The sequence below is a fragment of the Ornithorhynchus anatinus genome, chromosome 10 (assembly GCF_004115215.2).
Source record: "Ornithorhynchus anatinus isolate Pmale09 chromosome 10, mOrnAna1.pri.v4, whole genome shotgun sequence".
NCBI classification, from domain to species: domain Eukaryota; kingdom Metazoa; phylum Chordata; class Mammalia; order Monotremata; family Ornithorhynchidae; genus Ornithorhynchus; species Ornithorhynchus anatinus.
In genome coordinates, this window is record NC_041737.1 from 12,970,270 (window position 1) to 13,258,627 (window position 288,358).

Sequence of the window (288,358 nt, forward strand, 5' to 3'; positions counted from 1 at the left end):
ACTCCACTGACGCATCTCTCCCAGAATGTCCCACCTCCAACTGCAACTGCTCTGGTAGTGTGTCCGTTGAGTTTTCTTGGTAAAAATAAGGAAGTGGTTTACCATTGCCTCCTTCTGCGCAGTAACCCTCAACTCTCTCTGTTGCTGTTACTGCCCGGCATAGGTGAGTTTTGACTTGTAGCAGATTGCCTTCCACTCACTAGCCACTGCCCAAGCTAGGAAGGGAATGGGTAGGCCTCTGCTTGACTCTCCCTCCCGTAGCCGAGACTGGGTAGAGTACTGGAAACTGTCCAGGGAGGTCCTGAGAAGGGGGACCTGCTCTAGAGTTGGGTAGAACTTGGAAAAGCCCGAACCATGTTACCACAGTGATTTTTTTTTATTGCCAATAATTTCATAGTTAACTGGGAGATCCTTTAAAAGTCCCACCTGAACACAAATCATCATAAATACTGTCAAACTCTGTATACAGGGCAGAGAAATCAGCAATGGTATTTTTAATTCAGATGGGGGTACAGATGTTTAATTACAGCAGGTCAGTGATTCCAGTTAAATAAAATTAAAAACCTTTCATTTTCCCAAATATAAAATTACTAAATTAATGTTTTAAAGGAACAATAACATGGTAAAAGCTTTAAATTACACCACCATTTACCACAGGAATTAAGATCACCCATTCCATTCTCCATCACTTTGGCAAAAGGATGAAATTTTTTTAAACAGTGTATAAACCTAACATAGCAAAGACTGTATACATCTTCATATTGCACATATTTATGTACAAGAGTAAACAAGCTGTAAAGTCAAATATAGAGCATATACTGGGAATAGCACAAATTGGTCACAAACTTAAAATGGAAAGATTAAAGCTGGTATGAGAATTAAAAATGTATAGAAATGAAATACACATATGTACAGAATTTTGGGATGGACTGTATTAACAAACAATATGTACATATCAATTTGTTTTACTATTTAAATTTTAGCATAATTGTGTTTATTAATACAGACCTTTGGTTATTAACTGCTTGACTCACCGCTCACATACTTTTTTCTAAATGCCAGTAAATACGTATAAAACAGCACTAAACCTTCTCATTCACTGGTACAAAAACTACAAGTGTCAGTTCCCTTAGGTCATCAAAAACTAGTGAATATCTAGGCACAAAAATAGTTCTTGTACTTGTACTCAACCTGAATGTGCCACAGGAAAAAAAATAAAGAATACTTAATATATTCAAGATGTGCAAGTTTAGCCCCACAAGATAAGGCTAACTAAATTTTAACTTCAGTGTTACGTTCACTGCTACATACATTCCACAATACTTGCTTACATGTGCCATTCACTTGAATACTACTTCTAAGGAAGAGAAATTAACTCTGGCACCCATTTCTTAAGCTATGAGGAGAACTTTGAATATTGCCAGTGGAATTTAAAAAAATATGTGCACCTTCTTATTCTATAAAGTCTACTATGAAACAACTTTTTTGCTCCTTCCCTATCCTCACCCTCTCCCCATCCCCAGACCTAAGTGTGTCACCAGTCTTTACTATATCTTGCACATGTCCAAACCTAGTTTTGGAAATCAACCTGAGTTTGCAAATGACAAAGCAGAACCACATATGGCGATCTAAGAAAAGTTACTTTCTTTTACGAGAAACGATCATGCAATTGAAGAGGAACTGGGCATCCCGTGAACGGCTGTGCTTGTTGGCGTTCCACTTATGGCATTGAAGATGTGAAGCGAGTTAGGTATAACACTGGCCTTCTCTTCTATTGGACAGATCTTGAAACAGGAAAAAAAAATAGACATTTTTTTTTTATTAAAAAATGATTTATGCCTGCCCCAAACAAGTGCTCAGAATATTCCAACCCACATAAACTTTTCACCATTGGCTTGGCACTGTGGGCAAGTCACTTAACTTCTCTGTGCCTCAGTTACCTCATCTGTAAAATGGGGATTAACTGTGAGCCTCACGTGGGACAACCTGATCACCCTGTATCTACCCCAGTGCTTAGAACAGTGCTCTGCACATAGTAAGCACTTAAGTACAAATACCAACATTATTATTATTTTGGAAATGTTGGTTCCAAGCTTTTAGCTCCAAATTAAATGACCACTCGTCAACCCCATTTTTTTAAATCTGGCAAAGGTAAGTCCCTTCCACTCTCCCTGCACTGGGAAATGAATGTTGTTTTCATCATGTGTTGACGGAAGCAGGATGGCCATCTCATATTTGGGGGAATTGCTGTATGGGCACCTGGTCACCCCTGCTCAAAATCGCATTTCTCCAGGTCTGAACTCAAGGTACTCCCATGCTGGCCGAAGGAGAAGCTTGATACGGAACCTGTGCTGGACCAAGGTGTTTCTGGGTGATGGCAGAATTCCTCTCTCCAGATATAAACTTTTTCAATCTCCTCCTTCCCGTCCTCTTTAGAGCACAAAGCAACTTTAATGCTTTCCCTGCTCCTTTCCATCCCACTCCCCCATACGTACACCTCCACTCCTAGAGACAAGCCGAACTTCAGGTTGGGAGTGGACTACCTAACTACAGCAGAAAGATTAAGAAAAACACAAGGAAGGCCAAAAGGCTTAATTAAAAGTAATGAAATTCCAATGCCAGCTATGAAGCTGGAGTTGGGAAAACCTCGGCCTGTTGACCACATCCAGCTGCTCAGAGCCCTGAGATCCCTTATAGGAGTGGAAGGCAGTGTGGGAACCTGTTCATTTCCTGAGCATTGCTGGCTAGAAAGACACACACACACACACACACACACACACACACACACACACACACACACACACACACACACACACAGTGTGCCTCGTTCCCCTTCTGTTCGGAACAAGGCCAGTGCCATCGGGTGGAGCAGGGAAGTAGTGTGGCTTAGTGGAAAGAGCATGGGCTTGGGAGTCAGAGGTCAGGAGTTCTAATCCCATCTCCGCCACTTGTCAGCTGTGTGCTTTGGGCAAGTCACAACTTCTCTGTGCCTCAATTACCTCATCTGTAAAATGGGGATTAAGACCATGAGGCCCCATGTGGGACAAACTGATAACCTTGTATCTATCCCAGTGCTCTTTTGTTTTGCTGTCTGTCTCCCCCTTTTAGACTGTGAGCCCGTTGTTGGGCAGGAATTGTCTCTGTTGCCAAATTGTACATTCCAAGCACTTACTACAGTGCTCTGCACACAGTAAGCGCTTAACAAATATTATCATCATTATTAAGAGAAGCAGCGTGGCTTAGTGGCAAGAGCCCGAACTTGGGAGTCAGGGGAGGTACTTTCTAATCCCTCCCTGTCACTTGTCTGCTGTGTGACCTTGGGCAAGCCATTTAATTTCTCTGTGTCTCAGTTACCTCATCTGTAAAATGGGGATTAAGTCTGTGAGCCCCATGTGGGACAACCTGATTACCTTATATCTACCCCAGCGCCTTAGCACATAGTAAGCGCTTAATAAATATCATTATTATTATTATTGGGAGGGAGTTAAGGCTGCAGTTAGAAAACCCTGTGCTTACTATGTACATTCTCCCCAAACCGCCAGCCCCCAGCCAGGCCCTGTGTAGGGAGAATTTCCCTTGAAATATTTTTCCTCTTTTTGAAATCCTTCTACTCTCTGCTCAAATTTTCCAGTATTGCACTGATCCATTGATCCAAGGTCCCTCTCTGGGGGACACTGACCCCTTCATCCTCTCCAAGAGCTAACTGTGCCCCTAGAAATCCCACCCTCTTTCTCTCCATTTCCTGGGCAGTATTTTGGTAGTCCTCTTTTTTTTTTTTCAAAAGAGCCCAACGCCAAAATTTCAGCAGAAGCCAGATGTCTACTACTTCAATACTGGTGAATACAACTTTAAAGTTTAGAAAACAAAGAGCAAAAACAAACAACGTTACCATCCCATCTGGCCATGGTTGCATAGGAGAAGAGAGACAAAAAGTTAAGACATTCTCTTAAAGTTGCAACACTTTAGCAAAAATAAGCCCCAGAGTTGAAATCTGTGTTATAAAGCCTGTGTTCATTAAATAACTATTTATCTCAATCACTCTGTACTAAATGCTAGTGAATATACAACAGAATTAATAGACATGATCCCAGCCTTCAGGAAACTGGCAGTGTATTAAGGGAGACAGGCACGAAAATAAATTACAGACCATTCTCTTTTCAGTTCCTACTGCCTCACCTCTGAGACACCTAAATGCCTTTCCTTCTCAAATCTGCCAGACTGATTCTCCCTTTCTTCAAAGCCTTACTGAAGGCACATCTCCAAGAGGCTTTCCTAGGCTAAGCCCCACTTTTCCTCATCTCCTACTCCCTTCTTTGTCACCCTGACTTGCTCCCTTTGCTCTCTTCCCCCACTGCCCACACAGCACTTATGTATACATCTGTAATTTTATTTATATTGATGTTTGTTTCTTCCCCCCATCCCTTAGAAAATGTGAACTCATTGTGGACAGGGATTGTCTCTTTATTGCTCCATTGTACTTTCCCAAGAGCTTAGTAAAGTGCTCTGCATGCAGTAAGCACTTAATACGAACGAATGACTGAATGAAATGAATGACCCACACAGAACATAAGTACATAGCTTTAAACTACCTGTCACTTATTTTTATGTCTACCCAGTTAGAATGTAAATTCCTTGAGGGAAGAAATGTGCCTACTTTATTGAACTCTTTTAAGTGCTTAGTCCAGTGTTCTGCACACAACAATCAATCAATGGTATATGAGTGTTCAAATACCATTGATTGATTGACAAGCTATATATATATACTTTTATATATATATATCAGCATGCTAGAGGAATGGCTAGATCCCTTTAAAATCCAGATTGATGAGTTGCTCTAGGTTTTGTTTTAAAGTTGCAAAGAAACACTCAGGCATAGGAAATGATCTGCTGGTTCAGCTACATGATCCATCCAGCCCTGAACTTTGTCTCATCGTGGTACCAAAGGTCATCTGAAGGAAGTGTGCTCGTCGCCCTTCTGAATACCCAACCCCCTTGGTAACAACTGTAACTTTTCCTTCTGATAATTACCACAAACTTACCATGACAATGTATTTAAACCCTTCTAACTGGTCCCCTCAGCATCCTTACTTTCTTCTTCAAGTAACCCATTACTGCCCTATCCTCTATCGTCCTATCGCCCTCTGAGGTGCCAGCAGGGAGTAAGCAAGACTTTGGACAGAATCTGGCTCAACCAGAGTACTAAAAGGATTCACCTATGAGCATTTCCAGGAAAATAAAACCAAAGAGGAAAGGCACACAATGAGTTAAACAGGTCACTCTGATGCACAAAAATGTATAGAGAACTAAAGAATTTGATTTCACTCAGGGAATGAAGTTGGAGTGGGGCTAATGTTGTGAGGGAGCAGAGCACAAAATCAGAATCTGAGGTAAAGAGGGAGGCATCGCCTCTGAGGGATAAGTGGCTGGCATTTGACAAAAATAAGTAGGTTTTCAGGTAAATACTTCAGAACTGTAAAAGGCATGAATTAGGCATGTGACTGTAGGTTTTTATTCATGCCTACTGGCAGCGTACCATTTTCTTCATGAATTAGTAAAGTGATCACTCTGAAACAAAGGCCTGGAGAGTTTATATCCACACAGGCTGAAATACCAAGCTTGGCTATGCCGTTAGAGTAATTAATAGATTTATGCAATCCTGAAGCAATGGGCTGAGTAGGGGTAGGCCTGCTGACGCCATGCCTGGAACCTAAACTCCTTCTAAAATGGCAGTTTATGGGGAGGTTTTAGGAAAATTTCCCAAGTGAGTATGGAGTTCAATTCGAACCATCGACTAACTATTAGAACTCTAAATGCTAGTTTTTTCCTGCTGTCTTGGCGTTGGGATTTTAGGCTTACTTGTTCATGCATAATTTCAGAAAGCTCTTTTGCCATTTCCCGGTAGTTAGCCTTCATTTCTTCCTGATATTCCAACTGATCCTCCTTTATGAGCCGTTCATTTACTGCCAAAGCCTGGCCACAAGCTTCAACAAACTGTCTGAAATGCAAAAGGAAAGGGAGGTAAAGACAGGATATGAGGCGCAACCCACAGTGATTTCAAGTACCGGGCAGGTGATGGTCTGATAATTTATTCTTCATTAAAAAGAAAAATGAATTCCCCAGTTTCCAATGTCTAACGTGTGCACAAAGAAGATCCCACTACTGTACCTGAAAACTTCTTTCAACAGCTTCACCTTGTTGTCAGGGTATCTTTTTGTGTTTGCATCATCTAAAAAGGCCCGGGCATAGGCCAGAGGGCCAGCATTAACCTAAAGAAGGGAAGAGAATTGTGAAATTCAATAATGGGATAAACCCACAATGTTCTTCAGAACCAACAGTTTTATTGTCTTAATAAAGAGAGTTAAACTGACTGGATTTGATGCCAGGAGATGCTTAGAATGGCCTGGCAATCCCCTCATAACCTGGCTGTTGAGTAGACTTTTAATATAAACCAAGCTTTTAGGTTTGAGATTTAAACCCCTTGATGGAAAAGCTTCTCCTTTACTGATCAGGACAAACTACAGGATATTTAGCATTTAAGAGACCTTTTAAAATTAGGTATCTTAGGGTTATGTTGACTTTTTTTTAAATCTTTTGCCTTTTAAACATCTCCTGGGGATATTCTTAGCATGTCCAGTCCCCTGACACTCTGCCACCCCCCCCCGACTCCTCTGGCCTTCCTGACTCACCACTTACACTTCAACCCTGTAATTTCTTTAGTTCTTGTTAACTATGGCTTTGCTTTTCACTGGAGTGAAGTTGACCTGATGTGGGAGGGCAAGTAGGTGAGAGTGAGAAAGAGATGAATGGGAAGGGTTGTGCGAAAAGTAGGTTGGGAATTACTGATTTGCTTGCCAATTTCTTGGTAAAGAACAGGTCCCCTTGGGTCAAAAGAGGTCTGTAAACTCTTATGACTGCCTCATATATATTTCAAGGGTTAACAAGCAGCTTCCTTGATCCTTTTTAGAGCAAAATTCATTGTTCAATATGTAAAATTAATTGTTTCATTCAAGGCAAAAGTTTGGAAAACTCTCCTTTGTCAGCAACCAGTGATTTACTTCATGGCTTCAAAAACAGGGAAGATTAAGAGATGAAAGAGGGAAATGGGCTAGGGGCAGAAATGTATGAATGGAAACCTCTTTGTAATAATCACAGGTATGAGGCTATTAGGGATATGGTACGGTTCATGTTCGTTCCATTTTGGGGAAAATGCTACTTGGGAACTTTCAGCAAGAGACATGCATGGCTTTCTTAATTGTCAGAAGAGATCTCCTCAAACCAGAGGTAGCGCTCTGCATGAGGCTGGTTACTTTGTTCAATGACATAAGGCTTAGAGTTAATGTACCTCCCCAAAGGGACCTGTTTCTTCTTCTGATCACTGTCCTGCTCTCCGCTGACATTGGTAATTTAGAAGAGGGCACAATCAAAGTAAGTCATTGGAACTGCAATGGCTAGACTCTTACAGCAGCAGAGGGATTAACGTGAAAAATAACTTTTCCGGTTCTGGGTTTGAACTCTCCCAACGGTTTAGTTCATGGCTCTGCTCATAGTAAGTGCTCAATATATTCCACTGATCGATTTTGTTTGGTGGAAGGAAGCTGGGATCTCACCTGCACGCTGACACTGCCCTGTAGTTTGAGCTGCAGCTTGATCATGTCCACTTCAGCTGTGGAACACAGCTGCCTCAGCTCGGCCACTTTCTTACTCATCTCATCAATGGCCACTTCTATTGGGTTCAGATCTGTGTGGTGCTGGTACATCACAGGAATGCGTTTTTTTACGTACGGGAAGCAGTGGATTGCTGTGTGAAAAGGAGATAGGTTCACATATGGAGTTATCAAAAAAAAAAAGATTTGGTAAAATCATGAATGCTTACAAATATGGATTTGTCCTCCCATTAGTCTCCCTCCCACCTCACCATGTGCCATGTTACTCATCCTGCATGGGATGCTCTCCCTCATCCCTTTTGTCAACCTCTCTCTCCCTATAGAATGTATATGGACCCGCACCCACCGTCATAGCACAAAGAAGAGTAGAGATGGCACCCCTCCCCATGGACAAAGCAGAATCTAAAGGAGATGGCAAAAGCACTTTGACCTCCCCACTATTCCTTCCGCTGTCTAGGAGGGTGCTCTATGTAACCTGCCAACCCTTGAAGACAAGGCTCTCCACTCTGCCAGATCCAAGGAAAATGGCAGAGCTCTAGAATCTGATTTTTTGGGGGTGATATTTGTTAAGCACTATGTATTGAAAGCTGTTCTAAGCCCTGGCGTAGGTACAAATTAATTAGGCCAGACACAGTCTCTGTCCCACATGAGCTCCCAGCCTAGGCAGGACAGGGAACAGTTACTCCTATTTTACAGTTGAGGTAACTGAGGCCCAGAGAAGTTAAAGTGACCTGCCCAAGGTCCCACAGTCAGAGATTAGCAGAACCAGGATTAGAACCCAGGTGCTTCTGACTCCCAGGCCCATGTTCTTTCCAGCAGCAGGCCTTGCTGCTTCTCTGCTGGTGGCCACCTGAACTCTGTGGAGCAAGGAAAAAGACTTGCTGCCCAGTCTTCCTCTACACAGGATCTTCCTTAACATATGGAGCCCTGGGGGAAATGCCACTATTATCACCATCTTTAAGAGCTGAGTGCTGAAACTGGCATGGGATCTACCCAATTCCCACTGCAGGTAGGATTCCAGCCTCCACTCTCTGGGATAGGCTACTAAAGATCATTGTCAGTAATGTCCTCCCAGAATTGCAATGTGGCTTCTGACCACGGCAGGGTATGGCAAGTGACACAGGAGGAAGGCAGGGAACAAGAGTGAGACCCCTATATGGTGTTAGCAGACCTCACAAAAGCATTTGCAAAATAGCAACCTCATGAAGCAGAAGACCTGAGTCCTAACCTTTCCACCATCACCTGCCTGCTCTGTGCCCTTGAAAGAGTCCCTTCTCTGGGTCCGTTTTCTCATCTGATAAATGGGGATAACAAAACCTGTTCTCCCACCCTGTGGACTCGGAGCCCCAGGGGGGAGCTAGACTTTATCTGATCTACTTACATTTTATCTACTCCAGTGCTCAATACTCTGCTTGGCCCAGAGTGAACGCTCAGCAAATATCACTATTAGTATTACTTGGTCCCACTGACAACAATAATGATAATGGTATTTGTTAAGCGCTTGCTCTGTGCCAAGTACTGTTTTAAGTGCTGGGGTAGATACAGGGTGATCAGGTTATCCCACGTGGGGCACCCAGTCTTAATCCCCATTTCACAGATAACTGAGGCCCAGTGAAGTAACTTGCCCAAGGTCACAGAGTGGACAAGTGGCGGAGCCAGGATTAGAGCCCATGACCTTCTGATTCCCAGGCCCATGCTCTATCCACTATGCCATGGCTAATGTGGACAGCAAATCAATCAACTGTATTTATTGAGTATTTATGGTGCATAGAGCTCTATACTAAGTACTTGGGAGAGTACAAAACCACAGAGTTGGCAGCCATGGCAGCATGGCTCAGTAGAAAGAGCACGGGCTTGGGAGGCAGAGGTCATGCGTTCAAATCCCCGCTCTGCCACTAGTCAGCTGTGTGACTGTGGGCAAGTCACTTAACTTCTCTGTGCCTCAGTTACCTCATCTGTAAAACGGGGATTAAGACTGTGAGCCTCACGTGGGACAACCTGATTACCGTGTATCTGCTCCAGTGCTTAGAACAGTGCTCTGCACATAGTAAGCACTTAACAAATACCAACATTATTTATTATTATTTTTCCCTGCCCACAGTCTAGTGAAGTTTGCAGCAGTTCCAGAAGCAGCTCTGCTGCACACACCACCTGGGTTACGGTGCCTTATGGTACAGAATTGGTGTCATGCTGAAGTCACATTGGCATAAAATCCCAGTAGGCCCTTCAAAGTGTGCTGTATCTCTGCTCCCTTTTTTGCGCCCCCCTGCCCCGGAGGGATGTAAGTAGCGCTGAGCAAACCACTAGCACTCCAATCAATTTCTTTGTGCAGGTTCCCTGTCCCGAACTCTCAGTGCAGTGCGGCCTAGTATATAGAGCATGGGCCAAGGAGTCCGAAGGACCTGCGTTCTAATCCACTTGTCTGCTGTGTGACCCTGGGCAAGTCACTTCATTTCTCTGGGCTTCCATTACCTCATCTGTATAACGGAGATAAGACTTGTGAGCCCCGTGTGGGACATGGAATGTATCCAACCTGATTAGCCTGTATCTACCCCGGTACTTAGTACGGCGCCTGACATATAGTAACTGCTTAACAAATGTCATTAAAAAAAACCCCAAAACCCATGGGAGACTCCATCCATCCGCCTGAGCTGAAAATCATCCAAAATGAGGGGAAACAGCCCTTTTTACAGAAACTCAAAAAATACGCTTGGGTCCAAGAGATGGATTTGTTGGGATAAGTAGTCAAAACGGAACTGGACCTTTCTGGAAAAAATCCCCAATATAAAACGATGGACTTCTTCGGGAATCCTCTTCCCAAGCAGCATATAGTTGCTACAAAATTTTAAATGAAAGCACAACACAACCTTCATTCCACTTCCTTTCCAAATTCATTCATTCATTCAATCTTTGCCAGACCCACCCCAAAAACCCAGAAGAAACAAAGGAAGGGTTATCCCCACCATCACAAAGAGAATAAGCATAGGGCAAAGCAGCACCTGTGAGAATTGTGCGCCGTTTACACTGCTCTTCCACTCCACCTTGTCTTTTGCCAGCTTGAGTGAAAGGCATTTCAAACATGAAGCGACGAATGTTGTGTGTCCTTTCAAACTCTGTTTTTCTCTCTTGCGATTCCTTTTCATCAAAGAATGGGATTACGTGCGTAACCTGGATGTAGGCATATTTGGAGTCCAAATCCTTAGGGTTTACCTACAGATGGGGGCCGGGGGGGAGAGAAAGAGGCTGACTTTTAAAGGGAAATTTTATCCTGTTCCCCAAACTGATCTTGTTAGATTTGCAAAGTAAATGCTTGGCTCTGAAAACACTGTAGGTATGTAGAGTAGACAGGTCTGGAAATTGAAGCCCCCAGTTTATCAAAATAGTATCATCTTAGCTGTAACAAACAATTCATTGCGATTGATGAAATAACATCTCAACTCTCTCCTATTGATGATAGAAAAGAAAGTAAAACCCACTGAAACGGGGGGCTTTGGGAGTGGAGGGTGCCGTGGTAGGTCTGAATGCTTTGCAGGGGAAATGCAGCTTTACAGCTAATTAGACTGAGGTTAAATTCCTCCATGACAGATTTGAAGCAAAACTACATTTATTATGTTAATGTTCACAGTCAGGGAATTTATCTAAGGGAGGCAGGATAGTCTAGGGGAAAGAACAGGGACTGACTGAGAGTCAGGAAATTTGGGTTCTGGTCCCTGGCTCGGCCACTTGCCTTTTGGATGACCTTGGGCAAGTCACTTACCTTTTGTGTGCCTCAGTTTCCTATAAAATGAGAATAATTTTTAAAAAAGACCTGTTCTCTCTCCTTTTTGGTGTAGGACATGGACTAATTAATTTTACAATAATTGCAATATTTGTTAAGTACTTACTCTATATCAAACACTGTTCTAAGCACTGGAGAAGATACAAGATAATCAGTTCAGGCACAGTCCCTGTCCCACAAAGGGCTCACAATCCAAATAAGAAGGGAGAACAGCTACTGAATCCCCATTTTACAGATGAGGCACAGAAGTTAAGTGACTTACCCAAGATTACAGAGCAGGCTTGCGGTGGAGTCAGGATTAGAACCCAGGTCCTCTGACTCCCAGGACCGTGCTCTCTCCACAAGGCCATGCTGCTCCTTAATTATCTTAATCATCTTGTATATTCTCCAGCACTTAGCACAGTGTTTGGCACACAGACTACACTTAATAGTAATAATGACATTTACTATTATTAGCCCAAATCAGCCCTACCTTGCCAGAATCCTGTATCATCTTGACGTTTTCAGAACCAAATTTGTCTGAGTAAAGCTTAAGTAGTCTCTGGGATATTTCAGACAGAGGGGTGAGTTTAGGTTCCTTGTAAATATATTCCTTCCCATCTTCATCTTCAAAGAATCCCTGCCAAGCAAACCTGAGTTAGAGCTGTTTCATGACCCTGAACAATGGTTTACACTTCAGGAGTGTGCTTTTACACTTTACCAACACAACTGCAGTGACCATGTACTGGTTGATTACTGGGGCTCAAACGAAAGAGAAAAGTCTCAAAATAAAACGCCATTCAAACAGGCTCCGAGAGGGGAAGAAAAATAAGAAGAATGTGAAGGTCAGCTACAGCATGGGTGCAGAGATAAAGAAAGCACACACCATGACAGATTTATTCAAGGGGTGCCGAAATCACACACACAGTCTGAACAATTAAGGGTCCTGGATTAAAACTGCACTTTCACATTCAGCTATAGTGCTTGGCTTCATTCCTGTTTCACATTCCAAATTCTTCACCCAAGGTGGCTTAGTAGTCTCTTAATGGGATGGGCAGAATCTTTCTGCCAGTCTGTCCTTTGAAGACAGATTTCACAATTTCAGTGAAACAAATCCATGTCCAGGGAACAGTCATGATGCCCCTATTTTGGCATATTGTTTTCAAATGCAGTTTATTCCGGTATAAAACACCTGGAAATCTTGGGGAATTGTCACTGTTTCTCATCTGTTTTTGCAATCCGTCTCGGCGGACTGACAAATGCTAAAATATTCCTCAATCCATGGAGGGTGAAACAGGTTATTCCTTGAAAACCAAAAGCCAAATCTGGGTTAAGATTTGAAATGATATATTCAAAAATAAATATCCCAGTCCTAGAATGAAACAGACAAAACAAGGGCAAAGAACATAATGCATGTAAAAAAAAAAAAAAGAAAAAAAAATGCAGGCTGGGCTAACAAAAATGCCCACACCAAAATAGGAGTTTAATGCAGTACTTCTTACTGCATTATTGCTTTGTAGGCATTGACTGTAATTACCTCCACGTCTGTTTCACTGTCTGTAAACTGGTATTGCTATAAAAGTTATAAGAGACAACAGAATAAATTGAAGGTTACACACTGCTCATAGTAATGCACACCCCTTTTCACAATTGGTTACCAACTGTTCAATTTAATAACGTTAGAGAAGTGTAGGTTAAAGCTAGAATTAAGGAAGAAAAATCTCTCCCCTTGGGTTCTGGGAAATATTACGTTGGTCAATATACAATGAAGATATGGTATTACAGAAGATGAAGATGTCATAGACACAAAGCCACAAATTCTGAATTTTGGTTGAGGACATGCAGTACAGATGTATAGAGAAAGCAGGTGATTTATTTCTGTAAATTGGAATCAAATGTTATTTTAAAAATTATAATAAGGTCTAGGGACACAAAGGTTTTGAAAAGCCAACTCACACACCACAAAAAATGGCTCTCAAACACGGCTAGAGATGTTTGACAGAAAGAGAACTTACCGCTGCCTTAAGAAAGTAATAAAAGAAAAGACAGAAAGAAAGGAAAAAAAAGTAGAAAGTTTACTGAGGAAGATAGGAATCACAGACACAATAAATTCATCACATCAGATGATTATGTGTCCAAACAGCATTTAGAAGAAAAAGGTGCTTAGCATAATTTAAAAACAGTTTTCGAATGCCCGCCAGCTTGTGGAAAGGTTCGGGGTTTTCTCACCTGTCCAAAAAATGCCACTCGGAAATACGTGCCCAGCAATCTCTTGCCGGTATGCATGACCTCCGTTACTTTGCTGTATGCCCTGTGTAGGGTGTCATAAAGATGGGCCAGCCTCTGGAAACAAGAAAGAGAACATTTTATCTCTCTGTTCTTTGTAAAGACTAGATTGTTTTAAAAATTCTCGCTAACCTTATATATGACAAAAAGCAATGACTTAGAGACCGGCTCTCCCTGGAGCCTATCTGTGAAGATACTGAAACAGTTAGTTGTTGACGTGTTCAGAATGACGTTTTCTATCCAAAAAGTAGTGAAAATTTGCAAAAAGCTGTTGTTAGGATGGATGACAATATATAAAGTGAATAACTTTAAAAATGGCTTTAATCAATCGATGGTATTTATTGAGCACTTACGGTGTGCAGATCACTGTACTTAGCACTTGGGAGAGTATAATCTAATAGATAGGCAGTATCCCTGCCCCTTTAAAGTTTTCTCATTTTTTTTAGAAAACTAAATCACAATGAGTGATTCTTTTTTAGCTTTCATTTAAATCATGAAGGAGTTATTCTCAGATGAATTCACAGGGATTTTGCAGACTTGAAGCTCTTTCAAAGATAAAATCCCTCAGGCAAAAGAAACAAGCTAAATCTAAAATGAGATACTGGGCGCTTTCCAAAGGGAAAACTGATATCCCATAATGAAGAGGTTCATTTCAGTTTTCTGAAACCCATTAGTATTAAAACTTTTCTAAAACATTCACAAAATGAATTCCCATTTTAGAAGCATAAAGTAACTTGGAAAGTAATGTCAATAATAATGGCCATGGTTTGCATAAATGAATAACTCCTCTATGAAAACTGAATATAACAAACAAATCTTAAGCAATCCATTTCGCCTGTTGTCATGTTCCTCAAAGTTAAAGACAGTCAAAAATGAAAAATTTGTAATTCATTTTTGAATTGAATTAACTTTTCACTTGTAAGAATGCAGATTATTATTGGGTTTAAATGTATTTAGAACATTCAAACGACAAGCTGGTAGATTTGAAAGGGAGTTTCCTGGTTTAGTGCTCACAAAAACAGAAAATCCAAAATCATATACCTCAAAATCTCTGCGTTTTTCATAAATGGGAATGATAAGTTTATAGATGTCGGCAATCAGTTCATAGCGCTCAGCTTTCCAGAGCCCATCTGCACACTGCTCTAGCAATTCCATCAACACATCCTGTTTGGAGGAGACACAAGAAAATGCACTTTTTAAAAAGTTTTACTTATTTCTCTACAGCTGGAAAATAACTTCAACAGAATAAGTTAAGGCTAAAACTACCCAGGATAAGCCTGTATTGTTGGTCAATACAGGGTCTAAAGACAAACCAGAATTGAGCATTTAAAAAAATAATCTAAAATCATAATTGAATCAATTTGGCTGTCTACAGAGTTCAAATTTAGTGGCTGACTGGACACAAGGAGACTTGGGCCTGATCAACCCAAACCAGAGGCAAGTCAAAACATTAACTAAAAGCAAGCCTGCCATTTTCTTTCAGTGTCTACTAGGTGTGACCAAATTCTACAGCTCCCAGTAAACGGGACTCAGTTTTAGATAAGGACCATTCTTTTCAGGCCATTACATCACTCCCTTCCCTCTCTACAGGACTTGGGTGAAGCAGGATGGTCTAGTGGAAAGAGCACAGGCCTGGGAGTCAAGAGGACCTAAATTCTACTCCCGGCTCTGCCACTTACCTCCTGTGTGACCTTGGGCAAGTCACTTCACTTCTTTGTGCCTCAGTTCCCTCATCTGCAAAATGGGGATTCAATACCTTCTACTGCAACACGGGAGACCTGATTTTCCCTTGGCACATATGAAGCGTTAAATATCACAGTTATTATTATTAATTATTAAGAATGTTCACTTCCTGTCTGTAGGGATTGACAAGTCTGTGAGGCAGAGAGACACAATCTTTTCCCTGTTTAACCAACTCTGATCAAGAGGGCCAATGGGCAGGAGGGATGTGATTTCAGTGAAAGGAAGAAGCTGTTCAGAGTGACCCAATCTGGATGGACAGGCAGCAGTCAGTATAGTTCTCTTCAAATGTTCAGAGAATATGGAAGATATGTGCTATGTTCTGGGCTAAGAGGAAAGAATCTGGCTCGTGCGCTGTAATACAAGTTCTGAAAATTCACACGCATTTCTGATTCTAGTCCTCACTGTAAATGCAACTGCCAAATTAGTCTTAGCATTATGAATGCCAAACAACAAAAGATGGAAAAAGATAAATAAATGGTCAAATCTTAGCAACTAAATGGTCCAGTCTCTCTCCTCTGCAGTCTTATATTTCCTCCTGCCTTCAAGACAGCTCTACACGGATGGTCTGCTGACACCTTAAATTTAACACATCTAAAACAGAACTCATCTTCCCCAAGTCCTCTCCTCCTTCCAACTTTACTATCACCGCAGCCACCAACACCATCATTCCTGTTTCAAAAGTCTGCAATCTTGCCATTACCCTCTACTTTTCTCTCTGTCTTTGAACTCACACATTCAGTCTCTCACCAAATCCTGACAGTTCTATCCCCAAAACACTTAGAATTTACCTTTTCCATTCCACCTGGACTGCTATCTCTTTGGTCCAAGCACTTGTCATATCCCATCTGAACTACTGCAACAACCTCCCTGCCACCCTCTCCAGTCCATATTTCACTGTCCTGCCTGGATCGTTTTCTGAAAAAACCGTTTAGCCCATATCTCCCCACTCCTCGAAAACCTCCAATGGCTGCCCAACCATCAAACAGAAACTCCTTTTCATCGGCTTTAAGGCACTCAGCCGATTCCTCGCCCATGTCCTCATTTGGGCCTGGAACTCCCTCCCACTTTATATCTGACAGTTCACCACTCTTCCCACCTTCAAAACCCTCCTAAAGTCGACAACTCCTCCAAGAGTCCTTCCTTGACTAGGCCCTTATTTCCTCTACTCTCTCTCTTACTCACTTGGCTTTATACTCCTTATGAACTCTGAATTCTTACTCTAGCCCTAAGCACTCTAGTTTGCCTATCTGTAATTTCTTTTAATGTCTTTCTCCCCCGGGGACCTTGTAAGCACCTTGTGGGCAGCATTCATGTATATCAACTCTATTGTACTGTACTTTCCAAAGCACATAGTAAAATACTCTGTTCCCAGTAAGCGCTCAGCAAATACCATTGATTAACTGAATTAAAATATTGTGGGTATAAGTCCTGGGAAGAAAAATGAAGAATGGAAACTTGAGACAAAGACACTCTGCAGTAAGACCATTTGTGGCCCAGGTTTTTCTGAGATCATTTTCTTCCCAAACAGGAAACAATCCTGGCAACGCAGTGGAACTTGTGCTTTCAGTGATCAAACAGAGATGGGTTTAAATGCTTTCAAGCATAAAGTCTGATGGCTTTATCACCTTGTTTAATATTTAAATTAGTATTCTTTTTTACTGCTTAATTGCAGGCAAGTGCAGGGAACTGTAAGGAACAACATTTTAATAGCTTTATGCAAAACCATAAAATCCATTTCGTGCAGTTGGAAAGTACCCTTGTCGTGTAATTAGTACAACCTAGGAAATATCTACTTGTTCAGATGCACTGGACTCTTAAATCAGCCTTACATCATTAGCATCTTCACCACAATTTATTACCTGAAGCACATTCACTCAACCCACCTCTACCCGTAAAGATGTTTCACCTATTGCAGTGGCCTCAAAGACAGGATGAATGCTTGCCTTGACTCTCATATCTTTTATGCCTTGACTGATCAGTCCTAGGACACCAGTAAATCGATGGCAATTATGGAGCACTTACTGAATGCACAGCATTGTCCTAAGCACTTGGGAAAGTACGATACAATAGAGTTGGTAGCTGTGATTCCTGCCCACAAGGAGCTCACAACCTACAGGACCTTGGTAAGTCCATTCAATTGGTCTAAAGGGCTGTCTCTTTCTAATCGCAATTGACACCTGCTCCCCGGAAGTACACAATCACTCCTGTGGCTTCGATTACCATCTCTAGGGGGATTATTCCTCAGGCTACTCTCCAGCCCCAACCCCTCACCTTCTCTGTTGTCTTGCAATTCCTCCCACCTTCGAACTTACTCCCTCAGTGCCCCCTGCCCACTTCAAATGCGACATCCTAAACGTTCTTCTATGACTTGCTCTACACCGATGCCAACAATACCATATTCCCTGACTCACCAGCCTTTAACCATGTCATTACGTCCTTGACTTATCTCTTCTTCAACTTGCATATTCAGTCACCGAATCTTGTGGGTTCTAACTTCACAACATCCCTCCTCCAATCTGCTCTGCCACAGTAATGCTCAGTGCCACTGATGGATTGATTCTATTTTATCCATCCCATGAACTCTGCCTCTGGGACTGTAAAATCCCTCAAGGGAAGGTATCTGGGCCTTCTACTTTCTTTATATGCTCCAAAGTGCCTATTGGTGCTCTAGATTCACCAAAGTGCTCTGCACACAATGAATACTCATGTGGATGAAATTAGTACTATGTTCTCCTACCTCACAGGTTTTAGATAGAGACCACTCTTCCCTATCAGCTTAGTCAGTGAGAAACCGGAAAGAGGGAATGAGTCCTTTCCTCTCCTTTAATGCATTTCTTCACTAAGCAAAGTGGATAGAGCATGGGCCTGGGAGTCAGAAAGTCATGGGTTCTAATTCCCCCCCTGCCACTTGTCTGCTGCGTGGCCTTGGGCAAGTCCCTTCACTTTTCTATGCCTCTTTACATCATCTGTATAATGAGGATTGAGGCTATGTGCCCCTTGTCGGACCAGGACTGTGTCCAACCCAACTTGTTTGTATCCACCCCAGCCTGGAACATAGTAATATAATGCCTGGCACATAAAGTGCTTAACAAATACCACAGTTATTATTAGGCAACAATTTCTGAGACCATTCCAGTGTGAGAAGCACCACCATAAGGCCAATTACAATTGTTAGGTAACATGAGGTAACTTGGCATAAGCAACCCTTGGCTCTTGACCACCACTCAGTCACTACTGGCCATCTCACAATGCTCCAGGACCCTATTACTCTAACAGATTCTGCCACCTTGGTCTGTCCATCCCTTTTTCCTCTATATTGACACTTCCACAGGGAGGTTGGGCACACAGGGGGTGTTTTATAGGGAGAATCACTGCATTTTGCTCAAAAAGGCATCCCTTTGCCCCAAGCACCAATCTTGCTGGCCTCTCACTGAAGCTGTAAAATGTGCCTGATGAAAGCAGTCCTTCAGTTTTTTTCCATTGTTCTTCTATCCTTTTTTATACCTGTCCTCATTATCACCATCACTGCAAGTGACTATTGAGTTCTTTCTCCAGGTCAAACTCAGCATTAAGAACCTGGGAGGTTACAAAACACAATCCCTGGTTCTCAAAGAGCTCGTTTTCTAAGGTAGGGTAGAAAAAGAGATAGGAAAATTCACTGCATATAAAAATCCAACAGCCCTCAATCACAAACTCAGAGAAAATGACTACTAAACAATGAAATGACTGAACACCTGCAGAAAGAAACATGTGGCCTAGTGGAAAGAATACGAGACAGGGAGTCAGCGGGCCTGAGTTCTAATCCCAGCTCCACCGTTTGTCTGTTGTGGGACCTCAGGCAAGTCACATAACTTTTCTGTGCCTTAGTTTCCTCAACTCTAAACTGGGGATTCAATACTTATTTTCCCTCCTACTTAGACTGTGAGCCCCAGATGGGACAGAGACTGCTTCCGACCTGATTAATCATAACCCCAGTGCTTAGATGAATGCTTGACACATAGTAAGCACTTAATAAATACCATAAAAAGAGTCCCAACTCTCTGCTTCCCTTGGGGCCTGGATAGTTGGAAACAATTTCCCAATAGTCTAAATTTTACCTTCCCGTGAGATAAGGGCTTCTCTCCACATCCCATTTCAATGGGTCTTAGGTAGCGGTGGACTGTGGGGAGAGAGGGGGAGGGTTCCTGGTGCCTAAGAACTCTGGCTGTGGAGGTCCAATCAATCAGTCCATCAATCATATTTATTAACCACTTACTTTGTACAGAGCACTATACTAAGCACCAAGGGGAGGACACTACAACAGAGTTGGTAGACACATTCCCTGCCCAGAAGGAGACCCAGATTGCTATCTTTCTCCTGGAGATAATTTGTAAGCCCGTCAAACGGCAGGGACTGTCTCTATCTGTTGCCGACTTGTTCATTCCAAGCGCTTAGTACAGTGCTCTGCACATAGTAAGCGCTCAATAAATACTATTGAATGAATCTCATTCCAGGTATAAGCTCTGAGAGAATAGAGACTGCATGTGATTAGCATCACACATATCGTCATGATGGAATGACAATGAAGAATTGTGACTTGCAGGCAGAAATTATTTAATGAAAGGAGGCTGTGACACAGACATGGGGTAACTGTGTCCCCCCATAAGAGAGCATGCTTAGCGTGGTGAAACGTGCTTTAAAAAGGGGCTGAAACCCATCCTAAGAAAGCCTACTGTCCTACCACTAGCTCAGAGTGTTTACTGAGCACTTACTATGTGCAGAGCACTATGCTAAGTGCTTGGGAGAGCACAATAAAACAGAGTTGTGCTTGGAAGATACAGGAGAAGCAGCGTGGCTCAGTGGAAAGAGCATGGGCTTAGGAATCAGAGGTCACAGGTTCTAATCCCGGCTCTGCCGCCTGTCAGCTGTGTGACTCTGGGCAAGTCACCTCACTTCTCAGTGCCTCAGTTACTTCATCTGTAAAATGGGGATGAAGACTGTGAGCCTCACGTGGGACAACCTGATTACCCTGTATCTACCCCAGCGCTTAGAACAGTGCTCTGCACGTAGTTAGCGCTTAACAAATACCAACATTATTAGACACGATCTGAGAAGGACTGGTATAGTGGATACAGCACAGGCCTGGGAGTCAGAAGGTCATGGGTTCTAATCCCAGCTCTGCCACTTGTCTGCTGTGTGACCTTGGGCAAATCGCTTCACTGCTCTATGCCTCAGTTACCGCATCTTTAAAATGAGGTTTGAGACTGTGAGCCCCATATGGGACAGGGACTGTGTCCAGCCTGATTTGCTTGTATCCACCCCAGTAATTAGTAGAGTGCCTGGTACATAGTAAGTGCTTAACAAATACCATTATTACTATGATGATCCCTACCCTCAAGGAGCTTTGAGTCTACTCTGGGCACAGGACTGGACTAAGAGCTTGGAAAAGTGCAATAGATATGATCCCTGCCCTCATGAAGCTTGCAGACTGGTCAGAAATACATTCTATTATTTCCATGCAGTGTTAGGGATAAATCTTTTCCTTTAAAGAAGACTTTCCCTTAACCTGGAGCCACAGAATTTAGTATCTCTGGAAATTCAGTTGCACTCCCTATTGTGTGCCATGTTTAATCTCCTTGCCTTACTTCGAAGAGCCCTATGTGAGGACTTACAAATGAATGACAATGAACACATTAGCAGTCATGGGAACTCTGCATCATTTGGTTAATTACCAATTATCAATCAATCAGTGGTATTTATTGAGCATTTCTGTATAAAAGCATTGTATTGCATGCCTGGGAGAGTACAATAACAACAAAGTTGGTAGACATATTCCCTGCCCACAGGGAGTTTACAGACTAGAGGATTATCCTTCACATAATCTTTTCCCCAAAGACACTGTTTCCCACCCAGGATTTTTCAGGAAAAGGCAATTTTCCTAAGAGACGTTACACCACCATGATCGCTTGGGCTATTTGGCTCTGTTTGTACACCAACTTAGTTTCCATCCTCTTGCCTGCTCAAGACATGAACAACTCATTTACAATCCCACTTCCAGTCAGATTCTAATCACTCCAGAATTTCATGCCCTCTGGACTTGGTTAAAGATTTACTAATTTTATGCTTTAAGGGTGAAAAGGATAAAGACAGTCTGAAAAATAACTGATAAAAATATCCTGAGGTTGCAGTTCGATTATCTCTCAGAGTGGGCTCTATTAACAATTTTCCACCTTTAGTTCTGTTTCCTGTTCTGTTTTCAAAGTTCCATACTAAGCTCTGTTGCAGAGTTAGTTGGGGGATTCCTACCCAACTAGATCACTATTTTCAAGCTTTACTTTGGACCCCAAGTTGCTGAGGGTATTTCGTTGTTTTCGATCCTGCCATTTTCCAGCTTCAATAGGTCCGGCATGGTGAGCTATGGTGAACCACTTCATGTTTGCCAGCACTTCATACGGTACCCAGAGCTTAGTATAGGGTTTGGCACATAGTATCCGCTGAACAAATACCACATTTTAAAAATGATTATTATTATATTTCCCTATTTACAGCCTACATGATAACAGATTCAAATCCCCTCTGCCTCTATCCTTTTAGATTTTATCATCCCAAACCTTTTCATTTGTCCTCATAGAAAGGCTTCTCCACCCCCTGATGACCTTCACTTCCATCCTCTGAATCTCCCTGAGGCCAAGTGAATCCTTCAAAAGACAGGGTGACCAGAACTGCATGTGGTACTTTAAGTGTAGGTGAATCATGGTTTGATACAGTAGCAAAATTTGCCCTTTTGGTTTGTTTTATCTTTCTGACAGTGTCCGGCAATTGGCTGGCTTGCTGGGCTTCTATCAGACCAATGATACAAAGGAACAGTCGACAGTGATTCTGAGGCTGTAATCCTGAGTCAGAACTGACAGCTCAAAGCTCACTATTAATTAGCTGGACCTTGGATTATTTTTCCCTAAGTGCACTGGCTTGCCCTAGGTGATGCTGAAAGTCAGCTTTCTGTGGCCTTCCTGCAATGTCCACCTGCATGGCCTTTCATCGCCCTGAGGAGCTTAGCATTACTTGCCCGCTTGGAGATTTCATTGCACCCTTTTTCTTTTATATCGTTTATGAAGTTGCAAAGCAAAACTGTTCCTAGCACTGATCTCTGGGAGCCCACACTATTTCCCCATCCTGAAAAGTAACCATTTAGGTTTCTCTTTGTTTCCTGCCTTTTAGCCACTCTTCTGTCCATGTCTATCCCTTCCAATACTGGGATTTCTCAATTTTGTGTTTTTCTAAACCTTTGGTATAGAACTAGTTTAAAGGCCCTTTTAATCAATCAATAAATCAATGTTATTTATTATGAGTGCTGACTGTGTGCAGAGCACTGAACTAAGTGCTTGGGAGAGTACAGTACAGTTGGAAGACATGATTTCTGCACACAAGGAGCTTACAGTCTTATATGTTACCTTCATTTGTTCTTCAAATTGTTCTTTAATTTCACAACTGTATTTTAACCAATCACTGGTGCTTATTAGCATTTGGGAGAATAAAAGCAATCAATCAATCAATTGTATTAATTGAGCGCTTACTGGTGCAGAGCATTGTACTGAGCACTTGGGAGAAAAGGCATAAACAGAGCTGGTAGCCACGTTCCCTGTCCACAGTGAGCTGAAAGTCTAGATCGGGGGGGACAGATATTACTAAGTACATTACAGGCATGTACATAAATGCTGTGGGGCTGAGGGAGGGATGAATAAGGGGTCCAAGTCCAAGTGCAAGAGCAACGGAGAACAGAGTGGGAGAAGAGGAAATGAGGACGTAGTTGGGGAAGGCCTCTTGGAGGAGATGTGCTTTTAATAAGGCTTTGATAGTGGGGAGAGAGAGAGCCTGTCAGATATGGAGAGAGAGGACATACCAAGCCAGAGGCAGAATGCGAATGAGAGGTTGGTGGCGAGATAGATAAGATCAAAGTGCAGTCAGTAGGATGGCATTAGAGGAGCAAAGTGTGCAGGGTTATAGTAGGAGAGGAGCGAGATGAGGTAGGAGGGGCCAAGGTGACTGACGGCTTTAAAGCCGACAGTAAGGAGTTTCTGTTTGATGTGGAGGTGGATGGGCAACTCCTTGAGGAGTAAGGAAACACGGACTGGATGTTTTTGTAGAAAAAGAATCCCGGCAGCAGCATGAAGTATGGACTGGAGTCGGGAGAGGCAGGAGGGAGGGAGGTCAGCGGTATTCAAGGTGGGATCAGATAAATGCTTGGATTAACATGGTATCAGTTTGGGTGGAGAAGAAAAGATGTGAAGGCAGAACCAACAGGATTTGGTGACAGATTGAATATGTGGGTTGAATGAGAGCGATGAGTCGAAGATAACGTCAAGGTTATGGGCTTCTGAGACAGGGAGGATGGTGGTCCCTGCCCTCAAGGAATTTACAGTCTAATCAAGCATGATGGCCTGAAACTTTAGAATACTAGGGCTCTCCTGATTTAATGGTTTAAATTGGCTTTCCATTTTTTAAAGGTGGACTTTATCTCTCTGATGACTTCTTTTACTCCCAGGGAAGACAGGACTTAGTAGGCTGGACAACCACAGATAGCGAAAGGGAGAATATAAATATAAAATGGGCAGAACACCAAGAAACACTAGCGAGAGACATTTCCACTCACTTCGTTAAAATGGACATCCTGCATCCCGACGTCTTCCATCATCGAGGCCTCTTCATCTATATTTGGGGTGATGACCCTGAAGGCTGAACACCCCTGCCTGAACATGCCTGGGAAATGCAAGAGAGAACATTTTAGGGATTTAGCTTCAACATCAGCTGGCTGAAGGAGGGTGGAGGGATGGACCAAGGGGCCTCCCCGGGTCCCTTCCAGCTTTGTGGCTCCGGGGGCAAACCCGGGGTCTCGGTGCTTGTTTCCATTCCCAGATTTGTTGCAGTGGCCGGGCTGAGTCAACTCTGAATAATGCCCCAGGAATCTCCCAGCAGCACTGGGATGACCACCTTGTGAAGCTGGAGTACGGCTGCCGGTTGGCGGCTCCTCATGGGAGATGGAGCAGATGCCGCTGTTCCCATAATTTACCTCCGTAGCCATACGGGCCGCCGGAATGGGCTCCGCTGAAGGTCCCGGCCCCCTGGCATTTCCCTGGAATCCTGGGGGTGAAAATCAATGTGGCCTGCCCACAGCACTGCCTTTCATGTGTCTCGGGCACGTATTTAAGAGAGGAAGCCAGTGTCAATTCTTACTTCCCTCCCTGCTCCTTTAACTCATTGAGACTAAGAGGACCTGGGTTCTAATCCCAGCTCAGACAGATAATTGCTCTCCCCCACTTCAAAGCCTTATTGAAGGCACATCTCAACGAAGCCTTCTCAAGCCCTTCTCTCCTCTTCTCCCACTCCCTTCTGTGTTGCCCTGACTTGCTCCCTTCATTCATCCTCCCTCCCATCCCCACAGCACATATATATCACCTGTAATTTCTTTCTTCATTCATTCAGTCATACGTACAGAGCACTGTACTAAGCGCTTGGAAAGTACAATGCAGCATAAATAAATATTTATGTGTGCACGTATATTAATGTCTGTCTCTCCCTCTAAACTTTGAGCTTCTTGTGGGCAGGGATTGTGTTTGTTCTTCAAATGTAGACCCCCAAGCATAGTACAGTGCTTTGCACATTGTAAGTGCTCAATAAATATGACAATGAAGGAATGCCATTCCACCACTTGTCTGCTTTGTAACCTTGGGCATGTCACTTAAGTTCTCTGGGCCTCATTTCCCACATCTGCAAAATGAGGATTCAATACGTGTTCTGCCTCCTACGTATACTGTACGCTCCATGTGGGACCTGATGATCTTGTATCTACTCCAGCACTTAGAACAGTGCTTGACACCTAGTAAGCGCTTAACAATACCGCAATTATTATTACCAGTTACTTTCCACCCCCAATTTCTGACTTTTCACCTTATTCACCTTTCTTCACAGTTGTTGTTTTAATGATTCTAAACTGTTTTAAAATCCGTTTAGTTAAAAGTTCTTTGCCTAATACACAGAAAGGAGAAAGGATTGGAGGGAGAGCCAACTTCTCCCATGCAAAGCTTGAAGAGAAGAACTCCATGCTACGATGACATTCCAGCTATTGGGACTCGAGAAGGTAGAAAATATTCACGGTCAGGCTAGAGCTATAAGACATTGAGAACTGTTTCTTCTCTTCAAATAATTGAGCCTCCAAATCTCCTCTTGTAAAGTGCAGGCCGCTGGCCCCCTCGAGTGACATCTTCAACAGTAGCGGATGGTCAGCTCTTGAAAACCGCTGGACTTAATCAATTCTGGCCTTATAGCAAGGTCCAGGATCAATCAAGGGGCAACAAAGAGGCAAACTGGCTAGCCAGGATGAACCATATCAGGATGGGGCAGAGCGGGAGCTTGGTGGGCAAAGCACATCAACTAGCTCTATCACAGCCAGGCATGGATTTGGCCTTGTGCTTTCCCCTAGACAGTGAATGTCACTGCCTCCAGGAGAAGCAGTGTGGTCTAATGGATAGAGCATGAGCCTAGGAGTCAGAAGTTCAAGGGTTCTAATCCCAGTTCTGCCACTGGTCTGCTGTGTGACTTGGGGCAAGTCACTTCACTGGGCCGCAGTTCCCTCATCTGTAAAATAGGGATTAAGACTGTGAGCCCATGCGAGCAGGGACTGTGTCCAACCTGATTACCTTGTATTCACCCCAGTGCTTACAACAGGGCTAGGCACATATTAAGAGCTTAACAAATACAATTATTATTTTTATTATTATCTCCCATTGCCCTAAGTTAGGAGACGGTGCTCTCTCTGGGAATGCTCACTTCTGGGACCACTAAGTCGCACAAAGCATCCCACCACATTGAGCCCTCTGGGATACTCGTGCGGTTTGTAGGGGACAGACTCAAATTGAAAAAAAAAATGTGCACAGGAATGTGCATAGTCATAGAAAAGTTTTAATTTTTTTTTCCCTCAAAAACTGCCATCCTCCTAGAAATGTGGCATTCTAAATTAGGGCCAAAAGGCCTACTGGAAGTCAGTGAACATCACAAAAGGGCCAGAGGGGAACTATAGGAAGGCGAGAATGTGAATGTTCTTGCCCCTTGAAAAACTGGAGTCACCCATCAGCCTCTCCGAAGACTGAGAATCACTTCTTACCTTTTCTGGTGAGATATTCAGCCACCAGAGCTGTTACATGTACATAGCACATTGCTGCCTGTAAAACAGAACACATTAGAAATGTCATTTATATAGCATGTGGTTGCAAGGAATAATACAGATGAATATGAAACACTGAAGTGTACAGGACTTGAAAATGCCAGTCCTTGCTTTCAAACCCTGAAGGCCATTTCATCTTTGACTCGAAGAGGAACATGCATGGCGGCAAGGTAACAAAGATGCTAACTAGAACTTTAGAATGGAAATGGAGTCAAAAGGACAGACCCATCTATTCTGAAACCACAGCCTGCTAAACGTGTCCAAAGTCATAGGCTTCAAAATCTCTGCTAAATTCCTAGTGCAGCCTATACTGGCATAAATGAATCAATCCATCAGTGGTATTTATTTTTATTGAGCGTTTAGTGTGGGCAGAGCACTGTAGTATGCACTTGGGAGAGTACACTACAAATGATTATTACCTGTAAAGCTTGGCAGTATCAATATTACCTGACTGCTTCCATCAGATCCTTGCTTTTCCGATGCCTCATCTAGATAGCTCTGAACCGTTGGAGAGTACATTTCTAAAACTGGTTATCCCTGGATTAAAGCATGGGATAATAATGATGGGCTTTGTTAAGCTCTAACTAGGTACCCAACTCTGTAGATCAGACAAAGTCCTTGTCCAACAGGGGGCTCAAAATCCGAGGGGGAAGGGAGAATAGGTGAAATAAAATCCATTCTGCCACTAAAACCCAGAGTCTCTGGCATGAGGTTACCTCAGAAAGATCCCCATTTTTGACATGAATTCTTGCCATGCTGTCCAGCCACGTCTTCCTGAGCTCTGGAGTGCTGGCATAGGACTTAGCCAGGCTGTACTGGAGATCCACTAGCATTTCGGGGTCATTCTCGTGCTCCTTCATTTGTGCCGTGGCCATTAAGACGGTGCGGATCCGCTTCGTCAAATCCTTCACTTCAGAGGAGAAGCTGCTGTGCTGAAACGACAGTGAGAGGACATGTGAATTACTTTTTTTTTAATTCATAAATGACATTTGTGTGCCAGGCACTGTACTGAGATCTGGGGTGGATACAAGCAAATTGGGTTGGACTCAGTCCCTGTCCCACATGGGGCTCGCAGTCTCAATCTCCACTTTACAGACGAGGTAACTGAGGCACAGAGAAGTAAGGTGACTCACCCAAAGTCACACAGCAGATAAGTGGCAGAGCCGGGATTGGAACCCTTCTGACTCCCAGGCCCGTGCTCTATCCATTATGTCACACTGCTTCTTTCTCTGCTAGCATGCCTATGTGCCAGAGCACTGACTAGAGGCTAAGGGTTCCTCCACTCCCTAGTGTCGACCATCCCCTTCTCCTCCACACCTTATCTCACCTTGGCTTCACGGACTCCGTCCTCTCCTGGTTCTCCTCTTATCTCTCTGGCCGGTCATTCTCGGGCTCCTTCGCAGGCTCCTCCTCCCCCTCTCATTCTCTAACTGTTGGAGTTCCCAAAGGGTCAATTCTTGGCCCTCTTCTGTTCTCTATCTACACTCACTCCCTCAATGCACTCATTCGCTCTCACGGCTTCAACTATCATCTCTATGCTGATGACACACAGATCTACATCTCTGCCCCGTCCTCTCCCCCTCCCTTCAGGCTCGCATCTCCTCCTGCCTCCAAGACGTCTCTACCTGGATGTCTGCCCGCCACCTAAAACTCATGACCAAAACTGAGCTCCTCATCTTCCCTCCCAAGCCCTGTCCTCTCCCAGACTTCCTTATCACCGTGAATGGTACGACCATCCTTCCCGTCTCTCGGGCCCGCAACCTTGGTGTCGTCTTTGAGTCATCTCTCTCGTTCACCCCACACATCCGATCCATCACCAAAACCTGCCAGTCTCACCTTTATAATATAGCCAAGATCCGCCCTTTCCTCTCCACCCAAACGGCTATCTTCCTGTTACGGGCTCTCATAATATCCCGGCTAGATTACTGTGTCAGCCTGCTCTCTGATCTCCCTTCCTCCTCTCTCTCCCCGCTCCAGTCTATTCTTCACTCCACTGCCTGGCTCATCTTCCTGCAGAAACACTCTGGGCATGTCACTCCCCTTCTTAAAAACCTCCATTGGTTGCCTAACAACCTCCGCTCAAAACAAAAACTTCTCACTCTAGGCTTCAAGGCTCTCCATCACCTTGCCCCCTCCTACCTCTCCTCCCTTATCTCTTTCCACTGCCCACCCCACACGCTCCGCTCCTCTACCGTCCACCTCCTCACCAACCCCCGTTCTCACCTATCCTGCCATCGACCCCTGGGCCACGTCCTCCCGCGGTCCTGGAATGCCCTCCCTCCTCACCTCCGCCAAACTAATTCTCTTCCCCTCTTCAAAACCCTACTTACAGCTCACCTCCTCCAAGAGGCCTTCCCAGACTGAGTTCCCCTTCTCCCTCTACTCCCTTTACCGCCCCCCTTCACCTCTCCACAGCTAAACCCTCTTTTCCCCCCATTTCCCTCTGTTCCTCCCCCTCTCCCTTCCCATGCTCTCAGCACTATACTCGTCCGCTCAACTGTATATATTTTCATTACCCTATTTATTTTGTTAATGAAATGTACATAGCCTTGATTCTATTTATTTGCTATTGTTTTAATGAGATGTTCATCCCCTTGATTTTATTTATTGCTATTGTTCTCGTCTGTCCGTCTCCCCCGATTAGACCATAAGCCCGTCAAAGGGCAGGGACTGTCTCTATCTGTTACCGATTTGTACATTCCAAGCGCTTAGTCCAGTGCTCTGCATATAGTAAGAGCTCAATAAATACTATTGAATGAATGAATAGACTTCTGCTGGGGAATGAAAACACATATTACTCACCTTAATAATCCTATCACTGTTGGCACAATTATTAATGATGGAAAGAGACTGTTGAAACCTTGTTCCTCCAATTCCTACAACATCTGCTATCAGCTGGCTTACGGATATAATAACCTGAAAGAGACACAGACATGATCTTGACAACGCACATTCTAACATCCATTTTAAAAAATATACTATATGTTCAGTTACTAGGCTGCAGGAGAACAGAGCAATAGGAATATTGTTGGACTATTTTAAGGGAAGGATATTATTTTAAGGAAGCAAAATTGTCTGAAATATGCTTTCTTTCCTTTAGAATCATTCTATAAGGCAAAAAAATTCCCCCAAATGGTACACTTGTCAAGGAAATAGTCATCAGAACATGCAAGAATGGAAATTAGAAAAATCACTTTTACCAGAATGATTAGTGCCACTTGTACTTTTTTCTACCTCACTATAAATTTCTAATCCTTGATATTTGGCATGGATGAAATTTGGCCACCTTGGTCAGTGAGGTTTGTTAATAAGAAAAATTCTTCTAATGATAATATGAAAATTACAATAGTAAGGATGATAATGATAGTGAATTTGTTTTCCATATTTTTCCAAAGTGCATTTTCAGCCCTTATTTCATTCTGTCTCCAAAGTATCCCAGGGAGGCAGAGAGAAGCAGGCACTATCATCCACAATTCTCGAGATGGGCAAAAAGGCGCAGACAGGCAGAGTGATTTGCCTGAAGTCACACAGAAGGCCAGTAGTAGAGCTGGGACTAGACTCAAGTCCCTTGATGCTCAGATGTGTGAGAACACAGACGCCACCTCTATCAGCCTTCTTTTACCCATGCCTGGAACAGGCCCTACACACAGCAGACTTAAGTTATGACCAACAGGAGGGTCAGCAGTTCTTTCAAAATTTAGAAGTCAAACATAGCATGGCATGTTTCACCTCTTTTCTTTGAAGTAGCATGCTTGAGATATTAACATTCTAAAATTCCCCTCACTGTAGTCACTAGTAGACAGCACCACCACCTCCCATCTCACAAGTCCAGGATCTGGGCATTGTCCTAGATTCATTTCTCTCATTCAACCCAAATACTGAATCTGTCAGCAAATCCTGTACTCTATACTATTACTAAAATCCACCTTTTCCACTCTATCCAAACTGCTACCATCTTAATCCAAACACTTTACTAACGTCAGCCTTCTTGCTGACCTTCTCGCCTCCTGTCTTGTCCCACTTCAGTCCATACTTCATTTGCTGCTTTGATCATTTTTCTAAAAAATACATCAGTCCACATCCCCCTTCCTTCTAGAACCTCTAGCGGTTACCCACCCACCTCCACATCAGTCAGAAACTCTTCACTATTGGCACAAAAGCACTTGACAGACCGATCACTCTTCCCACCTTCAAAGCCTTAAAAACACATCTCCTCCAAGAGGTCTTCCCTGACTAAGCCCATATTTCCCCTTCTGCCTCTTCCTTTTGTGTCACCTTTGCACTTGGATTTGTCCCTTTTATGCAGCCCACACTCAGCTTCACAGCACTTTTCTACATACTTGTAATTTATTTTAAGTCCTGTCTCCCGCTCTCTAGACTGTAAGCCTCTTGTGGGTGAGGAACAGATTGACCAAATCTGTTATATTGTACTCTCCCAAGCACTAGTATAATGCTCTGCACACAGTTAAGTGCTCAATATATATGACTGATTGATTAATTTAGAAAGTAATTTTCAATCAGTTCAGCTTCCATTATCTAATAGTTAAATTCCCACATCTTTTCAGTTTTACCTTAGACAAGTTTGAATTTGGACTGGTGACTTGTTAATTTACTGTTTGTAACTTATTCTTACTGTAACAGGTGTCTGTCTTCCCCCACTAGGGCTTCTTTTAGGGTTAATTTCATTTCATATTCATCCCAGTTCTTAATGAAGTGCCTAGCCCACAGTAAGCACTTAATGAATACTGCAAGTACTGAAAATAACATTTGGTATCAGCTGAGATGATATTTTGCTAGAACAATACATTGTCAAACAAATCTGTACATATAAAAGGAGTTACAGATTACTGAATATGGAAGTCCAAATCTCCAGCTACAAGCTGCTTGAATTTGTACCGAAAAGATAAATCACACCCACCTGTAAATGAGTCCTTACAAAGGACTTCTTGCCTGTGTAGTCAAAGTTATTCCTCATTAAGAAATACAACAGCTGTGAGGCATCAGTCCGAATAGAACTTAATTTGGAATTACAACATTTCAGAATTTCATAGCACAATGCAGCACACATGTCAGCTCTCCCTTCATAAAATGTAGATGGAAACTGTGGGAAAGAAAACAGACCCGTTCAAAATTTACCCTTAGGAAGACTCCCTTCAATTTCACATAGGAGATGAAACTTTCTACAGGGCAAACATTTCCTTTTTTGCTTCTATACAACTACTTACTTTAAAAATTAATGATCTTAAGGCTGAGAAGACATTTTTCAGAGCAGTTTCAGATTGATGCTTTTGAAGAAAACACAGGTAGACGTCAAAAACCTTTTTCATCAGTGGATTGTGTCCATGATCAGCCAGCAGCTGGTTCTTGAAACAGACATTCACAATTTAGTTAGTAGGACTCCTCAGCCATTTCATGGAACTTTGATCATTCGCAAGTTTGTTGTCCAAAATGAAAATGTAATGAGTAAATTTACTACCTCATTCAACGTAATCTTCTAATCCTTTATATTTTCACTTGAAAGGGGGCAGTGTTTCCAAACTACTTTTAGAAGGGGTTTATCTTCAGTACTGCTTAGAGCACTTCTAATGTTTGCAAAAACAGATTGAGTGACTTGAAGGCAACCAATAGGTTGACAAACAATAAGGTCAGTCCATGTGTTATATTCTTACAAGGGAATTCTCATTATTGGCACTCATCTGAGTTATAGCAAATTTTCAAATACAATGTAGAAAGCAGTTAACAAACGTTGATCATTGACCCAATGATATGTCAACTGAATAAATCCATTCAAGCACGGCAGCTGCCTACAGTTATGCAAATATAGAAATCCCACTCTTAGCCTACCTGCCAGCCTTACTAAGCTGTTGAGGAAATCTGCCAGCGATCAAGAATTAATGGTTAGGTAGTCACTGGCAACAAAAGTCTGTCACCCATCTCAGCTACAGGTCGATCATTATACTTGCTGCTGCTGTCGCCATCTTATAGCTGGTTTTATCAGCACCCTTATGAGACAACATTAACTGAAATGCCATAATACGGAAAAGATAGGCCACTCATTCAAGTGTCCCAACCTTGATTCATTCTCATGAGTCGGGTGGAAATTCAGTTGCCACAACCTGAACTTCAGATAGGTTGGGCTCAGAAGGCCTAATGAAAACTGCGAGACTAATCTGAGATGACTCAAAAATGAATGATAATTATAGTACTAATATCATGAAGATTTGTTATATATAAGTGCTATGAGCCAAACACTGTACCAAGTGCTGGGGTAGATACATGATGACCAGCTTGAACACAGTCCCTATCCCAGATGGGGCTCACAGTCTGCAGGGGAGTTTAATCCCCATTTTACAGATGAAGACACTAAGGCACGAAGAAGTCAAGTGACGTGCCCCACATGGCCGGCATGTGGCGGATGTTCTTTTGTTTCTTTATCTGCAAATCATTTGGGGTCTGTTTCCCCTTCAATCAATCGCTAGCATTAATCGAGCACTTACTCTGTACAGAGCATTGTACTGAGCATTTGGGAGAGCTCAAGAGAGTCAGTAGACCTGAATCCTGCCCTCGAGGATCTTACAGCAAGGGAGACAGATACTAAAATATATTACCTGTTGGGGGAAGCCACCAAGTGCCATGACCCCGGGAGGCAGTAGGGAAAGTACTTACGTGCTTAGAGGGGTGAGGGCTCAACTGTAAAGGTGACATAGTAGAGGGGGAAATAAGAGTGTGGATATAATAATAATAATGTTGGTATTTGTTAAGCGCTTACTATGTGCCGAGCACTGTTCTAAGCTCTGGGGTAGATACAAGGGAATCAGGTTGTCCCTCGTGAGGCTCACAGTTTTAATGCCCATTTTACAGATGAGGTAACTGAGGCACCGAGAAGTTAAGTGACATGCCCAAAGTCACACAGCTGACAGGGATGAGAGATGAGATAAGAGATCAGGCCCTCTCTTCCCCAAGACTTTAGACCTTTGAGGGCAGGGATTATGTATGCTAATTGTCTCCCATGTGCTTAGTACAGTGCCCTACACATAGTAGGGGCTCAGTAAGTACTGCATGTTATTGGAAACTATGACAATGATATGGATGGATATATTTTTCTCTAGTGTTTTGCTACTTTTGTTTCAGCCAATCTTTTAATCTCAAAGCCAAAGTCTAGTTATAATAATAATAATGATAATGGCATTTGTTAAGCACTTACTATGGGCAAAGCACTGTTCTAAGCACTGGGGGGGGGATACAGGGTGATCAGTTGTCCCACTTGGGGCTTACAGTCTTAATCTCCAATTTACAGATGAAGTAACTGAGGCACAGAGAAGTTAAGTGACTTATCCAAAGTCACACAGTTGACAAGCGGCGGAGCCGGGATTCAAACCCATGACCTCTGACTCCCAAGCCCATGTTCTTTCCACTGAGCCACGTATGAACCCAGCTAGAAATATTTTACAAACAGTTACCTATTTATAATGTGATTTTAAAACTAAAACAGCATAGCAAGCCCAGTTTTATTCCCTGCCCTTTAGACTGTAAGGTCTGAAACAAAACACCTGGCCTTTGTGACTTCACATTCTCTTCCACAGGTTTGGGTTCAAGGATGATTTACTATTGAATGAATGAAACATATACTGAAAGGTTTAAAGAGTTTGCAAATTTACAGTCTACCAATGCAAACTTTTCCCACACAACCAAAAGGGAAATTTTGGTTTCCTATAATTTAAATTGTTAAATCTAATTTAAACTTCCCTCCTCCTCTAGATTGTGAATCTCTTGTGGGTCAGGGACTAAGTCTGATCTGCTTATCTTGCAACTACCCCAGAGCTTAATGCTTGTCACACAGTAAATGATTAGCAAATGTCAATTATTGTTGTTATTATTACTACTACTACTAATATTAAATTTGAACAGCAAGGTACAGTCCATCTAACTCACTGCCGGAGAGACTGAAGAACTAGAATTGGTAATTACTTTAAGAGTGCTGCCTGTTCAAAAGTAGAACTAAGACAATCTATGAATCAGGATTCACTGAGTTGCGTAACCCCAATATCAATATCAATCCCCAAACTTTCCATTGCAAAATAGTCGCATTCTTCTATTCCAAATATTGCTAAATTCATCTATTTGGGAGGCAAAAATAGACATATCAAGAGGCAAAATCATTAGCACTGTTTAGAAAATCACTTGGAGCCACTTAAAGTGAAATCCACATTGTTTGTTCCTAGATACATTAAGATGAGTTCAAAGAAACAAAGAAGTTAAAAGGCTGGAAATGTCTGAGGAGGTCATCTAGTTTATCATCCTAGTGGTGACAGTGGAAAAACCTGTCATCCTGTCCACTTCCTAATGCTTTGTCTAGACTTGCTTTAATTGTCTCCAGGGACTACTTTTCCTTTGATTCAGTGCATCTCACACTAACAAGGTAAGCTTAAGTATTTTGGAGAATATGGGTTAATATCTGCGGAATGGTCTCCTTAAGAGAATTTATGAGTTATTGATTTCCCTGTAGGACATACAGACTCAAATACAAAAGCAGTGGCTGGAGCCGTTCAACTTGAAACAAATCTCTTTTATCCAGGTGCTATCGAATGAATGAATTTAAAAGGATGAAATTGGATCATTAAAGTGCCTGGAGCAAAACAAACCTTAAATGCCATGGTGAACAGAGATAAAGTGTCCAGAGCTGTAAGGCAAACTTCAGTAGCAATGTTTGCTTCAAGTAAAGACTGGTGAAGAACATCTGCATCCGAGTGGCCGTAGCCTGGAGAAATTACAACACAGTTGTTAAAACAACAACAAAAATGCCTTTTTAACATTAAGACTCACACTACACCTAAGTACAGAGAAAGAACAGTCAACTCTCGATTATTTGGGGGCTGATTGTCCCAGGCAATCATTTTCCTTCCTCTCCTTTGGTCTATTTCATCATTCACTAATGTCCTAATGCTCACCTGAGTATTCTTTCCCAGTGCTCAGTACAGTGCTTCATACACCGTAAATGCTTAATAAATATTATTACTACTCATTACACCTCCATCAGAGGTACAGAAAGGAGGAGAAGTTTGAGTTAATGAATTTGGCAACTTGCTAAAAGGGCCGATAAAATGTTTGGTGGTGGAACATGGTAAAAGTATGGGTTAAGTGGGGTTTATGGATTATGCTTAAAAATGTTTTTTTATGACAAACAATTTAGTGTTGACTACACTGCTCTCTAGTGCTCCAAACTAGTCTTAAAAAAAAGCAGAAAGGTAAGTTCTAGTAAAAGGCATACTGAGGAAAAAAAGGATACTTGTGAGTTTAAGTTTATGATTTAAATACAATCTAACCAAGTGCACGTGATTCCCATCCATTACAATTGTGAATAAAAACAGCATTAAGGCGAATGTATAAGTTGATTGGAAATTTGAGAAATGAAACCATGAAATGGCATACATTAGCAGAAACACACTTAGTGATGCAAAGAAAATTTTGGTGCTCTAGACTGCAAAGAAATAATTACATTATTACCACTATGATATATTATCTTCTCATTGTTTAATATTACTATATCTACTTGACTCACAGTTTCCAAGTGAGGTGAGTAGGCAAGATGTAATATGTAAAATGAAACATTAAATGGAATATGAGGAACCATGGGACAGAGAGTTTAAAGGACTTTCCCACGGTCGTCTACAGGGTCGCCAATGAGCTGGGCACAGAATCCAGAACTCCAGGTTCCAGCGGTCACGAGGGCTTTGCTGCCTCTCTGACATGTATTCACGATGAAATCACACGATACATTTAACACGAAGAGAATGCCATTAGGAAACAAATCTGAAATTTGAATAAATGCTCACATTCACCTGAACAGCTCAAATTAAACTCATTTTAATATAAAGTGCAATTTTTAACAGGTGACCAAAATCCCAAATATTCTTTCTTCCAATGTTCATCTGCTCCATAAAGCACTGTTTCAAATTAGAAATTTTGTGTTTCTGTAATGCAATATAATCACTATAGATCTGTTTTCAGAGATGACAGATCTCACTCTAGCTTCTCCTATGTTGTTCTAACTTCCTCTTTGCTGACTACTGTAAGGGATTTTCCACAGAAAATATAATCCAAACTTCTTTTTTTCTGACTAATATCATTGCAGTTGGCTGCAGAAGCCACAGAGTCATTTTGTACTGTAAAAATGGTTCGGAAAGCATAGAGGAGAGAAATGAAAGAGGAAAAAAGAAAATTAAGGGTTAATGTCATAGGGATGACCCATTTGACCAAAACACCCCATTTAGATAATGAAACACAGTGCCTGCAATCAGACCAACCAAACCTAACTTGTTGACACTGGGCTAAAGATCTCTTTTGGACTAGTTGTCAGTTATCAGAGGGCAGTTTCACCTGGAATAAGTGGTAAGCAGCCATACCATCTTGTGCTGGTACTGCTTGTTTCCTTTATTATGGAGGTTTGGAGGTGAAAATTTAAAAATGGGATCCTCAAGAAACTCTAACTAGGGAATATGCAGCAGTAGTGCCTGCTCTCTGATGGGCTGTTTGACCTCCTTGGTCCTACATGGGTGTCAGTTTATTGTTACATTCTACTCTCCCAAGTGCTTAATACAGTGTTCTGCAAGGAATAAGTGTTCAATAAGTACAATTGAATAAATGAATGACTGACTTTCAGTGGATCCTTCTTCATATCTGTCTACCATGACCATTCTATGTCCACTAAGCATCTAGGGCTTTAACAATCTTATTTTTGTCACTCTCCACCAAAATCACTACCTGATCTCACCCCTAAGATGATTTGGGGTGAAAAACGATATTCAAAAAGTACCCACTGCAAAATTACCAATTTTGCTCTACATTTCTATCCAGTATGCCCACTAGCAATTACCTACTACATACTACTCAGAGGCACGTACTTGGGGCTTGCAAACCCTGCAGTGCATAAACACCTGGACACCTACAACTGTGGGAATAACACCATCCAAAAAAAAGTCTATCCACTTCAATATTTGGGCTGAGGCAAATCAAGCTTTGTCAGCTTAGAGGCCATTTTGATGTTTCCAACATTATCCTTACTTTCTTGTGTGATGTCAAGACCTTAAACTTAGACCTAGAGCTCAAGTCCTGTTGTGTTGAACCAGGTTAGTGTTTATGCGGAGGTGGTGTAAAGAGCTGGGCACACGGGGCAGGGGCTGGAGTTGATGTTTTTTGGTTCAAGGTGAGCCTGGCCTACTATCACACTCTTATGATTGCTGTGGAGTTACAGATTTTTTTCGAGGTATTAGTTAAGCACTTACCATGTGCCAGGCACTGAACGAAGGGCTGGAGTAGATACAAGCTAATCAGGCTGTCCCAGATGGGGCTCACAGTCTTAATCCCCATTTTACAGATGAGGTAACTAAGGCACAGAGAAGTTAAACAACTTGCCCAAGATTATAAAGCAGACATAACTGGTAGAGCCAGTATAAGAAACCAGGTCCTTCTGACTCCTGGGCCTGTACTCTATCCACTAGGCCACCCTGCTTTAAAGATTGATTGATTGGTGGGAATGGGGAGGCAACAGGGAATACTACTCCTCTCCCACCTACTACCTGTTCTCCCCTCCTGTATGTGGGATGTGGGTCAGGAACCGATTCTCTTATATCCACCCCAGCGCTTAGTACATAGTAAGTGCATAAAAAATACCTTTAAAAAAGAACTGCAATAACTCCAGCAGCAACAGCCCTCATTTCTAGAGTTACATAAAAAATGTCAGCTGCTGCCTAATTTTTATTTCCTGTCAATGGATGGTAAGGGGAACGTCTTCGGTAACATGAGGTTACCTGACAATATGATACTGGTCAATGACCTCAACGTCTACTCCACGTCCTTCATATAATGACAGCTCTACATTTATCTGGCATATATGGCCGATATTTACTTGCCATTTGATTTGGTGGGGGAGAGAGTGTGAGGAAAGGTAATGAAAGTGAATCCACATGAAGCGATCCAATTTCACAATGTCAAAAGGGACCTAAATTCACCACACAAATGCAAATCAGTCTTAAAGACCAGTGTATACTATCATACATCTAAATGTTATCAATTTAATATTGTACATAGAAATATGGGATATCACAAGGAAATACATATCCTTTTAAGCATCGTGAGTGGCCCAGTTGTCCTTTGCCTGACTTGGGTGGACCTGGGTTGAGACTAGTGTCCTGTGACTCATTCAGATCTTTACTGTATAGGCCACCAATTTCTGATTCAGCTCAGCATAGCCTGACTCGTAAACAGACTCTTGGAATGGGGGAGAGGACCAGCCTGGGCCCGATCATGAATAAATGGGGGTCCAGGACTTACTTCTTCCTAAGGGGCAATACTTGGTGTGCCCAGGGTTCCAATGAATGTGTGGCAATCCCATGGGCTGCAGACGCTTAGAGTGCCTAGTGAATTAGTCACTATGTTGTAGTCCATCTATCCTAATGGTGGATGGGGGATGTAGAAGCATCAAAGGGTAAGAGTACGGATGTCCAAGCTCAATCTGAATCTGGTTTGGGCCCAATTACGTTCAGAAAAAATCTCCCAGCATACACTAGTAACTCCAGAAAGGTTGGGCCAATAGAAGGAACTGTCCTACATTATCAAGGCTGTAGTTTTTCCTCAAGAAGCAACATGGCTACAAACATTCCCAAGGCATGCTGGTACAAGATTTTTTTTCCTAATGCCCGCACTTACGTAAGTACATATGTACTCTGTATACAGAATATATTCGTAGACATTGGGCTTATTACTTTTTATTGGATGAACAGATGATTTTATGTTTAAAATGAAAACGGGGAAAAACTTCAGCCACCCAAATACACAGAATTAGAAAGTGGATAGCAGAGTGATGAACCTAGAAAGCAAGAGGGATCATTGATAAGAAGTCATTGAATGAATGAATGAATGAATGATACTGACAAAGGTCCACAGGCTAAGCTTTTGATGCTTTCTCACTTGCTGAAATGTCTATGTGGAGGGGTTGTGCTCGTTATAAAAAAACTCTTGTGTAAAAAACTGAACTTAAAGAGTAGTAACTCCATATAAACAAACTGTAAATCACTGTAAGGATTTTAGATTAACTTGCATGAGACATAACAAGCTAGAAAATCACTCATCTATAGAAGATTAGATCCTGAAAATATTTTTAGTTGCTAACTTTCCTGGAGAGATGTTATGTTGAAACTTTGAAATAGATTTCCCAAGCTCTTCGGAATCTGATCTGATTTCAGGTTGGGCAGGGATGAAAAAAGAGTGACAAACTGTATGAGGTGTGGAAACACAGGAATAGCCTGCCACAAAAGCCGTTCTGCAATGTTCAAACCGTACACCCACCTCCATTATCTACAGACAGGCAGACTGGTTTCACTGGGGAAGACCCAATCTATTTATCGGAAGGGCTCAGGCAGAAAAACAGGTTAGACACTACCTGTTCACAAAAAGGGTGCTGGAATTCTTTTGGGAAGCCTTAGGTGACAATTTGAGAAATCCTGCCACCACTTATCATTGTCCCTAGATGGAGTACTGAAAATGCATGCAGTCTCTTGTGGAAACAGATCAGAGTAAAAAAATTTAGGTGTTGGGCAGGAGGGATGAAGGCTACGGAGAATTTTTTGAAGAGAGAGGGAAAGTCCTTGGAAACCAATCTCTTAGAGCTACTGCTCCAAGTATGAGACTTAAAAATAAGAGAGTGTAAGCACTCATCCAGAAATTCCCTCACACACTATGAGTTCCATGAGGAACAGGACCGTGTTTACTTCCCACTTGTGCATTTTCTCCCAGAGCTTAACGCAGTGCTCTGCACACAATAAGTGCTGAATAGATCTTATTACTACTACAGCTCCACATCAGGGTTCACCCAGCAGTCTTTCCCTTCCAAAACAAATAGGAATGCCAGGAACACACTGGCACTGGAAGAGCAACCTTCTGTTTGAATGGAGGGGGGTTTTTGTTTATGCACAAATCCATCAGGCTTCTTGCTTTCATGTTGGGCTTTAGGCCTTTGTAGCAGAGGACTATCTCTGTTTCATCAATTGCTGAACAAACTCAGGAGTTTCAGCAAAAGACTGTATTCTAGCTGGATTATAGGTTTCTCAAGTAAACCAACATATTACTGATACACTTAATGTTTGCTCTCCATATCAAGGGGAATTTTTAATTTCTGTTTCTTAAATTAAAGAAAGCACCAGATAAGGGAGGGTCTTGTGTTTTTCAAAAGTTAAAAATCATACTCCATAAAGATACGGCATAAAGTCCTATTGAAGGTAAAATGGAAATGGCACAAAACATGCATTTTAAAATTTCCAAATTCACTCTGGATCAGACTGAAGTGATAGTAGGAGAATGTAGACTGACACCTAACCTTAATTCTCCTGTGGTCCAGGTATACTATATTCTCCCAAGTGAGAACACACAGTAAATACTCAATAAATAAATACAATTGATTGGGAGTGGAAAAGTGGGGTTTGGCTTCTTTGCCTCTCTCAGCCTGTGGAGAATTGAATTTCCGAAGATAGTTTTTTTTAATAGTATCTGTTAAGCGCTTACTATGTGCCAGGCACTTTACTAAGCACTGGGGTAGATATAAGCTAATCAGTTTGGACACAGTTCACGACCCACGTGGGGCTCACAGTCTTAATCCCCATTTTACAGATGAGGTAACTGAGGCCCAGAGAAGTGAAGTGACTTGCCCAAGGTCACACAACAGATAAATGGCAGAGCCAGGATTAGAACCAGGTTCTTTAGACTGTCAGGCCCACGGTCTTATCTATTAGGCCTTACTATTTCCAACTACTTCTCAATTTAACTTTGTGGACACTGGAATATAAAAATGGGAATTGCTCATCTTTACTCTTAGCCTGTGTTCAGAAAGAAGCAGGAATGTCCATGCAAATGAAATTCCTGTCATTTGGAGCAGTGGGAAAACACTGACATTTGAAGCACCGATCTCTAAACCAAGAAGCATAGCAAGCAATTTCTAGAGATCACATCTACCGGAACTAAACGCAACACACCAAGGCGCTGTAGAGCCATGCTCTGAAAAATAGATGGCAGCAAACGGGCAGACAAACCAGTAACTTGAAAGGCAACAATTAAAGATGATAAATTAGTCCTCATCATGCTGCAGGAATAAATCAGATATTTTATGACTTTCTAATTGGTGAAAACATGAGGAGCTGGAATATGTAATTTGTAGGGGAAAACACAAAACAGTGGCTAGTACAGCATCCTGCAACCAACCCTTTGGGGCTTAATAACCACAAACGGATAAATGCACCCCCACCCGCGGTTGGCAGAATTTCTTTTGAAAGTTAGAAAGCCCCGTAGTTAGGAAGGCAAGAGGAACAAAAAGATTTCCGTTGACAGATGAAGCAGTCTTACAAGCTGACTTCAACCTGATTAAGTCTTACCATTGTCTACAGAAATTCCAAGCACACTTGATATCTTTCTCACACTGAAAACACAGAAAAAGTCACTTTGTTATTGGGCACTTCCCACATCCACACAAATCGATTCACGGGCTTGGCTTTCACAGAGGTTTGAAGGATTAAAACATCTTTCCAGTAGACAAGGCAGAATATGGAGACACGATCAATTACAGGCCCCGGCAGGAAGACCCCAAGAGGGGGTTACATTATAGGACCTAAGTCTGCAGTGCGAATCAATGTGCGATACCCTCCCATCTGTACTGCAAACTCTATTTCTCCTTTGGGGAATGAAGAACACACTGAATCAAGTTGCTTTAGGCATTAGGAATACTCATTTACAACTCTAGAAAAGAACTACTGGCTGTTGAAGTAGCTTATTTTTTGAAAACCTGCCCAGCCAACGACGGACAGTGGAAACCTATTCTGTTTAGGGCCGTAGTTGATCGTGCTCCACATCGTGTAACTGCTAGGTTTGTACGGCTGTACTGCAGTGCAAGAAACTGAGGCGATGAGCTCTCTCCGGCCTAGTGGCTCCGACCTGGAAAAACAAGGGAGTTTGTGATGTGCTCTGGTGTGGCCTAGGCCTGGCCTGTGTTATGGTCCTGGGTGAGATGGAGGGCTGTTACGATGGTGGATCATGGAACTTACTGTGGTTAAAAGTGAGAGAGTTATCCAGGCTGCTCAGCTGCTGCAATCTGGCATGCATCATCCCTGTTCTGTTACGGGAAACAGGCAATGTCTGAGATTTTCGATCATGAACTATGGGTCCCAACCCCTCTTGGTTCCTGCAAGATGGGTGAAATGGGATAGAAGCAAAAGTTAGACAGGTTATACGGCGCCAAGACGGGGAGCGTTAGTGAAGCAGTTATAGCATGGATGGGACCGGCCACACACTTAGTAATGTAGCCGATTTATGGCTTAATGGGGCCGTAAACAAGACTAGGCATCAGCTTTCCAAAGCACCACAGCAAAACATCTGACAAAAAATTAAAATTAAAAAAACACACACAAATAAAAAACACGGAGAAAGCCAAAGCAAGTATTCTGTGTATATCTCTGTACACGTATGCAAATTAGCAGTTGCTCTTTAAATATGACATTTCAGCAAGAATTTTTAGAGAGGACCCTCTCAGTGCACAATTACAGGATTAAGCCTGACAACTGATGAATCATCCCATTGGAGGACTGCTCAACGTCTTTTAGTTACATGGTATTCTAATGACTAAAAAACAAATGAGGAAACTGAGGCATGAAAAATCCAGGAAGCAAACATGCAGTAGAGCAGGGGATGGCAGGGGAGGCAGACAGAGTGCACCTGTGGCTTACCCAGGCAGGAAGGAAGAGGAGCCATACATTTTGTTAAACTTGCCAGCAATCAAATGAAGAAAACAGAAAAGTGATCTGGGTTAGCAATCAGAACAGGCTATTTTCCTACTGTGTACCATCACCAGAGCTGATGAGAAATGAAAACCAGGGCTGGAATTACAAATCTCCCTGTTCCCTCAGCCAACCACCTCTCCTCAGGGTTATTCTGTATAGTACAACAGAACATGCATTTACTCTCAGAGAACATGCAGTTGGGTGACTTCGGCAGAGCCAATTGAATAAGTGGACAAGTGGATACAAAACTTGTGTAACTGGGCTACCGAGGATGAAAAGGGCTTGCCCACTTTCAGTTACACAGGTCAGTATTTTGAACATGCAATACAGATCAAATGACCATTAGATAGCACCTTCCCATTCCACAGAATCCCCCACCCACTTCTATACTCCCATTTTCATTACTGGCAAAACCAAGGACATTTGTATGCAACTGCAGAGCTACCCAGTGTTTATAAAGTCCTCAAAAAGTTTGTGTGATTTTAAATTTTCGAGTGACAGAATGAAAGAGTTAACTCCTTTATAAATTCTGAAAAATTCTGATTCCCTAGCCTTCTCTCTGATTTTGCAGCAATAAATACTAGATTGGAGGATCACGAACATATTATGAAGAGGTTGCTGCCTGATGTAGATGACAACTTTTACTTGAGATTGGACTATGACCAAATTACATACACTGTTCTCTTTGTTATAGCTTCAAGAGAAAATTGCAAGGGGCATGAAACTAAGTGAGTAAGGTGTCAAGGACTTTATAAACACTCTTCATGCATACCTAAATTCTGTTCTTCAGAAATATCAATTAAAGAACCCTACTGTGTTTTAAATAAAATAGTTCAGGTTAGAGGGGCTTCAATTTTCCAGATAAAACCAACACACTATTTGGAAATAAATGGTTATTATCAGAGAAAGGGGTAACAAGTACATATCACCATGCAATTTGTTTCCTTCTTCTCAACATATACACCTTTGCTAACACAGAACAGGACCCTAGCTGCTTCCTAAATCACCTCGAGAGAGAGGCACGGAAGCACAAACAAATGAAATTCACCCTGAAATAGGAAATTCAATTAAAAAACTTTTCCCACTCTTTTAAACTATAATGCATATATTCACACTTCGAAGAACACAGGAGAAAAAAATCTTTCTTGGTGAAAATACAATTTAAAGTCTTTTCTTACAGCCTAGATTCATATTCGTTGACTCATGAACACAAGAAAGTGACTCAGCAGAGAGGAGAAATGCCATGGTGACACAATAATTGCCCATAACTAAAGACAGCCTCAAAACACGCAAGTGAATTCTGAACCCCACAACAGCACACGGAACCTTAAGGGGCAACGGAAGAGTCTCTGAAGTAGGAGTGCCTGGAGATGGTTTCTCAAGGCCGAGCTTTGCCTCAGAATATGTAAATGTGAACCAAGTAGGCCAGTAAGTCTGATTCAGGGGCAGAGAGGAAGAACAGGTAGCTCTGAGAGGAGAAATAGGCAAGAGATTTAGAAGAGTCAGCAGGAAGTTGTCTGGGGCAGGGAAAGTACTTGAGTGGATTGTTTCAGTCTTACAAAAAAATCAGCCTAAATTTTCCTTTAAAGGAAGCCACAATGCGGTCAAAATAGTTGGCGAGGATAGGTGAAACATGATTTTATCATGGGGCTTGGCTAGAGAGGGAAAGCAGACTGAGAACGAGTGGAAGGAGGGTAGAGGGAGTAAAGGGAGGAGAGAAATGGTGGGTGGGAAGGGGATGAAACAGCAGTGGAACGAGTGAGGGGTGTGGACAGCATAGAAAAGAGGGCAAGAGAAAGGGAGCCAAAAAAAGGCGGAGAAAACACATGGAAAAAGCTAGGGATGAAGCTCAGCACAATCTTAATCATGTGGCATTTAGCCATCAAGAAGCAACTTGCCAAGAGAGAGGCTCAGAGTCAGAAGGCAAAGGGCTGGAGCTGGCTGATGCTGAAGAGCATCTCATTTTAGTGGCTGATTTTCTTTTCTTTTGGTCTTTCCATTAGGAGTTAGTGCTGTTTGAAAATATCCCAGGACCCAGGCTCCCTTAACGAATCCAAAAGTGGGGAGAATGTCCAGAATGAGATTCAATACTGACATCAACAAATAAAAAGATATAAACATTACACAGTACCTGGCTATATATCTCTTCCCCATGTACTGGAACTGATGCAAGCACACTCTGCAGATAATACATGGAGAAGTTATTAGGGAAGGTTTGGGAGATCATTATTTCCTAGCTTCTCTCCTCTAGGCAGGTGAAACTTCAATTTAGAAATTTCCTCTCTGAAGAAAACCTACCAACCTCTTCCCCATCTGAAACATTCTAAAGGATACTTCCAAATCCAGACCTTCTCAGTTTCTTTTACCAACAATGAATCTCAGCAACATCTCATTGCACTTTGATATAAAGCAATTTACAAATTTTACTATTGAGCACTTCGTCCTTTTATTTGTAAATTAATTTTTGTCAGTCCTCCCTGTTAGATTATAAACCCCCTGTGTGCATGAATTGTATCTTCTGCCTCTTTTGGACTCTCCCACGTACTGTGTTGTTCTGTAAATACTACGCACTCAATAAATATTATGGATTGATTGCTGTTATACATAATTACAATAGTGAATAATGAACCACCTGTGCTTTTCTAGGGTCATTTACAGTAATTTTGATACCTCTGAATTTGTCGCTCCTTTATTCTATGAATCTTTTTTTCCCAATGTATCACCTTTTTTCTTCTTCTTCTTCCTACCTGCCCCTCTGCCCTAAGCCCCTCTTCTCAACTTCTCTCTCTCTCTTTTTCCTCTTCACTCCCCAGGGCCTGGTCTTGCTAAATACCACGTTCCTCTCCTTTTGAGAGCCCTGCAAGATACGTGAAAGCTTTTTCTCTGGCTAGAATGAAAGCACCTAGGTGCAGTCAGTTTCCCCTCGTATTATTTTGAGAATTTGACTGCTTCCCCCGTCCCCATGCTGGTATGATGAATGTAAGTTTCAGTATTTGACAAACAAGAAACAACTCACTCTGATATCGTGAAAAAATCCATAAGTTCAGATGTTGATGATTTGTGCCAGTAGGTAAACAAAGCATCTAGAAAATAAAACATTTTTTGGTCAATTCAGGGATACTGACATATTATCAATAAGGTACTCAAGGAAACAATTAACAGTCCTTATTAAGAAACATGCTTCAACCAACACATTTAATAATGTTGGTATTTGTTAAGCGCTTACTATGTGCAGAGCACTGTTCTAAGCGCTGGGGTAGATACAGGGGAATGAGGTTGTCCCATGTGAGGCTCACAGTCTTCATCCCCATTTTACAGATGAGGGAACTGAGGCACAGAGAAGTGAAGTGACCAGCACTTTTAAACAAAAATGTTTATTTTACGGTATTTAAACGGTAGCCTCAACTAAAATCAAAAGTCTACATAACTCCTTCATGAACTATTTAGTTACAAGATAGATTACCATGCTACAAAAATAGCATTTGCCCTATTTAAAAAGAACAGGTCCCTGATGAAAAATTTATTTGTTCCCCAAGTAATGGTGGGGGAGGGAGGGAGAGGAGTGATCATTCATATTTTTGGTATCTTTTGCGAGATCTACTTTTCACGGTAGATACGTAGAATAAAAATGTTAGCTTTTCTTTTGTTTCCCTCTGCACAACCCCTTCCTGGTTCGCCTTCTTACCCCATCCCTCCTCCCTCCAATACCCATGGTCATAAACCAATCCTACGGATTCTTAGATTGTATAGGTGAATGAAGGATCTCACTGCGCTGTGTGGGAGGAGACCCACATTCCTGATTTCACTTAATCACGCACAAGTACTATCCCCTCCTTCAAAGCCTTATTGAAGGCTCATCTCCTCCAAGATGCCTTCTCTAAGCCCCTCATCTCCTCTTTGAAGACTCCCTGCACTTGGATTAGCTCCTATTGTACTTAGAGAAGCAGCGTGGCTTAGTGGAAAGAGCATGGGCTTGGGAGTCAGAGGTCATGGATTCTAATCCCGATTCCACAACTTGTCAGCCGTGTGACTTTGGGCAAGTCACTTAACTTCTCTGTGCCTCAGTTACCTCATCTGTAGAATGGGGATCAAGACTGTGAGCCCCACGTGGGACAACTGATCACCTTGTATCTACCCTTGTGCTTAGAACGGTGCTTGGCACGTAATATGCGCTTAACAAATACAAATACCATCATCATCAACTCCCTTTTTTCACCCTTCCCTCAGCCCCATACATTTATGTACATATCTGTAATTTATTTATTTGTATTACTCTCTACATCTCTAGACTGTAAGCTTGTTCTGGGCAGGAAACATTTCTACCAACTTTGTTATATTGTTATATTGTACTCTCCCAAGCACTTAGTACAGTGCTCTGCACACAGTAAGCATTCAAAAATGCATTTGATTGAATGATTGATTATTTGTTCCCTTTCTGGCTTAGTTGAAAGTAAGTTCCCTGTACTTCTTTATATGTCTGAATTAATATGGCAGAGAACTATTCATTGCCACAAGGCAGGACCCACATTTTCTTCCACAATAGTAAAGTTACATTGATTTCAACCAGGAATTTAGGTTTGTATTTTGGCATTAATCTTTTTCAAAATCTATCAAGTAAATCACAGATCAGCATCAGACAAGTTTTGCTTACCATCAGACATGCTTTTTAAAATGTAAAGGAAGCACATCAGTAGGCTTTTAATCTCTGACTGGTCAAGTTTGTCACATCGTACTACAGCACTCCCCAATGGCCCACTTTGTTGATGCTGAAGAGAAAATAGGCAAGTTATATCGTGGCTTTGGAAATCCTGTCACAATTCTACTTGCTCACACTCTTAGGAAGTAACGGCTGTCATTCAAAATGGAAGATTCTAGAAATGATTTTTCCGAAGCTGTGTTTTCCCAGGCGTACCCCCACCCCCAAATGCTACTCCACATCAGCCTCAGTTTCTCTTTATACATGTCCCTTAAAGGTAACTTGGAAACAGGCACCCGCACTCAAGGTCTCTGAGTATCTAGTTTTAGTAATAGAAACCTAGAACATGGCAAATCTCATGCAGAGAAATAGATACTGTAATTTATGAGTGATAAGCTGAAAGGAAGTCTAAGAAGGCAACACAGAACAAACAACTATTCTGAGAGAAATACTGATGCAGACACGGCAAATAAGAGCTTTGATGTTGCCACTGTACCGGGAGCAAGCATGGTCTACAAGCAAGTGACCAAGTCAGTTGATTTGGTCTGCGGACCCTGAGAAGATTCAGAGATGATTCTTAGCAGAACATCACTGCATCAAGTCTAAACTGATGAAATCAATTTATCATCCATCAGTTTAGCCGAACACTGCAAATATTAAAACTGCAACAATGAGAAAGTTTAGCAATTTTGCCACTGAGCAGCTAAAGGCAGAGCAAACATACTGATAATTTTTAAAAAGACAAATCTCCCCCCCATGCCCTAAGGGGCCCCGATCATATCTTTGTTCATATCATGAATGCTTTCCCAAGTCTGAAATCATTACAAAAGGGAAGTTTTAAAAATATTATTGTTGGAAAGACGAATGGACATCTTTTGCTTGGATGGGTAATTTCCTTCCACATTTATTATGCACACAGAGGACAAGGTGGGGCAAACTGGTGGCAAAACTGTCCAGACAAAAGCATCATTAAACTCATCGTTGTTATTATTAGAGAAACTACAAGAGCCAAATACTTCTTGCAACTGAAGTGAAAGTGCAGTATGCCACATTTTCTCTGGCATAGTCGGAGCGGTCAGAATTGAAAAATCCACGGTGACACGTTTTTTCTTTGCTGATTGGCAGCTTTCTTCCCCCTTTCCATTACAAGGCATAAAATAAGCAGAATGCCTTCGGAGTTCTTCCCTCTGCCACCGGAAGGCGTGTCAGGGTCAAGAGGAAAAGTTAAACACCAAGTCATGACACTCACCTGCCCAAAAGCTTGTACTTCTAAGAAGTTACCCTTCTACAACCCAGTCCTGAATTACATTTGCCGATTGCTAGAGGAGTGAAAAGGTTTGTCAAGTGTCTGAACACTAAGTTCAAAAGCCAGTTGTCTGCCACTAACGGCCCAACTGAGAATTCCACCTTCTCGGCATAGGTGCTCACAGACCTCTTCTGAAGAAAAAAGTGGGAAAGTCTGTTTCCAGGTTCAGGTCAGAATTTTCATCCCTACTTATAAAATGCCTAGTAATTTGGCCTGAGATGTTTCCTTAGACTGAGAATAGTAGGGGACCAAACGTGCCTGCTAATTCTGTTGTATTGTACTCTCCTGAGCTCCTAGTACAGTGCTCTACACTCAGTGAGGACTCAGTAAATACAATTAAGAGTGCTGAAATGGAGGGAAAGCTAGGTTCTTGACCTGGCTCTCAGCCGCCCCTGGTCTAGCTGGTCAAGGATAAACTCCCCTCACTCCTTTGGAGCCTGTGGTAGAAGATGATACCTACCTGCTTGGAATGAGAAAAATAAAAACTGGTTATCTGCTCTTCAGCAGAAGCAGCTGAAAGCATCTATAAGCCATAGAAATTCATTTGGCAATAGTTAGGATGAAGGATTTCCCTCTATCATTAGGTATTTTCCAGGAGAAACAATCTGAGAAGCCACCTCAAATGGTTCCCAGCGCTGTAAAGTCAACAGATCAAAGCACAGTGATTTTCAGGGAAGGGACTTTGCTTTCAGGGAGGACAGCCCCATCCACGTTCAGCCAAGTAGGTTAATAGTCATATTTAATTGGTTCTTTATGGTAATTACATGGGACCTCGAGTTAAGCCTGTCAGATTTGAAGAACCATTTCAAAGTCATCAAAAAAGAAATTACCTTGTCAAGAGAATTGCTTTTCTCATTGTTTCTCTCTGGCAGGCTGGTCCCTGAATCTGTGCTTATAAGCGACCCCCGGGAATCAGCATTTCTCACACAGTTAATATTTGGAGTTGACGTTGTGTACGGGGCTGCTGAGGAAGTATAAAATGAAGAAGACGTCAGAGTAAGAAATCCTTGAGAGTATGCAGCACTGCACCGATCAGGCCAACTTCTAAAGCGTTTCTTGGTATCATTATTTCAACCCGTAAATCGGCTTTACCATTCAATGGTCCTCCTGGCCCAGAATTCTGTCTCTGACAGAGGCAACCAAACATTCTGAGGCCACTGTGAGAGACAAAGTCCGAGCTGGATGGACCACAGATCTGACCCAGAAAGTACGTAAGCAGTTAAATGCCACAGTGATTATTTTTTTCTATGGTATTTAAGCCCTCACTATGTGCCAGGCACTGTCTCAATCTCCACTTTACAGATGAGGGCTTCTCTTCTTCCAAATAATTCAAAAGAAAAAAATCCATTTATGCAGACAAAAAAAGCAATGTACAAACAAACTTCTTCCTGGCACAGAAAACATACAAAACTAGGCTCGACTGGGAATAAAATGTTTGCATTATACGAAACCACAAAAACGAGAGCTAAGATGAAAATGCATCACCGATGCCAGAGATGGCACCGAAGAGATCTTTGTGCAGACTGTTGTCCAAGGTGTTTCCTGATTTCTGCGGCGTTACCAACGGATTTGCAATCGGCAGAGTGAGCGGCTCCTCCTTTGCACTCTGCCAGACAAGAAGAGACAAAGCCGGAACCATGACTGAACGGGGACGATTTCCAGGCTGGACTTCAGGGAGGGTGAAGACAAACACTTTACTAAGCAGGGGATGATTTCTCTTTCTCACAACACGGACCACCGCGTGGCAGGAATGATGTCTGGAGAGGGAAAGCAGACTAGCTACTCTATTAGGGCCTTACTGTACATTCCCAGGGACAGGCTGATCAAACACTTTCTCTCCCAGGATTATTTGGGTTTCCTCCCACCATTCCCTCCATACTCCTCCTCTCCTCATCCAACCATCCCCAGCATTCTTCCATGTTCTCCTCGGAATCTAGAACCATCTGCCATCCGACAGTTTTAGAGGAGACACGGTTTGTTTCCATTTTGAATGCTTCCTTTTTTTTTTTTTTTTAACATTTCTTAACAATCCTGGGAAACAGAGGCACGAATCATAACATTAACACGTAGCATAACATTATTGAAGTACCCAAAGCATGAAAATTCTCACGCACACTGCTGGCATTAACTGGGAAAGGTGAGACGTCCTTCACATTGATTCGCTGAACGTTTTCAATTAGCAGGCCGAACAGAGGTAGATATAAAGTAGCTATCCTGGCTTGGTGGCTCTGAAACAAAGATGCAGAACTTGGGGTTCACAGATCCATGTGATCATTTTCAGGTTAGTAAACAATGCTCACTCTTTTCATATACATATTATGTACCTACAAATAAGAAACCCTACAACAAGCAAAAAGAAAGCAAAGACAATACATAATCTGGAGGAGAGAGAGGGAAATGGAGAGTCCAGAATCCACCAGTGCTCAGGACAGTGACTGGCATACAGTAAGCACTTAACAAATACCATAAAAACTACTTTCTCTTTACCAACCTCCCCACACCCCAAAATGAAGCAAAGCCATTCCACAAATAAAATCTTGATCATCACACTGGCAAAAGTCAGTGGGAGGCAATGTTTCTTGGCAATTCAAGTCCTGGTCACTGTTCGCATTAAGAAGGGCCTTGTCTTCGCATTGGCTAGTCTCTCATTCGCTTTTTCTTTTGCTTAACTGGTATCCCACTGTTCTGTGTCTGACCCACCCTTCTCCTCCCCTCATCATTAGGCCTTGATGAGTGCATGCTCTTTCAACTACATCACCTGGTATTTCACCCAATAAAACAATAATAATAATAATAATGATGGCATTTGTTAATCGCTTACTATCAAAGTACTGTTCTAAGCACTGGAAAGGATACAAGGTGATGAGGCCCAGAGAAATTAAGTGACTTGCCCAAAGTCACACAGCTGACAAGCGGCTGAGCCAGAATTTGAACCCATGACCTCTGACTCCCAAGACTGTGCTCTTTCCCCTGAGCCATGTTGCTTCCTCCCTGCCCCTAATTCCTTGAGACTGGACCCAGGAAACAAGAGACAGGGAGGATGACAGGTGGCCTAATGGAGAGAATGGGAAGCCTAGAGCCTGACAGAAGTGGATGTAATGGCCCATGCAAATGTGGAAGGCGGAGATGCTGGCTGACGTATGGCCATATGGAGTTCAATTTATTCCGCCGGTATGGTTATAAATATCACCGCCTTCAAGACAACGAAAAAAATATGACTATCTGTAAATTTCCCATTTTTCTTGTTTCCACTAAAAACTCACCCTCGAAGAGTATCTGTCATCAAAAGAGTGCTTTATCATCAGATTCTTCAGCACACTGATTGCAATCTGCCGGACCTCTCGAAACTCTTGCAAAGCATTGCCCACCTCCCTCAGGAGCAGCCCCACCAAGAAATGGTTCTTGCAGAAATCATCTGTTAGTGAATAGTCAAGCTGCAGATCTAAAAGAAGAATGCGTTCAAAATAAATATCGTTTTTTAATCAACAAGATCAAACCTATTCCCACCGTGCCTGTCCAAACCTCATTCATGCTCAGATGGCCAAGACAAATGAATAGGCCTGGCTAACCAAGTTTAGCTTCAAACGTGGGAGGTCTGAATAGGCCAAACACTGCTCTAGTAATACATTAATTTTGCTGAATGTTGACTTTTCTTTTAGAAATAAAAATCTTACTGACAATCAGAGCGTGACTGACTTTCTTTTGGATGATGTATTTGGAGCAAAATGCTTTTAGCCTACCATAGCTCTTTAATGAAACCTTTCTGTGCTGAATTAGATTCAACTTTCAAAAAGTGGAATTTGATAATGAAGTGCAGTAGATAATAGAACTGCAGTTTTTTTTTTAAATGAAACTTTTGGCAGCTGTGTGCCGCAAATGTAAAGAAGACAGTATTTGGACATTACAGTCACACAATTCAGACTCGATTCCTAAAATGTACTTCTTTGTAAAGTTCATCTCTAAAACACACAATTCCTGTTTTCAATTGGGTACTGGGATCTTGCCCTTAAACCTTAACTTTTTTATTGCTACCTAGTGCTTTATTGAATTAAAAATCCTCAAAAGGAATCAATTGTAACCTCCCCTAAACTCCTTGAGGGCAGAGATCATGCCTACCAACTCTATCGTAATATACTCACTCATGCACTTAATTCAGTGCTCTATACACCGTAAACACTCAATAAACACCAACCATTATTTGACTGAATACATCCAAAGCGGACGTAAGCACTCCCTTTACTGTTTTTATGCAATCTAAAAACAGGTCAAAAACAAACAGAGGAAGTCGAAGCAAAAACATGCAAAACACACCAAAAATGGAACAAAAACTCAGCAATGTAATAACAGATATTAATCAAAAGTTCATCTTCCAAGAAGGATGAAAGCAATCCTGCTACCTAGGTAACGGCAACTATTCACATCTTTTCTCTAAGATTGAGCCAAGCCCTCGAGGAACAAAGCAGGCAATCACCAACAGCATGAACGTGCACCTGACGTGAGGAAAGTATAACTGCTCACACATTCAAGCTCTCTAGCTGCTCAATCCTAGTCCCATTCAAAGGGGTGGATTTAAGGTGTGAGAAATGTGTTGATCAAGGAAGGAGGAACAGGAAATTCTACTACTTGTCAGAATAGCTTTCTTCCTTCTCTTGTGAAAAATGATAAGAAGATCGGTGGGATTCTCAATCACGCCACTGGGAGAATCGTTCCTTTGAATTAAATTATGTCTGAAGTATATGTGAGAATCAGTACATGTGAGACCCGATTTAGTAGTTTTGTGGCAACTAAGCACCAGAGATGTTCAGTACATCTTCCAGAAAATAAAAAATTGGGACCCTATCTGTGACATTATAAGGAAAGGGTGGAGAGAGAAATGCTAACATGCGGTTGTGTCTAGCTAAGTGATCTAGCAATCTACATATCATTCTGGGGGGTCTGAATTCTAATTCTGGCTTGTCGGGTTTTCCTTTCTGTAACACGAGATACTGATCTTTGTTTCAGTAACAATTAGAAATCTATTTTTTATGGTATTTGATGTGCACTTACTATGTGCCAGGCACTGAACTGAGCACTGGGGTAGATGGAAACTAATCAGTTTGGACACAGTCCTCGTCCCACGTGGGGCTCATGGTCTTTACTCCCATTTTACAGATGAGGTAACTGAGGCCCAGAGAAGTGAAGTGACTTGGCCAAGGTCACAGAGCAGACACGTGCCAGAGGTAGATTAGAACCCAGTCCTTCCGACTCCCAGGCCCGGGCTCTATCCACTAGGTCACGCTGCTTCTCATCTGAATTCCATGTTGATCCTCTTGGAGGCCTAAGGGACAGATACCTTTCTTAGATGTCCGGTGAGTCTGGGGAAGGACCCAGGCTGCTCCTTGCTAGGCTGCAGCCTTGCGGGCTGGGCCAGAAGAATGTTAGGCAGAGTTCCCTCCCACCCAGAGAGGCAGGGAGGAGAGAGGAGGCTGGGTTCTCTTTCATACACTACTCAGAGCTTGAGGGACAAAGACCTTTAGTGTATGATTAGTCAATATTTAATCGAAAGTTGAACTAATAAGGCCCCACCATCCAAGGCAAAAGACGCACCTATCAACCTTGATCCTTTCAAACCTAAGGAAAGCGCTTGCTATTATCTCAGCAAAAACCTTTAAACGATACATCTACAGAAGCCAAATGACAGTGACTCTCGTGCTGCAGGGCATGGCACATGCACTAACTGGATGCACGGGGTGACAGAAAACCTGAGATTTTCTTTTGTCTTTAGTAGGATGCTTTTGAGGCCCTTTCGCCAGACAGAGAGGGCTTCAGAAAGGCTCTTTGGTACAAAACACTAGCCTGCCTCAAATTAAAAAACGGATAAGGGGCGGGGAGAAGGGCAGCAAATGTTTAAATAATTTGGAAATGGAGCTAGTAGATACCAGTATCTTGCATTCTTTTCAAAGAAGGAAAATGGAAGAAAAAAGAAGCATTACATTCCGCAACTACAAGAGGGTCAAAGAGCTGGCTATTATCTCAGCAAAAATCCTTAAACTTCATCTATAAAAGCCATATGACAGTTACTCTCGTGCTGCAGGGTATGGCACATGCACAAACTGGATGCACGAGGAGACAGAGAAAACTTGAGATTTTCTTTTGTCTTTAATAGGATGCTTTTGAGGCCCTATCGCCATAGGGAGAGGGCTTCAGAAAGGCAATTAGGTACATACACTAGCCTGCCTCAAATTAAAAACTGAATAAGAAGGTCCAGGGAATGTCTTAATGACTTGGAAATGGAGCCAGTAGATACCAGTATCTTGCATTCTATTTAGAGGAAGAAAATGGAAGAAGGAGGAAGCATTACATCCCACACCTACCTACAGGAGTGTCAAACGACTCCACAGTTGATGCAAGTAAAGCTAATTCACAAAAAAGAAACAAAGTGGAACAAACAAAAAAGCTACTGTAAGTACACAGATTTCTTAATGTTTATGTAGGAAAGAAAAGTTACAACGTAAATTAGTTACACTGTCAGAAGTTTATCCATGGGCTAAATTCTGTAATTGAGAGCTAGCTATAACATTTCGGGACTTTTTGAAATAAGCGAACTCTTGGAAGTTTAATAGGAAAAGGAGAAACTGCTTTCCTCACACACCCATCTGGAAATTTTCATGTTCAACATAGCCTGACAGTGATGTTTGGACAAATTATTGTTCTTGGCAAAGATAAATGGACATTTCTTTAAAAAGGATAAAAATAAAATACAGTTAAAAGTAGTTTTACCTTGATACCGCTGAATCCTGCCTTTTCCAAATGGCATCGGTAAATTCAAAGGGATGTAGTGTTCGTGATTGCATACGACATGAAGAAATTCAAACTTGAATTCAAAGAGAGTCTGCAGAAACAATGATTTGTCATGAATAACACCACCCAGCAATTCGCTGCCCTTCCCACACAGGCCTAAATATGGGATACTTACTAGAAACAGTGCCTTTGTGTCTGGTTCATTTGCTGAGCTACCTAGACCCGAGAATTGTGGGACACGAAAACATTCATTCATTCATTCAATAGTATTTATTGAGCGCTTACTATGTGCAGAGCACTGTACTAAGCGCTTGGGATGAACAAGTCGGCAACAGATAGAGACAGTCCCTGCCGTTTGACGGGCTTACAGTCTAATCGGGGGAGACGGACAGACAAGAACAATGGCAATAAATAGAGTCAAGGGGAAGAACATCTTGTAAAAACAATGGCAACTAAATAGAAACCATCCGAAACCACCCCCAAGAGCTGCCTTGCAACGCAGTTCGGATCAAGGTTTTTGAGGCTGTGAATATGGATAGCATGGGCAGCCCTGAGGGCTGAGGTCTCCACCCGCCTCCAAGTTCAGCAGCAGTTCATCTGTAGCAGGAGAGGTGCCACAGCAACAAAGCTGGAAACCCTGGACTTTCCCGAACATGCCTCCTTTCTTGAGAGTTGAGAGGGAGGTGCGGAGGAGCTAGAGAACTGAGCTGCCATGGCTCAGATTAGACTATAAACTCTTATAGAGCAGGGGCCTCTGGGACTTGAAAACCCACTAGGACCATCTGATCCCAGGCCAAGCCCAGTATGTCCCAACACAAGTTAAGCATTAAAGTTGGACAGCTTTCCAGACAGCGTGATGAGTTTCGTAGGGTGTCACAAGTGTCCCAAGAGGACACGCACATAGTCTATTTCTTTCTGGGCTGGTACTCTTTGGACTCAAACACTCAGAGAGTCTTGATGCTCTCACAATCACAAAACTGAACATTAACAGAGGAGCCATGTGTGGTACAAAATTTTGCTGTGAATTATGAAAGAACTGTGGGAATTTGGGTATGGGGGATGTTGAGTAAAAGCTGGGCGTACATGATTCAGACCACCCCCATACTTCTGGGCTCTAGGATCCACGGCAAGCCTACATGATGACCAGTCCAAGCTCTCGCCACCTACCCAAAACTGGAAGTCAATCAAATCATCCCCCCAGAAGCACAGTAGCCCCTGTTCAACATGCAGAACTTTGGGGACCTCATGGCAGTATTTTAGGACCGTTTGACCTGCAGCCATGAAAGACCCCAAGATTCTTACCGCCAAGTAGCACTTTTTTGGTCCTTGTATTTTAACTTGTTTTGAATTGCAGTTTGTAATATACCCTTATTGTTCTAGTGCTTGTCCGTCTCACTTCAATTAAGAGCCTTTGTGAACCGGGACCCAGGTCTAAATTGATTTTCTTGAGTATCTCAGCAGTTTAGTGCCACGTTTGCACATTATAAGCACTTAATAAATGTTAGTGAGAGTAGGATTGATAAAACTAATTGAAGGAAGTCAAGAAATGCACACTACCTTTGGATCTCCAGGGGCAAAGCAGCTAATGTAGTTGTTGATCTGCTTGAAAACAAAGCCCCTGTCCATGAAGGTGAAACATCTCTGTGGTGAGAAAGAAAAATAATCCAAAAACAATTCTATGAGGGGCAAGTAACTGGGAAAAACAGTTAAGCAATTCTTTTTCAATCAGTAATTGGTAACACACATTTGCTACAAATAAAATTAGGGAAGGTTAAAACAGTGACAATTTATAGAACAGTGATGTACCATAAAAATAATTTAACACCGTGATGCATGCATTCTAATATATTATTTCTTATTTTGCACTGTGGAAGAGGGGAAACAGATGCTGCTTCATTACTGATTGGAAGGGAATTGTGAGAATATATAAATCTTCAAGGTTCTCCCTTAAAGTACAACCTAGTAAGCAGTAGAGGCCTTCTTTGTGCATATAGCTGAGAATAAAAAACCCATACCTGGGTGATTTAGAAATCATCTAGTTTGCACCAAAGCTCACTCATAATAAGACTTATATTTTCAGTCAGAGTGAAAACCAGAAAAGAAACTTGTGACAATTGCAACTGAGCCCAATGAATAGCAAGAATCCATTCAAGCTGACTGTCATTATTCAGTAGCTGACTGCACCTTAATAAAGACGGCAAGACTGTGATTTGCATTTTTTGAAGCTTCTGGGTTTTCTCTATATTTCTGCGTGATGTGTGGCATCAGCATGTTCACAACAGTTTCAACTGCATGATGATAGGAAGCTGGAAATCTCTGGTTTCTCAATAACTAGAAGAGACATTCAAAACAAAATTCATCACTTTAAAGTTGAATCAGAAAAATAATCAGTGTGTACTCAAGAAATGCTTTTAAAAGCATAACTATTCTAATAACATTCTTAGATGACACTGAAGTACTGAGATAAAAATCACATTTCTATAAGAAGTTCATTTTCTCTCAAATAGTAGAGGAAAAAAATTGCTGCATTTACATCCATGAGAGACTCCAGTAAAGGGCCTCATTCCATTTTCAAGCAATGAAAAAATGTCAACCACGGCCAATGGGGTATGTGATAGCTTTCATTGCTTTGAAACTTTACATCAAAGATAGAAAATTGGTTCAACAAATTTAAGAGACTATACTGCCATTTCATTTTAATGTGATGAAATATCACCAGAAATGTATTCACAACATTATTTTCATGAAATTTACTATACAAATCCACTGCCCAAGTACTAGAACTACGAATTATCTAAGCTGTTATAGCCTAAACTAAACTCTCAAGTTTCTAACTTTTGCTCCTTTTAAATATTGAGCAGGAGTTTAAGATATATACTAGATTCATGAACATACATCTATTTAATTGTTTTACCGCAGATGTTAGTAAGCCTACACTAAAGGTATTATATATAGCACACATTAACCGTTGTTTGCAGACACAAAAGGCTATTTAGGAGTAACATGAAAAAGCCTCTAAATTCTTATTTTCACTTTTGACTTTGCACCAGGTGAGAAGGATAATAATGTCCCCACACATAAATTCATTAAAAAAGTATTTTCCTTTGTTGTCACTGAAGTATGCACAAGCACACCCTTCCTTCCTCCCCTGCAACTGAGACAAATATTGAAGCTCTTTCCTGATTTCCAGATAAATAAAAATGTCCATCCCAACTGGCCAGATGCCTTCTTTCCATTAGGGCAAAGACTGTGAGCTCATCCTCTAGCCTGTAAGCTCATTATGGACTGGGAACATGTCTGTTAATTCTGTTGCACGGTACTCTCCCAAGCGATTAGTACAGTGCTCTGCACATAGTAAGCACTCAATAAATACCTTTGATGGATTGATTGTTCAGGCCAGCCAAACCTCAGTCAGGGCTGAACCTGTCAATCAGCAGGCAGGAGGACACGTGATGCCAATTAGGACACAGACGCACAAACCTTCAAGCAGGAATTTATTGTATGGGAGACAATTTTTGGACAAAAATAATCTTCAATTTAACGAAGGAATTCAATTATTTTTTGAATAACACTGAAAGACAAGAATTAGTCTACACTACATTGTGTTCAATGCCTTTCCTGACTAAGCCCCACTTTTCCTCAGCTCCCTCTCCCTTCCTCGTCACCCTGACTCACTCCCTTTGCTCTTCCCCTCTCCCTGCCCCACAGCACTTATATCTATAATTCTATTAACTTATATTGATGCCTATTTACTTATATTGATGTCTGTCTCCCTCCCTAGACTGTCAGCCTGTTGTGGGCAGGGATTGTCTCTCTTTATTGCTGCACTGTACTTTCCAAGGGCATTATACAGTGCTCTGCACACAGTAAGCGCTCAATAAATATGAATTAATGAATGAATGAATAAATAACATGGACTGTGACCAGACTAATTAGCTTGTATCCTCCCCAAAGCTTAGCACAGTGCCTGTCACACAGTAAGTGCTTAAGAAATACCAGTAAAAAATTGCATTTAGATAATTTGGCTATACAACTCATATTTTAAAGTGTTTTTAAGATGGACACATGACTACCTCTTCTGCTATTCCACCAAATTTAAAGATATTATGACGAGTTGAGGAAAAGATATTTTCTTTGCTCATGATACACAGAGTGAGACACACCTCCCAACTTCAGATAGGAATTTGGCACGAGGGCTACGTACCTTTACTTTGGAATTTTCTATCATGTGCTGAGCCATGGATTTTATCAAAACTTCAAAGAAAAACCATGAATACTGAAAAGAAAAAAGTACAGTGCTTTGTAAATCTGCCAAGAATACTTGCTATCATCTCTAAATCTCCTTATTCTGAATACAACTGTGCAGTCACCCTCAGCAAGAATTTTTTCTCAGCATGCTGACATATAAGTTGTCTGAAGTAAGGCTGTTAGCTGAAGATAAAGTTCTGGAAGAAACATCTTTTTTAGATATAAGTCTGCATGAGGCGCCTCTCTGTTTAGTGCCAAGCTACTGTAGGTGGGGATTTTGCTACAGAGATAAAAGCTTGTTTTTGGAACTAAAATCCCTAGGTTCTGCCTCTAAGTTGAGCCATGGCATCAACACATCTGGGGTTGGGAGTGAGGAATTTCTCCCTCAACCCCCTCACTCCCTCAGACCACCTCAGGGTAGAATGTGGAGCTTCACAGGCTAGTGGTGGTGGGACAGAGAAGAAGCAGAGCATGGGCAGATCCCCGAATGTGGCGGCCAGTTGGGCAGGCCTTAAGGTCAATTAAGTGGCATGTCCAAGGGCACAGCCCCATGGCACATGATAGGCTTCATACCTTAAGTAGTTTGTTGCTTGTAAGAAAATCAGCAGAAGGTTTCAGAATCGTCGTCATGGATTTGGTCAGTTCTTCGTGCACTGTCTTATACTCGGAGGCAACATATGGTTCAGCTTTATAAGCATACTAGGGGAAGATGGGAAAGAGGGAGAAAAAAGGATGTTTTAATATTCCAAATACACATGCTTGAGGTTCAGTATATAATCACATTGTTTTCTCAAATAGGACTTGACACGGCTTGTATAGGGATCAATGGAATTGCCTGTGGGGGGGGAGGGGTGCGCATGTGTGTGTGTGTTTTTAGGTGTGAGAGAGCGAAAGAGAGAACTAGAAAGAGATGGAGCATGAGAGAAAAAGAAGCCGTGGTACATGTTGAGTACAATGTATTGTAAGGTAAGAAGCATCATGACCTTCAGAATAAAGCATGGGCCTGGGAGTCAGAAGGACCTGGATTCTAATCCTGGCTCTGCCACATGTCTGCTGGGTGACCTTGGGCAAGTCACCTAACTTCTCTGTGCCTCAGTTACCTCATCTGTAAAATGGGGATTAAGAATGTGAGTCCTGTGTGGGACAGGGACTGTGTCCAACCTGATTACCTTGTATCTACTCCACAGCTTAGAACAGTGCCTGGCACATAGCAAGCACTTAACAAATACCATAAAAGAAGAAAGAAAAAGGAAATTATGGTGGTGTCTCAGACTGAAGCACAGCAAAGAGATAATGGTTTTTACCGTAGGGGAGATGGCTGGGAGGTGGTGGTGAGGAAAATGTGAATATTGTTAGGAAAAACCTCTCCATAGCTGTAGGGAATTAAGGGAGGGAAAGTTTAGATTTAACAGACGGGAAGAACATCAAAAACATTTTGTTAAATGTCAGAAGGATTCTTAGCTAAAGGGAAAAAAATGGGAACACCAATTTTGAATGGATCAGTGAAACCAAGAGAAGCAGAAACATCTAGAAAAACAACGATACTTTAATTATGTACCTTTACATATGACCTCAAGTGGCTATCCAATCCTTCTTCATGGCACTGGGCCACGACATGGATAATAACCCTAGTAATACAAACATGTCATTGGTATTTTGTAATAGCTCTTAAAGGGGCAAAAGTGTCATAGGCACTCTACAAAACACAGAGTTTTAGCAAATTAAAAAATGACCACTAAAACCTCCCAGAAAAGCAGAGTACATTCCCAAACCTGCCCCTTTACGAGCAGTCTCTATTTCCTACCTTGTCACATTGACTGCCACTTCTTCCTGGGTAGTCCTGGTGAGAACTCGAAACAACTGATTCAGTATAGTAGGCAAGAAAGCTATCATCACATGGCCCTCCATTGCATGAAGACTCTATAGACAGGGAGAAGTTTAAGATCTCTTATTTTTTGATTAAACACTTAATCCAACGCAACTTTTTTCCTGTTAGCAATGACAAATAATTCTGGGAGAGTTGTTTTCTTCCCGGGCACCTGAAAGACTACACTTGAAATGGATTCAGGTGGAATAACAGATGGGAAACTGAATGTGCTGGATGAATTTGAGTCTATCCAAAAGATATCCAATGAAAAGAGACTGGAGAAGACGACAATTTATTCTAATGTTTGTCTTCCCCTGAAGACTATAAGCTCCTTGGGGACAGGGATTACATCTACCAATTCTACACCACTGTACTTTCTCCAAGCATATAGTAGGGCACTCTGCACACAGTAAGTGCTCAATAAATGCCAATGATTGACTGCCAAACAAGCACTAAAATTACAACAGGTCATAAAACATTGAGAAAGTTCAGCAGAGGAAATTCAGAAATTTCCAGAGGACTGATTAAATGAGCTCTGTTCCTCCCATACAATATTCTAGGTCTTGAAAATTCTATGTAAAGACCTAAGCAGTGAAGTAATTATTTACTGGGGCCAAGGTAGTCTCAGTATGGTATCTACAACCTGGGTGGATGCTTTATCAAATGTTCCATTGACAAATATGGAAGTGATACTACGTAATAGGGCAGATGACATTTGTTCTTCCTTCCCAAATCAAGGAGCTTTAGAGAGTACAATACAAAAGAGTGGGTACACCTGCTCTCTGCCCATGAGGAGCTTACAGCTTAATTAATTTATTTATATTAATGCCTATCTCCCTCTCTAGACTGTAAGCTCATTATGGGCAGGGAATGTGTCTGTTTACTGTTATATTGTACTCTCCCAAGTGCTTAGTACAGTGGTCTGCACACAGTAAGCTCCATAAATATGACTGACTGACTTACAGATTAGAGAAAATTTTACAGATTCTCTTTGACTTTTGTCCATGTACATATATCATGTTCAGGTGAGTGTACCCCTAATTTCCATCTGGGTCGAAGTCTAGGGTAGAGAAAGGGAAATAGATCCTTTTCTGCCTCTGGTCTCACTGCCCCCTAAGGCTACTGAGGAGCAAGGAGTTCCCGACCACCAAAATCCCCAAATATTTTGAGGTGACCCTATCCTAAGGTCTGTCTGGTTAAATGGGGTATGCCTTCCAGAGCAGCACCAGGCCCTACCAGCTGCAAAGGGAAGAGCAGCAACTGTCAGGAGAAAGTAAGTGCCAATTCATATTTTCTTCTTGTTTCAGTCAGAGTGGGTACTGAGGGAGGAAGAAGCAAAACAAAGAGGAACACTTAACCTAAATGTCACCATCTGCCCTGCTACTGGCAGCAGTGGGCTTGAAAGTAGTAGGAGGAAAGGCCAGGCCAACTGATGCCTGCTTTAACCCTCGGGGTTTAGGCTAGTGCCAGCCCGACTTGGCCACAAAATCATGGGGTCTGTGCAACCGTAGGCCAGGCGCTTTTGCCATAGTAGTTGGGGGACTGGAAACAGGGAAGAGTCAATCACTCGATAAATCAATGGTATTTACTGAGTGCCTACTACATGCAGAACACTGTACTAAGTGCTTGGGAGAGTACACTATAACAAGAGTTAGCACACACTTTCCCTGTCCACAAGGAGCTTTCAGTCCGTATCCAGACAGACCTGCACAAGTGGCCTGAAGAACATTCCTTAATTGTGCCATCATATTCTAGCCTAAACTTGTTTTGAAAACACATTCTGGCAGAACTAACTGTATATGGACCATGGGGAAACCCCAAAAGATGCACACACACCAGTCCCCCTGGACAGAGGATGAGAAATGTGAATAATAAGGGTTGAATGGAGGCAGAATTTTAGATTCTTTCAAATTCACCACAAACGTCTGTTTACCCTCCCTTCCTCTGACCAATATCTGTAGCACACACGCATTTACAAGCACATAAACACACACACACACACACAGTCACAACTATGTATTCCTCACCCTACTCATTTCTAGCTTCTCACAGTATTTCCTGTCCCCAACCAAAGAAGGAACCCATCAAATCCCAATAATTATTCATTTTTCCAAGAAGCACAGTAGTAAGTACCTTAAGATACTTCACGAGATCATTTCCTAAGGCCTGAGCACCAGATGCTGTTTTCTGACAGTACTGGAAAAAATTATGCAAATGCTGATCCTTTAAAAAAAAAAAGAAACACATACAATGGAAACCTAAAGATTAATGCCAGTGAGCACAACAAAATCTGCTACCCTGAGGAAAGGAAAGTTAGTGAACCAAAGGGTCTTTAATTAGGGCACTCTATAGCCTATCACTTTTTGATTTCAATTACCAACAATGCATGCAATGAAGCAGTTCTCCCTCATCTAAGAAATCTGAATGTTTTTCCATATGAGATCCGCATGTTTCAGCTATACCATGAAACTAACGCTGCAGTATTTTAATACCCAAGACACATTTAGCAACTATAAAAGCTCTTAAAATAATTAAAACCCTTCTGACAACTACTGAACTTGTTCCATTTGTAAGTCTTTGCCTTGTTTATTATCACAAGATGGATAATAACGCATACACTTTCTGTTTACTTCTTCCAAAACAAGTTCCCAATGCAGAGTGCCCAGTAGCCACAAGGTTTGCATAAGTAATGATGAGGGAATCGTCCACAAATACTTAGCCTCACCAGTTCCAGTTCAGTTCCCACTCTGTCACCTACCTGGGTATACACAGTAGAAACTAGATGAGTTGAGATTTTTAACAGCGGCTTGCCGCCATCCACCCATTTAAACTCTGGACCAGAATGCTGAAAAAATATGGATGACATTGAAGCATCAACATGCAGTAGCATCTTAACCTAAGCAAATGAATGTTTTTCTCAGACCAAATTTAAGTACATTTTTTTCTTAAAACAATACTGCTCCATCATTTCCTAGCAGTGTTCATTAGGCATTGCAACCCATATGTTCTCATTTATATGCAAAGGAAATAACACTTGTCTTTCTTCCCACAGAAAAGGTGGCATGACCATAAAATATAAGGCAATTGCACATGAATTCTCTGTAAGAATTGACTTCTTCTATCATCCACAACACTTAAGATGGGGAAGGTAATTTAGCATGCTTCTTTAGAGAAACCGCATGACCCAGTGGAAAGAGTGTGGGCCTGGGAGGCAGAGGCTCTGGGTTCTAATCTCAGTTCTGACATCTGCCTGCTGTGTTAACTTAGGCAAACCAAATTTCTCTTGGCTTCAGTTTTTCATCTATTAAATGGGGACTGACTATCAGTTCTCTCTCTCCTCCTGACTGTGAGCCCCTTGTGGGATAAGCGCTGTGCCTGAACTTTAATTTGTATCTATCTCAGCACTTAGTACAGTACTTGGCATATAGTAGATGCTTAACAAATATCATAATTATTATTATTACCAATGACACATTCTATAATTGGTTGACATTTACTCACTTCAAAACAGCTAAATGTCTCCCTCTCTAAACTGTAAGCTCGCTGAGGGCAAGGAACATATCTAGCAACTCTGTTGTACTGTACTCTCCCAAGCGCTTAGTACAGTGCTCTGCACACAGTAAGTGCTTGATAAATACCATTGTTTAATCGAATGATATGTCCATGGGAAGATTTGAAGGCATTGTAGACATTCTACTGTGTCAAGTGTGAGAGCTGGGTTATAATAGGAGAGCAGTAGGAGAGTAGCGAGTTGAGGTAGGAAGGGGCAAGGTAATTAAGTGCTTTAAAGCCGATGGTAAGGAGTTCTGTTTGATGAGGAGGTGGATGAGCAACCACTGGAGGTTCTTGAGAAGTGGGAAAACATGGACTGAACGCTTTGAAGAAAAATGACCTGGGCAGTAGAGTGAAATATGGACTGGAGAGTAGTGTGACAGGAGGCGGGGAGGTCAGTAGGGGGGCTGATGTGGTAACGAAGGCGGGATCGGATAAGTGCTTGGAAGCAGTTTGGATGGAGCGGAAAGAACAGATTTTAGCAATGTTGTTAAGATGGACCTCACTAACATGCGGTACTCTAAAAAATAACTGATTGAAACAGATTCACAACTGTGAAGGTACGAAGTTTTGGTACCAAAGGAGCAATCCCCCAAAATGCGCTAGCAACCAGAGAGAAAACAGAAAGTCAGCATCTTCCCAGCATTCATGTCCTCGCTAAGGAAGTCAGCCTCAGTGAAAACCAATCAATCAATCAATCAATGGTATTCACTGAGAATTTACTGTGTGCAGAGCACAGCACTAAGCACTTGGGAGAGGACAATACAATTGCTACAGTAGACACGATCGCTGTCCACAGGGGCAGTATACAGAGGATCCTTCCATCTCTTTTTTTTAGGAATTTACTACATTTTAGAAAAAGGAGTTAATTTCTTTTCCCATTAGCTTTCAGTTTTTTGTCTGAGTGTGATCAGTAATTATAGTAAAAATGGTGGCATTTGTTAAGCGCTTACTATATGCAAAGAACTGTTCTAAGCACTGGGGGAATACAAGGTGATCAAGTTGTCCCACGTGGGGCTCACAGTTTTAATCCCCATTTTACAGATGAGGTAACTGAAGCACAGAGAAGTGAAGGGACTTTGCCCAAAGTCACACAGCTGGCAAGTGGTGGAGCCGGGATTAGAACCCACGACCTCTGACTCCCAGGCCTGGGCTCTTTCCACTGAGCCACGCTGCTTCTTCTCAGTAGTGAAAAAGAAATTGGAATGTCAAATAAATCCCCTGAAACTCACTTGCTTTTCAAACTAGAGTTCACGAAGAGCCATACATTTCTAAAGACAGTGGCCAAGACACATACTTCCTTATATTAAATATTCAAAATGTGGATAAATTCTGAATATATGCTGGCCTAAATCTCCCCGCCATTGTTTTTATTAAAAAACAAATAAAACCCTTACCTTGAAAATGACCAGTTAAAACCAAAATCAACATGTCCCCCAAACTGCACTATTAAATATGTTTTCTGGGGATTTGGGAAGGTACAATATTGAGTTTCCGCACCTTTCCAGTTCCAAGCTCATGGTAGCTAAGGTAACCAGGTGGAAGATTAGCTGTTACAGGAATGTGCTGCTCGTTGGTTACAACTCTTCCATCTTTCAGGAGTGGAAGCCAAGCATATCCAACTAGAAGAAATGAAATACGTATACTGTTAAAAACATTTAATGAAAATGCTTTTATTTAAAAAAAATGTCGAGGAAATCCCAGGCCCATGAAATATCTTCGGCATGGGAAAGGAAGAAAGTTACTGTTCACCAACCTTTGGTTAAGAACCATGAATATCATTAATATTTTGTAAAATGATTATATATTTCAGTCAAGGAAGTCTGATGCTAAAACACCAAACCCAAATTTGCCCTGTAACTATACTGTGTGCATCTAACTTGATTCAGTTGATCTAGTTTCAATTCAGAAAGAATGATGGACCAAACCTTGTGTTTCCACAACATCCTTCTTCTTTGTGCTTCCTTTACTTGAATTATCACAGCTAACATGGAAGAACGTGAACAGTAAGTGATGCTTTTCATGTAGTTGTGTGGGCAATTCTATTTTGATCTGAAATGAAGATTAAATACTCTTACTGATTTTTCTAAACTATGAACAAAAGAAGGCACTTTTAATACTAACAAATAGCAAAATTATTATTATTATTGCTACTACTACTACTATTAGACAAAGCACAAACATACAGCTGTGTTCTCCCTATAGAAAGTAAGCTCACAGTGGAAAGGGAACATGTCCATCTACTCTGTTGTATTATACAACATTGTATGTATACATTGTATGAGTGAAGCAGCGTGGCGCAGTGGAAAGAGCACGGGCTTTGGAGTCAGGGCTCATGAGTTCGAATCCCAGCTCTGCCACTTGTCAGCTGTGTGACTGTGGGCAAGTCACTTAACTTCTCTGTGCCTCAGTTCCCTCATCTGTAAAATGGGGATTAAGACGGTGAGCCCCACGTGGGACAACCTGATTCCCCTGTGTTTACCCCAGCGCTTAGAACAGTGCTCTGCACATAGTAAGCACTTAACAAATACCAACATTATTATACTCTCCTAAGCATTAGCCTAGTGCTCTTCACACAATAAGCCCTCAGTAAATAACTCTAGTTGACTGAATGATTCATATAAATGATACAATTCAAGGACATTTACTTGAATGAATCATACCAGAAGCAAAATGGATGATTTGGTCATTGATAAGAAAAAGGCAGAAAGTACGGACAACCTCAACTTGGAACAGAATTTAAAAACAGCTCTAAGAAAATCAACTTGAAACAGAATTAGAAAACACATCGATCAATCGGTTGTATTTATTGAGCATTTACTGAGTGCAGAGCATTGTACTAAGCTTGGGAGAGTACAGTATAACAGAGTTGATAATGAGCTTAGAGTTTGGTTTACAGTCTAGAGGGTCTAGTCAGTCAACTGCATTTATTGAGTGCTTACGGGATGCAGAGCACTGCACTAAGCTCTAGGGAGAGTACAATACAACAATAAACAGACACATTCCCTGTCCACAACGAGCTGACAGTCTAGTGAGTCTAACGTATCCAACTCACACATGGACTACATCAGAACTCGATTTAAAATACTCATATGTTAATAGGGTAATTAAGCAATACCATCAATTAACTGTAGTCAATTTCCCAAGTAAGGAAAATCCATAGATCAGAAATGACACAAAGTCGAGAAGACAAATATTTCAAATTTGAGATGATTTCAGAAAAGCATGTTAGACATGGACTCTTATTTTGCCAAATGGCAGAAATACTGAAAACAGATTTAATAACGAACCTCATCATAAAATTCTGGGTTTTGGTGGTGGTGTAAAACAGCAGCAAAAGAGCTCCTTACAAACACTGGCCCACCGGGTCTGCCATAGATGCACTAAAAATAACAGTATAGAATAAGGAAAAGGTTAAACACTTAGCATTTCCTTGGCTTACTGGGCCAGAGAAGTTAAACTTGAAAAAGAATATCTGAAGCACTGAGCATTGAGTTACTGGGAATGAAACCGGCTGCCTGAAGAAATAAAAGCCAATGAAATCAAGAAAAAAGGAGAGTGGAGTGTGGCGGGGGGACCTGTCAAATAATCCTCTTTTCCCTGGGACTCAGCATGAAATGGCTAATGCTTTGATGAGAACAAAGCATTCACAAGTAGAGATCGATCCCTACTTTCCTTATAGTGGGAATGAGGAATGATGACTCTTTCATGAAATGTCCTACTCTGTGACCTAAAGTCTTTCCCTGAGAACATCATTTAATTTTAAGGTGTCCAAGTCTCAATTACCTGCTTGGTTAAGAGGAACTGCTATTCTTCACATTTGGGGTAAACACAATTTATTTGGAATGACTTTCGTCTGGTTGGGTTTAAGCAATTAAAACCCTTAGGCAGTAGACTCTGAAAGGTTTATTTCATTCCCAAGAGTACATCTCTGAATCATCTCCCTTACCCTCCTCTGGCACATACACACACACAAGCACACTTACACACACATCCCTCTCCTCCCCCACCATTCTTCATTTGATTATTTTCATTGTTAGTCTTGGGCTAGGAAGTGGAACTGGATGCATCTAGAGGACTTTTCAAATATGGTAATCTATAACATCCCTTCCCAAATGACCTCTAAAACTGTTGGGAGTGGTGATGTCATGCTCGCAGAAAACTCATCTTCTTTCCCCTTTACCAAATGTGTACTCTCCATGAAAGTACAAGGAAATCCAAGGGAAAGTGGTACTAATTCAGGTCAAGCCTGATGGATTACATACCTATCATCTTTTATTTTCTTTGGAATTCCCCTCCTTGACAAGGGGTATATTAGGTATACTAGTGCAGGAGAATCCCAGGATGGTAGCCAGGGAACAAGCTTGTCCCCTACACTGTAAGCTCACTGTGCACAGGGAACGTATCTACCAACTCTGCTATACTATACTCTCCCAGGTGCTTAGTACAGTGCTCTGCACATAGTAAGCACTCAATAAATACCACTGACTGATTGACTGACTGGTGGGGCACCCTGTGAAGAGTCTTCTAGAACACCAGACCACAACGGCACTCAAGCTGGGAAGCTCTGGCCTAATGTAACCATTTCCCCCTAGTGTGGAAATATATCGACCAGAATAATCTAGATCCAAGCCCTATGAAAATGGTAGGCAATGTAAGGATAACTTATGGAGGCACTGTGTTGTCCCTAAAATATACACTAATGTCCTATTATGAATTCGCAGAAATCAAAACCAACCTTTAAAGGCTGAGAATCCTCTTCATCTGAATCTCTGAACTCAATGCAAATGGCAATGTTTCTGGCCTAAAGCAACATTAAAAAGGCATGTGTTTAGAACACATATGTGTAAATAGGAAGAATGTCAAAGCAAATTTGTAAACACAATTAGACTCAACAAGGAGAATTCAGAGCTGGGTTTCTTTCCACTTACCTTTGCAAAAGACTTTTGACCATCATATTTCAAGTACTTTGGATACACATAAAGGTGATTATTGTAGATGGTGAAAGGTTGAGTATGTTTTGGAATGCAGGGAACAAATTCCTCTACTTCAAAAGTGACTACTGTTTTGGAACTCGTTTCAAACTGTTTCATGGGAATGTATGATGAATTAACATAATCTGGAAATATATTAAAAAGAAGCCAAATTGAAGTGAAAAACAAACAAATCGAAGGTTTACTCATATCCACCAAATGTTGCACTTACTAGGAAAGTCTGGGGAAACGTTATCAATCGTGATGTCTAAGTTGCCTAAAATAACTGGTAATTTGGCCATCTTCTCAGGTCTACAAACAAAAGAAGGAGAATGGTTATAAAACTGTTTAAAAATAATTCAGGTCTGGCAGAGCTTCTGCCCAAGTTATGTGATGAGAAGGGAGAAGTCCACATTTAAAATTATGTATTTGTACAGAACTGTAGGTATGTATGTAGGCATCACCCAAAAAACTGGAGAAACAGAACAATTACTAAACTGAACATTATTTTAAAAATTTCCCAGCAGGAATAAACTCCTATTTCAAAACTAATTTTACATTTCTGAACTTTACTTTTTAAAGCACAGCCACTGATATATTTCCATTTTTCAAGAATCTGCTTTGTTATGGCATATGAATAGATCAGACGAAAAGGGTGTTTATCTGAAGTTCATGGCTACAGATTAAGATGTACATGCGAATGAAGATTATATTAGGATTATATTATATGCCTTCTTTATATATCATATAATAATTATACGCTAGTCTCATTCTTTGGGCAAAGGCCACTAAAACATACTTTCGTGCCAAAAAGCAAAACTGCATCGTAAAGGTTCATCCCCTAAAGAATCTTGGTATAATCTTCCTACCTAGAGCTCTTAAGATCAGAAAGCAGGCAGGAAATCTCTGGACATTACCTGTGTTTAACTAAATGAGTGGCTGCTCTAAAGCAATCACAACCTGTGAGGATTCCATCCTAAAAAAGAGTGTGGCAGTGGAGATGAGGGTGATAGAGGAAGATTTGGGAAGCAAGAGAGGAGTCACAACTTATATTTCAGGTAATTTTCCAGATCTTAAAGAATAATTGGAACAAAATCAGTGGAAGCACTTCTACGATAAAAATCATATGTATACAAATCCATTCATGTCACTTTTGAATTACACGATTTGTGAAATTATGGTTTAAAGAACATGTGATTTTCACACAAATTCAGACAAATTTGTATTGATTATGAAATCCATCTCCTCAAAAAATTAGATCAAAGAGGCAGCACAAAGCTCTTCTTTCCCAACTCTTACGGAAAATGTTACTGGTCATCAATGACCTCTGGGGCTGAAAACCAGCCCGAACATTTGATTTATGGTGGTGCAAGCTGATATTCCTTCCATCTCCTCTTCCTAGCCTCTTCCTCCTCCTTCTCCACCACAACTACTTCCTCGTTCTCTAAGGGAGAGGAAACAGAGTGCAGAGACTTCCCTTTCCTCCCTCTCTCCCCTCTGCCTTTGCAGCCCATCTCAAAGGTGGCAAGGTGGGCCACAGTATCGCTGGCATGGATGCTGGATGATGTGGTCACTGGCTGGGGCACCACACAAGCTGCAAGCTCCATTACTGATCTTTCAGCAGCCCCAGCTGCTCCTGATTCTTGCAGTAACATTGGCTTGACACACAACAACTCAGTTTAGAAGAGAGGGAGGGACGAGTATAGAATTAGGGGTGAGTGGGAGGGAGGGACTTGGAGGAGAAAAATGAGATGCAGAGGTGTAAGCAAGGAGTGAAGGACAGGGAGGAGAATGGAGGTTCAAGAGGCAGAGGAGAGGAGGGAAGGAGCAAATGTGCTTGCTCTATCAATCAGTGAGTGGTATTTCTTGAGTGCTTACTGCGTGTGCAGAGCACTGTACTAAGCACTTGTGAGAACACCAAACAATAGAGTTGGAAGACACACTTCCTGTCTGCCAGGAGTTTACAATCTAGAGGAGTAGTCGGATATTAAAATGAATTATGGATATGTGCACAGGAGCTGTGGGTGGGTGAATTTAAAGTGCGTAAAGGGTACAGAGCCAAATGTACAGGTGACCCTAATGGGAGAGGGAGTAAGGGAAAAGAGTGCTTAATTGGTCAAGATCTCTTGGAGAAGATACGAATGTCCTATTCCCCTCAGGGTGGGATCAACACAAAACCTTAACCAACAGACCCAAGATCAATGACTAGAGGTTCTTTCTTCCTTGATCAAGTATAAAATATAAATGTCACCAGAAGTACACATGTCCAAGTTGTTAAATGGCTGAGAAAGAAACTGCCATAACATATGCCTAGTACTCCAAAGTCTTTAAAATTGCTATTTGGGGACCATGTCCAAGAAACAAGCAGGATAAAATGAAATTTTGAGGCTTTGGCATTTGGTATGGAGTCAGAAAATGTTCCTTGCTCCATTTTAAGTGACAATTTGAGACAACGTGGGAACCCAGGAAGGGCTAGCTCCATTGCCAATTTGTACACCCAAGCTATAAGCCACAAATTGTTTCCCACAGAAATGAAGAACCAACAGTATGCAATGGACAGCTGGAAATTGGACAGAGAAACATTTAAGGTTCTACCCCCTCCAACCCTCTTGTGGGGGGAGAGGGAGGGAGAGAGAGAGAGAGAGAAAACATTCAGGTTGGAGGATTCTCATTCCAAAATGCAGCTCCTGAATGGTCTCCTGTCACTGCCATGCTTTCCAACCTCTTGACTTTTCAGGCAACTTTCAATTTAACTGGAAATCTGCCTCAGACTATTCACAGGGAATGGCCCTGAAACATGCACAGTGAAAAAAGAATTCTCTGCAGGAAGAACCTCAGCTTGGACTTTTATGGTGTCCTGAACCAAAGGCAATTTGAAATGCTCCCAAATGCTGCTCTTGTCACAGACTGGCAAAGAGTCCAGTCCAATGGCTCCTCAGCTGATTGCTACTCAAATCCCTTTTTAATAGCTCATACCCCATGCTTGAGAACCCAGAAGGGGAAAAGGGAGGGAGAGAAGCCAGGTGAAATACTTGTAGCTCATCTGGGACTTCGACAGGAAAAATGGAATCCCCCATATAATGACAGTAATAATAATATCATAATCTCTACAGTGCTTTCATTTTTCCAAATAAATTTTACAACAATGATCTCAATTAACATCCTTCATTCAGAGGTAGTGAGGTGTTATTGGCCTTACTTGACAGGTGAGAAAACTGAGGCACAGAGAGGTTAACTATCTTATCAAGGTCCCACAGGAGGCCAGAGACAGAGCTGAGACCAGAACCCAGTCTTTTGACTACCAGGCCTACATTCTTTCCACTAGACCGTGCTGCTATTACCCACAAGCTTACTGGGGAAAACATTATGAATTACGAAGAGGAGAGTCATATGTTTGGAAGCACCAACCCACATCCCAGAAGAAGAGCCTCTCTGGTTTTTATAGACCTCTGGAGAGAGATTCCACCACCTCCCTCAGAAACCCATTCCAGTGTCTAACAGCCCTGCCACATGACTGAAGCAGTTTCACTGCTGAAGCTGCACTGTGATGTAAAACAGATGCATCTCAAACTGCTGGAATGTCATTTTCTAAAACTTTTTAGTTGGGTTGGAGGAGGATGTATATTGTGAGGAAACGGTTAGGTGGACTGTTTTTCCTCCTGATTCAAACCTGACGTTCCTATCAGTTTTCTGGGGCAGCTGAGGGGGATGACAAGAGAGAGGGAGAGATAGGGAAAGGAAGCTAGAGATCTAGAACTAAAAATTCTAGAAAACATTTGTTACATAGGAACCCCACAAAGCTGACAGGGGCCTCAGGGACACCAGAATTCAGAAAGTGTTTTCTTAAATGGAAGACAAGCACACAAGGAAACAGACAAGCACACAAGGAAACCACAGCACACAACTGAATGTTCAGAGACTTCTCTAATTTGCTGGTACTTTGGCCTTGAGTCTGCCCACAGTGGAATCTTCCCACTCCCTCAACCTCAATTCAGCCAACTCCTACCAACTCCCTCCCTTTTCCCCACAAAAATGAATCAGGTGACTAATCCAGAAGCTACCCTTATTTTATATCAGTATAGATTCCTGAGTCTTGTTGGCAAGTATAGGTTAATGCTGAGGTGCCTTTTATGGGAGGAGGTCATCTGAACGTAGAAGCAGCATGGCCTATTAGATAGAGCATGGGCCTAGGAGCCAGGAGGTCATGAGTTCTAATCCTGATGCTGCCACTTCTCTCCTTTGTGACCTTGGGCAAGTCACTTAACTTCTCTGTGCCTCAGTTCCCTCATCTGTAAAATGGAGATTAAGACAGTGAGCCCCACGAGGGACATGGACTGTGCACAACCTCATTAGCTTATACCTACCCCAGCACTTAGTACAGTGCCTGGCACACAGTAAACACTTAACAAATACCTCTAGACTGTAAGCCCACTGTGGGCAGGGATGGTCTCTCTTTATTGCTGTATTGCACTTTCCAAGCACTTAGTACAGTGCTCTGCACATAGTAAGCGCTCAATAAGTACAACTGAATGAATGAATGAAATACCAGAAAAAAAGCGGGTCCTCACTTCTAAGAGAACCAGGTCCCCAAGACGACAGCAGGATTTTTTATAAAGAGCTGAGGACACCTCTAAGCAACGCCGAGACACACGTGCTGGGGCTAACTGGACACTGATTAGGAACCCCGCTAGGAGTTAACTGTGCCCTGTGCCCTCACTCTGACTACCAGACATGCACAGTGGCAAAGATGATGAGCTTTACCTAATGAGAGATTCATTTGAATAGTCATGCCAAATGCATAAGGGCATACCATGCCAGCCCATCAGATTGTGTGGGAGAAGGAAGTGACCAACATCATCCTGCCTTCTGGGCAGAGCTCACAGGACCCAAGGAGACAGAAATGGGAGCCCAAGAGCAGATTTCTTTCTGGACTTTTCTAGGAGTGTTCTTCTCTATGGGGTCTGTGGTCATTTTGGTTTTTTGGGTTCGGTGGGTCTTTTGGCAGAGAGGGGGCTGTTTTGTCAGGAGTCAAGGTTCTGCAGGGAGCGTAGATAGTTAACTCAGCTCTAGTCACTTAATGGGGGTTGCTGGATGTCAGATAACATGGAGCTATTTTGGGCCAGTGCCCAGTAGCCACGATTGTCACTTGCAGATGGGGAAAAGGAGAGGATTCACTCTGCCTCAGGTTCAAATTTCTTGACAGTGTCAAAAAGGGAACAAGAGGATCCTTCATGATTTATCACCAAATAAATTTACGTAGTTCCTCCGTTTGACTAACGTACATTAGACTCCAACAGAGATTAGTCTTACAGAATTACAGCCAATATGGTGGTGCAAAAGCATTGGGATCAATAAATCGTTATCATCGTCACCATCAGTGGAATTTATCGAGTGCTTACTATGTGCAGAGCACTGTAAAAAAGAGCCTGGAAGAGTACAACACAACAGAGTTGGTAGACATGTTCCCTACTAAACCAACCGAAACCAATTCAACACAAACATGGAAGAAGTGCCACTGTGAGTGGAGAGTATCCCCTTAACCTGAAAGGATATTCTAGGAATCCATCCAGGTTCCATGGCACTGCATTTTTCAAAGCAACTAATTCCAAAAACTGTGTCTCCCAACACTACACACTTGTAGTACCAGGAAAGGGCTTACTTTGTATGCAGCACTGTTCTAGGCACTGAGATAAAATATCTACGGATTCAAATGAGGGAGGAAATCAAACAGATCAAGCCTAGAAAGAAAAAAGCTCAGGGCAGAAATACAACTATAACATTCTTACCAAAGACCTTCTCTGCCTCCACCCAGGAATTGTTTTTCCTATATTTTCTCTAAGGAATTAAAAGAAATCAGCAACATAAACTTACTTTCGGAAGTCAGCTAACAACTTAAGCATGTCTTCATTTGATAGCTTATTACTGTCTTGTCTGTAGAGTGCAGAAAATCTGGCATTTTTGTCAAGATTGCCAGCTGAATCTTTAAATAAAGTCCTAAAAAAAGAAAGCAGTATTTCTAAACATTGCGTGAAGAAGACTAAGATAAATTCACAAATTAACAGCTCACCAAATTTAGATTAAAATTAATATTGCAGGAGAATTTGACCACATGTGGACATAAGATAACGTTTACTTGGGAAAATCTTCAGCAGGGGTTAGTTAGGGACACGAAATTATGTATTGTGGAACAATGAGCAGATAATACCCTTAACATCCAGGCCACAATGAGCTAGTGACCTGAAGAAGTTACTAAGTTGGTCAGTACCTTTTCAAAACAAAAAGCAACTAATCTTCTTACCGTGCTGCCCAAGCAAATGGCATTCTGAACTGCCCCAATCTCTGGCATGCTTGCTTAGCATTTTTCAGCACCTTCTGTGCAACCTGGAGGAGACGAGGATATAGACACAAGATTTAAAAATAACAAAATGTGACAGAAAACTGAAATTTGAGAACAGCTGTTAACTGCTATCCAAATGGATTTTATAGTCTTAATACCGTGAGGGAAGGAAGAAAATGAAAATTAGTTTCATGTACTTTTAGACATCAGTCTTATGTTTTATCAAGGGAAGATAACAGACTGCAGCTCTAATACCTGTGGTCAAATTTAGAAAAGAAGATGGGGCAGAATCTGCGAAGCTGAGACCTGAAGATCATCGGCATGTACTGGGTATTAATTACCCAAACAGGAAAGGATTTTCTCATTTCAGGGCTCTGTGAATTTGGCACCAAAAAATTTTTCCACTTCCAACAACAAATATTTAATCAGCTGAAAAATCAAGCTGAATAATTTTAAACTAAGGTTTGTGTTTGAAATGATGATTTTGTAAAATACAACATTTTAGGTTCTAGGAATGGGATCACTAGAGAAGATGCAGTGTAGAAATTGCATATCCTACTAGCAAATCTTGAATATTTTAAGCAGGGATTAGGATTTTATGGAAAGCCCCCCCAGCTCCTTTTTATAGTATTTAAGGGCTTACTATGTTGCAAACACTGTTCTAAGTGCTGGGGTAGCTACATGTTAATAAGGTTGGTCACAGTCCCTGTCCTGCATGGGGCTCACCTTCTGCATTTCAAACGAAAATACCCAGTTTGTAAATACTCATGCAGTCATAAAAAATTTACCTCCTTAATAAATAAACAAGGTAATTTTAGTTTCAGGTTTTTTTCTGGGATATTAGTAAGGCAAAATGAAAGCTGTGTGACGTTTTTAACTCACAAAAGCTTAAACTATATCCTACCTTAGAAGAATCCGAACTTTTCATATACGGCTCGGCACAATGGGTAACACTTCCTTGCAGAACCTTTTCGATTCTAGCCACGAGAAATATATCAGGATGCGGGCACGTGACGGAGAATATTCCCTGAATTATGAACATAGATTTAAAATGTCAATCTGCAAAATTCATACCGATTTCACAAAACTGTCTAAAACAATCAACTACCCAGAGACCTCTAACTTAAAATTAAATGTCTGGAAAGTTGACTGACTTATTCAAAGCATACCAGTTCAATTACAGAACTAATTGTCCATTTGGAGCTGGGGAAGATGGGAACAACCAATCTATCAATCAGTGCTATTTAATCAGGGAGAGCTTACTGTGTGCAGAGCATTGTACTAAGCAATTAGGAAAGTTCAACTGAATTGATAGACAATGTCACTGCCCACGAGGAGCTTACAGTCTACAGGTGGAGATAAACATTACAGTAGATAAGGGAGAGGGGAAATAAGAGCATATACAAATATTTACATAGTTGGGGCTCAAAATATCAAAGTAGAAAGGCAGGAAATGAGTTTACAATCAAAATGAAAAGCTGACACCTCTGATTCAACCCTAATTACAATGATCCAACTTTTTCACAACTGCTGTCTAAAGATTGACACAGACCACGCCAGCTAACTCTCCCGTACCTGCTTTGGGTACTGCAGCACGGTCTCGTGGATGACGCCTTGGATCCTGTGGAAGCCATCCCCGCTGCCGTTTGCCATATGCTGCGGGGAACTCGCTAACATGTGCCGCACTGAGAAATGATTTAGATCTACGTGGAAATCGGCTGAAATCTTCCGGTTGTACTTTATGTCAAACAGCGATAAGGTGACAAAGAATGGCTCTACCTGGACAAAATCAAAACACAAAAATCCATGAGGAATTATCATCACCATCATCAGTGGTATTTATTGAGCATTTACTGGGCACAGAGCGCTGTAAAAAGCATTTGGAAAGTACAATACAACAGAGTTGGTAGACACGTTCCCTACCAAACCAACACAAATCCATTCAACACAAACAAGGAAGAGAGGCACCACTGTGAGGGGAGAGTATTCCCTTAACCTGAAAGGATATTTCTACGACTCCATCCTTGATCCCTGGCACTGGATTTTTCTGAACTAATTTCAAAAACTGTGTTTCCCCCACAGAGCGCATACAGTCTAGAGGGAATCATCATCATTCAGGCTATGAAAAGCATTCCTACTTCAGCTGACCAAAAGATATTTTGTCTTACTACAGTAATGTATTGGTTAGCACAAGTGAGACATAGTTTTCCATAGATATGTGAATGATAAGAAAGAACTCAGTGTACTGGTAAAATTTTTATATTCAAATAGATTAGGCAGGCACTTCTACTACACTCTGTTCTTTACTATTTCCCCAAAAAATTATAGTAGTGTTTTGCTAGAACAATCAATGAACAAACAAATGATTTCTGAGAACATCAAGCAACAGCCCAGAAACACTTTCATTAATAAAAACACCCTGTTCTCCTAGGCTTGGTTAGAGGAATTCATATTTCTCAGCTAAACTGGCTGCAACTTGCTGATAATGTTGAAAGCTTAGTTTGAACCTGATGGTTCCATATATAAAATTTAATCGACACATCCCTCCTCCCCCTCCTTTCCAAAGCATTTACATTGGTTGTGGGCCCTTCTTCGTTTTCTGCCACGCAGCTTTGCAAATTGAAAGACAAGTCGTTGCACTTCACAAGGATCCGCTTCCCAAATTTCTCCTCAAATGGTTTCACCTCTGGCTCAATGCCTGAAAAGTCAAGTTTCTTTAAAAGAAAACAAAATGATTATATTCCCATTTTGAAATACAAGCAACAACTTCTCTCTGGTTTCAATCACAAGAGATAAAAATACTTCTCACCTGGGCATCTGGATCCAAGACAAAAAGTTTAACTCTGCTTTCACTTTTCAGTTTGATTTCTGCCTCTCTGGTACTCTATTCAAAATAAGAAAAGTGAAATAAAACGTTGGGTGGTTTTTTCTACAATATTTTCATAGAAACTGTTCAGAAAAATTAGAAAATTGACATCATACTCTTAATGGATTGAATGGAATAAAGACCATCATGAACTTCATTTTCTCCTAAATCATCACCGCGGATTCAGTGCTAAACTCTACCAGCCCTAGGATTAAAACCCAGGTCCTCTGACTCCAGTGACCGTGCTCTTTTCATTAGGTCATGCTGCTTCTCACCACTCAGTCATTTTATAGATTGTTCTAGATTACATAATGTGTAATAAATATCTACTCCTACACTCCAAAACCCAAAACAGAAAATTCATGAACTTGCTTTGAGGAGAGTGCAGTATTTAGCATTCGTGTTTATTAATAAATGAGCTGGAAGCAGAGGAACATTCTTTCTTGCCAAAAGAAAAGGGGAAAATGGTATTCCAGAAAACTGAAGAAAAACCTCAAGCTATGGAACCTCCCAGACTAAATTTCCAGGAGGCAGGAAAGAACATTTGTGACACTACAATTAGCTATAATAGGCAGGTGCTAAAATGACACTTGGGAAAACATCCACGTCCTCTAAACATCGAGTGGCCTAAACATTTGGCCTTCGTGGCAGATTTTAAATCTATTTGAGGAAAGTAATGTTTTCTTCAAATAAAGGTAAGGCTCCGTGCCAGCCCAGGTGCTAACTGCTTATTTTAAGTGTGAGATCGGAAAAAGAGTCTGACTTGCAAGGGGCAGACAGCTTCAAAGAGTTTATAGGTCGGGAAGGAATATGTTTCTTCTCTTCTGAGTTACAGAAACGCTACATTGTTGGCCTGAGTCTTAATATTGGCTGTGTCTTCTGGGAGACGGGTGGCTTCTGAAGATAATCTTTCCCATGAAAAGACCGGCTTGAACCCAAAATTTATATATGAGAAGCAGCGTGGCTCAGTGGAAAGAGCCCAGGCTTGGGAGTCAGAGGTCATGGGTTTGAATCCCACCTCTGCCACTTGTCAGCTGTGTGACTGTGGGCAAGTCACTTCACTTCTCTGGGCCTCAGTTCCCTCATCTGTAAAATGGGGATGAAGACTGTGAGCCTCACGTGGGACAACCTGATTACCCTGTATCTACCCCAGCGCTTAGAACAGTGCTCTGCACATAGTAAGCGCTTAACAAATACCAACATTATTATTATATTTGGCCAGGAAGACTTCAAGCAAAGTTAATACCTAATGATGTTTTGGGTTGAACCATTCAAACCAGATCATGTATTTTGGGGGCAAGCAACTACTGATCAGTAGTTCACTCTTGTTTGGGAAACTCTGATGTCTGTCTGATTAACATATACATGTCAGACACTGCCAATGAGGTACGGTGTGGGTACACAGAGGCCAGTTAATTGTTGGTATTATTATAATTATGGTATTTGTGAAGCGCCGGGCACTGTACTAAGTGCTGGAATGAATACAAGTAAATTGGGTTGGACACAGACCTTGTCTCATGTGGGGCTCACAATCTTAATCCCCATTTTACAGATGAGGTAACTGAGGCCCAGATAAGTTAAGTGAATAAATTAAGCAGATAAATGGCGGAGCCGGGATTAGAACCATGACCTTTTGACTCCCGTGCTCTATCCACGCTGCTTCTCAAAAGTAGGGAAAGTGAAAGTACTAATAGTAATAATAGTATTTATTAAGCACTACTTAGTGAAGAACACTGTTCTAAGCACTGGTAGAGAACAGACAGGTGGGAATTGGAAGAAGGTGAGCCTATAGAAGCAGCGTGGCTTAATGGAAAGAGTACCAGCTTGAGAGTCAGAGGTCGTGTGTTCTAATCCCAGCTCTGCCACCCATCAGCTGTGTGACTTTGGGCAAGTCATTTAACTTCTCTGTGCCTAAATTACCTCATCTGTAAAATGGGGATTAAGACTGTTAGCCCCACGTAGGACAACCTGATTACCTTGTATCTACCCCAGTACTTAGAATAGTGCTTGGCACATAGTAAGCACTTCACAAATACCATCATTATTATTATTATTATTAACACAATCCCAACCCTACCTACTGTTTTTGAGTTCCATCACACTACATTTTGAGCAAAGGTGCCAGTCATATAACCTAGAAACACAGGCTGGCAGAAGAACCCAATTTAAAACATTTTTTCTCCCCATTTAAGCATGGCCACAAGGTTCTCTCTCTGAGAAATTATAAAACAGGGCATCCCCTCAGTATGATGATCCAGGAGCCTAAAGACAAAGTTCATAAAAACCCCCAGCAAGGTAATTTGCATTATTAACTAAATAATGGCAGAGTACTGTCATCAGATAACACTACACTTTGCCAGAAGCCCTCATCAGAATCTCCTGGGGACAATTTGACATTCACAAACAGTTTGAAATTAGAGAAAAATATTTCAAATGTTGTGTGTTTCATCTAGGATAACTGTTGAGTTTCACATTGTAGCAATACTAAGGCAGACCATAGTGCTTAGATAAGGAAGTATGAAAATGATGAACTAAGTGGCATTAAGTGTCACAGGGGTAATTCTAGCCTCCAATAAATAAATGAATTGACCACAGAATTTCAATCTGATTGCATTATAACACTGACATTAAAAGAATATATTACCTTGGCAAGTTCAGGCAGGTAGCTATCTAGACCAGAAGATGAGCTTTCCAGTTTGCTTTGTTCATCATCTAAATAGAAAAAACATATCAATAGAATCACTGACCATTCAAAAGGCTTCATTTCAAACTGATACATGAACACAATTGCCGTTTTAGTCATTTAGTTATTTCCAAGTACACATCAACAGAGAACAACGAAGAACCGGCTTTCACCCACCAATTTAGTTATATGTATTCATCTACATTTTGTTCCTTAGACTTAAGAGTCTGTAGACAATGGAGATGGGTAAAAAGATCCCTAAAATGTCTCAACCCAAGGAGACCAAACTTTCCTTGTTATAAAATTGTGAGGAGTTATAAGGCACAAGAAAAGCCACATAGCCAAGTGGAAAGAGTAGAGGCCAGGGAGTCAGAGAACCTGGGTTCTAATCCGGCTCCACTACATGTCTGCTGTGTGACCTTGGGCAAGTCACTTACCTTCTCTATGCCTCAGTTCCCTCATTTGGAAATCCCATGTGGGACCATATTATCTTCTATCTACCCCAGTGCTTCGTACAGTACTTGGCACCTAGTCAGTACTTAACAAATACTACAATTAAGGAACAAATGATAAAGAAACTGTACACCAATCAATCATTAAGTCAAACCATAGCAGTAGCACACATTGAATGCAGAACATTGAGTACTGAGTGTATGGGGTACTGAGTGTATGGGAGAGAATAAAAGACCTAATAAAAATATTCCACTCTTAATAGACACGAGTCTATTAGTGCAACCAGAGAAAAACAAACAACTTACCCTCATGAGATTCTCCATTCCGTTTTTCTTGCATTGCAGCTTCAAAGTTGAGCTGCAGGATTTTGTTTAGGGTTGTTATCCAGTCTTCCATGTCCAAATCATTGTCAGCTGCCAGAAGATAACTACTTTTGTCTTGCATCTTGAGCTCAAAAGCAAATCGTCTTACTTTGTTGTTCTAAAATGAAAAATACATTTTTCCAGGCTCAGGCATCTAAATGGGAAATAAAACTTCCCAGCACCCAGTTACTGGTGAGTGATGATAAAGTACTTGTCAGCAGAAGCTTTGTAAATAAAATTTAATATAGTAATCCATACTATACTTTATAGAAAAAAATGTACTTCTAGTAAATTTCTTGTTCAAAGTGTCAACCTGAGGCTCAATTTTCAACCATCATCTTAAACAACATCAAGTGCAGTTGCCCATTTATGATTAACTGATTGAGCGAAGAACTGAGGAGCCACCAGAGATTTGTGAGGAGGGAAATGATGTGCTTCAATAAGTGTTAGAGGATGATAATTTAGACCAAGATTGTCTAAAGAAAAAAGGGACTGGAGGCAAGGAATAAGGTGGATGTTTCTGTAATACAGTCAAAAGGTGACGAGAACTTGAATAAGGGTGGTAACAGGCAGTCTTGGGAAAAAGGACCCTTTGAAACTGAAAGAACAGGAAAGGCAAATCAAAGAGGAGGAGTCAAAGATGATAACAAGGATGTCAGGGCAGACAGGATGGTGATGCTGTTGACGGTAATGGGAAATTATGAAGAAGAGAAAGTTTACCAGGGAAGATGAGTTCAATTTTTGACACACTGAGTTTAAAGTGTTATGAGTCATCCCAATGGAGATATCCTAGAGACTGAATGGACAGAGCCAGAGCAAACAATAACCTTTGCTGATGTAAAGGACCTCACCAGATGGCATAAATGTACCTTAAAATAAAAAGTTAAACCCCTTTTTAAACAAAATTCCAAGAGCCAATCTGAAGTGTTTTAAAAGTAAATTAATTTAACAATGGGCTGCCAGAATCAATGGGCAGCAGCATGGTCTAGTGGAAAGAGCATGGGTCTGGGAGTCAGAAGACCTGGCTCTGGTTCTTGCCAATTGTATGACCTTTGGCAAGTCACTTAACTTCTCCGGGTCTCAGTTTCTTCAACTGTAAAATGGGGATTTAATACCTGTTCTTCCTCTTATTTAGAAAGTGAGCCCCATGCAGGACAGGGATTGTGTCTGATCTCATAAACTTGTATCTACTCCAGCACTTAATACAATGCTTGACACATAGTTAATGCTTAACAAATATCATTAAAAAAGAACTCTCAGTAGTTGCACATAGAGCAGCATATATGTTAAAAGACATGAAGTTGTAAGAAGTGCCCCTTCATACTGAAATAAAGCCCTTACAAATTAAGCCCTTACAAAGTCACAAAGTCATAACAATGACCTCTAGTCACTGTCCAGTCTGATACTTTAAAATGTTAATTCCTAAATTTGAAATATTTCATTTAAATCTACTCTTGACAATTTGCACACTTTCAAAGAGAACTTTTTATTTTGAAGGAATTTCTTAATCCACAGCTACTACTATTTCTAAGAACTGAGTTATGTGATTTAGTATGTGTTCTTTGTGCGCAAAACATCAATTCGTTTCTTGAAATGTTTAGTTGCAGAAATATTCAGCAGTGTGTGAGATGCAGATTAAAATTAAAATGACTGACAAATGGTAATCCTCCAAGAAAGTTTAGAACCTTTGAGGAGTTACAACATAGCTCTTACATTTCCTGTAGCAAACAGCAGCCCGTGTTCCCATGTTGTGAGATGAACACGCACACATACACACATAAACTCCTCTCCATAATTTTGATTTCTCTTGCAGAATCCCTCTAACCTAGGCTCAAAATTTTTACTACCCAAAAGAAGTACTTGTGTATATTTCAGAAAGCAAATACTTAACTAAAGCAGTTTGGCATAATTTGGACCCCTTAGTTGACCAATATTATGGCTCAACAGTTTCAATGAAGTTTCCTCCACTTCCCTTTAGCTTCAGCAGTACTGCTGTTTGTAACAGTCATTGGCTGCCTCTGCTCACGGGAGTCGGAGAAAAGGGAAAAAAAGAACATTCCTAAAATGAGAAGACACTTACAAAGCCAATCAGTTTACTACGAGACAGAAAGTATTTATTCATTAAAAAGTGAAGTATTTAAGGCTCTTTTAGTCTTTCTTGAAGTATAAATTATTTTCTCAACTTTGGTATCCTTAGACATTTTGTCAAAAATTCTCACTCCCCAAAACCCTCCACATAACCTTAAGGAAAGAATTTGGAGGAAGAGCAAAAAGCTCTCCATTAAGGTTATTTTCTTGCATTTAGTTCTGGACTCCAGGGGACAACTGAACGCCCCCACCAACTCAGGGGAGGGTGGAACTATCTGCCTAAAAAAACATCTTGTGCCTTATTAAAAGTGATGGAACGTAAATTCTCGTCTAACGTTAAAGTAACCCAGATTGATTTCTTCTGACTCTTCCAAGGCCCTCCTGCAATACTCCTGTTGCCAAAAAGCTTACTCTCTGTTTCCTTTCCAACTTTTTTTTTTCCAGTTACATTGTAAGGGCCAACTCAAGGAGCTGGAAGGGTCGCAGTTATTATGATTATCAAGATGGGTCCTACTACCCAAATCCCACACAAGAAGCTTACATACCAAGCAGACATACAAAAACTCAGGATAACTATTTTAGGTTGTTGATGCTTCCCGTGTTTTAAAATAAATCATCTGCCATGTCAGCTCGAGGAAAGTTGCTGCATCAGAGCTGCTCACTGACTATTGTGCAGATCAGTTGGATCGGCAGACGAGGCTGGTTTTCCCTGGCGAGGTTATCGAGAGAGTTGAATGTCGCACCAGGCTCAGTCTCCTCCTTGGCTTTCTTTCTGGTGCAGTCGTAAACCACTGCCAGATAGGCACCAATCTAGGTGAATGTCGCCAAGGAGGGGGTAGGTTGCAATGTCTATGTGGCTGGTAGTTTTGCTAGATCCTCAGATCCACACCTTGAGCAGCAACAGAAAGTGACATTCTGAAACTGGCCATGTTCCCCTTTTTCACCAATTTCAGGATTTAACCCAGGCTGCTTTTCCCTGACACAAGGCACAAGACGAGACACAATGGATTCCACAATTCTAGGGTGTACTAACACTGTGCTATGTTAAACCCATTGTCTCTACTCTGCCTTATATGGGATGGATTGGTTGTGCATATGCCTCCCAGCTCCACGATCCTAACAGGGACTGGAAACAACTCAATCGGATGGCCCCTGAGAACACAGCTCTGAAAAGTAATTATGACCACCATCCACAGGTCACATATTTTTTTTTTTATGGTACTTGCTAAGCACTTACTATGTGCCAATGACAATGCTAAGTGCTGGGGTAGAAAGAAGAAAGAGCCCATGCACCATATGGGGCTCACAGTCTAAGTAAGAGAGATGAGGATTTAATCCCCATTTTACAGATGAGGATGAAGAAACTGAGGCACAGTGAAAGTGATTTGACCCAGGTCACACAGCAGAGCTGTGTGATTACAATTTCTCTGCCGTATGACCAAGGTCAAGTCATTTAACTTCTCTGTGCCTCAGTTCCCTCACCTGTAAAATGGGGATTAAGACTGTGGGCCCCATGAGAACAGTGCTCCAGTGCTTAGAACAGTGCTTGAAACATAGTAAGCACTTAACAAATGCCTTCATCATCATATGGACTGTATCCAACATGATTATCTTGTATCTACCCCAGTACTTAGTACAGTGCCTGACACATAGTAAGTGCTTAATAATTACCATTAAAAAAAAAAACAAAACAGGGGCAGCAGCAGGATTAGAACCCAGAAACTCAGACTCCCTGGTCTGTGATCTTTTCTTTAGACCCACACTGCTTCCTAATGTGCTGGGAGTAGCCTGGTCTTACTAGACAGGGCTTGTTCTAGGTGGCTGCTTATTCTGGCCTGACCTATTTGAGCTAGAGTGCAGTGGAGTAGGGGGGTTGTGGAGGGGTCAGCACCACATTCTGGGCTGGGGGGAATCTGCCTCTACTGGTGAGAGGGTCGTTGCTTCTCCTGGGATTTGCTCTTCATTTACTCAGCAGAGTAACTTACATAGCTGGGTCCCAACGGAGAGATTTATTTACCTATTGGTGCAAAATGTGGTCCAAAAGGTGGATAAGGGACCAACAGTTCCAACCACCGTGGGCACACACATTTTCCTTGGTTGTGTTCTTTGAGCCTCAGCTCATCTGTAAAATGGGGATTAAGACTATGAGCCCTTCATCAGTGTCCAATCTGTTTATCTTGAATCTACCCCAGCACCTATTACCATGTGAAAGGAAGAAAGGAAGAAAAAAAAGAAGGAAAGAAGGAAAGAAAGGAAAGGAAAGAAAGGAAAGGAAGGAAAGGAAGGAAGGAATGTAAGAAAGAAGGAAAAAGGAGGAGTTTGGAAGCTCCAGAGACCAGACAATACCAGTGCCTCAGAACCTCAAAGCATAGCAGCTCCCAGGCAGTTATTTGGAAGCAATCAGTTTTTTGCAAAAATTACTTTAGGGCAAAAAATGATGTCAAACAAGAGAGAATGCCAGCTGCAGCTGGTTGCCTTTTTCGAAGAATTTACTACCATGTTTCAAAGCACGTGGATTTTGCAGGCTTGCAGTTTGCCTCTTGTTTGCACAACACTCCAGTGTAGTATTATGAGTCACATGGTCCCATTAGTGTTCCTATAACGCAGGTCTCTCATTTTAGGAAAATTTCTACATAATAGTTCTTTCTTATGCATACAGCCCACATTTTTATTACGAGAAACCGAAATGATGAGTATCTCCCAATTACCTGAACCACACCCATGCAGGAATCCAGAAATATCGATCCTTTTGGCTCTTTGGATATTTTTTCATCTTTGTAAAAATTCAAATTGTAGGACCCATCACCAAGTTGAATCAAATGGAAAAACCGCCTCTTAAATGACTGGGGTTAAAAAAACAAAACATATCAACACTTTCAGAATGGAAAAGTAAAACGGATCCCAAAGGACAGACATTTAAAAGCATATAATGCCTATTTTAGAAGTCTCTAAAACCAAATGAACAACTCCTGACCATAGAATCGAGAACCTTTAACTTCTGAATGGAATTCTTATGCTGAGAGGAACGTTTACTCAGATCCACTTAATTTCTTGAATACTTTCCTCTCCCATAAAATGGAGTTTTTAATCTAAATACCCATATGGAGAATGTAAGGAGATCTAGTTTGAAAATTAACAAAGTTAATAGTTACTATTTTCCAAAACAGTCAGTTCTCCTTCAATGCAAGAATTACGTTCCTAAGGAACCACTCATTAAGGAGAAACTGATAGGAGTCACCTGCATACAGCCAAATGTTTCTTCCAATACCACATCACACTCTATCCATACAGGAATTGCTTGCTGGAAGAACATTCCCTAATTCCTCAATGGCATTCCAGCCAAAAGGGGTAAGGAAAACACACATTATAGCCAAACTAATGTATTTTCTCCCATAAAAGAAAGAAATCCTAGCCTCCGCCCTCCCAAACCAAAGGACAGACCTGCATCTCCCAGAGTATTTAGGTGATAGAGAGACATTTCCCATGGACTTAAGTATGATTGTAGCAATAAGTATTGTTACTTTTCTCATGATCAAAGACAGATGATAGGATCATATATCACCTTACCCTCATTGTGACACTTATAGCACTGTTCATGTTGCCTTTGTAGAGCCATCCATGTTTCGTTATGCCACCTTTCTGAGATCCAAGGGAAGCTGCATCCTAGGAAGGGGCAAACAGAACATGACAGAATCTCTCCCTCTACACAGGATTTTTGCTGGGAGTTTGGTCACAAGGAAAACTACTCTACACTAAACTGCTGACATTCCATGACTCCAGCATATGTGGGGAAACGGCCAAGGAGAAGGAACTGGGAGTCAAAACAGAGAGAGGGTAAAGAACAGGAGGAGGGAAGGAAGGGCTTAGTTCAGTGATACCACTGACTACTTGACAGGTTACAAAATAGGGCACAAGAAGGCTCTTTTCCAATATTTCATCTTTCTCATTTAGTTAACAAAAGAGGCAGGTGGTTTGATTCCTTTCTGTTGCTTTTGTACCTTCTCGTCTCATTATTGTCACCAGGGCTAAATGCTGTATTATTATGCTTTAGGAAAAGCCTACATGCTTTCACAAATGACTCAACAATGTGAGCTAACCCTTCTGTCAGCCAAAAATGGATATTTTTCAGAGAAACTTTGCTACAATAGCTTTTTTATTTGTTTATAGGTGGCTTATGATTCCACCCTGAGTTGCCAGTATCATAATAGCATCTAATATCACCCACATGAACCTGAGAGAAGATAAGGATAAGACAGGAATAAACCATGATGTTGTTGGGTTTTATTTGCTTGTAATAACTCTAAGTGTTTCTGCATTATCTTGACCTTGCTCTATTTGAATATCCTTCATCTCTCTCAACTAGGACCATTTTCTAATGTGGGAAATAAAAACAAGACTTGTGCAAATCAGCACAAATGGACTCCATAAGGTTTTTCTTTAGAAAACTGGAACTATCTTTTTTAAGATACCTTTGGTGGTTTTCTGAGATGGGTTGCAATAAGTGACTAGGGCTACGGAAATGACCCATTTCATCCAACAAGGGAGTGTGCTACTAACTCACCTCATCTTTGTCAGCCTCTTCATCAACTTCGTAGACATGAACTGGAAGCTTATCTGATTTGATCGTTTTGCTTTAAAGGAAAAAGAAAGAGAAATCTTGACTGTTGTGATTACGTTAAAGTCACTTCATTTTCCTTCCTTTAAAGACTTTCATCAGCCTGCTCTTCTCACACAGAAACCTTCAAAATCAGTTCCCACTAACAAAAGGATAAACTCCACAGTGTCATGAGTAACAAAGTAGTAAAATCAAAGGCTAACACTCAAACTTTGTTTTAGTCGATAGGCTGGAGGCAGCATGGCCTAATGGAATAAGCACAAAATTGGGAGTCAAAAGACCAGGTTCTAATCCCAGTTCTGCCACTGGTCGCCTGTGTGACTTCACTAGTAAAGTGCATATAAGATACCTAATCTCCCTCTGCTTCGATTGTAAGCCCTCTGGAGGAGAGAGAAAGTGTCTGATGTGATTGTTTAATGCCTATCCCAGTGTTTAACATAATGCTGATCATACAGTATTTAATAACTATCATAATCATTATTAGGTTTAGCCTCATCTACCATCCAACCTCTTACTATTACTAACCAGCAAGAAAGTGGACTGACTGAGGCTTTGATTCCTTTCTCCTCCTTTCCTATTCCCTGGCACTCCCTGACAGAGCAGTAAAATGACACAAAGGCAGGCAAACAAGATGGAAGAGGAGAAGAGGATGGAAAAGATGAACTCCAGAAAGTCCACATTCTTCTATTTGTCCTGCAATCTGAACCATATTTAAGTAAAAAATGTATGCATAATTAAAATGTTCCCTACTGTCAGGTGTCATGCCAAAATATCTGAATCCCCTCTGATCCAGATGAACCCTAAATATACGAAGAACTCCCATAAGCCACCATATTAGAATTTGCACCTAAGACACCAATGAACCTAAGATATAAGTGACCACTACCGTGGCCCAACACCAGGAAGTCCTTTGCTTTCTTCTGGTGAAGAGATGCAGTGAGAATGGGGATGCAGTGAGGAGTAGAGTGCTTTGCACACAGTAAGCACTCAATAAATACGACTGAATGAATGAATGTGATGGAGGAGGAGCAGCAAGGATAGGGACGGGAAAATAAAGAAGGAAAGGACTACCCAAAAACAAAGACCATATATATCTGAACATAGAAAAGCCTAGAAACCGACTTAATTCTATTTCCATTTAAGAGTCCTTGATTTTAAAAGACTGAATAGCAATTACTTGGACCAGGACTCAATTTAATGCACAGTAGAAAAAAGATGAGAAGAATAATGTTTCATATGGTAAACTGTCATTCGGGATGGGCTGCAGTACGAGCAGGAAATCCACCCAAAATTAAGAAGTTACAATTGAGATTTTAGTAAAGCATGCCACGTAAAACAACTGGCCTTGAACAAAATATGAAGCATTTTTGCTATAAACTGAGCAGAATGTTCCTGGCTTCCTCACCAAGATTACTTTCAACTCCTACTGACTGCAGTACTTGCGATAACTTACTCAAAATTGGGCCGAAGTCATTCCCTTCTGCGTCACCCTTACGTTCTGATTTACACCTCTTATTCTCTCCGACTCAGCCCCTCAGCACATGTGTACATATGCGTATTTTGTTTACATTAATGCTGCCTCCCCTTCTTGACTGTAAGCTTCTTATGGGCAGGAAACATGTCTACCAACTCTGTTATACTGCACTCTCTCAACCATTTAGTACATTGCTCTGCACACAGTAAGCAATCAATAAATATGATTGCTTAATTGAGGAGAAAGAAGGGGAGCACCAATTTTGGGTGGGATATACTGAGCAAGTTCCCTGGGAGGGAGAGGTTCATAGACCATTCATGGAAATGAATACATTTTGCCACACCTTTTATATATGATTATTTCCTCCACACCTTCCCATTATGGAATGAATAGTAGATGGTTACTTACTTTGGAAGCTGTCGAAACTCTCCTGAGTAGTCTTCATATTTATAGTTTACAATATGCCAGTCTGAGTTGTAGGTTTTGATGCACTAGGTCAGTGGGAGGAAAAGAAAATCTTTCAAACTGTAATCTGGATTATTTAGACTGTAAACCCCATGTGGGACATGGATTGTGACCAATCTGATTAATCTGTACCTACCCCAGCTCTTGGAACTGTGATTGACATATAGCAAGCACTTAATAAAATAATAATAATGATAATAATGATAGATTCAGGTGTACTTCCCTTCTCTTTCAACCCCTTAGTTCCATTTCAACACGTCAGCTCATGAAACTGGCTTCAAACAATTTACATGTTGAACTGAAATATACCAAAGAACTTTAACCTATTTAACTATAAAATGTCAAAAAACATTCAAGGGCTATTGTTTCCAATAATTTTATCAAACATTCAAGGCAAATATTATCAGAGGTGTGAAAAGTTGGACTTCAGCCTATTCTCTTACTGCTCAATGTTGCCACTTTTTTTCTTTTTAATGTAAGCTAGGGTTATCAAGAGACAAGACTGTGAGACTGAGAGGTTTTACATTTTAAATACCCTAGGATGGTCATTTAATATTCTTGGCTTATACACTATCCATTGCCACAATTCTAACACCCAGCCAATATAGCCAAAAACATTTCAATTAGACCATTTGTGATACAGGTTGTTTTTAGCTCTAATGGTGTCATCCTGTCCTGCACACCTACACATCGATTAGCATCCATCGGCTGCAGAATATGGTCCTCCCAACAGCAAGACAGGACCACTAAGCTTTCCAATGGAAATAATTTCAAAACTCAACAGAGGGCACAGATCCAGATTTAGGTTACATCTGTTCCTTTCAAATGGGATTCTATATTTTGAAATTTCTAGTCTGTGCCTCTTAGTAAATAAAATATGCTATTTAAAATATGATGGTTCTTTAGATTCTCATTGCAATGCATTGGCCTAATTCCTGTACAGATATGAAATGTTGCATTGCAGAAGCCAGGGAGGGGAAGGAAGAGAAGCCCTTAAAAAGGAGCATTTAGTACAAAAAGGAAGAATGAACACCTAGGTTTTTAAAATAACTAAATATTAAGACTCTAACCCAGTACCATGTAATATTTCAGGACATGACATTTTTTAAAGTCACAAAAAACATGAATTGCCCACTTGAAGAATTATCCAAACATATTTTCAATCATTTCACTGGAAATACGGAGCCAATCTGTATTACCGAAGCAAAAGGGCTCATCCTCAGAATTAAATGGGAAGCATTTTATCATTTAATTACACATTAAAGCAATAAGAAACATTTAAAATGATCTAATTTTCCTACTTCTAAGACTCAACAAAATTTGAAGCTAAGGAACTGAAACTATAAAGTGTCCCCGTACTCCACCCTCAATGCTATCACACATAACCACATAATCACAAATAACCACTCTCACTGCTATCTTGGACTGTGCAGAAGTGAAATCAATTTGAAAAAGCACAGGAATTTTCACGTGTGAATATTGTTTTCATTTCCTGTGAAGGACACCAAATCGGTATTTTCCAGATAAAAACAATATAGTATTTCTAAGAAAATTTTGTGCTTAAATAAGAGATTTTTAGTATGGGCCATAGTGGAAATAATCAAATAGAAAAAGAGTAATCAGGAAATTATTCCGAGGAGAGAAATTTTGTCAAATTTAGAATCCACTCAAACTTCACATGTACCGATTTTCAACCACAGTGAAATATTTGGTTAAATGTGTTTAACATACTTTCCCCTGTGAGGAAAAATGGCCTAAAATTCCACTGAATTAAATATCTGGAGATGCACAAGACAACTGTTCAGAAGCCTAAGCATGAAAATGTCAATTAACCATTGAACCCATGATTACTGAAGGAAGAAATGCCTTTATAGTCCAGATTCTACCACTGGAAGAACTCGCTAAAAATAAGCAATTTAATTTGCTCGTCTTGACAAGAAAATGTATATTTGATTTCTCAGCAAAATTAGTACAACATGCAACAGACACAGGCCAGAATCAACATCCATTCCCGGTATCTATTACACCACCACCAATGCTGAAATATAAAATGGTTTCTGTCTGTTCTTATTACTCACTCCCTCAATTTTCTTCTGGTATCTTTTTCTTTATGCTCTGGGCAAGTGGGCAAGGAGTAATAATTACACAAAAGCACTCCTGACACATTCAGTTTAAGCCTATTACTTACTCTAGTTATGGGATGCTTCATAATTCAGGCTTATCATTTGGCAGTGCTCGAAGCTAATGTGAATTTACAGGCTCTGCACACTCTGAGTTGTGAACTGGAATTGACTCAACTTTTCCCATAAATGTGCTACACGCTATGGAAGACCAGTAACGAATTACAGAAAACATAACTGGCCAAAAAAAATCGGGGATCAACAGACCCCAAAGACCATGTGTGTAGGTAATTTAATTAAATGGAAACACTTACCTCTGTTACAAACAAACTCTGAGCCTCCTTTTCAGCATTGGCAGGTACGGTTGAGCAAATATATCGACCCTGTCGCCTCAAAATTGCCGTCTGTTAATAAGAGCACAAGGTACATTCTTTTCAATTAAATGGAAACTCTACGGCAACAGCAAATGAAAACAGCATGAAAGTAAGACTTCCAAAATAAGAACCTGACGGTGAGGAAGTCTCCCATTGAGAGTACTGGATGAACCTTAGCCCTGAGACTTCAGAACTGCAGAGTACTTAGGACAGTGCCCTGCACACAGTAGGCCCTCAATAAATACGATTGTTTAATTGATTGATCATAGATGAATTGAAGATAAAGCTAGCTGTTTTGTGTAACTCACATACCTGTCTCCTCTAATGTCAACCTACTCACTGTTTCTCACTCTCGTTTCTCTCACCGTAGACCTCATTCTCTCCTGCCTGGAGTTCCCTTCCCTTTATCACTACTCTACCCACCTTCAAAGCCCTATTAAATTAACATCTCCTCCAGGAGATCTTCCCTGACTTAACTCTCATCTCTTCACCCTTCTTCCCTGCCACTGCATTGCTAAGCCCTCATTTTCCCTATCCACCCTCACCTCCGTATAAACACTTTGATACTCACCCACAGCATTTAGGTACATATCCTTACATCCTTATCCTCGACTGCTTCCCCTTTCTGCAATTTATTTTAATATCTGTCTCCCCCTGTTGGATTGTGAACCCCTTGTGGGGAGGGTCGACGTCTACAAACTAACTGAATTATATTGTACTTTCTCAAGTTTAGTACAGTGTTCCACATGCTAAGTGCTCAATAAATACCTTTGATTGATTTTGCACTTGAGTCCAACCTGCCAAGGACTTAAAAGCACAACCCCACTTCCTCCTCCATCAGCATGCATGTGCAAATATTTAAATATTGTAGCTTCCCCCTCCTACTTGTAAGTTCTTTTAGTGTCTGTCTTCTCCAAGAGATCATAAAGTCCTCGAAGTCACAGATTGTCTGTTAACTCTCATGAGCACTTAGTCCAATGCTCAGAACACAGTAGGGGTGCAAATGCCATTGATGATGACACTGAAGGTGATGCTGAGATCCCACATGTCAGGAGAACTTCCTCTCCTCTTGTCCTCCTTAGTCCCAAGACCAGGCAATAGACAGGCTACGGCAGCAGGTGGATGGAACACGGGCCTGGGAATCAGAAGGACCTGATGTTTAATCCCAGCTCTGCCACTTGTCTGCTGTGTCACCCTCGCCAAGTCGCTTCACTTCTCTGTGCTTCTGCTGCCTCATCCTCAAATTGGGTTTAAGACTGCGAGTCCCATGAGACAAAGGGTCCGTGCTCAATCTGATCTACCCTATTGCTTAGTTCAGTGCCTGGCTCACAGAAAGTGCTTAACAAATGACCTAAAACAAACAAACAAGTCAGTCTTGGGCTATTCAGTGGTGAATGACTTGTTTGGTACGACAACTTTTGACTGTTTCCGCTCCATCCTTCCTCTGCTCCGCCTTTTTATACACTCTAATAGCATGCTGTGAAAGAATTCTGGTGACATTTAGAGGTAGGATGATCGTATGATTATGTGACCTCTTGAGGAACATCCCTTTCTCATAATTCTATGCATAGATTTATTTTATTTTCCTCATTTATCTAATTTCTTAAGCAAATTAAGCCTTATCTTAATAAACAAAGTACTTTGTCATTAAATCACTTTAGTACCATATCCCCAAATTCAGGCTCCATATAGCCCATGTAGCAGATAGGAAGCAAAACAGAAACTCGCTGCAATTGTGAAGCCCAATTCATATGGAAAAGAAAATCATCGCCAACGATAAGCTCATTATGGGCAGGGAACGTGACTGCAAATTCTGTTGCAATTTTCATTCTCTCAAGCATTTAGTATAGTGCTCTGCCCATAGTAAGTGCTCAATAAATACCAACTGATCGGTACATCTTTACTGAGTCAGCAAGTGGCAGCTAGTCCAGACCTAGTTTCTCATCATGGTCAGAATGTAAAGAAGGGGAGAAAGATTTTACTACCTTAAAGCAGGGGTGAGTCTCCTTCTAAGTGTCCAATGGGTTAATAGTAGAGACCAGAGGATAGGATTGGTTTCGGAGTCTGGAATTCAATCAATCACTAAATGATATTTACTATGGTATTTATAAAGTGCTTACTATGTGCCAGACACGGTACTAAGCGCCGGCGTTCACATGAGCAAATCAGCTCTTAATCCCCATCTTAATCACCATCTTAATCCCCATTTTACAGATGAGATGACTGAGACCTGGAGAAGTGAAACGACTTACCCAGGGGCACAGAGCAGAAAAGTGGTGGAGCCAAGATTAGAACCAGATCCTTCTGACTCCAGCCCGGCTCTATCCACTAAGCCCTGCTGTTTTACTGAGTGTTTACTGGGTGCAGAGCATGACGCTTATGGCTCCTGGGAGAGTGCCATACAATAGAGTTGGAAGACCCAATCCCTGCCTTCATGGAGTTTGCAATCTAGTGCAATTGTAGCTATTCCTTTCTGGGGCGGCTCCTCCCGGGCTTGGAGCCAGCCGGGGAGACATTCGTGAATCCCTGAAGTGCGGCTGTTCCCGAAGTTTCCTGTTGTCACAGTGTGCTGAGAGGTTGCTAAATGTGTCTTTCGGGAAGGAGCCACTTCAGGTGCAAAATGAGGGACCATGGGCTGAATTAAATAGTTTATGGGACTGAATTTAGTCCACAGACTAAATTGTGTGCCTCCCTGATCTGAAGGATAGGTCGCAGCGTGACCTGGTATAAAGAGTGTGGCTCTGGGAGTCCAGGAGACCAGGGTTCTAATGCGGGGTCTGTCACTGGCCTGCCGTGTGACCTTAAACAAGTCAAAACTTCTCTGTGCTTTTAGTGTTGTCTGTAAAATGGGGCTACCTTCTCTTCCCTTCCTCTTAGATTGTGAGTCCTGTGGTAATCTAGGGATGGTGTGTCGAATCCGATTATCTTGTTTCTTCCCCAGCACATAAAACATTAGCATCTTTAGCATTAGCATCTTTGGCATTAGCATTAGTTTCTTCCCCAGCACATTAGCATCTAACTGGGTCTTAATAAATACCATCATTATTAAATGATGAGATTTGGACCACCAAAACCAGAAATACAATTTCTCAGCATGGAACCAGAGCAGGTTGGAGAATGCCTTCTCCTTTCCTGCAAGGTAAATGGGGACTGTCTTTTATTTTTCTGGGGCACTTATTAAGCACTTACTATGTGCCAGGCACTGTATTAAGTGCTGGGGTAGATATAGCTAATCAGGTTAGACACAGTCCACATCCCAAGAGGATCTCATAATCTTAATTCCCATTTTACAGGTGAGGTAACTGAGGCCCAGAGAAGCGAAGTGACTTGCCCAAGGTCACAAAGCAGGCAAGTGGCGGAGCTGGGATTAGAATCCAGATCCTTTTGACTCCCAGGCCTGTGTTCTATCTACTAGGTCATGCTGCTTATCAGCTGTGTGACTTTGGGCAAGTCATTTCCATTAGGCCATGCTCCTTCTCATTTTTGTTCTCCAGCTTTGTACTTTCCACCCCTAGCCTGCTTTTCCTTCTCATGTCAGTACCAGGAACTTTTGGACTCACCGATCTACATGTAGGAGGCCCAATTCAGTCTGCTTTCTCAGAGTAAATATACCAAATTCCAATTCTAACCATGTTCTCCAGTGTTCCACACTGAGCTGCAGCAATAGTCCAAAGAATGAGGAGGAGCCAGGGGAAGCCATAATCACAAATATTCTTGAGAGGTAAGAAGAAGCGTGGCCTAATGGAAAGATTATGGGGCTGGGAGCCAGAGAACCTGGGTTCTCTGACACTTGCCTGTTGTGTGACCCTGGGCAAGTCATTTAACATCTCTGTGCCTTAGTTTTCTTGTCTGTAAAAAGGGGGATTAAATGCCTGTGCTCCCTCCTCCTTAGACTGTGAGCCTCCACGTAGGACAGGGACTACGTCCAACTTGATTATCTTGAACATACCCCAGTGCTTAGTACAGCACTGGACACATAGGAGATATTCAAGAAATACCATAAGAATTGCTGTTCTTTGAAAGTGCCTTCATTGAACCCTCTGGGGATGCCAAGGGTTGATATTTCCATAAAGCTTGCATGCTCCACATAGGTACTGACAGTAAAGCACCACTTTTCAGACCCTGGAAAGTCTTTGGAGCCCCATCCAGTGGAACTTAGACTAAGACCCTTAGATAAACCAGTGTACGCTTTCAGTCCTTATAGTACAGTAGGGAAGCAGCATGGTCTAGTGGAAAGGGCACAGACCTGAGAGTCCAAGGACCTGGGTTCTAATCCCATCTCTACCTGTCTGTCATTTGACCTTGGTCAAGTCACTTAAGTTCTCTGTGCCTGTTTCCTCAACTCTAAAAAAGAGGATTCAATACCTGTTTTCCCTCTTATTTAAACTGTGAGCCCCATGTGGGATAGGGACTGAATTGAACTAGATGAATTTATATCAGCCTCAGCTTAAAACAAGTACCAGAATAAATAAAATAGTTCTTATTCATTCACTTGTACTTATTGAGTGGTTACTGTGTGCAGAACCTGTACTAAGTGCTTGGGAGAGTAAAATATAACAATTAACACACATTCCCTGCCCACAATGAGCTTATAGTCTAGGGAGTTTCCCTTACTAAGGGAAGAGGAGAATGATCCAATTGTTAATACATGTTTGACAGCTAACGTACTCTAATACAAAGAAGAAAATCTGTTTCTGGTGTTTTAGAGCTGCTCTCCCTGCCACCAGGCAGCTTCCCAAAGGAAGAGGTTGGGATGGGTGGCTGAAAATCACAGCAACAGAGGTGCCCGGATGGGAAACGTATGGTACCTTCAAAAGAAAATCTTGAAAACCCTGAAGAGAGCAGGGGAGCAGAAATATTTTGTTCATTTCTTTAACTAATGCAAAACTTGCACAACCCGCGGGATCTAGGTCAACAACCCCAAATCGCTACATCTTGGTTTCTTCATGAATAAAATAGCGCTAAGAGTGTGTTATCACTGGAACTCAGAAGATCCTTCCTTATGGGTCATTATCCTTTTCTAATATTCCAAGTGGGGGCAAATACAAGATTTAAATGAGCCCCTAAGTAAGACTACAGCTTTGGGATGCTTGGAAGAAAATACACCAATTAAATTGTATTTCCAACTACAATGAATTGGAACAGGGTATCATTACAGAGGATTTATTAAACTAACTTTCTGTACATTATGGAATGACAAATCTTTGGTATCACTACTCGCTGGCATGCATCACCATCCTGTTTTATTCAGGACTTCCTGGATTTTACAAACTAGCAATTGTACTTTGGAGATGCCCTTTCAATGTTACAAGGTCAAGAACCGATTGGCCAACGAGAAAGTCCCCGGTGGCTTTTTCCGAGCAGAATATGCGGAAACAAAGGAATCTCCATTTCTTGTCATCAGTCAACTTTCCAAAAAGGCTGGAGAATCCGTTCATGGCAGAGTCTTTCCAAAAGGGGAGGAGAAGGGCCCTGGGCCCACGAGGACGTTCTGATCTTGCTGGGAATGTGCTGCCAAAATCATTCCGGAAAAATCACTTAACTTTTCTGTGCCTCAGTAACCTCATCTGCAAAACGGGGATTAGGACTGTGAGTTCTATGTGGTACAAGGACTGTGTCCAACCCAATTTTCTTGTATCTACCCCAGCGCTTAGTACAGTGCTTGGCACATAGTAAGTGCTTAACAAATACCACAATTATTATTAATAATATTATAACAATGTGACAATATATTACTATAATAATAGAATAGTATTATTATTGTTGTTGTTGAAGCAGCATGGTGTAGTGGATAGACCGCAGGCCTGGGAGTCAGAAGGTCATGGGTTCTAATCCTGGCTCTGCCATTTGTCTGCTGTGTGACCTTAGGCAAATCACTTTACTTCTCTAAGCCTCAGTTACCTCACCTGTAAAAGGTGTAATTAAGACTGTGAACCCCATGGGGGTCAGGGACCGTGTCATTCAATAGTATTTATTGAGCGCTTACTATGTGCAGAGCACTGTACTAAGCACTTGGAATGTACAAATCGGCAACAAATAGAGACAGTTCCTGCCCTTTGACGGGTTTACAGTCTAATCGAGTCTAATCTAATCTAGTCTAATCTGTCCAACCAGAGTAACTTGTATCTACCCCAGTGATTAGAACAATGCTTGGCACCATAATTATTATTATTCTTCTAAAAACCCAGATCTTTGCTATTTCCTTCAAAGCCAAGTGACTAAAAGAAAAGAAGCAACGTGGCTTAGTGGAAAGAGCACAGGCTTGGGAGTCAGAGGTCGTGGGTTCTAATCCCGGCCTCTGCCACTTGTCTGCTGTGTGACCCTGGGCAAGTCACTTAATTTCTCTGGGCCTCAAGTGACCTCATCTGTCAAATGGGGATGAAGACTGTGAGCGCCAAATGGGACAACCTGATTACCTCGTATCTACACCAGCGCTTAGAATAGTGCTTGGCAGAAAATAAGCACTTAACAAATACCAATATTATTATTATTAAAAAAGCATGAATATGCCAGCACTGCTTGCACTTGACAACATGCCATGAGGGGGAGGGGTCTGTCTGCACCTGGTGCAGAGGCTGCCATTGAACTCAGTTTGCGGCCGGACTGGAGAATTTCAGCTGGGCTTCGTCGGCACCAGCCCTGGTCACTGACTCCCTCCCTGGAGCCACCCCGGGCTGCAACCTCTTGTCACCAGGTAGAAAATAGGTGGGGTGGGCAGCAGCAAGGGGGGACTAAGCAGGCTCATGGCTCCTTTCCTATAGGTGACAGTCAGACTTTCAAGCCCCAGAATGAAGACCCTCCTGACTGAAACCTCCTGGGGAGTTGGAGTGGGTGGGAGGTGATCTGTCTGCAGAGTGAAAGGGAGAGAGATCCAGGCTTCCACACTTTTGTGACAGGATTTGTTGGTGCCCAGGTTACAACCCAACCATCACTTCCACAGACACACACCTCTCTGAAGAGAGGCAGGTGCATTTGGTCCTTTTCCATGATTCCAGGGGAGATGCAATGTTACCTAGTGGCCTAGAGCAAAGGACCTGAATTCTAATCCTGGTGCAACCAAGTTCCTGCTGTGTGACCTAGGGCAAGATACTTCTCCATCCTCAGTTGCCTTGTCTGTAAAATGTGATGAAAGGCCTATTCTCCCTCTTAGACTGTGAGCCTCATGTGGAACAGGAACTGTGCCTGACCTGATTGTCTTGTATCTACCCCAGCACTTTGTACAAAAAAAGGCACAGGTATTATTATTACCTTCATTATTCCAAAGCTATTTTTACAAGGGGAATACTGCTGCTACTTTTACTTTAAAATGGTGGGCAGGGGAAAATAGCAAAGCACTGGGGCACAAGGCTCTCTCTCGACGTTATTTTCCCTGAAATCCTGCAGGTGGGTCATCGGAGGGACTTGATCAGGCTGAAGTGGTTAACCCTCTACTATGATTACATTCTTCCTAGTTGCTCAACAAGGAGAGAAAAACCAAGCAAGATAAATTCATGTTTTTAATATTGAAGTCGAAAGAGGGTTACTTCAAGGCCCAAACTTTAAAAATAAAATGATAGGGTGACCTTCATCTTAAATAAGTAATACTGAATTTCAACAAGCTTTTTCTCACCATTAACCCATGACTGTGGATCAAATCTTTCCCTGGACTTTCTGCATTTGTTTGGCTGAAAGAAATCAGATGCTAAAGCTCCTGGAACCACCTCCTCTAAGATGAAAGCTCCTTGTGGGGCAGGAATGTGGTTGGACTCTCGCATGTGCTGAGTTACAATGGTCTGCACACAGTAAGTGCTTAATAAATGTCATCAATTGATCGACTGGAGCATCCACAAAATTAAGCAGTAAAGAACGTGACCTTTTTGTGTTATTGTTCTGTTTCATATTTCTTCTATGCCAAAGTCAATTTTAGTTTGCACATTTACAGATTAGGTGAAATCTGCAGGAGAAATATCTGTAGTAGATAATCCAAAAACTTGTTTTCTCAACTGCTGACCCTGTAGTGGTTATTCTGAAAGGTAAATTTGGAAATCACCCTAAGGAACTGCTAGAATTTACTCCCTTGTATCTACTGAATGAATCCACAGAATGAATGAATCCGCTTATTCATTCATTCATTCAATAGTATTTATTGAGCGCTTACTATGTGCAGAACACTGTACTAAGCGCTTGGGATGAACAAGTCGGCAACAGATAGAGACAGTCCCTGCCGTTTGACGGGCTTACAGTCTAATCGGGGGAGACGGACAGACAAGAACAATGGCAATAAACAGCGTCAAGGGGAAGAACATCTCGTAAAAACAATGGCAACTAAATAGAATCGAGGCGATGTACAATTCATTAACAAAATAAATAGGGTAACGAAAATATATACAGTTGAGCGGACGAGTACAGTGCTGTGGGGATGGGAAGGGAGAGGTGGAGGAGCAGAGGGAAAAGGGGAAAATGAGGCTTTAGCTGCGGAGAGGTAAAGGGGGGATGGCAGAGGGAGTAGAGGGGGAAGAGGAGCTCAGTCTGGGAACGCCTCTTGGAGGAGGTGAGTTTTAAGTAGGGTTTTGAAGAGGGAAAGAGAATCAGTTTGGCGGAGGTGAGGAGGGAGGGCGTTCCAGGACCGCGGGAGGACATGACCCTGGGGGTCGACGGCGGGATAGGCGAGACCGAGGGACGGTGAGGAGGTGGGCGGCAGAGGAGCGGAGCGTGCGAGGTGGGCGGTAGAAAGAGAGAAGGGAGGAGAGGTAGGAAGGGGCAAGGTGATGGAGAGCCTCGAAGCCTAGAGTGAGGAGTTTTTGTTTGGAGCGGAGGTCGATAGGCAACCACTGGAGTTGTTTAAGAAGGGGAGTGACATGCCCAGATCGTTTCTGCGGGAAGATGAGCCGGGCAGCGGAGTGAAGAATAGACCGGAGCGGGGCGAGAGAGGAGGAAGGGAGGTCAGAGAGAAGGCCGACACAGTAGTCTAGCCGGGATATAACGAGAGCCCGTAACAGTAAGGTAGCCGTTTGGGTGGAGAGGAAAGGGCGGATCTTGGCGATATCGTAGAGGTGAGACCGGCAGGTCTCGGTAACGGATAGGATGTGTGGGGTGAACGAGAGGGACGAGTCAAGGATGACACCGAGATCGCGGGCCCGAGAGACGGGAAGGATGGTCGTGCCATCCACGGTGATAGAGAAGTCTGGGAGCGGACCGGGTTTGGGAGGGAAGATGAGGAGCTCAGTCTTGCTCACGTTGAGTTTTAGGTGGCGGGCCGACATCCAGGTGGAGATGTCCCAGAGGCGGGAGGAGATGCGAGCCTGAAGGGAGGGGGAGAGGACAGGGGCGGAGATGTAGATCTGCGTGTCATCTGCGTAGAGATGGTAGTCAAAGCCGTGAGAGCGAATGAGTTCACCGAGGGAGTGAGTGTAAATGGAGAACAGAAGAGGGCCAAGAACTGACCCTTGAGGAACTCCAACAGTTAAAGGATGGGAGGGGGAGGAGGCTCCAGCGAAGGAGACCGAGAATGACCGGCCAGAGAGGTAAGAGGAGAACCGGGAGAGGACGGAATCCGTGAAGCCAAGGTGAGATAAGGTATGGAGGAGGAGGGGATGGTCGACAGTGTCAAAGGCAGCAGAGAGGTCAAGGAGGATCAGAATGGAGTAGGAGCCATTGGATTTGGCAAGAAGGAGGTCACGGGTTACCTTAGAGAGAGCAGTCTCGGTAGAGTGGAGGGGACGGAAGCCAGATCGGAGGGGGTCTAGGAGAGAATGGGAGTTAAGGAATTCTAAGCGTCGATTGTAGACGACTCGTTCTAGGATTTTGGAAAGGAAGGGTAGTAGGGAGATAGGACGATAACTGGAGGGGGAAGTGGGGTCAAGAGCGGGTTTTTTAGGATGGGGGAGACGTGGGCATGTTTGAAGGCAGAGGGGAAGGAGCCCCTGGAGATTGAGTGGTTAAAAATAGAAGTTAAGGAAGGTAGGAGGGCAGGGGCGATGGTTTTAAGAAGGTGAGAGGGAATGGGGTCCGAGGCGCAGGTGGAGGGGGTGGCACTTGCGAGGAGGGAGGAGATCTCCTCTGAGGATACTGCAGGGAAGGATGGGAAAGTAGGGGAGGGGGTCGGTGGGGGGGAGGGGAGAGGCGGAGGGGTGACTTTGGGGAGCTCAGACCTGATTGTGTTGATTTTCGTGAGGAAATAGGTGGCCAGATCATTGGGGGTGAGAGATGGGGGAGGGGGAGGAACAGGGGGCCTAAGGAGAGAGTTAAAGGTCCGGAACAATCGGCGGGGGTGACGGGCATGGGTAGTACAGTGCTCTGTAAGCACTCAATAAATATAACTGAATGAATGAACAAATGAATGTTTAATCCTATTAATAATATTAATAATAATAATAATAACTATTATGGCATTTGTTAAGCACTTACTATGTGCCAGGTACTGTTCTAAGCACTGGGGTAGATACAAGGTAAACAGGTTGCCCTACATGGGGTTCACAGTCTAATTCCCCATTTTACAGATGAGGTAATTGAGGCAGAGAGAAGCTAAGTGACTTGCCCAAGGTCATAGAGCAGACAAGTGGTGGAGGGGGATTAGAACCCACATCCTCTGACTCCCAAATCCATGCTCTTGCCATTAGGGCATGCTATCATTGGTCAAGGAATACCTATTTCAGAGGAAAAATTGGAAGCTCTCACAGAAATAGTTCCAAATCACAAATTCCTGTAGTTCACCAAGACTAGTAACAAGAAGCTGCAGCAGTAAGTACTGTATTTCTTGCACGATATTAAGCATAAAGGACACATGAGGGACTTGGTTATTTAAGCTAATTAGGCTGGGGCTAGTTTGGAGACTCAGAAGTCAGGATAATAGCAAACAAAAAGGGAATAAACTAAACAGAAAAGGGGCATAGTCAATTATTTCAAGTTATACAAATGTTTTCTTTTCCAATTACCAAGCAGTCTTGGTTCTGATAATCAACACTGAAAAAAGCTGGTTTCAAGTTTATTAGCCATTATAATAGGCAATTTCTAGACTGCCAATCAAGGGAAAACCCTACGAGAGAGGACAGATACAACCATACGCTAAAAAAGAGTTGGGACCCTGGTACTGAATTCATTTTCTCTGGAGCTTTTTGGATATTTGGTTTCAGTGGGGAAAAGGGGTTTAATGGTATTTACTAAGAAGCAGCGTGGCTCACTGGAAAGAGCACGGGCTTTGGAGTCAGAGGTCATGGGTTCGAACCCCGGCTCTGCCACTTGTCAGCTGTGTGACTTTGGGCAAGTCACTTAACTTCTCGGTGCCTCAGTTACCTCATCTGTAAAATGGGGATTAAGACTGTGAGCCCCACGAGGGACAACCTGATTCCCCTGTGTCTACCCCAGCGCTTAGAACAGTGCTCGGCACATAGTAAGCGCTTAACAAATACCAACATTATTATTATTATTATTACTAAGCATTTACTATGTGCCAGGCACTGTACTAAGCTCTGGGGTAGATACAAGACAATTAAGCTGGACATAATTCCTGTCCCACAGTGAGGTTCACACTCTTAATCCTTATTTTACAGGTGAGGTAACTGCGGCACAAAGAAGCGACTTATCCAAGGTCACACGGCAGACTAATGACCGAACTGGGATTAGAATCCAGGTCCTTTGACTCCCAGGCTCATGTTCTTTCCATTAGGCTACAGTGCTTCCCTATGTTTCGGCGTTTCCTAAGGCAGTTATGGGGTAACCTTTTACAAACAAATCAGATTCACAGCTTGCTACTAGTGATTTTTAACAGCTTCCACAGGCTGCTTACAATAAGAGAGGCCCATTTCAGAACCAGATATGCTTAATGAAACCCAAAACCCTCTGTCATGGTGAGATTTAAATAAACTAAAGTTTTCAGGAAGTGTTTCTGTTTTCTGGGTTTTATCACTTGACACTTTTAAAAGCAGAGACTGAAAAAGTTTGAAAAAAACCTGAACTAAGAAGGACAGTTGAAGAGTGTGAACAATTTTGCAATTTACTGGCTTCAGAATCAACAAATTTGCTGACTTTGTTCTATCCAGATGATATCTGAAAGCTACGAATCCCTTTCCACCAAGAAGTGTGACATGAATTTGAAAATTAAAGCTAATTTAAAAAAAGTATTTCTGGGCCTATTTACTGGGAAGGAAATCTTGTGAAAAGCAAGCAGCAAAGAACTTGGCAGAAAAGCACATGAGAGCTATTCAGTTTAAAGCATCTAATGCCTTAATACATTCCAAATGATTTTTTGTCAGTCTCAATAGTTAATAGAAACGATTATTAATAGTCCTTAACTGTTTGAAACAACCTAGGACAGTTATTTCTCAGGGTTCAAGCCAGGAAAGCAGGACAAATCTACCCTATGTAAACTTCGGATTTGACTCCTGATGAAGTTGGTATGTCCATCCTACAGCTGAAATCAAAGCATTTTTAGCTCAGCTCTAGAAAACGATTGGATTTTTGAGCAAAAATTGTAAATCAAATATTTATTCAAACTCAATATAATTGTTCCCCAAACATGAATGGTAAAATAGCATGGGACAGCTAATTGTAATATCAGTTTTAGCTCATTCGCTTACAGTCACCACCACTGGCAGAGAAACTTCTCTCTGTCCTATTCCCAAGAACCAACCAACAAACCAACCAACCAACCAACCCAGGTTTTGATTATATGAACATTTGGAGAAGATAATCTCCACGGGCCACTGGCCCTTGATTAGGGCCCAGTTTTTTGGTTTAAGAGCACAGGCTAACAGGGTAGAATTTGATAGATGCAGTATGAAGACATGGGGCTTTGGGGGATGGGCCTTCAAGAGAAAAGGAATATTTATCTTGCCCTCAATGGGGGCGGGAGGGTGCAAAAACAGTCCAGACTGTGCCCAGCAAAAGCACAAAGTTCCCCGTGATTCCTGGGTGCTGGTAGGGGAGTTGGTTGAGAAGAGTCTCCTTCCCAGCCCCAATCCCCAGCAGAGGGAAGGAGCTCTACACTCATCCTCAGGGTCCTGGTCAGGTTGCTGACCAGGCTGAGGAGAAAATGGTCACCCCTGCCCAGTTGGCCTTTTGGCAGGTCCGGCCAGTGCTCATCTTGCTCCAGGAAGGTAGGAAGAGGATTTACAGCTGTCCCATCTGCCCCTAAATCTTTGCTCACATACAGTTCACATTCAGAGGCGGATGATGGCACTGGTCTCCCTAGCAGCAGAATGGCCTAGTGGAAAGAGCACGGGCCTGGGAGTCAGAGGACCTGGGTTCTAATCCCGGCTCTGCTACTTTTCTGCTGTGTGACCTTAGGTAAGTCACTTCACTTCTCTGTACCTCAGTCCCCTCATCTGTAAAATGGGAATTAAGATTGCAAACCCCACATGGGACATGGACTGTGTCCAACCTGATTAGCTAGTATCTGCCCCAGCGCTTAGTACTGTACCTGGTACATAGTAAGTGCTTAACAAATATCATAGAAAACAAAAAAGGGGGGGCTCTCAAACTCAAATTGATCTGCTTTCTCGGGCCAGGTGGAGAAACCCCTTCAAGAATCTCTGCCTCCAGGTACCAGTTTCCTTTTCTGAAACAGTACTGATGGGGTTTTATTTTTAAAGAGGACACACTTAAAAGAAGGGGCTGGAGTTGAGGAGGGTGGCCTTCTCTAGACAGGAGTGGGCCAAGGCTAAAAAAAGCTCGGAGATGGTCACTTCCTGGATCGCAAGAAAACATCAAAGGGAAGGAGATTTGTTTTGATTAGCTTTTCTGAGAAAGAACTGGGATTCTGAGTCCATACAGACCTCCTGTAAACAGATCTGTTGAGTTTCTGTGTTGCTTTAGGAGAATGCTGCTGACAAGAGGCTCCTGAGAGAAGAAGCTGGGGCTCATGTCTGTTTTGATATTCTGTTGTCTGGAATTGCCATTTTGCTACTTGGTTTCTTGATGAAAGGATCTCCTGACCTAACACCAAGAAGCCCCCTGTGAGCCACGGAGCACGGCGTATTGAGTGCCTTCCATTTTTGTGGTTCTAAACCACCCAACTTCCTATCTCAAAAGGACTGTAACTGGAAACTGGAACTTGTAAAAATAAAATGTGTTTTGCAAGCTACATAAAGCAAACGAGCCTCAAAATAGGGAGGTTTCATTCCCGTTCTGAGAAAAGTGGGATTCAAACTGCAGTACAGCTTCAACAAAACTCCACTCCCGTTAGAGTGGAAGGGATTGTCCTGAAATGCAAGACAATTATGTGTCCTCTTCAGAGCGGACCTTCAAGAAAAGAGGGACAAGGTCATGAAATAAGAAATGATTTTCCTAGAGATTGGTCGTCTGATCCCTCCACCACTTGTGCAGCTCAGCCAAAAGGGTGTAGTCTGCATTCTAATAGTTCTGAAATCCCTCAACGTTATATGTTCACGTTAGACCTATGGATTGACAGTGCTGTGCTCTAAGCACCGTGCCAAACTGCATTATTGCAAGTGCATCAAGTGTCAGTACGGTTGTCCTCTCAGTGTCAACCCGAAACCGCTTCGAGAAAAAATATCTGCAGATTGACCATTTCATACATGGTAAATACTGAACACTAACACTGAATAAGTACAGGAATTCCACTCATCCTCATTGCAAAGACTGATGTAGAGGATCCAATCCAAAATCCTGCCAAGATCATTTGTCTCAAGACGCAGAATATGGTTTTGCTTATGACTGAATCAGGTTCCAACTCCCACAGACACTGACTTTCTCTCAGGGCGTTCCCATGTCATAGGGTGAAGCAGAAACTCTGGCAGGCAGCCTGACCCACAAGGTCCCCCTGACTCCCCACTGCCCTCATTCTCGTGAGACAGTTGCTTACTGAACATCTCCAAAGAAAGGGGAGTTTCACATCATAAAAGGACTAGGAAAGAGATTCCACTTTGGCTCTTGGAGGAAGAGAGTGAAAATCTCCCCTCAAGTTTAACTGAACATCACTCTGGAAATCATAAGCCTTGATCCAGGTGGGCAATTCACACCTGAGAAGTGTCTTTTTGAGCACAGGTACAGAATGCAGCAGAGAGAAGTCAGTGGAATTGTGAACCAGAGTACAGCCTAGCAGACAATGAAGAAACTTTATAGACTCACTAATGAGATCTGAATGAAAATATTTGGTCTACAGTCATGCCTTGCTAAGTCAAATCAAATCTAATCTTTTTCCTTTTCTTTCAGTGTCATCCCTAGTTAGGCTTAAAAAAGTGGTACTTTGACTTACTTCACAGGGTGGCCCTGAAAACCATAAATGATTGTGAAGAATTCTGGAAATATAAAGTGCTAATACCATGCAGTGTACTAAATCAGCCCTCAATCAATCATATTAATTAAGCACTTACTGCATGCAAAATGCTATACTAAGCACTTGGGAGAGTACCATAAAACAGAGTTGGAAGACACATTTCCTGCCCACAGTGACCTTACACTCTAGAAGACTATAAATACCACTCCTCGTCCTACTACTAGCTATGTGATAAAAACACATGAAATCAAATTAAGGATGAGGAGGGAGAGAGAGATAATGGATTGTGCTTCATGAGCCAGATGAAGCTGTGGACAGGTAAGGGTTCAACCCCATAAGCACACTTTTCATATCCGAATGTACATTTTTAAAGTTTACATTTATTATTCATTTAATTTTGCTTTTATTTTGCCTACTTTGGTTGTTAATAATTGCATCAGTGTTTTTCCTTCTATGTTCACTATTTGTAAATAATTTCGGTCTGCTTGCCTCTCCCATTACATTGTAAGCTCCTCAGCTCCCTGTGGGCAGGGAATGTGTCTACCAACTCTGTTCTCTTGTACTCTCCCAAGCGTTTAGTACAGTGGACACAGTAAGCGCTCAATAAATACCACTGACGATGGTGAAAAAGGCAAAATGGAACACACAAAGTTTTCTTCTTTGACCAGAGATCACCTTTTCCCCATTTCTGATATATTCCACTCAACTTCTCCTCCCCTAGAAGCAGACCGCATCTGTCCTAGAGAGCATAGCCTCTACTAGAATGCAGAAAAATTCACAATGCCATGATGATCATAGCTAGCTGGTTCACATGGACCCTAGAGGACTGTAGCCAAGACTGTGCCTGGGCTCCAGGGCACCAACAGTCAATCAATCAGTGGAATTGAAGGAGCGCTTCACGTGTGCAGAGCACTGTACAAAGCACTTGGGAGAGTATCCTTCACATTGTAGGGTGAAGCAGAGAAAGTACCCTTCAAAATGGGAAGCAGTGTTGTCTGGTAGATAATAATAATAATGGTATTTGTTAAGCACTTACAATGGGCCAAGCACTTTTCTCAGCGCTGGAATAATGATGATGGTATTTGTTAATCACGTACTATGTGCCAAGCACTGTACTAAGCACTGGGGTAATAATAATAATAATAATGTTGGTATTTGTTAAGTGCTTACTATGTGCAGAGCACTGGTCTAAGCGCTGGGGGAGATAAAGGGTAATCAGGTTGTCCTATGCGGGGCTCACAGTCTTAATCCTCATTTTACAGATGAGGTAACTGAGGCACAGAGAGGTGAAGTGACTTGCCCACAGTCACACAGCTGACAAGTGGCAGAGCCGGAATTCGAACCCATGATCTCTGACTCCCAAGCCCAGGCTCTTTCCACTGAGCCACACTGCTTCTCATAGCCACGCTGCTTCTCATAGATACAAGGTGATCAGGTTGGCCCATGTGGGACTCACAGGATTCATCCCACTTTACAGATAAGGTAACTGAGGCCCAGAGAAGTGAACTGACTTGCCCAAAGTCACATAGCTGACAAGTGGCAGAGGTGGGATTAGAACCCACAACCTCTGCCTCCCAAGCTGATGCTCTTTCCACTAAGCCACTCTGCAAGGCCTGGGAGTCAGAAGGACTGGGTTCTAATACTGGCTCCACCACTTCTCTGCTATGGGACCTTGGGCAAGTCAGTCCACTTCTCTGGGCCTCAGTTATCTAATCTGAGAATCTGACAACCTGATTCCCCTATGTCTACCCCAGCACTTAGAACAGTGCTCGGCACATAGTAAGCGCTTAACAAATACCAACATTATTATTATTATTAATCTGTAAAATGGGGATTAAGACTGTGAACGGCATGTGGGACATACACTGTGTCCAACCTAATTAGCTTCTATTTAACCCCAGTGCTTAGTACGGTACCTGGCACATAGAAAGCATTTAACAGATACCATTAAACACAAATACTAGTAAAGAAAACAAATACAACAATAGGGAAACCTTCTTCCCGCTAACACCACATATCTGCCTCCTTCCTATCGTCCTGGAGAAATTGTCTCCATGAAGTCATAAAGCCAGATGAGAGAAGAGGGAGGAAACCACTTCTTACCTCATCTGCTTTGTCTTTATGAGACCTTAAACCTTACTGAAGAAAAGACCAATGTTTCTAGGTGCTTTGAGTGACCCCAGTCGCTCTGAGGCTGCCTCTGGGGAACCATCACCATTATTTAAGCCAGAGGGTACTGATGATCTAGAATTAATGATCTGTACAGCAAGCTGCACTGCAGATGGCCCCATCACACCCTACACATTCATCTGTCACACACGCTACTTCTGCCCTTTTGACCACTTGATCCAAATCCCTCCCTTGGCCTATCAGCATGGCTACAATCTTGTCAGGGTTGCATTTCAGCTCCTTGGAGAAAGTCCAAAGTTCCATTTCAAACATTGGGAAAGCCAGAACACGGCATGTTCCAGGCCTAATGCAAAACAGATGTAGAGCTCCCCCTTATCCACGTACTTCTGGCACTGGACATATGCTGTCTAAGGATACATCCTCACCACCCCATGCATTTGCGTGTGCACACACACGGGCACGTGCATACACACACACACACGTGCACACCCACCCTAAACAGTTGCTGCTTCATCAAGGCTGAAACAAGCAAATGGACTTGCCCAGTGGCAGAATCCTGGGGCTGGGCCAGGAACCATGAGGGCAAGGGGAGAAGGAGCCAGAGAATTTATGTGCACTGTGAAACTAATTAATCCCCTGCAGATTAGGTGCACAATATGGAAATCAGCTTGCTCTGTTTGAACCAGCAGCTTGGCCATTTTTTGCTAGGGGGTTGAACGCTGCTTAGAGCTGGCTCACATGGAACCCCTTCCTCCCTCCCCGCACTGTCCGCTCCCTCTGCATCTCCCTCTCTGAATGTCGTTTGACAATCATCCATAGGCTACCAAAGCCATTCCCTCAGCTTCTTGAGATCAATCCAGCTCTCTCATTGTCTGAAAAATATCTCAAAATACACGACCCTCACCACTTGAACTGAAGCCACCTAAACCTTCCCCCAACTTCCGGATCAGTGGCATCACCATCCTGCCTACTTTCGCCCACAGTCTCGTGGGGACCTTGGTCGGCTTCCTGCTGCTCAACCACCACACCCGCAACCCCGTGAGGCTCCCAAGATTTCTTACGTATCGTCTCGAGGGGCCGAACCCCGTTAACTCCCATCTTCGCTCGCTGCCACTACCTTCTCTCGAGGATTCTATCCGTCAGGACCCAGTGCCAAGCCCTCGTCCTGCAAACGGGCTGCTCCAAGCCTGATCCACTTTGCAAGCCCTCTGTGCAATCGGTCTTTGACTTTCATTTACTTATTCATTTCTCTCAGATTTGCATTTTGGAAACTTGTCCGCTGGACAATAATTAGGTTAGTTTCTACTTCTTATCTTGATGAAGGACTAAACAAAGTGCTCTGGGAAATAAGATTCTCCAGTGAGGCTGACCACAGTGCTCTGCACGTAGTAAATGCTCAAAAAATACAACTGAATGAAAAAAAAGAGTCTCTCTCAGAAAGGAAAGGCCAGAAGTCTTGCAAATCCAGGCTAAAGCTTGGTTTAAGTCTTTCCCTATTCAAAGGAGCTGCTCAGCATTTTAGAGATGAGCACTGGTCTACTAGCCCAAATCAAGGAACAACTGATAAGCATTCTTTTCAGAATGCTGATTTCACTCATTTTACCGTGGGAGAATTTTCCAAGGGCAAGTTAGATAGTTTTTAGCTGCCTTTAAGCATTTTTGAACTTACTTATGAAACAAATTTGCCATATGCTCTCCAACACATCTTTTCATTGCTATTTGGAGGGGAGGAGCATCTTTTCTTAACTATTTCTGACAATCAGCTAAATGTCCTCTACCATTATTCTCAATCATCAATGGTATTTATTGAATGCTTACTATGTGCAGAGCACTCGACTAAGCATTTTGGAGAATAAAATAAAACAGAGTTGGTAGATACATTCACTGCCCACAATGAGCTTACAGTTAAGAAGTGGAGACAGATATTAATGAATAATTTATAATGTACAACTTTAAATTTACCTTCCATTTACTTTACAACCTATCTATTTTTGGAATAGCATTCTCCACAAAAAGAGCTAGTCAGAGATATAAACTGAAGGTTTCCATGGGCAGCGTCAATTCAGATAATGGCTTTTCCAGGTTTTGGGACCTAATCCAATTCCAGACAAGTCAGTTATCCCGAAAAACAGTGTAACAAGAAGTTATTTTGTAGACCACTGAATTTCAAAGGAGAGAGGCTTCGAGGAACTTATAAAGGAATAAGTTTAAAGAGAAAGCCAAAAGCCAAGTGTCCTGATCTTCTGGTAGCATCTTACAAAAGTGGCGTGAATGTTTAATTTTCAAAGGGACAGATAGGAAATGGGTTTGGGGACTTCCAAGGCTTTGTAAGTAACAGGGCAGGGTTTCCTTCTGAGGTCAGTAGTTTTAAGATCATTATCTGCCTCCTGTAAGTAAGAGAGGAAAGGAGCTAGGGAGGAAATAAAAATCAGGATGTTAAGGGGAAATGAATTAGCCACAATTTTCAATACAATGCTGAGAGACTCTGAAGATCTATCTGATTTTAAAGTTTCCAAATGTTAAAACTTTTCAGAGTTCTCCCAATAACTAATCACTGGACAGCACTTCTTGCCAATGAATAAAAGTGATTAATGCAGCATGAACAGGACAGATATTAAAAATTATATATAATACCAATACCTCAATTTAGCATTTTGTTTCAGAACTATCAACAAGGCATTTACTAAATTTGCCCTCCGTAACTGGTGCTGACAACTACAAACAACTTTTACTTTACCTTTTTACATTTTCAGGTAGTAAGTAAAAGAGAAATATGTAGATTCATTCAATGGTATTTATTGAGTACTTACTATATGCAGAGCACTGTACTATGCCCTTGGAATGTACAATTTGGCAACAGATAGAGATAATCCCTGCCCAACAACGGGTTCACAGTCTAAATGACTGTTGCCCCTTTTAAACACTTTACTATCATGGTCATTTTGGGGTCCATACCCTATCTTTGGGTATTCTTTATGCTATTCAATGCACTAGGAAGAACCATCCATTGCATATCCAAGACGACAAAAACACAAGAGGAAGAATTATAGTAGTTATTACACACTTAATATGTGCCACGAAACTGCACTAAGCACTGGGGTAAAAGGTTAATCAGATCAGCCACAGTTCCTGTGACACATGGGGCTCATAGTCTCAGCAGGAGAGAGAAAAAGTATTGAGGAAATTGAGGCACAGAGAAATTAAATGACTTGCCCAAGGTCACAAAGCAGGCAAGTGGCAGAGCCATGTCTAAAGCCCCACGTGGGGATCTGAGTATCTTGTATCTATCCCAATGCTTAGCATATAGTAAGTAGTAAGTGCTTAACAAATGCCACATTACTATTATTATTATTATCCGATCTCCTGCCTTCCAGGCCCATGCTTTCTCTTCTAGGCCACACTACTTCTAAAGGCTTACTCCTCAATAGTTGAAGACACGTTCAGGAGACAATTATAATGTTCTTGCCATTGGGTCTTCATTTTTCTGTCGTGATGGGAGTGTGATAACAGTGAGTAAGGAGCTATAAAGCTCCTTTAGTGATGAGTACATGGCTCTTGCTTGGTAGCATTCAGCACATCTTTGGCTCTCTCCAGCTTCAGTACTGCACCCGTGGTTGCACAAGTTTCTTGGCTTTGATTCTCAAATAAGTATCCTCTCCAGTTTCTTCACAACCTCCCCCACAATAATAATCATAAAAATAATACTGGTATCATGCACTGTGCTAAGCGCTGGGGTAGATACAAGATAACCAGATCCCACATGGGGCTCACAGACTAATTCCTATTTTGCAGATGAGGGAACTAAGGCCCAGAGAAGTGTAGTGATTTGGCCAGGTCACACAGCAGCCACGAGTCTTTTGCCAGCTGCACAGTTATGGCTGCATAGAAACGAGACCTGAGCCATTTCTCTTCTTTCTCTCCCCCAGTGCTGTGGAAGGAGCCATTTCTCATCTTCCTAGGAGTTTCTAACAGGTACTCTGCTCGGTGACAGAGGGAAAACTAAAAGGCATGTCTCTGTGGACCACAAACAGAGGTTTGTGATTTGGATTTGGGAGAGCCTAATGTTTCTAGAGAATTCCCTGCCTTCACTGCTCCTGATCAGTGAACCTCCTGACAGCCTTATCCTTATGCGAAGATGTCGACTGAAAAATTGGTCAACATTCAGCCTGTGTAGTGTCTGTTTCTACTTCATAACCAAAATAAAACCTAGGCCAGATCCACTTGCAGAAAACAACCTCACAAGTGTTCCATTCTTTGGGCTATATTTTTCCATAGTATAGTCTATTTTTTCTATCACACAGTTTGGGAAGCTGCTACCTTAGGGGGCACACTATGAAATGACCTATCAGGGACATTCATTTTCCAGCAGGAACATCCTATCAAGAACATCAGGAACATCCCTTTGGGCATTGGACATTTGCGACACCCTCAAATCCCACAGCACTTGTGTACACATCCTTAAATTATGTATCGTAAGTCATTTATTTACATTCTTATTAGACTTGTTGAGGACAGGAAACGTGAGTGCATTCTACAGGATGGAACTTGGAGCCCAAGGAAGGGATCTCTACTAGGTCACAAGATTCCCTGAGGGGGTTTCCCCTGTAGACTGTAAGCTTGTTGTGGCCAGGGAACATCTGCTAACTCTGTTGTACTGTACTCACCCAAAGGCTCAGTACAGTGCTCTGCACATAATAAGCATTCAATAAATACCACTGGTTGACTGACTAGAAGATTCATTAGTACTGTCATTTAGCAAAAATATTTCTTCCAAAATTATTAAGAATTAGTTGTCCCATGTGCCCACTTTTCATTCTGAGTGGTGACGAAGTTAGGGCAGGGTTTTAAGAGGAGAAAGGGGAGAAGAGAGGAGGAAAGTGGAAAGAGAAAAGAATGGACAGAGTGGAGGAAACAGAATGGGGGAAGGGCTTTGATAAAACATACTCCCTCTCCCTGCTGCTCGGTCTAGTCCTCCACTGTTGCCATCTCCTTCCTCCCCATGTCTGAGCTCCACAGTGCGCCACACACTCCTGGGGCTCCGGGAGTCCAGAGAGGTCAAGCCATCCACTTGCCCCGGTTGTCCCCAGTCTACTCCGACACCTAGGCGGCCCTCTGAGGGGCAGGAAGGGCTACTCTTCTGGAGCCGCTGTAGGAGCAGAAGCAGCCGCAGTTCTGGCACCAGCCCAAAACTGGCCACCTGAACCGTGTGGCTAAGACAGTGGCAGCGGGGGCCGGCAACCCAGGGCAACAAAGTGGCATGGAGACGGTTCCGTCCCACTGGTTTAAACTTGCAACACAGCTATTCCGGGACCACGAGTACGGTCTCGTCTCCAGCCGACAGCCCGAGCCTGCTCGACGGACTTGGGGGTGTGGCGGAAGGGAGCCCGCTGGGGCCACATCCTAATTTGGTTCTCCCTCAGCAATACCCCCGGCCCTCTTTTTTGTGTACGTGACTTGTCCAAGGTCAGCCAGCAGGCAATTGGCAGAACCAGGATTAGAACCAGGTCCTTTGCCTTGTAGGCCTGTGCTCTTTCCACTAGACCATGCTGCTTCTCTTTCTGGTTCAAAGGGATGGAGCGGTTAGCTATGGCTCCCAGTCTTGCCCAAAGACTGGGGGTTTGGCAAATGTTAATGTTAATGTTGGTATTTGTTAAGCACTTACTAGGTGCCGAGTACTGTTCTAAGCGCTGGGGGAGATACAGGGTCATCAGGTTGTCCCACGTGGGGTTCACACACTTTTAATCCCCATTTTACAGATGAGGGAACTGAGGCACAGAGAAGTTAAGTGACATGCCCACAGTCACATAGCTGACAAGTGGCAGAGCCGGGAGTCGAACTCATGACCTCTGACTCCGAAACCCGGGCTCTTTCCACTGAGCAAATGGCTTCGTCCTCTCCGTGCCCGTGTCACAGGAGGGACACTGAGGTTGGCAACTACAAACATAGGCCTTAAAATAGAAGGAAGGAATGAAGGTTATTTTGTTAAGTGGAACATTTTCACTACCGCTTTAGAAAATTGTCTTTAAAATATCTTTATCGATCCCCATACTTTCATCTAGGAGGCAGGGCTAACATGGGTTGGGAAAACTCCAAGAAAAGAACAGGAGAGCATGGTGGATGGCTAAATAAGGCAGAAGAGCTGGAAAAATAGGCAGACAACCAGCCCATAGGTTGAATTCTGCACACTCAAACATTCAATCAATTAAGCAATTGTACTTATTGAGCACTTACTGGGTGCAGAGCACTGTACTCAGCACTTGGTACTTGGTTCCCTGCCCACAATGGGTTTAGTCTAGAGGGGGAGACAGATATTAATATAAAGAAATTATGGATATGTACATGAATGTTGAGAGAGGAGTAAATAAAAGGTGCGAATCCAAGTGCAAGGGCTAAGAGAAGGAAGAGGGTGAAAGGGAAATGGGGGCTTTGTTGGGGGCAGACCCCTTGGAGGATATATAATTTTAATAAGTCTTTGAAGGTGGGGAGCGTGGTCATCTGTCAGATATGAAGAGGGAGGACAATTCAGGGAAGAGCCAAGAGGTGGTAGAGAGATCGGAGGGAGATCGGAGGTGAGGCAGATGCCCAGGGAACACTTCATATGCACCGTCACTAGATGAATACATAGGCTAGGGAATGTAGATTTTGACCACTCTGTCGATTTTTATTGTCAATTTCGTAATATGCTTTGAACAGAGTATTAAACAGCTGATAGAAAGACCACCCAGCTCATTCAGCCCTCCTTGCTTGTAGAGGACGGTTTTAGTAGCGAGACTCTCTTTCCCTAGGCACGGGTATGGTCGATGTCCAACCAACGCCCTGAAGCCTCAGATTTGAGGCATTCCCCCATTATCCAGGGAGCCTGGAGGCGCTCTGAGCCCACGGATTAGTCTTCACGCATATGCTTTGAGCCAAACCTCCAAAATGCAAATCACAGAGAGGGAAAACTTGAAGAAAACCCAGAGTTCAGAAATTCCAACCAGCTCAAGCACACTACAGTCTCTGGGGTCTGACTCAGTCTTGAAGGAGAGGGAGAAGCCAGAAGGCAGGCGCACCGGAAATTCACACTCATAGGCTCCAGGCTTTGACACCAGAAAACGGGGCTTCTAAAATCCTCATTCATGACTCAGAAGGCTCTCCAAACCTAGCTGTTTTATCCCCCTGCTTAACAAAGATTTAAGGGTAGGTGAACATAAGGTTATTCATAAGACCTCATCAGTTCAGAAAACATGCACTGCGACTTGTATTAGCATCACCAAAAACTAAGAAACAACTGCCCTCAATAGTGGGTGTGGCTGGAGAACAACAGCCTTGTGTGTCAGGGTTTTCCACTTAAGCAGCCAAGAAATCCAGGATTATGAAAACCATCTTCCAATCGTTAATGTGAATGATCGCAGTTGGTTTCACGTGTGAGTAGATGATTATACTCATCTTTCATTAGGAGCCGAAGTCCTCATGTTTTCAACAGGATCCATTCAGAACAAACAATACACAAAAGGGTGTTCACAAAGAACCACACCCCTGCTCCCTGAACCACTTCTGATGTTTGATTTTGTCATGGTTAAAAGGAGACCCTTTTCTAAAATTAAATGACTTGCCCAAATACACTGCTGAAGGACTAAAGCACACTAAAATATGATCTGTGATTCTCCACCTTTACCTTCAGACCTATTGTTTCTCAAGACAATTATTCAATTTCAAAAACTTAGCAAAATAAAAGCCATTACCTGGAAATCGTCATAGGGAAAAAGTAACATCTCCCTTAGAGCATCATTCAAGATTTGCGTCTTCTTCTGGACAATAACATTTTCATAGTCAAGCGGCTCGATTAGCTTTGGTTTCGCCTAGGAGACATAAAGAGAAATAATATATAAAACACATTGCAAATCACTACGTTTTCTGTAGGATAATCTAGAAAGTTATGTGATGCACAGGGGACGCATTGCGGCTAAGCGGCAGCGCCCCGATCTAGAAGCCGGAAGACCCGAGTTTGAGTCTGAGCTGTGCTGATAGCCTGCCGTGTGACCGTGGGTGAGTCACTTAATTTCTCTGTACCTCAGTTTCACCATCTGTAAAATGGGGATAATAATACCTGCTCTGTCTCCCTACCTCACAGGGTTGTTGTGAGGGTAGAGTTGAATGTTATGAGGGTAGAGTTGAACTAAGGTGAGAGTACTTTAGTAATAAAAGCGCTATAGCAAACCAAGGTTTTCCAGTGCTTAACACATTGCCTGGCACATAGTAAGTGCTTAACAAATACCATAATTACTATTTTCAAAGAGGGCACGAATCTGAAAAGTAGTAAGGTTCCTTGGCATTCCAGGAACACATGCTCCTTTGATTTCTGGATCACAGAAGGTCATAAGCACTGTAAGAAAAAGGGCGATCAAAGGTCTGGATCCATCATGTATGAATAAGGTCTCCTCCAGAAGCTTCCTTTCTTACCCTGTAGTGGCCATTTCTCTAGGCATGCCGGAAATGCACTGCAAAAACCAGTGCATGTCTACAGTGTCTACCCTTACACTGCCATTTCCAAATGCTCATCATTTAAATACCATCTCCGTTCTATCCTTCCTTCATGTGTCAGCCAATGGCACTAGGGGGAAGCCTCTCCGTGCCTGGAAAATAATAATCATAATAATAATGCTTTTGTTAAGCCTTTACTATGTGCCAAGCACTGTTCTTTGCACCTAAACATGTAGACACCAGCTGACTGGTCAAAACTCTCATGGTTCTATTTCCAGGTTTGGCAGAGACCCAGACCGCTTTTAAAGCCAATTGTAACAGGCTGAATGGGAGGATGGGAGCTAACCAAGTCTGTCTCTTCTTTCCGGCATCGTGGGCTGGAGATTCAGTACCCAAGATAGATTCCGAGATGGAGACTCCCTCCATCCAATGTGTAGGACTGACCAGGAAGGTGTGAAGGCCTGGATTGCTCTTTTCTTTTTGCCTCCTCCTTCCTCCAGCCACATAATGACATTGTATCACTACACTTACATTAGAGAGTTTTATATTTCCCACCTATGGCTATATTATATCTATCACCAAAGAACCCAAACCTATATGAACCCAAACGTGCACTCTTTGATTCTCATATGACCGTATCAAAAGCAAAAATGACAGACCCTAGGAGTCCTCTTCCAGTTTTTTCACCATCTTGCTTGATTGTCCTCCAAAACATAGTGTCCAAGAGTTAGACACAAAGAGAAGAGGTGGGTCAAAGAGAAAAGGAGAGCAGAGCAGTAACTAAATTAACCTTTTTTCTCTGAATTTCAGGCTTCTTAGCTTGAAAAGATATTAGTTGCTGTATGGGCTTCCTCGGGACAAGTAATAGCTTTCAAAGAATGAGCTCATGAAGAATTAGAAAACCTATTAATATAGCACACTAGAATAAGAAACGTAGACATTTTAGGTTAGTAGATTTTTTGAGCAGTATGGTTCCATAGTTTAGTTCTTGAAACTGTTTCTGAACAATTCAGAGATGTTCATTCTTGAACATGATTAAAGTGATAATTTTCTCCTCAACCTTTCTCTTAAATGATCACAAAAGTAAAAGTATCCCTATCTCAAGGAAACTACACTGGTATCATGTAAGTTTCACAATCATACCAGGGCACTCAAGAATGTAAGGAACACACATGATCTTTGGCTGACCTGTGTCTAAAACTAAGACGTGAAACACTGAATATTTACATTGTGACCATGAAAAAAGAATAAATAGAACAACAGTTAGTAGACATCTGCTTAATGTAAAAGATATCAGCTGAGCAATTAATATAACTTTAAAAATTATATTTCAAGGGAGGTATCAGTGTTTATGAGTTGTGAACATACATACACAGACACACACACACACACAAAATGCTGTATATTAATATATAAGCATGATTATAGGTCCACCCAGGACAGTTAACCTTCTTTGGTGCTATCCGTACATTAGATGATAACCTTAAATATTTATAGGGAAAATTCAAGGACTTTGGGTGTTCAGGGATCTAAACTAGGTCCGAATATTCATATTTCATGAAGAAAACTTGGGAAGGTCATAGAAGTACATGATGAGAGTGCCTCAATCTGCCTAGCTCACAAATAGATATTCCATTGCTTCTCCAAAACCCTAAATATAGACTAAATCTAAAATGTAATATTCTGAAAATAATCAATTAGGAGAAAGCTTTTTCTGGCTGGTCAGGGACCGGAGAGGGTGATTGGTTAAATGCCATGATGCACAGTTTTCTTAAGAACAAGGAAGATGTTCATGATAAAAACAAAATAAACAAACACTAAAACTGTTTCTACAAACAGTGGACACTAGAATTTCAACAGCTAGGACTCCATAGGAGAATCAGAACAGAGAACACTGTTCCTACTATGTCACAGAATGGGTTCATTTAGCTTCATCCCAAGTGCTTCCTCTTCTCTTTTACTGCTAAAATGAATGGGCACACACTCAGATTTATGCAAGACTTTATTCACTAGACCTCAGTATGGCTCTTCATCCAACCATCTTCTCCCCCCGGCCCCACGAACAAATACAAGTCCCTGTCTGATTCCCACCTGTGTAGTCTCTCCCAGCTCTTGGTACAGTGCTCTTCACATAGTAAGCGTTCAATAAGTACTACACTTACTATTACTCTTTCCTTATTAGAGGGAACTACAGATTTTTCTGACAAAAAAGATTGCTTTATGATACTGTCTGCTCACCCCCAACCTATGAAATGTGAAATGATCCGCCACGTTTCTCAAAACCTCCCCTAGAAAGTATTCCTAGCTTAGTATTCCTAGCCTAGGGGAAAGAACGTGGGCCTGGGGGTCAGAGGACCTGAGTTCTAATCCTGGTTCCACTAGTAGTCTGCTGTGCGACCTTGAGCAAGACATTTCACTTCTCTGTGCCTCAGTTCCCTTATCAGTGTGGCCTAGGAGATGGAGTGTTGCCCTGAGAGTCAGACAGATGTAAATTCTAATCCCAGCATTTGTCTGCTGTGTGAGGCAACTTCTCTGTGCCTCAGTTACCTCATCTATAAAATGGAGATTAAGACTGCGAGCCCCATGTGGGACCTGGACTGTATCTGTCCACATTAGCTTCTATCCACCCCAGCGCTTAGTACAGCGCCTGGCAAATAGTAAGTGCTTAACAAATACCATTGAAAAACAAAAAACAAAACAGAAAACCTATTCTCTCTGATACTTAGACTGTGAGCCTTACATGGGATCTGATTATCTCATATCTACTCCAGGGCTTAGTACAGTGCTTGGCACATAGTATGAGCTTAACAAATACTGCAATTATAATTCCAATTATTATTCCTTATAAACAGCCCCACTGGTATCTTTGAGTGACAAAATCAAAGGTAGGATTCCACCCAGGGGCTGAGCATCATTGAGAGATGATCTCCTCCAACCTGAACCCCCCAGAATACAGATTAGACCCTTCTCTAGCCCCTTTCTCACCCAGGACGAGCATCATATCCAGAGTGGCACTAGCAACAGAGACCAACGTCGGACTGCCTATGACTACAGGACTCAAAGCTCTCAAAACTCATTGAGAGTTTTGAAAAGGAGGCTAGAAGAGACAAGGATGCCCCCAGGACCTGCATCTGGTCTGCTTGTAGAGCAGGGCTGATGGCTTCCCCAGAGCCGTACTTCCTCAACGGGATATACTCCTGCGAGCAGGAACACATGCTGCAAGATGGCTGACAGAGATATCAGAATGTTTCTTTAGGATTCTCCGGCAGCAGAGACCACTGTGCACTCAGTATGTCACGAATTGATGCCGTCGGGAAGGGCCGGGGAATTGCCATTGAAGCAGCGTGGTTTGGTGGCAACAGCCTGGGCGGGAGTCAGAGGTCATGAGTTCTAATCCCGTTTCCACCACTTGTCAGCTGTGTGACTTTGGGCAAGTCACTTAACTTCTCTGTGCCTCAGTTACCTCATCTGTAAAATGGGGATTAAGACTGTGAGCCCCACATGGGACAAACTGATAACCTTGTATCTATCTCAGCGCTTAGAACAGTGCTTGGCATATAGTAAACGCTTAACAAATACCATTATCATCGACATCACTATCACTGACAGTGGCTGAAATTAGGGCTGGGGGCTGTTTTTGTTTTTTGAAAGAAACTGAAAGGAAGAGAGAAGGAGTGTTGCCTAGTGCATACAGCAAGGGCCTGGGAGTCAAAAGGACATGGGTTCTAATCCTGGCTCTGCCACTTGTCTACTGTGTTGCCTTGGGCAAGTCACTTTACTTCTCTGTGCCTCAGTTACCTCATCTGTAAAATGAGGATTAAATTCCTGCTCTTCTTCCAACTAGAACTGTAAGCCCCATGTGGGGCAGGGGTTGATGTGATTCTCTTGTATCTAACCTAACACTTAGTACAGTGCTTGATTCAAACTAGGCACTTAAATTCCACAAGTATTAAATTATATTAGAAAAAATTTTCAAACTTCAGAATGTCCAAAGAACATGGGCCTTAGCAAAAAAAACCAAACAAAACAAAAAAAACCCAACCATACACTCCTCATCAGCAAAGCTAGTCAAAGTTGGGCTTGACAATGTGAGTTATAAAAATCAAAGATGATGCCAAATAATGTTCGATATTTATATAACACTTTACAAATACATAGGGAATTTTACAAGACTCTTGGGAGAGAATTAAGTGTAATACACAAGCTTAAGATGACGATGAAAATAAGTCCAAGAGAGAATGAAGACTGAAGCCAGGAACTCTTGGCTCTAACTCCCTGCTCTCTCATGGGGAGCACTTTTTAAAAGATAAACCCTCCCTTACTCATTCACATTTCTGAGTTCGCCGGGGAAAGAGCTGCCTAATTCATCTGTTTAATTTCATTTTTGAAGGCTTATGCTTGGCTTCTTCCTCCCTCATTTGATTAAAACCGGGTTATATAATTTCCAACTGGACAATGACTGCCCAAAGTAATGTTTGGTGAATTCACTTTTTCCAGATAAATATGGATTTGCTATAGCTGAATATATATTTCTAAACAGGTGCCTTTGGAATGTTTACTAATGGGATATACACTGGAACAGACTCTAGATAGACTCCGCTTTCAAAAACCATTTGTTTCACTTAAATGAAAAAAAAAATGCAAAAAGGCAGGAAGCTATGGAGCACGTTTCGGTGACTGCCGCCTGGGGTTTCTGGGCTTAGATTGGCTCACTGGATCATCCCTGCTCCGTAGGAGCTTTCGATCTTAAGGCATGCAGCAGTGACAGGGAAGTACCCAAGGAAGTTCAAACAAAAGACAAAACCTACAGGAAATTGTACCTCAAATGAAGAAAACAAAGTCATTCGAAGGCCAAACCCTAAAATAAAGAACCAGACGGATATTTACTTGACACAGAATGGACGGAGTTGAATATGGGCATTTTTGTCTGGTATGTGTTAAGCACTTTATATGTGCCAGGCACTGTACTAAACACTAGCCTAACACAAGTTAATGAGGTTGGACACAGTCAAGATCCACATGGGGCTCACAGTCTTAATCCCCATTTTACAGATGAGGTAACTGAGGCACAGAGAAGTTAAGTGACTTGACCATGATCATATGGCAGAGAAATTGTCCCTGTAGACATTACATCTAAAATTTGCAATTAGGCAAAATCAACCTCTGCTTAAAAAGTATAGAATCTCTGTCACTCCATCTCCTTCCTCAGGGTAGAAGCTAAGATGGCCATTGATCCATTTTAGAACAGTCAGTCCAGAAGATCCAGGCTGAACAGGACCCTGACTGTCTTTCCTTGGGGTATTTTTATTTTAAGCACTGTTGGCTGCTCCCATTCAGTGCTGTGGCTCAAAGGCAGTGTCCCCCATGTAGAAAAGAACCCAATGGCTTTAGAGCGTCAGAAGTGGGTCAGCCACATGTTCAGCCACTCTATGAGTTTCCGCAAACTTTCCATGTGCCTCTTTATCACGACCCCTGTGGAACCTAAGTAATGTAGTTTAAGAAACATAGTGTACATTTATGGCTTCTACTATGTGCTGTGTAGCCCATAAACACTTTGATAATCACCCCAGCCACACAGTACCTATCTAAATACTTTTATATTTGGTTTCCCCTATTGATAAGCACTTAGTAAATTGCTTTGCCACAGTAAGAGCTTAATAAATATGGTTCAATGAATGAATGAATAATCTATCCCCTGAAGACTGTAAGCTCCTTGTGGGAACTTACAGAAATCTTGTCAACCATCTCGTTGTACTATTTTCCCAAGCACTTAGTACACAGCTTTGCACACAGTAAACACTCCATTTTTATTAATGGTATTTGTTAAGCATTTACAATGTGCCAGGCACTATACTAAGGGCTGGGGTAGAAACAAGTTAATCAGGGTGGACACAGTCCCTGTCCCACATGGGGATCACACTCTTAACCCCCATTTCACAGATGAGGAAACTGAAGCCCGGAGAAGTGAAGTGACTTGTCAAAGGTCACACAGCAGACAAGTGGCGGAGCTGAGATTAGAACCCAGGTCTTTCTGTTTCCCAGTGGTGTGCTTTATCCACAAGACCATGCTCCTTCTCAATAAATCCCACTGGTTGATTCTGGATCAACAAAAGGGTGTGTCTGGTAATCCTGAGTGCCCTCCAGGTCCACCTTAGTGGAGGAAAGGGAGCGGGAGGCTGGTGTCCAGCACCAGCCCACAGTAGGCAGGGAGGGGAACACACTGAAGCCGGAGCTACTGGGAAGGAACATGGAGCCAAAGTCCAGGCTGCTGCCTTTGCTGGCCTAGTACAAAGAGCCCGGGCCTGGGAGTCAGAAAGACCTGGGCTCTAATCCAGGCTCTGCCACGTGTCTGCTGTGTGACCTTGGGTAAATCACTTAACTTCTCTGTGCCTCAATTATCTCATCTGTAAAATGCTGATTGAGACTGTGAGCCCCATGTGGGAGGTGGACTGTGTCCAACCTGATTAGCTTGAATCTACCCCACTACTTAACAGTGCTTGACACAGAGTAAGTCCTTAAATACCATTCCTTATTATTAAAAATGTTGGTATTTGTTAAGCGCTTACTATGTGCCGAGCACTGTTCTAAGCGCTGGGGTAGACACAGGGGAATCAGGTTGTCCCACGTGGGGCTCACAGTCTTAATCCCCATTTTACAGATGAGGTAACTGAGGCACCGAGAAGTTAAGTGACTTGCCCAAAGTCACACAGCTGACAAGTGGCTGAGCTGGGATTCGAACCCATGACCTCTGACTCCAAAGCCCGTGCTCTTTCCACTGAGCCACCTCTGTCCCTCCCTGCAGCCACCATACCAAGCCCCAGCCTCCAGAGGTAGGCTCAGACCACAACCTGAGGTCCAAAGGATTTTTAATCTTCCAAAATCCCAATCCACCATTTAGCTTGGTTCGATGGATCTTGGATTTTGATCCCTTCTCAAAGCAACAATCTCTGCCGAAACAGTGAACAGAACTAAAGAGATGCCGGTGAAAAGGGCTATCACATCCATTGGAAAATCTAAGATATCAATAGATAGTAAGTATTCTTTCTGCTATTTAAGTGTTAGTGTTAAGCTTTTCCAAACCACAAAAAGACAACTGTTTGCCACAGAGTCAGCTGGGCAGTGTTGGGATTCTGTGGAGAATGCTAATGAAGACAGGGAGACAAGATAGGGCTGTGGAAGTATTACTGCATGCCTTGTGCCCAGAGAGTCACGTGAAGAAGAAAGTCGACTGGAACAATTCTCCTCATAAACACTGGACCCGAAGTGTCCTCTTGATGGTGTTGAATGAAGGGTGGGAGAAGGAGAGTGAGAGAGAGAAATGGGGCTTGGAGGGGGTTGGGTAGGGAGAAGAAAGAGAGAAAGTAAAGCATGTGCACATGCAGAGAGAGAGAGCTAGTGAACAAATACAATGCTACGCTCATGACCACCTGAAAACATAGAGCATGGAGTTCAAATTCTGCCCATCGCTTTGAGTAAATGTGAAAGGTTAACATCAGATGCCATCAACAAAATTGTAAAATTCATTCTGTTTCTGGTTTAGCCTCGGCTATTTCATTTCCACTTCCTTCTCCCCACTTTTTTTTTTCCTCTTGAGTACCATGACCTAAAAGTCTCTGCACAAATGTGTATATAAATTCAGTTATTTTTAGAAAGTCTCAGGCAAGAATGCCAAGAAAGAAATGAGAAGGCTTGGAAAAAAAAGGCATTAGGGGCTTGCAAAGAAGTTAATTTCTTTTATGCTATTACTCTGAAAAAGAACTCAGTGGAACAGCCACAGTTCGAAACTCGTATTCCCCAAAAATAACTGGAGCACACTCAATGCTCAGGCATATGCTTGCCCTGAAAACAAAATGTGCAGACCTCTATACGGTGAAGTGGCAACACACCTGCTTTAAATGTATGCACACTTAGAGCCAAAAGGAAATTCCCACCACACTAAAATTCCAGCATTTTGGAGAAGCATCAACCTGATTACTCTCTTTCCATTGCTCATCTAACAGCAATGGCTGAAAGGAATTGGAACTACACTATCTCTGTATGCACATAAGGTTAATGGAGAGAAAAAACAATGTTCGGAATTCACTGCACCAAATGGCATATCACTACACAACTAAACCTTCCTGGGGGCAGGATGAGAAGTCAAGGTCCTTAACGAAAAATATTCTTCCTTTGGGTATTGCTTCATACAATAAAAAACGGGCATCTTTTCACTATTCTAATATGCAACGGTGGCTGTCAGCAGGAATTCACAATTCTTTTCATCTTACAGTTTTACTTTTTTTCCTCAATATGGAGAGGTGGCATGATCTAGGATAAAGTGCATATGGGTGTGCTCTGCACACAGTAAGTGCTCAATAAGTACCACTGACTGATTGATTGGGAGTTATGAGATCCAAGTTCTAGTCCCAGCTCTGCCACTAGACTACTTACCGTGTTACCCTGGCCAAGTCCTTCACTCTTCTGTGCCAGTTTCCCCAAGTGTAAAATGGGGATATGATACCTATTCTCCCTGCCTTTTAGACTGTGAGCCCCATCTTGGGCAGGGATTGAGACTGAAGTGATTACATTTGACCTATTCAAACAGTTAACACACTGTCTCGTCACATAATAAGCACTTAGTGGCACAGAAATTATTAATGGTTCACTAACAAAATCAACAGTAGAGATATCTAATGAGCACAGATAGCTGTAGACTGGAAACTCTTGTGGATTCTCTTCCTTCTCTGAGAGAACCTCTACCTGTCTGTGTGCAAGTCACAGACCCTGATTTGTTTCCAGAAAGCATGTGTTAAGAACTAATGCATGTTCTGTCCAGCCAGGATTGCTCTGTATGGGTTTTGGTGCCGTATAACAACATCCTACCTCTGGCATGGAATGCCCCCCCCATATCAGACAGATAATGCCCTCCCCGACTTTAAAGCCTTATTGAAGGCACAACTCCTCCAAGAGGCCTTCCCTGACTAAGCTCTCCTCTTCTCCCATTCCCTTCTGCATCACCCAGACTTGCTCCCTTCATTAATCCTTCCTCCCAACCCCACAGCACATACGTATGTATCTGCAATTTATTTATTGATTGATTTATGTATATTGCCTGTCTCCCCCTCTAGACTGTGAGCTCATTGTGGGCAGGAATGTGTCTGTTGTGTACTTTACTCTCCCAAGTGCTTGGTACAATGCTTTGCACACAGTAAGCCCTCGATAAATGTGACTGACTGAATATGCGTGTTCTCCCTGCAGACCTTATCTGTCAGAGCAAACTATCACCTGAATCTCCCCAGTGAAGGTCTGTCTTGTTCTCCTGAATTGTATTTTTCAAGAGATATAAAACTGTCGTCAGTCCCAGTAAAAACTGGGCCAAATCACCCTAGGCTTGGATGACCAAATCCCTGCCCAGAATCTCCCCAGGAGTCAGTCTGGCTCTTCATATGGACTGACCATGTGGGTCTTGTTTGGTTACATTATTTTCCAACTAACTAATATGGTGGCCAGCAGCAGAGAAATTTACTGGGCACAAATAGCCAGAGACTGTAAACGCTTGTGGGCAGGGATCGTGTCTACCAACTCTGTTGTCCTTCCCTGTGTTTATAATACAGTACTCTGTACACAGTAAATGCCTGATCAAACCATTGATTGACTTTATTTCCATGGGGTAGTCGGAGCTGGCAAAGTTTGGAGGAGTTTGGGCAAACGTCCCTTGAGAAGAGCGCTCAAATATTCTTCATTTGCAGTGGCTGCCGCTCTTTCCTCTCCAATTCCCTCAATTAATACCAGACTTAACAGGCTCAATAATGCTTTGTAAATAAAGCATTTTGGGGAAATACTGGTCCAGGATCAGTGTGGTGTGATCAAGGACCAATATACCCGAAGATGCTTTACAAGAATTTCTCGTTCTAATGCTCTTCTCTGAGCACTGTTCCACTGGAGGGCTACAGAATTTTAACACCAGTGGCCCTTTCAGAACTTTTGCATTTCATTATAGCGGGCCTTCATTGTTATGCATGCGTTGAGAATAGCTTGTGATGGGCATACATTAACCAGCTGTGCACCTGCCAGGCACCAACATACCCAGCTGTTGTGTTATGAGTTGAAGTTATCCCCTCAGCTAGTAGTAGTAGATGTCCTTGGTTTGGAAGATGATGCTATGGATGAGGAGAACTCCAGCCAGATCACAGCTCTCCCTCATATCCAAAGCCTTCCTAATCAGTCGTATTTATTGAGCCCTTACCGTGTGCAGAGCACTATACTAAGCACTTGAGAGAGCACCACATAGAGTTGGCAGACATGTTTCTTGCCCACAGCTAGCTTACAGTCTAGAGGAGAGAGACATTAATATAAATAAATTACGGATATGTACACAAGTGCTGTGAGGCTGAGGTGAATACAGGTTGCAAATCCAAGCTTAAGGGTGATGCCGAAGGGAGTGTGAGAAGAGGAAATTGAGGGCTCAGTCGGGGAAGGCCTTTTGGAGGAGATGTGCTTTTAATAAGGTCACGAAGGTGCAGAGAGTGGTTGTCTGTCTGTCGGATATGGAGAAGGAGGCCATTCCAGGCCAGAGGCAGGAAGTGGGCGAGAGGTTGGTGGTGAGACAGACAAGATCAAGATACAGTGAGTAAAATCCCACCTCTTCTGGGCACACTGCGATCGCCTCACCCCAACTCTATCCATACATTGCATCCCATCCTTGGCATTCACATACCTATGTGGATTTTCATTTGTATATTTATTTGCATATTCAAATATTTATTCAACTATTTCCTCCTGATATGTTTATACTATCTACTGATACATCCTTGTTATTCTTCCATTGCTCCCTATTTGTAAATAACTCCTTTGTTTGTCTCCCTTGATAGATTGTAATCTTCTAGAGGGTAGTAATCATGTGTCTGCTTCTGTTTTACTCTCCCAATTGCTTAGTACATTGATTTGAACTTGGAAGATACTCAATAAATAGCACCGATGATAATGTTCTGATGTTTACGGACTCAGATGAATATCAAATCATCTTTTGACACTGACAATGATTTTATATACACGAATAATAATAATAATAATGATAGTGGTATATTAGGTGCTGGGGTAGACACAAGACAACCTTGTTGAACACATCGTGGCTCAGTGGAAAGAGCATGGGCTTTGGAGTCAGGGCTCATGAGTTCGAATCCCAGCTCTGCCACTTGTCGGCTGTGTGACTGTGGGCAAGTCACTTAACTTCTCTGTGCCTCAGTTCCCTCATCTGTAAAATGGGGATTAAGACTGTGAGCCCCACGTGGGACAACCTGATTCCCCTATGTCTACCCCAGTGCTTAGAACAGTGCTCGGCACATAGTAAGCGCTTAACAAATACCAACATTATTATGTCCCTGTTCCACATGGGTTCACAGTCTAAGTTGGAGGGAGAACAGATATCGAACCCCCAAACTGAGGTACAGACAAGTTAAGTGATTCACAAAAGGTCATATAGCAGGCAAGTAGCAGAGCCAGTATTAGAACGCTGGTCCTCTGACTCCCAGGCCCATGCTTTTACCACTAGGCCACACTGCTTCTTCCCATAATTATGCATATAAATGTGCATTTCTTAAAAAATCAATAATCTTGAATTATTGGTACATATTTTCATAATTACTTAATCCCATAAATTAATGGTGGCAATTATATTTGCAGTTTAAGTCACTATTTAAAAATCTATATGCTATTTTCGATTTGGGGGATCATGGGAATGAATTAATGCACTTCATATTTTCCCTAAGGGAAACTATATCTCTTTTAGCTCTTTCACAATCTATTTTCCTGTAACCAATTAAGAGTGCTAACAAGGATTTTTCCAGACTGCACATTTTTAAATTTTACCTACAATTAGTCTTAAAATGTTTCTTTGTTCTTCTTAGGTGACTCCCTTAGATCACTGGAAAGAAAATTCCCTTTTTGATAACTTCGAGTCCAACATTCCAATCATATAATTTAGTCAACTTGTTGGTGCTTGACCATCCCCACTCTATCAAGCAAAGAGCCTGCCTGCAGGAGATGCTCATATTAGTGGATCTGCCCCATTCAAGTCAAAAACCAATATAAATTGATAATAATTGTTTTTGTTAAGCCCTTATTATATGCAAGCACTGTATTCAGGACTGGGATAGATACAAGATAATCAGGTAGAGTAGAGCCCGTCTCACACGTGGCTCACAGTCTAAGCAGGAAGAAGAACGGGTAATTAAATCCCTATTTTACAGATGAGGAGACTAAGGAACAGAGAAGTGAAGTGACTTGTCCAAGGTCACATAGCAGGCCAGTGGTTAGAATCCAAGTTCTCTGACTCCCAGGCCCGGGCTCTTTCCATGAGGGCAAGCTACTTCCAAGGGTACCGTGGCCTGGCTCCAATCAGCAAAGCGGGGATGAAAGCTGCCTGATAAATTGCAAAATGACATTTGGCTCTCTCAATTCCCAGACTCCTCTTCTACAGTTGCCTGAATGCTATGCTTGCATGGCTGAAGTGGTGTTGAATTTCTCCATCCCTCTGATTCTCTCCCCACCCCCACAGCACTTGCAGAATTATCATACTTTACTTTTTCCCCTACCTGTAATTTATTTCAATGTTTGTCTCCCCCTGAAGACTGTGAGCTCCTCTGAGCTGGGATCACATCTACCAACTCCACTGTACTGTATGTGGAGTGCTCTCTCTGCACACAGTAAGCGCTCAGTAAATACTGTTGATTGATTTATTCAATAGTGTCAGCTTCCCAAAGAGTTACGAGAAATATATTCCATGTATTCCGATATCTCGCCACAAATCGGTATTTGTAGAAGCTGGAATTTGCACAAAAGTAGTATTTTTTGGAACTTCCTTAGTACATCTGGATAATAAGAAGCAGTCCCATTTTCCCATAGCCCTATGAAAAACCCTCAATTCTTTGGGGATCTGTGTCCTAAATGAATACACTCACCAGTATCAGACTGTCAAAACATAATATTTAAGTTTACAACCTCTTGAGTTTTAACTCAAAATTAACGGATTGACACCTGTTAGGTTATTTAATTATATTCTGAGTGGGAGTTTACTGGTCAGATGTAGTAATACAAAAAGAAACCTGATCTTGGGTAATGAAGTGATAAATCTACTAAATTTCCCTCCCATGTTGGGTGTGGGGGTGTAGGTTAGGATTAATTCTCTAAGTGAGAAAGCTCAATTATCGTTAACATGTATTTGAATGTCATTATTATGTAAGAGGTCCTAGGAACCTATAAATCAGAGAGCTCTGTTTAAGGCTCATTAGACAAAATTACAGACCAAGCAGAAATGGATTCCAAATTTCACTGAGAATCAAAGGTGCTCCTGATGGTAAGGAAAGCGATATGAAGCGGTATATTGGTTCAGCTATTTTTCTGATTTTGGCCAACAGTGAAATTGTGCTTCTCGGGGCTCTAAATCCAAACCGAGATTGAGGGAGAAGCTCCTCTGTAAGCGAAAAGGGCAGAACAGGAGGATTCTTGCAATGTCCTTTCAACTGACGGAAAGCAAGTTTTTGCCTCTGTAGTTTAGCTCTGTAGGTAGTAGATCTAGCTCTTCAATGTTGGTAAAACGAGCATGTAAGAATGTTAAGTTAGGTACAGTGAGGTCGGATATGTATAGAAAAGTTAAGGACAATCTGGAACGAAGAAGTTCATCCAGAAATTGCATTGAAAAAAATCCACCACTTCTTTCTACACTCCTTAAATGTCAATGAGAAAAAAACAAAAACCCAGCAGATTCCAACGTCCATTACAAAGCATATAAATAGTAATTAAGTACCTATACAATACATAGCATAGTCGCTATCCACAGTAAGTGCTCAATAAATATGAATGAATGAATGAATGAATGAATAGATGATTTAGAGACCTCTGTGGCCTCCCTTGGGCATTGCCTCCTTGGGCCACCTGCTACGCAGGCCACAAGCCCTTACAAGTGCTACGCTAGCCAGGGTGTAAGCTCAGGTCTCTGTGTACTAGGTAATAATAGTAATTATGGTATTTGTTAAGCGCTTCCTATGTGCCAGGCACTGTTCTAAGTGCTGGGATAGATACAAGGTAATGAGGTTGGACACAGTCCCTGTCCCACGTGGGACTCGCAGTCTCAATCGCCATTTTACAGATGAGGTAACTGAGGCACATAGAAGTGAAGTGATTTGCCCAAGTTCACACAGCAGACAAGTGGCGGAGCTGGGATTAGAATCCATGACCTTCTGACTCCCAGGCCCATGCTCTATCCCCCATGCCATGCTGCCCATAATGCACAGGGATAACCAAATATGCATGAAGCACTGCATGTATGCGCATCTCCATTGCTGCTCCCTCTCCTCAGCATTGAGAATGGCCCCACGACCCCTAAGGAAAGAGAGAAGCAATGTGGCCTAGTGGAAAGAGCATGTGCCTGGTAGTCACAGCATGTGGGCTCTAATTCCAGCTCCGCCACTTGGCTGCAGGGTGACCTTGGGCAAGTCGCTTCACTGGGCCCCAATTTCCTCATTTGAAAATGGGGACTTGATACTCATTCAATAGTATTTATTGAGCGCTTACTATGTGCAGAGCACTGTACTAAGCGTTTGAAATGAACAAGTCGGCAACAGATAGAGACAGTCCCTGCCGTTTGATGGGCTTACAGTCTAATTAGGGGAGACAGGCAGACGAGAACAATGGCAATAGAGTCAAGGGGAAGAACATCTCATAAAAACAATGGCAACTAAACAGAATCAGGGTGATGTACATCTCACTAAACAAAATAAACAAAATAAATAGGGTGATAAAGATATATACAGTCGAGCGGACGAGTACAGTGCTGAGGGGGTGGGATACCTGATCTCCCTCTTAGACTGTGAGCTTCATGAGGGGCAGGGATTGTATCCAACCTGATTATCTTGTATCCATCCCAGTGCTTTGTACAGGTCTGGCACAAAGTAAGCACTTACCAAACACCACAATTATTATTAGAAATCAGTATCCAATATATACATCAATATGATCCCATACTTTCAAGCTTGCATGACTCAACCCAGGCCAGAGCATTTCGGTCTAAGAAGAACCCTAGATGAGAAGCTCATTGTGGGCAGGGAACGTCTACCAACTCTTAGTATTATACTCTCCCAAGTGCTTAGGACAGTGCTTAATAATTACCATGGATGATGATAACTCCAATTCCACAGTAGGGGCAGCTAATGTGTGGTTTCTAAGCCAAACTCAACAGAAGCAGGGTCCAGACACATAGTAGCTTGTATCCCAGCACTAGATCAGTGGCTGGCACTTCATAAAACTTCTTAGTACCATAAATAAAATTTTTTAAAAAAAGAGTAGGTCAGCAAATCATTCTGTGAGCAACAGTCAGAGGCTGAGGAGGAGTCCCTTCTAGACTGTGAGCCCGTTGTGGGCCGGGATTGCCTCTCTTTGTTGCTGAACTGTACTTTTCAAGCGCTTAGTACAGTGCTCCGCACACAGTAAGCACTCAATAAATACGAATGAATGAATGAATGAAAAAGAAGGAGATGTTCTCTAAGGATTTCTACGCCTTAAAATAAATATTTTTAAAGGGGGCATCAATTTTTTTCCCCGCACTATAATCCATTCCTTTCCCCTAGCTTCTATGGAGGACTCATGGTTTCCTTCCCAAGATGAAGTACCCTTCAATATTCCAGCCAAACTACTCCAAATTCCAAGAGAAAGAGGAGGAAAACATCGGGGAGCAGGATATTTCCAGCACTAAAATGGTGATGCCAAATTATAGTTTCCAGCTCTTTATGTTCCAGCAAAGCAGAGACAACAACATCTTCAAACCTGTGAAGTTCCATCTGTTCAGTCTCCTGAGAGTCCTTTCTTGCTACTTATGCCTAGTGCTTCCAGCCAGCTAACTTCAAACCCTGCTGCCAACTTACTTCAGTTTGTACTATTTCCAGACTCTCCATTTCACCTCTCCCTTTTGCTACTGCATCCATCAACCAAGAGTTAAATTTGAGAACCTAAACTAATTTTCAAGCTCTTACAATGAATGCAGAAGCCAAATTATATGCCAAGAGTCATCTAGGCCCAGTGAAGTAACTCAGGAAGGGAAACCTGAAGCCGAAATTGAAAACCTGAATCTCTTTGTGAATCCAGCTGGTTACTTCATCTTCCTTTACTTATAGCTCCTCCTCTTTAAAAATGGGACTACATTAAAATCTTAGGGAGCCTTTCGGTGCTATTCTTAGAAAATGCTGTGCCTTTAGGAAACACTGCCTTCTGGAGCATTATAAGGAATTTGATTTTTAAAACACTAAGATTTTCATTAAAAACTGTTTAATAAATTTTCCACTCCTTTCATATTACAGGCTTCAGGTAGCTATTCTCAGAAGTTACAGCCTTTACCTAGATTATTACTGACAATTCCGTTTCCTTAATGAGATTTATGTTTTGTCTTTTTCATCCCGCATCTGTGCCCACCGTCTTGCTGATTTTTGTTTACTCCTTTCAAAATGGAATTTTAGATTAAAGTAACTGCTGAGTGCTTATTTTTTTCATTGGCATCATCACTCATTTTTCATGCACATGTTATTTTCAAAATTGGACCAAAAATATTGCCATAAAGGGCAAAAATTTAAAACTTCCTGAAAACCCAGGAGAAAAGAGAAAGACAACCTTTCAGAGTCACACATACCCGGACTACTGAGGGGTTGATTCAGCTGTACAGTGACCAGATTTTCTGGCGCTCGAAGTGGTACGGTGGGTAGGGCTTCTATAAGAAAGGGCTTTAAAGGGGAAGGGGCTGCGGATCTCGGTTTAAGGGAGTAAGAGAAAGAGACCAAGAAAATGGGGGTGGAGGGGCAGAAAGAGAGGAGGAAGGAAAATAAAGCTAGACAAAACAAATTAATCAATCGTATTTACTGACTGCTTACTACACTAAATTTGCTGTGGGCACGGGATGTGACTATCAACTCTGCTATACTGTGCTCTCCCAAGTGTTTAGTTCAGTGCTCTGCACATGGTAACCATTCAATAAATATGACTGATCGATTGAGAATTCAAGAGTAAGAAGACTAGGTTCCTGCCCTCAGGGAGCTTACAGTCTAGGAAGAAAAAGAGAGTCAAACAAACCTTCAAACACACATCCTACCATCCATCCATCTCTCTCATTCATTCAATAGTATTTATTGAGCACTTACTATGTGCAGAGCACTGTACTAAGCGCTTGGAATGAACAAGTCGGCAACAGATAGAGACAGTCCCTGCCGTTTGACAGGCTTACAGTCTAATTGGGGGAGACGGACAGACAAGAACAATGGCAATAGAGTTGAGGGGAAGAACATCTCATAAAAACAATGGCAACTAAATAGAATCAAGGCGATGTACATTTCATTAACAAAATAAATAGGGTAATGAAAATATATACAGTTGAGCGGATGAGTACAGAGCTGAGGAGATGGGAAGGGAGAGGGGGAGGAGCAGAGGGAAAAGGGGGAAAAGAGGGTTTAGCTGCAGAGAGGTGAAGCCCCCTCATCCTCCCACCCAGGTCTCCGCTACTGCTGTCTCTCTGCCTCTCCCGGCTCTGCACTTCCAACCCTGCCTGCCTGTGACTGATGCTGAGGTCTATTCCCCGGGTGGGGGGATATTTGATGCTTTCCCTCCAGGAAAGATTTCCCCCAGCGATCCACCCCGGCAATGGAGAAGAGAAGCAGCAAAAGCCACCAGAACAGGAACAGAATCAGGGCCGGTGGCTTAGGTGGCTCGGAGAGGGCTCCCAGCCTTACTCTGTCTCTCCATGCTCCTTGTCATCACGTCTCCAAAGACCGCGGGAGCGATAGTGGCCACAGCCAGGGCAGTGCACCCTTCGCGGCTACTCCTCGGCCACCCGCTGCCGATCCCAACTCCTCCCTGCCTCCCGGCCTCTTGACAAAGTGCCAGAGGAGGAGCTACTGCAACGAACAAACATGTTGGATCTATAGGACACATGGGATATTTTTGGTGGGTGCCAGCCAACCTGGAAGGGAGGGAATCTGAGAGCCTGGGGAGATGGAAAAAGGTAGCCTCAAGAGGCAAAAAGTAGGAGGTGGCAGATAATGGCAGAGAGAGGAGGAGCAACCGCTCAGGTCTAGGGCACCTCTGCTCAAATACTTGGGTATGTCAGCAAATATTTAACTTAATGTTCTCTAATTGATTTAGTTAACCTCATTTTTTTTGAGACTCAATGCTGAAAGCAACATCATAAACAATTAATTGCCCTTTAAGAGACAGACCACTGTCCTGTTTCATAAGTTACTCAGCAAAAACATGATAGCCATTGGGTTTAAGCTACTGTTAAGCACAACAGCTTGAAGGACTTTTAGGGGAAGCAGCGTGGCTCAGTGGAAAAAGCTTGGGCTTCGGAGTCAGAAGTCATGGGTTCGACTACCGGCTCTGCCACTTGTCAGCTGTGTGACTGTGGGCAAGTCACTTAACTTCTCTGTGCCTCACTTACTTCATCTGTAAAATGGGGATTAACTGTGAGTCTCACGTGGGACAACCTGATGACCCTGTATCTCCCCCAGCGCTTAGAACAGTGCTCTGCACATAGTAAGCACTTAACAAATACCAACATTATTATTATTATTATAGTCTGATTAGTTCACTCTTGACCCCCTGAGAGGAAAAGGCACGGTTAACAAGTACTTATATTCTGGCTACTGATGTTCCATAATCCCAACAGTACCTACAGACTGCAGGACTCCGGCAGTAAGTCCAAGCTCTTTTCAAGATGTTAAATAAAACAATGGCAGTCAGTAGCCCACAGGAATGTGCTATTGAGCATTAACAGACCAATCCGGAAGTTGACCCCCCAATGATGGAATCCCAAGTCTTCTGCCCCCAAGGCGGAAGCGTGACCTTGGTGTGTACCTTGTGGTGGATCACCCATCACCCACAGAGGAGCTTTTCAATACATTTGGAGTAGAGCCCAGAATTGAGATGGAAATATCTCACCCTCCACTTCCGCCTCTTAGATGGATCACCTAGCTGCAACTGGTCTATACAGGCTCCGGACTGGCTCCAAAATTCTCCCCAGGAAATCCCAGTGTGAGAGCAGGAAGCAACTGGGGGAGAGGGGGAGAAGATCTCCGAGCCTCTCCTCGCCAACACCAAACTCCGGACGAGCAAGCGGCTCCCGGAAGCCAGACACGACCCACACAGTACACCCCAACCCATGCTCCCATCAAGAATTTCCCAGTGTCCTGCTGAGCCAGCTCGGTCCAGAATCACACACATCATTTTCCAACATACACCCCTCTTGGCACTCCACCTTTCTAATCCTTTCGCCTGAAATACACATGAGGTGGTACTGTGAAGAGAAGTTCAAAAGGAAATTTCCAATGAAGGTTTTCTCATTAAAAACGCTAAGCAAGGCTAAAAACTGGTTCGAAAAACAAAAGAGCAAAACTTTAAAATTAAATATTGTCATTCAATAGTATTTATTGAATGCTTAATGGATGCAAAGCACCGTACAAAATGCTAGGAAAAGTACAGTAAAATAGAGTTAATAGACACATCCCCATAAACCTTGCCTATCTTTGACATCTGCCAGCATAGAAAAGTGTGGTGGGAAAGCAGGGAAATTAATTTAGTGCCTACAAAAACCCAGCAGAAATATAATCCACTGGGAATTTCAGTTTTACATCCACATCAGTTAAGGTGAATTACACCTTGGATGGGCAAATGTTTCTCGACATCTGGGGCCACCACTGTCAAAATATTTGCTTTGAAATTATTCACAAGGGAACAGAAACCTCAGAATTTCCTCCTAGAAATCACAAGTTCCGACAACAGAGGTTTGCCCCGGCTAAAAAGTAGCCATTCACGTCAGTTCCATTGAGAGATGAGCTATTGTATGAGCAGAAGAGCATAAAATAGCCAGTCATTCGCTCCAGAATTCTCAGCACAGCAAAGCTGGACTCTGATTTATGAGGATAAGAAAAAAAAACCCAAAAACCTGCATAGAAAATGGATCAGGGTATCGTATGGCTTCTGCCATAAAACATAGACATTTCTAAGAAAATAGAATATTGTACAATCTAACGTCATCAGAGAGGAGAGATTTGCTTGTGACTCAATTACAGTTGCCTGGTAAAAGAAGACTTAGGTTCAGGTAATTAGCCACATATATACCTTAACTGTCCATTCATTCGATCATATTTATGGAGAGCTTACTGTGTGCAAAGCACTGTACCAAGTGTTTGTAATGCAAAAAGTGCATCAGTGTGCCTTACCAATCCAACAGCTGTAAAGCGACCAATTTCTGATCACTCAGGGAAATGGAAAACTACTTGTGCAACAGTTCTTTCAGTTAAAATGTGAAAAGCTTAATTGTTTTCACTGAGGCGTGTTGTTGGATTTTTGCTTAGAAAACACGATGCCTTTATTGTCCCAAAGACATTCCAACAGAAGGGGCACAGCCTACTCATTGATAACACCACCATGGCCATTTTTCCACATTCCTCCTTCAGAAACCCCACAAACGTGTTTTAAGTTTTTCTTGCTGAAAATGCCTGAACTCATCCAATCAACAGAAATCTTCACTGGATGTGGGGAAAAGTTTAGTCTCTTTGAGCTCGCAGTTTTGTTCAGGTGACAAGCAGGAAGAAAGAACCACCTTCAAATTGCAACTCTTCTGCTCTGGAAACCTCCCAATGGAGAAAATGCTTCTTATTGAAAGCTTTCTATCCTTCTGAAGAACACAGGCAACTGCTTTCTATATTTCAACCTCACGTGTGAGTGCAGCACTAGGCAGTTTAAATTTAGCTACACTCCAACTAGGTGGGGTGAAACCCTCAGAACAATGTATTATTGTTCTTTTACAAAGGAGAATCCTGGAAACCAAGATCACTAAAGTGTAAATATTTCTGGGTTGAAATGAAAAAAAAAACATCAAAGAGGAACTAAAGGAACTGATTTAGCAACCCCCACACCTGCATTAGTCACAAGCAAGTTCAGTACAGACGCAGTTCTGAAATTCAATTTAAAAGTCAAATACAGAAACTTGAAGAGGATGGAGATACTTTAGGGAAAAAGCAAGGTACAAACTGGACAAATAGGCTCCCTTACCAGCACTTCTACCGGGCTCTCGGCTTCAGCTTCCCCTTGGGCTGCATCTTTGTATTGCAACGGAGACTCGATCACCAGCTCTTTTTTAAGAGTTCTAGCATTTACTCTGGCCTGCATTCTTAGCCAGAAAAAAACCTCGGACTATCTGTAAATGTTTCCAATCTCAGGGTCCTGGGCATCCAAGCCAATCGCATGCCGGTTATCCAGCCCGCGCGAGGGAGGATCTTTCCCAGGCGCGGTCCGTCCCACACGCTGGGCTAGTTGGACTCCCGGGGCTGCCGTGTGCAGACGCTGTTGTGGTGGGGAAGCAGGACGGACGGAGGCCGGCCTCCGAGGGGTGTAGGCTTGCTCTGGAAATGGGAGGAACTCGTTTCCATGCCAGATGAAAACAAACCAAAAATGATCCAATACACGGGGTGGCTGTTTCTCCGATAAAGGCAGGCCTTATTGTGTCTACCACACAAATGCTTATTAACAGGGAGATGTTTTCCTTCTCCCCAGGCAAAACTAACTGGAAAGCCAAAGTTTGACAGGCAGCCTAAGTGGCATGTGGGCTGGCTGCCCGGTGTAGGGGTAGGGCCAAAAAAAAAGGACAGCCCTCCACTCCTAGATTTGTGGGTCCTCAGTTCACTATGCATCCTCTCTCTCCCCTGGCTCCCTATTTTGCTGTGACCCTACTCGAGTGGGCAGGCATATATTCACAGGCTGGGAAGGAGGTGGAAGGGAAGGGGGGAGAAAGGGAGAGAGTATCTGCACCCAATTAAGCGCTCAGTAAATGCCACCGATGGATCCATTGATTGAGCCCGGCTAACACTGCTGCACATCCCCTCCTCATTCAAAAAGGGGACGGGGGAGAAAAGAGGGGACAGGTGGGCAGACTGGATAATAAAAAATAATAATAATAATGTTGGTACTTGTTAAGCGCTTACTATGTGCAGAGCACTGTTCTAAGCGCTGGGGGAGATACGGGGTTATCAGATTGTCCCACGTGAGGCTCACAGTCTTAATCCCCATTTTTACAGATGAGGTAACTGAGGCACAGAGAAGTTAAGTGACTTGCCTACAGTCATCCAGCTGACAAGTGGCAGAGCTAGGATTCGAACCCATGACCTCTGACTCCCAAGCCCGTGCCCTTTCCACTGAACCACGCTGCTTCTGGATGCGGCAGTGAAGTCCCTTTGGGGGCTACGTGTTAGCGACCCAGATCATAAACTTCAGCCACTGATATCCAGCTGAATTCTTTTGGATCATGCCTTTCTGAGCTGACAGGTACCTCAAGAGCCATGTGCCCACCCTCTCATTATTTCCACAGCATTGAGTCATCAAATGTCCTCCAATCCTTTTTCATTTCTTCCGCATAACACTGGGGAGAGGAACTCGGCAATAGCATCTCGTCTTGCAGACGAGAAATCTAAGACGCAGAGCGGCTAAGTGATTGACCAAAGGTCATAGGGGGAGCTAGAAGCAGGGAGGAGATTGGAACCCTAATCTTCTGGTCTGTCCGACTGCAAAGCCTCTTGAGCCACCGGACCTGTTTCCCCACTTTCTGATTAATGTACCCTGCTGCTCTTGGTGAGTCCCCTCTCTCCAGGCAAGAGGAATACCTGACAGTTCACTGGGTTTTCTGATCCCCCGACCAGAACTGAAAGGTGAATGGGGGAAGGGGGGGCTCCTATAGCCAAATCCACGTTAGCAAGCAAAGCCATACCATGTGGGCGGATGCCACTGTAGGAGAGAGGGAACGAGATGGATCGGAGCTTTTCTGTGCAAAAGAATCTGAGTGAGAAGGGTTATGAGCTGAGTGGGATCACTGAGAGCTAGCAAGGGGGCTTGTGGTTGGCAGGAGGAAGGACGGTCACCGTTGAGCTGGTAGAGCATAGGCTGCCCACGGCTCAGCAGAGGGAGGGGAGTGCCGAAGCCCAGCCCGAGCCAAACAGTGGTCACATGGCGTAGCCCAAGCTAAGTCCAAGGAGCCTTTGCAGGTGCCAGGACTGAGCAGGTGCGGTACGCCATCCATGTGCATTTTTCCTTCAATCGATGGGATTTATTGAGCTTACTGTGGGCAGAGCACCATATTAAGCGCTGGGGAGAGAATGACACAAGAGAGTTAGTAGACACATCCCTGTGAGCTGTCCATTCTTGCAGTGGCAGCACACCCTAAAAGTGGAGAAGGCCTGAAACACCGCTGTGCTTGGCCTGCCAGGTGAGCCCAGGTGGCCTGGCTGGACTTGAGAGGTATAACTAAGGTACACATCGCATGACTGAGGGCACATAGGTTTGCACAGGTACCTAATGTGGCAGCATCTGCCTGGTATCCTCCTCTAGCATGGCGGAATGGATAGAGCATGGGCTTCAGAAGGTCATGGGTTCTAATCCCAGCTTTGCCACGTCTGCTGTGTGACCTTGGGCAACTCACTTCACCTCTCGGTGCCTCAGTTACCTCATCTGTAAAATGGGGATTGAGACTGTGAGCCCCACGTGAGACTCGGCCTGTGTCTAACCCGATTTCCTTCTATCCATCCCAGTGCTTAATACAGTGCTTGGCACATTGTAAGTGCTTAACAAATGTCACAGTTATTATTACCGCTACAGCCTGGGGCCTGGAGCAATGGGGCCAATTGGCCTTCCCCTCTGGACAACTTTGGCTAACGACACTTGACCAACAACCCGCAGATGGAGGGGTTTAGGGGATTTAGCTCCAGGGGCAGGATTAATCCAGCCTCAAGGCATCTGACCTCACGGTAGAGATTCAACTCCACCCATGCTGCCTCGATCAAACCAATCAATGCCATTTATTGAGTGCTTACCATGTGCAGAGCACTGTACTGAGCACTTGGGAGAGTACGATACAACTCCTATGTCCAAATTGAGGTATCCGATCTCTCTTCACGTTGATGGTGTCAACTGTTGATTCGGAACGGATGATCACTGGGAACTGGGTGGAAAAGGGCAGGGAAGAGAGATCCAGACCCAGGATTGGGGGCTGGTGTCCTTGAGTGGAAGAAGTGTAAGGGAAGGATTGGGGCACACTGGGCTCTTGCCAGGGTAGTTGGCAAAATGACACCTGAGACACCAAGAACCTAACTGTAAGCTTGCTGTGGGCCGGGAACGTGTCTCCTAATTCTGTTATATTGTACCCTCCCAAGCACTCAACACAGGGCTCTGACACAGTAAGCGCTCAATAAATACAGTGAGTTGTTTGGTTGAGCCACCACGTATCTGGTCACATTTCCCAGCCAGGAGTCAGGTCCAAACTGAGTGAGTCCAAAAAGCTGCAGGAGGGAGGTGTAATGTTTTGTGGTTCCAGTCCCAACCCTTAGGAGGCCATCACCCTTCTTGCCTCCTTGGCAAGAGGAGGCAATGGGGGCGGGGGGCCTCCTGTTGCCTGTGGGCTTACTGATGAATGTCACCCACTTCCTGCCACTCATTAAACTACTTGTTCATTCCTTAAGCAAGTCATTGTTAGTTTAGCAGAACTTATTTGTTTACAGAATGGCTGTGGATCGAGCTAGACAAATCTGGCCTAAGAGCAGCCTGGCAGCCTGCAGGCACACCAAATTTGCTCCCATCTTTTCTGCTGTCAGAGGCCTTCCCGCTTTTCATTTATTCATTCATTCTATCATATTTATTAAACGCTTATTCTGTATAGATCACCATACTAAGCGCTAGGGAAAATACACTACAAGAATAAACACTGACATTACCTGCCCACAATGAGCTCACAGTCTGGGGGTTGGGGGCGGAGGGGAGACGGACATCAATACAAATAAATAAAATGGCAGATATATAGATAAGTGCTGTGGGGCTAGGGAGGGGAAGGGGCAAAGGGAGCAAGTCAGGGTGATGTAGAAGGGAGAAGGAGAGGAGAGGAAAAGTGGGACTTAGTCTGGGAAGGCCTCTTGGAGGAGATGTGCTGTCAATAAGGCTTTGAAGGTGGAGAGAGTGCTTGTCTGTCGGATTTGAGGAGGGAGGGTGTCCCAGGCCAGAGGCAGGATGTGGGCGAGGGGTCGGCAGTGAGACAGGTGAGATCCAGGCACAGCGAAAGGTTAACCCTGCCTATGTGAACCCATGGTCAGGGCCTGCATCTTCACTGAATAACATCTCAGGTCAGTAATTACCCGTCTGTATCAAACCCATCCATCCATCCATCCACGTAGGCATCAAACAGAAACTCCTTACCATTGGCTTTAAAGCACTTGGTCAGCTTGCCCATCCTACCTCACCTCACCAATCTCCGAGATAAGTGAAGTGACTGGATCAATCTGAAGAAATTCTGCAAAACTTCACTCAAGTCACTCTTGGTCAAAGCACTCTGGCACTGTGATCAGATGGTGAAACACTTAGCAGTCTAGTTTCCTAAGAAATAATATATCAGAGCCAGTCTACAGCATCAGCAAGCTACGATTCCAGGACAAACATTTGACGGTGGCCGCCCAGACATCATACAGAAATTCCAAAAGGTCTATGGGGCAGTGACTTTATGATTGAGTTCTCAGCTGTCTCAACAGGTTTCTAAACGGCATCCTACATAAAAAAAAAAAAAACCACCACAAAGAGGGGGAAAGCCTCATTCTACTTCCATAGAAGGACTGTGTTTTGCAATAGGTAAAAGTTGTTTTCCAAGGATTTCCCCTCCCTCCCTCCTAACTGGAGGAATACAAAGCCAAAGTAACATCCTGCATATGCATCCTCTTTGGCCTTATGAGGGACAATGGTGGAAAATATTCTCCGATCTTCCAAAATGAAAACATCATTCTGTTGGTTTTTTTCCCCAATAATGCTTCTTATTTGTGCACACATCAGCATAAGTGTTCTTTTTCTCTCCACGCACCTTTTCATAAGCATTGAAATTCTGCATCTCAAATTGATTTGGCAGTGTTTCCACATTACTAATATTTTCTTATAGCTTCCTTTTCCCCAAACACAGCCCCCAGCTGCTCCACCAGGGGCCTTATTTTATTTGGGAGCCTAGTTGCTTTGAAGAATCCATTATCTTCACTTATTTTCAATTTCCTGGTGGTTCCCCTCCGCCGCTAGCTTCTACAGCCTAGGCCCAAAAATAAGAGGAGAGGAGGAGGCTTTAGGCTCCCCTGCCCCTTCAACTCCTTGGTTAAATCACCAGTTCTTAACAGTCCCTACACATTTCCATTTCCCACTCCTTCACTCTTCTACTACCAGCACTTCCAGAGTGAACCCCTTGTGACCTCCAGTGTTTTGAAGAGCAGAGAGTTGTATATCGCTTTTCCACGGCACATAAATAAGAGGACAGTACAGCAGGGAGGGCATTCACAGACTTCATCCTTTCCTTAACCAAAATGATGCACGTTGTTGGTTTTAGAGGGGACCGGCCAGAAGAGTGAGGATGGCTCAGGGCAACCCATCGCCGCTACGGGATACAGATCAAAGACAAGCATACGTCCTACCAATTGTGGTGTTCATTCATTCATTCATTCATTCATTCATTCATTCACTCAATCGTATTTATTAAGTGCTTACTGTGTGCAGAGCACTGTACTAAGCGCTTGAGAGAGTACACTGTATCAAAGAAGAGACATTTCCTGCCCACAACAAACTTCAAGTTTAGAGCAGGGGGTGCCGTCACTTTACCATTTCCAACATTGCTCTTATAATCAGTCAATTAATACTGTTTATTGAATACCTACTGTTTGCAGACCTAAACAAATGGCACCACGCTAGATTGTTATACTGTTAGAGTATATTCTCCCAAGTGCTTAGTCCAGTGCTCTGTACACAATAAGCGCTCAATAAATATGACTGCCTGACAGACAAAAACTGTCCAGTTCTCCTCAAACACAGGGATTGCATTTTTGCAGAATGCTGTGTTCAGGAAAGCTTGTGTTATACTACTCACTCTCCCAGGTGCCACACACATTTGGACAAACCATTCCTTTCCAAACAGGCCTGTGTTGTCAGACAAATGTACCTTGATTTCCTAACTACGTACTAGCCAAAACACGTAGTGAAAGCGCATATTCTGGCAGATCCGAGCGCACACTATGCGAAGCGCAGTAACCTCACAGTTTCATCTAACAGATGTGAGCAGGAAAGCATTCGGCATTCAGAGCCGTGCACTCCAGCACCAAGCTTAAGGGTGAAGGAGCCAGGGCAAACACTGCACCAGGGTCTCCTTGTGAGGGCAGTGAGGTAAAGGCGGCTGAAAGTTTAATCGAGGAAACAGACTTCTCAGGCAGCACCACAGAGCGGTCTGGCGGTGAAAACACATATGCCACTTGAAGCAGTGTGGCTTAGGGGATCGGGCGTGGGCTTGGGAGTCAGAAGGACCTGGGTTCTAATCCCAGCTCTGCCATATGTTTGCTGTGTGCCCTTGGGCAAATCATTTCACTTCTCTGGGCCTCAGTTACCTCACCTGTAAAATGGGGATTAAGAGTGAGAGTCCACTGTGGAACATGGACTGGGTCCAACCCGATTAACTTGTATCTATCCTAGCACTTAGAACAGCATTTGGCACACAGTAAACATTTAACAAGTACCATTATTATTATTATGTGAGGAAATTGATGTCAAGCAGCAGGAAATGGGGTCAGCAAAGGAAACACACACAGTACACTGCTCTGAACACACAGCTCAATAAATACGATTGATTGATTGATTGAAAAAGCCTTTTGAATCTTACAGTTCTGTGAATCAAGAATTTCCATAACTGTGCTCCGGTCTAGAGATGCTAGACTCCAGTGGTTTTAAGTGATCCTTTCCTACCAGCCTCAATATCCTGTTTCACATGAATTTAGTTCATCCCTTGTTTTCTCCACTTTGGATCAGATAATTTTCTTTCCACTTATCACTTTGGAATAAAATAAAATCAAGAATAAAAATAAAATCATTCAAAATTCTAAATTTGATTCCCTGGCCAATTTCTTCTATGCTAAGTGTTAGGTGCTCACTATGTACCAGGCACTGTACTAATGGTGTAGTGGATACAGCACGGGCCTGGGAGTCAGAAGGTCTTGGGTTCTAATCCCAGCTCTGCCACTTGTTTGCTGCGTGGCCTTGGCCAAGTCACTTCACTTCTCTGGGCCTCAGTTACCTCATCTGTGAAATGGAGATTACGACTGTGAGCCCCATGAGCTAAAGGGACTGTGTCCAAACCCGATATGCTGTATCCATCCCACCAGCCATTAGTACAGTGACTGGCACACAGCAAGCGCTTAGCAAATAACACAATTATTATTCCTAAGCACTAGGAAAGATAGGTCACAATCAGATTGAACACAATCCATGTCCCACATGGGGCTCAGGCTTAATCCCCAATTTACAGCTGAGATAACTGAGGTACAGAGAAGTGAAGTGACTTGCCTTAGGTCACAGAGGGCAGACAAATGGCAGATCCAGAATTAGAAACCAGGTCCTCTGACTCCTAGGTCCATGCTCATTCTACTGGGCCATGCTGCTTCTCTATCTTGAACCTGTCTACTGAAAAAACACCAGAGTCTGCTGGCTTTGTCATAACCCCAAACCCATCACCTGAGCCTTCATTTCCTGGGTTTTCCTGAAAAAGTCAAAATGGAAGGCCGGACCCATCCAGAAATTATAGCTGGGTCTTGTTTTACACCTTTCGATGGCCTGGATGCAGAATATAGTTTATGCTCACCAAAAATAAAAAGTTATTTTGAAGGCCAACAATTTTGTAAAGTTCTTGGTTCCCTAGAAACAGGAAATCTTCAATTGTATTATATAATTTAAGCAGAAGTTTAGTCAAGAACTATAATTTGCAGCTCCTCAGAAAGAGGGTATTTTTCGTTCTAGCTGCATGGAATAAATTATCCCAAGAAATCTGCTACCAGAGTAGAATTTTGACAAACTACAATGGAAGCATACTAATTAATTTGTTAGTAAGTCCTTAACAAATACCACAATTATTAGTCAATAATCCTCCTTCCTCTCCACCCTGTGAAAGGGGTGGCTTGGCAGACCCTGGTTCCTCCATCGAGAAAGTGCTTAGAGTTCTGGGGAATCTCCATGATATTGATCCTGCCTGGGAAACCCAGCAGCCTGATTCCTTCCTCCCCGTCAAACTGAAAATCTAACATTAAACCTACTGCCAGAAAGACACTAAAGGGGAGATGGGTATAGCTGGGTGGAAAATTATGACGTTCCATATGCCGCTTGGAATAACAGGTATCCAGTTAATATCAATATTCTACTACAAAAATAACATTTTTAAAAATCTTAAAACAGAGCAGGGGAAGGATTTTCGGTGCCAAAATACCTCTTATTCTTCAGTTATAAGGCCTCTTTATGACTACTAGAGAGGTAAAAAAAGAATGAAATATTTTAATGATTCCCCTGGCCGGTTTTAGATCATTAACAAAATATTACGGGCAAAGATTCAACTTCAGCAGTGCAGCATCAGGTCCCAGCCAGTCTTGACCACAGTTCTCTGCAACCAGTAAGTGCTCAATAAATCCCGTTCATTAACTGACTGACTAACCACTAAGGCTGCCATGTGGGAGAGTCTAACCACCACAGTGGGATTCCCAGAAGTTCCTTCTCCAACCAGCTAAGGTGAAGAACCAGGAGCAGTGTGTGTTTTCAACTTTGGAACGTAGGGGTGGCTGGGGCCATTTTGACTGCTTGGCTCTAAGTGATGAGGAATCATTCATTCAATCGTATTTATTAAGCGCTTACTGTACTAAGCACATGGGAGAGTACAATACAATAATAAACAGTCACATTCCCTGCCCGTAACGAGCTTACAGTCTAACTCTGCTCCTCCAACTACAGTGCCTTATGGGCCTTACCATTTTTTTGTTGTCATCCTTCTCTCTTTTGCTGTTTTAGTGTTTTGATTAAGGGTCTGTCACCCAATCTCCTTCCCTCTGCTCCTCATTTCTCTTATCAGATTATGAGCTACTTGAGGACAAAGTACATGTCTGATTGTCATTTTTTCTCCCTGCACTTAGTACAGTCCTTTGGATACTATTAATAGTATTAGTGGGCACTTAATAAATGATACCGAATGAATTTCCTTAGAAAGAGAAACATTAATTGACAGATAAAACTTACACACTTCACCTCCGGTAGCTTGACATAAAAAGATAATTACTTTCACTTTTTCTATCAATATTATCTGCCAAAAGATTCAAGTCATGGAGAGATTCAAGAGCATCTAAGCTAGCAAATTACTTATCCCAGAATACTTACCCTCATCCCTACGATGAATATACAGTGCCTTGAATGACTCAAATTTCATCGTTAATCAAGGAAAGCCTTCTGAAGGATATGTGATTTCAGAATGGCACTGATGGTAGGCAAAGCCACAGTCTGGAAGATCTGAAGGAGGTAAGCGTTCCAGGCAGGAGAAAGGAAGCGAACCAGGGAGTCGCTGTTTTGAGAGTCGAGAGCAGCGCACAGGGCGAAGGTGATCTTGGGAAGAACTGAGAGTGCAAGCTGGGGGGTAGTAGGAGAAGAGAATGGATTGGTAAAGAGAGACTTGAAGGAATATCTTTAGCCAACGGTCAGGAGTTTCTGTTTGCTGAAGGGAAGAATGGATAACCATTACAAATTCTTGAAGAATGGGAACATGCAGAATGATATTTTTAGAAGATCATCACCATCAACAGTATTTATCGAGTGCTCAGTATGTGCAGAACACTATCCTAAGCGCCTCGGACAGCACAACAGAGTGTAGACACATTTCCTGCCCACAGTGAGTTTATAGTCTAGAGATAATCCAGACAACAGTATGTAACTGAGAGGGGAGTAGCTGGACGCTGGGTCGAGGCTCATACAGTGGTCCATTCAGAATTCGTTGAGGGCCTATACCAGGACGGTGGCCAGTTGAGTGGGGAAGAAGAGGCGGGATCGGGAAGTGCAAAGGAAATCAACGACCAACAACAGAAATGACCAGATTTAGTGACAGACTGAACATGAGAGCTGAATGAGAGTGAAGATAATCTCAACATGGTAGGCTCAGTGACAGGGAGGCTAACACTGCTGCCAACTGTTATGAGAAAGTTAGACGGAGGAGTAGATCTGGGACGGAGGATGAGATGTTTAGTTTCAAATATACTAAGCTTAAGATGTCAGTTGGCTAGCCATGTGGAGATGTCTTGGAGGCACAAGGATAAGTGATACAGCAGAAGAAATGACAAGATGGGCTTCTGAGAGAGATTTGGGAGTTACCCTCCTGGAGCCAGAGGTGGTAACAGAACCATGGGAGTGGGTAAACTCCCAAGAGTAACAAGAATAACAAGAGTAACAAGTAACAAGTGAGTAACAAGAACAGTGAAAGAACTGACTGCAACAATTATCCAAATCTCTCACTTCCTCCCATTTGGAATGAGACAAGGTGGCAAAAGAGAAAACAGCACCAACCACCGCAAACAAACATGACAAGAGAAAGCTTTTTATGTGTGCATATATAGTTGGGATTGGACCCCACATTAGCCATTTCACCAAGCATATACCTAGAGTCTTCTTCTAATGCGAAGGACAATTGTATAAGGAAAAAAGAACAAGGAGGACCTACCACAAGCATAGGGGAGGAAGAGCAAAGGAAGAAGAGAAGCAGTGCGGTCTAACGGAAAAAGCACAAGCCTAGGAAGCAGAAGACTTGGGTCTAATCCCAGCTCTGCCACATGTCTACTGTATCACCCTGGGCAAGTCACTTCACTTGTCCGGGCAGTTACCTCAGCTGTAAAATGGGAATTAAGATTGTGAGCCCCATGTGGGACAGAGACTGTGTCCAACCTGATTGGCTTGTACAGTGTCTGGAACATAGTGCATAACAAATACCACTTTTAAAAAAAGGCAGAGAAAGAGACTGAAAAAGAGCAGCCACTGAGGTAAGAGGAATTCCAAGAGAGAATCATTTGAGTGAAACAAAGATTAAAGTGTTCCTAGGAAGAGAGACTGTCTACAGTGCCAAAGGCAGCTGAGAGGTCAAGGAAGACTAAGTTAGAGATATACTGGATTTGGTAAGGAGGAGCTCATTAGGGACCTTTAAGTATGTAATCTTAGAAGGAGACAGAAACTCTCTTCCTCCTGCCCCTCACCCCTGCCCATTAGGTTGTAAGCTCCTTGAGGAAAGGGAAAGTATGCCTTGTTTCTGTTACACTCTCCAAAAAGCTTGGTACAGTGCTTTGAACTGGGTTAGCACTTACTGAATGATTGCTTTGTCAAATATAGGGTAGCTACAAAAGAAATGTTATTCTACCAACTATTAGTACTCCATTTTATTGGTGGAAAAAGTTAGACAAAGGAAGATCAGGTGTTGCATTCAAAATTGTAACAATTGGTGACAAGTATGGCTGACGACTCTCAAGCTTTGCCCACTTTTTTTAATGGTATTTGTTAAGCGCTCACAATATGCCAGGCACTGTACTCATCACTGGGGTAGATAAAATCTAACCAGGGTAGACACCGTCCATGTCCCAGTCTTAATCCCCATTTCACAGATGAGGGAACAGGCACAGAGAAGTGAAGTGACTTGACCAAGGTCACCCAGCAGACACGTGGCAGAGCCGAGATTAGAACCCCGGTCCTTCTGACTCCCAGGCCCAAGCTCTATCCACTAGTCCAAGCTGTTTCTTGATTGCAGAACAGCTTGGTACACTTGGTTCTGCCAGAAATCGCTGGCATTTGTCTAACAAGCTAGCCATGGTGCAATGCTGGGTCAGATAACAACAATGGATTTTATTAAGCACTTGCTCTATTCAAAGCATTGTGTTAGATGCTGGGGTAGATTTTAAATTATCAGACCATAACAGCCCCTGTCGCCAACTGGGCTCACAATTGAAAAAGGAGGGATAAAAGGTATTTTATCCTCATGTTTTAGATGAGGAAACTGAGGTACAGAGAAATTCCCACAGCAGGCAAGTGGTGGGTCCCAGGACCATGTTCATTCCAAGAGACCCTGTTGCCTCCCAGATCAAACAACTGTGACCGGCGTCAGGCTCATCAGAGCTGGGTAAGTACTTCAAGAAGTGAGATTTCCTTATTAATGATAATGATAATTATAATATTTTAAGCGCTCATTATGTGCCAAGCACTGCACTAAACACTGGGGTCTTGTCTTGTCTTATGCCATCATCTCATAGATACAAGATAATTGGGTCCCACATGGGGCTCACAGCCTAAGTAGGATAGGGAGGACAGGTTTTGAATCCCCATTTAGCAAATGAGAGAATTGAGGTTCCAAGAAGTGAAGTGAAGTGACTTGTCCAAAGTCACACAGCAGACATGTGGCAGAGCCACGATTAGTCCTCTAGTCTGTAAGCCTGTTGTGGACAGGCAACATGCCCTACAAACTCTATTATACTGCACTCTTTCAAGCGCTTAGTACAGTTCTCCTCACTCAGTAAGTGCTCCATAAATACGACTCCCAAGCCTGTGCTCTTTCCACTTGACCACGCTGCTTCTTAATACAAGATTCTGAAAGAAAGCATTACAGTTTCCCTATTTCAGGAGAACTAAGTATCTTTGGTCCACTGTGAGAACGGCGACTAGAATTGTTTGGACTTAAAGGCTCTTAACAGATATAAAGTATGTCTCTACTGTCAACAGTCTGAGTTTTCACCTTGCTGACACTCTCGACTTAGTTCAAACAGACTCAGAGTTTACATGGTGTCTAAACTCTTGGCTCAGTTCATTTGCCAGAATGAAAGAGAAAGAAGCGCCAAGTGTTCACCTCCACACAACCTCTATACCGGAAAACAGAAATTTGGACTCACAGGGTGCATTCTGCTGGCACACTCTCCAACAACGCACCTGCTTAACTCGGGGTGGGAGGGGATGCCCAGTAGCCGCTCAAAGGGCAGTGCATTTTAGGAACTCTGAACACCACAGATAGACAAATCACAAAATCCAAAACACCGCTGTTTAAAGTGATTTTATTGGTTTCGGTCTGTTGTATTTCTGAAAGCATTTTTTGGTCTGCATTTGGAACGAAATTAAGATAGGAAATCCCACACTAGGACAGACTAGGCTCCATCTTGGACAGGGTTACAGAGGGTTCTAGGAAGAACCAGGTGACGGGTGACCTCTTTGAAGTCCACGGACATGGAAGTACTGTCTCAATAGCCCAAACTTTTCCCACAGTAAGCAGTTAGGGATCTAGAAGCCATGAGTTCATCTGACCCTTTCTTGAACCTTTTGATAGTCTCTACCCACACAACCTCTTGTTGTAATGAATTCCATGTGCTTACCACCCACAGTGTAGTGTAAAGCAGTTAATCACCAAGATATTATTAGTGGGGTGATCCATGAAGATGGATTACTATTATTATTATTACTAACATGAATTAAACACGACGTGCAAGATTTTGTACTAACTGCTGGGATAACCTCAAGCAGACCAATTCAGATGCCATTCTTGGCACATAGGGGGCTCGGTATCTACGGAGGGGAGGACAACACATAAAATAGAAGAATGACATGGAAAGTGAGTTAAAGTTGAGCGATAAAAATAACTTTCCCCAGGCACCTCACTACTGCAGGTAAACAGTCCTCAGTTACAAATTGCCACAACCATTCTAACATTTGAAAGGTAAGAAAGTCTGTCTTTCCTAGTCCTCCTCAGTGCCCATCCTGAAAATTCTAATATCAGAGGTCTTCAGATAGACAGACTGCAAGGCAAAATGTTCCCCAGCACCCAATCCTGTCCCTAATATGCAATATGCTGTCATCCTGGGGTGACAGCAGGATGGGGAAGCAGCGTGGCCTAGTGGGAAGATTATGGGGCTGGGAGTCAAAGGACGTGGGTTCTAATCCCAGCTCCACCACATGTCTGCTGGGTGACCTTGAACAGTCACTTAACTTCTCTGGACCTCAATTACCTCATCTGTAAAATGTGGGGATTAAAACTGTGACCCCCATGTGGGAGGAACTGTGTCCATCCCAATTATCTTGTACCTACCCCAGCGCATAGAACAGTGCTTGGCACAGAGTAAGCAGTTAACAAATACCACAATTATTATTATTACGATAATGGCAGAGAATAGCAGAAGGGGAAGGCGGTTGAAGGGAGAGTGCATCAGGACAGTTTCCAAACCAGCAGGCAGTGCAGTAAGAAAGCAGTGTGGAGTTATTTTCTCAGAGAAAAATACCAAACCCAATAAGTCAATGGTATTTATTGTTCACTGAGCATTATACTAAGCGCTTGGGAGAGTACAAAAGAATATACAGAGACAATACCCAGCATGCACCCAAATATGTATTATCCTCAGACCCTCCAAAGACTCACAAAAACAGAAGACTTTCCTTTAATGAGAAAGGTGTTCTACATTACTCCAGAAATCATTTGAGTAAAGACCTGGCTCAGAATTCCTTTCTGAACAACAAAAATAAAGCTAAAAAGGTCTCCTGGTGAATGTGAAAGGGATGGTGTGACATTACTATTTGTGAAAAGTTGTTGGAAACAGGTTGATTCAGTTAATAGCCTAACAGGCTGTGGAGCCCGGCAACATCTGTGCCCATGGCATTTTGCAGAAATACCCAGCTGAAGAAACCCATCAGAATAATGACAGTAAAGCTGTCCACGTATCTTCAGAGGAAAACACGGTCCTGGTGCTCGGAACTCCACACCCTCCCTACTTTATGCTCTCCTTCCCCTCAATCTGCCAGGCCCTTCCCAGGATCGGTATGTTCAACACAGAAGCACGGTGCTCACTGGAGGGATGGACAGAAAACAACAAGCTGGGACCACCCAGTTGGATCACTCGATAGCAGCAGAATATGGCTCCCCAGATGAATCATTTTTCACTTCTCCTGTGGAGGGGTGAACAGTTTACACCTCACTTCCCACAAAGCCAGCAACTGTCCCCCCGACTCTGACGTTACCAGCCCAGGAGAGGAGCGACCCCGACGGCAACCATGTCACGATGAGGCAACCAGCCAGTCATGCCTGCGCGAGTGCGGCCAGTTTTATTGACTGAAATGGAGGCTTCCTGAGGGCAGAGGCTGTGGCTACAGATCCTGCCCAGTCCCCATCCAGGCTCCTGGACAGAAGCTCCTGAGACCACATAGCACTCGCCACTCTCATCCTGAGGCACCCCACTCTGCATCAGGAGTCCTCTGGGACACCCCTCGCTTCCATTTTAACCTCCTCTCACAGTGTGTGAACGGCAACTCTGTAAAGTGGGCAAGTTGCCCACCCTGAAGGAAGAGGTGCTGGCACAAGTGCTATAGTGGCCTGGGATGGAGGGGCGGGCGGCCCGACAGAGACAAGAACCACAGATCTCTCCTTTCGGTCAGTTCTCCCATCAACAACATCATGAAGAGGCCTCCGGTTTCAATCGTGATTATAACTGGTACTAGCTTCAGAAGAACAAAGTCAACACACACACACCATACAGAATCTCATACACAACCAATATACTTACAAATCTGGGAAATAAATGACTTTTCTGAAACCCCATATGGCAATTCCCTAGCTTCCTCCAGCCCTTCCTATTCTTAATTAATCTGTATATTCAGGCTTCCTAGATGAGTGTTGGCCCAAAGGGTGTGGGGGGAAATGTAAAAGGGGGGGGGAGGGGAGAGGGGAAGGAAAAAGAGGGGAGAAAGAGGGGAGGGGGTTTTGAAAGACAGGAAAAATAAGGGGCTCGGGAGGAGAGAGAAAAGAAGGGAAAAGGGGAAAGAGAGAGAGGAGGGGAAGAGAGCGCGAGACAAGAAGAGATGGGAGAAGAGGGGAAAAGCGTGGAGACAGGGAGAGGACACTAACTTACTCTCTGTAGCTGGACTTGCTCACACATGAATATGGCCAAGGAGGGGGTTCTGAAGCAACATTTTTAATATGAGGAGCAAAGATTTCCCAGCTTGTAAATCTCAACAAAATTCACACCCACCAAGAAACCAATCCTCAAATTCTAAACTACCACCCTTATTGGAGAATATCTGACTTTTAGAGGTTTTAATTAGCCACTCTTAGCCATATTATATCTTATCCAAAGCTGAAGATTTCAGGGTACAACATCTGCAACATAAAAATATTCCAAGGTTTTTCAAGAAGGACAAAAGATGGAAATGAATCAACATTTTCAAAAAGCCACACTCTCAAATCCTGGGGTAACTTCAACTTGTGTAAAGGTACAGACTGTTTTTAGATTTTGACATTATAACTATTACTGTTTTCTTGAACTTTTGGACATCACCCAGTTTTTTTATATAAACAAGCATCTGCGCAAATTGTCAGAATTTCCATTTGTTTAAAACAGAGTCACCAGAGATTACAATTTGGACACCAGCCTAAATCGTTCTATAACAATCAACACAGTTTCAAAAGGTAGTTAAATTTTAGGGGTATAAAGTTAAAACTAAACTTCAATTATTACAGCATATACAAATTCTAAACAGCATTGTGGGAGGCAGTCATAAAAGATTCATGATAATTTCTTCTTTGCCAAAATAGGAATATTATGTCCATTTTAGAAAGGGAAGGGAAATTCGATGTGGGAAGAAGCGAGGAGAAAGTAAAGCTTTTAAAATAAAGATCTACATTTAATTAGAAGACTAGAAAGAGAGTGTTACAACTCAATTTTTTTCTACTTTTTTGAGATAAGGCAAAGTAACCTAAAGATAATTAATTACCCAAAATATCACCCAAGTTTATAAGTAGAGTTACTATAACACCGACATAACGGCACTTTTCCCTTCACACACAATCTCTTGCGATTCAAAACTGAGACAGTAAGACCTGGTAGCCTTTTGTTCCCGAACATTTTTCGTATTCTGTAATGAGACTGAAGAGAAAGCCAGTTCCTCTTGTTTTGCTTTTAATTTCAAATACTCTCCTGACGGAACTCAGGAAAGGCACATTTCATTTGGCTTTTTCAACGCTCATCTCAATTACTTCTAGGGAGGGCTGCCCCAGGAACAAAGGAACACAAACCCAGGGTCAGTTTCTAACAAACTACTGTGGTTTCAAGGAAAAGGAACCCCTAAAGGGCTGGGGTTCTTTTTTTTTTTTTGTAATAGTATTTGACAAGTGGTATGTGCCAGACCCTGTACTAAGCAGTAGGGAAGAAACAAAATAATCCGGGTGGACACAGTCCCTGTCCCACATAGGGCTCATAGTCTTAATTACCTTAACACCTTCCCTCTTCCCTCAAAGCTGAGACTTCCCTCAGCATGTCCTAGAAGGGTCCCACTCCCTCCGCAATCACACACCCACCTTTTCTTATCTATCTTCTGATCAGTCCTAGTGTGGAAAAGCCAGCCGAAAACCATTTTCAATCAATCAATCAGTGGTATTTATTGAGCACTTACTGTGTCCCGAGCACTGTACTAAGTGTTTGGACGGAGTAGTACAACAGAATTTCCTCCATCTGTAAAACCCAACCAAGCAGACCTGGGCACACCAATAGCCCTATATAAACCTCTTTTAACTACCACATTTTAAGCCCCTTAAAATGATGGTACATGTGAGAATTTGCAAACATGCCTTTGTTCACTTGGTCACATATGTGCAAACAGATATATTTATATTTTGCCTGTTTTTCCACCTCTTATGGACCTAATCTGCCCTTAGAACTGCTTATGAGGGCATTGTGGCTCAGTGGAAAGAGCCTGGGCTTCGGAGCCAGAGGTCATGAGTTTGACTCCCGGCTCTGCCACTTGTCAGCTGTGTGACTGTGGGCAAGTCACTTCACTTCTCTGTGCCTCCGTGAGCTCATCTGTAAAATGGGGATTAACTGTGAGCCTCATGTGGGACAACCTGATTACCTTGTATCTACCCCTGCGCTTAGAACAGTGCTCTGCACATAGTAAGCGCTTAACAAATACCAACATTATTATTATTATTCCCAATACATTGTATTCTAGATGTAATCTGTATGTAGTCTATTCTTGGGTGGGTACTCATATTTGGTTTGACAACTTCATCGGAGAAGGATGCAACAATCTGAATTGTGAACACCCCATAGAGTCTAGTACAATATGGTCCACCCTGAGAGTACATACAATCTCTGTTCAGTGATGAAGATGAGAAGGCTCAAGGCAAGGGATGGACCTATTTGTAATTATAATAGTTGCTGTATTTAAGTGTTTCCTATGTGTCAAACACTGTATAAGTGCTGTGGTAGCTATAAATTAAGGTTAGACATCCTCCCTGTCCCACATGGTTTTACAGTCTCAGTGGGAGGGAGAACAACTATTTATCACCCATTTTACAGGTGGGGAAACTGAGGGAGAGAAGTTAAGTGACCTAGCCACGGCCATACAGCTGCCACGTGGTGAAGCAGGAACTAGAATCATTTGGTTCCTACCCTATGGTACATAGGAACACTGCCAGGCCCTCAGGAGCCAAAAAATCGGCTCGCTTTTGCTCAATTACCTTGGCTGATGACCAAACCACGGAAAGGGCTTAGTCAGCTCCTAGGCATTGAGTCCTAGAGGCCTCTGGGCCACTGCTGTGATGAGTGCCCTCTTTGTGACCCAGCCAGTGGGCTGTACTCTCCCAAGTGTTTAGTACAGCGTGGTACCCATGTTAAATGCTCTATAAATACCATCGACTGATTGAATGAAAAGATCTGGGGGCCTCACATCAACCCTTTGTGGGATATTTTTTGTTCTATACACACAGCAAAATCAATCAATAGTATTTACCAAACAACTACTGTGCACCAAACACTGTACTAAAAGTTTAGGAGAGTATAGTAGAATTAGTAGGCTTGCCATTAAATAGCCCACTTCTCAGGCACCATGACCAGAATTGCATATCGCAGAAACACTGAGCCTTGAAGCCCTTCACTTGTCTGCCTCATTTCCTCAATCTCATCTTCTAGGCCAGGCCTAGGAATGGTTTCCCAGGAATGGGCCTTTGAATTCCAGAGGCTTGAAAGTTTCACTTCGGTTCTTCAGTCCTGGTTAACGTACTCCCTCCATTATCACCACTACTGTACTCACCCGTCCTGCCGGACTGAACCTGCCTACACTGAGGACTGGTCATGACCAGTTTCTCCAAATTGTCTTTGTGTCCCCTGCCCCTGCCTAAACACCATCCATCTTCCCTTTGTCTCGGGGGAGCGGGAAGATTTGAAATCACAAAAGATTAAAACTTTGCTTTTACACCATCCTTATTACAACTCTAAATTGTAAGTTCTTCAAGGGCAGGGATCTTGTCTATCAACTGTACCACACTGTATCAATCAATCGATGATATTTATTAAGCAGTTACAGTGTGTACTCTCCCAGGCATTTAGTACAGTGCTCTGCACACAGTGAGCACTCAATCTATACTGATTGATTGACTGGCTGAACTTATACAATAACATACAGTAAGTCTTCCAGAAACTGGGTTAAATGTATCACCATCTTACCTTAACACTACTTCATGCCACTTCTAAATAAGAAATGTTAGAGAAAGAAGTGAGACTTCATCTCCTTGGCACTCCCAAGTCCTAACTTTACTTTGACCCATTAGTAACATAATTGAGCTTTCTGCAGGTGTTGATGATCTCATATCCACTACAAGGTCCAGCTGCTTACCAAAATGAGAACTGGTTTTTATCTTGACAGTCAAGTATAAAAAGCACGTGTATTGGTAGCTTTGTCAAATGAAGAAAATCCCATCTCCTTCCCAAGTGTTCAAATGTACAATTCTAGCACTGATTAATCAATCATATTTGAGTGCTTACTTTGTGCACAGCCCTGTATTAAGCACTTCAGAGAGTTCAACATTAATATTATAATTATTCACACAGAAAGGAAGATAAGATTTCATTTTCTTGGGGACTGCTCTCAGCATTTAGAAAGTGACCCAAAAATCTAAATGTAATTTATGAAGATGGATCAATTTCCTCCATCCAATAATGCACTTTGTTTGGAAACCTTGGTTGCAACTCTGTTATTTTCTCCAGCTTCCTTTGTTTCCAGGGAATGGAGGTGCCGAATGATGTAGACACAAATCTTGCCACTGCTTGAGGATGCAGCTGTCAAGCATGAATCTTTTTCAATCAAGCAAGCAATCAATCAGTGGCATTTATTGAGTGCTTACTCTGTGCAGAGCACTGTACTAAGCATTTGGGAGAACAAGTACATCAGAGTTAACGGATCAAGTTTACAGTCATCTTCTAGAATTACAAATTCTGCTTCAAGTGAAAAGGTACTGATTTGCTCATGAAAACCTTGGCTTTCATTTGGCTGAGAAAAAAAATTCCCAAGTATATTCATTCCTCTGTACCTGCCAAAATTCTTCTATTCAAAATGTACCTTTTATAACCCAAATATTTTAATTGCAGATCCCTCATGTGGCTGTTTGCTGTTTTAAGGGGCACACATTATCCTTCCCTTTAATAAAATATGCAATATATGGCCCTTTCTCCTATTCATCTGCAGCTGAACTGCAAGTGACCTGGTGATATTTGGATAAGGAGTTTCTTTTCTTCAGCCCAAGGGTGTGTTGGAAATGTGAGTGGGTCAGTTTCTTCCCAATATTATCTAAAAAATATGACTCGGGAAGTACTTTTGTTATTTCTGAAAATAAGTATATTACCATACTGAGCAAGCATAGTCAAAGGAATGACTTCACCCTTTTCTCTCTAGAAAATGTCACTCATTTCTTATTTCTCTAATTAGCGAGTGTGAGCAACAGAGATAACCATTAGAGGGCACAGAATTTACCAACCACAATAACAATTTTTTCCAGTCCCTCCAAATGGGCTATTTCAGAATTTCAATAGCCAGAAAAGAAACTTAAAATTAAATGAAATCTAAGGACGCAGCTTCTGCATTTAGGAGGTATGTGCTCGGCTGCTCGATGAGCACCAGTAATAATAATAATACTAGTATTTGTTAAGCACTTAATATGTGCCAAGCACTGTTCTAAGTGCTGGGGTAGATTCAAGGTAATCCAGTTGTCCCATGTGGGGTGTAGTATTAAAGGGAGAGTCTGCAATTGGTATTCAAAAGACAAAGGAAACTGACCTCTTGTTTTCCAGCAGTTAAAAACTAATCTGAGATGAGTAGAAGATAACTCACTCTTGAGAATGAGGAAATGGAACTGCCTTGTCCACAGAGGATACGGCGACAAAGAAATGAGTCTCAGACTCACGGCACTGCCATCATTTTTTAAGTACAAAAGAAGTTTCATTTGAAATGCCAGCTGTACAGGCTGGCCAGATATTCCTCCTCCCCACAACACCCACACAGTTTGACCGCTTCATGCTCTGTAGAGGTCAACGCTACCAGAAGCAGGATGAGTTGACAACCTCCCTTTCCTGTGCGATCTTTACTTCATAGAAAAATGTATTTCAGCATTCGTGTACCTCTCTGCTTCTGGGGATTAATGCACTCACAAAATAAATAAGGTAGTGGTTCAAACTGAGGATTTCCTCCACTGCCCACCAGATTGAACACTGGTGGGAAATGTCATCCATTCAAAGGGTCTTTGACAGGCTAAGGATGCAGCTGTGTCTAGATCTGGGTTTTATCATGACTACCACTGCCCCTACAATTACTGAATGTCTGAAATGAGTAAGAATGGGAAAAGATGGATAGTGCATAGGCCTGGGAGTCAGAAGGACCTGGGTTCTAATTCTGCTCTGGCATTTGACTGTTAAGTGACCTCGGGCGAGTCACTTGACTTCTCTGGGCCTCAGTTTCCTTATCTGTAAAATGGGGATTAAGACCAAGAGCCCCAGGTGGGATGTGAACTGTGTCCAACTTAATTAGCTTGCATCGATCCCAGCACTTAGTACAGTACCAGGCACATAGTAAGCACTTAAATATCATTTTAAAAGTACCCATCCCTGCCCTCCCACCACCCACAGTAGACAGTCTGATTCCAGGAACAATCCCCAAATCCTCAGAAAGGATCCCAAGGAAGTTCCCTAAAAATAAATAAGTCAAAAGATCAAACCACTCCTCCTGTCTCTGAAGAACTAATTCAATTCAGTGGAGAGAGGCCTGGGTTACGTTAAGGAGAAAGAATGCAAAAAAATAGCCTTCCCTGCCCCAGAGAGCTCACATCTCTCTGTAAATTGAGAGACATTCAAGGCCATTCAGTAGTCAGGCTCATTTTGGTTTAGTTTTCTCTACACAACCAATATTTACACTGTCACAAACCCAACATCAATTTTCTCTTTATACCTATGCATGTGAAGCATGCACAGAGAATATTAAAATTCAAGCAGAGACATTCAGAAAATGCCTGCCATAATCCTGAAGCTGCACCACATTTATTCCTTTTACCAAAATGAAATGTACTGGTTAACATGCTACTGTGCCCAAAAAAACAAGAAGGTCTTAGGTGGGAAGCACCTAATGGAAAGAGCACAGGCCTGAAAGTCAGAAGGACCTGTGTTCTAATCACAGCTCCACCACTTGCCTGCTGGGTGACCTTGGGCAAGCTTCTTCACTTCTCTGTGCCTTAGTTTTCTCACCTGTGAAATGGGGATTCATAGCCTTTTCCCCCTTCGACTTAGATTGGGAGTCTCATGTGGGACAAGGATTGTGCCCGATCTGATTACCATGTCTCTTCTCCAGTGCTTGGCACAGAGTATAAGCATTTAACAAATACAATTATTATAATTATTTCTTTGGCACTGAGGGGGTGAATGTAACAGGGTAGGAAAACTGGAACGCAGAACTGGGTAGCTTCATCAAAAAATATAAAATGCAGTGGGCAGATGGTTGTGACAAGGGAAATGACAGCATGTTTCCACTTGAGGCTGAATGCTGAACGATCCAAAGAGACAGAATTTCTTTTCCTGAAGCCATTACTTCTTTGCACAAGGCAACAATGAATAACTATACGCTGAAAATAAATGGCAATTGACGATATAGCCCAGTCAAGATATAACCAAAAGTTCTGTGTCTATGATGATATAATTCCTCCTAAAAGACTTCAGCACACTTGTTCAAATTTATAATTAAGACTCCTAGCATCATGGAACTGTACAAGATTAAGTGCCTTATGCATAACTGATGTAAAATAGGTTACTGAAGAACCTACAATACATCAAAACTGATACTTAGTCCTCAAATTGCAATCTCATGACCTGAATAGAAAGATTTCAGGTTGTTGTTTCTTTGATAGAAATAAACATTCTGTAGAAGCATCTAAGATGAGTTATTGTTTTCTCACTTTTTATTTATTCATTATTGTCCCCTTCATTTCAGAGAGAAGCTTAGAGGACATGTCAGAAAGTGAGGAGGAGGAGAAAGTGAAGAAACTTGGTTAGCAGATCTGAATATTGATTCTCTAGGACCACTGCACTTGTGAAAGAGAGATTAAGCGGCACACCCCAAGACAGTATTCGCCTTTTCATCTCTCAAACTAAATGCACTATGGCTTCTGCACTATTCAAGGAAGAGGAATCCTCAGGTCTTGCTTCAAACCAAGTTTCCTTGGACATAGTTCACCTCAAAGGCTAATGGCACTAGAAGTGCAAATACTGTGGGCTTTTAAAAATCCATCAAATCCATCAATTATGCATATTTTCAGGACCTGGTGTCTTTCTTTCATATTGCCCCTTTGAACCCTTTCTTCCTCACATGCAAGATAAGACTGAGGACAGGCTCTGAGAAGAAAGAAAAAAAGACCCAAAACCTGGAAAAATTGAAAGACCAAGCCATTCAGAGATTAAATCATCCAGAGCCACTGCCAATCCCTTTTTCCTCTCACAAAGCATTACAGTTTAGGGATGACTGACTGTAAAGAAAAGAAAATAATCTGCAAAGGGTTTATTTCCAGAGTAATTTCAGGTGTGCATAAAGAGAATAGTTGTTTTATATGTATATATATATATATGCATCCATATCTACATCTATACCTTATCTATAAATGTGTGCACGTGTAAATAGATATTCATTTGAAACGCCATTTAAGCCTCTGCTTTCTATATGTCTGATCTGGAGAACTCAAAGTATGTGGAGACATGCTTTAATATGAGACACATGTTATATCGCATGCAATCCAATCTGAACTTACGGGCATTAAAAACTTACACAGGAAAACCTAGGTAGATGCTAAAATATAATTAACATCGTGAAATAAAGAACAATCCATTTAACAGCCCATCCCTGAATTACATGCTAATGAAGCCAATCAGCAATTACCAGAGTCGAATGGATCAATAATCCCGAATCTTCTCTTGTCCAACTGTGTGCCGTGTATTCAAAGGCATTATTCTCTCCTTGCTGTTTGCACATATAAGCACAGTTTCTTTCAAAAACGGTGCGGATGCCTTTAAACAGAATCACACTCGTCGTACAACCCATTCCCAATGTGTAGAAATTCACATCTCTAGCAATCCTCGCCCCTTCTCCACGGCATCTTCCTTGGCTCTGCCGGGATACCCTCTGCCTGAACCTCCTTCGAGCCACCCCGTTTTTGGTACCTCAAGAGGATGAACGCTCTTAGCTGCCGTAGGAAAAGCCTTCTCAGCCCAGAGGGTCTGACTCAAATTCAGCCTGAGAGTGTGAAACAGGAGGGGTGATGGAAAAACAAGATGACACACCTCAGCTGCAAGAAAAGCTTTAAATGGAATTTCTTCCCCAAAGATGCTGCCATCACCGGTGTTGGCGGTGTTAGCCAAGAACAAAAAAGAAAAAGGTTTCCATGGGGTTACTGAAAAATGGCAGAGAGGGATCTTTGAGCCTCAGAACATTTCCGAAATGAAAAGACAGTGCCAGACAGATACCCTGCTGCAGACGCTGCTGCCAGGCACAAAGAATCTTCATCTGCTGCAAGAAACAGTTCTCCCAGAATGCCTAGCAGAGCATTTGGACTCACGGAACATTTCTTTCCTTGACCTAAATAGTCAATTTGCATCTAATACGGAAAAGAAGCCCCCCAAAAGTCCCCAAATGTGCAAAATCATTAAGACGACTGCTGCTATGGAAACCTATTGAAACGCACTTCAAACAACCTTTTGCCCGTATTGCTAACAGCTTGCTGACAGCAAGCCACAAGGGAGGACAAGATCGCTATGTCAATCTTAACTTCTTTCCACCTCCCCTTTAGAGGAGGGTGTGGTTAGCAACTTTGCTTTCTCCTCTTTAGTCCCCATCAGTTGTGCAAAACAGAGCATAGCTGACTGACTGTTCGGTTCAAATTAACATCCACCCTTCGAAACGGTTATATTAAAATTTCATGAACACATACTAATGATTCTAATTAATCTGGTTAGTATGTTCAGCATCCGCCTAGATATCTCTGGTGGGATTGATGCAGTGGAGTCACTGAGCCCAGGTTACTCATTCATTCATTCAATCGTATTTATTGAGTGCTTACTGTGCAAAGCACTGTACTAAGCGCTTGAATGACCAACAGTGATGTTCCTGACACAATGACTAGGGCTCATTAAGGGTCCTGATTGAACCCATTCCTATTTAGCAGCTTCTGTTCCTAAAGAGGGCAGCCGATGTATCCTGCAGATAAACAGAGAAACCACCTTAAAGGCAAAAAGCTCACTACCTAAATTTTAGCAGTTGGGACCTTTTCGCTTGCATCATTTATTTTATATTTGACTATGGGCAGGGAACCTGTCTGCTGATTCTGCTGTACTGTGCTTTCCCATGCGCTAAATACCGATGACTGATTATAAAACTAGTTTATTATAAAAGCAACCCTTCTGGTGGCTGCTTCAGACCTCTATCAGAGGTGTACTGCTAACCTGCTTTGCCCACTAGCTACCACGTTTCATTCCCAAACTCTCTGATAGTCACATTCCAGAATACCCAAAGGCAGAATTCCCAAGAGCCTCACTGCGGTTCATAGAGTAGCAGATAGGGATGTCTAGACATCCTTGATTATCTTCCCTGTTAGGTTAGGTTAGGCCTTCAGGTTAGTCCACAATTTTCCCAGGAAAAGAGACAGAAGAAGAATGGCCAAATACCTGTTAAATTTTCCTTTCCCCACCCCCCCAAACCACCCCTTATTCTCACTACCCAAGGCCCCCAGGTACCTGCAGATTTAACCAAGGAGGCTCACCCCAAGTCGTGGCCTCACTGGTGGTTTTCTGGGCTTGAAGAGAAAAAGAAGGCCAATCGTTCCAACCTAAAGGATGACCCCATTTCTGCAAAGCTGTGAGATTTCCAGTTGGGGGAGAACAAAGAGTGAGCTGAAAGTCATCTGGAAATTGTGAATCCACCTCATCTTTAGTAAAAATCTTGCTCCCTCAACTGAGAAAACTTTTCCACCTGATGATCCTCAGGATCAAGGTACTCTGCCACTAAAACTGAAATGGGGGCTCTGGACAGGAAAGAGCATCACGGAATTTCCTCGGGAGTTCGCGAGGCCTGAAGAAAAGAGCACGGGGAGTCAGGAGACCTAGGTTCTAGCCCCGGTTCTGCTATTTGCTTGCCGTCTGACCTTGGGCAAGTGACAAGTTTCTCTGTACCTCAGTTTCCTCATCTGTAACAAGGGGATAAAATACCTGCTCTTCCTTTTAGACTGTGAGCCTCATCCAGGACGTATATCTCATCTGATTATCTTGTATCATCCCCAGTTAGCATATAGTATACTGCTTCATAAACACTAACATTGCTCCACTGACCCTTATTTCCAGGAAAATATCTAAACATCCGAGCTGTGCTAACCATTGTTTACCATCTAATACAGGCTTCTCATTAATATTATTTTAGTCTTGTATCTCTTCATCTTTGGTTTACCTCTACTTTTAAAAATGCTTCTTCACATTTTCTGTTTTCTGTGATGTGACTTAGGTAAGCATTCCTTTACCTGGGGTTGTGATATCATTGGTATTTTACTAGATTTGCAAATAGTTCATTGGTCTTGGAGTCATTCTCATCACCTCTTCACTACTTTCTAGACCACCTGTGGTCTCATAGCTTAGACCTCCCTCCCCCTTAGATTGCAAGTCCCCTGTAGGACAGGGACTATATCCGTTCTGCTTATCTTGTGTCTGCCCCAGCGCTCAGTGTAGTGTTTGGCACATGGTAAGCAATTAGCAAATATCACTATTGATATTATTACCATCATCACCATCTCTAAAGGGAAGCAGCGGGGCTCAGTGGGAAGAGCATCGGCTGGGGAATCAGAGATCATGGGTTCAAATCCTGACTCCACCACTGGTCAGTTGTGTGACTCTGGGCAAGTCACTTAACTTCACTGCGCCTCAGTTACCTAATCTGTAGAATGGGGATTAAGACTATGAGCCCCACGTGGGACAACCTGATCACCTTGCATCCTCCCCAGCACTTAGAACAGTGATTTGCATATAGTAAGCGCTTAACAAATGCCAACATTATTATTAAAGAAGACACATGGACCCCAACACACCACCGCTCCCACTGAAGACTGGAGACAGCTTTACCATGGAAAGAGTACGGGCTTGGGAGTCAGAGGACGTGGGTTCGAATCCTAGCTCCGCCACTTTTCTGCTGTGTGGCCTGGGGCACACTTAACTTCTCTGTGCTTCAGTTACCTCATCTTTAAAATGGGGATTAAGACTGTGAGCCCCAAGTGGGACAACCTGGTTACTTTGTATCTGGCCCCAGCACTTGAACAGTGGTAGGCACATAGCGCTTAACAAATACCATTATTATTATTATTTATCACGAACAAAAAAGGAATCTTCAAGAAATGGCAATAATACTTCACGAAATCCTTAACACACTTTCCACCACTGAGGATAATGCTCCATGGAGAAAGATTTGCCCAACAGTTTGAGAAGACATGGCTGTTGTTGATCAAGCTGCCAATGCAGTCGTAGCCACGAATCATGGCAAAGAACTCAGAAGTAATGGGATCCCACTGAGCTCTAAAGCAAGAAGAGAATCTGCTATTCAATACCTGTTCTCCCTCCTACTTAGACATGAGCCCCATGTGAGAAGGGGACTATGTCTGCCATGATTAGCTTGTACCTATTCCAGAGCTTAGTAGAATGCTCTGTGCATAATGAACATTAAAAAAATACCACCATCATTATTATTATTACTACCACCACCGAGTCAGCTCCCTAGGCTCTTCCTATCATATGGAATAATGGAAATATGCATTAGGATTTCCAGAGAGCTTGGAAGAGTATATCAGTATGCCTTCAGGAAGTTTACAATTTAATGAAGGAGAACAATCTAACTGGGACCTCCAAACAGCCTTCCTAGAATCTGACACCCATTAAGAGACCTGGGGTGGCCAATCTGAAAAGTTGATCAAAATCTTTAAAGTCACACCAGGGTGAAACAGCTGGCTGAATCTGAATTAGAGGAGCCTTGTCAGATCCCTTCTCCTTCACAAATGGAGCAGGCTTGATTTGTGTACTGTGTCCAGTCAGGTTTAACAAATTCTACACCAAACCTCTCAAGGACACAACCAGGAATCTGGAAGTTGGTGCCCGAATAGACATCTAATCATCTGGGAAACTTGAAGGCTGAGATCATCGAAAGTCCTAGAGTCGTTTAGGCAGGAACCAGTACCTTATCATCAATGGTATTTGAATGTTTAGTACATGCTGGGAAGAGTACAGTGCAACACACATGTTCCATGTCCACAATGAGTTGACAGTCTAGAGGAGAAGCTTACCTTAACAAGAATACATCCCAAACTGAACCTAACTTCCCTCCCAGATCTACTCCTCCACCTAACTTTCCCATTTCAGTCGACACCACTCCCATCCTCTCTCCAAAGCCTTCAACCTTGGAATGATCTTTGACTCTTCACTCTCTATTTTCTTCCATTATGACAGCTACGTTCAACCTCGGTTAAGGCTTAGGACAGTGCTCAGCACACAGTGAGTGTGCAACAACTATCAATGACTGACTGATGGTTCTTTGGCTATTTGTTCAAAGACCTCAACACTTTTAGTGTGATGACTATGACTTTCCCTCAGGACTTTTCTACCATACAGGTGGAGTTTCAGCCAATAGCTTCGAGCTTTAACCATCAGAGAGTAATGAATCCACAGTGACACGTTATGGATCCACTCAGCACTGTGCCTTGAATGACTGGGGCAACTGTGAAAGCCTTAACAGGGTGGTGTCTGTCCCTAAACACATCCAGCATTGGGACCTGATGATCTTGTTTCTAGCCTAGTGCTTTGTATAGTGCCTGGCAAAAAGTAAGCACTTAAATACCACAGTTAATATTTTTATTATGAGCTAAACCAAACTACCACAGGCAGGTGCAATTTGCCTCCATGAGTGATGCCACTGGCTTCACTGTTTACATCTGAAGTCTTCTCTCAATCCCTTTAGAACTCACTTTAATGGTTTATTACAGAGAAAACAGAATTTTATTACAGAGTTGGGCACAGCAAACAACAAAAGAGAAATAGCGTGGCCTAGTGAATAGAGGATGGGCCTAGGAGTCAGAAAGACCTGGGTTCTAACCCCGGCTCCACCGCTTGTCTGCTGTGTGTCCTTGTAAGTTGTTTAGCTTCTCTGTGCCTCAGTTCCCTCATCTGAAAAGTGGGGATAAGCACCGTGAGCTCCACGTAGGGGGGACATGGACTGTGTCCAACCTGAACAGATCTGATCAACCTGAGCACTCTAAGTACAGTGCCTGGCACACAGCAAGTGCTTAACATATACCATAAAAAAAGTAACAGCAACAAACAAGGACAGCGGTTGGGACTCGGCGATGCACGTCGGCCTATTTTTTCACCCACTGGTGAACTTCCTCGTCGGTAGCACTGTCGTCAGGTGTGAAGGGCAGCTAGCTAGATTACCAAGTATGCAAGATGACCTCTGCTCCTGATAAATAACTGTTAACCTGAGGTTTTTGCTCTGAGGTGTTTGGATGCCATCTCGTGGATGAGTTGTGCTGTCACCTATCACTCCAGAGAGCCCCAGATTTGCAAACCACCTTGTTACTGGGGCCTCTGGATGACAAAATCAGAAATAACAGCTTCCTTTGGGATGACTAGATGAGACTGAGGTGGGCCATTTGCCTCCGAAGGCTACTCCAGGCTCGAAGGGATTGCAGAGGACACTGCAGCAGGTGGGACATATGTCCACCTTAAGTAACTGGAATCGACTAGGGGAGAACTATCAGAAAACTAGGGGCCCAACAATAACGATATTTCTTAACTGTTTACTATATACTAAAACCAGGGGCCCCCAAAACAATATTTGTTTACTGTTTACTATGTAACAAAACTAGAGGCCCATTTGTTTGTTCATTCAATCATATTTATTGAGCGCTTATTGTGTGCAGAGCACCGTACTAAGCGATTGGAATGTACAATTTGGCAACAGATAGAGACAATCCCTGCCCAACAATGGGTTCACAGTCTAAAAGGGGAAGACAGACAGCAAAAGTGTTAACTGCTTACTATGTACCAAAACTAGGGGCCCAACAACAACAACAATAATAATAATGGTATTTGTTAAGTGCTTACTTTGTGTCAAATACTCTTCTAAGTGCTGGGGTAGATACAAATTAATCAGGTTGGACACAGTCGCTGTCCCACATGGGCTCACAGTCTTAATCCCCATTTAACAGATGAGGTAACTGAGGCACAGAGAAGTACAGTGACTCACCCAAGGTCACAGAGCAGACAAGTGGTGGAGCTGGGATTAAAACGGTTTACTATGTACCAGAACTAGGGGCCCAAGCATAATGTTATTTGTTAACTGCTTACTATGAACCAAAACTAGGGGCCCAAGGGGCTGAAGCTGTAGAGAAAACTGTGAGTATTGCTGGCTCTGATCTTTGAGCATGGGGCAGCACTTAGCCCAGGCCCAGGACAGCCAAGCATCAGGGCACAAGAGCACTTCTGCCATGCCAGAGGTCAGCAGGCAGCATTTCCAGGGCAGTCAACAGTGACAGCAGGCATAAACTATGTAGGGTGTCACTACCTCACCACCTAATGTGTTGATGGTTGGGTACGATTTCTATTTATGCTAAAGTGCAACTATCACCGGTAATCAATCATATTTATTAAGTGTTTACTGGGTGCAGAGCACTGTACTAAGCACTTGAGAGAATACACCAGAGTTGGTAGACACGTAATAATAATAATAATGTTGGTATTTGTTAAGCGCTTACTATGTGCAGAGCACTGTTCTAAGCACTGGGGTAGACACAGGGGAATCAAGTTGTCCCACGTGGGGCTAGTCTTAATCCCCATTTTACAGATGAGGTAACTGAGGCACAGAGAAGTTAAGTGACTTGCCCACAGTCACACAGCTGACAAGTGGCAGAGCTGGCATTTGAACCCATGACCTCTGACTCCAAGGCCCGTGCTCTTTCCACTGAGCCACCCACAATGGGCTTGCAGTCTAGAGATATTTATTTAGCGCTTACTGTGTGCAGAGCACTGTACTAAGCCCTTGGGAAACTACAATACAACAAAGTAACCTGTGAAAGCTGAACTAAAAGGAATGCCTTGAACTTTGGCCGCCATCAGCAGAATGGAATCGCAAAACATCTTCCACAGGTAACATGACTTTGTGCCCACAGATCCCATCACCTCTAAAGTCGCTTCCTTCCTGATGCCGTCGGAACTTTTGGTGCCCATGTCAAAAGGCTCTTAAGAGCGGATACTCCCTCAAAGGAGAGGATGTGTATGGGTAAGAAGAAAGAAACCTATTTAGAGGGCACATTATTTCCCCCAGGTTCTGGGCCCAAAGAGATGAAATCCCTGAAGAGATGGATTGGAGAAATAATCCCCTGGCGACAAACCTATGCTGTCAGCAAGAACAGATCCTTTAATGCGTTTATTTTCAAAAGATTTTCTCATCCAAACTGTGGCAGTTGGGTTTCATTTTTGGAAGCGCCCATGGAGTTACATACCCTCCTTCTAAGGTTGACTGATGTTTAGTGGGAGAGGTCCATTTCCTAGGCAACCTCCATTATCATCGCTGGATCTTACAGATCCTCAAACTAAATAGAAACCTAAATAGCCTTCATCTAGCCATTTGAATGGTTAGCCGTTCATTTGATAATGAAAGCTGACTTTCTATAAAGTCAAGTTCAGAAGTTAGTCTAACCTTCTTTGAAAGGAACAACTGAATTCACTGAATCTGCTCCTGGGACCAATGTTGGATGCTGTCAAAAGTGATTAGTTTCGAAGGCTTCAGTCTTCTCAGGCAATGGATTGGGTGTTGGGCACACAGTTAAGTGCTCGATATCATTTATTGATTGATACTGTACTCTCCCAAGTGCTTAGTGCAATGACCGCAGAAAGTAAGGGCTCAAATACCACCAAATGACTTATTTCCCTGGAGCTGGGAAGCTGGGCAAGGTGATCTCTCAGAATCCCTGACAAGCTTATAATTCTTTTTTTTATGGTGTTTGTTAAGCTCTTATTGTTCTAAGTGGTGGAGGTGATACAAGCTAAGTATTCATTCATTCATTCAATAGTATTTATTGAGCGCTTACTATGTGCAGAGCACTGTACTAAGCGCTTGGGATGAACAAGTCGGCAACAGATAGAGACAGTCCCTGCCATTTGACGGGCTTACAGTCTAATCGGGGGAGACGGACAGACAAGAACAATGGCAATAAACAGCGTCAAGGGGAAGAACATCTCATAAAAACAATGGCAACTAAATAGAATCGAGGCGATGTACAATTCATTAACAAAATGAATAGGGTAACGAAAATATATACAGTTGAGCGGGCGAGTACAGTGCTGTGGGGATGGGAAGGGAGAGGTGGAGGAGCAGAGGGAAAAGGGGAAAATGAGGCTTTAGCTGCGGAGAGGTAAAGGGGGGATGGCAGAGGGAGTAGAGGGGGAAGAGGAGCTCAGTCTGGGAATGCCTCTTGGAGGAGGTGATTTTTAAGTAGGGTTTTGAAGAGGGAAAGAGAATCAGTTTGGCAGAGGTGAGGAGGGAGGGCATTCCGGGACCGCGGGAGGACGTGACCCCGGGGGTCGACGGCGGGATAGGCGAGACCGAGGGACGGTGAGAAGGTGGGCGGCAGAGGAGCGGAGCGTGCGGGGTGGGCGGTAGAAAGAGAGAAGGGAGGAGAGGTAGGAAGGGGCAAGGTGATGGAGAGCCTCGAAGCCTAGAGTGAGGAGTTTCTGTTTGGAGCGGAGGTCGATAGGCAACCACTGGAGTTGTTTAAGAAGGGGAGTGACAGGCCCAGATCGTTTCTGCGGGAAGATGAGCCGGGCAGCGGAGTGAAGAATAGACCGGAGCGGGGCGAGAGAGGAGGAAGGGAGGTCAGAGAGAAGGCCGACACGGTAGTCTAGCCGGGATATAACGAGAGCCCGTAATAGTAAGGTAGCCGTTTGGGTGGAGAGGAAAGGGCGGATCTTGGCGATATTGTAGAGGTGAAACCGGCAGGTCTCGATAACGGATAGGATGTGTGGGGTGAACGAGAGGGACGAGTCAAGGATGACACCGAGATTGCGGGCCTGCGGGACGGGAAGGATGGTCGTGCCATCCACGGTGATAGAGAAGTCTGGGAGCGGACCGGGTTTGGGAGGGAAGATGAGGAGCTCAGTCTTGCTCATGTTGAGTTTTAGGTGGCGGGCCGACATCCAGGTGGAGACGTCCCGGAGGCAGGAGGAGATGCGAGCCTGAAGGGAGGTTGGACACAGTCCATCTCTCTCTTGGGACGCACAGTCTTAAACCCCATTTTACAGATAAGGTAACTGAGGCACAAAGAAGTGAAGTGACCTGTCCAAAGTCATGTAGCAGACAAGTGGAAGATTAGGGTTTAGAACCCATGTCCTTCTGACTCCCAGGCCCATTCTCTATCCACTAGGCCACGCTACTTCACAGAGCAAAGAGGTTACAAAAAGAACACATTGCACATTAGGACAGCTAGCAGCCCATATCTAAATGAAGCAGTGAAAGACAAACAAAAGAGTAAAGCAAATTACCCAAGGTAGGGAGGCAGAGAAATTCTGAGAGAAGCAGCAGAGAAGAGAAGAGAGAAGCAGGTTGGACTGTGTCCAACCTGATTCACTTATATCTCCACCATTGCTTAGTACAGTGCCTGGCAAACTTAACTTCTCTGAGCCTCAGTTACTTCATCTGTAAAATGGAGATTAAGACTGTGAGCCCCAACCTATCCTATCTCCTCCAGGGCAATTTTAGGAAGGTTGCACAGTCAAATATTTTGCTTTGCTGTCTGTCTCCCCTGTTTAGACTGTGAGCCCGTCATTGGGCAAGGATTGTCTCCGTCTGTTGCCGAATTGTACATTCCAAGCGCTTAGTACAGTGCTCTGCACATAGTAAGTGCTCAATAAATACTATTGAATGAATGAATCTCCTTCTTCCCCATTCATCCATTCACTTCTTCAGCTAAAAAGCAGAGCCACTGTAAAATTACGCAGAAGCCCTTCTTTGTGCCTGAGACATATTGGGACAGATAGCCTTTTGATCCTTTTAATATGGAAATAGTATTTAGCAACTATAATACACCACAGCTATGAGCACCCTGGAGATTGCTCATCCCCTGTCACCTAGTTGGGTTTAAGGGCAGTAAAAAAAAAAAAAGGGCCTCCCCTCAATCTTTGGTGTTAAAATGTCACAAAGCACTCCAGACACACTGGTAGGAATACAGCCAATGTCCCTACCGGTTGATCGATAAAATACTGTAGTATTGAGACCTAGAAGCTAAATCTACCTAAGAACAAATGTTTCTTGTCTGTAAAATTGACTCTCAGCATATTTGTTAAAGATAATTTAGTAGAACAAAAAAGACATCACTCAAGTAAGATATGGCTGACTAAAAACATTATTTAGTATACCAGGGAGTGATTGTATCATACCTAATAAAGGGAAAGAAAAACAACCTAAAATTACCAGCCATTCACTACACTAGGAAAACAATGCAGGCTTCGAGGTTGCTGAGAATAGTGAGCTATGTAAAATAGAAAAATTTTTGTATCAGTGTTGAGTATCATGATGGACATAAATTCAGAAACACAATCAATATTTAAACACAGAGTAGAAGCAACAGGATCTAATAAAAAGAACGGATCCCTCCAGACAAGAAAAGCATCTCAATATAAGCCATTAACTGAACCATGGGCATTAAGGGAAATGTAACAATCCAATTCTTTCTAATACATCTCTCATTAGTGTAGCGAGGAATTCTGACATATTAACTACATTAATCGTCGTGAGCGGGGAACACGTCTGCCGACGCTGTGGCATTGTATTCTCCTAAGTGCTTATACAGTGCTCTGCACACTGTAAATGCTTAATAAATGCCACTGATGAGGACTGAACACCTTTAGCTTTGTTACAGGAGCTAATTAAATCCAACTACAGAGCAAGCTTAAACACTGACATTTGCTCACGCAAAGGTACGATGTCTCAGATTCCACTCCTGGAAAATAAGGGGGAATTTTGATGGTAATTATCATCATCACCCAAATTATTTATTAAGCTTCTAAAATCAGTGCCCTACTGATTTTGCCCTAATGCAAATCAATTTGCAGTTTTCTACTGCTAATCTAGACGATGCCCTGGATAAATGAAATCTGCAGAGAGAATGACAATTAACCTTTACAAACAATGTTTACCTCTGAAACCCACCAAACATTTTACCAAAGCTGACATGTAGCCTAAAAATTAGCTTCCTAGAGGTCTGCTTCCTCATCTGAACTCTGCATGCTATGGGCTTGAAGCACAACAATCAGTGTAAAGGTCAAAAGGCAAGCAGCAGAAGATAAAGGTGGGGAAGAGGAGAAGCAACAAAAGGTCTGGATAATCTACAATCAGATAAACAAACCCTAGAAAATCAAGCATTGACTGCTGGAGTGAAGAAAAATGGTATACTCTTAAACACGATGAAAAACAGCAAAGTCAGGAATATGAAAATATAGCAATGAAAAGTAGCGTGGATTTTTTTTAATTTGGTGTATCATCACTCACAGGTATAATTTATTTTCTATGTAAACTGATGCTTTTCTCTTAAAGTTTAATCTTTTCTTGAATTGCCAAAATATTAAACTTCAAGTGAAAATTGATCAGTGATCCAACGGAGAAGCAGCGTGGCTCAATGGAAAGAGCCTGACCTCTGGAGTCAGAGGTCGTGGGTTCGAATCCCGACTCTGCCACTTGTCAGCTGTGTGACTGTGGGCAAGTCACTTAACTTCTCTGTGCCTCAGTTACCTCGTCTTTAAAATGGGGATTAAGACTGTGAGCCCACGTGGGACAACCTGATACCCCAGCACTTAGAACAGCGCTCTGCACATAGTAAGCGCTTAACAAATACCAACATTATTATTATTAATGGTCCATTCAGTCCAGGACACTGAAACCAGCACCAGGACCCTTGAAGTAACCATCCGATGGATACTTTATTGGATGTCCACTCTCGCGGCTAAGGGTTTCCCTAACATTTCTGTCTACATCCTTAATTTCTCCTCAATAATCCATTATGGACTCTCCCCCATGAATTTACCCAAACCCCTTTTGACATGAATTATTTTCTTCACTCCACCCGTAAAGCCAATGTTTTTTCTCTACATTTTCTGCTTCAAATAATTTTGTTGTTTTCAGAACAAAGTGTGAGAAATGACAATTTATGCAAGGGGGAAAGGCTCAAGATATTAATTTACCATATCTTAATTTAATTACTGTGCATCTGCTGGGATAAGCGAAGGCTGAAGGGTGAAAAAGCTTTACCATTTCCCAAAAATGTTTTATTTGTATAGAGGAAATCGCAATTAATAAGGGGCAGCGAGTAGGCAACTTTGACAATGACTCACTCAGTTGGCAACCGTGAAAATGCCGGTCTCTGCACCAGGCACAGGTGGTTCTTTTCCAGTCTGAAACCCGAGTTCAAGTAGGGAATGACTTTTCATAATCGGAACGCAATTATAAAGTTAGAAAAATAGCCTTAGAGACTCTCAATCATATTTATTGAGTGCTTACTATGTGCAGAGCACTGAACTATGTGTCTGGGAGAGTACAATATAACAGAGTCAGTAGGCATGGCCCTGCCCACCAAAGATGTTTGTATAAGGAATAGCAAATGAGAAAAATAGGGTTGAAAAAAAAACCCTGTTCAATGACAAATGTATTCTTATAATCCCGACCCAGGAGGTTTCTTTCTAAGAAGAACATGGTGTCAGTCACCATCACAAGAAGACCACGAGGTCCTGCTTATTTTCTCCAAGGCCACAAATTACTTTTGGATGCTCTGTTCGAAGATCGGCCCATTAGCAACCAGCTGCAATAGTGTTCTCTGCCCACAACTCAACCTGCGGGAAGTTTCGACAAGAACCAGACTGTGAGCTGCAAACTGATGGGGAAAAGGGTCAAGTATCCTCCTCCTCCGGTCAGGTGGATGACTGAGAAGAGTCAGGAGGCCCTTTGGGGAAACCACGAGAAATCTCTTCTTGTAGACCACTGTTCTCTTCCTACACACTGGCTAAGGCAGAGTCCCCTCATTGGCAACAAAGGTAAACTAGCTTCCATTAAGATCGCCAGGGAGACAAACAGAACTACTGGGTCGTGCAATTACTGGTGGTCTAGCACCCATTGCTGCTTCTGGGTGACAAGAGGGAAACATAAATTAACCACTCATTCACCCTTTCCTAAGAGACAAGCAGGGATCCAGCAGCTCCTGGGAGAGGGGAAAGCCAGATTTCCTTCCTCCGCTCCATCCCAGCAGCCTATGGGTGGAATGTCAGGCAAGGGCACTTCACTAAGATGTGGGGATTACACGCTGAGAAGCCGATGGCCTCAGATCACAGAAAATCCTCTTATTAGCCAGCTGCCCGTCTGGCTAAAAAAGAAGTTGAAATCTCTGTGCTGAAAGGCCTTTGAGGACCTAGGTGACAACCACAGTGATTATAACACCAAGCACTGGGTTTTGACCAATTAAATGCACACATCATAACACACTAAAAATCAACCTGAAGACGGGGCAAACCTCTCTGTTAATCAATCAATGATATTTATTGAGCACTTACTTTGTGCACAGCACTGTACTAAGAGTTTGAGAGGCAACAATACAATAGATATTGTTCTTAGATATTGTTCTTGTCTGTCCGTCTCCCCCGATTAGACTGTAAGCCCGTCAAACGGCAGGGACTGTCTCTATCTGTTGCCGACTTGTTCATCCCAAGCGCTTAGTACAGTGCTCTGCACATAGTAAGCGCTCAATAAATACTATTGAATGAATGAATGAATGAATAGATATGGTAGACACGGAGCCCTGCCCTCAAGGAGCTTACAATCTAATGGTAGGAGACTACAGACCAGAGATAAGCAAAATCTAATCACGGGTTGTCCAAGGAAATTCTGGATTTTGTAGAGAAATCACCCCAGGAAAAAACTGTCTTTGACATTTTTAAATGACCAAACTTATAGATAACTTATATCCCAAAACACATGCCAATTAAAATTAAACGAAAGTATTTACTGAATATCTACTTGTGAGGAGTACTCTACTAAGAGGTAGGAGCATGCAACTTAGGTAAAATAACTTATGGGGTTTGAACGCTAAATTAGTGGAAGATGTGAGACAACATGCACAAAAGTGCACGAGTGAATAAGTGCTCAGAGCGGTTGGGAGGATAGGCTTTAAGGAGGAAAAGTCAATGGGGGAATAAACCTCCAAGGAGGAGGAAGGATTTCCAGGGGGGTTTGAATCAATCAATGGTATTTATTAAGCGCTTTCTGGGTGCAGAGACCTTGGGAGACTAAAATACAACAGAGATGGAAGATGTGGCTTCTAATCCTGGCTCTGCCATGTGCCTGGTGTTTGTTAAGAGTTTACTATGTGCCAGGCACTGTTCAAAGTGCTGGGATAGATACAAGCTAATCAGGTTGGACATGGTCTCTATCCCATATGGAGCTCACAGTCTTAATCCCCATTTTACAGATGAGGTAACTGAGGCACAGAGACGTGAAGTGATTTACCCAAGGCCACAACGCAGATAAGCGGCACAGCCAGGATTAGAACCCAGGTCCTTCTGACTCCTAGACCTGTGCTCTTTCAACTAGGCTATGCTGCTGCTTCTCCTACTGCATGACCTTGGGTAAGTCAGTTCACTTCTCAGTGCCTCAGTTATGTCGCTTGTAAAATGGGGATTCAATTCATACTTAGAATATGAGTGTTGTAAGGGTCAGGACAGGGATAACTAAGATGTGGCTATCTTGTCTCGTCCCCAGCACTTAGAACAGTGATTTTCACACAGTAAGTGCTTAATAGATACCACAATCATTATTATTATTACAAGGAGCTTATAGTCTAGAGGGCGAGACAGCCATTAAAATAAATTACAGATAGACACATCAATGTTGTGGGGCTGAGTGTTAAGTGAATATCAAGTGCTTAAAGGGGAACAGATCCAAATGCACAGACAACACAGATGGGAGGAGCAGGAAAAATGAGGGCCTCGTTGGAGGACTCTTGGAGGAGGTATGATTTAAGTAGGGCCTTCAAACGTGGGGATAGTGGTGATCCGTAGGATATGAAGGGGGAGGGAGTTCCAGGCCAGAGGGAGGATATGGGCAAGGGGTTGGTGGGAGGCAGATGAGATCAAGGTTCACTGTGTAAGTTGTGGGTAGAGGCGCAAAGTACGTGGACTGGGTTGTAATAGGAAATCAATGAGGTAAAGTAGGAGAGGTGAGCTAGCTGACTCCTTTAAAGCCGATGGTAAGGAGTTTCGGTTTGATGTGGAAGCGGATGGGCAACCCCTGGAGGTTCTCGAAGACTGGGGAGATATGGACTGAATAGTTTTTTAGGCAACTGATCTGGGCAGCAGAGTGATGTGCAAACTGGAGTGGGGAGAGATAGGAGGCTGGATGGTCAGCGAGGAGGCTAATGCATAGTCACGGCAGAATATGGTAAGTGCTTGGATCAGATCCCTACAATCTTTCCAAATCAAAACTGAATGTTTTCAAATGAATTTGTCTTTCTCCAGTCTACCTGGCACACCACAAAAACTGTAGTTTAATTGGCAGATATAATTTTAATTCTTGAAAAATCAGAAATGCCTAATTTATGTGTTCCCATGTGGTGTTTGAGTCTGAAAATATTACAATTTCACTTTTATTAAACATTCAGTAACAGATGCCAGGAGTCTAGGACATCACTGTTTCATGAACATATGTGCAAACAACTAGGTTTGACAATGTTCTAGCTTTAGAAGCTGGAGTATGAAAATAGCAGTCTTCTGAAGAGCTTGACTACAACCCAAACAAGACTAATGAATTTAGGTAACATTTATATCATCAATAATAGCATTTAGTGAGCACCTAGTGCACTCAGAGAACTGTGCTGGGCAAACATGAAACTGCAAGTAGTGCCTGGCTTCAAGGAGTTAGCAGCCTAACGGAAAAGACAAGGGAACTCTAATTGCCATCGTAACTTGTAAGCGAGTATGAACATACATACTCATGATAATAAAAAAAAAACCACAAAGAAGCAATTAGCAATTTCTTAGACTGTGGGTCCCAAATGGGACAGGGAGTGTGTCCTACCTGATTAACTTGTATCTACTCCAGAGCTTCGAATAGTGCCTCATATATAATGAGCACTTAAATATAATAATAATAATAACTACAATAATACTACCGACACTTTTAATCTACCACTAAGGGCAAAACTGAAGCAAATTGGTTGGAGAGGCAGCATGGAAGGATGGAAAGAGAATGGGATTGGGTGTCAGAGAAGCCAGGTCTTAGACTCAGCTCTGTCACCTGCCTGCTGTGTGACAGGACAAGCCTCTTGTCCTCTCTGTGCCTCGGTTTCCTCATCTGCAAAATACCGATAATAATACTCATCTTTCCCCACCTAACAGGGATACTGTGAGGACAAAACAGAGCTAAGTATCGTGAAAGTGTTCTGGGAATAAGAGTGTTATATAAAAAAAAATCAGATGATTGCAAAGGAAGCAATCACCTGTATTTATTGAGCACTTATTGTGTGCAGTACACTGTACTAAGCACTTGGGAGAGTACGATACAACAGAGGCAGTAGACAGGTTCCCTGCCGCACGGAGCTTACAGTCTAGAGGAGGAGGCGGATATTAATATGAATAAATAAATTATGGATATGGACGTGGGTGCTGTGGGGACTAAAATAACTAAAATAAAGAACTAAACCAGTATATACGTTGAATGCTAAGGCAGACGAAGAAGATGGGGATTAGTAAGAAAAGGCTCCTTGAAGGAGGTGGCTTTTTTTATAAAGAAGGGTTTGAAGGTGGGGAAGGAGTTCCAGGCAGGAAAAACAACTGAGCGGTGGATATGGGAGAGATTGATGACAGCATTTTTAGCTGGGAGGAGTGAAGGATGAGCTGAGGCGAATCAGAAGATGGCTAAAAGGAAGGGTGAAGAGGCTCGAAGCTGAATGAGAATACCAACACTGTACTTGATGCTATTTGTATTTTTTCTTGTTTATAAAAAACTGGATATTGCTGACTCTAAACATCCCCAAACTGCAAGCTCCACCTAGTGGCTTAACTGCACGGACTCACCTTGAAGGGTTTGAAATTGGAAACTGTTGGCCATTCCCAAATCCCATTATCCCCCTGCACTGAAACAGGAAAAAATGAAAGCTCTCTGAAAATGGAGCCGCCATGAAACCAAGCCACTCTGTCCAGCCAATTTACAGGGAATTGGAGGTTTTTCGACTCATCCCAGTCCCAGCTTTTTCCTGCATCCAGGCAGAGGGAAGGAGGCAATGAAAGGGGAAGCCCCTCAGATAAGATAAAATCTGAGCCGAGCAAAAGGTTCCAGGTGACAGACCTTGAGCAGAGATAAAACAGGGACCGAGTGCTAGGCAGATGGCTGGAAGGGTAATATCAGGGGACAGGAACAACTCACTCCCCTCTCCCTTTAATCTTCCACTCCCCAGGGCTACCCATCCCAAACAGAAAAGGGGATTTCCTGCTTATCTGCTGGGAGATAAAACTGGAACTTTCCCAGGGGATCATAGGAGCTGCCATTTCCATATCCCCAGGGCTTCTCCCTGACGTCCAGGCTTCAGTACCCCAGATAGCACCTCCCCTAACTGCACCTCCATACCTTCTCTCCCAAGGCCTACCTCTTGTTCATGCTCTTCCCTCTGTCTAAAATTCCTTCCTCATTCCAGCTGGACAGAAGGCAGCTCTCCCCACCTTCAACACCCTTCTGATATCACAACTCCTCCAAGAGGCCTTCTGCAATTCGTTTCTAATCCCAAACTGCAACTTCATCCCGTCTGTGTCACCTATGCGTTTGTGTACTCACAACCACTGTTCAGTGCTTAGAAGAGTGCTTGGCACATAGCTCCATGTGGGAGCGCTTAACAAATATCATCATCAACCACCTGCTGCACTTATGTACACTCCTTCCTATCCCATAACTTCAACACTAACTTACATGCACATCCCGTTTTCCTCTTTCCTCAATTAAAAGAGGCCTGAATAAATTCATTCATTCAGTTGTATTTATTGAGCATTTACTCTGTGCAACGCACTGTACTAAATGCTTAGGAGAGTATAAGATAACAATAGACACTGCATTAACTGTGGTAGTATAAAGCAGCACGACTTGATTTCAACTGACACAATGATGATGTGTATGAGTTCACTTATTTTTTTCTGGGATGGTACCTGCTTACTACATGCCAAGCGCTGTACTAAGCACTGTGATAGATATAAGTTAATCAGGTTGGACACAGTCCATGTCCCTCATGGGGCTCACGGTCTTAATCCCCATTTTACAGATGAGGTAATTGAGTAACAGAGAAGTTAAGAGGCTTGCCCAAGGTCACACAGCAGACAAGTGGCAGAGCTGGGATTAGAACCCATGTCTCTCGGACTCCGAGGCCCAGGCTCTATCCATTAAACCACACTGATTCTCACTTGCAGATCGAGGTTTCTGTGCATTTATTTCAACAATAAATATAGAGAACACAGTCCCTGTGCCTCTAGGAATTTACAATCTACAACCATTTTCACCCAAAGTGCCAAGATTGAAAACCCACATACTTCCTCCTGTCCCAAACAAATGCTAAACGTTCAGCTGAAATGTTCCAAAGCCCTTTGTCTGCTTAATATCCAAACTCTGCCTGAACCAATCCTAAATTTCAGAAATGAAATAATCTTAGGTTTACTGCTACTTTGATTCAAAATAAACCCACTTCAGGAAATAGAGTTCAAGCACTTTTTACATCAGGGCCTATGAGGGACCAGAAAAGTTCTGTTTCCAGTGTGGTTATTTTGGCACCTCCTTTGGAAAGCTGCATCCCCACCCTGCACACGTACTCTATTCCTTTGGAAGGTGGTGGAGGCAAAGGGTATCCAATGTCCAAGAGTTACGCAAGCCCAGTGGGCTTACAAGGTCCTCTGACAGAATTTTCTGGAACATTGTGCACGCCAGCGAGGCTGCTTGCTCTAGAGAAAAGATTTTAAATTAGGGCCATAAGAGAACACTCTCAATTTGTCTCTAAAAGAGGGAAGGAGAAAAAGGGAGCTCGATGAAACCCATATTACAAAAAAACCTACATCAAGAAACTCATGCCTTGACCAGTGCCATGTTCATGTGTGTGCACAGCTGTTTCTTCCTACAATGTGTTCTACCCAGTTAGTCAATCATATTTATTGAGCACTTACTGAGGGCAGAGCACTATACTAAATGCTTGGGAGACTACAATATAGGAACATAACATATATTCCCTGATGACAATGAGCTTACAATCTACAGGGAGGGACAGACATAGAACTATAACAGATACATTCCCTGACAACAATGAGTTTGCAATCTACAAGGGGAGAGAGACATTAGTATAAATAAAATTACTGACATGGACATCGGTGTCGCTCGACTACCATGCCGATTCTGAAACATAGTTCTGTCATTCCTATATAACAGAGCTATATATGTATAACAGAGTTATATAACAATATCGCAGAGTTGAGAGACACGTTCCCTGCCCTCAATGTGCTTAGAGTCTACAATGCAATTTGGACAGCTTGTTGCGGGCAGGGAATGTGTCTGTTTATTGTTATACTGCACTCTCCCAAGTGCTTAGTACAGTGCTTTGCACACAGTAAGGGCTCAATAAATAAGACTGATTGATTGATCGATAGAAACACATTCCTTGGAAGGACTGACTGCATCACAGAAGCAATTAGGGCAGCTATTATGAGGTGACAGTCGTTATAAAACTCCTGAGCAGCTTCTAGCTGAGGCGTGAAAGTATGCTTTTCTTTTGCCCTCACCCAAGAAGAGAGGGATCCCTGGGATGTGGTGGTTTTTGGGCCTCTTTTCTCCCAGTCAAGTATTGTGGACTGGCCATAGTTTGCGGGCAGATGCCAATCCATCAATTGTATTTACTGAGAGCTCTGGCAGACCACCCAACTAAGCACTTGGGAGAGCACAACACAGTTGGAAGACACACTCTCTGCCCTCAAAGGGCTTACCATCTAGTAGTCAGTGATTATTTCTACAACAGTTATAAAGCAGATGACAGGAATGGGGATGCAGAATGACTTCAAGGAAAGAGAATGCAGCTGTGAGTCTCCTCCTGTAGATTGGACTCCTTGTGGGGAGAGATTGTGTCTGCCAACTCTGTTGTACAATATTTTCCCAAACACAGTTCTCTGCACACATTAAGTGCTCAATAAACACCACTTATTGATTGAATCATGATACCCAACTACTAATTCCAGCTATGTTGCTTTCTCTTTACGGGCCTCGGTTTACTCGACTGTATAACAGGGACAGGGTGTTTCTCTCCCTACCTCTTAGGTTATAAGCCCTGTGCGGGACAGGGGCCGTGACTGATCTTATCATCTTATATCTACCCCAGAATTCATCAACATGACACACAGGAAGTGTTTCATAAATACCAGAATTACTGTCATTATTATTATTATTAGTGGGGACGCCACGTCTCCCACCGAGGAGAGTATTTATTCATTCAATCAATCATATTTATTGAGGGCTTACTGTTTGCAGAGCACTGTACTAAGCGCTTGGGAAGTACAATTCAGCAACAAATAGAGACAATCCCCACCCACAATGGGCTCACAGTCTAGAATACATAGAGATAATTGACAGAATCTATCTTCTAGTCTGTGGTCACCTATACCGCCATCATCCACCTTGCCAGGTGGGCTGTTGGGATCAGAAGAGAGGGTGAGGTGGCTCAATGTGGTTCATCATCACAACTGCAGAGCAAACTCCAACGCATGGCTTAGCTATACTAATGGGGCAGTCCACCCTAACTGAAAAATCTGTGAAACACAGGCATCCTGTTTGGCTTGCTGCAGTGTCTTTCAACAATACCGGGTGTTTGAGCAAGTCTATAAATAAAAATAAATAATGATGGCATTTGTTAAGCTCTTACTATGTGCCAGGCACTGCACTAAGCACTGGGGTGGATAGAAGCACGGGTGGATAGACTATTAGCTTGTCGTGGGCAGAGAATGTACCTGTTTATTGTTATATTGTACTCTCCCAAGCGCTTAGTATAATGCTCTGCACACAGTAAGCACTCAATAAATGATTGAATGAATGAATGAATGAATATAAAGATGCACTACTCATTCCTAAAAGCAAGGATGCGAAAAGGCACCCGACTATATTTTTATGGCCGCAGGATGCAATGGATTTTCTCTAAATGGCATTCACCCATACTGTCAGGAAGGTCAGCTTCAAACCTGAAGGCCAGCCATACATTAGAACCATAAATAGGTACCAGCTATATAGAGATTCATTATACATTTGTTTCGGGGATGACAATAGCCCAGTCTCCATTTGAGCAGTTACTATTCTTTGGATAGGAACATTCCAATGGGAAAATCTCATCCTCATTGCCAAGGACTTCCCCAGACAATCTAGGGCAACGTGTCAGGAACCCAAACCACTAGCCCTGCCTACAAGTCTGCCCAAGACTCCATGACATCAGCCCACCCACCTGGTGGTCAGGCGGAATTTCTGATTCATCCAAACCCACCCCCCATCCCTTCCCCTCACCGCCTCCAAATCCCCCCCTTTTACTCCTTTGCTGGCTGGCTTCAGGGCTGGGAGAGCCTTTGCGTCTAGGCCACCCATATTGGGAATCGTCAGGCAAGTGAGAAGGCTACAATTGCTGCTGGCGTTTCTACTTACTCCTTAATGTGAAAAAGCAGATTTGCAAGCGCCGATTTGTTAGTTTAAAACAGTTCAGTTGTCTGAAGCTGCATGGGTTTCTCCTGTTCCCAAGTGTGCTCTAAAATTGAAAATCCTAAGAAATCCTGAGAACACAAGAGCTAAAAAAAAAATGGCATCCCTGGTCCAGAGCTATGCAGTCACATCCATCAGTCACAGCCCTGGCAAAGCGGGAGTCGTGCCCAAGGATGAAATCTCAGAAGGGAAGTCCCCAATTGTTCCTCCTCAGACAATTTCATGTTTTTTGTTTGTTCGCTTTTTCAGATTTCTGCCTTCTCTCACATAGAAATGGCCGCATTATCCTTTTAAAGTTGAGAAGCTGTTGCAACTGAATTGCCCATGTGACTTCAAAAAAAAAATATATCATTTGTTTCTTAATCTTACCCTACTTTATTTTTGCCTGGTTTTTGAACATTCAAAATAATTTTTCATAGAATTTCCCAAGCAGGACCATTACTGTCTCATTTATTACACCAAGTATTTGGCCCACAGTATCTGGAGGCACCTTTTTTGAATTTATCCTTTAAAGAAACACATATGAACATGTATTTTAAAACATCTGTTTGAGCAAAGGACGAAATACATTTCATTATTTTGCCTGCTTTTTGAAGTTCAGCAATTTATTAACTGATTAATCCACAAAATAAGTGACTTCAGTAAAATGTCCAATACCTAGAAAATATCCTGGAACAGTCACCAAGTGTCAACTTGCCGAATAAACCCCATAACTTGTGTGCGTTAAAATGTTTCCACATTCTGATTAAAGTATATATTATTTTTATCCAGAATGACTCACAGGAGGAAATGAATGTTTTTCATTTAAACTGCTTGGGGGTTAATGTGTTTGAAACTATTAACACAAAAAAGGCATTAAACTGCAAACTCAGTCATTTTTGAATTTCCTCAAGCATCCTCTTTTCTTTTACAATTTTAACAGCACACCTGCGATACACAGCACAATCTCAATTCCATTTCTCTAGGAAAAATTTCTCAGAAGACTTCCAAAAGGAGTTCACCCATAATTTCACATAGAAGTGGATACTATGACAGGTGGTTTCTAAGGATAGACTCACTTTATGCTCTTCTCAAAGCCAAACAGAATTTGGGTTCCTTGGGACAGGAATATTTCAGATATCCTCTAATGCTGGGGGCCCAAAGGGTAACCCCAGAACATTATCAGTTGCACCTGAACTCAGAGATTCCTACGACTCGACGGTCCCTAAAACGTGCACCATGGCCTCTAGACCTTAAGCTCGTTATGGACAGGTAACGTCGGCTAATTCTGCTATATTAGAGTCTACCAAGCGCTTAGTACGGTTCTCTGTACACAGTAAGTGCTCAATAAATACCACTGACAAGGTAGTCGGCAGAGCAACCAAAAGACACTCAGTGAGGAGAAAAAAGTGGGGTCAGAAAGCCAAAGCCAACCAGAAAGATGGTTTTTAAGGCAGAGGAAAGACGATCGCCACCACTGAGCAAGACACTGAAAAGCATTTGTTGCCGAAGATGGTTACCCATCTGCTGGCTTAAATAGACAGTCTGTCCAGTTGTGAAGATTTTGACCTAGGAATCTGCCAAAACCAATTTTTTAAAATGGTATTTGTTAGGCATTTACTATGTGCCAGGCACTCTACTAAGCCATAGGGTTGATACAAGCAAATCAGGGTGGACACAGTCCAGGTCATTCATTCAATCGTATTTATTGAACACTTACTCTGTTGCAGAGCACTATACTAAGCACTTGGGGATGTACAATAATACAGTGATAAAAAGAGACAATTCCTGGCCACAACAAGCTCAGTCTAGAGGACCACATGAGGCTCACGGGCTTAATTCCCACTTTAAAGATGAAGTAACTGAGACACAGTGAAGTGAAGTGACTTGCCCAAGGTTACACAGCAGACATCTGGCAGAGTTAGATTAGAACCCAGGTCCTTCTGACTCCCAGGCTCGTACACTGTTTGCAAGACGCTACTCTATTATCTCTCATCACTGCCAGTCAAGTGCAAGGAACACATATGTGGGCAAGGGTGCAGCATATTTTTAAGTGCGTCCCAAAACTGTACGTGCAAAATCAATTTACTCCCAGTAAACTGATTTACTGTCAGTTAAATTATCTACTGTAATTTAATAATAATCAATTTACAGAGTCAGAAATGCCAATGTCATACTGGAATCGCGAGTAGCTGTCTCTTGCCCACAAGGCCCAATTTATCCCATTAGGGAGGAGGTTAACACAGCCAAAACAGGGGGGAATGTCCGCATGGGCTACGCAGTCCACTGTGAGGATTTCTAATCAAAGAACCACATGGGGTATCTTGCATGGAGGAGAAACTCAGCAGGAGTTCTGAAATGGCTGGTGAACATGATTAACAGTGACCACAACAGCTCCAGAGATTTGGGGCTACAGCCCTCTCTGAGAAGGTTACTTGACAACTGATGATGTCTGTAGGCTGTCCACGGTTGCATTAGGAACACGACAGACAAAACCAGGCTTAGAGTGCATTACTTCGGGAAAAAATTGTCAGAATTCAGAAAAGTTGTCCATTAAGGTAAGTAGTTTGGTGCGCAGTTGGGTTCCTAAGCAGGCTTTACTGAATCCTTCAAGCCATACTGAATTCCCTCTCAGGGTCAGTAACAAACCCCATCTAACAAGTTGCTCGGCACTCTGCAAAACCATGTGGAAAGGTCAATTTAATGCCAAACTGGGTTCACTGACCGCCTTCACTACTCTTCCTTGCAGCTACCACAAATTAATATAATCTACATACTTAACTCCAATCCAGGCAAAATTGTAAACTGTTTCAATCTCTAACATGGATTACCAGTGGTTTATAAGGCAGCTTTGTCATTCTGAGCTTTCTTAAGAAGCTTATGCAGTCTCATGTCAGATGAATTAGAACTTTACCCATCTCTTTACGAAACTTGCTAACCCCACAATCAGAGCCGCTTTTCTACATGGAGGAATCAGCTGGTGATAAAGGACATCCCAACAGATGCTTCCTAAAGACCTTAGAGAAGCAGAGTGGCCTAGTGGATAGAGCACGGGCTTGCCCTGGGACTCAAAAGGACCTGGGTTCTAATCCCAGCTCTGCAACTTGTCTGCTGGGTGAAATTGGGCAGTCACTTAACTCCTCTGTTCCTCAATGAACTCATCTGTAAAATGGGGATTAAGACTGTGAGTCCCATGTAGGGCAGGGACTGTGTCCAACCTGATTTGCTTGTATCCACCCCAGCTCTGTGTCTGATACTTAACAAATACCACCCTTATTAAAATGAATAGCTGCTATTCCCCGTGAGTCTACATGTTTCAGTGGTTGTGAACAAATCTGTTCTTATTTTATGCACTGATCATCTTTCTCAGCACACAAGTGCAGATGCAACTAAAACCACACACCACTAACTCATTGTTATGGAAGTCCTATAGGATCTGTTCTCCCTAAGGAGAACTCGTTAAAGAATTCTCAGTAGTCTGGTCACAAATTTCAGCTCTAACTTTGACCAGTATAGCTAGTTCCATCACAAGCATTTTACCAAGTTCTAGTTTCTGGTTGTTGCGTGCCAGAGTAATCTGTTTTCTGCTTGTGGCTGACCCAATTGCTCAGTGCATCCTTGCTTCATCCTCCTATTTCAATCCTTTCCTTCCAACCAGTTCTGCCAGCGCCATCAAATGCCATTCTCTCAAGGAGCATGATGGGGCAACAAATACTGAGCTCCTGGAATGAGGTCAGGCCACCAGGATTGAAGCAATGCTCTTCACGTAAGGTCTTTGCAGGGTGGGATGCGTGGGGAGAGTGGACAACAGCAGAATACAGGAGAAGCAGCGTGGATAGAGTTCGGGTCTGGGAGTCAAAAGGACCTGGGTTCTAATCCCAGCTCCGCCACTTGTCTGCTGGATGACCTCGGGCAAGTTAATTCACTTCTCTGCACCTCAGTTACCTCATCTGTAAAACTATGGATTAATACTGTGAGCCCCAAGTGGGACATGGATTATGTCCAACCGGACTAGCTTGTATCTTACAGCAGTTCTTAGTACGGTGCTCAACACATAGTGCTTACCATTAAAAACAATAGTCCAACAGATGTTCTATGGTAAGAAGAAATGGGGTGAGGGTAAACCTCAGATTACATTCATTCATGCAATCATATTTTTTGAGTGTGCTTACTGTGTGCAGAGTGCTGAACTAAGCACTTGGGCGAGTACAATACAATAACAGACACATTCCCTGCCCACAACAAGCTTACATCCCGCCACATGTCCACCAAAGGGCATACTTTCATTCATCCTGAGGAAGTCCAAAGACAAAGAAATGGGGAGAGGGGACCCAATCTGGCACTCCCACAGGAGCTCTGCTGGGGCCGGCCCTCCTTCCTTGGACGGGATCACCCGGAGACCACTACCTACAGGTAAAGGGAAGCAGAGAGCCTGTCATTCAACCAGGTTATGCCTGATCCACCAGACCCTGACTCCCTGAAGATGTTCGTTTCATTAGACAGAGATCAAGAAGGAGGGCTCCGGATCAACCCCAGAAGCCACCCCAGGTGCAACAGCGAAAGGAAATATGAGATTCAATTAGACATAAATGCAGTTTGATTTCTCTTTACTCTTATTTCCTTACTATGACTGGAAGAAGTGGGATAAACAAGGGGGGGACCCGCCATTTTTTTTTCCCAGACAATCCGGCATTACTCCTAGAAACCCAAGAAACCCAAGAACAACAAATAACTCAAAGTCCCAACACTTGATTTCATACCTCAGGTCATTAGTTCTTTCATCCTGCCCCAAATCTTTCTAGGAAGCAAGGAGAAATCTAGGTATATTTTACAAAAGTACTAAAAAGGAAAAAAAAATCAAAAATTTTACCTAATCCATTTTAGTTAATTATGTTCGAAATCCCTTGGTGGCACTAATTTTAAGAATTGGCAAATCTTCCTCTTGACCATTCAATGAATTAAATCATCATCATAATAACTGTAGTGTTTGTTTATTGCTTACTATGTGCCAAGTAATGTACTAGGCAAAGGGGTAAATACAAGATAATCAGGTCCCAAGTGACACAGTCTAAGTAGAAGGGAGAACAGGTATTGAATCCCCATTTTACAGATGAGATAACTGAGGCCCAAAAAAGTGAAGTGGCTTGTCCAAGATCACAAGACAGACAAGAGGCAGAGCCGGGGTTAAAACACAGGTCTTCTGACTCCCAGGCCTGTGCTCTATCCATTAGGCCACATTACTTCATCTTTCTAAGGGCATTGAAGAATTTGCCCACAAAAACGTCCAGGGAAAATCTCGAAGAGGCAGGCCAGAAGCTAGATGGATAGAGACCATAACAACGATAACAGAAGAACCATCAGAAATGTTGTAGATTATGGCAGAGGACAGGACATTCTGGAGAAAGTATATCCATGGAGTCTCTATGAATCGGAAGCAACCGATTCACTTGATAATAATAAAAATCTAGGCAACTAGCTAACACTCATGGGCTGAGTCAGCATTGTGCAATTCAATGCTTAGGAATCCTTAGGACTCCTCATTTCTTCACTGAGTACACAAGGCTTGCTGCTGACCCTGATCCAAGGGGTAAATGAGAACTTGCTCTGGGTAAGAGGAGTTTGGGCTTCAAGTCATTCCCTCCGATTTCGACTGTGAGCCCCATGTGATGCAGGGACAGTGTCCAACCTCATTATATAAATATTATAGTGCATGACACACAGTAAGCACTTAACGAGAACCATTAAAAAGTCACGTACTACCCAAAATGCTGAATTAAAATAAGGTTAAAGGAAGCGAATCATTTACTTGAAACCTTAAAAGCGAGGAAAGATTTAATTCCTGAAACATTAACCCCCTCCCTCAGCTGCTGAAGAGTAACAAAGAATTATAACCAGAGTAACCAGGCTCAGTGTAAAGCATCTTGTGGAACTTGTTCAGCCCTTCAGTGGATATTGCTTGTGGGCCTGGGCCATGCAGGAAGGGGCGATGAACACAGAGATACGGAAGAGACAAAATAGGAGTGACCCACCCAAAGAGCACCTCCTGTGAGAATTCCCTGGAGCTTTTCTGCTTTGTTTGCCTTTATTTGTGTTCTCTGAATCTGAGTTTCAATGCGCAACTCACGACTGCTCCATTCATTCCCAGGTATTATCTCTTAGTCATCATAGTGAGGGTTTGTAGAGGACTAGTGTTCAATTTTTTTTGTCTTTATTTTTCTGTTTTTATTAGCAAATCCAACTTGTGGAGCCATTCTTAGGGAGAACAGGATTTCATTAACCCTGACTACAACCAGTCATAGCTTTAACCACCTCAGGGATGCAAATTAAATTGTTTGATTCTTCACCTAACACGTCCACCAAAGTGGCCTTCAAGTTCCAGTCAAATTCTTGTCTTGTCTTAAGATGTCGAGTTGTCTCAGACCCACAGTGACACCATGGACACATCTCCCCCAGAATGCCCCGCCTCCACCTGCAATCGTTCTGGTAGTGTATCCGTGGGGTTAGGAAACCCCTTCCTGTCTTTTCCCCGACCCCTGGGCCTGTGATTACACCACCAACGAAGAATAGATCTTTGAGAAGCAGCATGGCCTAGTGGATAGAGCACGGACCTGGGAGTCAGGAGGATCTGGGTTCTAACCCCTGTTCTTCCACTTGTCTGCTGTGTGACTTAGGGTAAGTCACTTCACTTCTCTGGGTCTCAGTTACCTCTTCTATAAAATAGGTATTAAGACAGTGAGCCCCATTTGGGACACGGATTGGGTCCAGCCTGATTTTCTTTCATCTAACCCCAGTGCTTAGTACAGTGCTTGACACATAGTAAAGGCTTAACAAATGCCATGATATAAAAATAAATGGAGGTTGGAGTAAACTACACCCACACATCGTGTCAGGTTTTCTTAGAAGATGCCCCTGAGCAAATAATCAAGGAAGCTGTTGAACTGGAGAAGCAACTTAAGTTATAAATTTCATGAATAAGTTAAGTGCATCTCATTCATAATAACTGTCTAACAAAATCCTGATTAAACAATCTAATGCATCCTTGCAAGATAAGGCAAGAGTTGAAGAAATCATGGTTTCTCTACAGGTTAAAATTTTACCACTAAAATTTCTTACTTCAATTTTTAAGAAAGCGGATGAATTTATAAAGATGATTGAAGGAGAAGTCCCTGTTGGAGAGAGTAGCGCAGATACGCTCAGAAGGAATTTGTTGTTGACAGGGTGATTTAAGAAGAAACAGAGAAGAGTGCTAGTCAAGTAAAGCTGGCCAAATTCTTTACCAACAGTAATAGTATTTATTAAGCACTTGTATGTAGTCTGTCCAATTAGTGAAACAGATTAGCAGAAGATGCTCATCTTTGTCAGGGTCATGGTCATGTGACCTCAGGATCTTGGCATGCTCTATCTCTCTCTCTCTCTCTGTCTCTCACACACACTCACATACCTCAGCTGAAAACGCAATGGGGCTCCCACCTACCTGAAAAATAGTCCTGTTGCCCAGACATGATTTAGGGCCTGTTCAAAAAACAAACTCTTTCCAGCCTCAAATGAGTCCCCCTGCCTCATCCCTCCCGCCTGTATCTCCCCATCTTTTAAAGTTAGAAAGTTGTAGCTGTCCAGGAACATTGCTAGACTTCTGTCCCAGAAGGAAGAGGCTGTACCATGTTTCTAACTCATCCCTACCCACCATCTCTAAATTGTGTTATTACTATTATTATTATTATACTTATTAAACACTTACTACGGGTTAAGAACTGCTCCAAGAACTGGGGTAGATACCAATTAATCAAGCTGGACACAATTCCTGTCCCACATGGGCCTCACCGTATAAGTAGGATGGAGCTGTAAAGAACATTTAGAATCAGTCAATGGTACTTATTGAGTACTTTCAGTATGGAGAACACTGTACTAAGTTCTTGAGAGGGGTCAATACAACAGAATTGGTAGAAATGTTCCTCACCCACAGAGAGTTTACAATCTAGAGGAAGAGCCCCCTTTCAACGCATTTACGACAGGAGGAAAATGGGAAAATTTCCAAGATCCTCACGGGCAATTTGTTCCAGACAGGTTGTTCACTTCTTTACTTGTTTTAAAAATTCCTTACGATTGTTTATGTGTTCTTTTAGATTTCTTCATATTTTTAGAGTTCTTTCTTCCTTCTAAGGGGTTACCCACAGAGTATATTAATAGGATCCTGTTGGCTAATTTTCAATATATTTTCCCCAGCACCCAAGACAGTGTTTAGCCCATTGAAGTGTGCATTAAAATTACACTGGTGCTGAAGAATGAATGGGTCCCGCCCTACTGTGCTTCCCTCATTAAGGAAAACAAGATCATTTCACATCCTCCTGTGTCTCAGCTACGTGAAACTGGGCAGGGCGAGAGAGTCTGCTAAAATAAATCAATCAGTGGTATTTATTGACACTAACTGAGGTTACCTAGGCCAGTGAGTTCTCATGCCTCAAATGAGATGCCTTCGGGACATCTCCATTTGGACGGCCTGCCAACAATATCTCGAACTCAACACATCTAAAATGGTACTAAGCTTTCACTGCAAACTCACTCCTCCTCTTCTCAGCTGACAACACCACTAACCTCCCTTTCCCAGAAGCTCACCAACTTGGAGTCATCCTTCATTCTTAAGTGTCTTTTGGCTTTTGCATTAACCCTGCTGTCAAATTCTGCTGTTTCTTTGCACATAACATCTCTCGAACCTGGCCTTTCTCTTCACCCAAACAGCAACTATCCTGGTCAGAACTCTGGTTGAAGTAGCATGACCAGTCTACTGAATCAGCCTCCTCATTCATCTCCCTGCTTCTTACCTCTCCGCCTATCTATTACCTCACACCACTACACGGTTCATCTTCTTGAAGCATTACTCATCTCAATCAAGAGAAGCAGCATGGCTTAGTGGTTAGAGCATGCAGTTACTTCATCTGCAAAATGGGGATTAAGACCAGGTGGGAACGGGAATGTGTCCAGCTTGATTAACTTGTATCTACCCCAGCACTTAGGAGAGTGCTTGGCACATAGTAAGCGCTTAAGAACCTTATTTTTTTTTCCTCTGAACTCTCCACTGGTTTCCCATTTACCTCTGCATCAAGTAAAATCTTTTCAAGATCAACTCCAAAGCTCTCCATCAACTTTCCTCACCTTACATACCAGCCCACTTTACCCTATACTCCCCAGCTTGCTTTCTTTGTTCCTCCCAAGCCAACTCCCTAAGTGAACCTGGCTCTCACCTCTCCCATCTCCATCTTTTGGCTCACACTTTTCCCCCAGCTTGGAACTCCTTCCTTTCCCCACTCAGGCAGATAAGAGCTCTCTCCTCACTTTCCCATTCCTCTAACAAGCCTTCCCCAATTAATTCCTAGCAACCCAATTCTTAGTTACCTTCCATCTCTACACTTTTAGCAATTAAACTCCTACCCCTGAACTTCTGCATACATTTTTACTGAATTGAACATTCAAATACTTCATCATCATCATCGATGGTATTTTTCGAGTGCACAGCATTGTACTAAGTGCTTGGGAGTGTACAATATAACAACATAGACACATTCCCTACCCACAGTGAGCTTACAGTGTAGAGGGGAGTCAGACATTAATAAGTGATTTTTAATATATAATTACATATAAATGGAGGCTTTAAAAATGAAGTCTATGCTGGTGGATTTCTCATTGTCCTGCGATGCCCTACACAAGCCACTGAGAGCTTGAAAACTAATATCATCATTCCTGTGCCTCATTCTTGTCTCTCCTGTCGTCAACCTCTTGGTCATGCCCTCCCTTGCCTGGAATTCCCTCCCACTTCCAATCTGCTAGGCCGTATCTCTCTCTGTTTTATCAATTAATCGTATTTATTGAGCACTCACTGTATGCAGGGCACTGTACTAAGCGCTTGGCAGAGTACAATCTAACCGAGTTGAGAGATACGCTCCTAATTTCAAAGTCCTTCTGAAACCTCATTTCCCTCAGGAGGCCCTCCCTGCTTTATTTCTCTTCTCCCCTACTTACATCTTCCCCACCATCCTGTTCAGCCCTTTAGCCCCATCTGAGCTCTAAGTACAGCTTTTCATATTACCTGTCTCCCTATATCCTATAAGGACTAACTCATATACCTGTTTCCTTTTTCTTCTTCCTGTTATTTATTTTAGTGCTGCTAGACTTGTAAGCTCCTTGAGGACAGAGTTCATGTCCGCTAATTCTACTGTCCTCTCCCAAGTGCTTAGTACAGGGCGCTGCACACAGCATACTCTTCAATAAATACTACTGATCGACTTGAGGTAGACTGTGGTGGCTTTGTTGGGTGCTGTAGTGGTACCATGCATTGTGGGGTGTTTGGCAAGGCCACCCTACTTAGCCTGAGGTCCTTGACAGTGGTTTAAATGGCCCCCTCCTTCCCCACATGACTTAAAGGCCATTTTATGTGTCAAAAAGAGGCTGCATGTCCCTGGTTTGGGATGCTATCTTAGAAAGAAACCAACATTATTGAGCCCAAACCAGGTTTGACCATTCCTTTCCTGGATCAGAACATAATGTTGTGAGCTCCAAGATCCTATACTGAGTCGGCGGGTTCCCTCCACAGCCAGAAGGAGGAGTTCTGAGCCTCCAGAACAGCACTGGATAAGTCTTTGAATATCACTCTTGCTTTACAAGTTGAAATTCTCTTTCAGTCACATCTTGTTGAATTTTTTGAAACGAAAAATTTGTGGCTGAAGGGTAAAATCTGTATTTCAACATGAAGTCAAACTAAATATCATAGTTGAAATTAATCCCTTTCTAAATCTGCCTTCAGTTGTAGAAACTAACTTTACAATCTCAACGTTTCACCTGAAACACCTCCCACCCCTCAAACCCAAACCTTCTTGTCAACCTCCTAGCACACTTCAACCTGACTTGCACTGGATAGGAAAGTAAGGAATATAAATAACATCAGGATATCCAAACAGCCAAGTGCTAAGAATTGACAATCAGCTTGGGGAAAACTAAGGGTAAGTGCTGGTCTGCAACTGACAGAATCAACTCACAACCCAGAGTTGAATGCTGCCAATGAATTCTGTTAGATAGGCCTCATACTAGAAGGAAAGATAGGGATGAACAAGGGAAAGCTAGGAGTGCTGGATGGTCCACCTTAGGTCTCGGAGAGCAATCCCCACACCCAGTTCCTCAGAGTATCTTGGTGGCTGTTGGCTGACGGAATCCTGATTAGATGGGGACTTGGGTCTAACTCAATAATGGCAATACTGATGGTTTCATGTGGAAAGTGTTCTAAGACCTGTCTACAGCTCTCACAGACTGGATTTCTACAGCCCATCTTAACTCAATCACTTATCTGATTTTCATTTGATTTGCTTGAAAGGAAGTGCTGCTTTATCTAGTCTTCCCTTAAGCCCACTTCATCATGCCAATAGATATGAACTGCACATGCCTTAAAAAGCCTGTAAAGCAATTATGCCCGCAGACATTTTAAAATGGAGGTGCGATACAGCTGGTACTGGTCTGTTCTCCTACTACAATTCAGCCCACACACCTCAGTTCTCAAATGCTAACCTTCTCGTTGCACCTCGATCTTGTCTATCTCACCATCATGCCAATAGATACAAACTGCACATGCCTTAAAAAACTTGTAAAGCATTTATGCCCACAGACTTTTTTAAATGAAGGGGAGATACAGGCCTAGAATGCCCTGAGCCATCATTGGTCCGTTCTCCGCACACTTCACTTCTCTAATGCTAACCATCTCGCTGCACCTCAATCTTGTCTCATGGCTGACCTCTCGCCCATGTCCTGCTCTGGCCTGAAACATCCTTCCCCCTCATATCGGACAGCCAATTACTGTCCCCCACTTCGAAACCTCATTGAAGGCACATCTCCTCCAAGAGGCCTCCCCTGACTAAGCCCTCCTTTTCCCCTTCTCCCACTTCCTTCTGCGTCAACCTGACTCATCCCGCCTCCCAGGCCCACAGCCCTCATGTACATATCTGTCATTTATTTATTTATATTATTAGCTGTCTCCCTAGACTCTAAGCTCATTATGGGAGGGGACGTTTCTGCTAATTCTGTTGTATTGTCCCAAGCGCTTTGTACAGTGGTCTGTACGCAGTACACGCACAGTAAATACAATTGGCTGACTGACAGTGCAGAGTGTATTGCTCTGAGAATCAGATCTGGGTCCTAGCCCCTATTCTGCCCATAACTGGTTATCAGGGGTGAAGACCAATCAAACAATTGTACTTATCAACTGCATTTTCTGAGCCTTACTATGTGAAGGGCACTGTACTAAGCGCTTGGGAGAGTATGTCATTACGGAGTTGGTCGATATGTGCCCTGTCCACACGTGCAATTTGCAATATGCTGCACCCCTGCCCAACGACTTGCTCAAAACCCAGGTCCTGATGGGAACAAGATTGGTGGGGTCAAAACTGTCCTTGTGGGCAAGGATTGTCACTCTTTATCGTATTTTTCCCAATCGTTTAGTACAGTGCTCTGCACACACTAAGCACTTAATAAATACGATTGAATGAATTGAATGAAAATAGTGTGAGTGGTAACGCATATGTCGCAACCACTATAATCAATTCCCCTGCGGGGGTTCTCTTGTTCTTGACATCTCAGGACTGCCTCTCGTCCATCGTTCTCCATGGGACACTGCATCTTCACCCATCCATCATCATCACTGATGCTTCATTCAGTAGGAGGCAAGTCAAAAAATACTAGGACACAGGTATCCAGTTTGGAGTGGCGGGGGGCAGAAGAGGCAGAAGATTAGAGAGTTAGATTTGGACAGAGGCAAAGAGAGACGAAATAAGGAAACACAAAGAGCGGCCGGGAAAGAGAAAGGAAAACTGGAGGGATAAGAAGGGTAGGAAAAAAGAGGTGGAGACAAAAGGAGGAAAGTGAAAAAAGAGGATTACGTGGAAGGGATGGCAAGGGTTTCTGGAAGAAGAAAGAAATCACCTCATAAGAAATATTTAGATCATTGACTGGGCATGGGCATTTTTACATCCCTTGATTCTGTTTTTGGAAAAAGAAGTCCCTTCCTAATAACAACAACAATAGTAATAATAATCATAATAATAATATGTTCAGCACTTACTATATGTCAAACAGTGTTCTATGAACTAGGGTGGATTCAAGTTAATCAGGTCAACCACAGACTCTGTCCTACATAGGGCTCACAGTTTAAGTAGGAGGAAGAACGAGTGCTGCATCTCCATTTAACAGATGAGAAAGCTGAGGCACAGGAGAGTTACATGACTTGCCCAAGGTCACACAGCAGGCAAGTGGCGGGGCCGGGATGAGCACCCAGCTCCTCCAACTCCCGGGCCCGTGCACTACCCATTAGGCCACACCACTCCCAACATCATCCCGACACCATGACGGCTCTCCTGGATGCCTCCCTCCCAGAAATGGGTTAGGGGCTGGCAAAAGGGGCACAGATTTCCTTTGGCCTCTGACCAAGTGCCAGTCAGCAGTTGTTTTCCTTGGCTCCGATTAGCTGAGGAGAAAAGCCAGGAGGGTAAGGGGAGGAAGGAAAATGGGAACTGTCCAGGCTGTTCTTGTGCAATCTTTGATTAGCTTGGGGAGGTGGGAGAGGGGTTTAGGAAGATTGTCTGGATATTAGATCTCCAGATGGGGTTCAATTCCCAGCTTTCTGGGATTCTGCCTTTTTGTTAGTTTAGGGATACCATAAAATCCATTTCTTCTGAAAAATCCCCTAGGGCCCAAGGTCGACTTTCACCCAAGCCTGACCATGTTCTCTCCATCTGACACCCACTTGTAGGAAGAAATAATGAAAGCTGGGGGCCCATGGCTGCAGTCATGCTAGAAGACTGCCAATGACATGTCAGTATCAGTTACTGTAACCTAGGAGCTCCAAGCTGTTACCTAGCCTAGAGCTAGATAGCACTGTGTGGTCTGATCTCTTCAGATACCATGAGCCATGCTGAGCTATTACTAATAAGGGAGGCACCCCCCCACCCCCTGCCAAGGAACACACCAGCTGGTTGTAGAAATGAGGTTGTTTCTGGAACTGAAAAAAAAATGGCTTCAACAGATGGTGCTAGGCTCCTTAAATGCCGCCTTTCAAACACATTGTAGAGTTGCTTACTTTTTTTGTCACTATAAAACCTGGAGGAAGAACTGCATCAAAGCCAAAGCCTGGGATCAATTTCTATGCAGGTAAATGTCCTTCCACTGTTACTTCCCACCTAAACTCCAGTGACACCTGCATTTCCAAAGGGGAGAAAATTCATGGATGGGGTGGAGGGTGAAGACAAGATTTTCTTTGTTTTCTAAGAACACTTACTAAATGACCACAAACAACTGGATGTTCTGCTACTCTTTAAATATCTGAAAATCCTAACTGAAAAGCAACCAATCCCCTGAATCCCCTATGAGTCAGGTAAACCAAACTTGTATGAAGGAATTATGAGGTGATCTAATCTGTCCAACAGCCGACACCGAATCAATTGTATTTATTGAGCACTTACTATGCAGAGCACTGTACTAAGCACCAGGGAGAGTACAATATAACAGAGTAGAAGAGAATGAGCTTGCAGTCCATAAGGGGAGACAGAAATGAATATAAATAAAAAATCAATTACTAGAGGTCCCACCACAGCCTCACCTGTTCATAACTTGTTCCTAGAAGCAACATTTCAGACTCTTCCTCACAGGTCACCCTAACACATTGGTGATCTAGTTTATAAAAAACACACCAAATAACACAACAAATTGACCAAAAATATATAACCAAAAAGACGGAGACAAAAACTAGGAAGTCCCCATAAACAACCTCCAGTTCCGCTTTGGGACAACAACCGAAATGGATTTCAAAAGGATTATGCCCATGCTAAACAGTCTTGCGCTATCCCAGGCTCCACAAAATTACCTATATTACGTAACCAGGACATACTGTATTTGGAAAGTACGGAACCAACTGTCATGCATTTCACTGAGTTGGAAGAAAATTAAAATGGATTTCCTTTAAACTGGGAATAAACAATAAATTTGGTCAGCTGTTGAGCCCTGTATTTACAATCTTAAGAGATCTGCGCAGTTACTAGATTATTTTGCAGGTCAAAACAAAAACTCAAGTAACAAAGAGAACTGATCTCCTTCCAATTTCTCTATCACAGCTTGCACATATCCGACAACCCAGGAGGAGGGCAGACATGACTTCTGGCTTGGCAGGACCACGCCCTGGTCACAACATGAAGTTGAAGGCAGTGGCAGGCATTGAGGGCAGTGGGCATTGACATGACCAGTGTTCCTGTCTTGACCCCACCCTACCTGACCCCCGACCTTCTGTCTGGAATGCCCTTCATTCTCAGATTTGCCAACCAACCACTCTCTACCCCTATTTAAAAGTCCTCCTGAAAAGTCAGCTTCCTTGATAAAAGTAGTTTCTTTGATAAATCCCCCCCGTTTTCCTTTGATAAATCGGCCCCCTTGTTACTCGTACTAGGCATCTGTTATTTATCTGCTTGGGTCTAATATGTATGTCTTTTCGCTCCTTCTCAGCTATGAGTCGTCAGCTATCATTATACCACCTATCCTTCCCATTGATTGGAAGCCGCTAGAAGGCAAGGGAACATTTTACTTCTGTTGTATTTTCTTTATGCAACTAGTTCAGTGGTCTGCACACAGTAGGAACTCAATAAATGCTAGTCAATGTTGATACTGTGAGGCAGCAGACCGGGGGAGACAGAGCAAGTAGTAGAGGCCTCAAGTTACTGGTTGTGCAATCATGATACCTTTTGGCTCCCCTTCCCATCTGCCCCTTCCTTCACCTTCTCCATTATGGATGGTGGTGAGAGGGTCAGAGATCACCAAAACTTCCAGAGGTGTTCATGTAGTCCAGAAGCGGCAGTCAGGCGATTTATTCGACTACGGGGGACAGACCCAGATCCTAATCGCTGCTCCACCACTTTCCCGCTGGGTGACGTAGGGCAAGCCACGACTCTGTGCCTCAATTCCCTCACCTGCAAAATGGGGATTCAATATCTGTTCTTCCTCCTACTTAGACTGTGAGCCCCATATGGGACCTGATTATTATCTATCTGCCCCCAGCTCTTAGTATAGTGCTTGGCACATAGAAAGCACTGAATACCACAGTTATTGTTATTATTATCATCATCTCAGAAAGAAAAATTCTTACCCTCTGGCAAATCATAATCAACATTTTATCATCAAATGTAAACTTCAAATAGATGACCTTAGTTAAAATGTCTTAGATCTGTTTTTAAATCTCGCCGAGTTCCGTTGTCGCCTCAGAGTAACCTCCTGGGCAACCGCAAGATCGTACATATTTCGCTTACAGAATCGGTGTTACGGTCCACTCGCCCCTAAGTGCCAAGTGTTTCATTCAGAAAGCCTATTATACGTGTCTGGCATGATTTCTAAATCACCACAAATAAAATAGGAGCTCTGTCGGGTGGGGCTGGCGCCTACTCCCTTCTTCTCCTCAGCCTCCTGTTGTCCTTGGGGACAGAGAAAGTCCCCAGCAGATTTCTGAGATTTGAGCTCTCCATGAATTCCAGAGCAGGATATCTCCATCTGACGCCTGTTTTTTGTTCACCACCCGGTACAGGAAAACTAGCTTTCCTGCTTTCTCACTACTGAATGAGAAGAGAGGAAACAACCCTTGAAAAGAAAGAAAAAGTACAGCCAAACTCTGCCCCCGGGCTACGGAGACGAAGAGGAAGCTGAAGCTGGTTCGCTACACTCACCGAGGGTCCACTAGCTTCCAACTGGGGATTTCCACAAGCCGGGGACTTTAACCACTTCCACTTGAGCAGAGATATGTCTCAGATATTCGAGTTGGCACTATTAGCATTACCGAAAGCCTCCTGTGCTTGGCCAAATACTTTTATGAGTGCCATATTATAGGCTTAGGAACATATGGCAGAAATAGTCCTAAGACATTTTAAAGGGGATCATTCCCGAAAGAGCTAAAAAAGAAAACCAGGCCCCAATTGCCAAAAATGGGTCTCCAGTGGCCCCCAGAGTTACGTCTCGGCTCTATCTAGATTCCTGCCCTGTCAAGATTTTTCAGTGGTTCCAAAAGTGTGCATGGTGCAATCTGTCTTCCTCCACGCAGGATAGGTGTGGTGCTTATATGCTCTGAGTGCTATTTATAAAATCTTCCAAGAGGCGGAAAATAAAGACTGGATAAAGCAGCTGAGGCACTACGATGCCAGGCAGGGCTAGGGACTATCAGGGATTTGACTTTTGGAGTTAGGGTGGGACCACCAAGCCAAAGCGGTCTGGACAGGCGTTAACGGAGACATTAACCCTCCTCTCTCAGAAATGCACTGGAACCAAAGGACCGCCTCCCCTGCCCCGCCCTCACCAATCTACTTCCAGGTGTTCAAGGTAGCTGGCAGAGGGTGGGCCACCCAGACCTTAAATGTCAAGCAAATCTTCCTCTTGCTCAGAATAAAACAGTGGGTGTGCGTGCATGCCTGTGTATACAAAAGCAGCAGTGAGGCTTGCTGTCTGGCTTGCACATTTAGCACCATGGCCCACACATGGCCAGGAGGTGACTGCCTGTCTGGGAAGAAAGCGTGGCCTAGGGGAAATAGTAAAGGCCTGGGAGACAGGATACCTGGGTTCTAATCCCAGCTCCTCCACCTGCCCGCTGGGTGACCTTGGCCAAGTCTCTTTAACTTCTCTGAGCCTCAGTTTCCTCATGCGTAAAAATAGGGATAAAATACCTCTTCTCCCTGTCCCTTAGCCTGTGAGAGCCATGTAGAATTGGGACTGTGTTCGACCTGTTTATGTTGCATCTAACCCAGTGCTTTGCACTCAGTCTGGCACATAATAAGTGTTTTAAAATATACCAGTATTACTATTAATTATGATGATTGTTATAATGGATGAACAGGAGCCAACATGACCTGAGGAGCCAGACTGGGATCCAGCCTAAGGAATACCTACCCGGCTTTAGCAGTCCACGACAGAGCATGAGGGAGGTGAGCAAGCTGACAGCACCATCAGGAACTCCCATCATCCTGTACAATCGTGCTCATGCACAAGTAATGGGCAACTTTTTCTTTTTTGAAGGTACTTACTATGTTCCAGGCACTGTACTAAGTGCTGGGATAGACCTAAACTAATCAGATTGGGCATAGTCCACACATCCCACACATGGGGCTCACAGTCTTTAATCCTGACTTTTTCAGATGAGGTAACTGAGGCCCAGAGAAGTTACGGGTCTCGACACAGGTCACACAACAGACAGTCGGCAGAGCCGGGATTAGAACCCAGGTCCTTCTAACACCCAGGCCCATGCTCTATCCACTAGGAATCACTGCTTCTAAAGCGAATGCTCCTAAGCCCTTGCCTACCTGAGGCACGCTGCACCCCGGTCCGTCTTGACTGAAAGTACAGTGGCATCAACACACCTGATCTCCTGCAGCCCGAGGCCCCGACTCTCCCGACTCCCACATCTGTGGTCTTTCCACTAGGCTACGCTGCCTCCCGCTTCATGAAGAGGAGTGTTTGGCTCCTCTCTGTCTCTCCCAGAGAACTTGAATGGGATACAACAAAGAACTTCCTGACAAGGAGGACTGCTGAAGTGGACAGCACTTCATACGTCAAAGAAAAACCAATTATCTCGGTCTAGTTTAGGGTCGCTTCTGGTCCTTCCCTACCTCAGCCTCCGACATACTAGTCTCAGGGGATAAATAGGGTGAGAGCTTCACACAACTGCAGCAGATAAGCTAACTGCATTCTGCCCAACATCCTAGAATGTGTTGAGCGTAAGCCCAGGGCAGGAGAACAATACCTACCTTTAGCTGCACACAGGAAGTGTCCTAGTAAGAGAACAGCTTTTTCAGTGCTGTGAACTAAAAGACAGACTGCCCAGGGCACTGGAGACCATATGGCCTGTGGTTCCCTCATGGCGCTCACGGACTTCTAGGTACTTTTCCAGCCCACTTGATGGAGACAGAGTAATTAGGAGCCCCCAGCTTCACCTTTCCCACTGGAGCTGGGCCACGATCCATCAGGCAGGGGTATTTATTGAGCACCTCCTGAGTCCTGGTACTCTCCCGAGCGCTTGGGAGAGCTCAGGATCGCCGATATGCAAAACTGTCAAACTGGCTTTCATTCTTTCTGCTCAGCTCACATGTGAACGGTTAAGGATATTTTAATCCCTCCCAAAGCAGTTTCACTTTTCAATCTAAATGAAGGCTCTGTGGTTTGTGCCCCTCCACTCCCGAGAGACACTGTACATGAGCAATTTCTTTAATAATGTTCTATATTAAAATGTGAGATTCTGCTTCATTACCTCTCGACAGAGATCATTTTCCCCACCCAGCTTGTTTAAGGCCCAATCAGTTCACCCTACAGCAGTGACTTGGGGATCCCACTCTGATCTGTTTTCCTAGGAAAGCCGGCTGGCTGTGAGTACTGTTTCAATAACAGCTAACTGACCGATAATCATTTTATCCTGCCATCAATCGTATTTACTGAGCACTTACTGTGTGCAGAGCAGTGTACTAAGCGCTTGGGAGAGTACAATACAACAGAATTGACATATTCCCTGCCCACAGTAAGCTTACGGTCTCGATGGGGAGACAGACATCAACATGAATAAGTAATTAACAATATATCATTTAAAGATACATATATAAGTGCTGTGGAGTTTGGGGTGGGGCGAATATCATGTCCATTTGATGGTGGGTACAGTTTGTAGGTGAAGTGGATGAACCTACAGGAAGCCAGGAGTGTCTTCTACAAGAGGTCCACGTCTTACAGCAATATAAAGAGTTGAGGCCCACCAAATTTTAAAGCCTTAGTACGGGTACCCGTATTCCGTGGCACGCAGCCATACTCTGTGGCACTCAGCCATATTCAGTGGCATGCCGCCATGTTCCGAGCACACTGCCATGTTCTGTGGCACGCCGCCACTTCCAATGACCAAGGTCACTATACGGGAGGAGGACAAGGAGGTCCTAGTATGTTTGTGATTCAAACCTGTCAAGCACTTTCCCCTTTTCCTAATGCTGACGCAGCCCCCAAGCTTAACTTTTTACCTAAGAGAAGCAGCATGGCCTAGTGGATAGAGCATGGACCTGGGACTCAGAAGGACCTGGATTTCAGTCCCATCTCCGCCAATCGTCAGCTGTGTGACGCTGGGCAAGTCACTTCACTTCTCTGTGCCTCAGTTACCTCAAATGTTAAATGGGAATTAAGACTCTGAGCCCCATGTGAGACAGGAACTGTGTCCAACCCAATTTGCTTGTATCCACCCCTGCGTTTAGTACAGTGTCTGGCCCATATTTTTATTTCACCTTGTGTCAAAGCATTCTCCCTTCACCCAAAACCTCCTCCGGATAGGTTCGTCTCTGTGGCCAGGACAACTTGGTTGTTACCAGTTCACTCCAGGTAGGGGCAATTAGTGTTAGTAGTAACATATACTGGGGCATAATTAGTAGCAGTAGTAACATTTATTTAGCACCCACTTGGTGTAGTGCAGTGTACTAGACACTTGGGAAGTACAAAATAGAGGAGTTACACAGTCTCGACCCAGAAAGAGCTTGGACAAACACTGAAATATTTCCAAAACTGTCCAAGCCAACCTTAACTGACAAACACTTGGTCCATTTTCTTTTAGAAACTAACCCAACCACTCCATGGCTTTCAAGAACTTGACCTCTTTTTAATCTATCTCCTTAAACAAGTCATCACAAGTGCTCAGTGCTCTGCTTGATTACCAAACTCAGAATATCAATCTGCCAAAAGCCACGCTGGTTTCCTATATTCTCTTTTCTACTTTTCTACCTAAACATGAATTGTTGGGAGAGGGTACCTAGTAGCACCATCTTTGAAAATGACGGAGTCATATATGTATGTATGTGAGCATGTTGCAGGTGGGAATGGTCATTCTTTGTCGTGTCACTCTTCATTGTCATATTGTACTTTCCCAAGTGCTTAGAACAGTGGTCTGCACACAATAAGTGCTTAAACGACTGAATGAAATTAATACAATACATGTAAAATACCAAAGGGAAATTAAGACAAGACCCAAAATGCACTTCCCCAACTATTAAATAAAAGGGAGTAGACCTTTGAACACTGTCTTCCTCTTCAGGGGGTAGAGCACCCCACCCACAGCCAATCCACAGAAATGTGGGGCTCCTTCCATACCTTGAGACAATCTTGAATTCACTCTCTTCCACTCAGGTCCTGGAGGAGGTGCATGGAGAGGGAGAAATTATTCTTTTCTGTTTGGGTTTTCTGTTCACTTGCTTGGTGGGAGGGGGGATAATAATGTTGGTATTTGTTAAGGGCTTACTATGTGCAGAGCACTGTTCTAAGCGCTGGGGTAGACACAGGGGAATCAGGTTGTCCCACGTGAGGCTCACAGTTAATCCCCATTTTACAGATGAGGGAACTGAGGCACGGAGAAGTGAAGTGACTCGCCCACAGTCACACAGCTGACAAGTGGCAGAGCTGGGATTCGAACCCATGACCTCTGACTCCAAAGCCCGTGCTCTTTTCCACTGAGCCACGCTGCTTCTCCACAACCTACCTACCACAACACTGAATATCACATTCAATCAATCAATCGTATCTACTGAGCGCTGACTGTGTGCAGAGCACTGGACTAAGAGCTTGGGAGAGTACAATATTATTGAGTTGGGAGACACAGTTCCTGCCCACAACGAGCTTACAGTCTAAAGGTCTCCTTGGGGACAAGTCAGGGCCAGACCTCCAGGAGCAGGAGCTGGTAGCCCTAGAGACGGCCCTGGCCTTCCATAGCGGAACAGAGGACTCAGTCATTCATTCAGTTGTATTTATTAAACACTTATCGTGTGCAGATCACTGTACTAAGCACTTGGGAGAGTACAATATAACAATAAGCAGGCCCATTCCCTGTCACGGCGAGCTTCCCAACCCTCCTTTGGTTCTAGAAGGTCTCAGAAGGAAGAGGGATTTGGGCAGGAACCCAATCAAAGGCAAGTTTCCAGCATGCATAACTAAGACTCCAAATCCCACAGGGGACTGAGGCCAAAAGTATAACGGCCTTCTCTTCATCCACATCCCAGCTCTGCAGGAAATGCACATTAAAATGCCAGCCTAGGATCTGTAGCTGATGAGATACGGCACTCCCCATTCCAGCAGCGTTTATCTAGATTTTCTTGACTCTCCTCCCACCCTCCATTTATACACATCACTTGGCCCTTCAGAAATCTGGGCCTGTTTCAGCAAGAGGGTTAGCATTCGTAATTTAACTCTACTAGGGAAAAATGTCATTTATGATATCTTTGTTCTTCTGTCTTCTTAGTGTGCTAAAAAAAATTCAATACTCAAGAAGAATTTAGAGATATCAGCAAAATATACAACACTTTTATTTTCTCAGGAAAATGTCAAAAAAGAGCAATTTAATCTTTTAAAGGAGCACTAACCCTAATAATTACAAGGGCACCACAAACTAACACAGCCAGTCCTCACACTTACAATACACACTTGGTTCCTGGAAAACCGCATCAGGTCCAAAAGGTGTTAAGTTGGAATCGATTTTTTCATAAGAACAGTGGTATAAATGGGTTTGGTTCCTGGACCCAGATCAGTGGCCCTATTCTTACTAAAATCATTCAAAATTGTATACTGAATCACAGATAATAGAACTGCCTAAATGCATTTAAAATGAGTCAGAGTGATTCTTTGAGAGGGTAGCCGGCTTGGACATGCCTACCCTCCCGGTGACTCCGTCTGGCAATAGGATAGCTGCTTGCAATAGGAGAGCTGCTCCTTTCCCATTCTCTGGGGTCTCACACTCCACACAACCCTCGCCCCCTTCAAATTTTCACCTCTGATGAAGTTACCGAGGGTGGTAAGAGGGACTGGTGTCATAAAGCAGGCTACCGTCGTGACGTCAAAAAACTGGGAGTTTGTATATTTAAAAAGGGTTTAAGTTAATTCCAAGTGCCATTGGTAGGAACTTGAAACAGTGTAAATCAAGCACTAGCTGAGATATGTACATACGTCTGTGATTAAGTCACTGGGGAATCTGACATACACTTTGGTCAATTAAGACTAAGTTGAAAAGGTTCAGGGATGGATGTAGCAGCTGGTAAAGAAAGGTAACAAGGGATACTTTCAACAGAATAAACCATAAACTACAGATATTTAGACATCTCTATCACCAAATAATGACTGAGATTTATTAAACACTTTATGTCAAACGCTGTTCTCAGCGCTGGGGTAAGTATATGTTAATTAGGTCAGACAGTCCCTCTCCCTTATGGGGCTCACAGTCTAAGTAGAAGAGAGAACAGGTATGGAACCCCCATTTTACAGTTGAGGAAACTGAGGCACAGAGATTACTATTAATAATAATGACAATGATAATAATCATGGTATTTGTTCAGTAATAATGTTGGTATTTGTTAGCGCTTACTATGTGCAGAGCACTGTTCTAAGCACTGGGGTAGATACAGGGTCATCAGGTTGTCCCACGTGAGGGTCACAGTTAATCCCCATTTTACAGATGAGGTAACTGAGGCACAGAGAAGTGAAGTGACTTGCCCACAGTCACACAGCTGACAAGTGGCAGAGCCGGGAGTTGAACTCATGACCTCTGACTCCGAAGCCCAGGCTCTTTCCACTGAGCCACGGTACGTGCCAGGCACTCTATTAAGCGATGGGGTGAAGCACAAATCATTCTTGTAAAAATTACAACTCTTGAACCCAAATATACACATATTATAATCTTTGTTCACCGAACACTTAAGTTGGGTCACCAAGGTAGTTTGGTACTGTACTGATGGCAAAGGCTATTCCTCTGTTTGTGCTATGACAGTTGAATAAATGAAAATTGAGGGTTCTGTCTATCTTTTAAAGGGACATTTACTTCAGGTATTTTCTCATTCTTGCTGTATACCTACCCCTTTAAAATACATTATTTGCTTTTTTTTTAATATAAGGACTACAAAATATAGGGCGCATAGTCTGGAATGATGATTGCTAATGCAGAGAGGAAATGGGATTTGGAATCAACTATCCAATCTTCGGTGCTGCAGTGTGCTATATGGAGTGGAAAAAAAAATCTGAGAATACCTGCCATGACACATAAAAAAGCTGAGTCATTCATTAAAAGATTTACTTTTATAATAGATCAACCAGAAAATTACAAAGACAAAATTCACTGACAGATCCTTGATAAAGAAAGAGATCATGATCCCACTTTTGAAAAAAATCAAATCGGATCATATTTCTGCTGTTTCTCACTAATCTCCTGGAATACAAGGCCGGGAAGGAAAGTTTAATTTTTAATGTTTCTTGCCGAGAGTGCGTTTTCCACAATGACAACATCAAGTCCCAAACAAAAAAAAACCTATACTACTCTTATAGCCACCCAAGAACTGTCAAGACACTGAGCTCTTCAGGAGTAAATACATTTATTTACAAACTAGCTCAATAAATTAGACAGAGGCCCCAAACTTCACTGACTTTTATAACTTTTTATAAAGCTAAACTTTTAAAAGTTGTACTTGTATGAAATTGAGCTGAAATGAATACATTGCAAACTAAATACAAACTAGCACTGTCCTGAAGGTTTGGTAAAAAAAAAAAAATCAATCAATCAGGGTATTTATTGAGGATTTATTATGTGCAGAGCATCGTACTAAGCACTTGAAAGAGTACAGTATAATAGAATTAGCAGGTGTGTTCCCTTCCCACAATGAGCTTACAGTCATTGATATAAATAATTATATGTAAACAACTTAAAGATGTCAGACAACCATATTTATTGAGTGATTACTATGTGCAGAGCACTGCACTAAACACTTGGGATATGTACGTAAGTTAAGCCTGTGACTAAGACACTGGGGAATTTGACACACATTTTGGTCAATTAAGAGTAAGTTGAAAAGGTTCAAGGATGGATGAAGCAACTGGTGAAGAAAGGTAACAAGGGATACATTCAACAGAATAAACCATTCCTCCTGGCTGATAACTTGCCAGGGAAAAACCAGAAGAAGGCTCTTCAATTCCATGTATAATAATTATAATTGCTCGTTAAGGACTTACTATGTGCCAAGCACTGACTGACAGTAGTGAGGCAGGGTAATCTAGTGGAAAGAGCACCTTCCGGCAAACGGAAGGCCTGGATCTAGCAGTGACTTGGTCAGTGACCTGCTGTGTGATCTCAGATAATCACAGTCTCTCTGTGCCTCAGTTTCTTCACCTGCTAAATGGGCAAAAGAACATTTTCCTCAAACACTTGCTCTGAACACAGACTGAAAATCACTGTGACATCAATCAGTCGTATTTATTGAACACTTACTAAGTCTAGAGCACTTGGAAGAGTACAATACAACAGAATTAGCAGACAGGCTCCTGGCCCATAATGAGCTGAGAGTCTACAGTGGAGCTGATAAGAAAGCACTTTGAGGTAGCAAAGTGTTCTACAAGTCCAAGTGGTTATTATTAATTACTACTATTGCAGAAAGGAGAATTTGGGCCTATCAGCTGGAGAAGAACACAGAACTAGGAAAAAATGATCAAATTTTTTCTTGGCTGTGACACTTCAGATCCAGAAGTTTACTGACGTGATGCCAAGTCCACATGTGCTAACTAGGTAGAGTCACCTATTGTGCCACAGTTAAGGGACTGGATTCCCATGGACTAAAATCCCAAATCTGGGAATCCCGGTCAGTTCCCACCTCTCCCGCCACCCTGGGGAGCAGTACAATTAGGGGGCAGGGGAGACATGGGGGTCACATCCTATTTATATGTTTAAAGTTCATATTTGGGAATGGTCTCTTCAAATTTCCTTGGGATGGCTATTCCAAGAGAAAAACACCACAGAGACAACTTTAAATCTGAAAAAATTTCCAAAAGCTAAGCTGGATCTCTCCCCAAGTTCACCACTGCCCAGGGATAATGAAGCACCAACCGTCATCCCCCACTTTTACTAAAGAGGTCAAAACCAAGGAAAAAAAAAAGCCCTCGCTTTCATAACGGCATTAGCGTACATCATTTAAAAACTACGGCCATCCCGGCCTAAAAATCCAAAACGAGAAGGCAGGGAGATTGATTTTCAAAGACCGAATCCTAGAGGGATTCAATAACTACGTCCCGGTTCCTGACCAACGCATCAATTTGGGTCACTGAATTGTGTGGTTATTTCATCGATACTTCACACTTTCAAAGCTTGTTTCAGTCAGGCGACCCTCCATATTCACACGGGTTTGTAAGGAGAGCCATACCGGCAGCAACTGAAACAGTGGCCCAAAACAGCACCTGACAAAAATACCCAGCCACTTTACATCCCTCCGGGAACAAAGGGGAAATGGGATGAAGGGTAAAAGCGGGCACCACAGCTTTTAAGAGCAGAGCCCGGGTCATAGGCTGGAAGGCCCTGGAGCAGTCAATGACAAAAGGCTCCACTAATATAGTGGCATTTGTTAGAGAGCAGTGACCCTTCAGGTACCGTAAGAGCACACGACCCTCAGAGGCAAAGACTCACGGATCTCCCTGCTACTCTCAAGCCAGGAAGAGTGGAAAAAAATGTTTTGATGTTGTCACTACATAGCTCTCTCTCTCTCTTCTCTCACTGTCCCAAAACCTTGGCTTTGGGTTGAGGGTAAAGTAATAATGATGATCATCATCATAAGAATAATAACTGTGGCACCTGTTAAGCTCATCCTAAGTGCCATTCACCGCATCGAACACTAGTGTGGACACGGATTATCAGCACTCCCACCACACTGGCCCATTCTTAACAAAAAGTGGGAGAAAGCGGGAGGGCTGGCTGGCTGGTTGACTCTGAGCACGCAAGAGTCCCAAGGCTTACTCTTCGCTCGGGGTCCCCGCATTTCCCCGGGGGATCCTTCACCAAGACAAAATGCCCCATTTCGAAAGCTAATACGTTAGATCGACAATTCCAGACGTCGGTCATCCTTCTGCCCCATTACTAAATCAAACTACTAAATCACGAGAAGCAGCGTGGTGCAGTGGAAAGAGCACGGGCTTTGGAGTCAGAGGTTATGGGTTCTAATCCCGGCTCTGCCACTTGTCAGCTGTGTGACTGTGGGCAAGTCACTTCACTTCTCTGGGCCTCAGTTCCCTCATCTGTAAAATGGGGATTAAGACTGTGAGCCCCACTTGGGACAACCTGATTCCCCTGTGTCTACCCCGGCGCTTAGAACAGTGCTCTGCACATAGTAAGCGCTTAACAAATACCAACATTATTATGATGGCCCATAGTATGGGCCTGGGAGTGAGAAGGACCTGGGTTCTAACCCCGGCTCTGCCACTTGTCTGCTGAGTGAACTTGGCAAGTCATCTAACTTCTCTGTGCCTCAGTTACCTCATCTGTAAAATGGGGATTAAGACTGTGAGCTCCACGTGGGACACGGATTAGGTCTAACCTGATTAGCTTGTACCTACCCCAGCGCTTAGAACAGTGCCTGGAACACAGTAAGTGCTTAATAAACACCATTAAAAAAACCCACCTCAGCTAAAGAGTTCAAGAGAAGTCAGGAGACCACCCTGCTAGGTGTTTCATCTCTGAACCTTCCCCAGGGGCTGGTGAATTAACCCAGATCAGCTCATTCCCTCCTATTCTGCCTATGTTTTTGCCATTTCTGTTTTGAACAATTTCCCCAGAAAAGACAGGGAAAGGATGTAGATAAACATTACATAAAAGTTGCTCCTTGTTAGCAGTTCTCTTCAGAGGTTCCATTGGGGTTGATTAAGAAGGAGGGTTATTCGTTAAAATGAGGTCTAGGGATAATGAGGTCGATTATCCCAACTGTTCCTATTCCCCTGTTACCACATATAGAGGAGTAGCCAGGGTCAGAGGGCCTGACTCTCAAATCAGCCCCTGGCCTGCAGTATGACCACGGGTAAGCCACTTAACCTCTCTCTGCCTCAGTTTCCTCATCTGCAAAATGGGGATTCAACACCTATTTTTGCATTTTAACGTCTGTCTCCCTCACTAGACTGGGTGCTCGTTAATAATAATAATAATGTTGGTATTTGTTAAGCGCTTACTATGTGCCGAGCACTGTTCTAAGCGCTGGGGTAGACACAGGGGAAACAGGTTGTCCCACGTGGGGCTCACAGTCTTAATCCCCATTTTACAGATGAGGTAACTGAGGCACAGAGAAGTTAAATGACTTGCCCAAAGTCACACAGCTGACAAGTGGCCGAGCCGAGATTCGAACCCATGAACTCTGACTCCAAAGCCCGTGCTCTTTCCACTGAGCCACGCTGCTTCTCCAATTGTGGGCAGGGAATATGTCTCCTGTTGTACTGTACTCTCCCAAGTGCTTAGTACAGTGCTTTACACACAATAAGCACTCAATAAATACGACTGAATGAATGAATGCCGTTCTCCCTCCTCCTTAGACCATGAGCCCCATGTGGGACAGGGACTGCAACTGACCTAATTAACTTGCATCTCCCTTATCGCTTAGAATAGTGTTTGACTTGGTGTTTTACAAACACATTATTATTATTAAAGACAAGTTATGCAAACAAAGCTCAAAGAGACACCTCCCATAACCGATTCTTACAGGCCCCCTCCACCATGACAGAGATGAATTCAGCCTCGATTTCATGCGGTGATCTGAGGAGAATGGAATAGCAGAGACCAGTGCAGAGGGGCAGATTTCTAGAGCAGAAAATGTGTAGATCAAATCTCTACAAGAAACTAGGCAGCCAGCTGACTTGTACTGTGCTCTTGTAGGTGCAGCGTAGCTCATAAAACAGTGTCAGACGGATGTCATAACATTTACACTGAGCTCAGAGAAGGGAAAAAAAAGTCTAAAGACCTATATTTATTTTTCTATCAATGGCTGATACAACTACACACGGTGTCTTAAACATCTTGTAAAGCTATGTCATTTCTTCATCGCAAGTATTGTTAGGCAATTTAGCAATACTTCATGGTAATAATAATAATAATGGCATTCGTCAAGAGTTAAGTACAAGATAATGAAGTCCGACAGACCCTGTCCCCCGTCGGGCTCGCAGTCCAAGGAGGAGGAACAGGCATCGCATCCCCATTTTATAGATGTGGAAACCAAGGCAAAAAGAAGTGAAGTGACTTGCTCGAGGTCACAGAGCAGGCAAGTAGAGACAAGATTAGATCTCAGGTCCTCCGACTCCTGGGTCTGTGCTCCTGCCAACAGTCCATGCTGCGTCTCTACATCACAGATGCAATGTACAGATTCCGAACCGAACACTAACCCGGCATTAAATACGTACTTCTCCATCTTTCACCGACTTCAAGCCACGAAAAATTAGACTTTTTTCTTTTCATTACTGAAACACGCCAAATCCTCTCTCGTGCCTTATGGTACGGTTACCTTACTACACGCAAAACCCAGCCGTGCAAGTTTTCACAGGCCCCGGGACCTCTGGCCTCTCTGACAGCAAACACACATCAATGTAATGGAAACTGCCAAGGGTGGGAAGAACTAGTAAAAACGTTCATGGACTCATAGATTTTTTTTGGAATCTGCCTGATGCTGACTAATATTCCCAGCATCAACTGAGTTCAGTCACCGGGCTGTTCTCAAGAGGGAGGCTTAGTCCTGCCCTGCAGGTTTCCTCTGACAAAGCAGTCAGCCCCGTGTACCTTCGGCAGACTCCTAAATTCATTCCGCCGAATTTACTGAGCGTTTAGTCTGTGCAGAGCACTGTACTAAGCACTTGGTAGAGTACAATGTAATTATAAACTAAATGAACTAGAGCTGCAGGAAGGATGTTGTGGCACCTTTGCATGGCTTCCTGAGGAGCACTGAAGCAGAGCGACAAGGGCCAGTTCAGGAGGAACAGAAGAAAACGGGGGGATATCAGGTGCAGCGAACAAATCCCAGGGGAGTCAAGAGGTTGAAAGAAAACTGGAGCTGCAGGAACAGCGTTAGTTTCTGCTGGAACACAGCTTTCCGTGCCGCTGGAAGGCTTGGAAACAGACATGCTCTGGATGGGGAACCTTCCTCGTACCCAAGTTGGCCCCGTAGACTCGGTGTCGACTATACTCGCTAAAAAGCAGGGCGGTCCTCATCAGCTAAAGGAACCACTTCGGAAACAGCCGGGAGAAAGGTGAACCGTGATACCAGAAGCCAACACTGAAATCTAAGGAAAACAAATACACCCTCGAAGTGCCATCAGATCTTTATATGTGTGCACACACACCTAGGCACACAAAGAGCAAACGCTGCCAATAATGTCATCTTCGACCATGTGAGTGAGGAAAATATTATAGATGTGTATAAATTCACAGTAGAAAACAGAAGGCTACGTACACTCACGTACCAGCGGAACAGCAATTTGGCTTTTTTTAAACGGCAATTTGACTTGGCTGCTGTGATTCCACGTGGACCTGAACTACTTCAGGACACACTTGTATTGCTTTTAGTAACAACAAGTTATGAAAGAGGTGACTAAGTTTATTCTACTTCTCTCTCCACCCCTTTTTTCCTCTTTCCAATCATCAACAGATTTTGTCAGTCAAGTTACAGAAGGGGAAAAAATGATTTACCGTTGAGTTAACAGGTTGAAATAACATTGCTTAGAGAACCCAGAGTCAAGCTGGCGAAGCTGCCGATTAGAAGAAAAACAGAATGGCTTTTAACCTGTGACCTGAGAAAACCGAGCACAAAAACGAGTGAAGTGACATCTTTCATTTTTACCACATCGAGTATTCAATACGTTTTTCCGCAATTCTCCCGAAATAGCTTAAAAACCTTGAAAACACTAAAAATATCATGTGCATACTGCTTCTACCAAAACTCCACCCCGTGATTGAAATCTCAAGGGTCCTCCTCTTTATAAGAGACTTCCAATCTGTTCTAACACAGTACACGCATAGATGCTCCTTTCAAACAAATCTAAATACTTGTGTTGTTGTTTTTTAACAATACATGGGATGAGTGGCTAAGAGTTTCCAGATGCATTTTAAACAAACGGGTTCACAAACCAGATGCGATATAAAACAAACTGGAAACTTCTCAAAAGTGCCTGCGTTTTAAAGCCCAGCCTAATAATCACAGTAATGATAACCACGGGCATCTGTTGGGCACCTGCTATGTGCCAAGCACTGTACTAAGCGCCGGGGCACATACCAGATCATCATCACTGCAGTTCCAAGTGGCTCATAGTTTTACTCCAATTTCCTGATAGAACCCCTTCACCAGCAGAGTGGGGAAAAGTCGACTTTAACTTCACCTTTTATATCCCCTGAAAGGCGGCTCTTCCTCCTCCTCCTCACCCTGGGTCTCTCATCTCACAATAAGCTACCCTCCTGTGCCAGTTTTGAGGTCCACCAAGCAAGCCCCCTTCCCCACCCAGTGGCTCTCAATAAATAATAATAATAATGACGGTATGTGTTATGCGCTTACTATGTGCCAGGCACCCTTCTAAGAGCTGGGGCAGAACAGTGCTTGGCACATAATAATAATGATGGTGTTTGCTCAGCGCTTACTATGCGCCGAGCACTGTTCCAAGCGCTGGGGTTGATACAAGGTGATCAGGTTGTCCCTCGTGGGGCTCACAGTCTCATCCCCATTTTACAGATGAGGTCACTGAGGCCCAGAGAAGTGAAGAGATGGCCCAAAGTCGCCCCGCTGATAAGTGGCGGAGCCGGGATTAGAACCCATGACCTCCGACTCCCGAACCAGGGCTCTTTCCACTAGGCCAAGCAGCTTCTCTAACACAGTAAGCGCTTAACAAATAGCATTGTTATCATTATTATTATCAATAATGATGGTATTTGTCAAGCGCTTACTATGTGCTGAGCCCTGTTCTAAGCGGTGGGGTGGATACAGAGCAACCATATTGTCCCACGTGGGGCTCACATTTTTAAATCCCCATTTTTCCAGATGAGGTCACTGAGGCCCAGAGCAGTGAAGGGACTCGCCCAAGGTCACACAGCAGACAAGTGGCCGGCCGGGATTCGAACCCATGCCCTCTGATTCCCAAGCTCGGGCTCCTTCCCCTGAGCCCCACACAGTGAGCTGATGGGGTTGGACACGGTCGCACGTGGGGCTCGCAGGATTGTTCCGCACTTACTAGGTGCCGAGCGCTGTTCCAAGCGCTGGGTTTGATACAGGGTCATGAGGTTGTCCCACGTGGGGCTCACAGGCTTCGTCCCCACGGTACCGAGGCCCGGAGAGGTGAAGTGACTTGGCTAAGGTCTCCTGTCCCTTAATCCCACTGCGAGCCCCGCGAGGCTCTCCCCTCCGGCCAGAGGGTTGGTTGGGGGCGGGGCAACGCTTGCGAAGTGCAGGTGACCAACCCAGGGTCACCTAGCCCGGCCACTGCAGGTGACCCTGGGATGGTCCCCTCGCCCGGCCGGGACGGGGCGTGGGTGCCCTGTGCCAACTTGGAGGGCCAGGGTGAGCGGGTGGGGAGGATAATAATAATAATAATAATGGTAATAATAATGTTGGCATCTGTTAAAAAACGCTTACTACGTGCAGAGCACTGTTCTAAGCGCCCGAGTAGATGCAGGGTCATCAGATTGCCCCACGTGAGGCTCACAGTTAATCCCCATTTTTCAGATGAGGTCACTGAGGGCCAGAGAAGTGAAGTGACTTGCCCCCAGTCACACAGCTGACGAGTGGCAGAGCCGGGATTCGAACCCATGACCTCTGACTCCCAAGCCCGGGCTCTTTCCACTGAGCCACGCTGCTTCTGCTGGAGGCCCTTCCAGGAAATGTCCCAACGGAGGGGGAGGTCAGCAGGGGAAATGCCCGGCCCCCCGAGGGGCCGGGGGGAGAGAGGGGAAGAGGTGTGAGTTGCCATCTGTGGCTCAGTGGAAAGAGCCCGGGCTTGGGAGTCAGAGGTCATGGGTTCGAACCCCGGCTCTGCCCCTTGTCAGCTGTGTGACTTTGGGCAAGTCACTTTACTTCTCTGGGCCTCAGTGACCTCCTCTGGAAAAGGGGGTTTAAAACTGTGAGCCCCACGTGGGACAGCCTGATCACCTTGTATCCCCCCAGCACTTAGAATAATGCTCGGCACATAGTAAGCGCTTAACGAACACCACCATCATTACGATTAACTTCTCTGGGCCTCAGTGACCTCCTCTGGAAAATGGGGGTGAAGCCCGTGAGCCCCACGTGGGCCAACCCGATGACCCTGGATCTCCCCCAGCGCTTAGAACAGTGCTCTGCACAGAATAAGCGCTTACCAAATTCCAATATTATTATTATTATGACGACCGTGAGCCCCACGTGGGCCAGCCTGATCACCTTGCAGCCCCCCAGCGCTCAGAACAGCGCTCTGCACAGACTAAGCGCTTAAATACCACCATTATTAATTTCTCTGTGCCTCAGTGACCTCGTCTGGAAAATGGGGATGAAGCCCGTGAGCCCCACGTGGGCCAGCCTGATCACCTTGCATCCCCCCAGCGCTCAGAGCAGCGCTCTGCACAGAGTAAGCGCTTAACCAACACCTCCATCATCATGATGAACTTCTCCGGGCCTCAGTGACCTCGTCTGGAAAATGGGGGTGAAGCCCGTGAGCCCCACGTGGGCCAACCCGATGACCCTGGATCTCCCCCAGCGCTGAGAACCGCGCTCTGCCCCGAGTAAAGCGCTTACCAAATACCGACATGATGATGATGACTATGATGACGACGGTGAGCCCCACGTGGACCGACCCGATGACCCTGGATCTCCCCCAGCGCTCAGTACAGCGCTCTGCACAGAGGAAGCGCTCCCCAAAGAGGCGCATTAGGACTATTAAGAAACAGCAGGGTGACGCTAGAAGGCGGCCGGGCCGGACACTCACCAGCAGCACGGAGCCCCGCACCACCTCCGACACGCTCTGCCGCAGCTCGGCCGCCGTGCCCGGTTTGCTCAGCGCCCGGGTGAACTTGCGAGTCTCGGCCGAGGCGGGGAGGGAGCCCGGCGGCTGCGACATCCTCCTCGGCCGCCGCCGCGGGGCGGTCGGCGGGCTGCGGCGCTGCGGGCCCGGGCCCCCGCCGCCCCACGCTCCCCGCCCGCCCTGCCGCCGCCCTGGGGCCGCCCACCGCGGACGGGGCGGGGCTCGGTCGACAGGGGGCGTGTCTGGAGGCCTTGATCTGCATAAAGGGGCGGGGCTTTGCGGAAAGAAGCCTGTCTATTGGCGGGGTCTCCCTCTACAGGGGCGTGTCTGGAGGCGGGGCCTGACTGATGAGTAGGGCCGATGGGCGGGGGCTTGCCCAAAGGGGCGTGTCTAGGGGCCTTACTCTGCATAAGGGGCGGGGCTTGTGGAAAGAAGCCTGTCTATTGGCGGGGGTCTCCCTAAAGGGGCGTGTCTGGAGGCGGGGCCTGACTAAAGAGTAGAGCCGGGGGGCGGGGCTTGTCGAATGGGGCGTGTCTGGAGGTCTTAATCTGCATAAGGGGGCGGGGCTTGTGGAAAGAAGCCTGTCTATTGGCGGGGTCTCCCTACAGGGGCGTGTCTGGAGGCGGGGCCTGACTGATGAGTAGCGGCGATGGGCGGGGCTTGGCGAAAGGGGCGTGTCTGGCGGTCTTAATCTGCATAAGGGGCGGGGCTTTGTGGAAAGAAGCCTGTCTATTGGCGGGGTCTCTCTAAAGAGGCGTGTCTGGAGGCGGGGCCTGGCTAAAGAGTAGAGCCGATGGGCGGGGCTTGGCGAAGGGGGCGTGTCTGGAGGCCTTAATCTGCATAAGGGGCGGGGCTTTGTGGAAAGAAGCCTGTCTATTGGCGGAGTCTCTCTAAAGAGGCGTGTCTGGAGGCGGGGCCTGGCTAAAGAGTAGAGTCGATGGGCGGGGCTTGGCGAAGGGGGCGTGTCTGGAGGCCTTAATCTGCATAAGGGGCGGGGCTTTGTGGAAAGAAGCCTATCTATTGGCGGGGTCTGTCTACGGGGGCGTGTCTGGAGGCGGGGCCTGGCTGAAGAGTAGAGCCGATAGGCGGGGCTTGGCGAAAGGGGCGTGTCTGGTGGTCTTAATCTGCATTAGGGGCGGGGCTTTGTGTAAAGGGGCGTGTCTGGAGGTTTTAATCTGCATACGGGAGGATCTTGTAGAAAGGGGCGTGTCTATTGGCGGGGGTCTGGCTAAAGGGGCGTGTCTGGAGGCGGGGCCTGATTAATGGTAGCGCCGATGGGCGTGGCTTGTGTAGAGGGGCGTGTCTGGAGGTCTTAATATGCATAAAGGGGTGGGGCTTGTGTAAAAGAAGCCTATCTATTGGTGGGATCTGAAGAAAGGGGCGTGTCTGGGGGCGGGGCCTGTCTGACCGAGGGGGCTGGTCTAAAGGGGGTGGGGCAATGGGCGGGGCTTGGATGAAGGGGCGTGTTTGTGGGGGGCTAAATCTGCATAAAGAGGCGGGGTTTGTATAAAGGGGCGTGTCTATTGGCGGGGCTCAGTCTAAAGGGGCGGGTCTGGGGCGGGGCCTGGCTAGAGCAACGTGACTCGATGGAAAGAGGCCGGGCTTGGGAGTCAGAGGTCATGGGTTCGAATCCCGCCTTGGCCCCTTGTCAGCTGTGTGACCCTGGGCCAGTCACTTCACTTCTCTGGGCCTCAGTGACCTCATCTGGAAAATGGGGATCAACTGTGAGCCTCATGCCCCTGGATCTCCCCCAGCGCTGAGAACAGTGCTCTGCACAGAGCAAAGGCTTAACAAATACCAACATTATTATTGCAGGGGCGTGTCTGTGGGCGGGGCCCACTTGCTCCATCCCCATTTTAATAATAATAATCATAATAATATTGGTATTTGTTAAACGCTTCCTCTGTGCAGAGCACTGTTCTAAGCGCTGGGGGAGATCCAGGGTCATCAGGTTGTCCCACGTGAGGCTCACAGTTAATCCCCCTTTTATTAATGATAATAATAATAATAATGGTGTTCGTTAAGCGCTTCCTCTGTGCAGAGCACTGTTCTAAGCGCTGGGGGAGATCCAGGGTCATCAGGTCGTCCCCCGTGACGGTCACGGTCAATCCCCATTTTCCAGTTAATCCCCCTTTTATTAATGATAATAATAATAATAATGGTGTTTGTTAAGCGCTTCCTCTGTGCAGAGCACTGTTCTAAGCCCTGGGGGAGATCCAGGGTCATCAGGTCGTCCCCCGTGACGGTCACGGTCAATCCCCATTTTCCAGATGAGGTCACTGAGGCCCAGAGAAGTGAAGCGACTGGCCCACAGTCCCACAGCTGACAAGCGGCAGAGCCGGGAGTCGAACTCATGACCTCCGCCTCCCAAGCCCGGGCTCTTTCCACCGAGGTGACCGAGGCGCAGAGAAGACAAGTGGCAGAGCCGGGGTTGGGGAAAGGAAGGGTCCACGGCCGGAAGGCGGACGCTGCCCCGTGCTGGCCACCTCCCAGCAGTTTCGGTCCCGGAAGCGAGTCCCGGAAGACTGAAGACGCCTGAGGCCCTCACAGCCTCCCTGACCCACAGCTTGACCATGGCCCTTGGGAAGATAATCATGTTGGTATTTGTTAAGCGCTTACTGTGTGCCGAGCACCGTTCTAAGCGCTGGGGGGGATACAGGGTCATCAGGTGGTCCCACGTGAGGCTCACAATCTTTATCCCCATTTTACAGATGAGGTAACTGAGGCCCAGAGAAGTTAAGTGACTCGCCCACAGTCACACAGCTGACAAGTGGCAGGGCCGGGATTCGAACTCATGACCTCTACTCCCAAGCCCATGCTCTTTCCACTGAGCCACGCTCTGTGTGTGTGTGTGTGTGTGTGTGTGTGTGTGTGTGTGTGTGTACACACAGTAGGGGACTCAGAGTTGATGTCCCAGAGTGGACATAAACCAGAACTACCTGAAACCCACCCTCTTTAAAAGAAAAAATGCCCAGGCACCTCTTCAAGAACAAATTATTTCAAAGTGGACACCTTTTTTTTTCTCATCCAGGCACCCAACCTCCACAGGTCTCCATGGTGGCGCAGCGGCCGACCGGCCTCTCACTGGTGTAAGTTGTGCGTGTCCTGAAGCGGAATTGCCCTCCTCAAAGTGCCAGCGTTTGACCAAGGCTCTCACCCGAGGCCCCCACTCATTCATTCAACAGTATTTATTGAGCGCTTTACTATGTGCAGCGCACTGTACTAAGCGCTTGGAATGTACAAATCGATAACAGATAGAGACCGTCCCTGCCCTTTGACGGGCAGACAAATAGCAATAAATAGAATCGAGGGGATGAACCTCTCATTAAAACAATAGCAAATAAATGGAATAATAGAATCAAGGGGATGTACAGCTCATTAACAAAATAAATAGGGTAATGAAGATATAATACAGATGAGCGGACGAGTACAGCGCTGAGGGGAGGGGAAGGGAGAGGGGGAGGAGCAGAGGGAAAGGGGGGGAAAAGAGGGTTAAGCTGAGGAGAGGTGAAGGGGAGGCGGTAGAAGGGGGAAGGGGAGCTCAGTCTGGGAAGGCCTCTTGGAGGAGGTGAGTTTTAAGTAGGGTTTTGAAGAGGGGAAGAGAATGAGTTTGGCGGAGGCGAGGAGGGAGGGCCTTCCGGGACAGCGGGAGGACGTGGGCCGGGGGTCGACGGCGGGATGGGCGAGAACGGGGGACGGGGAGGAGGTGGGCGGCAGAGGAGCGGAGCGTGCGGGGTCGTCAGTCAGTCGGTCGGCAACGCTGTCTGCTCCCAAAGTGAACCGGCTCGGCTCCGGCTGTTGCGTGGGGCCAGGGGGAAGCAGCGTGGCTCAGTGGAAAGAGCCCGGGTTTGGGAGTCAGAGGTCATGGGTTCGAATCCCGGCTCCGCCCCTTATCAGCTGTGGGACCGTGGGCAAGTCACTTCTCTGGGCCTCAGTTCCCTCATCTGGAAAACGGGGATGAAGGCTGGGCGCCTCACGCGGGACAACCTGATGACCCTGCAGCTATCCCAGCGCTTAGAACAGTGCTCTGCACACGGTAAGCGCTTAAATACCAACATGACATCCTTGATCTCTTTTGGCTGGGAGGATCTGACCTCCAGGAGGCCCCAGGCTGCAAGGAGAACTGGAGCAGCTCTCACTGCAGTCACTGCAGTTTTAAATGACTTGTCACCACCGCCTTCCCCTTCCCTCTCCCTTCCCTGCACCAATCACACGAGGCCAGTGTAACGGTGACAGTTTTAAATGTCTGGGTGCCCCCTCCCATTCCAGCAGGAGTCAGTTCTTTACACTCGCTCCTACGGAAACTCCTCTGGCAACACGTTACCCTCTTGCTCTTATTGTATTTTCCATTGTCCTGGCCTTTCATGATGTTCTTGCGTTTTTATTGTTTCATCTCGCCTTAATGTGTCAGCCCCCAACCTCCCCCCCCCCCCAACCTCCCACGCTCTATTTTTAGATTGTCAGCCCCTTGGGGGCCAGAGACCGTGTCTAATTCTCACCAGTGTATTTTGGCCCAGTGCTTGGTACGGAAGGTGCTTAGCGAATCTCATCACTCCCGCTACTCCTGCTAAGAAGAAAGGCGGAAGGATGATCCCTCAGAAGGGCAAGGCGGGTTTGAGACGCCGATAGGATCTATTTGAAAACAAGAGGCAGTGCGGTCTAGCGGAAAGACCTGGGAGGCAGAGGCCCGGGGTTCTAATCCTGACTCTGCCACTTTGCCTGATGTTTGACCTTGGGCAAATCATTTAGCTTCTCAGTTACTTCCATCGCCTCATCTGTAAAATGGGGATTCAATCCCTGTTCTCCTTCCACTTAGACTGTGACCGCTGTGTGGGACGGGGACTCTGTCCGATCAGATAACTGTGTATCTGCCCCAGTGCTCAGACCAGTGTTTGGCCTACAATAAGCATTAAATTACCACAGTTAGGAATCAGTGTTTGGATTGGAGGGGGAACAGGCAGAAACTCTGGAGGGGAGCGATCAATCGGTCAGTAGTATTTACTGAGCAGATCACAGATCACTCACTTGGGACGCATTAACATACAACGGACACATTCCCTGCTTACAAGAATCTTACAATAAAGGGCAGCAAACTGGGATTTCTTTTCAGTGTCCCTAAGAACCCGGTTACAGAGATAGGAAAGAGTCTCAGGGAGCCAGAAGAAAACTTCCCACAAAGAGAAAAGCATTTACTTTGTAAAGGCCAGGGGGAGTGGGCCCATTGATTCTCCCCTCCTTTGCTTTCCAGGGAGTTGTGTTTTGTGTGTGTCTGTGTGTGCGAGAGAAAGAGAGCGCCTCTGCGCAAAGAATCGAGAATGAAATCTGCCCACACTGTGCCAAGATGAGGAGGTGGTAGCCTGTGTGGAAAGCTGCATAAAGGTATTACGGTATCCTACTACTATTTGAAACATTTACCGTATTGGATGCCAGCAGGGCAATAAAACATCGTTCAAAATCCCCGAATAGCCAAACTGCCTCTGCACTGGTTTTATTCATTCATTCAAGAGTATCTATTGAGCGCTTACTACGCGCGGAGCACTGTTCTAGCATCATTTGCCCTCTGGCTTTGCTGCCTCTAACAACCCCTAGAAATACCTCTCTTGAAGAAGGAGGAAGGGAAGAAGTGGGAACCGGGGGGGAAGGGAAAAGAGCAGGAGGGAGGGCAGGAAGGTCTCCGTCGGTAGCGACTCCATCACCGGACCCTTTGCTGCAGCTGGAAAGAGGGTCCTGAATGTTGGAAGGAAGACAGTGGAAGGATGCACCTGCTGCCGGGGGATAAACCGGGGAGGGAGAGGCAAACTGAGGCTACGAGAGCCGCAGGAGAAGAAGGGAAGGAGATGACGACGGGCCCGAAGACGGGAAGTAGGACGAAGGCTAGTGGCAACCACCTGCAGCAGTCTCCTCCCGCCTCCTCTCTTCATCCGTTCAATGGAAAAGCAGCGTGGCACAGTGGCAGGAGCAGGGGCGCGGGAGTCAGAGGTCACGGGTTCGAATCCCGGCTCCGCCACTTGTCAGCTGTGGGGCCGTGGGCAAGTCACTTCACCTCTCCGGGCCGCAGGGACCTCATCTGTAAAAAGGGGATGAAAACCGTGAGCCCCACGTGGGACAACCTGATCGCCTCGTGTCCCCCGGCCCTTAGAACAGTGCTCGGCACATAGTAAGCGCTTAACAGACACCACCATTATTATCGATGGTATCTATTGGGCGCTCGCTGCGTGCAGAGCACTGTACCGAGCTCTCTTGTCAATCCATCCTCCGCACGCCGTTCGGAACGTGTCATCCCACTCCTCGAGGCCTTCCGACGGAGCCACAGAAACGCAAGAGACGCCTCTCGGCTCTCCATCGGCACCCCGGACTTCCGTGGCACCCCAACTGCGCGTCGGGAAAATGAATCATCATTTATCGAGAAGCAGCGTGGCTCGGCGGAAAGGAGCCCGGGCTTGGGAGTCTGTCCGTCTCCCCCGATCAGACCGTGCGCCCGTCAAACGGCGGGGACCGTCTCTATCTGTTGCCGACTTGTTCGTTCCAAGCGCTCAGTACAGTGCTCTGCACCTAGTAAGCGCTCAGTAAATACTATTGAATGAATGAATGAATGAATGAGGCGACGGGTTCGAATCCCAGCTCCGCCCTCTGTCAGCTGTGGGACCACGGGCAAGTCACTTCACTGGGCCTCAGTGGCCTCATCTGGAAAATGGGGATGAAGCCTGTGAGCCCCACGTGGGACAAGCTGATGAGCCCGTCTCTCCCCCAGCGTGGAGAACAGGGCCCTGCCCAGAGTAGGCGCTTAACAAATAGCAACATGATCATCATTATTATTATGATTATTGCCATTTATCGAGCGTCTGCGTAAAGTACGATGCGGGCTTCTTGGGCCCAGAGGTCAGCGGGAAGGAGGCCCCAGGAGGAAGGAGGAAGGTAGGTGGCAACTGGATCCGGAAAGTCCTTGGACCGTTGATGGCCCGCGGCCAAGAGGCGGGGCTGCTCTCGCTCGTCCCGCCCACTGAGTAGCTGGACAAGCAAAGGGCCGGCGCGGGGCCTCGGCCGGGCGCATGCGCGGCCCCCTGGGGTTGGCCTGGGCGGGGGGCGCGGGCCCCGCCTCCCTCGGCAGAGCCGCCGCTCTGATTGGCCGTTTCCGAGGCGACGGCCCCGCCCCCTCGCCGGATCGTCAGACCCCCGCCCCGCCCCGCCCCTCATCCGGACGGACCCCGATCCGTCAACCTGGCTCCCTCTCCCTCCTCTTCTCTTCCCTCTCCTCCCTCCCTCCCTCCCTCCCTCTCTCAGCCTCTGCCTCCCTCTTCCCTCTCCCCCCCTTCCTCTCTCTCTTCTTCTTCCCTCTCCCTCCTTCCCTCTCCCTCCCTGTCTCCCAAGTCTGTCCCTCTTCTCTCTCCTTCTTCCCTCTCCCTCTCTTTTTTCCTCTTCTCTCTCTCCTTCCCTCTCCTCCCTCCCTCTCCATCCTTCTTCCCTCTCCCTCTTTCCCTCTCCCTCCCTCTCTCCCCCCTCTGTCCCTCTTCTCTCCCCCTCCTCCTTCCCTCCCCCGTCCCTCTTCTCTCTCTCTCTTTCTCTCTCCCTCCTTCCCTCTCCCTTCCCCGTCCCTCCCTCTCCCCTGTCCCTCTTCTCTCTCCCCCTCCTTCTTTCCTCTCCCTCCTCACCCCCCTTCCTCTGTCTCCCTCCTTCTTCCCTCTCCTTCCCTCTCCCTCTCTCTCCCTTTCTCCATCTCACCCTCTCCCTCCCTTTAGATGCACCCTCTCTATCTCTCTCCCTTTCTCTCCCTCTTTCCTTCTCTTTTTCTCCCCTTTCTCATCCCACTCTTCCTCCCCACTCTCTCACTCTCTCTTTCTCGCCACTCACCCTCTCCCCACTTTCTCCCTATTCACTCCCCACTTGGTCCTCACTGCCCCCCTCTTCCTCCCCCCCTCCCTTCCTCCTCCCTACTTCTCCCTCCTTCCCCCCCAGTGGGCCAGGACAGAGGGATGAGTAGGCTGTAAGAGGCAGATGCATCCTCTCTCCTGTCCCGAGCAGTAGAGGACCAGGCTTCCGCTTCCCACGTCCCCTGGTTTGCGGTGCATCGGGACAAGGGAGACTTGTTCTTCGGTGTTGCCCTCGGCTGCGGGGATGGGGCCGACCGCCCACCGGGGCCCGGGGGGTTGTTCTGTAGCCATTCATTCGATCATATTTACTGAGCGCTTGGGAGAGTACAGCGTAACGGAAGACAGACGCATTCCGTGCCCGCCACGAGCTTACGGTCCGGAGGGCCGTGAGAGCCGAGGCCGCTCTTCTCCGACGGGCAGCGTGGACGCTGCAGTCTCCCGTGGCCCCGGCCTAGGTTCTGGGTGAAGGGCTTGGATGTTTTCGGAATCGTTCCCGATTGGGCTTTCTGGTTCCAACCGGGAGTTGGGAAACCTGGGTTCCGTTCCCGGTTGGGCCACGGACACATAGGCAAAAGGAGCCTCTCTCCCCGCCTCCGTTTCTTCCTCTGCCATTGAACTCCCTTCCACCCTCCCCGCCCTTACCTCCTGCCATCTCAAAGGGATATTGTATTGTGTGTACTCGATGAAAGCAAAACAGTGAAACCCTTGGGATCTCTCAAGTTTGTTCCAGATAAATACAAGGAAGTGCTATTAGAAATAATGTCAGATAGACCATTTCAAGGAGAAATTAATAAATCCAAGCTCTGATTTTCTAGATAGGATGATCCGAACCCTGCGATGCCTTTCCAGAGGCGCGTTTGCTCGGTGGCATAAGTTCAAAGTTTGAGCTTCAAAGTGAGCCGGCTCCAGCCTCCACCCTCACACGCCCTTCCTAGCTAGTGCCTTTTCTTCCACGCACAGTGGGGGACGGAGAATGCCGACACTGAGCTCCCCGGCTTCCCCCTCTCGAACTTTTCGGGGGGCTTTTCCTAAGCCCGCCCAACTCTGCGTTGACCGTGAGGGCCGGGGGGGTTCTGGCACCTCACTGATCTCAGCAGCCTCTCCCATTATAGGTATCCCCGCCCCGCAGACCCTGCTCGGGCACATTTATACTTTGGGTGACCGACTCGCCCGATCCCAGTGCTCTCCCAGCCCCGGTCTGCATTCCGACCGTCGGTCTCACCGATCCGCGCATGCCACCGGTGAACCTGGAATAGAGGTGTTTCCTGCCTGGCTTGGAATCTGTGCCCAGACCTGCTCTCTGCCTTCCTGGCTCAGAGCGAGGGGGCCCAGAACTGGATGTGCCCCCTGCCGCTCCCACCCCTGAGCGGCGGACGGGGGAAAGGAAACACGCGCGCGGGTTCTCGAACGATTTGTCAAAGCTCCCAGGCGGCGAGAAGGCGGCAACAGTTGGCGCCAGCTAGATCCAGGAGCACACGGGGCAGTGAGCCGGAGAGAGGGCAATGCCAGGGCAGGAATGGGAGCAAGCAGGTCACCGCAGCGGGGTCCGTACGTAAAGAACTGGGGCCGTGGGCCGGAGGAGAGTGTTGTGCAAGAGAAATAAGCCCTCTCTCTTTCCCTCCCCTCCCTCCTCTTTCCCATCCCCTTTCCCCCTTCTCTCGCCTTCCTTCACACACATGTTCAACCCATTGGCTCTCTGCCTCATCTCCCTGGGAAAAAAAATCTAGTCACTCTTTCTGCCCCTTCTCATTTCAAAATCAAGAACTATGCTCATTACACTTTTTTATGGTATTTGTTAATCGACTGTTAGGCGCCAGGCACTGTAATAGGTACAAGCATGGTGTAGTGGATAGAGCACAGGCCTGGGAGACAGAAGGTCGGGGTTCTAATCCCAGCTCTGCCCTTGTCTCCTTTGTGGCCTTGGGCAAGTCACTTCACTTCTCAGTGCCTCAGTCACCTCATCTGAAAAACGGCGATTAAGACGGTGAGCCCCATACGAGACGGGGACCGTGTCCAACCCGATTTGCTTGTATCCACCCCAGAGCTTAGTACAGTCCCTGAGACATAGTAAGTGCTTATCAAATACCATAATTACTATTATCATTATTACAAGCTAGTCAGTTGCACACAGGTTATGTCTCGCATGAGGCTTCTGGTAATCCCTATTTTACAGATGAGGTAACTGAGGTCCAGAGAAATAAAGTGACTTGCCTAAGGTCACACAGCAGATAAGTGGCGGAGCCAGGATTAGTACCCGGGTCCTCTGACTCCCAGGCCTGGGCTTTTTCCACTAGACCACCCTGCTTCTGTAGAATACCATTCGCTGCCTTGCTACAGAGTCTTTGGGACTCTGACCCTCACGGATTGCAAGAGCTTTCCCGCCCCACCCCAGGCCCTCAGGGGTTGGAACCTCTAGTTTCAGTTTCGGGCTCCTAAATCTCCACAGCCTGGCAGATTTCTTTTAATCCTCTCCGATCCCCCCCGCTACTGTAGCCAACACGTCTCCTATTGATTCTCCAATCTGTCTCGGCCGATCCGCTCCTCGGTCTGCCGTTTTGGAGGGAATGTTAAGCGACTGGGAGAAGTCATCCGGCAGTCAGTATCAGTCTTAGGGGGAGCCGACCTCCACCACGAGTGGAAATGACCAGTCTGGGAGAGTGGTGCAGGGACGGCGAGGTATCCGTGAGGAAGAACTGTAGGCATATTCGTGGCTCAGGGGAAAGAGCCCGGGCTTGGGAGTCAGAGGTCATGGGTTCGAATCCCAGCTCTGCCACTTGTCAGCTGTGTGACTGTGGGCAAGTCACTTAACTTCTCTGAGCCTCAGTTACCTCATCTGTAAAATGGGGATTAAGACTGTGAGCCTCACGTGGGGCAACCTGATTACCTTGTATCTCTCCCAGTGCTTAGAACAGTGCTCTGCACATAGTAAGCGCTTAACGAATACCAACATTATCATGGGACCGGAACAAAAGCTGAGAATCATCAATCAGATCGATGGTACTTACTGAGCACTTCTCTGCAGACGGCAAGCTCTCCGTAAATACGATTAATTGATTGATCGTACTAAGCTCTGGGGTAGATGAAGTAGACGCAGATCGGAGACAGTCCCGATCCCACAAGGGGCTGACAGTCTAAGTAGAAGGGAACACGGGTGTTTATCACCACATTACCTGTTCTCTCCCCTGATTAGACTCAGAGTCCCATGTGGGACTGGACCTCTGTCCAACCTGATCGTATTGTATTTATCCCAGTGCTAAGTACAGTGATTGGCACATAGTAAGTGCAGGCATTATTATTATTATTTTTATGTATTAGATGAGGAAACTGAGCCACAGAGAAATGAAGTGTCTTGCCCAAGGTAAAACAGCAGACAAGTGGCAGAGCCTGGATTAGGACCCAGGTCCTCCTGACTCCCAGGCCCAGGGCTCTATCCACTAGGCAAAACTGCTTCTCTGTTGAAGCAGTTAAAGACGGCTAACAGAGAGGGAAGAAAAGTGAGCTCCAGTATTTTGATACGGTGATAAGGTAAAGGGTCGGAGGAGGAGGTAGCTTTAGAAAGCAGAGGGGAGATCTGCTTGAGAAGTATCTGAGAAGAATAAGAGAGTAAACAAAGATGTAGGAAGACCTCGGTTGGTGAGAGGGAGAGTAGAGGAAACTCATGCCTGGAAGATGTCCAAGAAGAGAAAAACAGAGAAGGGAGAGATGAGAGATATGGATAGGGAGGGGGGAAGCTTGCCTTCTCCTCCTTCTCCTTCTCCTCCTCCTCCTCCTCCTCTCCCTCCTCTGCTGCCTCCTGCCTTTTGTGGACAGGGCTGAGTGGCAGGCATCTTTCGCCTCTTCCGGACCAAGGATGGAAATCTCCGATGTGACCAGAGCTTGTTGTGGGCAGGGAAGACGTCTACTAATTCTGTTGTATTGTACTCTCCCCAACTCTTAGTACAGTGCCCTGCACACAGTAAAATGCTCAGTAAATACCACTGATGGATTGATTGATTTCGCATTTGCATCCAGACCAGAAACTTCCATCCATCCTGGCCCAGAAATGCTGACTGAGCCAGGATGACGCTGGTGATGGACATCCCTGAAGAAGATGATTCTTCCTCTTCCTCCTCCACTTCTTCATTGTCAGCAACGGTAACTGCCACTGTGGTTGGTCAGTAGGAGCCTTAATGGGTCAATGGTGGAACAGACCTCCCCCAAACCGTGACAGTCCCACCTTATGCAGGGTATCTGGTCACCTATGAGCAGGCTAAATTGAGTAATGATGGTGATGATGATGATGGCATTTGTTAAGCGCTTACTATGTGTGAAGCACTGTTCTAAGCGCTGGGTGTGAGGGGAGATACAAGATGATCAGGTTGCCCCACATGGGGCTCACAGTCTTAATCCCCATTTTCCAGATGAGGTAACTGAGGCCCAGAGAAGTTAAGTGCCCTGCCCAAAGTCACACAGCTGAGAAGCGGCGGAGTCGGGATTAGAACCCACGACCTCTGACTCTCAAGGCCGGGCTCTTGCCACTGAGCCACACTGAAGCAATGGCTCTGTGCCAACCTCTGTTTAAGCCTTGGGGTAGTTAAGAGATCAAACACATTTACTGTCCTATGTGGAGTTCACAACCTGATGAATATCATCATTACTGTTGCTATTATTATTATGGTTTTTAATGATCGTTATTTGATGTTATTTGTTAAGTGATTACTGTGTGCCAGGCACTATTCTAAGTGCTGGGGTAGATGGAATAGCAGCCTGGCATAGTGGATAGAGCACGGGCCTGCGAGTCAGAAGGTCATGGATTCTAATCTCAGCTCTACCACTTCTCCGCTGGGCGACCTTGGCGAGTCACTTCACTTCTCGGTGCCTCAGTTACCTCATCTGTTAAATGGGGGATGAGATTGTGAGCCCCACATGGGACAGGGACCGTGTCCAACCCGATTTACTTGTGTCCAACCCAGCGCTTAGTACAGGGCCTGGCACAAAGTAGGCACTTAACAAATACCATCATCATCATTATTATTATTACGCGGCAATCAGATTGGACACAGTCCTTACTCGACGTAAGGCTCACAGCCTTAATCCCCACTTTGTAGATAAGGTAATTGAGACCCAGAGAAGTGAAGTAACTTGCCCGAGGTCACAGAGCAGATAGGTAGGTGGTGGATCTGGGATTAGAACCCAGGTCCTAATAATAATAATGGTGGTATTTGTTAAGCGCTTACTGTGTGCCGAGCACTGTTCTAAGCGCTGGGGTAGACACAGGGGAATCAGGTTGTCCCACGTGGGGCTCACAGTCTTAATCCCCATTTTACAGATGAGGTAACTGAGGCACCGAGAAGTTAAGTGACTTGCCCAAAGTCACACAGCTGACAAGTGGTAGAGCCGGGGTTCGAACCCATGACCTCTGACTCCAAAGCCCGTGCTCTTTCCAGTGAGCCACGCTGCTTCTCTAACTCCCAGGCCCATGTTCTATCCACCGGGCCACACTGCTTCTCCATTAATAATAATAATAATAATGTTGGTATTTGTTAAGCGCTTACTATGTGCCGAGCACTGTTCTAAGCGCTGGGGTAGACATAGGGGAATCAGGTTGTCCCACGTGGGGCTCACAATCTTAATCCCCATTTTACAGATGAGGGAACTGAGGCCCAGAGAAGTTAAGTGACTTGCCCACAGTCACACAGCCGACAAGTGGCAGAGCTGGGATTCGAACTCATGAGCCCTGACTCCAAAGCCCGTGCTCTTTCCACTGAGCCACGCTGCTTATTAATATTACCGGCTTCCTGATGTTCTGAAAGTTGGGAAGGCCTCATTCACACTGCCGCCTCATCCTCCCTTCCCTGGCTGGATGGTCTCGCCCTTGGAGGGCAAAGCTTTGCACTCTGGTGTTAAAGGAGCAGGCCTGGTCGTGTGGTGCCGTCAGGTGAGGTGAGGTTCAGACCTTTGCTGAATTATTGCAGTGGCCACTTGCAAGGACGGGCACTGTCTTCAATTACTGGGGTCTCTAGGGCGTGGAAGAAGATGGATTGGCCAACTTTAGCCTGGGTGTAACCCGGCCGCTGCTGAAACACTTTGCTCGCTGGTTGATGATGTGGTGGGTGGTACAGATGAGATCTAATTCTAGTCTGTGTCAGCACTTTGCATATAAATGAATGAGCCTCGCCTAAGAATTCATTCCTTCCAACATTACCCGCCCGTTTAAGTGTGAAGAAATAATTACGGCATCATTTCCTACTCCTGCTTGCTTTGAAATCTGTCTATATTTTGATGCTAGATGTTGCATACCAATCACCCACCAGTAGTATTTAAGTGGTTAAGCACTGCCTTGGGAAACAACCAGGATGGGAGACGGATTCACACGGCAAATAGAACTGATGGTGGTGTTTGTTAAACACTTACCGTGTGCCAAGCACTGTAGGTACACAGTCCCCATCCCACATGAGACACACAGTCTTAGAGGGAGAGGAATTTAGACCTCATTTTACAGATGAGGAGACTGAGGCACAGAGAAATTGAGGTCACACAGCAAGCAAGTGGCAGAGCTGGATTGGAACTCAAGTCCTCTGACTCCGAGATCCGATTTTTTTGCACCAGGCCACACTGCTTCTCAGTAGAATAATAACTGTAATTATGGTACCTCTTAAGCGCTTACTATGTGCCAGGCACTGTACTAAGTGCAGGGGTGGACACAAACAAATCGAGTTGGATACGGTCCCTGTCCGACGTGGGGCTCACGGTCTCAATCTCCCTTTTACAGATGGAGGTAACTGAGGCATAGAGAAGTGAAGTGACTTGCCCAAAGTCACGCAGAAGACAAGTGGCAGAGTCGGGATTAGAACCCATGATCCTCTGTCTCCCGGGCCCATGCTCTATCTACTGCGCATGCTGTTTCCCAAGGATATTTTGGTTTAAAAGTGCACTGTCCACAAACAAGTCAAAGAAGAAAGGCGCTCTAGAAAAAATAACTGGGCTCTGGGCTTTGTTTGAGAATTGGGTGACTGCTGGAGGCAAATAGTCTTTCCATAGTCACTGATTTGGTGCTTTGCAAACTTGAGGGCTACTCATTGGTCTAAGACTTTGCCCCTGTCCATCCCCGTATGCAGCTGGAGGGAGGAACAGTTAATAGACGTTCAACCATTCTTTCAATCGTAATTGTTGAGTGTTTACTGTATGCAGAGCACTGTACTAGGCACTTGGGAAAGTACAGTACAACAGTAAACGGCGACATTGTCTGCCCACAGTGAGCTCACAATCTAGAGTTGGGGAGACAGAGAGCAGTACAGATAAATAAAATGACACATATGTACACGAGTGCTCTGGGGCTTGGAGAGGGGAAGAGCAAAGGGATAAATAAAATGACAGATATGTTCTTAAGTGCTTTGGGGCTGGGAGGGGTAAGAGCAAAGGGAGCAAGTCAGGGCGACGCAGATGGGAGTGGGAGAGGAAGAAAAGTGGGGCTAAGTCTGGGAAGGCCTCTTGGAGGAGATGGGCCTTCAATAAGGCTTTGAAGAGAAGATGTTCTCTCCCTAGCTCCCACCACCACCCTTCCTCACCGCCACAACCTGTACTTGTCGTCAGAGGCCCCAGAGTCGATCCCCCCTCCCCCCCCAGATTGCTTCTGATGAGAAGAAACAGCCAAAGGGCGAGGCTGGCAGGACTCAGCCGGGTTGGGTACCGTGCGGGCAGAGTTGCCGAGGAACTGAGATTCCCAGCCTCTGCTTTGGCTTGGAGCCGGCTCCACTTCACCTGCAGCTCTACTGAGAAAAAGAGTCAGGGACAGATAGGCGTTTGCATGTTTGCATCATGATTTCAAGGGCCTAACTCCAGATACAGAAAACAAAAGAATTTGTTCATGAGCTAGGTCTGCATTCTTCTGCTTCCCCCCTTCCCCTCCTGGTACCCATTGCCCTCAGAGACCCCAAGCTCTCTGATTCAGCCATGGAGTCTCTCACCAGGAGGGTCCGATCGAGGGCTGAATAAATCCAGTTGATTGATTAAATGATTGATTCATCACCCGCCAAGGGGAATCCTGTGGAAGATTCTTCCAGGATGGGGCCTTCCCACCAAGGTTTGGGTTGTTTTTCTGGGACCACCACCCTAGACACACCAGGGGACCTTGTTGACTCCCCCAGAATCCACTTTGAAGGAGTAAAGCATCTGTGGGGTGGAGTTGGGAGGGGGTCTACTAGTCCTGTCTACTTGTTTCGTTTTGTCGTCTGTCTCCCCCTTCTAGACTGTGAGCCCATCGTTGGGTAGGGATTGTCTCTATCTATTGCCGAACTGTACTTTCCAAGGGCTTGGTACTGTGCTCTGCACACAGTAAGCGCTCAATAAATACGATCGAATGAATGAATGAATGAATTGAATGAATGAACTAAGTACCGGCATGTGCAGAAGGAACAAATGTGCTCATACGCCAGCCACCCTGATGCGTCTCACTAGGAAAAAGCGTCTCAGAAAAGGGAACTCTCAGGCTTTCTACACTTTCAGGATGCATTTATCAATCAGTGGTGTTTCCTGAGCACTTATTGCGTGGAGAGCACTGTACTGGGCGCTTGTTAGAAAGCGATTCAGTAGAGATGATAGACACGTGCCCTGCCCACGAGGAGCTTACAGTCTAGTTGGGAAGGCAGACGTTAAAATAAATGGGTGATAGAGGAATGGGTGAGTATGAAGATAGTTCATTCATTCATTCAATAGTATTTATTGAGCGCTTACTATGTGCAGAGCACTGTACTAAGCATTTGGAATGCACAAAGCAGCAACAGATAGAGACAGTCCCTGCCCATTGACAGGCTTACAGTCTTTGTTGTGGAGCTGGGGATGCGGGGGATATCAAATGCTTAAGGGGTTTGGATCCAAGCACATAGGTGATCCAGAAAGGGGGAAGAATAGGAGAACGGTCTTATTAATCTGTTTTAGGGGAAAAAACCAACTAAAGCATATTCCCTTTAAATTTGGGGGATGTATAAAAATCCCAACCACAATGTGAGATGCAATGTTTTCCTAAATAGAAGGGTTTCCTTAGCATTTTTCCAATGAGGAAAAACAGCTTCAGCAAGACCAGATCCTAACACGCCGCATATGTTCCGGATCGACCTTCTCCGCCGCCCCCATCAACTCTGGCGCTTCTTGGACAAAACTGACCGCATTTTCTGGATCTTAAAGTGAGGCAGGATGGCAGGTTTGCAGGGTCAACGGTCTATGTATGGGCGGGGTGGAGGAAGGCAGGAGGAGGAAGAAACAGACAAAGAAACAAAGGATGACAAACCCAAGTAGACAGAAAGAGGCAAAGCCAGACGCTGGCCCTCACACAGACACGCCCACACGTATCCCAGAATAGACACTGGGGCACCATCACACTCACCCACAAACACGGACCCTCACGCAGATGTACATTCCCTGGGTAGAGCCAAGCAGAAGGAATTGGTAGGACCATCCCTGGGGGATGAAGGGTTTTGGACAGCTGACCTTCGACGCGCTGGGGAGAGGAAGGTGATTTGTAGAGCGGAACTACCTGTGCCTTTATATCACTTCCCTGACCGCCGCGTCAGGGAGCCATTCATTTCTTTCGTGCTCAGGGGCAGTGACGGGTTCTCACTGGCCACACTCTGCTGAGGAGAAAGACCCCACTACCGCTTCCCTCTCCTTCTCCCCAGGGATCCCACGGGAGGCCTTCCCGGACTAAGCCCTCCTTTCCTCTTCCCCCATTCCCTTCTGCGTCACCCTGACTTGCTCCCTTTATTCATCCCCCTTCCCAGCCCCACAGCACTTATGTACATATCTGTAAATTATTTACTTATAGTAATGTCTGCCTCCCCCTCTAGACTGTAAGACCACTGTGGGCGGGGAATGTGTCTATTTATTGTTATATTGTACTCTCCCAAACGCTCAGTACAGCGCTCTGCACTGAGTAAGCGCTCGATAAATACGACTGAATGAATGAATGAGTAGTCAGACGGCCCTCTGCTTCTTCACTGTGCCTGTTGTTCCCATCACCATACATGGTGGCTGTTAACACGCTTGCCTGGTTAAGCACTTACTATGTGCGCACTGTACTAAGTGGTGAGGGAGATAAGGGATAATCAAATCGGTCACAACCCGTGTCCTGTATGTGGCTCAAAACCAAAGAGGGAGGGAGAACAGGTATTCATTCTCCATTTTATAGATGAGAAAACCGAGGGTCAGAGAAGTCAAGAGATCTACCCAAGGTCACACAGCGGCCAAGTGGGCAACAGCGTGGTCTAGTGGAAAGTGTTTGGGCCTGGGAGGTAGAGGACCTGGGTTCTAATTCCGGCTCCACCGCTCGCCTGCTCTGTGACCTTACCGATGATTCCTCATCCGTAAAATGGGGATTAAATCCTCTTCCCTCCAGTTTTGACTGTGAGCCCCATCCGCATGGGACTGAGGAGGGACTGTGTCCAACCTGATTAACTGTATCCACCCCAGCACTTAGAACAGTGCCTGGCAAGGACTAAACAAATACCATTATTATTATTATTATTGCTAATAATAATAATAAGTACTATTAATATTATTGGCAGGCAGTGGCAGACCGGAGGGGCGGGGAGGGGAGACTCCACAGCCTCAAGTGCCCCCCTACACAGCCCAGCGCCCCGATAGCGTACAGTTTCAGACCCTGCGCTGGTGGGCTCTATGCCTACTTTTCCGGCTCCAGCTGGCCCCGCAGGTCCCTGGCCCGTGGCTAGATTCCTGACTGGGTAACTGGGGGGTGGAATGGATGGTTATTTTACTTTGGGGAAGAGCAAAGAAAGAGCTTTTCTCTTCTGGGTGAGAAAGATTTTATCTAATGGAGAAGAAGGGAGGTAGACATGTAAAGGCAGATGGATAGATGCATATACAGTAAGATTAGAAAGTAATTAAAATCCTGATGCTTTTGCCTTCAGCTCTTTTGAAACCAAATAGAAAGCAGCTTTACAAATACAAAGGGCTTTTTTTAGAGATGTTTTGAAGGAGGAACTTGCCTTGCTTTGAAACTGATGACAGTGAAAAACTTGCCAAATTAAACTGAGACCATAATACATAGGTTGAAACTCAGCCTCCTCTCCAGACTGTCAGAGAACTGACCTTAAAAGACTGTATCTGCCTCTCTTGAAGTCAGTGCCAAAAGATTGCATTATTTCAGGTAATCAACCTTAATATGGCCAGGGCATGGAAATTATGGTCCTTTATATTTTTTCACATCTTGTAACGAACTAAGTCTCTTCCTCTGAAACTCTATTTTTTTGTATGCTATTGGTTAAGCTCTTACTGTGTGCCAGGCACTGTACTAAGCGCTGGGGTAGGTATAAGCTAATCGGGTTAGCCCCACATGGGGCTCAGGGTCTTCACTCCCATTTTTACTGATGAAGAAATTGAGGCCCAGAGAAGTTAAGTCGCCTGCCCCAAGTCACACAGCAGACAAGTGGCTGAGCCGGGATTAGAACCCATGACCTTCTGAATCCCAGGCTCGTGTTCTATCCACTAAGTCAGCATCCTTACCCAATAAGGATGTATCTTCCTGTCTCCAGCCTCTCTCTCTCCTCCAATCTATTCCACACGCCACCGCACGGATCATCTTCCGTAAGGGGCATTCATTTCACATCTCTTCTTATCTCAAACCCCTACCCCGACAGACACCACCACCATCACCACCGTCGGCTTTCCATATCCCTCCTCATCCAGCAAAAACTCTTCATGATCAGCTTCAAAGTTCCCCGCCAACTTTCCCCATCTTACAGGTCAGATCTGTTCATCCGCTTCCCCGCAGCTCATTCTCTCTGTTCTTCCCAAGCTGGCCTCTTAGCCGTATCTTACTTTAAACTCTCCTATCTCCGTCCCCTCTCTCATTCTGTTCCACTGGTCTGCAACTCCTTTCCCTCCTTAACTGTGATATTTGTAAAATGCTTACTACATACCAAGCACCATACTAAGCTCTGGAGTAGCTACGAGACAATCAGATCTCACAATCTGAGCCCCACGTGGGGCTCACAGTCTAAGTAGGAGGGAGAACAGGCATTGAATCTCTATTTTGCAGATGAAGGAACTGAAACACAGAGAAGTTAAGTGATTGCCCCAAGGTCACACAGCAGGCAGGGAGTGGAGCTGGGATGAGAACCCAGGTACTCTGACTCTCAGGTCCAAACTCTTTCTACTAGAACCAAAGTGCCTTGCCTAAAATCACACAGCAGACAAGCGATGGGGAGGGAATTAGAAGCCAGGTCCTCTGACTCCCAGACCTGGGTTCTTTCCACTAGGCCAAATGACTTGCCCAAGGTCACACAGCAGACATGTGGCATAGCCAGGATTAGAATCCCGGGCTTCTGACTCCCAGGCCCTGGATCTTTCCACTAGACCACACTGCTACTGAGGAATACCTTGGGAGGTGCAGGCTGAGGTGAGGCCTGGCTCAATACAAATGACTCCGCCGAGGGTTTCCACTAACAAATCTCTGGAGAACAAGCTCAGTGCACCCGAGGTAGCTCCCTCCCCCATGGAGTTGATCTGAGGCTGGCCTATCTAATGGCAGAGAGAGATCTGGGCTTGGATCCGTTGCCCAGGGATCCGGAAGAGGACAAAAACCTGGCTCCAGAGGAAGACTGAATCACTGGGAAAACAGAAAGGAACTGATTTATTATAAATGAATGAGATAAATACAGACTTCTGTTATGAGATGGAAGAAAAAAATTACACAGACCATCCTTCTTAGTAGCTAGAGACGTATTTGTCAGGCTGCCCAGAAAGCGCTCCCTTGCAACCAAATATTTATTCCCAGGCTTTTGCACAGAGAAACTCAGTTATCGGCATCTGTGAAATGGGTGTAACTCTAATGTGTCTGCAGACAGATTGTCCCAGATTTCATATTTGGTAAATCTGCCCTCCTGGTTTTTGTTTTTGTTTAAAGCACAAAAGCCTGAGGATATTTTGCTTTTAGAGCAAAACATTTTCCTTCAGGATGATGGAAGCCACCCTGTTAATCTGCCCCCCACTTTACGGACCTTACAACCACAGACTCCCCTTCTCCCTGTTCATCCTCAGGCCACAGCAGGAAAGCAACAGTTAATGAAAGTCCCTTCCCCTCGTGACCGAACTTCCTGTCTTAACCTGCCTGACTCAGCAAGGAGGGGGCAGGAGGAAGTTGTTAAACTCCACCTATTCTTCACTTACACATTCAAGCTTCCAATATTTTAGCAGCTAAATCCACTACCTAACAAGCAAAGAAAAAAAAAACCATTAGATTCAGGTGCACGAACGTGACCCCGGTCTTTCGAAAAAGAGAGCCATTTGGGCTAGTGAAAACGGCCACCGCGTAGAGGTTATTCGTGACCGAGTTTTTCTTTCCCCCTCACTCGTCTTACCTTTGTTACTTTCTTCAGTATTTCAAGTCATTTTAGCTTAGCAGATGTGTAATGTTCCAATTATCAACTTCTATTTCTGTGTCCACTATTTTTGATGCCCTGTCCTTTGTGTTTAAAATGCCTTAAAGCAGTAATTACAAAGGCCAGTAAGAAGAACGGGTATGAAACACTTTATTTCCACTCTTGGGTTGTTCTGGTTTAGATAAGATTTGTGTTACCTGTTCTCCCTCCTACTAAGAATGTGAGCCCCAAGTGGGACAGAGACTGTGCCCGACCCGATTAATTTGTGTCTACCCCAGTGCTTGACACAAAGTAAGCACTTAACAGATGCAGTGATAATAATAATAATACTAATAATGTGAGCTCATTATGGGCAGGGAATGTGTTTGATGTTATATTGTACTCTCCCAAGTGCTTGGTATAATGTTTTGCTTGTAGTAAGTGCTCAATAAATATGACTATTAATAATAATAATAATAATTATGAGCCATATGCTAGTCTGATTTACAGATCAATCCATGGTATTTATTGTGTGCTTACTATGTGCAGAGCACTGTACTAAGCACTTGGAATGTACAATTCGGCAACAGATAGAGACAATCCCTGCCCAATGACGGGCTCACAGAGAAGACAGATGGCAAAGCAAAACAGAACAAAAGAAAATGAGACAACATCATCAAGCTAAATAGAATCAAGGAGATATACACCTCATTAACAAAATAAATAAGGGAATAAATAATATATACAAATGAGCGCTTAGGGGAGGGGAAAGGGGAAGAGCAGAGGGTGGGGGAGCAGAGGGAGAGGGGGGCTCAGTCTGGGAAGGCCTCCTGGAGGAGGTGAGCTCTCAGTAGATTAGATGCTCCAGCCGTGGAAATGCCTAAGTGGAATGGCAAGAAACCAGATTCACATAGATGAATTAGCAAACGTTTTCTTCAGTTTTCAATGATGGTAGGCTATGTATAGCAGCCTAAAATAAAAATGTCCCTAACCTCCCACCGTTAGTCAATCTTTGGCAAAGAGGGACTTTGAGAGAGGGTATTTTAAAGCTAGCAATGGGGCATCCCCTTTACTTGAAGTAGAATCCTGCTGTGTGAAGGCGGCAGAGAATGGAGGAATCCAGAAAAGAAAATCCTGTCCTGTTTCAAAAAATAGCTGTGTAACCGAGTGTCCACACAGGAGGAGAAGTGAATGAAGAAGTCACTGGTAAAGCTAATCTAATCACTTTTCTGGGGTCATAAATACCATATACATTCCATTTGTATTTTGTCCTTCAAGGCTTGGAATTTCCACTATCAGCCGGATACGTGTGGTGATCCAATTTGGTTTATCAGTCTCACAGTCTTTCCCCTGTAACACCGGACAGCTATCGAGCCTTAGGTTGGACCTTAGATTGGACAGGATGTTGGTTTGACTTACTCGAATGTCACAATCCCAGGACAAGCCAATTCCCGGGACAGAGACGCTGCCGCTTTTCCCCAGCTCTGCCATTTCGGCCCCTCCGTTATTTCCTCAACTGTTTTGGGGGTGTGGGGGGGGGGGGCTTCTCTCTTCTTCTTTCCATTTTGCCTCTCTCTTTCTGCAAACAGAAGAAGGGGGATAATAAGGAGGCCGTCAGAGAAGCCTCAGTTCCGAGGCTTCAGGGGACGGAGAGCCCGCGCAGAGGACATGGTGATCGTGCTAGTGTTTTGTGCAGCATCACTTGTGTGCTCTTGTCCTCGCCAGCTGTGCTGTCACCGGGGCAAGGGGTGCCACGTTCGAGTGGGAAGGCAGGGGTGAAGCACTTTGGGAAGTGCCCGTGAAGACGTTTGACATGAGGGACCACTGCAGAGACTGAGGATCGCATGAGGATATTCCCGTGTCTATCTTTTCGGCTTACATTAGTATCTTGGATTGTTGGGGTTTTTCTGTAGCGCTGGACTGACTCTGGAAATGATTTGTAATCATCCAGTAGTTTTCACCATGAGGTCATTTTTGTTCTTTCATCCGTTTGCTCTCGGCTACACACGGAACATCTGGATAAATAGGGATGCGGTCCGGCCAGGTGAGCCAGCATGCTAGTTTTGTGACAATTGACAACTGACTTAACTTCTCAGTGCCTCAGTTTCCTCATCTGTAAAATGGAGATAAAATACCCACTCTTCCTCCCTTTTAGACTGTGAACCCTGTATGGGAAGGGACTGGGTCCGTTCTGATTATTTTATATCAATCAAAGGTATTTATTGATCGCTTCCTGTGTTCAGAGCTCTTGTACTAAGCAGTGGGGAGAGTACACCATAACAGAGTTGATAGGCACATTCCCTGCCCGCAATCTACCCCATGCTTAGCAGAGTGCTTGGCACATTGCAAGGGCTTAAAAAATACTATCATTATTATTGTTACTATTATATATCAATCTGATTTCATTCAATAGTATTTATTGAGCGCTTACTATGTGCAGAGCACTGTACTAAGCGCTTGGAATGAACAAGTCGGCAACAGATAGAGACGGTCCCTGCCGTTTGACGGGCTTACGGTCTAATCGGGGGAGACGGACAGACGAGAACGATGGCGATAAATAGAGTCGAGGGGAAGAACATCTTGTAAAAACAATGGCAACTAAATAGAATCAAGGCAATGTACAATCCATTAACAAAATAAATAGGGTAATAGGGATTTATTGAGCACTCTGGGCACAGCACTGTACTAAGCGCTTGGGAGAGCACAGTACCACAGAATTAGCAGACACTTTCCATGACCATGATGAGAAAACAGTCTAGAGAGGGAGACGGATATTAATATGCAATTTAAAGATATGAACATAAGTGCTTAGGGCACCAGGGGTGGGGAGATATCAATCAGTGGTATTTATTGAGCGCTTACGCTGTGCAGAGCATCACATTAAGCACTTGGAGAACGCAGTAGAAGCTTACATTATAGTTCCACTACAACTCTACTACAGCAGAATTGGTAGACATGTTCCCTGACCACAAGGAGCTTACAGTCTAGAGGCACAGTTAGTTATCTGCAGTAACCCTCCCCGCCCAACACCCCACCCTCTCACTGGGCCAGTAAGTGAGGGCCAGTGAACAATCCCTCCCACCAGATTCTGGCCCTGCCTGCCAAGTCTGCCTGAGAGGACTGCAAATGGTTCTGGGTTAGTCCAGGAAGGGACACAATAGTGGCAGAGTTCTACACCAGTAATAATATCAGAGCACAAGGTTAACCAGACTGAACGGATCGTCTGAAGCATCGAACCCATTAGAGACACGCCAAAGTGAAAAATCGGAACCATCACCAGTGAGCAAAATCCCAAACCCAAAATCCACCGTGAAAGGGCTAAATTGGCAACTTCCCTTTCTAACTGTGGGCAAGGGAGCAGAACATTTTCAGCTATTTAATTCCACAGATGAACTTTTCTAAACTCATTCAGGGACACAACATTTTCCAGGGTCCGGTCACCTAGCATTTGGGGGATGGTCGCGAACTTCGGCGGTTCATTCAATTGTATTAATTGAGCGCTTACTGGATGCAAAGCACTGTGCTAAGCACTTGGGAGAGTACAATATCAAAATAAACCAACACATTCCTTGCCCACAACAAACTTACGGTCTCTCTCCTAACACCCAAGGGGCCTCGGCTGGTCCCACTATCGGCTAGGGAAGGGAGCAGTTGTTCCTGTTGAAGCAGCGTGGCCTAGTGGATAGAACAAGAGGCCTGGGAGTCAGAAGGTCAGGGGTTCTAATTCCGGTTCGGCCACTTGTCTGCTGTGTGATCTCGGGCAAGTCACTTCACTTCTCTCTGCCTCACTGACCTCATCTGTACAATGGAGATCGAGACTGTGAGCTCCCCAGTGGGACAGGGACTGTGTGCAATCCAATTTGCTTGTATCCACCCTAGCTCTTAGGACAGTGCCTGGCACATAGTAAGCGCTTAACAAATACCGTTATTATTTATTATTATTATGCTGGGGAGAGGGGAGTTGAGGAAGGGAGGTGATAAGTAGCAAGGAGCAAATGGGGCAAAGAGGTGAGTGGCCAGAGGTGAGCAAGAGACAGTTGAGGCAGGGCTGGGTCTGGGAGGGGGCATCTTCCTGACCTAGGTCCCCATGGGTGGGATCACCATCTGTGCCACCCAAACAACTGGAGCAGCAGCACCCTGAAGTCCACCACTGCTGGGGCAAAAGAATAAATGATAAAACTTATAACACGCACGCCAGCCACCCGGCCAATGAAGAAGCAGATGTGGCCCGCGAGCTGCATTTTGGCCACCGCTGCTCAATGTGCTCCTTACGTAATTACATACAGGATAGGGGAATAACGGCTCGTTGGTCAATAAAAACTGATCATGCTCATAGCAATAATACTGATAGATGTAGTACTTGTTAAGCGGTTACTATAGGCCAAGACACAGTCCTTGCTGTAAGGATGGATGCTGAGGAGAAAAATAGTTCAAACATAACAGAATCTTGGAAAACCATTTAACGAAAGGAAGGCGGAGCTCGTTCCTCCTCCGCAGTTCATGCCTTTTCATACGTGGTCCGTGCCGTCGTGTGTACGGTGAGCAATCTAAGCCCCGAATCCCTACTAACCTGTTAATCCTTGCCATTTCACCATCATTCGAACTCCTCCTGCCTTTCCCTAAACATCTTAGAGATGACTCCCGACTTGCCAGGGCTGAAGGCACTGAGAGTTTCTCTGGGTGTTTCCCACATCTGAAACTCCCTCCTTGAAAATTGGACGGGGCCCAGCCCCTCAGTCACCAAACCTTGGGCCCAGGCCCTGCTGGGGAAGCAGGCAGGGAGCAGATCCATAAACCCCCCCCCCCCCCGGCCCAGCCATCTCCCCCCCACCCCACCCCGCTCCTGCAGTGGGGAGGGGGAGTGGTGGAGGGGCAATCGGCTGCTTGCCAACTATGGAGCCGCACCTCAATTGTTGAGCTAGAGTACTTTCCTTTGATCCTTGAATGTCTTCCCGCTCCATCACTCCTACTCTAATTTGAAACAATTACAATGCTACCTTATGACTGGGCCAGCTTTTCTGCTCTTTTTCCTCCTATTTATGATCGTCATAATCAACGTCGTCAACTGAGAAGCAGCGTGGCCTAGTGGATAGAGCACGGGCCTAGGAATCGGTAGGACCTGGGTTCTAATCCCAGCTCCGCCACTTGTCCCCCGGGTGACCTTGGGCAAGTCGCTTCACTTCTCTGTGCCCCAGTTCCCCCATCTGTAAAATGGGGATTAAGATTGTGAGCCCCATGTGGGACAAGTACTGTATCCAACCAGATTACCTCATATCTACCCCAATGCTTAGTACAGGGCCTGGCACGTAGCAAGCGCTTAGCAAATACAATTATTATCATCATCAGTATTTATTGAGCAACTCCTAAAGGACAGAGCTCTGTACTGTCCCTGGCACTGTGTTGTTGGAGTAGAAGACATCATCGCTGCCCTTGTGAACTTTACCATGGAGGAGGCAACCAGATACAGATTGTGTACACACAATGGAAATAAGAATTAATCATATCGCTCAGTACAGTGCTCTACACATAGTAAGGGCTCGATAATTACAACTGATTGATTGATACAACTAAGGGGGAATAACAGAATTTAAAGAAATTGGTATACGGATGTAACCCAGGTCTCAGCTTCCCCATGATACACGCAATCCAGCGATACAGCCATTATGGTTTTACATTTACCCCGCAATACATACAATTCAGGGTGAAATTCACTGCAAAACGGTGAAGAAATTATGGTCTCTCCACCACCAGCCAAGATTTAGGGATTAAGAAGTGCTGACTCTATTTTCAAGAAAGCCCATGAATTTATAAAGATTATTAAAGTCGACCCTGATGGAAAAATTCAAAGGTGTGAAGAGGGTTCGGAAGGAGTTACAAGGTTTTTTTATGAAGTTAAGAAGAAGCCTGTTGTTCAATACGAATTGGACAAATTTTTCACTAAAATAGAAAAACCTCTTCCAGTCAAAAGAATGAGCTTCTACTTTCGCAGCCTTTAGCGAATATTCATCATCATCATACTGTACAGCCCCTCATTTAGGTAATACTATGATGCTTTAAATTATCTTTAAAAAAAGATATACGACTGTTTAGTGATGCTTAATGAAAGAGTCTAGAAAAATAAACGAGCTCCCATATTATTTTTCCAGAGACTTGGGAATGGAACCCAATTTGTAATATTCCAATCTACAGGAAAACATATCTCCCATTTTAGCCATTCACGAGACACCCTCATTCTTGATGAACAAGTCATAATTGTTTTGTGGGAAGTACCTGTACTCATAAATGCCAAAGTGACTGATGGGATGGATTGTCCAGGAAGTTGGGGATTAGTCAGGAACTGTCTCCAGGAGGAGATGGTCTTTTAGGAGGATCTGCAGTGAGGTAGGAGGTGATGGTTGGGAAGATTTGAGTAGAGAGAAAGGCAAGAACCTTGGAGATGGGAGTGGAAGTTTGTTTGGGAGGAAGGTGGAATGCGAGCTGGGATGTAGTGGGATAATAATAATAATAACGATGCTTGTTAAATGCTTACTATGTGCCAAGCAATCTAGAGCCCGGGCTTGGGATTCAGAGGTCGCGGGTTCCAATCCCGGATCCGCCACTTGTCAGCTGTGTGACTATGGGCAAGTCACTTAACTTCTCTGTGCCTCAGTGACCTCATCTGTAAAATGGGGATTAACTGTGAGCCTCACGTGGGACAACCTGATTACCCTGTATCTACCCCAGCACTTAGAACAGTGCTCTGCACCTAGTAAGCACTTAACAAATACCAACATTATTATTATTATTAACCCAGGTCCTCTGACTCCCAGGCCTGTGCTCTTTCCATTAAGCCATGCTGCTCTCATGCTGTTTGAGGAGGAAAAGATGTTTGCTCACCTTTTTGCTTCCCACACACCTACTGCTATTCCCTACTGCAGTATTACTCTAACGAAAGTGATGTTATTTCTCATTCTGTTTCTTGGTAGCTGGAGAACCAGTGTGGTCTAGTGGAAAAATCATAGGCCTCGGCATCAGGCAACCTGGATTCTACTTCTATGTCTTCCACTTGTCTGCTGTGTGACCTTGGACAAGTCACTTAATGTCTCTGTGCCTCAGTTTCCTCATCTGGATAAAGGGATTCAAAACCCATCCTCCCTTCTCCTTAGACTGTGAGTCCTATGTGGGACAGGGACTGTGTCCAACCTGATTATCTTGTATCTACACCAAGAAGAGTGCTTGGCACGAAGTAAGTGCTTAATAAATCCTATTATCACTAATTTTTCCCGGTTCACTCTCCCTTCTGCATCTTCTCTGCACTTAGATCTGTACCCTTTGGGTGTTTGGCATTTACCCCACCCTCAGCCCCACAGCATTTATGTACATATCTCTAAATTATTTATTTATATTAATGCCTGTCTCCCCCTCTAGTCAGCACTTATGTACATATCTATAATTTTTTTATATTTATTTCTGTCACCTATTCTAGACTGTAAGCCTGTCGAGGGCAGGGAATGTGTCCACCAACTCTGTTGAATTGTACTCTCCCAAGCGCTTAGTACAGTACTCTGCACAGTTAGTGCTCAATAAATACCAGTGATTGACTGATCGATCACCCCAAAACTTAGTACAGTGCTTGGCACAGAGAAAGAGCTTACAAAATATCACTATTAGTATTATTATTCTTTCTTCCAACCTTCATCCGAACTGTTAAATGCTTACTCTGTGTCAAGCACTGTTCTTAGGAAGTAAAGGAGCGCTCTTAAAAAGGGTGGTGAACAAATTGCCTTTACACAGAATTACCGAGGCCACGTTTGCTCATTAGTGGCACGTGGACATTTCGATTTGTGGTTGGAAATTTCAATTTGTAGTTGGCAGGAGTGATGGTGGGGTATTTTAGCTGATCCCTGCTTGATATCGACTAATCTCTCGTCATTCAGTACATACAATCATGTCTTTAGTCAAATAAAATAGTTTGTTCTCGTCAGTAAGGCTTTATTTCTTCTTCTAAAGTATGTAAGACTGTGAGCCCCTGGAGGGACAGTGACTGTGCTTAATTCACACCTGTGTATTTTGAATAAATGCGATTACTGCTACTCCTGATGAAAGTACTCTACGAGTCGCCGAGAGGGGAGTCAGGGAGGAGACTTCCCCACTAATCTCTCATTTCCCCTACTCTCCCTTCTACTTCAACTATTCGCCTGATATTCACCCCACCTTCAGCCCCTTCAGTACTTGCATAGATATCCATAATTTATTTTAATTACCTCCGCATCCAACAGAAACTCCTTACCATCGGCTTTAAAGCACTCAATCCCACTTCAACTCAGCCCGCACGCTTTGCTCCACTAATGCCAACCTACTCACTGGACTTCAAGCTCGTCTATCTCGCTGCCGACCTCTCGCTCACCTCCTGCCGCTGGCCTGAAACGCCCTCCCTCTTCATATTGGACAATTACTCTCCCCACCATCAAAGCCTTGTTGAAGGCACACCTCCACCAAGAGGTCTTCCCTGATTAGGCTCTCATTTCTTCTTCTCCCACTCCCTTCTGCATCGCCCTCGTACTTGGATTTGCACCCTTTATTCGCCACCCACCCCTCAGCCCCACAGCACTGATGTGTAATTTATTTATTTATATCACTGTCTTAATAATGTTGGTATTTGTAAAGCGCTTACTATGTGCAGAGCACTGTTCTAAGCGATGGGGTATACAAGGTAATCAGGTTGTCCCACATGAGGCTCACAGTCTTCATCCCCATTTTACAGATGAGGTAACTGAGGCACAGTGACTCCCCTCTAGACTCTGTGGACAGGAACGTGTCTACTAACTCTGTTATACTGTACTCTCCCAAGCGCTGAATACAATCGTCTGCACGCAGGAAGCACTCAATAAATATGATTAATTGATCCATCGATAACCATCTCTCCCTCTAGACAATGTCTATCAACTCTAGACTGTATTATATTGTATTGTACTCCCTCTAGACCGTGAGCTCGTTATGGGCAGGAATGTGTCTGTCTGTTCTTATTTTGTACTCTCCCAAGTGCTCGGTACAGTGCTTGGCACACAGTAAGCGCGCAATAAATACGATGGGATGAATGAATGCTCTCCCAAGTGTTTAAAACAAGCTCTGCACACAGTGAATACAGTAAATTGCAAAAACACAGTAAACTGATTGATGTCCATATGCACATATATACATAGAGGTACACATGACAATTACTGCGGAATGTGTGGGTGGGGTTAGGACTGGGTTGGCATGCTTGTGAGTGAATTTGTGCAGGAAAGTATCTAAAATACTTACGGCCTAGAGCCTTAAACTTGAATAATGCACTTTTTCATGCCCTCCTCAAAAAAACGGTTTGCGAGTCCAGTCAGAATCACCTGACACTATGGGAGCAGTTATTTCTTTTTGTTCCCCAAGAGACACCCCACTAAGTGAAGGACTACTGAATCAGGACAGTGAAACTCCTTATTCTGGAACATAAGGATGAAGCATATTAATCTTTGCCCCAAGCTAAGAACAGATTGTTTTTGAAGCGCTTATTTCCTGGCACGGTTATCGGGATTCTGTTTCACATCACTATTGTGTGTATGTTTGTAGAGCTGAGAGAGCAAAGCTAGCATTGTAGTCGAGGTGCCTTTTTCATTTCCAACCCTTTAGGCCTAAATCTTCAGCAGGCATGGTTTCGAGACGCCCACTGAAATCCTGGGAGTCGAATGAATATATAGAAGGCAGCCTGTCTGACCAGCACTGATACACAGTGAGGCATAATTAGATTATTATTATCATTATTATTATTGCATTTGTTATCCCTGACCCACATGGGGCTCAAAGTATAAGTAGAAAAGAGAACTGGCCCTGAGAAGCAGGGTAGCCTTGTGGATAGAGCACGGATCTGGGAGTCGAAGGACCTGGATTCTAATCCCGGCTCCACCACGTGTCTGCTGTGGGACCTCGGGCAAGTCGCTTCACTTCTCTGTGTCTCAGGTACCTCATCTGTACAATGGGGATTAAGACTGTGAGCCCCATGTGGGACACTGACTATGTCCAATCTGATTAATTTGTATCTACTCCAGTGTTTACTGCAGTGCCTGGCGTGTAGAAGCAGGATGGCACAGTGGATAGAGCACGGGCCTGGGAGTCAGAAGGTCATGGGTTCTAATCTCGGCTCCACCGCTTATCTGCTATGTGACCTTGGACAAGTCAATTCACTTTTTTTTCTCCTCAATGATCTCATCTGTAAAATGGGGATTGAGACTGTGAGCCCCACATGGGATAGGGACTGTGTCCAACCCGATTTGCTTGTATCAACCCTAGCGCTTAGTATAGTGCTCTGCACATAGTAAGCGCTCAATAAATACTATTGAATGAATAGTAAGTGCTTAACAAATCCCCAGGTAGGGATTGTCTCTATTTGTTGCTGAATTGTACTTTCCAAGCACTTAATACAGCGCTCTGCACACAGTAAGTCCTCAATAATACGATTGAATGGATGAATGAATAAACTGAGTCACCAAGAAGATGAGTGACTTGCCCAGAGTCACACAGCAGGCAAGTCACAGAGCGAGGATGAGCACCCAGGCCCTCGGTCTCCCAGGCCCGTGCTCTTTCCACTAGGCCGCACCGTCCCTCAGAGCTATGGGCTCAAGTGCCAAGACCTCCGGCAACTCTTTCAAGGATGTGATCTTTTGAGTCACTTTGTATTCTGGAAGCAATAAATTCAGGGAAGATGACTTACTTAAGTAACCCACAGGGTGGGACTATAAACACTGTGACTCCCTCGACCGGTCGCCATTACCAGGACCTCCAGTAGACATAAAACACGTAAATAGAGAGAGGGCGTGAAAGTCGAACGTCGATTCTTGCACTGCCGCACACCTAGGGGCAGACGGAAACGAAGCTACTCCACATGGGAGTCAGCAAGCAAGGAAATGCTGTTAGTACCTCCTTGTTTTGGTGATTCAGTAGGCTAGGTCTCTAAAGCCTCTATGTTATTATGCTGGCATAGCAAAAGAAGCGAGTTTTTCCATGAGCTTAATCCTCCAGTGTGTCATTGTGGTCCAGAGATATGACTTGTCACGGGCCGTGTCCCCTGGGCCCGCTGCCTGTGTGATTGTTCTAACTTTATGTGGAATTGGGGGAACTCGTTCAGGTAAGAGGGGGGTGATGCAGCAGCAGAAAATAGACAATGTTGGTATGTGACAGGAGAACACATCACATACCGACTCTGCCACTTGTCAGCTGTGTGACTGTGGGCAAATCACTTAAGTTCTCTGTGCCTCAGCTCCTTCATCTGTAAAATGGGGATGAAGACTGTCAGCCTCATGTGGGACAAACTGATTACCCTGTATATGTTCAGTTCATGCCACAGAGAACTGATTTATATTAGGGGTTGTTTCCATTTCCCCCTTCCGCCCACAGCCCATCTCCCTGGTTATTTTCATGAAGCAGCTGATCTCTAAAATGACTGTTTTTTTCCTGCATTTCTATTTTTATCTGTTTAAATCCACAATCTTTTACCCACTTCCAACTGGTAACTGTTTTGGGCAGGGAATGTCTCTATTTTTTGCTGAATAATACTTTCTAAGCGCTTCGTACGGTGCTCTGCACACAGTAAGCGCTCAGTAAATACAACTGAACGAATTAATGAATGGTAGGTCATTTTTCCCGGTGTTCACTTTTATTAATGGTTTGTTGATCTGTTCTTGAGTACCTAAAGGGACTGTCTCCATTTATTGTTATATTGAACTCTCCCAAGTGCTTAGTACAGTGCTCTGCACAAAGTAAGCACTCAGTAAAAACAATTGACTTATAGATTAATCGCTAAGTGGTGTATTGGTAGCGTTCAACAGTGGTCAGGCACACATTTCCTATTCTCAAAAGAGCTAACAATTGAATGGGGCAGACAGTAATGAAAGCAGAATGACAAATAAGGATAAAGCAGCAAGGAGTACAGTTATATTAGGGTGAAACAGTGGAATAAGTAAATAAATGTACAAATAAGTAGATGAATAAATATAATATATGTTTACATAAATTCTGATGCTAGGAATAAAATACAAAATAGCTAAGGGTGGGTGGAATGAACAGCATTATATTAAAACATATTCCTGCATTCTCTTCCTTAACGTCCATATTTCCTCTTCGAGAAATAGGACATAACCTACTTTTAGTACGTTTAGTCTAATGGACACCTAAAAAAGGAGTGTTGACCTAACTGTGAAACTGTTCTATATTTAATAGATTTGAGACTGATAAGGGGGGAGTCCTCTAATTGCTGAGGGCAGGCAGGAAATGTTATGGCTTTAGAAGTAGGGTAATCTAGATTGGGTTATAAAAGAAGAAAACAGAAGATGAAGAAATATGGAGGATCAGTAGTCCTCAAGCCAAAGGTAAGCCTGATGATCTGCATGTGAAGGTGTTGCTTAATCTGAGGACCAGACTTCATTTAGTAAACTTATCAAACTTGTATTAGCATTAACTCTGGTTAGAAAGTTGAAAGAAAAATGAAATCAGTGAAAGATTAAAGATTTAACAATAATAATATTTTATTATTATAGTATTCGTTTAGCGCTTGCTATATGTCAAGCACTTCTCTAAGCGCTGGGGTAGACACAAGGTAATCAGGTTGTCCCTTGTGGGGCTCACAGTCTTCATTCTCATTTTACAGAGAAGTTGAGTGCCTTGCCCAACATCACACAGCAGACAAATGGCGGAGCCGGGATTAGAACCCACGTCCTCTGACTCCCAAGACCATTCTCTTTCCACTGAGCCACACTGCATTTTAGGAAAAGGGGAGAAATGATTTTTGTTTGTTTGTTTTTGATATTGGAAGAGGACTATCAGCAAAATAGAGAGAGGCCATCCCAAGATATCTCTTGAGGAGAAGATTGAGCCATCCTCGGCAACTTAAATCAGTAACTACCGAAACAGATCTCCCCCTGCTACGTCTACGGTTGAGATCAGAATGAAAAGGAGTCCGGGAGAGCCTGAACGAGATGTTAGAGTAAGACAGCAAGGGACGAGCAGTCGGTCGGACATGGGAGAGCCAAGGGTGAGGAACAGCAATAAAGTCTGCTTGGAAGGAAGGAAGAGTGTGGGTTGGAATATAGCATTAAATGAAACAGATAGATAGGTAAAGAGGGAGAAAGCCCGCAGAGAGCCACGAAGCCAGCGTGACTTAGGGAGAAATAGCGTGGTTTAGTGGAAAGCGCACGGGCTTGGGAGTCAGAGCTTGTCGGTTCTCATCCCGGCTCCGCCGCTTATCAGCTGTGTGACTTTGGGCAAGTCACTTCACTTCTCTGTGCCTCAGTTCCTCATCTGTAAAATGGGGATTAAAACTGTGAGCCCCACGTGGGACAACCTGATGACCTTGTATCTACCCCAGCACTTAGAATAGTGCCTAGCACATAGTAAGCACTTAACAAATATCATCATTATTATTATTATTAAATGTTTAGGAGGGCTTATATTTATGCAAGAAATGGGTAGCCTTTGGAAAATTAGTAGGGAATGGGTGTTCCAAACGACACATAAAAAAAGATGACGCATACAGCTGTATTTGGGGATCTTGGTGAAAAATTGAAACCTCTGAGGCCCTGAGCTGATGGCTAAACTTGGAGGAATTCTTGCCTGTTTGAACTGAATTTTATTAGGTGTTGCTTGGCAAGCACTGATATGTTTCTAAGGTTGATTATATTACAAGCTTCTGGAGGGAATTAACCATACTTGCTAAATTTCATTAATGTTTTTTCCAGCACCTGGTACAAGGCTCGATCCACTGTGGTAAGCTTAGTAAATCACTGGGATGATAATGGTCACGTAACTGTGATATGTAAATCTGAAAGTGTATGGGAAAGTGCTCAGCCATCTGATGGAGAATATCTGCAAGGCAAATATTTCACTTAATGTGTCTTGGCCACTGGCAAACTGGATTTTCATCTACTGACTCAAGGCTAGAGCCAATTTGAGAATTGCAGGCCTGCTAAAATAATTTGAACAAACAAAAGATTTATGAGTACAGGTTTTAAAAGAGGTCAAATTTTCCAATAGAGCACCAAGAAGGTTACAAAGGATTCTTAAATAAATTTGCCAAAGTAGTTCAGGGAATTCCTACATAAAGCCGTTCATCACAGTTCTGTCTTCTAAAGATGCTATTGGGGCTGACTTACTTTTTCATGGAAAACCAGACACCCCATGTTCGGAGGGTCTGTCATCCAGGTAAGGGGGTTCTCTCCACCCCCCAAAAAAGCCCAAAGGCTCATTAGGTTGGGGGGCTTGAGGGGGCCTAACTAACATCCATAGTGACAGTGATGGTGGCCCGACAGCAGGGAGGCATGGGGAGATACTGCCCAGCCTCCATCTCCTCCTCCGTGAAGACCTCAGGCCCCTCTTCTGCCCCTACCATTGTGACTGAACTGGCCCAATCTGGGACATTTTCAGGGATTTCAGTGCAGCCAAATGATGCGTTTCTCACCAAGCCAGAAAGATTCACTGAAAGATTCAATGTCTGGTTCTCCATGAAAAAGGAAGTCAGTCCCAACAGCATCTTTAGACGATAGAATTGTGATGAACAGACGCTATGTAGGAATTCCCTGAACTACTTTGGCATTCTTTGTTTAAGAATCCTTTGTAGACTGGTTCAGTTTGAGCAGCTGAGGGGCCAGTAACTACCCCCCGACCACTACCTTCACCACCTGCACCGGGCTGGATGGAAATAATAATAACAGCGTGGAACACCCTCCCTCCTCAAATACAGCCAATTACTCTCCCTGACTTCAAAGCCTTGTTGAAGGCACATCTCTTCCAAGAGACCTTCCTTAACTAAGCCCTCATTTCCTCTTCTCCCACTCCCTTCTCTGTCACCTTCGCACTTGGATCTTCTCCCTTTATTCACCTCTCCCTAAGCCCCACGGCCCTCTTGTCCATATCGGTAATTTACTTGTTTATATTAACGCCAGTCTCCCTCTCCAGACTATAAGCTCATTGTGGGCAGGGAACGTGTTTGCCATCTCTGTTATATAATAATAATGTTGGTATTTGTTAAGTGCTTACTATGTGCCAAGCACTGTTCTAAGCGCTGGGGTAGATACAGAGTAATCAGGTTGTCCCTCGTGAGGCTCACAGTCTTAATCCCCATTTTACAGATGAGGTCATTGAGGCACAGAGAAGTGAATTGACTTGCCCACAGTCACACAGCCGACAAGTGGCGGAGCCGGGATTTGAACCCATGACCTCTGACTCCCAAGCCTGTGCTCTTTCCACTGAGCCACGCTGCTTCTCTATGTGGTTATACTGTACTCTCCCGAGGATTTAGGATGATGCTCAGCACACAGTAAGGGCTCGAAAAATGCAATTGACTGACTGATTGATCGTGGCTGCCCTGGCAAGTATTTGGGTTGAAAACAGCAGAGAATGGTTCCAGGTAGGTTAGTTTAGCCGAAGTAGCCACCAAGTCAACCTCCCTTGCCATTTCAGCCTAGTGATGGCAGAAGCAACTGGGAAGTCTTGGTTAATCACCCTCTCCCTTCTCTACCACCCTCTGGATCCCTCTTCCTCTCTCTTATTTCCTTTCTTTCTCCTTCCCTCTCCCGTTTCCTGCCTTTACTATCTTTTTCTTTTCAATTATATTTATTGATCACTTACTGTGTGCAAAGCGCTTGGGAGAGTACAATATAGCAACAAACAGACACATTCCTGCCCACAACGAACTCACAGTCTAGAGAAGAGCTCAAACTGAACCTTCTCTCTTTCCCTATTTAAGCCTGCTTTCCAGAAATGACTCCCCGCCAACCTTCTGGGTAAACCTGAAACCAGTTTTCTTATCTAAACTCTCCTGGGCTCCTTTAAATCTGGCCCATGTGGAGTTCAATTCTGGCCTGCGCTCATCCAGAGGGCCGACTGACTAGGGCAAGACTGTCATTTAATGAATCTGGAAGCTCTCTGTCACAACATCCCAAGTCAAAAATAAATGAAAATGCTTTAAGACCCAAGACTATTGCATTATTTTCATCTCAAAGTTAGGATCGTTAAGAATATAACAAGCTTAATACTTATCTGTACATTCACCCTAGTATAATACTGAGGACTACCTCAGAGATAACCTCTTTTTGATAAATGTGGACCTGAGTCATAGAGAGGTTAAATGTTCTGCCCTGGGCTAGATAACACGTCCACGATGAGGCAGAAGTGGAATGCAGAATCCTTTTTACTCCTCCGACTATAAGCCACACAATTAGCATAAGCGCCCTGCTATAGGCAAGTTGAATTTTTCATTCTTTTAAGGCCATGAAATTTTCATGGCTTACAACCCACCCAAACCGAGACCTAAAGGAAATTTAATAGAAGCGTTGCTGTTTGGTGGCAATACAGAAGTGAGAAATGAGTGTTTTTTTCCGACAAAATAATGGATTCTGGAGAATGGGGAGCCCTGTGGAGAGAGAGTACAGCAGTTGGCATAGCAGGGAGAGACACGATTCCCTGCAGCCACAGGCAAAATATCATTTTCCACAGAAGTGTGAGGTTAAACATTTTGCTTCATGAAAAGTTGGGAGATGTAATGCTTTTTCTTGCTAACGCTAGATTAACTTTAGGATTAATCCAGATGTGTTTATTGTATTAATGTATTTGGCAAGTTTTCATATCTTGGAAAAAATTTCCAGTGAGCATTCTAATTCTGGAATGGGCAGGGTTGGTTTCACCCTGGTAATCACAGACGGTAATCTCATACGGTAATCGAGTGTGGCAAGTAAATATGCATAGTTTTATTTGTATATTAAATAATCTATTCAGCTATTTCACCATGTCAGGGGGGCGACAGGGTGAAGCCAAGGAATAGCTAAAAATGGGAAAGGCCTATCCTGCCTATCAGGAACAAATCCTGAGTTCTAATGCCAGTTTTGCCACTTGTCTGCTGTGTGACCTTGGGCAAGTCACTTGACTTCTCTGTGCCTCAGTTACCTTATCTGTAAAATGGGGATTAAGACTGGAAGCCCCAAGTGAGTCGGGAACTAGGTCCAGCCTGATTATCTTGTCTCTACCCCAGTGCTTAGCACAGTGCCTGGAACAGAGTAAGCACCTAAGTACGGTTTTTAAAAAACCCACAGTTATCAAAAAAACCCAACTATGCTAGAAAAAGTAAAAGCAAGTAGACTTTCTGAGTGTTTGCCTTACATAATATGACAACAAATCACTGGAATGGTCTTGTGAAGGAAATAGAGGCAATAACAAAATTGATAGATGAATCAATTAATGCTATTCATTATGTATGTACTGTCTGCAGAGCACTGTACTAAGTGCCTGGGGAAAGAACAATCCAGCAGAGTTGGTAGACACGTTCCCTGCCCCAAATGAGCTGACAGTAAAAGCCCGACCCCAAATTCATCCCCATGCTCACAGTCAAAAATTGTTCCCACAGTAAAGTGCTGCAGTGTGAAAGGGTAAGTTAAATCTTTTAGAAGTACTCATATTCTTGCTCTAGTAAAGAACATAACACAGAGAAAGGAGGCATGTTTTTCAAGATCGAGCCAATTCATTCAACTGTATTTATGGAGGGCTTACTGTGTGCAGACCACTGTACTAAGCACTTGGAAAGTACAATTCTGTATCCTTACATCAGTCTCTGACGCCAAACAATGACATATCCAGCTTTCCTCTGCAATCAGTCAATCGATGGTATTTATTCAGCACTTACTGTGGGCAGAGCCCTGTACTAAACACTCGGGAGTTGGAAGACATGTTCCCTGCCCACAGTGAGCTTACAGTCTAGAGGGGGAGAAAGACAGGAATATAAATTTAGAAATTCTGGATAGGTACGTTAGTGGGGTGTGGGCAGTTTACCTGTGTGCAGTCACAGGTGTTCGGTTCCTCTAAATTTCTGAGACAGATTGAACTGGTTGCGGTTCTAGATTCACTAGCACCATTTGAAAACGTCTGTGGCATTCAAAAATAGCATTCTAAGCCTGATCTAAATATGGAAACGTGATAAAAGAGGACAAAAAAGCATCATGGATGAAAAGATCTTCTTTCAAAATACTCTTAGATTCACTGCTGTGTAGGTGACAGGAAGAATCCTCAAAAATTTTGCCGTTCTGTAAAAGTTACAGCGACTGCTTGAAGTTCACTGTTCCCCAAAATTCGGTGCTGTGTCCAGTCTGAGGGCAGACAGGTAACGTGATGCACATTTAGTGCTCAATAAAGAGGACTGATTGCTAATAAATTTAACTTTTTTATATGTTACTAAAATTCAGTAACTGTGACATCACACCTGGTGAAAATTTGGCCATTAGGCCTGTGCTTGCAGGTGTGGAAAAGAGAAAGAATGCAAAAAGTGTGGGGGGAAAAAAAAGACAAAAGGAAACTAAGGCAAAAGGGAAGTTGCATTAGAGACACTTACCTGGAGGCAAATGCCTTCAATGTCAAGTATCAGCGGCAGGAATTTTAAAGACCAAGCGGGCAGAGAAAAAGAGGGAAAAATCCGCATTCTCGTCAACAGCAGGTATCATGTCGTGACTGTTTGATCCTTGAAGTTGGGAAACCGCCTCTAGGTCCTAGACATTATTTCCTGGGCCCGGTTGCTAGATCAGAAATCCAGCTGAGGTTTGTTCAATTTGTCCTATTCTCTGGGAATGGAAAAAATATTGCAGCTACTCAACGTAGCTGCCAAAGATACCCCATTCTCCTTTGCTCCAAAGGGACTCCTACCTGAAGAGGTAAGGGAAGTAGTGTGGCCTAGTGGATAGAGCACAGGCAAGGGAATGAGAAGGACCTGAGTTCTAATCCCGATTCTCCCACTTGTCTGCTGTGAAAATCTGAGCAAGTCACTTCACTTCTCTGTGATTCAGTTACCTCATCTGTACGATAAGACTGTGAACCCATGTGGGACAGGGACTGTTTCCAACATGATTAGCTCGTATCTACCCCAGAGTTTAGTTAAGTGCCTGGCACACAGTAAGTGATTAACAAATACCATAAAAAAAAAGATAAGAGATGACCAGCCATTGGTAGCTTCCTGCTGCTCCTCACCTGAACCTTGCTCCAAGTCACTCTCTCTCCTCTTTGCTCTTCCTCCTCCCCATTTTTGGCCCCACCTCCATCCTGCCTGTCAGAAACATGGGGCAAATTGGGCAGCTCCCAGTTAGGGCCACCAGCAGAGGAGTTTGGTTTCCAGGGGTGGCTTTGGAAGCTAAGCAGGAGAGGCAGCATCAGCTCAATGTGGGCAGGGAATGTGTCTGTTTATTGTTAGAATGGACTCTCCCAAGAGTTTCGCACACAGTAAGCACTCAGTAAATATGAATGAATGATTCATTCATTCAATAGTATTTAGTGAGCGCTTACTATGTGCAGAGCACTGTACTAAGCGCTGGGAATGTACATTTTGGCAACAGACAGAGACAATCCCTGCCCAGTGACGGGCGCACAGTCTAATCGGGGAAGGGACCTCCGTCTGAGCCGGTGGTGGACAAGAAGGCAGCGAGGCTGAGCTAGTGAGTTGGCCTCGCAACTCTTTGAATTTTTGTTTTTTATGGTGCTCTTCAAATGCTAATAATAATAACAATTATGTTGGTATTTGTTAAGCGCTTACTATGTGCCAAGCACTGTTCTAAGCGCTGGGGTAGATACAAGGTAATCAGGTTGTCCCACCTAGGGATCATAGTCTTCATCCCCATTTTACAGATGAGATAACTGAGGCACAGAGAAGTTAAGTGACTTGCCCGAGGTCACACAGCAGACAAGCGGCAGAGCCAGAATTAGAACCCATGACCTCTGACTCTGGGCTCTATCTGTCTGGACTTCAGCAGATGCTTCCTCAGGTCAGTTCCCCGGACATTCTGGGATTTGTAATTTACAGCTTGTTTTATTTTTTAACGGCTTCTGTTAAGCACTTATTATGTGCCAGGCCTCAGTTACCTCATCTATAAAATGGGAATTCAAACTGAGCCCCTTGTGGGACGTGGACTGTGTCCTACCCCATTAACTTGTATCTACCCTAAAGCTTAGTACAGTGTCTGGCACACAGCAAGCACTTAACAAATACCATTATTATTATTAAAATCCTGGTTATCCTAATCAGGAAATGAATACCAGAGACATCTGTAAACCAAACAGACAAAATTGTGTTTTAATTTGGATTTTGGTCCCATTGTTTCTGGGAGTGAAGGATCAGTCCAGAGGAAAAGCACAGACAGAAACTTGCAATGAACTGGCACAGATCTGATGTGCCCAAGATGGAATGGAGAGTTGGACAATAACCCAGTGAAGCTGAGCAATCTAAGTTTGTCAATCGCCAGTATTCAAGACTTAGGGCAGCTGACATTCAATCTGAAGATCAAATCGACAGTCTATACTGCCTAAATTCTCCAAATAACTCATTTCACTTCTCTGTACCTCAGTTACCTCATCTGTAAAATGGGGATTGAGGTGGTGAGCCCCACGTGGGACAGGGACTGTGTCCAACCCAATTTGCTTGTATCCACCACAGTGATTAGCATAGTGCCTGGCACAGAGTAAGCACTTAACAAATACCATAATAATAATAATTATTATTAAATAACTGCTCAACTCCCTATTGTATGCTTTCATCAAGAGGCAAACAACAGCTGCTAAGGCTGTGAGCCCCTTGTGGCACTTGGACTGTGTCCAACCTGATTAACTTGTACCTATTCCAGCACTTAGACCAGTTCTAGACACATAATAAGTGCTTGACAAATAGCATAAAAAATACTGCATTTACTTAAAGGATTAAATTATTTGCAGGTGAACTTGTGTCAAGTTTTGTTCAGTCGCTTTTCTCGCTCCTCTGCCCTCTGTTGCAGTAATTCTTTTGTTCCCGGTAACATTCCTTTCTTAAGACCGTACTAACGCAAGACATTCCCTTCATAATACATTGTAGCTTTTTTTTTTCATATTTTAACTTCGTTAACCTTAAAACGTTTCAACAGTCTATATTAGCTTTTGTCTTCTATTTTCTCCTCTCTTCACAGTCATTTATTCCGTATGCTTTTCCTTCACATTTTTAACCTGCGACTTCCTTCCTCTAGTTTTTTTTTTTTCCAGAGTCGGTTGCTCATTCTGCTGGTTTCTTTCCTTGCCCACTAAAAGTTGCATAAGTATGCTGCTATCATTTGGATCGTATACGCTGCTTCTTTCTGGTACTCGTATTCTTAATGTAAAGTATCTCTATTGATCTTAGCAGGAACTGGTATTTTCTTTGATATTTTCATTTTGCCAAATGCCAGACATTTTTGTGCCTGGTGTCATCTATTTTTTCCCACATAACTTCCTTTCTGTTCTCACTCCACTGTAGTGCTTTTTCTTATTTGATACACCTCAAACCAAGTATGACTAATCCCATAACCTTGCCTGTTATTTGTTTCCCATCCATTATATATTCATGAATTTATTTCATCAGTTTGACATATTTTAATGGGTCATTGTTCATCCACTTCTAGTGGGTTTTTTCCCCTTGTGACCTTTATTATTCGGACCACTATTTTAACTCTAATATTATGGAGGACTGTCGAAGTTGCAGGTTTGACTTGAACTCTGAAGAGGAGCTGCAAAATTTTGATCTCTCAGGAAGTTAGAATCTTTCCATTGTCTCGGCATCGCCACTTGCCAAGTGCAGTTCTAAATGCATAGGAGTAGTCAACAAAAGTAAAAGCCAAGGCCTTGCCCTCAAGGAGGTTAGTTTAATGGTGGAGGGGGTGGAATGAGCAGGCAGAAATTACACTGAGCAAAAAATAAATAGTAAATAAATGGAATACATACCAAGATAAATAAACATCTGAATGCTAAGAATGCTAAGTCTCCTAGAGACTTGAAGGTTGGGAATGATGTAGTCTGCACGATTTCAGCTGGCAGGGAATTCCTTGCAGAGGGAAGGACATGAACAAGTGGTTGGAGAAGGGAAGCAGTGGCCTAATGGAAAGAGCATGGGCTTGGGAGTTAGGGGCCCTGGGTTCTAATTCCGCCTCCTCCGCTAGTTTGCTGTGTGACCTCAGGCAAGTTACTTTACTTCCCTGAGCCTCAGTTCCCTCATCTGTAAAATGGGTTTTAAGACTGGGAGTCCCATGTGGGACATGGACTGTGTCCAACCTAATGATCTGGTATCTCCCCCATTGCTTAGTTCAGTGCCTGGCACAAAGTAAGCACTTACCAAATACCTTAAAAAAAATAGGGTGATTCAAAAGCCAAGCAAGGTTAGAAAGTTCACTAGGGAGGAGCAAAGAGTGTGAGCTAGCGTGTAGTAGGGGAAGAGAGTGGAACGGTAACTAAGGGGAGACAGACCTGGTGTCTGATTTCCCTGGGGAGCTGCATTTCTTGTTCCAGAATTGTGCAGCAAAACCTTTCCCAAGGAGCCGCCATTACAAACTCAATCCCAAACAAAAGAGTGAACCTGCAAACCTTTAGGGACTTAGCGAAGGTCAATGAGAAGATCTGACGAGCGACTTATGCCCATGATTCATTTATTATTACTAACAATTATTAAGTGCTTCCACTGTACAAAGCCCTGTACCTAGTGGTGGGATTATTATGAGAAAATCAATTCAGACAGAATGGTGCCTGACCTGATTACCTCATATCTACCGCAGCACTTAGTACAGTGCTTTGGCACATTGTACAGCGCGCTGCACACAGTAAGCACTCAATAAATACGATTAAATGAATAGTAAATGCTTAACAAATGCCACAATTATTATTATTATTCTAGTCCCCGGTCCACACAGGGTTCCCAAGTGCAAGAGGAGAGGCACATAGAAGAAAGAGGATATAATTCAAACACTCAAAACAGCTTCAAATTCAGCAATCGAAACTAGCCAAGTGTAGCGTCTATGGATCAGAATTACCTTTTAGAGTCGCCCTTGGCACCATCACCGGTTTATGACCGGCAGATCACTTCTGAGCTCCCTAAAACTGAACTGAGGGATGCGTGCCATCCGTTTGGCTCAACCGAGCCCCGGTGCCTAAATCAGTGTGTGTCTCAGATGTTGGGATGAAGGCCAACACAGAAGCTCACAGTGCCTCCATGGGTGGGCAGCCCTGTAAGAAGGCAGAGCTCCAGAAGGAGCGGGAGGGAGCGAAGCCAGATTGGAGAGGGTCAAAGAGAGAATTGGAGGTGAGGAACTGAAGGCAGAGAGCTTGGACAGCTCATTCAAGGAGTTTGGAGAGAAATCTTAGGGGGGAGATGGGGCAGTAACTCGAAGGAGCCGTGGGGTTGAAGGAGTTTTTATTTTTGGATGGGGAGACATGGACATGCTTGAAAGCAGTGGGGAAGGAGACATCTGAAAGTGAGCGGATGAAGATGAGGGATCGGGAGGAAAGAAAGCAGAGGGCAATTGCTTTTATGGGGTGAGAAGGGTTGTGTTCTAAAGCACAGGTGTGGGGGATGGAATTTGAGAGAAGAAGGAAGATGTCTTGTGATACTGCTAGGATGGACGGGAGAGTCAAAGAGAGGGCTGAGGAGAAAGGGACTGTAACGGAGGAAGAGGGGAGATTAATAAATACCATTAAAAAAAAGACAGAATCCCTGGCTGGATATGTAGTTGTTTGGCTTCAGAGACTGATGCAAGGGTACAGAATTGTACTTTTCAAGCACGTAGTACAGTGCTCTGCCCACAATAAGCGCTCAGTAAATGACTGACTGACTGAATGACAATGAAATTCTGGAACAAAGTCAGCCTCCTAGTTTTGACACTATGATCACTTCAGTAAAGCTACCCTGGATGGGGTACATGAAGAGAATGAACAACAACAGGTTATCCAAACAGCCGTTCCACGGTCAGCTGCAGAGGGGATACCGAAAGAAAGGCCAGAGGTGACATTTTAGAATATTTAGTAAAACAAAGCTGACAAAGCTGCATCCCACCTTAGTCCTGGGAATCATTTGTTTTAAATGATCTCTGTTCAGCCCTTACTATGTGCCAGGCACTGTACTAAGCTCTGAGGGAGATATAAGCCGGATAGACACGGTCCCTGTCCCATGTGGGGCTCCCCATTTTACAGAAGAGGTAACTGAGACTTGCTCAGCAGATGAGTGGCATAGTCAGGATCAGAACCCGGGCCCACTGGCTCCCAGGCCCATGCTCTGTTCACTGGGCCACACTGCTTCTGTGAGACACAGATAAACCAGCATGTTGCCCTGCAATGAAGAAAGGAGCAGCTCCTTTTGACCAGATGCTGCATAAAGATCAAGAGATAAGGAAACAAAGCCGATAACAGCATCAGGCACTGTGAATATCACACATTAAGACACGACAAAGGGCAGTATTTTATTGTGCACGATGTGGCCGGGACTGTGGACCCTGCAGTGACCCTGTGCATGCAGCGAGTCACACAAATACACAAACACACACAAACACATGTGAATTTCACCATCAGTGGTGTCATCTCTGAAGATGAGGGGCAACTCTCCAAGAATATTATGTAGGAACTGCCAATTTGAAAGAACTGCAGGTACCTATGACTATGTGTATTTTAGAATAATGGATCCGGTGAAATTCTAATGCTAATGATAAAACCATTTCTATTGTTAATAGTAATATTAATTGTGGCATTTGTTAAGTGCTCGCTATGCGCCTGCACTATTTTAAACACTGGGGAAGAGGCAAGATAATCAGGTCAGACACAGCCCTTGTCCCACATGGGGCTCACAGTCTAAGTGAAAGGGACAACAGGTGTTTAATCCCTATTTTACAACCAAAGAAACTGAGGTACAGAGAAATGAAGTGACTTCCCCAAGGTGACACATCAGGCAAGGGGCAGAGCTGGGATTAGAATCCAGGTCCTCAGACTCCCAGGATCATGCTCTTTCTACTAACATGGTCTACTTCCCGAAGATTACAAAATATACTTGTGAAAAGCAGGCAAGCAATTAGAAAAGATGAGCGCAAACGATCTCTCACTGCTCCCAGTGATTTCCCTGCCAAAAACCATGACTGTATTTTATCTACCTAATGTCTCAGCCAGAAAGCTCCCTTCAATCTAGCTTCTCATTCCATCTGTGACCTGAATAAATAATGAGGCTGAAATACTTGAGTGGTACCGTCAGAACACCGTACTATACGTTCAGATTCATCTGTGCCCCAATATCCCCCATGCCTTGACACATTTACGGATATAACAGTGTGCCAAATATCATTTGGAAGCTGCTGGTTTCCCTAGTAAATCCTACCCCAAACCCCACTGGGGCAGAATTAGCTAGGTAAAATGGGAAGACTCCCTCGAATGACTGCTTCAAGTCTTCTCTTTTCTTTCCTTTCGAAGTTTTTGTTAAGCGCTTACTATGCCAGGCACAGTATTCAATAGTATTTATTGAGCACTTACTATGTGCAGAGCACTGTACTAAGCGCTTGGAATGTACAAATCGGTAACAGATAAACACAGTCCCTGCCCTTTGACGAGCTTACAGTCTAATTGGGGGAGACAGACAGGAACAGTGGCAGTAAATAGAATCAAGGGGAAGAACATCTCATTAAAACAATCGCAAGTAAATAGAATCAAGGTGATGTACATCTCATTAATGTGTGGGATACCAAGACCCTTATTCAAAATAAATGCTCGGAGTCGTCTCAAGGTAACAATCAAAAGAGTTTTATTACGGTTCTTGCAAGAAGCGGGGACAGTCCCGGCTCCGACGAATCGGAACAAGGAGTGCCCGTTTTACAGAAGCAGAGCAGCTAGTTAAATAGAGAAAAGATAAAGAACCCCCCCATCTCCTGTTGGTTTTTGTTTTCATTGGTTAGGCGGAATTCCTTTCCTTATTAGGGAATTTTTGCCTAGCTTGTGTTTCCAGTGGTCAGGTGGTCTCGGGGGGGGGATGTAACCTTAGTCTAGTATTTCACCATTTTCAGCTAACTGAGGATACCTCAACACTATGGTCAGCCATTTTATCCCACTCATTAACAAAAGAAATAGGGTAATGAAGATATATACAGTTGAGCGGACGAGTACAGTGCTGAGGGGATGGACGGGAGAGGGGGAGGAGCAGAAGGAAAGGGGGGAGAAGAGGGTTTAGCTGCGGAGAGGTGAAGGGGGGTAGAGGGAGCAGAGGGAAAAGGGGAGCTCAGTGGGGGAAGGCCTCTTGGAGGAGGTGAGCTTTAAGTAGGGTTTTGAAGAGGAGAAGAGAATTAGTTTGGCAGAGGAGAGGAGGGAGAGCATTCCGGGACCGCGGGAGGACGTGGCCCAGCGGTCGACGGCGGGATATGCGAGAACGGGGGACAGTGAGGAGGTGGGCGGCACAGGAGCGGAGCGTGCGGGGTGAGCAGTGGAAAGAGAGAGGGGAGGAGAGGTAGGAAGGGGCAAGGTGATGGAGAACAGTACTAAGTGCTGGGGTAGATACAAGGTTGGACACAGTCTTGGGGCTCAGTCTTAATCACCATTTTACAGATGAGGTAACTGAGGCACAGAGAAGTGAAGTGACTTACCCAAGGCCACCCAGCAGACAAGTGGTGGAGCCGGGATTAGAACGCAGATCCTTCTGACTCCCAGGCCTGCCCTGTATCCACTAGGCCACGCTGCCCCTCTTGATTTGGGCTGTGAGGAGCCCATCACGGGGCAGGGATTATCTCTATTTGTTGCCGAATTGTACATTCCAAGCGCTTAGTACGGTGTTCTTAGCACATAGGAAGCGCTCAATAAATACTGAATGAATGAAGACCAGTGGCTACTTAATCAGCCGATCAATGATCGTAGATGATCATCATGGAAACCTCTAAACTGGAACTGTAAGTAGAGAAGAGAGACCTTCTGTGAGTATTTACAATAGGGGGGATCTTTTCGGCATTTAAGGCTTCTTACAAGTAAAGGGGGAAAGTTTACACGAAGGGCAATTCAAGAGGCAGCAGCTCCTCGTGGGCCGTGATAATAAAAGTTGCCGAAAGAGGAAATTGAATCAGTTGGATCTCTTCCCTAGTCAGTTTCCACAAAGCCCTATTGTTCTTAGAAATAAGGTGGTAGTGATGGCTACAGGGAAGGAGAGGCAGGGAGAGGCAGGGGAATTACATCAGTGATCAAGGGTGAATTTGAAAAGGCAGTACACAATAGCAAAAGTGGGTTTTCTTTCAGGGGAAAATTTTTGACAATATACTTAGGGACTAAGGCAAACCGCACCATTACAGTATTTGTTAAGCCCTTACTCCGTGCCAAGGATTGTACTCGATAGGAGGTCATCAGGTTGAACACAGTCCCTGTCCCATATGGGGCTCACAGCCTAAGTACCCCTTTGACAGATGAGGTAACTGAGGCACAGAGAAGTGAAGTGACTTGCCCAAGGTCGCCCAGCAGACAGGCGGTGGAGTGGAATTAGAAGCCCAGTCCTTCTGACTCCCAGGCCCGTGCTCTTTCCACTAAGCCATACTGCTCCCATACATAAAAGAAGGGAATAACTGGCCGAGTAAAGAAGAAAAAGACGTGGGCGAATAGCGGGCTTCGTGGGAATCAGGGGAGCAAGGCAGTGGGGGAGCCCAGAGGACAAAGGACGGGGTAGGGCCAGCCCGAGCAGGTGGCGGAAGCAAACGGATAGTCACTAAGCAAATCTGGGGGCAGTGGCAAACAAGACAGGAATGTGAGCGAGCCAAACTCAGGGCTGGCAACGTGGCAGGGAGAAATCAATAGAAGGACCGGGCTCAGAAGAGATCGTTAACTCTGCGGCCTGAGAGCCGGGGGCTGAGAGCTTTCCAGGCTTCTAATGCAGGTTGCTTAGGAGGTGGAGGAGGGGCGGAGGAGCCGGAGAGCCAATTTCAGGGGGGCGACGGGCGCGGCCGCCCCCCAGAATGGGGACTGTGGAGGCAAATCCTCAGCTTAACCCTCGGGGCTTCGGGTAGATGGGATCTCGCCGGTCTCGAGCTGGGCCGGCCACGAGGCTCTTGGCCCCAGCTCTCTTCCTACTTTCACTTTGACCTGGGAATGGGTTCATTGGGCTCTGACTGGCTGCTCCAGTCTCGAGCAGAGAAAAGGCTCCTGGGGCTCCCTCCCTGCCCAGCTCTGTGTGCGTGAGTGTGGATATGTGTCAGTGTTTCCTCTATCTACTGATCCTGTGTGCGTGTGTCTACATCCAACCTACTCTGCTTGTGTGTGGCGGTGCATCTCCCTTTCCCCCCAGCCTGACCGATGGGAGGCTCTAACACAAGATTCTTCTTCTTCTTCTTATTTTTGTTAAACATTTTCTATGTGTCAAGCACTGTTCTAAGTGCTGGAGTAGATTCAAGTTAGTCAGGTTGCACACAGTCCCAGTCATTCATTCATTCAACCAATCGTATTTTTTGAGTGCTTACCGTTTGCAGAACACTGTACTAAGCGCAGTCCCACATGGGGCTTGCAGTCTAAGTAGGAGATAACAGGCATTTCCTCACAGATGAGGAAACTGAGGCCCAGAGAATTCATTTATTCATTCAATCGTATTTATTGAGCACTTACTGTGTGCAGAGCACTGTACTAAGCGCTTGGAATGTACAATTCGGCAACAGATAGAGACAGTCCCTGCCCAGTGGCGGGCTCGCAGTCTAATCGGGGGAGACAGATGGACAAAAACAAGACAACATAATCACGATAAATAGAATCAAGGGGATGAACACCTCATTAACAAAATAAATAGGGTAATAAAAATTGACTTGCCCAAGATCTCCCAGCAGGCAAGTGGCAGAGCTGGGATTAGAACCCAAATCCTCTGACTGCCAGGCCTGTGGTATTTCCACTAAGCCACGTTGCTCCTGCTAAAAAACGAAAAGCTGGCAGCCCCGTCTGAGCGTTAACTCTAGGTTTGCTCTTTGTGGAACCCCGAGTCCAATTTGAACCCTGATCTCTCATTTGTTCTCTGATCTCGTATTTCCTTCTGCCTTCCCGGTGTCTCCAAGTGGACGATCCTCAGATGCCTAAAAGCGGAATGGAGCCCAAAGTGAATTTCACATCTTTCACGGTCCTCCTCAACGGCGTAGCCGACAGTTTAGGAACGGCACCACTGAAACCATTTTGGTTTCCATTTTAAAAACATAATTTTGACCCACAATATTTTAGTAATAAAGCTAGCAGTAGTATTTATTAAGTGCTTACCGTGTGCGGAGTACCGTGCTAAGCGCTGGGAAGGCATATATAGGTGGGAATTAGACCCGGACCCTGTCCCTCGAGGGACTCGTAATCTTACCCCGCCTCGAAGGGGGACGAGGCAGATTTACGCGGACCAGCTGCTTCCATCCAGTCGTCTTTTGGCAACAGTTTTGTTGGGGCATCTCTGAAGCTGCCAAACTATTCTCCCGACCTCTGGTTGCAAAGGGGCAGATTGGCAATGTCTGGCAGCTGGAAATCGATTTTTGAACATGAAGCCTTGATACTGAATGCCGAAGCCAAGATAAAATACATAGGAGAGCTGTTATTCCTCTAAATTGACTCCAGGCCTGTAATGAATTGCTCAGAGGTTGCCGATACTATCTATGAATCTCACACTGCTTTGCAAACGTTCTCTAATGAGGCTCAACACTTGAGGCAGGTAAGCATCCTTCTTATTGTGCAAGGAAGGAAAGTGCCCCCAAATGGAAGGGCTCTGGCTCAACCCACACAGCAGTTTCATGCGGTTTCATTAAAATGCCAGCTTTCTAGGACTGCGGTCATACGGCTGTTCCAAAGTAGATCTGAGTTGGCCACTCTTAACAACTGGGTTCGGAAAATTGCAGACTTTCATTCATTTCCTTTTCAATTTTTACACTAACAACTCTTTGTAAACCCCACAGGAAATCAGAGTTGTCTATTCTGGGTTTGTTCCCTTTTCTTTACTACAATATTGGAGAACACTAATGTTCACAGGATGGGACTCCTTAGAGCGCTACACTGTCATCCCTCAAGACTGTAAGCTCGTTGCGGACAGGGTCTGTGTCTGCCAACTCTCTTGTGCTGCACTCTCCTAAGCGCTCAGTACAGTGTCTCTAGACTGTGTGGGCAGGGATTGTCTCTATTTGCTGCTGAATTGTACTTCCCACGTGCTCTGCACACAGTAAGTGCTCAATAAATACGGTTGATTGAATAAATGAATGAATGCACAACAGTGAACACTCAATAAATACCACTGATTGACTGATTGAAAATCTAACTCAATTCTGTCAAAATCTGCCACATTCCCTCACTGAGAAAGACCTCTGGCAGAACACTGCGGGGTTTTTTTTTATAATGATACTTTTTAAGCACTTATCTGTGGCAAGCACTGTACTGTGCTCTGAGGTAGATACAAGATAATCAAGTCAGACAGTGTTCCTTTCCCACTTGGGGCTCACAGTCTAACTAGGAGAGAGAACAGGCATTGAATCCCCATTGTACAGATAAAGAAACTGAGGCACAGAGAAATGAAGTGACTCGCCCAAGATCACACGTCAGGCAAGTGGCAGAGCCAGAATTAGATCCCAGGTCCTCGGTACTTCCACTAGGCCAAGATGTTTCCCAGATTTATTATGGCATTATTAGGTATTACTAGTATTAGTTATTATTAGTATTAGACATTATTATTATTATTAGAGAAGCAGCATGGCTCAGTGGAAAGAGCACAGGCTTGGGATTTAGAGGTCATGGGTTCGAATCCCCCTTCGCCACTTGTCAGCTGTGTGACTGGGGGCAAGTCACTTAACTTCTCTGTGCCTCAGTTACCTCATCTGTCAAATGGGGATTAAGACTGTGAGCCTCAGGTGGGACAATCTGATTACCCTGTATCTACCCCAGCGCTTAGAACAGTGCTCCGCACATAGTAAGCGCTTAACAAATACCAACATTATTATTATTAGGTGCCAGCCACTAGACTAAGCACTGGGGTGGCTACCAGCAAATCGGGTTGGACACAGTCAAACTATACTGGCGATCTTGCCTACGCTACAATTTGGAGCCTAGTGGTTTTATTTTAAGAACTGTAGATTTGGACTTCGTGCCAAAGAGGGCCATCCTTCTGCCTCCTTCTGCTCTCCTCAACCCACCCGGAAGCAATAGGATTGGCAGAATAAGAAGACAGTTCTCTTTCCTCTGGTGAAGAAGATAACGGAAGAGTTGGCTAAAAAGGAGGTGCATAGGTTAAGTCTTTTTTCTGTCTGAACTGGTGGTGGGGTGCCTGAGGGAAAGGGAATGAAGAGGGAAGGAGGCCTCTAGGCTAGCCCGGAAAGAGAGCCGGTGGCCACCAGCGCTGCCCTGAAAGGGCCAAGGACCAGATCTGCCCCGCTGCTATTTCTGCACTTAGGGCTGTGGGCAGAAGCAAGCCTGATAACTGCTACCATGAAGGGATCATAATGATAATAATTGTGCTCATTTATTCATTTCTTCGTATTTATTGGGCGCTTACTGTGCGCAACGTACTGTACTAAGCGCTTGGGAGAGTTCAGTACAACTACATTATGGTATTCTGCTATTTGTTAAATCCTTCCTATGTGCCAAGTACCGTTCTAAACGCTGGGGTTGACACAACGTCATCATGTGGGACGCAGTCCCTGTTCCAGATGGGACTCATAGTCTTAATCTCAATTTAAAGTTGAGGGAACTGAAGCACAGGGAAGTTAAGTGACTTGCCCAAGGTCACACAGCAGTCAGGTGGCGGAGCAGGGATCAGAACCCACGTCCTCTGGCTCCCAAGCCTGGGCTCTTGCCCCTGGGCCATGCTGCTAGGCCGTGCAGCGGCAGATGCAGCTCATTGCTGTAGTGTGCCAATGCTGACTTGAAAGGGTCACTCCCGGTGACAGATCATGGGCTGGAACTTAGCCTACCAGTAGTGGTCCAGGAGTTACTTATTTCTTTATTTTCAAGGGCATTTTTTAAGCACTTACTCTGTGCCAAGCACTGTTCTAAGTGCTGGGGTAGATGCAAAGTAATCAGGTGGGACACAGTCCCTGCCCCATATGAGACTCAGTCTCCCATTTTACAGATGAGGTAACTGCAGCCCAGGGAAGTGAAGTGACTTAGCAAAGGTCACACAGCAGACAAGTGGCAGAGCAGGGATCAGAACCCACGTCCTCTGACTCCCAATCCTGGGCTCTTGCCACTGGGCCATGCTGCTAGGCCGTGCAGGGGCAGATGCAGCTCATTGCTGTAGTGTGCCAATGCTGACTTGAAAGGGTCACTCCCGGTGACAGATCGTGGGCTGGAACTTAGCCCACCAGTAGTGGTCCAGGAGTTACTTATTTCTGTATTTCTTTAATTTCAAGGCCATTTTTTAAGCGCTTACTCTGTGCCAAGCACTGTTCTAAGTGCTGGGGTAGATGCAAAGTAATCAGGTGGGACACAGTCCCTGCCCCATATGAGACTCAGTCTCCCATTATACAGATGAGGTAACTGCAGCCCAGGGAAGTGAAGTGACTTAGCCAAGGTCACACAGCAGACAGTGGCAGAGCAGGGATTAGAACCCAGGTCCTTCTGACTCTAATTGAGAAGGCGGGATGGCAAAGAGGGGGTGGCGTCTTAAGGGTGGGAAAAGTGGGATGGCGTTTGGAAGTGGAAGATTGGCTGAGACGACCTAGTGAGTGAGGAGAAATAACAACTGGGGTCTTTTCAGCCTTGGTCAGAGCTTTTAGAACTTGTTGGAGGCCAGGGATTAGTGTGGTTGGGAATCTAGCCCAAATCTATAGAGGGTAAAAGCAACGCTTCCCCCACCAATCCAACATACCACAGCTTGCCCATAATCAGAGCTCTCATAAAACCCCACCTCCTGTAATAAACCTTACCCGATACCCCGAGCCACATCTGCCCAACAGCCATATCTACCATTTACATCTCTCTCATTCCATTCAAATGTCCAAAAGTGAGGACCGGCCCAGAGAGGTAGGTGACAAGGAGAAGACGTGATGCTCCTTTTAGATTGCCAGCCACACAAGGGTCAAGGACCGAGTCTAATTCCCAAACGTGTATTCTTTCCCAGCGCTCGGTACAGTGCTCTGCGCAGAGGAACTGCTTAACAAATACCATTAATGTTATTATTATTATAATTTGTAGTAATAATGATAATATGATTACTACCACTACTTATTCCTTCCTTCAGCCCTTAAGCATACCTCCATTTATTTCAATGATCCTATTTGTAATTTTTGTAGGCAGGGAACCTCTTTGTGGGCAGGGAATATCGCTCACGCTTCCCAAATACTTAATACAGCATACATCACTGAATGAGCGCTCAATATACTGAAAACAAACAAAAAAGTTTGAACCAACCCCATTTTCTATTCCTTTCCATTTACATTGCATCATTACCAAATTGAGAACCTGACTCGACGTTGCTCTTGGGCAAAGGAATACTTGATTGAATGTTAACAATATACTTAATGCCGCTTTTATTCCTTGTGCCGATGCAGTTGGGGTTTTTTTAACATTAGCAAAAATCCATCATCGTTACTCATCCTTTTGGGGCACATGATTTAACCTGCCGGGCTTTATAACATGCCCATGTTCTGGGCTTGTTGGTTCATCACTTACTGCAAGTCCTTCCCTGGGAAGAAGTATTGAGTCAGATTCGTTGTCTTGGGTTTCCACTATATGAAAATGTGAATGAATGAAGAGATTAGTTAGTTAATTCATTCATTCAACCAATCGTATTGAGAAGCAGCATAGCGTAGTGAATAGAGCGTGGGTCTGGAAGTCAGGAGGTCTTGGGTTCTAATCCCAGCTCCACCACTTGTCTGCTGTGGGACCTTGGGTAAATCACTTCATTTCCTCAGTCCCTCAGTTACCTCATCTGTAAAATGAGGATTGAGACTGTGAGTCCCACATGGGACAGGAACTGTTTCCACCCCGATTGGCTTGTATCCACCCTAGTGCTAGTACACTGCCTGGCACACAGTAAGCACTTAATAATTATGATACTTATAATTTGAGCGCTTACTGTGTACAGAGCATTATACTAATGCTTGGGAGAGTACAATATAAGAATAAACAGACACATGCCCTGCCACCCCAAACTTCATGATGGTGGATATTCTAGCTCTCTAGACAGATAGAAATCAAGGCCTTACTACCAATGTAACCCATTGGGGGTGGGGACTGGGGAGGACCCTTAACTATCAGAAGACCCCGGGAGAAAGAGAAGGGCTGCACTTTGGTTCTGCTTCATCGGCAGAAAAGCTACAGCAACATCATCATCATTATCATCATCATCCTCTAGACTGTAAATTCATTCTGGGCAGGGAACGTGTCTACCAACTGTGAGCCCCATGTAGGACACAGATTGTGTCCAAACTGATTAGCTTGGATCTAACCCAGGGCTTGGTACATAGTAAGTGATCGATAAATACCATTGATTGATTGATAATGTGGCAATGGTAAGAAGTGACATAGCAGACCCTGACTAAAGCAAAAGGAGAAATTCCCACTTGAAGCACCAGCTGGAAGTTCTGAGAGAGCAGGGATTGTGGCTCCACACCCAGTAAAAGGATTTAAGCCAAGTGTGGGCTATTTGTCAGCCAGTAAATGAACTGAAGAAAGGAGAGACTAGTAACAGAGACTCCAGTGAGAAGGCTGGGGCACTATAGGGAGAGACTAGCAGCAGAAAAACCAGTAAAAAGGCTGGAGCGGTGCAAGATTAATGGCAGACAGACCGGTGAGAAGACCGGTGAAGTGCAGTCAAGTGGGAAAATAAGAACTTACACTAGTGTGGTGGCCGACTGGTTGGAGAGGAAGTGAGCATCTTGAAAATATCGTGGAGGAAATGCCGACGAGAATTAGTGACAAATCACCTATGGAGATGGAAAGGGAGGGATAAAGCCAAGGTTGCGGGCTTTGAAGATGTGGAGGATGGTGATGCTCCCAATTATGATGAGACAAACCACTTGAAAACAGGACTGTCCTGTATAAAACTGGATGAGTGGCCACTCTTCTGACCGCCGCCTTCAAGGGGTTGATGGAAACTTCAGGAAGGGATAGGTATATGGGTGTGTGTTCCCCATCGAGCATTCCCACTTCAGAGAAGTAATTTCTGGGTGTGTGTGGCAATGACTGTGTTAATTTATGGGCCATCAGAAGCCGAGGCAGTCATAGAGTCTCCTACGACTTCATGGAAAATATAGTACTTTTCCCCCCCGAGTCTCCTCTCTGCATTTTCTTCCTACCTCTCCTTTCCTTTTCCTCGGCTTTTTCCTCTGCCACTGCTTCTTCTATTCCTTAATTGATTTCTCCTTTCCTTCACACCCATGTCTTTTCTTTTTAGAAGCTGGAAGCAGCAATAATCAGATCCAACCTGCAGGTACATGTTGTCGGTAGCTCCTCCTATATCACAGAAAGAAAAAAAAAATCTCTGTAGGCTCAGATCCGTGAGACTCCCAGGCTAGGGCTAGCCAAGCAGGGCTTGGATGCCAGGGGACTCAGGCTGTCTAGAATTCCTTTTTTTTTTTTTTAACCAAGTCTAGACTCGTCACCTTCCGAGCACAATACCTGACCCATCTTCCTAGTGAGACTTTTGGTTGTTGGGTATCCCTGACCCACCTAATCAGCATTATCATTAGCAGTGGTACTTATTGAGTGCTTACTCTGTGCAGAGTATTGTATTGAGCGCTCGGGGGAGTACAGTACAAAAGAGTTGGCAGATACTTTCCCTGCCCACAAGGATTTAACAGTCTACAGTCAGCATTATAACTTTATAATGTTTAAATGCCTTAAAAGTGTTGGAAGGGGTAAATAGAAGGAGGTGAAAATACAGTCTTTTGAGAAACTGTGATGGAGACAGGCAAGCTATCTGCTCTGTTAGTTTAAAGGGTTTTTTTTAATATACCATTGGAGAAGTTCAGGGAAAACAAAGCAATAAAACCAAAAGACAGGAAATGTGAAGGGGCTTTTCCCATTTTCCTAGCTAGGATGAGTTTTGCCCATTGTTTTTTCTAGCTTTATGCTAAAAGGAAAGGGTGTAACTAACTCAAGCTAAGCTATTCCCTAGGAAGCTAGTTGATTACATTTATAATCAGAAACAAAAAAGAATCCGATTTTTAAGTGCGGAGGTGCACGGGAAGTTCTAATAAATGATTGTTTCATGGAAACCGGGAAATCATTCTAGGCTTCATGGAAATATTGTTAAATCATGTAGGGAGATCGACGGAGAAGCAGCATGGCCTAGTGGAAAGAGCACGGGCCTGGGAATCAAAGGATCTGGGATCTGATCCCGGCTCTGTCACGTGTTTGCTGTGTGACCTTGGGCAAGTCACTTTGCTTCTCTGTGCCTCAGTTACCTCATGTTTAAAATGGAATTAAGACTGTGAGCCCCACATGGGAAATGGACTGTGTCCAACCTGATGAGGTTGTATCTACCCCAGCACTTAGCATAGTGCCTGGTACATAGTAAGCTTTAAACAAATGCCATAAAAAGGATACATACATTTTAGGCTTCTAATTTGAGTAAAAACAGATAACCCCCTAAATGACATCCATGTTTTTATCCAGTCGGCTGAATGTGTCTTTGGTATGAAAGAAATCTGTTTCTAAAGGGTCAGCAAGGATGTGACAGTGTCATAGATGACCAAATACTATTTGATTTACCAAGCTTTAAAGAAAATCTTTCAAACAGCACCTCTATTACAGGAGAGGTGGAGGAGTCCCAGATCTCTTCTATTTCCCTGAAATTTACATAGTAGAGTGCTTCCAAAGACTCTGAAAGATGTTGATGGAGGTTTTAAGAGTCACATGGAGCTTAATACATGCTTATTAACTACACTCTAGACTATTATTTATTATCATTATTGTTGGTATTTAAGCGCTTACTATGTGCAGAGCACTGTTCTGAGCATTAGGGGAGATACAGGGTCATCAGGTTGTCCCACGTGAGGCTCACAATCTTCATCCCCATTTTGCAGACGAGGAAACTGAGGCACAGAGAAGTGAAGTGACTTGCCCACAGTCACCCAGCTGACAAGGGGCAGAGCCGGGATTGGAACCCGTGACCTCTGACCACCAAGCCCGGGCTCTTTCCACTGAGCCACGCCGCTTCAAGTTTGTATAACTATAAGTTTGTATAAGTATAAGACTATAAGTTTGTTGTGGGCAGGGAAGATGTTGTCTAACAGCTCTGTTAATTTTACTCTCCCGAATGTATAGTATAGTGCTCTGCACACAATAAGCGCTCAATAAATATGATCGACTGATACACTCTGACATACATTGACTGCAGAGACATGATGAATTCTTCACGGGCAAGTTTAACTCCAAATACAGCCAGTGTTAGGGATACTTTTCATTTCCTTCAAAGACATAAACTCTCATTTAATTCATCACCTTTTACTGTACAATTGCCAAAATGATTAAATCTCACTGCTGCTAAATTAGCTGTAGGGAACAATACAATACAAAAATCTATCTCACCTTCTTGAGAACAACAATATAATACTGTTTTTCATAACTGAGTCTGTCGACCATAAGCATTTCCTTATAAAGAGCAAGGTTTCTGTCCTTATATTCTGAGGAACAGAAATTGAAAATCTACTTTCTCATTTGATGACGGCACCACCGGGACTTGGCTAAAGAAATTCTGGAATTGTGAAAAGGTCATACATTTGTCCTGAATCACGTTCAGGCATTGGGATCATGCACGCCCAAACAGAACTATTCTAAGGAATGTGATCTTTGAAATATTTCCCTTAAAGACTGAAAAACAACTAATGTGTTCATTGATAGAGCTCTATTTTATAAGCACTCTGGAGGGCTGGGCAAGGATTAATATGACTACCCCATTTTAGATGCTTTCATCTACACCGAAAAGTTTAGTAGACCTGGGGCAGGAAAATACTTGGCTAATTCATTAATTCAATCAATCGTACTTATTAAGCGCTTAATGTATACAGAACACTGTACTAAGTGCTTGGAAAAGCATGGCTTAGAAGAAAGAGCACAGGCTTGGGAGACAGAGGACATGGGTTCTAATCCCGGCTCCTCTGCTTGTCTGCTATGGGGCCTTGGGCAAGCCGCTTAACTTCTCTGTGCCTCAGTTACCTCATCTGTAAAATGGGGAATAAGACTGTGAGCCCCATGTGGGACAACCTGACCACTTTGTATCTACCCTAGAGTTTAGAACAGTGCTTGGCACATAGTAAGCGCTTAACAAATACCATTATTATTATTATTATTAATAATAAACACTGACATTACCTGCTTGTAATGAGCTCACAGTCTAGGGGAGGGTGGAGACAAACATCAATACAAATAAATAAAATTACACATATATACATAAGTTCTGTGGGGATGGGGGTGTTGGGGGAAGAGCATAAGGGACAACTCAGGGTGACGCAGAAGGGAGTGGGAGGAAAGGTGGGGTTTAGTCTGGGAAGGCTTCTTAAGGGAGATGTGCCCTCAATAGGGCTTTGAAGGAGGGGAGAGTAATTATATGTTGAATTTGAGGAGGGAGGACATTCCAGGCCAGGGGCAGGACATGGGCCAGTAAGAATCCGATTACTGTGGTCACACCTCCTCCAAGAGGCCTTCCCCGATGAACCCTCTTCTCCCCCCTTCCCTCTCTCTTCTATCAGTCAATCAATCAATGGTATTTATTGAGCACCTACTATGCACCAGATACTGTACTAAGCTTTTGGAAGAGCACAATTCAATACAATATAATAACGACTTTACAGTCTAGATGGGGTGACACTAGATCCGCACCCTTTGGGGATTTGGTAGCTACTCCGTCTCTGCCCCACAGCACTTCTGTGCATAGCTATAAAGCTGTGAGTTACTTATCTAGATTAATATCCATCTCCAAATCTAGAATGTAAGCTCACTGTGGCAAGGAATAGGTCTACCCACTCTGTTGTATTGTTCAGTGCTCTACGCACCGTAAGCACTCAGTACATACCATTGATTGATTGATTGTGGATTGTCTAGATAATGCCTTGATCAAGCCAGGAGCTCCAGCTGTGGAGAAGCGAGTGTCCCGAAAGGAAAAAAAGAGCGAGCTGAGGGGAGGGGTAAAAGAGAGGGAATTGGGGCAGCCGGGGGATTGGGTCAAAAAATCCTAGACCAAGAGAAGTGGGGGCAGTAAAAGAAGAATTCGATAATAACGATAAGAAGAAAAACATCAATGCTATTTATTAAGTTCCTACTCCCTGGACAGGTTAAGGGAGTGAGGAGTGGCATCTCCTGATCGGATTGAACTTCTCCTGTTGTTACAGTTAAAGCTGCAGCCAGGGACGGAATGTAGCACGGGAAGTAATCCAGAAGAGAAAAAGGAGGAGGAGGCAAGGAAGGGGGTGAGGAGTGGAGGATCCTTGAAGGAGGAGGGATGGTAACAACAATTGTTTACTAAGAACTGCTCTGCTGAGGCCAGAACTTCGACCACTGATGAGTCAAATAGTTGGCCAAGAGTTGACTTTTTGATGGTTTGTTTCACCGCCCAGTGGAACCACGGACTTCGTGATGTAACCACAGAGTTTTGTGCTTGAGGCAAGGGATTTGAGTCCATCGGTCAGTAGGATTTATTGAGCCCCTACTGTGCACTGAGAACTGTACTGAGCACTCGAGAGAATACAGTAGAATGAGTGGACGTGATCCTTACCCTCAAGGAGCTTACAATTCAACAGAGGAGGCAGGCGAAACAATTTGCAATCAGGAAGAAGCGCAAACAGGAAGAAATAGTAGAGTAGAGGATGCCAAGCTGACAGGAAAGACGTTGAGTAACTTGAGTCGATGGCTGGCGGTGGGGGAACCTAGTAAAGCTGGACGCAGGAGAGAGGAGGACACAGGAGGCAGGCCTAGCAGATCAGAACACAAGGTTTGAGAAAAAGAAAAAAGGAGCCTCCAAAGGCAGAGGGGTGGGAAAGGACAGATTTTAGGGTCCTTGGAAATTAGTATACAGGTGAATTCATCTGGCAGAAACTTTATAGCACACAAAATCATGATCCCAAGTGGAAAAATGTAGAATCATGTCTAGGTACCATGACATAACTCATGGCTCAGTGGAAAGAGCCCAGGCTTAGGAGTCAGAGGTCATGGGTTCTAATAATAATAATGTTGGTATTTGTTACGCGCTTACTATGAGCCGAGCACTGTTCTACGCGCTGGGGGAGATACAAGGTCATTAGATTGTCCCACGTGAGGCTCACAGTCTTAATCCCCATTTTACAGATGAGGGAACTGAGGCACCGAGAGGTTAAGTGACTTGCCCAAAGTCACACAGCTGACAAGTGGCGGAGCCGGGATTAGAACCCATGACCTTTGACTCCTAAGCCCGTGGTCTTTCCACTTAGCCACGCTTCTTCCCGGCTCCGCCACCTGTCAGCCGTGTCACTTTGGGCAAGTCACTTAAGTTCTCGGTGCCTCAGTTCCCTCATCTTTAAAAGGAGGATTAAGACTGTGAGCCTCATGTGGGACAACCTGATTTCCCTGTATCTACCCCAGTGCTCAGAACAGTGCTCGGCACACAGTAAGCACTTAACAAGTACCAAAATTATTATTATTATTATTATTATTATAACTGTAGATTAAGCATACACAGGAAGTGGTATGAATGGAAAAGGTGGAAATGGAAGGGAAAATGCCTCCAGTCTCTCCCCTCAGTTAGCCCAGATTTCACTCTACTGCCTGGGTGGTTTTTCTAAAGTAACAAGAATAATAATGATGATGGTGGCATTTGTTAAGTGCTTACTATGTGCCAAGCACTGTTCTAAGTGCTGGGGTAGACACAAGATAATCAGGTTGTCCCACATGTGGCTCACAAGTCTTAATCCCCATTTTACAGAAGAGGTAACCAAGGTACAGAGAGGCTAAATGACCTGCCCAAAGTCACACGGCTGACAAGTGGCGGAGGCAGGATTAGAACCCATGACCTCTGACTCCCAAGCCAGTGCTCTTTCCATTAAGCCACGCTGCTTCTCTGAAGTGTTCTACTTATGTCTCCCCAGACCCATTCCTCTCCATATCAGCCTGATCACTGGGTTCAATCAATGGTATTTATTGAACGCTCATTACGTGCAGAGCACTGTATTAAGTGCTTGGAAGAGTAGAATCTGACAGAATTAGCAGACACGATCCCTGTCCGCAAAGAGTTTACAACCTAAGATACGCCATCACCTCTGCCCTCCTCCCCCAATTATCCCCTCTACTCTCCCACTACACCTCAGCTCACGCTCTTTGTTCTTCTCAAGTTAATCATTTTCCTCCCTCCCGCCATTTACTTTTGCTCATATCACCTCTGTTGCCTGGAACTCTCTCTCCCACTACACCTCAGCTCACACTCTGTTCTTCTCAAGTTAATCATTTTCCTCCCTCCCACCATTTACTTTTTGCTCACATCACCTCTCTTGCCTGGAACTCTCTCTCCCACTACACCTCAGCTCACACTCTCTGTTCTTCTCAAGTTAATCATTTTCCTCCCTTCCACCATTTATTTTTTGCTCATCACCTCTCTTGCCTGGAACTCTCTCTCCCTTCAAGTCCCCCACACCAAAGCTCTTCCAATCTTCCAAGCTGGGTTGAAATCACTTTTCCTTCAAGAGAGTTTTTCCCGATGAACTCCCCCTCAGGCTAGAGACCAACTGCCACTTCAGCACTGCTGCCCACCTACACACTTCTGTGATCTCAACTACCCTGCGACTCCCTGTACGCATCTTAAATACCTCGTTTCTTAAGCACTAACCGATTTATATAACCACTTGTCCTTGTTACTCCTCCCGGTAAGTCTGTTTCCCCCACCAGACTGTAAACTCCTTGAGAACGAGAATCATGTCTACTAATGCTACTGAACTCTCCAAGTGTTTAGCACAGTACTCTGGACATAGCTGATGCTCAATAAATATTATTGATTAATATCCAGGAAGTATACGGAGCAAGAAACAGCATCACTCGGTGATGGATTACATGTGGGAAGTAAAAAGGAAAATGACTTCAAGTGTTGCAGTCATGCAGATGTCTGATACAGAATCAGAAATAAAAATATATGAAATGCTACCAATTTAGCTGGGTTCGTGTTACCAGACAGAGTGTGTGCAAAGTGCCTCTGCTGACTTATAGTTTAGGCAATGTTGACCCCATCTCTCAATGGGACAAGGGGATCACCCTTCAGACTTCAGGAGCAAGGGTGTTATCTCCCCCAGCCTCCCCTCTCCTTCATGAAGATCACTCATTAGACTGGAAGCCCGTCAGTGAGCAGGGATTGTCTCTATCTGTTGCCGAATTGTACATTCCAAGCGCTTAGTACAGTGCTCTGCACATAGTAAGCGCTCAATAAATACTATTGAATGAATAAAAAGCTTCTGAGCAAAGATTATGCCGTCTTCAGCTCTGAGTGCTTGACTTTGTAATATCTTGCTGCTATTTTTCTTGCTTGGTCACTGGTCTGGCATCTCTGGCTTTCTCTTGAAGAAATATAATGCTGGGGCAGCCTGTTCTACTCTCTTGGCCTCGGCTACTTGATCGCTTTAACGTTATGAAAACAATTGTCTTAGTACTCCTTGCGTTTTGGTGGTAAATTGTCCTTTCTCACGGTCTGCTCTTTTCATTTTCATTCCAGAGCCTCATGGCAGTAATTGACTTTGATGCCATAAAAGGTATTGCAAAGTGAAGCTTGGGTAAATTTGAACTCATCTGTGTTCTCAAATTGCCCAAGAGTTGGCAGTTCGCGCAGAACGGTGGAGGGGTTGAAGCTATAGCCATCTACTGGTGATTCCTAGGGGTGCTCTTTCAGCTTTCGAGTTTTGCATTTTAGCCCACGATAGGATCGTCTTCAGATAGGGGACAACTCCTTATTCTTCCACTTCACCGTTTAATTGCATACTGCTTTTCTAATGAGACAGGAATTGATCCTGTATGTGCTCCAGTGAGTGAAATTTGGAGTATTTTGCTTCTCCACAATCTCAATTTCTCACTCCAGGCACCGTGTTAATAATAATAATAATAATAATAATAATGATATAGGTATTTGTTAAGCGCTTACTATGTTGAGAGCACTGTTCTAAGCGCTGGGGGTGGATACAGGGTAATCAGGTTGTGAGGCTCACAGTTAATCCCCATTTTACAGAAGAGGTAACTGAGGCACAGAGAAGTGAAGTGACTCGCCCGCAGTCACACAGCTGATAAGTGGCAGAGCCGGGATTCGAACCCATGTGTTACCCTCTGGATGGTCAGTGTTAATGATTCTGATCTGCCAGCCCAATTCTGATCTAGTCCGCTTGAAAAGAGCACACCATATCTGTGGTGAAGGAAGGTTAACGGGAATGTTAGAGAAAGACCGTGGCCTAGCGGTTAGAGCGCGGGCCTTGGGAGTCTGATTCTGTTGTTTGTCTGCGGTGTGAGCTTGGGAAAGTCACTTCATTTCTCTGTGATACTCATCTGTAAAATGGAAATTAAGACCGTGAGGCCCATGTGGGACAAAGACTGTGTCCAACCTGATTAGCTGGTATCTGTCCCAGCCCTTAGGAAAGTGCTCGACAAATAGTAAGTGCTTAACAAATGCCATAAAAAAAAAAAGTCGCTATCTAGCCGTATTTAGAAATAGAAATCCAAAGCATCCTGGGCTTGAAAAATCCAGAACTGAATGGTCCAATTCAATTGCTCGTAAGTCCTTCTAGTCCACTCTTTTATAATTTTGAAGACTCTCATTACTCAGTTATTAATAATTGTTGTATTTGATAAGCATTTACTGTGTGCCCAGCACTGTACCAAGCACTGGGGTAGAAACAAGATAATCAGGCTGGACACAGTCTCTGCCCCAGACAGGGCTCCCAGGCTAAGGGGGAGGGAAGACAGTTCGTGAATCCCTGTTTCCCAGATGAGGAAACTGAGGCACAGAGAAGTTAAGTGACTTGCCCATGGTCACCCAGCAGGCAAGTGGCAGAGCCAGAATTGAGAGGTCTGGTCCTCTAACTCCCAGGCCAAGGCTCTTTTCATCAGGCCATCCCCGCTTCTCCTACGGAGCTTGCAACCTTTAGATGAATTGGAAACAAATTCCACTCAGAGAGATATCAAACTTTACTGCTCCTCAGCTTCGGGTTCCACCTTACCTCTGGATGTACAGTCAGTGAAAAGAGCAGTCACGAATATTCAGTGCATCATTTTAAAATGTTGATCACTACGGTAATTCAAGATTCAAGAACCATCTCTCGGCACAGGCTCTCCATCTAATTGTCCAAGAAACCCAGTTCCCTCTACAAGGCAGGGGCATTTGGTGAGGAGATGTGGGGAAAAAACCTTGCCATTTTGGTTTTTTTTGTTTTTGATTTTCTCCATTTTCTCAATTCCCGGGAAAATACCCTAAAATTTGAATGCATATTGGAATGATTTGTTTTTTCCCATGTCCTTTTCAGTTCTAAAAGTAGAGATATTCTTCTAGTGGTTGCCAGTAAGTGAAAAACAATGGATTCTAATAGAAACCATGTTGCAATCTTAATTTCTACATGTGCTATAACGCACACGTTCAACAAGACCATGGGAAAGACCCTTGTTTCTTTGGTTCTCTACCCCCTGCACAGAAATCTCCTTCGGTGGAGGTCCTGGAAAAAAATTCTTGAAGCTAACTGAGCTTTCTGACTATTTATGCTCTTGGCGGTAAGTCTTTACACTCTGGTGGCCTGGGATTAACTAGAGATGCTTATGAATCCAACTCGACGAGGACCTGGGGCAGCCTTAGTGAGGACTCCTTGGTTTGTGGGAACCTTCTGTTTTTAACATCGCTTAATCAATCAGTCAATCGATCAGATTTGTTGAGCGCTTCTTATGTATGGAACACTGTCCTAGGCACTTGGGAGAATACAACATAATCAGCAGAAACATTCCTTGCTCATAACAATCTTACAGTCTAGAGGGGGAGATAGGCAGACAGATCGACAGACAGGTTTAAGATGCTGGATAGTTTTTTATTTTTAAATGGCATCTGCTAAGCGTTTACTAAGGTGCCAGGCACCTTACTAAGCGCTAGGGTAGATACAAGCTAATCATGTCCTACATGGGGCTGTGTCCCCCGTTTAGACCATGAGCCCGTTGTTGGGCAGGGTTTGTCTCTTTCTGTTGCCAAATTGTACATTCCAAGCGCTTAGTACAGTGCTCTGCACATAGTAAGCGCTCAATAAATATGACTGACTGAATGAATAAATAATATTGATTGATTGATCTGCATAGTGAGAGCTTATTATCACCCTTTTTTGTTAAATAGGTCTCTCCCCTCTAGAATCTCAACTCTCTCCTGGACCCCCTCCGATCTGGCTTCCGTCCCCTCCACTCCACCGAGACTGCTCTCTCAAAGGTCACCCATGACCTCCTTCTTGGCAAATCCAAAGGCTCCTACTCTATCCTAATCCTCCTCGACCTCTCAGCTGCCTTTGACACTGTCGACCATCCCCTTCTCCGCCACACCTTATCTCACCTTGGCTTCAGGGACTCCGTCCTCTCCTGGTTCTCCTCTTATCTTTCTGGCCGTTCATTCTCGGTCTCCTTCGAGGGCTCCTCCTCCCCCTCCCATCCACTAACTGTCGGGATTCCTCAAGGGTCAGTTCTTGGCCTGCTTCTGTTCTCCATCTATACTCACTCCCTCGGTGAACTCATTCGCTCCCATGGCTTCAACTATCATCTCTACGCCGATGACACCCAAATCTACATCTCCTCCCCTGTCCTCTCCCCTTCCCTTCAGGCTCGTATCTCCTCCCGCCTCCGGGACGTCTCCACCTGGATGTCTGCCCGCCACCTAAAACTCAACATGTCCAAAACTGAGCTCCTCATCTTCCCTCCCGAACCCTGTCCTCTTCCTGACTTCCCCGACGGCACGACCGTCCCTCCCGTCTCACAGGCCCGCAATCTTGGTGTCATCCTCCACTCCGCTCTCTCATTCACCCCACACATCCACTCCGTCACCGACGTCTGCCGGTCTCGCCTTTACAATATCGGCAAGATCCTCCCTTTCTTTTCCATCCGA

General features: G+C 44.0%; 1 protein-coding gene across 23 annotated transcripts; it reads right to left on the minus strand.

The window, feature by feature from the left end:
- Window positions 1-357: 357 nt before the first annotated feature.
- Window positions 358-221,475, minus strand: DOCK9 (dedicator of cytokinesis 9). 23 transcript variants are annotated; one of them, XM_016228427.3, is made up of 57 exons: window positions 165,636-166,280; window positions 119,792-119,908; window positions 94,664-94,753; window positions 92,173-92,255; window positions 90,237-90,306; window positions 89,243-89,338; window positions 88,384-88,518; window positions 83,531-83,705; window positions 82,734-82,801; window positions 80,033-80,107; window positions 79,797-79,937; window positions 78,799-79,002; window positions 78,128-78,250; window positions 77,185-77,267; window positions 76,758-76,880; window positions 71,119-71,198; window positions 70,845-71,032; window positions 70,652-70,717; window positions 69,204-69,296; window positions 67,842-67,965; window positions 67,414-67,535; window positions 65,120-65,206; window positions 64,495-64,584; window positions 62,299-62,414; window positions 62,053-62,122; window positions 61,068-61,193; window positions 60,451-60,522; window positions 58,431-58,577; window positions 57,804-57,887; window positions 56,226-56,337; window positions 55,820-55,861; window positions 52,730-52,908; window positions 51,581-51,694; window positions 50,952-51,072; window positions 50,297-50,430; window positions 48,116-48,230; window positions 46,481-46,547; window positions 45,596-45,643; window positions 42,733-42,869; window positions 35,290-35,405; window positions 31,873-32,010; window positions 31,566-31,748; window positions 29,450-29,563; window positions 27,364-27,579; window positions 26,588-26,645; window positions 24,080-24,186; window positions 14,749-14,871; window positions 13,651-13,764; window positions 13,437-13,442; window positions 12,959-12,994; window positions 11,915-12,061; window positions 10,664-10,874; window positions 7,608-7,798; window positions 6,166-6,266; window positions 5,857-5,995; window positions 3,890-3,897; window positions 358-1,784 (listed from the first exon to the last, which is right to left on the minus strand). In XM_016228427.3, coding segments are annotated over exons 1-57 (6,288 nt in total). In that variant the 5' UTR covers window positions 165,798-166,280; the 3' UTR covers window positions 358-1,783. The 23 variants fall into 23 exon arrangements, with proteins under 23 accessions (XP_016083913.1, XP_028928589.1, XP_016083902.1 ...); XM_029072756.2 differs by lacking the exons at window positions 3,890-3,897; window positions 165,636-166,280 and adding an exon at window positions 221,310-221,475; XM_016228416.3 differs by lacking the exon at window positions 3,890-3,897 and having other exon boundaries at window positions 50,297-50,427.
- Between the last annotated feature and the right edge of the window lie 66,883 nt (window positions 221,476-288,358).

Coding starts and splice junctions, on each gene's coding strand:
- DOCK9 (XM_016228415.3), bottom strand. CDS start 165,797: ATGGGTTGTACGACGAGTGTGATTCTGTTTAAAGGCATCCGCACCGTT. Junction 7,799..10,663: donor ACGGCGCACAATTCTCACAG/GTGCTGCTTTGC, acceptor CTTTTCACACAG/CAATCCACTGCTTCCCGTAC. Junction 1,785..5,856: donor CTGAAATTATGCATGAACAA/GTAAGCCTAAAA, acceptor TCCTGTTTCAAG/ATCTGTCCAATAGAAGAGAA.